The sequence below is a fragment of the Dipodomys spectabilis genome, unplaced genomic scaffold, assembly GCF_019054845.1.
Source record: "Dipodomys spectabilis isolate Male_0828 unplaced genomic scaffold, ASM1905484v1 ptg000178l, whole genome shotgun sequence".
Taxonomy (NCBI): domain Eukaryota; kingdom Metazoa; phylum Chordata; class Mammalia; order Rodentia; family Heteromyidae; genus Dipodomys; species Dipodomys spectabilis.
In genome coordinates, this window is record NW_024870855.1 from 3,108,889 (window position 1) to 3,395,550 (window position 286,662).

The 286,662-nt window shown below is 46.5% G+C and overlaps 5 protein-coding genes and 2 pseudogenes across 12 annotated transcripts; 5 read left to right on the forward strand and 2 right to left on the reverse strand.

Annotated features, from left to right (window-relative positions):
* Window positions 1-3,964: 3,964 nt before the first annotated feature.
* LOC122120767 (engulfment and cell motility protein 1-like) lies at window positions 3,965-131,732 on the forward strand (the record flags this gene model as incomplete). Its single annotated transcript, XM_042695006.1, is given in 15 exon segments — window positions 3,965-4,020; window positions 5,032-5,104; window positions 29,855-29,905; window positions 34,777-34,946; window positions 73,328-73,363; window positions 78,983-79,082; window positions 85,389-85,540; window positions 87,105-87,183; window positions 91,230-91,280; window positions 92,108-92,167; window positions 92,169-92,231; window positions 93,717-93,848; window positions 130,007-130,111; window positions 131,373-131,509; window positions 131,589-131,732. Coding segments are annotated over 15 exon segments (1,353 nt in total), but the record flags the coding sequence as incomplete, so codon positions are not given.
* A 7,286-nt stretch (window positions 131,733-139,018) lies between these two features.
* Window positions 139,019-148,126, forward strand: LOC122120806 (ral guanine nucleotide dissociation stimulator-like). The gene is made up of 15 exons (XM_042695028.1): window positions 139,019-139,086; window positions 140,709-140,799; window positions 141,034-141,230; window positions 141,812-141,868; window positions 142,575-142,756; window positions 143,011-144,005; window positions 144,109-144,327; window positions 144,591-144,694; window positions 145,123-145,183; window positions 145,816-145,884; window positions 146,291-146,374; window positions 146,829-146,861; window positions 147,152-147,273; window positions 147,466-147,561; window positions 147,871-148,126. Exons 1-15 carry the CDS (start codon window positions 139,019-139,021, stop codon window positions 148,124-148,126), a joined length of 2,634 nt encoding a protein of 877 aa, XP_042550962.1.
* A 3,243-nt stretch (window positions 148,127-151,369) lies between these two features.
* On the reverse strand, window positions 151,370-167,899 carry LOC122120758 (uridine phosphorylase 1-like). Its single transcript, XM_042695000.1, has 7 exons — window positions 167,838-167,899; window positions 163,915-164,035; window positions 161,339-161,497; window positions 158,330-158,444; window positions 153,327-153,536; window positions 152,913-153,047; window positions 151,370-151,895 (listed from the first exon to the last, which is right to left on the reverse strand). The coding sequence occupies exons 1-6, from the start codon at window positions 167,882-167,884 to the stop codon at window positions 152,914-152,916; spliced, it is 786 nt and encodes a 261-aa protein (XP_042550934.1). The 5' UTR covers window positions 167,885-167,899; the 3' UTR covers window positions 151,370-151,895; window position 152,913.
* Window positions 167,900-178,185: 10,286 nt separating this feature from the next.
* On the forward strand, window positions 178,186-179,608 carry LOC122120756 (annotated as a pseudogene).
* An 8,212-nt stretch (window positions 179,609-187,820) lies between these two features.
* On the forward strand, window positions 187,821-216,232 carry LOC122120751 (biliverdin reductase A-like). Of its 5 annotated transcripts, XM_042694982.1 has the most exons (11): window positions 187,821-188,086; window positions 189,497-189,508; window positions 192,059-192,153; window positions 195,276-195,397; window positions 197,394-197,426; window positions 203,287-203,408; window positions 205,733-205,852; window positions 207,359-207,456; window positions 210,884-210,991; window positions 212,874-213,045; window positions 215,877-216,232. In XM_042694982.1, the coding sequence occupies exons 1-11, from the start codon at window positions 187,836-187,838 to the stop codon at window positions 216,133-216,135; spliced, it is 1,392 nt and encodes a 463-aa protein (XP_042550916.1). In that variant the 5' UTR covers window positions 187,821-187,835; the 3' UTR covers window positions 216,136-216,232. The 5 variants fall into 5 exon arrangements, with proteins under 5 accessions (XP_042550916.1, XP_042550917.1, XP_042550918.1 ...); XM_042694983.1 differs by lacking the exon at window positions 189,497-189,508; XM_042694984.1 differs by lacking the exons at window positions 187,821-188,086; window positions 189,497-189,508; window positions 192,059-192,153 and adding an exon at window positions 189,632-189,653.
* Window positions 216,233-216,332: 100 nt separating this feature from the next.
* LOC122120755 (ral guanine nucleotide dissociation stimulator-like) lies at window positions 216,333-230,608 on the forward strand. 4 transcript variants are annotated; one of them, XM_042694999.1, is made up of 7 exons: window positions 216,333-221,603; window positions 221,708-221,926; window positions 222,198-222,305; window positions 223,275-223,358; window positions 224,102-224,223; window positions 224,417-224,512; window positions 230,261-230,608. In XM_042694999.1, exons 1-7 carry the CDS (start codon window positions 221,439-221,441, stop codon window positions 230,277-230,279), a joined length of 813 nt encoding a protein of 270 aa, XP_042550933.1. In that variant the 5' UTR covers window positions 216,333-221,438; the 3' UTR covers window positions 230,280-230,608. The 4 variants fall into 4 exon arrangements, with proteins under 4 accessions (XP_042550933.1, XP_042550930.1, XP_042550931.1 ...); XM_042694996.1 differs by lacking the exon at window positions 230,261-230,608 and adding an exon at window positions 224,822-225,249; XM_042694997.1 differs by lacking the exons at window positions 222,198-222,305; window positions 230,261-230,608 and adding an exon at window positions 224,822-225,249.
* A 44,524-nt stretch (window positions 230,609-275,132) lies between these two features.
* On the reverse strand, window positions 275,133-283,170 carry LOC122120807 (annotated as a pseudogene).
* Between the last annotated feature and the right edge of the window lie 3,492 nt (window positions 283,171-286,662).

Genomic DNA, 286,662 nt, shown 5'->3' on the forward strand with positions numbered 1-286,662 from the left:
AAACCAGGGGCCTCATGCATGCAAGGCAAGCGCTCTACTACTGAGCCTCCTTCCCAGCCCTTTCTTTAAGTCTTTTTTTTTTTTTGGTCCAGTTGTGGGGCCTGACCTCTGGGCTTGGGCACTGTCCCTCAGCTCTTCAGCTCAAGGCTAGCGCTCTACCACTTGAGCCACAGTTCCACTTCCAGCTTTTTTCTATTTGCTTATGTGATGCTGAGGCACCGAACCCAAGGCCTCATGCATGCAAGGCAAGCGCTCTACCACTGAGCCACCTTCCCAGCCCCCTTTCTTTAAGTCTTTAGTCCCTGATTTATCTGACAGTTGTTTTTTGGTAGATTTGTTGTTGGGGGATTTACATCTGTCTTTTTTAAGTTGATTCTGTATCTCTGAATCAGACTTTAATTAAAACTCACAGTATGCCTGGGAAGCCTCACCTAAAAAACTAAATTGGGGAGAACAATGGCGTTCAAACTTGTGTCCTACCTCAGTGACAGTCTCCTCTTCTGATCTGTGGCTTCCATGTAATTTAAGATCACACCCCAGCCTGCTTATTTATACCTTATTTTGAGGGAACAAGAAGCCAGATTTGGCAATGGGAGAGTCTCTGGTGGACCTTACCACATACTGACATTCTGGAGGGGTGTGTGGCAGCTAGAAGCACAAAAGTGGTGTCTTTGCAAAATTGTTGTCTCCTGGGAGAGGTGTTGTTCCTAAAGTTCCTCTGACATTTAATTGTGAGAACTCATCTGCCACTTTGCTTTCAGTGAGAACCATAACCAGCTGACCAATCTTTGCTAAGACCAAGGACTTGTGCATGGAGTGTACCACTATAGGCCTCTGTCACCACTTCCATTCTTGTTCTAGAGGAAACCAACTCAGAATGTCAAGAACGCTCCCTCCAACCCTCAGTCCTGAATCTTCCCACTTACAGTGATTAGTTTTGAAGGACAGTATGTTAAACGACATAAATAATCCCCCTTAAAAACAAAAGGACACAACACACGTTTTCACTTAACCTGTAAAAGCTAAATGGTTAGTCTCGAAGTACTAGGGAATAGAATGATGATTAACAGAGCATGAAAATGGGGTGGGGGAGGAAGTGAAGAGAACATGGTTTATGGGTACAAGAGTGAAGTTGGATAGAAGAGGTAACTTTTTTTGGTGCTGGGTTTTGAACACAGTACCACATACATACAAGTGTATATTGTACCACTGAACAAAACCCCCAGTTTAGAAGGAATAACTATGAAAGTTAACCCATTATGTCAAAGGTAATTGATGGTGGCGCAGGGATATAAATGGGGACTGTGGAGTAATGTATAAGATGAAGAACAAATAGACATATAGATAGAGACAAACATATACACACATTTATGTATATATGCATTTAGTATATATATGTATACATTTACATATATACGGTATATAAGAAGCTAGAATAATGAAACCCACTCAACACTGCAAACAGGAGGTTAAGGGAATGTGATTAAAAAACAAACAGTGGGGGGGAGTTTGGAAGTAGCTCAGTGGTAGAGTCCTTGCCTTGCATGTTGAGGCCTTGGGTTCAATTCCTCAGCACCGCATAAGCACAAAAGACTGAAAGTGACACTGTGGCTTAAGCAGTAGTGCGCTAGCCTTGAGCTAAAGAGCTGAGGGACAGCGCCCAGGCAGAGTTCAGGCCCCACGACCAACAAAATGAATGAATGAATGAATGAATGAATAAATATGTAAATAAAACAAGGGGTGAACTTGCTCAAAGTCCACTGTGTTGTCCATCTATGGAATATAGTAATGAAATCCCCCTGTATTATATACATGTGTGCTAATAAAAAGTAGCAAAAATGATTAGTTAAATGTCTGAAAATAGCTAGCATAAATGTGCCAGTGAACAGGCCAGTACTGTGAGTGGATAATTAAACATTAGACACTCATGTGTCTAATGTGGTCTGTACCGTGTCTGTGTCTTACCCCATGAATAGGTAAAGGCCTAGGCAACAACTAAAATAAACACAGACAAAAATACTTAAATAAATTAAAAATGTGAAAACACAGATATTCTTGTTTTCTCTTCTCTCAGGAACTGTGTTTAACAGAGTTCTGGGTAGAGGCAGACACTGTCTTGATCATGTTGAGGTAGCGAAGTGTAGGTCACCTGCTGCACAATGAGCTGAGGAATTGCACAGGAGCTACAGGGGTCCTGGGGGAAGACTCTATGGACAGTGCTCAGAATTCCCCAGTAGAGCAGATGGAGTGACATTGTGTCCACACAAGTATATTCTGGGGATAAAAAGCTCTTTGAGTAACAGGAGAGGAAAAAGGAGGCCTCTCCCTTTCTGGGATGTTTCACTTTGACAAATTAATTCCTATTTAATTTGTAGCCATTTAAGTTCCCAACATCCCTGAGCGATGCAGAAGTTAAGTCTGCATGACAGATACTGCTAGTGGGGCAAACTAAGGAAGTGCTGGATGACAATGCAGACAAGTTGACAGAACTAGGAAGTGAACTAACCCTACTGTCAGAGAGGCAGGCATAGACCATGCTTCTACATTGATACATTCATACATATATACACATGCACACACATATATATGTATACATAAGATTATGCATATATATATATATAGTATATATGTAAATATGATTTTCTTGATGGGCATATCTGAAAATCCTGGATCATGAATTATATTTCTTGGTTTTCTCTTCCTGTCTTCACCATCCATTTCTCATCTGTGATTTGTTCTCTTGGTGGACACAGTCCTCTCTGATCTTGGAGACTGGGTCTGTCCACATCCCAAACAGAAAGAGTTTGGAGATCTCTGGGCAAGCGAATGTTTCCTCACTGTGTTCCTTCACTCTGGGGGACAGGCCGAGCACAAGTGTGGCTGTGAGGACCGGAGCACAGCTGTGGTCAGCGCCAGTTGACACGGTGGCACATGGAGTCCTGTTCACATTCCTCCCGTGTGTTAGCCCAAACATGCTGTGAGATTGACGTTTAATGAGGCCACACTTGGGAGAAGAATCCTGTGTACTCTGTAGGAACAATTTTGCAACATCTCATGTCTCATTTGCCACATTCTTCAAAGAATCTCATGAATCCAACCTTGTCTTTATAAAGCCAGTTGGCTGCTTGCTTTATTCTGGTTATTCCTTGAACTTGCAGGTTTCTCCTTGCATGGTAAATCTTTGAATAAAGTGTATTTGTGTCTCAACTTTAACAAGGCAAAATTTAAATATGCTATATACTTTGTACACTTAATAATGTTAAGTATAGCCAGGTGCCGATGGCTCATGCCTGTAATCCTAGTAACTCAGGAGGCTGAGCTGTGAAGATCATGGTTCATAGCCAGCCTAGGCAGCAAAGCCCTTGAGATTCCTTTTTTTGGGGGGGGGTCCGGTTGTGGAGCCTGAACTCTGAGCCTGGGCGCTGTCCCTCAGCTCTTCAGCTCAAGGCTAGCACTCTACCACTTGCGCCACAGAAACACTTCGGGCTTTTTTCTTATGTGGTGCTGAGGAATCGAACCCAGGGCCTTGAGCATGCAAGGCAAGTGCTCCACCACTGAGCCACCTTCCCAGCCCCGCCCTTGAGACTCTTATCTCCAATTAACCACCTGAAAACTGGAAGTGGCCCTGTGGCTCAAGTGGTAGAGCACTCACCTTGAGTTAAAGAGCTCAGGACAGCGCCCAGGCCTAGAGTTCAAGCCCCACAATGGACAAAAAAAAAAAACCTAAATATAAGAAAAGAGCCAGTCACAAGGGTAATAAATCATTAATAGATTAGGTAGTGACTTGAGAGCAGGTAGTGACTGGAAAGCAGGTTTTAAACCCTGACAATGTAAGAGTTCACTTAGAACTAAGAATACTAAATGTAAATTCTCCTTGCCAAGAGGTTTTTTTTTTTTTTTTTTAACTTTACGTGGCTTTATTTTTTTCAGTTAAAATAATGGAATGAAACCACAATATTTCCTTTTTTGTTATTTTGCAGAAAAAAACATGTCTGCAATAATCAAGGATGTGTGTGATGGGTAAGTGTTGCAAAGATTCTTCTGAAGCATTCAGTCCATACCTTGGCAGGAACATAGAGTATTTCCGCTGGAGGGATAGAATATTATCCATAATCCTGTAAATAAAGGATAACCATAAATCTTATTCGTAACTGTTCATGTGACCTACCTAGTCACAAAGAATTACCTTGTGAGAGTTACCCTTCTTTCTCCACCAAAATCTTTCCCCTACTCCTTGAAGAATAGAAAGCATGGAATGGCTGGCTCCATATGTACAGAGGGTTGGTATTATTTCTTTTGAACACTCATGTTCCTTTCATCCTTCCAAGCAGGGAACCTTTAGACTAAATGTTCCTAAGAGTTAAATACACACTCCTTCTGACATACACTGAAAGCATCCCACAGGCCCCTGTGGAAGAATTAACAGACAAGTCCGTGGGTAATTGTGTGTTTTGTGGAATTTTCCCACTGACTGACACGCCTTTCCTCCCTCTGGGTTGTTCTAACCATCCTGAGGAAGGGCACATTGGAAAGTCGCATGGTATTTCTTGACTTGTAAAGCAGAACTGTGAATAGAATATTAGGGGAAGTTAGAGAAGACTTGCCATACTTAGTGTGTTCCAATCTGTGTGGGGTGAACTGATTGTGAGTTAAAGAATTCAGTGACAATTGGCAATGTGCTAATTCTCACACGTTTAAATTGCTGCCATTTACCTTGCTATCATTTCTTTGCCTCAATTCTTCAAAATGAAGAATGTTGCCACTCACAATTTAAGTCCGTCCACCCCCAAGCCTTGATGAAATGCTTAGAGGTGAGCAGTAGCCTTGGTCTAGGAACTTCAGAGAGGAAAGGACTGTTGGTCTTAGGGTCTTAGGTGAGTTAAAGCCATTTTCTTTAGAGACCCCATTGTGCCTATTTGAGACTGACTCCATTCTAATCATAGTGAATGTAATTCACCTCACCCCTGGAGAACAAATAAAAATGAAGAGGAGCACTTTTGTTTCTCTGATCACTTATGCTATGTTTTGTAGGTCATCTCTTGCCAACCATGAATGCTTTGCACTGCAACATGCTGACCGTTCAAATTTCTATATTACAGAAAAGGTAGGCCAGTCACATTGTTTTAATCAGGGATACTTACACTGAAGGACAGTACACAGAGTAAGGGGTTTCTTCTGTGTAGGGCCTAGCATGCATTTTTTATGTCTTTACCATCCATGAAAATAGGGTCTATAAAAAAAATCAGGGCTGGGAAGGTGGCTCAGTGGTAGAGCGCTTGCCTGTCAAGCATGAGGCCCTGGATTTGATTCCTTAGCACCACATAAGTAAAACGAAAAAAAGCGGGAAGTGGGGCTGTGGCTCAAGTGGTAGAGCGCTAGCCTTGAGCTGAAGAGCTGAGGGAAAGTTCAGGCCCCATGACCTGACCCCAAGAAAAATAAAATCAAAACAAAAACAGCAAAAAAAACCCCTTCTACTACTTATAAGACAGTAGTTAATCTATTCAAGAGTAAAGACTAAGTATGTTTCTGAATCCTGCTAGCAAATCATATTTCCTTTTTAACAATTAAATATTGCTGGGTTAGAGAATTTACTTTATACTGGATGACTTAAGTTTGTTCTCTTGCCTCAGATTTTTATTTTCTCCTTAATTTGTTTCCCCTGGTCTTGGCCTAGGTGCTGTCTTTGAGTTTCTTTGGCTCAATGCTAATGCTCTACAAATTGAGCTGCAGCTCCCTTTCTGTTTTTTTTTTTTTGTAGTTTATTGGAGATAACACTCTCATTGACTTTACTGCCTGGGTTGGCTTTGAAATGTGATGTAACTAGGATTACAAGAGTGAGGTAGCAGCACTCAGTTTCCCCTGTGTTATTATTTTTTTAAATGCTTAGAAGAGTGACAGGAAATCTTGTCACATGTGGCACTTTATAGTCACTTGCTTATGACTGTTGGAAACCAACTTTCTTCCTGAGTGATCTTCACACTCTTTAGAAAGCTTGAATTTGGAGTGATTTGTGAAGACTATAAATGGACCTAGAAGCAAGGAAACTTAGTACCCAAAAGATCTCTGATGGGCAAAGGGGAATCTAGCATTAATAGGTACCAGGCGCACTGAGCCAAGCAAATTTATGTTTGCTTATTGATTTTTTTTTTTCGGTTGTGGGGCCTGAACTCTGGTCCTGGATGCTGTCCCCCAGTTCTTCAGCTGTAGACCAGCATTCTATCACTTGAGTCTCAGCCCCCACTTCTGGCTTTTTCTGCTTATATGGTGCTGAGGAATCGAACCGAGGGCCTCATGCATGCAAGGCAAATGCTCTACCACTGAGCCACCTTCCCAGCCCCTGTTTATTGATTTTTTGTTTCTCACAAGTTAATATAATATAATATAATACAAAAACCAAACTATTCAGACGAAGAGAAAACATGCTTCTAAGGAATATCATAGTTATTTTTTGTAAAATCCTGTTTTTTACTGAGAAATTATCTCAAGGCATTACTGGGATTTGAACCTAGGGCTTGACACTTGATAGGCAGGTGCTATACCACTTGAGCCATGTGCCCAGGCCCTCGCCTGAAAATTGTTTTGTTTAGTTTGAAAGGGACAGAGCATCTAAATGTGCTATCAGGTCTCCAGCGGGAAGTAGCAGAGAGAGATTAGAGGCTTGTGTTTCTAATTGTAACCCTGTGTTTGTAAATAAAATGTCATCACTTCCTTTGCAGCTGTTCCTGGTTCTAGCTTTGTGTGTGTTTGTGTGTGACAAAGAGCTGGACACACACAGAGCAGGAGAGGCTGGTAAATCTTGCCTCTGTGCAGTGGAAGCTGGGCTATCTTAGTATTCTGTAGGTTCATATAGGCTCTTGCAAATATTCCTGAAAATAGAGACCTCGTTCCATTCTTGAATTTCCTCCTTGCTGTCTTCTTGGTTACTTACTGACCAGTGAGTTGTTAGGCAATATTTGTATCACCACGGAAACCAGTGATTCATGTTTGAAACTTGCGTGTGCCATTAGTTACTGATTTTGACGCATATATGAGGTGGTTTCCCTCCTTCTGTTGGAGAAAAAATTGCTCTAGTACCTCAAAGAGGTGATATTCTCCCACCTTATAGTTATTGATTCTCTTCTTCAATTCATTCTAATATTACCAGGAAGACATCTCCCTTGCTTTTTTCATGTTATCCAAGCTCCTTTGCCGAAAACCTTCATTTGTGTATTGGTCCATGAACTGGAGCTTTTTAGTTCAATGAGAGAAATGGCATGTTAAGTAGCAGTCTACAGACGTATAGATTGCAAGTAAAAGCCTCAGAGACCAGGAGCTCATGCCTGTAATCCTAGCTACTCAGAAGGAAAGGATCTGAAGATTGCAGTTCAAAGCCAGCCTGGACAGGAAACTTCATGAGATCCTTATCTCCAATTAACCATCAAAAAGCCAGAAGGGGAGCTGTAGCTCAAGTAGTAAAACACTAGTCTTGAGCAAAAAGGCTAAGGGACAGAGCTCAGACCCTGAGTTCAAGTCCCAGGACACACACACACGCACGCACGCACGCACGCACGCACGCACGCACGCACGCACGCATGCATGCATTAGAGGAAGGTAAAATTTAGTTATATGTAAGTTCAAGTTCTGTTCCAGAAGGTTACTTATTTGGGGGTGATATCTGAGGGAGAAAGGGAGAAAAGGGAGGGGAGGAGAAAGGGAGAGAGAGACAGACAGACACACAGAGAGAATAAAACAGACACGTGTTTCTATAAAATTTGCTTTTTGAGTAAGAATTATAAGGAGAGAATGCTCCTTTGAGTCGCATAGACTTGTGTTATGGTCGCTGTAGCAGAGCAATGAGACAATGAGGTCACAGGTTATTCAGGTCAGAAGTGGGTGGGCCCTGCAGGTCTCTCCTGGAGATCCTCTGTACCACCATCTGGGCCCCATTTGTTTCTGTGGATTCCAGCTCAGGATAGCGATTGTCTCAGGAGATTAAATAGAGAAGTTACAGGCTGAGCGTCCTGGTTACCAGTTTCAGGGTATGATTTCTCGTGGGGTGGACACTATGTGGGTGGACGTCCACACTCAGCAGAGATTCACAGAGCCTTTCACTTCCCTTTGTTCTACTTTGGCTGTCTAAGAGCACGTGTGAGTGTGTGCGTGTGTACACACATGTGTACTAATGCCATTCTTGTTTAGCACATGGGAAACTGCCTTGTTTTCTTTACCCTATTTGTGCAGAAAGCTGGGTATCCCAGTATATAGGTCTCAGTGCAGGAAGCACTAGGAGGTTGCATACTTACAGTAATGGAGGCTTCGTGAGGACTGTAGAGCCTGAGAATGCCCAAAGTACTCTCCATCTGACTGATAAATGCCTTCACTTGTCATGGTAGAGATCAGGTGAGCCTCATCCAGGTGCCTCCTGGAAAGCTGAGCTAGGAGTAGGAGCCTTTGGGAAGAAGTGGGGTCCTTTTGGGCTCACCCTCATTTTGTCCTCCCCAACTCCTTTGGTCTACAGGTCCTCAGGCAGCCCTGGACCTTCTCAGAGTCATGGGGAGGACATGACTGTGGGTAGCCTCTGCCTGCACCCCAGACATCTTTGGGTGGGGTTTAGTTCAGTGCTTTGGTTGATTGAGCCTTACATTAGCAGAGTAAAACAAACCTCCAGAAAGGATTGAAGTGTATAGATGAGGAGGGCGGAAGGCTGGTGCAGGAATTGTGAGTTCCTGTCTGTGCCTCCCTAGGAGAGGAGCTTTGTGATTGGTCAGTTGTGCCCCTGACTGAAATCCCTGTGTATAGATCTTTGTGACCTCCAATCACAGAGCCTTTCCTAGGACAGACATTTTAATTGGAGCAAACAAACCCAAGTCCAGGAAGTTTATAGCTTTCCCAGCTCTGAAATAGTTATTCTTTCTGCCACCAGTTGTAAAATTCGGGATCCTTTGGACAAGAAGTTGCTGCTTCTTCAGTAAACCATACACCTCAGTCAGGTCATGCACAGTCACACCTGCAGGCTGGGCCAGTCCCTTCAGGTCTGGCTTTTGGCAGACAGAGGGGAGTGGAAGCAATGTGCTACAATCCTGGTCCTTCAGCTCCTCTGGGTTTGCTGACTCTTAAGTGTTTCTATCATGTTTTCCTTCTGGTCCTCCTTCCCCTCTTGACACTTCTGTGACTTCGGTCTCCTCTGAAACACATGCCCTTCTGCTGAATCCATTCTCTCATACTTGACCAAGCCTGACGTCTATTATCAATGCTTTAAGGCTGTCCTGTTGCCTGCTTGTGTGTCTGTACCCTGCCTTTGTCAAACACGGGACTTTCCTAGTCAGCCTGCTTGTCTTGAACTTGGTGAGCTCCAGATGCATGGCTTCCAGAAGGAAATGGCCAGGCTGAGAGGGAATACCCACGCATGAATGCATTCAATACAAGCAACTCGATTGATTCCTTATGTGTGCCAGGCTCTGGGCTGAGCTCGGGGAAGAGTTCCAACTTTGCAAAACTGTCACAGACATTTTCCCTGTATTGCTGGATTACAGTGACAGTAAGTGGCACAAAAGGACACATGTGCGTGTCCATCTTAACTGTGTCTGGGGGGGGGACATTGAGGCATAGATGAGAAGCAAGGAGAAAGGATAAATGGAGCCTTTAAAGTCATCAGTTGATCAAGGCTAACACTCTACTTCTGGCTTTTTGTTAGTTAATTGGAGGTAAGAGTGTCTAGCTTGGAACCTGAATCCTCATAGCTCAGCCTCCTGATTAGCTAGGATTATAGGCACATTATAGGCACTAGTCTATAATAGTTTTGATTCTAAGGAAAAATGGGATCAAGTCATAGTCCTGAAATGTCTGCCTTTAAAAAACCTCTGACTTAGTTCTTTGATAGCTTGGCTTAGGGCTCTGGTAATACACTAGTGTGAGGAAAAGTGTTTATTTCTTCCCACGGAGATGTCTTCTTGATGAAGTGTTTTGCTCAAATGATGTAATGTTAATAAATAGTTATCTAACTTATATCTAGTTATAACTTCCTCTTTACTTCTAACAGGATAAAGTTAGCCCTGATTTTAAATACCAAATGCTTCTAACATATTCACAGAAAAATAAGTTAAAAATGTCTGTCATGTTTTCAGATAGATCTGGTCAAGGCTGTAAAGGAGGAACACTTTATTTGCCCAGATTTGACAAGTTCCTATGTGCTGGGATGAGAAAGAGAATTTAGGACACATTCTCCCTACCTAGAGTTTTGAGTCTAGGGGTTGATTCATTGGTACTGCTGATTACTGAAGGCATCAGGATTGGCGAGATTATTGGGGCTATGGTTTTCAAATCACTTAGGTTTATAAGGTGACCAGTCTGATTCTACATATATTGAAAAATCTTCAGAATAGTCTTTAAACTCTTATTAAAGCAGGGTTGTTGAGACAGAATTCACACATCTTTTAAACTAGCCAGGTAGAGTATACACTGGTGGCTATTCATTTTTCTTTTATCTTTTTGGTGGTGCTGGAATTTGAACTCCGCTTGGTAATAAGCAGGTGTTCTCTTACTTGAGTCATACTCCTAGCCCTTTTTTCCTTTATTTATTTTCTGAGTAGGCTGTCACTTTTTGGCAAGGGCTTGCCTGGACCACACATTTATACTTAGCCAAGCATCCCATATAGCTGGGATGATGGCCACACACCACCCTGCACAGCTTTTTATTGGTAGAGTTGGGGGGTAGCTCAAGCTGGCCTTGAACTTTGAGTCTCTCAATTAGTTTCCCGAGAACCTGAGATTACAGATGATGAATGTTAGCCATTGTTCCTAATGTGTTTTCAGTTTCTGCAGTGCTTTATTTATTAATGATATTTTTACCAGTGTATTTCTTTATCTTCTAAGCACTAGCTGTCAGACTTAAAAGTAGAATGAGATCCCATTCAGGCCTCTAAGCCCAGTGATGAGACATTTTAGGGGGTGTGGGCAGGGGTGGGTGTGTTTGAAGCCTTCTGGCAGGAGTTGTGACCAGCCTCTGGTTCTTTCCTCCAGTTCCTACAGGAAGTGAACAACCACATTGTGGTTCCTCACTGGATTCTAGGCACACCCTTCCTTTTTACTGCCTGAGCTGGGGACTCATTGTGATTGGTGTCCACTGTTGTAGGGAGACGGGAGCCTTCTTACTTAGGGTGGACATCACTGTCTAGCCCCAGCGAATCTCTTCAGGTTTATTCTCTGTTCACCTCAGCTTTCTCCAACCATGTTAATATTCTCCAAGTACACTTGCTTTGTCTCCCTGGTGTAGCTTTCCTAACTTGGAATTCAGTTCCACCTCCCTTCCTTCTTCCTCTCCTGTTCCATTTCAGACTAGGTACAGAGGATAAAGAGACAACAGACAGGAAAATAACCACATTTCAGGACAGCCATCTCCCTTTCCTGTCTTAGTCTATTTTCTCCTGCTTAAGCAGGAGACCACAACTTCTGAATCATTTGTTTTTTGGAGGTCGGAGACTAGGAGGGTGAAGGTCAGGAGACCGCATGTTTCAAGTGAGGGCTTTCTTGTTGCAGCAGTCATAGAAGTAGATGGAATTGCAGGAAAGCACATACAAGAAAAGGCTAGATTAGGGTGAACTGGCTTTTCCAGGAAGCCACTCACTCCACTACCTATGTGCACAGCCACTCCTGTTGAACCAACCTCCAGCACCCCTCAGATCAGGTCTCTGCACCTCATCATCCTGCTTTGGACCCCACCTTCCTGCCCCAGTCTGTTATTTGCAGATTATATTTCCCACATAGGAACTTTGGGGAACACATTCAAACCATAGTATCCCTTTGGATCCTAGGTTGGCTAGGTTACCAGAAACCTTGCCTTTTTGTCTTTTGAATTATCTTTACTCCAATTTGGCAATTATTTTTTAAATTTAGCATCTGCTAGATCTCTACCACTTTTCTCCGAGTCTGTGGGAATCATTGTTTTTTTTAGTCTTTTGTCTCTGGGGTTCCTGGTTAACTTAGCAGGACACACATGTCTTCATTATTATGCTGAATTACTGTGTCACTGTGTGATTTGTATTTTGTCCTCAATAGGATTCTGCCTGATGATTGAAAAATAAAACAACATAAGAAGATATGACTTAAGTGGTAGAGTGGTAGCTTTGAGCACAAAAATCTCAGGAAAAGGGCCTAGGCCCTGAGTTCAGGCCTAAGACCAACACACACACAAAACATAACAATAACAATAAAATAAAAGAGTAACCACAATGAAAAACAACCCTATATGTTCCTCCCTAATGTCTTACTTGGTTCCTTGTACATGCTATGTATGTGTTCAAAGATTATTGGGTGCATGCCTTGCCATTTCTTTGTAAGATAAAAAAGCACAATCAATTGCTTAATCAATTCTGTATGATGGTTAATTCAGTTATCATTCTCATTTGCACAGTGGAGGAGTTGGGGAGCAAGCAAATCCATCTTAGGATTCCTCTTACATCCTAAATCAGTGCTTGGGAGTTAGTTTGCCTTTAGTTCTCACACCTGATGAAAAAAATTAACAGAAAAAATAAATTACATTAAGATTCATGAACATATAAAATCAGTGCTGGACTGATATTGACTGCAGGTTTTTTTAAGGGACTTGTGAGATGTTATAACATCATAAGTAAATCTTGTCCCGTGGATATAAACAGCTTTTATTTGGAATAAGCGATGTATTTTAGGAAATGTGGTCACTTGTGGAAACTTATCTCTTGTGGCAATAATGGTTGGTAGGGAAATAAATACAGAGATCACCTCGTGCCTTAGAGTGTATATATAACCTATTACCAAACAAAACAATGGCAACAGTTAACCAAGTTGAAAGGTAGCAAAGAATCTCTAATAATGTCTACTTTTAATATACGATCTCTTAGTTTTCATTGTTCACTCATCAGAGCTAGCCTCTATGGCCCACGTCCAGTTCTTTTGTTAATGCTAGAGACCAACTTGTGATTGGGGGAGAGAGAATTTTCTCCCAACTTCTGTGCTTGCACAATTCTGTGAAAGTGAGTTTTTCTCTCTTTCACCCTGGGCTAGGGTCCATTAGTATTCGTGTGGCTTACCTTCCTTCAGTTCTTGATTTCACACAGTGGGCTCTGAGAATCAGTAGACACAGAGAAACAGATTTGTGAGTTTACAAAAATACTTCAGACTTTCCACCAAGGAAAACATAGGCACTGGCTTAGAAACCTTGATTGTATTCCCCCTGACCCCTAGCACTGTTGAAAAGAAATGTTCTAATTGCCTTACTTATATAACTGTAACCCCTCTGTACATCACCTTTACAATAAAATAAAATTTTAGAAAAGGTACTCTATTCACCTGACACATTTTCCAATGACTAAGAAACAACTGGACTTGTACGTGGGTTTGGAAGGGCACAAATTCAGATTAGCAACCATTTTCCAAACAGGAAAGACACTGAGCTAAGTCACTACAACCTACATTGGCATGTTTCTTATCAGAAATTCAAAAGATATTTAGTAGTATGTAATCTTTCAGAAGATACTGGATTTTCCCCAGCCAAGGGCAGGATAATGAGTCGTTGGCTTCTGGTTCTCAGAGCGTGCCCAGGATAGAATGTTACATATTTCTTCTAGGCTTCCTTGACTCAGTCTTAATCCATCAAGTACACTTTGTGAAAATCGAACACATGCATGCACATGTGCACATGTGTGTGCACGTCCCTCCCTCCCCTTCAATTGTCCTGACTTCCCCGGGTGCTATCCAGCCCTGACATTGGCCTTCAGCTGCCATTCCCTATCCCATCCATGCCACCCTATCATTATCCTGCTGAAGCTGCTTGTAGTGACTCAAACTGGCAGTGGACTTTCTGAAGTCTCTGAAAACATTTCCAGAATTTTCTAATGAAGAGTTTGAGGAAGGGATGGAGGCTGTCATTTTCGTTGGGTGTTTTTGCTTCAGAGAGGAGTTGGAAGCCTATGTGCTTATTTCAGAGTGAAGCTAGAAGCTAGACATCAGTCGAGGGGGGAGAAGAAGGGCAGTGACCGCCACCAGCATTACTCAGATATCAGTGGGTTTTATGACATGTTATTTAATGTTGACCACTGATTGTTGGGTACAAGCTATAACAGGATGATTACAGAGGCAGCTGACTTTTCTTGGTTGGGCTCCCTTGCTAGTGTTTGGTAAGATAGGGCTGCTTCTAGAATTGCAGGTAAAGATAAATGCCAGAGGTCATGATAATACCATGTTCTCCAGTTCAGCTATTAAACCAATGAATACATTGACTCAGCTACTAAAACATTGAGGCTCAGGGTGCATAAAGAGTGACACGTAGGCTGCTCTCAAAGACAGGCTCTTGTTTTCCTGCAATGATGCTAGCAACTAACAAGGTGGGGGGGAACAAAAAGTTGCTATCAGTAGACAAGATTAGTTTTAAGCGTGGCTCTGCTACTCCTCACAAATGTTTAGAAACTTACTTGCAAATCTTCAAAGCACAATTCTGGTCATTTTTATGCTTTGTTGTATTTTTTTTTTTTTTGGGGTCCTGGTCGTGGGGCCTGAACTCTGGGCCTGGGCGCTGTCCCTCAGCTCTTCAGCTCAAGGCTAGCGCTCTACCACTTGCGCCACAGCGCCACTTCCGGCTTTTTTCTTTTTGCTTCTGTGGTGCTGAGGAATCGAACCCAGGGCCTCATGCATGCAAGGCAAGCGCTCTACCACTGAGCCAACTTCCCAGCCCCTGTTGTATTTCTTTTAAAGGAACTGTTAGCCTCTGCTTTTCAAAGTTTTGGACTGATGACACAATGTGTACATTGTGAGTGTGTACACATGTGCACATATGTGTGTGTATGTGTGTATAGGGTAAAGATTATGTGTAGGGAAACATTAAAGATTCATGAAACTATTGTTGTAGATATTTTTAGTCTGTATTGTATTTTGTTCTCTGTTTTGACAATGTGTGTTAGAACCCATCATGGTTTGATGAAGGGTAAAGGACGTCTTTCTAGTTTGAAAAGAATTACTCTGCTCCTCAAGGTCAAAAACACATGTAGATCTTCTCTCCTTTGTCCTTCAGTTGCCCTACAATAATCATTTAATGGCTAGTACAATACCCCGAGGTCAGACACAAGAGATAGACATGAGAAAAAAAATCCTAAAGGAAGAGGAGGGATGAAAGAAAAGTAATCAGTTAGGTGGATGGAGTGAGGAGAGAGCCAAGGGTGGCGATGTTGCTCCACCTTGAAAAGAGGTACTGTATGTCCATGACTGTGCAGACAGGTACTCTGCCACTTAAGCCATGCTTCTCATCCCTTTTGTTCTAGTTACTTCTAGCATAAGGCCTCTCTTTTGGCCTGGGCCAGCCTGGGCCATGATCCTCCTGTTTATACTTCCCATAGTAGATGGGATGACAAGCATGCACCAACACACCAGATGTTTCTGTTGAGAAAGAATCTTAGTAACATGTTTTTCCCAGACTGTCAAAAATGCTATCCTCCTGATCTATGCCTCCAGCATAGCTAGGATCACAGGAGTGAGATACTGGTGCCTAGCTTGATGAATATGATTCTCATGAATGTTTGATAGGTTTTATACATAGGTACATATCCATCGATACTGTATAGAATTGTTTGGGCTTTCAAATTTATATCATTAGCTGGATGCTGGTGCTGTAATCCTCGCTACTCAGGAAGCTGAGATCTGAGGATCCTAGTCTGAAGCCAGCCCCTATAGGATAGTCTGTGAAACTCTTATCTCTAGTTAACCACCAGAAAACACAGCAGTAGAGCTGGAACAGTGCTCAGGCCCTGAGTTCAAGCCCCACAGCAGATGAGAGAGACAGAGAGATTCAGACAGAGAGAGGGGGAGGGGGAATTTACATAATCGGTAGCCTAATGTAGGAAACCCTTTGTAATGTGATTTTTCCCCTCTGAGAACTATTTTGGAGATGGATTTGTGTGGTGTCCCCATGGCATGATTAACCCATTTTCTTATAGATAATCCCTTGTTTTCTTAACTGTCATTACAATAATGCTGTGTTGTGTGTGTGTGCTTGTATGTATTGTAGAATGTAATCTAGAATAGATGTGAAAAGCCTTGCTGGAGAAGTGATACCCATCACCCCTTGGGTGGACACTGCCTTTCCCTGCCAGCTTCAGAGCCTCCCACAGCGGGCAGGGCATTCAGCTGCCTGCATGTCCTGTGGGTATGGCTGATCTTTGCACCTGGGCAGGGTTGCCACTGGCTTCTCTTGGCTGCAGTCTGTCTTTTTCCAGTCACAGAGGTGGAGCATCTTTTCCTGTGCTTACTTCCTCTTCAGCTTTCTCTTCCGAGCCAGGCTGCTTGTGCAAGCTCAGTTTAATTGTGCAGAGGCCTCCTCTGTGCTTGCAGATTTGCAGGATGGGTTCATGGGAGGTGGACATATATTTGTTGTTGTATGTATTGCCACACAGGCCATAGCTGTTTTATTAAGAAGTATTTTTCAATGGTGGCTCTTATGAAGACATTTTAATATGACATCCTAATTGAATTAGCTAGTTCCCTTCCCTTCCCTCTTCCCCTCTCCTTAGACCCTCCTTCTCTTTTCTTCCTTTTCTTCCTCCTCTTCCATCTTCTCTTCAGTCTCCTCCTCTTGGTCCTCTTCCTCCTCCTCCTCCTTTTATTCTGCCAGTACCAAGATTTGAACTTAGCCTTGCACTTGTTCCACTTATTTGCTCATGGCAGATGCTCTACCATTTGAGCCACACATCTAACTTGTTTGTTTGTTTTTGCTGGTTAATTGGAGACAGAGTCTCACAGACTTTTCTGCTCAGGCTGACTTCAAACTTGGTTTCTCTAGATTGTCTCCTGAATAGCTGGCAACCCAGGCATGAGCTCTTGGTATCCAGCTGCATTTTTGTTCCATACTGATTTCTTTTTTAAAAAAAAATAAGCTTTTTATTGTGAAAATACTGTACAGAGGGGTTACAGTTCCATGAGCAAGGTAATGAGTACATTTCTTATCAAGCATTGTTGCCTCCTCCTTTGTTTTTTCCCTATCATCCCTTCCCTCCCATCTCCACAACTACACTCCCCCCTCCCATACTGATTTCTTCCCTTTGGACGCAGACTCAGTACGGAATTGCTGGACCAGATGGTAACTCCATTTCTAGCGTTATAAGGAACATTTCAACTGTTGTCCCAAATGTCTGTAGTAATACTGCATTCTCACTACTTGTGTCTAGCTTCCTTTCTGTGAATCCTCATCAGGATTTGTTGTTGTTATTTGTCTTTTTGCAATAGCCATCATGACTGGTAAGATAGTATCTCATTATGATCTTGATTTGCATGTGGTTTCTCAACACTTTTGAAAGTATTGGTTGTTTAACTGTCTTCTCACACATAGTGTGCTTGCTACTCACTTATTTAGGAAAATCTCCTTAGATTGCATTTTCTCTTCTGGCAAAAGGAAGGGAAAGAGAAAAGGTAGAACAGTGGGATTCAAGTGGCAGTCCATCTATTTACTACCCTGTACTGTTGAGTTGGTTCCCTTCCGGCTGAGAGTCTAGACCTTGTTTTCTGAAGGGCCCTGTCCAGTCTCTCATACAGGGACCCTTCTTCTTGGGACTCTGAAGGCTGGATTTCTGAGTGTGGTTCTGGACTTTGAGCCTCAGATGCTGGGAGCTGTCCCAGCAGGAGTCAGCTGATGGCTCATTACACGTGAGACTCATCTCACACACATAGTCTGATAGTGGAACTTGAGCAATGTTCTCGCTTCTGTCTCTTAAAAGATGTGTAGAGACACATGCACCTTGGAATAGTCATGAAGTAGACAGGGAGGGAAAGGAAAGATAGTTTGAGATTTGTTTGTAGATGGGAAGAGAAAGGGCAATTCTATTCTTTTTTAAAAATTATTTTTATTTGAAAATGCTCAAAACAGAGTACATTTCTTTTTCAACATTGTCAGCCCTCCCTGTCTCTGTTTTTCCCTCTCATCCCCACCCACAAGTTGTATAGTTCATTTTCAACAGAGTGTCTAGTGAGTATCATTGCTGCGTTTGTTCATCCTTTGTCCCTCCATTTCTTTGCCTCCCCTTACATTCCAAAGACATACAAGAGAACAAACAGAACAAAAAGAAAAGAAAACAAAAACAGCAGAAAAGAAAAAATGCTCTTGTTTTCATATCCTGAAGTTAATTTCAATAAATATTATTTTATAAGCACCTTTTTAGATGCACATAGGCATTATGCCTTTCTATTCCCCTCCAGAGTGTCCCCTTTGGTCTCACTGTGTGTACATGCCTAGAGACCTGTATAATATATTATGTCCCAGTGTAATTTAGATCCAGCTTCTGCATATGTGAAAATAATGTGTTGTTTGTCTCTCTGACCTTGGCTTACTTCACTTAACATGATTTGTTCTAGGTGCATCCATTTCCCTGCAAATGACATAATACTGTTCTTTCTAACAGCTGTGTACAATTCCATTGTGTATAGGTATTACGTTTTTTGGATCCCCTCATCTATTGTAGGGCATTTGAGCTGTTTCTACACTTGGCTATTGCGAATCGTACAGCATTGAACATGGCTGTGTAGGTGTCTTTAGGGTATTCTGGCTTATGGTGTTGTGGATAGATGCTCAGGAGTGGTATTGCTGGGTTGTAGAGAAGATCTATATTTAATTTTTTGAGGAACCTCCAGACTTCCATCCAGAGTGGTTACATTTCTACCAACAGCGATAGGGTTCCTTTCCCCCCACATGTCCCCTAACATTTGTTGTTTGAATTCATGATGTTGGCCAGTCTAACTGGGGTGAATTTCAGAGTTGTTTTGATTTGCATTTCCTTTATGACCAGGGATGTTGAGCATTTCCTCACTTCTTCTTCTGAGAAGTGTCTCCTTAGCTCCTTTGCCCATTTAGTGCGTGGTTTATTAGCTTTGGGAGGAGTTAGTTTCTTGAGCTCCTTGTATATATAGGATATTAAGCCTTTGTCTGATGTACTGCTGTTAAAGATCTTCTCCCAGTCTGTTGTCTGTTTTTCTAGTTTAGTAACTGTGTCCTTTGCTGTGCAGAAAGTTTTTAGTTTGGTGTAGTCCCATTTGTCAAGTCTCTCCTATCTGCTGTGCCCCTGGGACTCTTTCCAAAAATTGTTTCTGCCTATGTCTATGAGTTCCAGTGTTTTTCTACTCCCTCTTGCAGTAATTTCAAAGTTTCAGTTTATCTACTTTGAGTTGATATTTGTGCATGGTGACAATTAGGGACTCATTTTTAGTTTTTTTTTGCATATGGATGCCTAGTTTTCCCAACACCAATTATTGAAAAGTCTATCTTTTTCCACTCTATATCTTTGGCTCCCTTATCAAATATCGGATAACTGTAAGTATATGGTTTTATTTCTGGTTATTTCTGTTCTTGAAGATGTAAGTGGCCTCTTAGCTTCAGTGTGTAATATATTTTGATTATTTTTCCAGGCTTCACTAGGATTAAAACACCTATTCCATTCATTTGAAAGCATTGGTCGACTGCTCTAGGCACTGGTGATGAACAAAAGTTGATGTCCACTATTCTGTGTGTATGTGTGTGTGTGTGTGTGTGTGTTTGTACTGGCACTTAACTCAGGCCCTCATACTCACTTGTTTTTTCACACAAAGCTGGCTCTTTACCACTTAAGCCACACCTCCACTTTTTAACATTTTGCTGTTTACTTGGAGATAAGATTTGGATTTGTATGAGTAGTGTAAAAAAAGGAGGAGGCTACAATGCTTGATAAGAAATGTACTCATTATCTTGCCCATGACCCCTCTGTACAGTATTTTCACAATAAAAAATAAAATATAAAAAAAAAAAAGATTTGGATTTGTGTGTACTGATTGGCTTTGAAACTCAGTCCTCAGATCTCAGGCTCCTGAATAATTAGGATTATGTGCATGAGCCACTGGTGCCTGGCTAATGGCCACTCTTCTTTGAATATATATTCTGGTGAGTGTGGAAAAAGACAGGACATTTTTAGAAAATGAACAAAATATTTGTTTGTTTGTTTCTTGGGTGCTGGTGCCTGTCTTGGGACTTGAACTCAGGACCTAGATACTGTCCCTGAGCTTTTTTGCCCAAGGCTAGTGCTCTACCACTTGAGTTCCAGCTCCACTTCATCTTTTTGGTGATTCTTGGAGAGAAGAGTTTCGTGTACTTTCCTGCCTGGTTTTGAACCCTAGCCCACAGATCTCAGCCTCCTGAGTATCTAGGATTATAGGTGTGAGCCACAGGCAACTGGTGAGATATTTATTTTTTTAAAAGTGAGTAACATGATAAAGCTACAGAATCACAGTATCGTGGCTGTTACTATTTTGGTTTATTCTGAAAGGCTGATCTGGAATATAGTTTTAAGAATGGGTTAGAAATATGATCTGGCTGGGTTCAGGTTTATAATCAGCTGGATAGAAACAAATAAGGCCATTGGCAGAGGGATCTGGCAGCCAAACTGGAGATGTAAGGGGCTTAGTCTTCCAACCATGTGAATCCCCACAAACTAGGCAGGAGTGCTATTGAAGGTTGGTGTCAATGTCAAGGCTGTGCATCCATACATTTTGTCTTTTCTCCCTGACACTATCTTCATTTCCATGCAAAGCCCTGGCTGTCCATCCTGGCCGAGGTACTCTCTGTAAGGATTGTCTCTAAGATTGACCTGGAGCCAGATCCTAACATTCCCAGGAAGGGGACAGCTTGTGCCTTCCCTGAAGCGTGTCAGAGCACCCTGTGTGATAGAACAAAGGACAGGACAGTGAGCTGGGTGGGAGAAGGCTCCAGAGAGACCTTGGCCACGGCCACCCCAGTCTGAGTTTCTAAACCATGAGAGGAATCTGTTTTTTTTTTGTAACTGTGATGAAAAGCCATTGTTGTAACGTCTTGTCCTTGAACGTGTAAGAGAATAGAGTTGCAGTTGTATTAAAATCTTACTATGGCAAGAAACCGTAACAATATAAGTAGTATCTGTGCCCCTATGTCACTGAGCGAGATGAGAGATATTTGCTGCTTTCATTACAGTTACCTTAAAATGTTACTTGTTTCTTCAAGGTATCTTTCAGTAATCTACAGAGCTTTCTAGTCAACATATAGGTTTATGAGTACAATGCATCTTGATCAGTGGCTCCCTATCTATTGTTTTCCCCTTTCTCCCCATCTTTCCTAGCCCTGTTCATCCCTTCCAGGTACCTGGTTCCATTTTTCACATCTAAAATGTCATTTATGACCATTACATTTGATTAGGGATCATGCTGATTACTAGAATTCCTAACAAATCTTGTTATTTATTCTTGTTTATTAATGAAGAAGTCAGCAACAACAGCCTTGAACCACATCTGAGGTGCCACCTGTTTCTGCATATTAAGTGGCCTGGAATGCGGCCATATCCATTCATCCATGTGTCACTGTTGTAGCTGATCCCTCCTGTCCCAGTACACTTAAAATACTGTCTGGCTCACACAGACGTTGTCTCAGTCCTGCATTGATTGTATATCACTATGAAACCGATTAAAATATTGGGATGGCTCTTTGGTTTCTTAGCAAGCATCCACATTTTATTTTATGTTCTTACAAACATTTTGAGAAGAGAACCAGAGATTTCAACAGATTCCCTAAACACCCAGGACCAGAAAGGGGAAAAGCAAAGAGAACCCTAAAAGTCTACTGTCTCAGGCCTGGGCATCAAGTATGCCTCCCTGGTCTTCTTCCTCGGTCAGAGATTCTCTTTCTCAACCTGGGGCAGATTTTCCTCTTTTCTGGCTGCAGAATCTGCCTCTTCTTATGAGTGATAATTGGGCCTTTGCATATTTCATGAGCATGTCAAGCAGAGCCCTTATTTGCACTGTCTAGTTTAATCCTCACGGTGACAGTGTGGGAACTGTCTTCAGGTAGCAGTGTGGGAAGGGAGGCCCAGAGACACTGTGCTCAGGTACAGTCGCCCTTCTGCATTTGTGGTCTCTGCTTAGACGAATACAACTCAACTCACCCTGGGTAGAAAATGATTTTTAAAAAGGCCTCCAGACTGAGTATGCACTGATTTTTTTTCTCCTTGTTGTTGTTACACACAATCCAGTCTAACAACATAGCCTTGACACTGTATTAATTAGGGATTATAAGCAATCTAGAGATAATTTAAAGGACATGAGAAGATCACCTGGTTCTATTCAAGTACTACACCTTTTTTGTTGGTGTTGGGGCTTGAACTCAGGGCCTGGATGCTGTCCCTGAGCTTTTCTGCACAAGGCTATAGTGCACTAACACTTAAAGCCACAGCTCTACTTATACCTTTTTTTGAACAATGGGCTTGGACATCTGTGGGCTTTGGCACTGAGAGGCAATTATATCCATTTACTATATGCCAGGTACTCAGATTATGAGTATATGTTGTGTCTCAGGAATGGCACATGCCCAAATGACCAAGAGTTATTGAACCTTTTGGGTTTGCCCTAGGCCCACCTAACACCTGGTGTTGCTACTTAGTGTTGCTAGGTTATTTCTGTTCTGTGGGCCATGTGGCCCTATGTAACTTCATCCTGGCCATGCTCCCCTGGGTGCTTCACATACTAAGTCCCTTAGCTCTCAGCTGGAAGTGCTTGTACTTGTTGTGTTGTTGTTTTGGTGTTACCTGGGTCTGGCCACGGAGGTGGCATTTTTCTAGCTGAAGTAAATGTCCTTGGCAATCCCTGCCAATGACCCTTTACAACTTTTTAATTTATTATTTTTCAAGCATAAACATCTCCCCTGTCAATACAGTTTTTGCCTCCAGACTTGGTGGCTCTCTGAGACTGCAGGCATTACCTTATCCACTGAAACTCAAAGGTAAATATTTGCACCTTGCCCTTTGATTGGTGGCTAGGTTAAAGTTGACCATAGTGGGAGGGGCTGGCCAGCAGGGCTCTATCCCTAAGAATAAATGAAGCAGTTCAGTGTGATTCACTTAGCTTGGGCAAGTTTGTCTAGAACTTGCCAGAAGTTACTTTCTGTCTTAATCATGTAGGCCATCTTTTGGGCTTCTTCCCCTCCCTCCCTCTCCTCCATCCCTCCCACTCCCCTCCCTCGCTCCTTCCCTCCCTCCCTCCCTCCCTTCCTTTCTTCCTTCCTTCCTTCCTTCTTTCCATCCTTCCTTTTTTCTGTCCTTCCTATCATTAGTAGCATTATACAGGGATTACCTCGGTGCCGGTATCTCCCAGTGCACACACTCATTGTATTCTGAACTCTTGCTTCTGTGTAGTTTTGTAACCTGACTGTGTGACTTTGCAATATGATGACCTATGTTTCCATAATACAAGCCATTTTTTTAAATAGCTGTATATCATTGGCCTGCTTTAGTATAATTACTTTAAATTTTCCTTTGTATGGGGACCATCTGGAACACTTGATCTATCAGTCAGGGTCCAACCAGAAATTATACCATTATTTATTTAAACAGGGGATGTTCAACTTAAAGAACTGGCCACTAGTCAAAGCTGGTTAACAGAACAAAGGGGCTGAAATGGCTCTAGTAGGTCTAGATGAAACAGATGCAGAAAAGAGCCTATGTGGCCTGTCTGAGGACAGGCAGCATTGATGTTAAAGTCCCTGAGAGTCTTACCTCCAATTAACCATCAAGAAGCGGAAGTAGACCTAGCCTAGACAAAATGCTTATGCCCTGTTTGAAGCCCTAGGACCAGAACAAACAAAAAGTGTGAGGTAGTGGGGGTGGGGAGCAGACCCTGCTTCTCCCATGGGGTCCTCGCCACCTCCCTGTGATGCAAAAACTGGTCTGAGGACATAAACTTGGCCAGATGACCTGTGCTGGGGACCTTAGAATTGACTCCTAGGTGACCTTAGAATTGACTCCCGGAAGGGGGAACAGGATCTAGGGGTGCAGGAGACCTGAGGGCTTCCGTGTGGATTCTTCTATGATGGGAGCCTTCTTCTTGACCCTGGGGGAAATTTTTCCAGTGCATTCTCTTGGTACAGGTTAAAGTTCCTCAGCTGGAAAGTAAGGGTAAGCCCTAGGTCCATCTTCTGTGTCCCAAAGCACATCCAAAGGGAGATGAATTTTGGGTTAAGAAGCAAGAGATGAATTTTGGGTTAAGAAGCATCAAGCATGTAACTTGAATCTTAAAGCGTACATTCAACTCAAGTATTTTTACAAGATAAAAATTTAAATGCTGTCCCTAACACTGTTAAGATAGTCATATTACTCACAACCTGACTTAGGGAATTGTAACCTCTTTGTACAACTACTTAATAATAAAAATTTAAAAGATATGCAGATTTTAAAAAATTGCAAATGCAATTTGAATTTGGCCTTTTTTTTAAAAGGATCTTTGTTACACAAAACAAAGTCATCCACCAACAATGCATCTCTAAACACAGTCCAAGAGATATGAAAGGAAAGGTGGACATCTTCACCATAGACCTCACTCCTTACTAACTTCCTAGGTCTGGCTTTCTCTTCTGGATTGTTTAATTTGAGATATGAGTGCCCAGAGCCAACACTTGCAAGGTCAGGACCTGTGCAACTGCTCAAAGCCTCCCTCCCCTGGCTCAGTCTCCTCAAGTTATTTCTTATGACAGATTTATTTCCCTAACACACTTTCATTCTATCAGCAGTATTGCTCAAGAGCCTCAAATGTTTCCTCTTTCTTCATTGTACTAGAATTACAATAAAATAGAAAAGAATTGACCTTTAGCAAGGGCTTCCTAGCCTCCATTCTGTTGATAAGGAAGCCAAAGTTCATTGACATGTTCAAGGTCATACAAGAAGGCAGTTGGCTCAGGCCCAATCTGCAGCTTCCTTCCTCCTACTCTGTCAGGCTTTCCAGCCACAATGGGCCCACCATCCTTACCCCATAAAAATAGCCCAGCCCAGCACCTGGTTGGAAATCCAGTTATACTTGACCTCTTCTCCTGCTGTGCAAGGGTGCCCAGCCACTGGCTAGATCCAAGGCCAAGACTCAAATCTAAATAATTACCTCATGTCACTTCAAAAAAAATTGAGTCAATACATCTTTTAATGTAGGTGGAATCTGGACGTCAATCAGGTTCTGTTTTGGCTTTTGGATCATGGACCTAAGCACCAAGCACAAGGGGTGATAGTTATTCAGTCCTGTCATGCGAGGTTGGCTAAGGGAGTAATTAGTAGGTGGTTCTGTCTTTTTAGCTGTAGAAGACATATGAATATGCATGTTCCTTTAAGGGAAACTGGTTTGTCTCCAGAAAAACATTTCTCTGCCTTCAGAAGTATGTGATCAAAACCCAGAAGGGGACAGTCTCCTGATGGTCTTTGGGTCAGCCTTGTGAGATGCTGGTCCATTCCTGGACTCCTGGGAGCTGCCTTCCCCTTCCGTCCCTTCATTCTGAACTTGATCTTGTTACAGAGTGAGAGAGATCATCCATTCATTGGGGAGCAAGCACATTCCTGTTCTGGGTTCACAGACCATAATGGGTGGTTAACAGATAGCGTTTAATACCTGTCTCGTTCTTTCTTTTTTCTTTTTAGAATTGAGCACAGGATTTTTCAGAGCTCTATACAGTAAAACCATTAAAAGAGATGGACAACTGAGAACAAAATCTAATGGAGAGGGTGAAAGAAAAATTAGGAAATAAGTCAAACCACATTTCCTTCCACTGATAGATAGACTATGATGTGAAGATCTTGTCCCCAAAAGGTCCAGTGTTAGTTATAGGAAAAGTATTTACAAGAGTTGACCTCATTTCCTTTTTCCTTCTTCTACACACTCACCTCTCTGCCTTTTTCCCCTTCCTGGTTCTTTGGGGAAATCAGATTTTGTTTTAGGGTATTTTTGACATTCCTCCTTAAATGTCAGCTCTGTGGTCCTCTGTCTTGAGGCTTTTCTCTGTATCCTAGCAACTGGTATCCTACAAGGTCCTCAACTGCTTCATTAGCCTGAAGGGTGAAGATCAAGCAAATGGGACCCCGAAGGGGTGAACAGGAGCAGATTTGCAGTCAAAGCCAGTCTCTGGAATGATTAAGTAATGTGGCTGAAGAAGACTTACTGGATAGCAGTGCCTCCAAACTAAAAGGCTTCTCTCAGCCCAGAGATAGGGGGAGGCCAGGATGGTGGAAGGGGTGGGGTGGTGAGGAGAAGTAGAGAATTGCATCCTTGAAATCATAGGCATGTCCTTTGCCTGGAAATTTCTGTTGTAATTGCTAAATCACAGTAAGGGGAGTAGAAATTGAATTTTGGACCAGGTGACACCATTCTTCATTTGTCTGATGAGGTCGAAAGTTGGCATATGGAAGAACAAACTTCAGAGGGGGAGAAATTGGACAGAGGTGACGATTTTCTGCAGGACGTTATTATATGCTATCTACATGGATGCTGAGTGGATGGGTTGCTTCTGTAAAGAAATGCAGAGCCCCTGTGGATGGCTGGGGAAGGTGGGGGCGGTGGAGGGGGTACAGCGGGCAGTGTGAGGATGACAGCAGGCCTTGGGTGCCTTTCCCTGGATTGCTTGTCATCCTTCTGCATAATGCTCTGCTTTTTTCTTCATTTTTGAAGAGCTAAAATGAGTTTTGTTTACTGCAGACTTTATCACCTCAACATTTAGAATACTTATTCTGTGTGTGTGTGAAAATCTTAGGACAGATTTTTAAGATTTAAATTAAAATTTTCATCTTTGAATTGATACATAAAACATCAAAATTGTATGTGTTTATGGGGTACAGGATGATGTCTCTATATGTATATACATAACATGATGTTTAAAGTAGGCTAGTTATATTTACCTTCTTATATTTTTCTTTCCTTTCCCTTTTCTTTTTCTCTTTCCTTTCCTTTTTTTGTGCCAGTACTGTAGCTTGAACTCAGGGTCTTGTGCTGTTCCTTACCTTTCCTCATCCATTTAAGATTAGTGTTCTACTGCTTGAGCCATACCTCCATTTCTGGAGTTTTGGTGGTTAATTGGAGATGAGTCTCTCAGAGTCTTTGGCTTGAACTTTTATCCTCAGATATCAACCCCTGAGTAGCTGGGATTACAGATGTCAGCTACCAGCACCCAACTCATATTGATCATTTCTTTATGATAAAAAATACTCAGATCCTTTCTTCTACCTATTCTTGTGAAATATTCGCCCTACCGTGCATTAGCACACAGGGACTTCTAGCTGTTATCCAACTGTAACAGTACTTACTGATTGATCACTCTTCTTCTTCTTCCCTTCAGCACTGCTGTCCCTGGCCTATGGGATCCACCATTCTATGCACACTTCCAAGAGATCAGTTGTTTTAGGTTCTACAGGTGAATGGGACCATGTACTGTAGTCCTGTGCCTGCCTCATTCAGTTAACATAATGACCTCCAGTTCTATCTATGTTGTGCCGCATGGCAGAATTTCATTCTTTGTTTGGGTGAATAGTATTCCATTGCTATATAATGATGTATTTGGGCTTTCCTGTGTAGTAGTGCTTCTTCCTCTCTCTCTGGGAAGTGTTGTGTGTGGCCGGGGAGAGACTTCCTTGAATACTGCCTGCACTAAAAGCGTTTGATCTATGTTTTCTCCTCCTTCACGTCTCTTCATTACACACCTGGCCTGGTATATTACTGATTACTTTCTCTTTTATACTGATCACTTTTTCTTTTTGCTGACCCCTTCATGGTACAGATGCAATGATTACACGACAGTTTCTCTTACTTTATTGAGTGTCCAGAAGATAGAACTTAGTCCTGTCTGTCTATAGCCTGATGTGCAGACTTTGCCATTTATTTACCAATGCTTATTGCATGTTGACTGGGTTATACTAGTTCACCATTCTCCATAGATATAACAATGGAGTGGGATAAACTATCAGCTCACAGAGGTGACATTCTGAGGTTGAGGGAAGATGGCTAATAAGCAAAATAAATAAGTAAAATCATATGCACAGAGTTCCATGTGTGGATATGTGTGCTCGCGCACACACAGAGCACAATGCTTGGAGGACTAAATTAGCAAATGCACCTCTAGAAGGGACAAAGAGGATGGGGTAAAATTAATTGAGAATGGCAGGTTCTGATGTAAAGCAGCTCTACAGAATGTCATTCTGGCCATGCTGTTCTGCATACAGAAGAGATAGGTGTGTGTGTGTGTGTGTGTGTGTGTGTGTGTGTGAATATGTGTGGCTCTTTGTAGGGTAGCAGAGATTGTAATGTGGTCATACAAGGTCACAGCATTGTACTTTTCTAATGGATGTTAGTTTGTGCTTAGTAATAAAGTTATTTTTACCCCTGAGTATTTGCAGTGTGCCAGGCACTGCTTTGAACTTTTCTCCTCACATGGAGATGGGGAAGCCCCAGCTATACCCACTTTCCAAAGGGGAGGGCCAGGCCAGAGGCCGCTTCTGCTGCTTATGGCAGTGTTATGCAGCTAGAAGATGACAAGTGCTCCAACCCCAGTATCTCTGCTGTGATTCTGGTGTAGAATCTACAAAATCGGAACCACCTCCTTTTTCTCTTCTTCTTCTTTTTGGCGGTACTAGGATTGGAACTCAGGGGTCTTGTGCTAGCTAGGCAGCAATACCACTGAACCATGACTCTAGCCTGGTTTTCACTGGTTATTTTTAGGCTAGGGTCCTGCTATTCCAAACAAAAACCTTCAGTTCAAGCTGTGAGTTCTCTGCTGGAAGACAGTGTCATTGCTGGTCACACTAGATGTGCAGGTCTGCCATCCCAGATACATCCTAGGGCTCTGGGCTTATAAAAAAAAAAGACCCTATGTTGGAAATGAGCAGTATAGAAAGGACCTGGCAGTGTAGCTCACATGGTAAAGCACCTGCTTAGCAAGCATGAACCCTGAGTACCTCCAATAAAGAAATAAAAATTACAGCTTTATTGAGATATGTTCCAAAGCCCCCAGAATATACCTTTAAAGTGTACTTTATTTGCCGGGCGCTGGTGGCTCACACCTCTAATCCTAGCTACTCGGAAGGCTGAGATCTGAGGATCATGGTTCAAAACCAGCCTGGGCAGGAAAGTCCCTGAGACTCTTATCTCCAATAAACCACCAGAAAACCAGAAGTGGTGCTGTGGCTCAAGTGATAGAGAGCTCGCCTTGAGCTGAAAAGCTGAGAGACAGCACCCAGACCCAGAGTTCAAGCCCCACAACCGACAAAAAATAAAAAAGTACTTTTTTTGTTTTTTGGTGGAAAATGTATTTATGGAATTGTGCAACCAGAAACAATTAATTTCAGAACATTATCATCATCCCATTATAAAAAAAACAACAACTTGTACCCAATAGCAGTAGCTCCCCATTTCTCCTTCCTATCAGTCATGCATCTACTTCCTGTTTTTATGTATTGATTTGTCTTTTCTGGACATTTCCTGTATGTGGGTCCACACAACATGGGCTCTTTCATGTTTGGCTTTTTTTACTGAGTGTAATACATTCAAGGGACATCTATACTATAGCACCCACCAATGCTTCTTGCTTTGCACTTCCTAGTGAATCGATGAACAAGCCTCATTTTGTATGGCCACTTATTCTTAGAGATGGGCATGGGTCTACTTGTAGATGGTTAATGAACAATGTTTCTGTACACATGTATATACATGTTCTTTATATGGCATATGTTTTCAGTTCTTTGGGCATATGTTTTCAGTTCTCTTGGCTATAAACATAGGAATGGAATTTCTGGGTCCTATTCACTGAGTTTAGTGTTTAAATTGACTTCTTTTTACTTGTGGGATCTGCATCCTTACTTTTTGCAAGTGAAAATAAATTTACTTCCTTGGTGCTGAGTGTTGTCAACAGCTTGATATAACATGAACACATCTGGGGCCCAGGTTAAGATTCTGTGAGCGAATCATGTAATCATAAGTATGTTTATTGTGTAGAGTTGATGCTTGACTATATTTGTTTTGTTCTCTTCCTAGCTTCTTCTTACTCTAATATTCACCCAATTTTTTTTCTTTTCTTTTCCAGAATCGCAATGAAATAAAAAACGTCACTATCCTTCGATTAACCACATCTCCAGTAAGTTGATCTTAGTTGGTTATTTCATCTTAAGCTGCCTACCCTCTGGGTCTGCTGTATGTGCTTATAGAATGCTGTTTTTTGAGAGTGACTGTACTCTAAAACAGAAAGTCCCTGGGATGTCCTCATGGGCAGAGTCTAGTTTAATTGGAAGTCTCTCCAGTTTATTTCCCATGGCAGAGGAGGAAGGAACCTATTCCACTGTGAACAGAGAATGGATTGGGAATCATGGAATTGGAGTTTGGTGCCCATCTCAATAGCTCTTCCAGTACTGATGAATAACTTGGCTATGTAGATTTTTTTTTTATCATCTTCTCTGAGCAAATTCAGAGAAACAAAGCAAGCCAAACCAAAAACAGGCTGTTTCTTTATTTAAAGTCTATGGAGGGGTGGGGGGGAGAAAGGTGGGTGGGAAGAAGGGAAGGAGGGGGAAAGAGAAGGACAGAGAGAAAGACAAAGACAGGTTGAATTTAAATATTTCCTAGTGTTGGTCAGTGATGATGAAAATTGATGAAAAAATGGATAAAAATTAATTTAAAATAGTAAATGTTGGGCCATTTAGGCTGTTTCATGGATGCTAATCAGAACTCAATGCATATCTGCGCGTGAAAGCTGTTGAACAAGGTGCCTGTGGCACTTGGCAGTGAATGGGTCTTTCTTGTTTCCTGGTCTAGTTGGGGTAGTAACATTAGCATATTTGAGCCATATTGTTCCACACTGCATTTCCTTGCTTTCCTAGAAAACACAAGCAGCATAAAATATACCAAGTATTACTATTTCCACCCCCACAGTTGAGGAAAACTGTCTATCTATCATTTCCAGTTGTCACACAAGCCATGTAATAGGCTAAAAATAAATTTCAAAATGGAGGAGAAAGCATCTGGCTAGAAATAAACTGTGGGCAGTATAACTACCACAGATCCATCTTGTTGAAAATGGCATTAGAGAGGTTTAAAAACTGCTAAGTATTTTGCTTTCATTTAAATTGGCCTATTAATTTTTTAATTTTTATTTGTATTGTAAGGCGATGTGCAGAGGAGTTAGAGTTACATGAGTCAGGCATTGATTACATTTCTTTTTGGACAGTGTCACCCCCTCCCTCATTTTTTCTGTTTCATTTTTCCCCTCCTCCGCCCCCCGCCCCGATTCCCCACGTTCTATAGTTCATTTCCAACACAGTGTCTTGTGACTATCACTGCTGAGTTAGTTCACCCTCTGTCCCAGCATTTCTGTGCTTCCCTTTCCCCTCACCAAAGCTGATAAACTTACATACAAGACGTAAGTATTTTATCCTAAGACATCTCCAACCTAAACATAGGGATGGGCTCAGTAGACAGAATGACTGGGTTGCTGCAGCCATTGCCCGGTGCCAGCTTCCCTGCTTCACAAAAATGATAGTTTGCTGTCCTTTTCCTGTGGGTTGAGTCATTTTTGTCTGACTTCCTGAAATTAATGTGAATTAATACAAATGTGACCCTTGGAGGTGAGCATTTCATTTGTGCTTTGCATTCTTATTTATCCTGCTCAAAGTCCTTCATCTGCTTGCCAGGCAGGGAAGTGCACACCGTGTCTTTTGTTTCCTCTTAGAAAGGCTCAGCATTTTCTCTGGCCATCTCCAAGCCAAAGAAAGAATTGGTTCCCCTCACTGGGGATTCAGTCGCTCTTAGAAAGGAGGTTCAGTGTCAGGGAGGAGAGGGTGGTGTTTACAGCATCTCCAGGGTGGCGTTATATTTTTTATTTTTTTACATTTGTTCATTTTTATTTTATTTTTTATTTTATTTAGTTATTTATTTTTGTCGGTCGTGGGGCTTGAACTCTGGGCCTGGGTGCTGTCCCTCAGCTCTTCAGCTCAAGGCGAGCGCTCTACCACTTGAGCTACAGCGCCACTTCCGGTTTTCTGGTGGTTTATTGGAGATAGGCGTCTCACGGTCTCTCCTGCCCGGGCTGGCTTTGAACCGTGATCCTCAGATCTCAGCCTCCTGAGTAGCTAGGATTACAGGCGTGAGCCACCAGCGCCCGGCTTGTTCATTTTTATTCACAACCTGTTTTTCAGTACAATTTTCCACCTGTTCCCATTTCCAGTCGGGTTATACAAGTGCTAAGTGGCAGAAAGTTCTGGAATAACTACACCAAAGAAGGAAAACAAAGCAAAGCTGTGAGATAAGTTGCATGTAGCAGGCCCCAGAGCAGCATTTTAACTCTGTGGAGACCTGTCATCTCAGAGCAGGGATTTTGGAAAATATCCTTCACATTCCCAGCTCTGTTAATGGAAAGATGGTAGAGATAGCAAGCAGGATGCCGCTACAAGACAAGACTGGCTTATGTTTCCAAACCTGGGGCAGTTGTGGACTTTGACCTGCAAGTGTGCAGGCCTTGGGTTACAGTGTCTGAGACAGCACACCAGACTCTGCATTTGAAACACTGCCTTGTGCTCTGTGGATGGACACAGAGTCTGGAATTGGGCATTATGTCACAACAAAATATTTGGGATCTGAAAATGTCATTAATTGCTAGATTACTTTCTGTAATTTTGTTTAAAATTGAAAATTGAATTGAGAACTAAAAAATATTGGTCACACATGGTAACTTGTGTGTGTGTGGAGGGGTTCTTGGGGCTTGAATTCAGGGTCTGGGCGCTGTCCCTTAGCCTTTTCACTCAATGCTAGTTTTCTACCACTTGAGCCAGAGCTCCAAGTCCAACTTTTTAGTGATTAATTGGAGGTAAAAGTCTCATGGACTTTCCTGCCCAGGTTGGCTTTGAACTGAGATCATCTGATCCCAGTCACCTGCATAGCTAGGATGAAAGGCATGAACAGTTGGTACCTGGTTAATTCATTATTATTTTTTTTTTTTTTGTGCTTACCTTGGGGCTTGACCTCAGGGCCTGGGTACTCTCCTTAAACACTCGTTTGCTTAAGGCTAGTGCTCTACCACTTGCACCACAGTTTAGCTATTGGAGATGAGTCTCATGGATTTTCCTGACCAGGCTGGCTTAGAACTGTGATCTCCAGATCTCAGCCTTCTGAGTAGTGAGGATTACAGGTGTGAGCCACCTGTGCCCATAGACAATAAAAATGAATTAAAAGTGAATTTATCCATCCATTTTTAAGAAAAGATTACTGTGAAGAACACAGAAGAAGGTATTTTGCTACTTCAGGATTACAGGCATGGGCCACCAATGCTCAGCTGTGCTAATATTTAAAGTTCATGCACCTAGCAAGCTGAGTTCCCCTCCTGGGAGATAAGACACTAGCATGCATACACCGGTACACACACACACACACACAATCGTAGGTAACGTGGCCATGCTGAGTTGTGCTTCTATTCTGTGGAGGTGGTATTTCCATTTAAGCATTTTTTTCCCCTTTTAAAGTATTTGTTTCCTTTTAAGTAAGTGTTTCTGTTGGTCGGTCTCCAATTGAAGTAGAATGAATTAGGTATAAATTCTGTCTACCTAGCTTCCTCTTTGTTTATTGACATTTTTCTTAGCAAAAGTTCTTTTGGAAAGGTACATACATAGAAGAGCCAACAAAATGTCCTTTGCACAATAGACCAGGCAGGACTTATTGTACCCCAGCTGGGAAGTCTAGGGAGTGATTCGGAGACAGAACTGGGGTTCTTCCAGTCTTCACACAGAGAGGGTACATTCAAAGTGATTTAGAAGCCAGGTTCTGGTGGCTCAAGCCTATCTATAATCCTAGCTACTCAGGAGGCTGAGATCTGAGGATCACAGGTCACAGTTTGAAGCTAACCCTGGCAGGACAGTCCATGAGACTATCTTCCCCCCCCCCCCCCTTCGGTCCATTATGGGGCTAAAACTCTGGGCCTGGGTGCTGTCCCTGAGCTTCCCCCCCCCCCCCCCCAAAGCTAGTGCTCTACCACTTTGAACCACAGCTCCATGTCCAGTTTTCTGGTGGTTAATTGGAGATAAGAGTCTTATGGACTTTCCTACCTGGATTGGCTTTGAAACCACCATCCTCAGATTTCAGTCTCCTAAGTAGCTAGGATTATAGGTGTGAGCCACCAGTGCCTGGCCTCTAGAAGTGGAGCTGTGACTCAAGTGGTATAGAACATGAGCTTTGAGCCAAAGCAGCTCAGGGATAGTGCCTGGACTCTGAGTTCATGCCCTAGGACTGGCACCAAAACAAACAAAACAAAAATGTAAAAACCAAAATTATTTAGAGCCCTGGACCTCTGCATATAATTAGAGACATGCTTCAAGGGCATGCTTTCTGGGACCTCACCCAGGCTTTGGACACAGGAAACCCTTGAGATGGCCTAGGCTTGTGTCTTAAAAAGCCACATAGGGTTCTAGTGTATGTGCAGCCATTAAGATCATAGTGAGTTCTATAATAAAATAATTTTCAGTATTTTCTGTCTTATTCTTTAAATACATATGGGAAAAATATACACTTGGGAAAAATGGGAATGAAGCTCTCAGACATAATGTGTAGGCTGTGATTACTCAAAGTATTGGCTGAAGAGATGGGTACGAGGTCTGCACTTATGTGATTGCTTAACAAAGCAAGTAGCTTTTAGTTACTTCTAGATAAATGATTGGGCTTCAAAAGTAAATATCTGCCTCACCCCTTATCCTATCCCCCCCCCACCCTGATCAGTTTCTGGGTCTTCAGTGTTCTTCTGACCTCACTTTGCTTTTCTTTGAAACAGAAGGTGAAATGGATGGTCAGTGTGCTAGCCCTTACTCTCACACCTGGCCGTGAGAGACGCAGGCTATCAGGTATTCTCACACACATTGTCCGCTTCTGGATGCCGGCCTTTATTTTTCAGGGATGCTGTCATTTCTGTGATGTTGTAATTTTCCTTTTGAACACTGTCGTCTTTTTTATACTACCTCCACCCCCCATAAGGCTCAGAATGCCCAGCAGCTCCATGAACGCATCCAGTCGTCAAGTATGGATGCCAAGCTGGAGGCCCTGAAGGACTTGGCCAGCCTGTCCCAGGATCTCACGTTCGCCCAGGAATTCATCAACCTGGATGGCATCTCTCTCCTCACCCAGATGGTAGACAGCGGCACTGAGTAAGTAGCTGGTGTCCACCTGGTGTCCACACAGGCAGGTACACTGGCATGTACACTGGTGTTTCTTGCACTCCTTACTCCTACGTTTCTCAGTTTTGAAGAACAGAGTCTTGCCTAGATCAAGATACCATACCTGGAATAATTTTTGGAAAAAGAAAATGGGTCAGGCACCAATGGCTCATGTGTATAGGCATAGCCTAGCTACTTAGGCAGCTGAGATCTGAGCATCATGATTCAAAGTTCAACCAGGAAGAAAAGTCTCTGAGACTCATATTTCTAGTTAACCACCCAAACCCCCACAAAATGGAGCTCTAAACGTGGTACAGTGCGAGCCTTGAGCAAAAATGCCCAGGAAAATAGTGCCCAGGCCCTGAGTTCAAGCCCCAGGAAGAGCAAAAACACAAAAATAAGGCAAAACACACTTTCATGAGAGGACATTGTGTGCCTTTTGATTATTTTTCAATAAACTTTAATAAATAAGAGTAGATAAACAGCTGGTCTAGGTACTGAAGGGAGAGGATTAGTGATGAACAGGGCAGGTAGGGGTGTGGCAAGGGCTGCTCCAGGTGAAGGCTTCGTTGTGGCGTGGTGTGAAGAGGCCTTTGGCTGCTTGTTTGTGGTGAAGGCATTGGTCGTGCTGGCTTTGGTCTGGCCAGTGGCACTGGCGGAGTGCAGTCAGCAGATGTTAGCACAGCTGGGCTGGAGCTGGCCCCGCAGCTGCAAGAGGAGCAGAGCAGGTAGAGAGCCCATGTTGGTGTCGGGACACGGCCCTGCCTGCTGCCTTGCAGACCGAGCTCTGCCCCCTGAGGCGGCCCACGGTGGATGGAGGTCCCTAAGGCATCCAACAACTGATGGTTCTGGGTCTTTCCCAGATGTCAGCCCTCCTGTCCACACACACACACTGTGCTCCAGATCTGGCCCCCATATGCAACACACTCTCCTGTGCCCTTGTACAAGCCTGAGTTGCATGTGACTGTGGGAGTGCACTTGCATGCATGCACACTCGCTCAGGCACCTGGGCTCATGGGTGTAAGTAGGACTGGCTATCCCTTCCTTGGAAGGAACAGCTCCGGGGCCAGTGTCCCTCACCTGCAGCCTCTGCATCAGTGGCCTCCAGATGATGCCACCAGAATGGGAGGTTGGGAGTTGGCATCTCCATAGGAGAGATGCATATGTCCAGGTGAAGGCAGGCCTTGCCACCATGTGGTGGGGCAATGTAGTCAATGTGGTGCAGGCCTGAAAAGAGAGGAAGAAGGGTCAGGAGGCCAGCAAGAAGCTTAAGGAGGGAAAGAAGGGAGGCAGGGAGGAAGACAAGGGCATGACAAGTGGCCACTGTTGAGGCTGGGTGTGGCCCCCTGGAAACTTTGGGCCCTAGCATCTCCCCAGACAGCACCAAGCCCCACGCCTTGCAGGGCTGCTGGTTGGGCAGTTAGTGAGTAAGTGTGCCACAAGGTTTGTAGGAGGAGAGGTGATGGTGAGGCCAGGATTGCCTCCGAGTCTAGAGAGAGGGTTCCGGGTCTGGGGAGTCCTCCCGCCTGCCCCTGGGGAAGAAGGGAGAGGGCACAGTAGGTGACTCACAGGCCTTGGCTGGTCAGGGCGAACCACCACAGGGCTACGCAATGGCAGCGACAGCTGCATGCACGAGCACCCTGTGGTACAGCTCCCTATGGGCATCAGGAGCCGATCCTTCCGTCTATACGGACTGTGGCTGTGGAACCAGTTCCGGCTCAGCAAACCGAGGTAGGGGTGACAGTCAGCCACCAAGCACCTGGAGGAAACGGCAGTCAAAGAGGCCACAGCAGGCGGAGGGTCCTGGCAGTTCTTGCTACACACCCACCCTCCCAGCTGCCCGGGTCAGAGCCTGGATGAGCTGTGGCTTGCCCGTGGCAGCCAGTGCCTTGCAGGATGAGGCTCACCTGGTCACAGGCAGGGCCTCTTGACTGGAGCACAGTGCCTCCCTTGGTCCCGAAGACCCACGTCTGTGCAGAGGGGCCGGTGCCCGGTATTGAATCCCCTGCAAAGACGGTATCATCATGCACATTTGCCATAGGTTGTACAAATCCTCTCTGCTCCAGACCGGCATAATGTTTTCAGCCTGGGGAGACGCAGAGTTGTTTGGTTTTTCAAAGAAGCTGTAATCAACCTGCTCGAGGCTTGGGGGTGGGCTAGAACTCAGAACAAACTCCCTGCCGTAGGAAGGCATGGGAAAGGCAGGCATGTGTTCTCTCTCTGTCTCTACCTCTGTTTGTCTGTCTCTGTCGCTGTCTCTCTGTCTCTGTCTCAGTCTCAGTCTCTGTCTCGCTGTCTCTCTCTCTCTCTGTCTTTCTCTGTCTCTCGAACACATATACCCACACCCAGCACACACATGTACTCCCACTCGCACACCGCTGGTCTAGCTGGAATCCTCATACACACACACACACACACACACACACGCACACTCACTCACTCACTCACTCACTCACTCACTCACTCACTCACACCAGGAGCCTGCAGCTGTAAGTGAGCACTTTGAGTTTGCTGAAAGTGAGCCTCCAGCCTGATGATGAATGGTGAAAGCACAGAGAAAGTGCAGAAGCTGTTAGGTCCCTGGCACAAGGGCTGAGAGGCAGTGGGTGAACCCAGGACCAGACAGGAGGGTAAATGTGACAGTTGGGCCAAAGCCCAAGAGCTACGTAGGTTCACATGTGGGCAGCGAGCCGCTTTCACGTGTGGTGAGTGTCAGAGTTGTGGGTAGGTGTGGTGTGGCTAGCGGGCATGGAGATGGGGGCCTGGATTACATTGGGTGCTGAACTGTTTGGCAGCAGTGTCCCTACCAAGGAAGTGCTGGGGCTGGAGGGTGACACGTGACATTGTCCAAGCCCAGCCCAGTGTGAGTGTGTTGTGTGGGTTGGATGTCCTTGGAGGAACCGACATGCATCCACATGATTGACAAGGGCAGGGCCTGACAGTGATGCTGTATGTGATGGAGGTCCAGCTGCGGTTGTCCTGAATCATGTCCTGTATGCAGGTCTGCAAAGACAGGGATGGCCAGCAAGAGGCCAGCAAGAAGCATGAAGGTGAAAGTGGGAGGGAGAGAGGGACATGGTGTATGGCCAATGTTGGGGCTGTTTATGGCTGTTTATGGAAGCTTTAGGGACTAGGCACTTCCTGGACAGCAGCGGGCCCCATGGACCGGCAGGGCTGATGCCTGGCCAGTGAGTGTGCCAGTGTGTCCCAGCGCTTGCAGGAGGAGAGGTGATGGTGTGGCCAGAATTGCCTCCTAGAGAGAGTGTTCTGGGTCTGTGTAGACTGTCTGCCTGCCCCCCAAGGAGGAAGGATGAGGGGCCCAGTCCGGGACTCACCGGCCTTGGCTGGTCAGGGCTGATCAATGGCAACAGCTGCATCAGAGAGCATTCTCTGGGAGAGCTCCCGATGGGCCTTTGCAGCCCACATTGGCATCCATCTGGCCTGGGGCTAAGGCTCAGCAGCACCCAGCCAGCCACCGAGCACCTGAGGAAAAGGCAAAGGGGCCACAGCACAGTGAAGGTCCTCCAGTGCTTGCTACATACCCACCCTCCCGCCTGCCCAGGAAAGAGTCTCGATGAGCTGTGGCTTGCCCATGGCAGCCAGAGCCTTGCAGGATGATGCTCACCTGGTCACACTCACAGCCTCTTGCCTGGAGCACAGTGCTTCCATGGGGGCCACGGAGCCGCAGCTCTGCAGAAGCCCAGGTGTTGGGTCCACAAGCCCCTGGGAAGAAGTAATCCTTATTTGCCAGCTCCTAGAAGTTTCCTCCAGGCTCAGGACCAGCAGCCCGTTTTCAGTCTAGGGAGATACAGAATTGCTTGGATTTTCAAAAAAGACGGGAGAACCCCGCTGGAGGCTTGGGGGAGAGCTGGAGCTCAGAACAAACCCCACTGCCTTAGGAGGGCATGGGAAAAGCAGGCATGGGTTTTTTCTCTGTCCCTGTCCCTGTCCCTCCCTCTGTCTCTCTGTCTCTGTCCCTCCCTCTGTCTCTCTGTCTTTGTCTGTGTCTCTTTCTCTCTCCAACACATACACCTGCACACCAGCACACACGTGCACTCCTGCTCCCATACACACAGGCTAACTCGAATTCGAATACACACACACACACACACACACACACACACACACACACACACACACACACACACACACACGACACTGGGAGCCTGCAATAGTGTGTGTGCCCTTTAAGTTGCTCGAAGCAAGCCTCCCACATGAGGATGGGCAGGGAAAACCTACCGAAGGTGCAGAAGCTGTTAGGTCCCTGGCACAAGGGCTGAGAGGTGGTGGGTGAGCCCAGGAGTAGGCAGGAGGGGACATGTGGCAATGCAGCCAAAGCCCAAGAGCTACCTAGGTGCACACGTGGGCAGCCAGCCGCTTTCTCGTGTGGTGAGTGTTAGAGTGGTTGGCAAGTGTGGCTAGGGGGCATGGAGCTGGATTACGTTGGGTGATGGACTGTTTGGCAGTGGTTTGTCCCTGCCAAGGCAGTACAGGGTCTGCAGTGGGAGCTATTGCTTTGTGGGGCTGGCAGAGACAGCCCTGCATGACTTTGTCCAAGCGCGGCCCAGTGTGAGTGTGATGTGTGGGCTAGGTGTCCTTGGAGGAATGGACACACATCCACACTCACCCGGGTGACTGACCAACGCCTGCGCCTGATGGTCCGGGTATATGTGACGGAGGTCCAGCTGGTGTCATCCGGGCCTAGGTCCCGTGAGGAGGCCTGCAAAGACAGGGGAGGCCACAGGGTCAGCAAGAAGCGTGAAGGTGAGGATGGGAGGGAGGGAGGGACATGGTGTGTGGCCGCTGTTGGGGCTGTTTGTGGCTGGGTGGAAGTGTTAGGGACCCGGCCCTTCCTGGACAGCAGTGAGCCCCATGATCTTGCAGGGTTGATGGCTCTTAGGCACTGGCAGGAGCGGGCAAATGAGAGGAGGGTGGGGACAGCTCAGGAATGTTTCCCTCCTAGACACGCGAGGCAAGGTGCCAAGAGAGAGGGCTCTGGTTCTGACAGGCCCCTGTACGTTATCAGTCATCCCTATGCAGACCCCACGGAGGCCCACTGCTGCCCAGGCCTGAGCAGTCACACCCGGGCCTGGGCAGAAGAGGAAGGACTTGGAGTTGATCAGGGCACTCACTTTGTTAGTCGGAGGCTGGCTATGGCGAACCTCCCCAGGGCTGAGCAGAGGAAGCGGCGCCTTGGTGGAAGAGAAGCTGTCAGAGCTGTGGCCCTGAGAGTCTGGACCAGCCCATGAGCGGTGAACCTCCCCAGGACTGAGTGGAGGCGGTGGTTCATCCGTGGAATTGAGGCTGTCAGAGCTGTGGCCCCAACTGTCTGGACCGGCCCATGGGACAGCCATGTGGTCTCCACGGGGCAGGGCATCCCCTGGGCTCAGGGTACTCACAGTGGTGGGCTGGCCTCGGCGAACCTCTCCAGGACTGAGCAGCGGTGCCGCGGTCATGGGTAGCCCGTGAGAGCCCAGGCCTGGTCCGTGACGATCGGCCCGTACGCGGGCCATGTGGCGTTCAGGGCCCGACACATCCCGTGGGCTGTGTGATACGCTTGAGCGCCGCCGGCCGAATATTCTTGTTGGCGTGGCATGTGATCTGACCCAGCGTCTCAGGCGCTGCGGGGCGCTCTGAGCACGAGGAGCCTCGTGGCCACGTTCGGGGTGGTGGCCACGTTCAGGGTGTCTCCCACGGCCTCTAAGCCATGGACAACAGCAGCTAAACATAGTCGCCTTTCCCTCTGTGGAAGAGACGGCAAGAGGATACCGTCTCTTCAGTCGAGGGCAACTGGGCAACTGGGGTTCTGAGTTCTGTGGCTGTTGGTCACCAAGGAAGTGAGGTCACGTGACATGACAGGCCCTCCCCCATCCCCCCACTCAGCGATGCCCAGTCCCCATTGACCTCACCAACCCATAGGCCCCACGCCCTCTGACCTCTTGACCCTTTACAGCCTTTTGCCTTCATGAGCACACAGTCCCGGTGGGAGTCTGGGGGTTGAGGGGCGCGTGACCGCCCTTCCCACCTGGCAGGCTGGTGTGCACCCAGGAGACCAAACAAGCTTTCCATTCCACATCTCCCTGGGAATCGGAAGGACCCTATACAAGGGGACATTGTGTTTCTACACTAATTCTGATTTTTTATTTTTTTTTTGAGGGGGGTTCCTGTCGTGGGGCCTGATCTCTGGGCCTGGGCGCTGTCCCTCAGCTCTTCAGCTCAAGGCTAGCGCTCTACCACTTGAGCCACAGCGCCACTTCCGGCTTTTTTGCCTTTTTGGTTATGTGGTGCTGAGGAATTGAACCCAGGGCCTCATGTCCTTTGGATCAACGGGCTCTCCTTTTCTCTTTGCCCCTCATGCATCCCTGAACAAGACAGCTGCTGGTAGGCCTTTTGTGTGCTTCGGGCCCAAGGAATGGCGTTCCCAACATGTACCCTCCAGGGCAGTTCTCCCCACATTGGACCAGACAGCGGCTGGAGTAGGCCCTTCTTTGTGTGTGCACTCCTCTGCACTCCTGTCCTCTGAAAGTCCATGCCACCCTGGGAGGATTGCTAGGCTTTCTCTTTTGTCTGGTGAGTTCTCTTCTCCCTTTCAATTCCCATTGGGACACAGAGACTTGTGACCTGAATCAGAGCCTATTAGAACTACTAAGAACATTAGGTCTACTAGCACTACTACTATAACTATTATTATTATTATTCCTCCTTCTACTACTACTACTACTACTACTATTACTACTACTACTACTACTACTCGGAGGGCAGATAAGGAGCCACCAGGGAGGTAAGGAATGAAGACAAGGGCAGATTGACAAGTCCCTTGGCTGCCATGAAGAAGCAGCAGAGGAGTGGGGAGGTCCTGTTAAGGGGAGAGGTTGAGGAATGTGCTTCCTAGTAGACAGTGCCAACTGCTTCGCCACCTGGGAAACCACTGGAAGCCACGGAGTGGAACTCTCTTTGTTTGTTTCATGAGAGGACATTGTGTGCCTTTTGATCTTTTTCAATAAACTTTAATAAATAAGAGTAGATAAACAGCTGGTCTAGGTACTGAAGGGAGAGGATTAGTGATGAACAGGGCAGGTAGGGGTGTGGCAAGGGCTGCTCCAGGTGAAGGCTTCGTTGTGGCGTGGTGTGAAGAGGCCTTTGGCTGCTTGTTTGTGGTGAAGGCATTGGTCGTGCTGGCTTTGGTCTGGCCAGTGGCACTGGCGGAGTGCAGTCAGCAGATGTTAGCACAGCTGGGCTGGAGCTGGCCCCGCAGCTGCAAGAGGAGCAGAGCAGGTAGAGAGCCCATGTTGGTGTCGGGACACGGCCCTGCCTGCTGCCTTGCAGACCGAGCTCTGCCCCCTGAGGCGGCCCACGGTGGATGGAGGTCCCTAAGGCATCCAACAACTGATGGTTCTGGGTCTTTCCCAGATGTCAGCCCTCCTGTCCACACACACACACTGTGCTCCAGATCTGGCCCCCATATGCAACACACTCTCCTGTGCCCTTGTACAAGCCTGAGTTGCATGTGACTGTGGGAGTGCACTTGCATGCATGCACACTCGCTCAGGCACCTGGGCTCATGGGTGTAAGTAGGACTGGCTATCCCTTCCTTGGAAGGAACAGCTCCGGGGCCAGTGTCCCTCACCTGCAGCCTCTGCATCAGTGGCCTCCAGATGATGCCACCAGAATGGGAGGTTGGGAGTTGGCATCTCCATAGGAGAGATGCATATGTCCAGGTGAAGGCAGGCCTTGCCACCATGTGGTGGGGCAATGTAGTCAATGTGGTGCAGGCCTGAAAAGAGAGGAAGAAGGGTCAGGAGGCCAGCAAGAAGCTTAAGGAGGGAAAGAAGGGAGGCAGGGAGGAAGACAAGGGCATGACAAGTGGCCACTGTTGAGGCTGGGTGTGGCCCCCTGGAAACTTTGGGCCCTAGCATCTCCCCAGACAGCACCAAGCCCCACGCCTTGCAGGGCTGCTGGTTGGGCAGTTAGTGAGTAAGTGTGCCACAAGGTTTGTAGGAGGAGAGGTGATGGTGAGGCCAGGATTGCCTCCGAGTCTAGAGAGAGGGTTCCGGGTCTGGGGAGTCCTCCCGCCTGCCCCTGGGGAAGAAGGGAGAGGGCACAGTAGGTGACTCACAGGCCTTGGCTGGTCAGGGCGAACCACCACAGGGCTACGCAATGGCAGCGACAGCTGCATGCACGAGCACCCTGTGGTACAGCTCCCTATGGGCATCAGGAGCCGATCCTTCCGTCTATACGGACTGTGGCTGTGGAACCAGTTCCGGCTCAGCAAACCGAGGTAGGGGTGACAGTCAGCCACCAAGCACCTGGAGGAAACGGCAGTCAAAGAGGCCACAGCAGGCGGAGGGTCCTGGCAGTTCTTGCTACACACCCACCCTCCCAGCTGCCCGGGTCAGAGCCTGGATGAGCTGTGGCTTGCCCGTGGCAGCCAGTGCCTTGCAGGATGAGGCTCACCTGGTCACAGGCAGGGCCTCTTGACTGGAGCACAGTGCCTCCCTTGGTCCCGAAGACCCACGTCTGTGCAGAGGGGCCGGTGCCCGGTATTGAATCCCCTGCAAAGACGGTATCATCATGCACATTTGCCATAGGTTGTACAAATCCTCTCTGCTCCAGACCGGCATAATGTTTTCAGCCTGGGGAGACGCAGAGTTGTTTGGTTTTTCAAAGAAGCTGTAATCAACCTGCTCGAGGCTTGGGGGTGGGCTAGAACTCAGAACAAACTCCCTGCCGTAGGAAGGCATGGGAAAGGCAGGCATGTGTTCTCTCTCTGTCTCTACCTCTGTTTGTCTGTCTCTGTCGCTGTCTCTCTGTCTCTGTCTCAGTCTCAGTCTCTGTCTCGCTGTCTCTCTCTCTCTCTGTCTTTCTCTGTCTCTCGAACACATATACCCACACCCAGCACACACATGTACTCCCACTCGCACACCGCTGGTCTAGCTGGAATCCTCATACACACACACACACACACACACACACGCACACTCACTCACTCACTCACTCACTCACTCACTCACTCACTCACACCAGGAGCCTGCAGCTGTAAGTGAGCACTTTGAGTTTGCTGAAAGTGAGCCTCCAGCCTGATGATGAATGGTGAAAGCACAGAGAAAGTGCAGAAGCTGTTAGGTCCCTGGCACAAGGGCTGAGAGGCAGTGGGTGAACCCAGGACCAGACAGGAGGGTAAATGTGACAGTTGGGCCAAAGCCCAAGAGCTACGTAGGTTCACATGTGGGCAGCGAGCCGCTTTCACGTGTGGTGAGTGTCAGAGTTGTGGGTAGGTGTGGTGTGGCTAGCGGGCATGGAGATGGGGGCCTGGATTACATTGGGTGCTGAACTGTTTGGCAGCAGTGTCCCTACCAAGGAAGTGCTGGGGCTGGAGGGTGACACGTGACATTGTCCAAGCCCAGCCCAGTGTGAGTGTGTTGTGTGGGTTGGATGTCCTTGGAGGAACCGACATGCATCCACATGATTGACAAGGGCAGGGCCTGACAGTGATGCTGTATGTGATGGAGGTCCAGCTGCGGTTGTCCTGAATCATGTCCTGTATGCAGGTCTGCAAAGACAGGGATGGCCAGCAAGAGGCCAGCAAGAAGCATGAAGGTGAAAGTGGGAGGGAGAGAGGGACATGGTGTATGGCCAATGTTGGGGCTGTTTATGGCTGTTTATGGAAGCTTTAGGGACTAGGCACTTCCTGGACAGCAGCGGGCCCCATGGACCGGCAGGGCTGATGCCTGGCCAGTGAGTGTGCCAGTGTGTCCCAGCGCTTGCAGGAGGAGAGGTGATGGTGTGGCCAGAATTGCCTCCTAGAGAGAGTGTTCTGGGTCTGTGTAGACTGTCTGCTTGCCCCCCAAGGAGGAAGGATGAGGGGCCCAGTCCGGGACTCACCGGCCTTGGCTGGTCAGGGCTGATCAATGGCAACAGCTGCATCAGAGAGCATTCTCTGGGAGAGCTCCCGATGGGCCTTTGCAGCCCACATTGGCATCCATCTGGCCTGGGGCTAAGGCTCAGCAGCACCCAGCCAGCCACCGAGCACCTGAGGAAAAGGCAAAGGGGCCACAGCACAGTGAAGGTCCTCCAGTGCTTGCTACATACCCACCCTCCCGCCTGCCCAGGAAAGAGTCTCGATGAGCTGTGGCTTGCCCATGGCAGCCAGAGCCTTGCAGGATGATGCTCACCTGGTCACACTCACAGCCTCTTGCCTGGAGCACAGTGCTTCCATGGGGGCCACGGAGCCGCAGCTCTGCAGAAGCCCAGGTGTTGGGTCCACAAGCCCCTGGGAAGAAGTAATCCTTATTTGCCAGCTCCTAGAAGTTTCCTCCAGGCTCAGGACCAGCAGCCCGTTTTCAGTCTAGGGAGATACAGAATTGCTTGGATTTTCAAAAAAGACGGGAGAACCCCGCTGGAGGCTTGGGGGAGAGCTGGAGCTCAGAACAAACCCCACTGCCTTAGGAGGGCATGGGAAAAGCAGGCATGGGTTTTTTCTCTGTCCCTGTCCCTGTCCCTCCCTCTGTCTCTCTGTCTCTGTCCCTCCCTCTGTCTCTCTGTCTTTGTCTGTGTCTCTTTCTCTCTCCAACACATACACCTGCACACCAGCACACACGTGCACTCCTGCTCCCATACACACAGGCTAACTCGAATTCGAATACACACACACACACACACACACACACACACACACACACACACGACACTGGGAGCCTGCAATAGTGTGTGTGCCCTTTAAGTTGCTCGAAGCAAGCCTCCCACATGAGGATGGGCAGGGAAAACCTACCGAAGGTGCAGAAGCTGTTAGGTCCCTGGCACAAGGGCTGAGAGGTGGTGGGTGAGCCCAGGAGTAGGCAGGAGGGGACATGTGGCAATGCAGCCAAAGCCCAAGAGCTACCTAGGTGCACACGTGGGCAGCCAGCCGCTTTCTCGTGTGGTGAGTGTTAGAGTGGTTGGCAAGTGTGGCTAGGGGGCATGGAGCTGGATTACGTTGGGTGATGGACTGTTTGGCAGTGGTTTGTCCCTGCCAAGGCAGTACAGGGTCTGCAGTGGGAGCTATTGCTTTGTGGGGCTGGCAGAGACAGCCCTGCATGACTTTGTCCAAGCGCGGCCCAGTGTGAGTGTGATGTGTGGGCTAGGTGTCCTTGGAGGAATGGACACACATCCACACTCACCCGGGTGGCTGACCAACGCCTGCGCCTGATGGTCCGGGTATATGTGACGGAGGTCCAGCTGGTGTCATCCGGGCCTAGGTCCCGTGAGGAGGCCTGCAAAGACAGGGGAGGCCACAGGGTCAGCAAGAAGCGTGAAGGTGAGGATGGGAGGGAGGGAGGGACATGGTGTGTGGCCGCTGTTGGGGCTGTTTGTGGCTGGGTGGAAGTGTTAGGGACCCGGCCCTTCCTGGACAGCAGTGAGCCCCATGATCTTGCAGGGTTGATGGCTCTTAGGCACTGGCAGGAGCGGGCAAATGAGAGGAGGGTGGGGACAGCTCAGGAATGTTTCCCTCCTAGACACGCGAGGCAAGGTGCCAAGAGAGAGGGCTCTGGTTCTGACAGGCCCCTGTACGTTATCAGTCATCCCTATGCAGACCCCACGGAGGCCCACTGCTGCCCAGGCCTGAGCAGTCACACCCGGGCCTGGGCAGAAGAGGAAGGACTTGGAGTTGATCAGGGCACTCACTTTGTTAGTCGGAGGCTGGCTATGGCGAACCTCCCCAGGGCTGAGCAGAGGAAGCGGCGCCTTGGTGGAAGAGAAGCTGTCAGAGCTGTGGCCCTGAGAGTCTGGACCAGCCCATGAGCGGTGAACCTCCCCAGGACTGAGTGGAGGCGGTGGTTCATCCGTGGAATTGAGGCTGTCAGAGCTGTGGCCCCAACTGTCTGGACCGGCCCATGGGACAGCCATGTGGTCTCCACGGGGCAGGGCATCCCCTGGGCTCAGGGTACTCACAGTGGTGGGCTGGCCTCGGCGAACCTCTCCAGGACTGAGCAGCGGTGCCGCGGTCATGGGTAGCCCGTGAGAGCCCAGGCCTGGTCCGTGACGATCGGCCCGTACGCGGGCCATGTGGCGTTCAGGGCCCGACACATCCCGTGGGCTGTGTGATACGCTTGAGCGCCGCCGGCCGAATATTCTTGTTGGCGTGGCATGTGATCTGACCCAGCGTCTCAGGCGCTGCGGGGCGCTCTGAGCACGAGGAGCCTCGTGGCCACGTTCGGGGTGGTGGCCACGTTCAGGGTGTCTCCCACGGCCTCTAAGCCATGGACAACAGCAGCTAAACATAGTCGCCTTTCCCTCTGTGGAAGAGACGGCAAGAGGATACCGTCTCTTCAGTCGAGGGCAACTGGGCAACTGGGGTTCTGAGTTCTGTGGCTGTTGGTCACCAAGGAAGTGAGGTCACGTGACATGACAGGCCCTCCCCCATCCCCCCACTCAGCGATGCCCAGTCCCCATTGACCTCACCAACCCATAGGCCCCACGCCCTCTGACCTCTTGACCCTTTACAGCCTTTTGCCTTCATGAGCACACAGTCCCGGTGGGAGTCTGGGGGTTGAGGGGCGCGTGACCGCCCTTCCCACCTGGCAGGCTGGTGTGCACCCAGGAGACCAAACAAGCTTTCCATTCCACATCTCCCTGGGAATCGGAAGGACCCTATACAAGGGGACATTGTGTTTCTACACTAATTCTGATTTTTTATTTTTTTTTTGAGGGGGGTTCCTGTCGTGGGGCCTGATCTCTGGGCCTGGGCGCTGTCCCTCAGCTCTTCAGCTCAAGGCTAGCGCTCTACCACTTGAGCCACAGCGCCACTTCCGGCTTTTTTGCCTTTTTGGTTATGTGGTGCTGAGGAATTGAACCCAGGGCCTCATGTCCTTTGGATCAACGGGCTCTCCTTTTCTCTTTGCCCCTCATGCATCCCTGAACAAGACAGCTGCTGGTAGGCCTTTTGTGTGCTTCGGGCCCAAGGAATGGCGTTCCCAACATGTACCCTCCAGGGCAGTTCTCCCCACATTGGACCAGACAGCGGCTGGAGTAGGCCCTTCTTTGTGTGTGCACTCCTCTGCACTCCTGTCCTCTGAAAGTCCATGCCACCCTGGGAGGATTGCTAGGCTTTCTCTTTTGTCTGGTGAGTTCTCTTCTCCCTTTCAATTCCCATTGGGACACAGAGACTTGTGACCTGAATCAGAGCCTATTAGAACTACTAAGAACATTAGGTCTACTAGCACTACTACTATAACTATTATTATTATTATTCCTCCTTCTACTACTACTACTACTACTACTATTACTACTACTACTACTACTACTACTACTCGGAGGGCAGATAAGGAGCCACCAGGGAGGTAAGGAATGAAGACAAGGGCAGATTGACAAGTCCCTTGGCTGCCATGAAGAAGCAGCAGAGGAGTGGGGAGGTCCTGTTAAGGGGAGAGGTTGAGGAATGTGCTTCCTAGTAGACAGTGCCAACTGCTTCGCCACCTGGGAAACCACTGGAAGCCACGGAGTGGAACTCTCTTTGTTTGTTTCATGAGAGGACATTGTGTGCCTTTTGATCTTTTTCAATAAACTTTAATAAATAAGAGTAGATAAACAGCTGGTCTAGGTACTGAAGGGAGAGGATTAGTGATGAACAGGGCAGGTAGGGGTGTGGCAAGGGCTGCTCCAGGTGAAGGCTTCGTTGTGGCGTGGTGTGAAGAGGCCTTTGGCTGCTTGTTTGTGGTGAAGGCATTGGTCGTGCTGGCTTTGGTCTGGCCAGTGGCACTGGCGGAGTGCAGTCAGCAGATGTTAGCACAGCTGGGCTGGAGCTGGCCCCGCAGCTGCAAGAGGAGCAGAGCAGGTAGAGAGCCCATGTTGGTGTCGGGACACGGCCCTGCCTGCTGCCTTGCAGACCGAGCTCTGCCCCCTGAGGCGGCCCACGGTGGATGGAGGTCCCTAAGGCATCCAACAACTGATGGTTCTGGGTCTTTCCCAGATGTCAGCCCTCCTGTCCACACACACACACTGTGCTCCAGATCTGGCCCCCATATGCAACACACTCTCCTGTGCCCTTGTACAAGCCTGAGTTGCATGTGACTGTGGGAGTGCACTTGCATGCATGCACACTCGCTCAGGCACCTGGGCTCATGGGTGTAAGTAGGACTGGCTATCCCTTCCTTGGAAGGAACAGCTCCGGGGCCAGTGTCCCTCACCTGCAGCCTCTGCATCAGTGGCCTCCAGATGATGCCACCAGAATGGGAGGTTGGGAGTTGGCATCTCCATAGGAGAGATGCATATGTCCAGGTGAAGGCAGGCCTTGCCACCATGTGGTGGGGCAATGTAGTCAATGTGGTGCAGGCCTGAAAAGAGAGGAAGAAGGGTCAGGAGGCCAGCAAGAAGCTTAAGGAGGGAAAGAAGGGAGGCAGGGAGGAAGACAAGGGCATGACAAGTGGCCACTGTTGAGGCTGGGTGTGGCCCCCTGGAAACTTTGGGCCCTAGCATCTCCCCAGACAGCACCAAGCCCCACGCCTTGCAGGGCTGCTGGTTGGGCAGTTAGTGAGTAAGTGTGCCACAAGGTTTGTAGGAGGAGAGGTGATGGTGAGGCCAGGATTGCCTCCGAGTCTAGAGAGAGGGTTCCGGGTCTGGGGAGTCCTCCCGCCTGCCCCTGGGGAAGAAGGGAGAGGGCACAGTAGGTGACTCACAGGCCTTGGCTGGTCAGGGCGAACCACCACAGGGCTACGCAATGGCAGCGACAGCTGCATGCACGAGCACCCTGTGGTACAGCTCCCTATGGGCATCAGGAGCCGATCCTTCCGTCTATACGGACTGTGGCTGTGGAACCAGTTCCGGCTCAGCAAACCGAGGTAGGGGTGACAGTCAGCCACCAAGCACCTGGAGGAAACGGCAGTCAAAGAGGCCACAGCAGGCGGAGGGTCCTGGCAGTTCTTGCTACACACCCACCCTCCCAGCTGCCCGGGTCAGAGCCTGGATGAGCTGTGGCTTGCCCGTGGCAGCCAGTGCCTTGCAGGATGAGGCTCACCTGGTCACAGGCAGGGCCTCTTGACTGGAGCACAGTGCCTCCCTTGGTCCCGAAGACCCACGTCTGTGCAGAGGGGCCGGTGCCCGGTATTGAATCCCCTGCAAAGACGGTATCATCATGCACATTTGCCATAGGTTGTACAAATCCTCTCTGCTCCAGACCGGCATAATGTTTTCAGCCTGGGGAGACGCAGAGTTGTTTGGTTTTTCAAAGAAGCTGTAATCAACCTGCTCGAGGCTTGGGGGTGGGCTAGAACTCAGAACAAACTCCCTGCCGTAGGAAGGCATGGGAAAGGCAGGCATGTCTTCTCTCTCTGTCTCTACCTCTGTTTGTCTGTCTCTGTCGCTGTCTCTCTGTCTCTGTCTCAGTCTCAGTCTCTGTCTCGCTGTCTCTCTCTCTCTCTGTCTTTCTCTGTCTCTCGAACACATATACCCACACCCAGCACACACATGTACTCCCACTCGCACACCGCTGGTCTAGCTGGAATCCTCATACACACACACACACACACACACACACGCACACTCACTCACTCACTCACTCACTCACTCACTCACTCACTCACACCAGGAGCCTGCAGCTGTAAGTGAGCACTTTGAGTTTGCTGAAAGTGAGCCTCCAGCCTGATGATGAATGGTGAAAGCACAGAGAAAGTGCAGAAGCTGTTAGGTCCCTGGCACAAGGGCTGAGAGGCAGTGGGTGAACCCAGGACCAGACAGGAGGGTAAATGTGACAGTTGGGCCAAAGCCCAAGAGCTACGTAGGTTCACATGTGGGCAGCGAGCCGCTTTCACGTGTGGTGAGTGTCAGAGTTGTGGGTAGGTGTGGTGTGGCTAGCGGGCATGGAGATGGGGGCCTGGATTACATTGGGTGCTGAACTGTTTGGCAGCAGTGTCCCTACCAAGGAAGTGCTGGGGCTGGAGGGTGACACGTGACATTGTCCAAGCCCAGCCCAGTGTGAGTGTGTTGTGTGGGTTGGATGTCCTTGGAGGAACCGACATGCATCCACATGATTGACAAGGGCAGGGCCTGACAGTGATGCTGTATGTGATGGAGGTCCAGCTGCGGTTGTCCTGAATCATGTCCTGTATGCAGGTCTGCAAAGACAGGGATGGCCAGCAAGAGGCCAGCAAGAAGCATGAAGGTGAAAGTGGGAGGGAGAGAGGGACATGGTGTATGGCCAATGTTGGGGCTGTTTATGGCTGTTTATGGAAGCTTTAGGGACTAGGCACTTCCTGGACAGCAGCGGGCCCCATGGACCGGCAGGGCTGATGCCTGGCCAGTGAGTGTGCCAGTGTGTCCCAGCGCTTGCAGGAGGAGAGGTGATGGTGTGGCCAGAATTGCCTCCTAGAGAGAGTGTTCTGGGTCTGTGTAGACTGTCTGCCTGCCCCCCAAGGAGGAAGGATGAGGGGCCCAGTCCGGGACTCACCGGCCTTGGCTGGTCAGGGCTGATCAATGGCAACAGCTGCATCAGAGAGCATTCTCTGGGAGAGCTCCCGATGGGCCTTTGCAGCCCACATTGGCATCCATCTGGCCTGGGGCTAAGGCTCAGCAGCACCCAGCCAGCCACCGAGCACCTGAGGAAAAGGCAAAGGGGCCACAGCACAGTGAAGGTCCTCCAGTGCTTGCTACATACCCACCCTCCCGCCTGCCCAGGAAAGAGTCTCGATGAGCTGTGGCTTGCCCATGGCAGCCAGAGCCTTGCAGGATGATGCTCACCTGGTCACACTCACAGCCTCTTGCCTGGAGCACAGTGCTTCCATGGGGGCCACGGAGCCGCAGCTCTGCAGAAGCCCAGGTGTTGGGTCCACAAGCCCCTGGGAAGAAGTAATCCTTATTTGCCAGCTCCTAGAAGTTTCCTCCAGGCTCAGGACCAGCAGCCCGTTTTCAGTCTAGGGAGATACAGAATTGCTTGGATTTTCAAAAAAGACGGGAGAACCCCGCTGGAGGCTTGGGGGAGAGCTGGAGCTCAGAACAAACCCCACTGCCTTAGGAGGGCATGGGAAAAGCAGGCATGGGTTTTTTCTCTGTCCCTGTCCCTGTCCCTCCCTCTGTCTCTCTGTCTCTGTCCCTCCCTCTGTCTCTCTGTCTTTGTCTGTGTCTCTTTCTCTCTCCAACACATACACCTGCACACCAGCACACACGTGCACTCCTGCTCCCATACACACAGGCTAACTCGAATTCGAATACACACACACACACACACACACACACACACACACACACACACACACACACACACACACACGACACTGGGAGCCTGCAATAGTGTGTGTGCCCTTTAAGTTGCTCGAAGCAAGCCTCCCACATGAGGATGGGCAGGGAAAACCTACCGAAGGTGCAGAAGCTGTTAGGTCCCTGGCACAAGGGCTGAGAGGTGGTGGGTGAGCCCAGGAGTAGGCAGGAGGGGACATGTGGCAATGCAGCCAAAGCCCAAGAGCTACCTAGGTGCACACGTGGGCAGCCAGCCGCTTTCTCGTGTGGTGAGTGTTAGAGTGGTTGGCAAGTGTGGCTAGGGGGCATGGAGCTGGATTACGTTGGGTGATGGACTGTTTGGCAGTGGTTTGTCCCTGCCAAGGCAGTACAGGGTCTGCAGTGGGAGCTATTGCTTTGTGGGGCTGGCAGAGACAGCCCTGCATAACTTTGTCCAAGCGCGGCCCAGTGTGAGTGTGATGTGTGGGCTAGATGTCCTTGGAGGAATGGACACACATGCACACTCACCCGGGTGACTGACCAACGCCTGCGCCTGATGGTCCGGGTGTATGTGACGGAGGTCCAGCTGGTGTCATCCGGGCCTAGGTCCCGTGAGGAGGCCTGCAAAGACAGGGGAGGCCACAGGGTCAGCAAGAAGCGTGAAGGTGAGGATGGGAGGGAGGGAGGGACATGGTGTGTGGCCGCTGTTGGGGCTGTTTGTGGCTGGGTGGAAGTGTTAGGGACCCGGCCCTTCCTGGACAGCAGTGAGCCCCATGATCTTGCAGGGTTGATGGCTCTTAGGCACTGGCAGGAGCGGGCAAATGAGAGGAGGGTGGGGACAGCTCAGGAATGTTTCCCTCCTAGACACGCGAGGCAAGGTGCCAAGAGAGAGGGCTCTGGTTCTGACAGGCCCCTGTGCGTTATCAGTCATCCCTATGCAGACCCCACGGAGGCCCACTGCTGCCCAGGCCTGAGCAGTCACACCCGGGCCTGGGCAGAAGAGGAAGGACTTGGAGTTGATCAGGGCACTCACTTTTTTAGTCGGAGGCTGGCTATGGCGAACCTCCCCAGGGCTGAGCAGAGGAAGCGGCGCCTTGGTGGAAGAGAAGCTGTCAGAGCTGTGGCCCTGAGAGTCTGGACCAGCCCATGAGCGGTGAACCTCCCCAGGACTGAGTGGAGGCGGTGGTTCATCCGTGGAATTGAGGCTGTCAGAGCTGTGGCCCCAACTGTCTGGACCGGCCCATGGGACAGCCATGTGGTCTCCACGGGGCAGGGCATCCCCTGGGCTCAGGGTACTCACAGTGGTGGGCTGGCCTCGGCGAACCTCTCCAGGACTGAGCAGCGGTGCCGCGGTCATGGGTAGCCCGTGAGAGCCCAGGCCTGGTCCGTGACGATCGGCCCGTACGCGGGCCATGTGGCGTTCAGGGCCCGACACATCCCGTGGGCTGTGTGATACGCTTGAGCGCCGCCGGCCGAATATTCTTGTTGGCGTGGCATGTGATCTGACCCAGCGTCTCAGGCGCTGCGGGGCGCTCTGAGCACGAGGAGCCTCGTGGCCACGTTCGGGGTGGTGGCCACGTTCAGGGTGTCTCCCACGGCCTCTAAGCCATGGACAACAGCAGCTAAACATAGTCGCCTTTCCCTCTGTGGAAGAGACGGCAAGAGGATACCGTCTCTTCAGTCGAGGGCAACTGGGCAACTGGGGTTCTGAGTTCTGTGGCTGTTGGTCACCAAGGAAGTGAGGTCACGTGACATGACAGGCCCTCCCCCATCCCCCCACTCAGCGATGCCCAGTCCCCATTGACCTCACCAACCCATAGGCCCCACACCCTCTGACCTCTTGACCCTTTACAGCCTTTTGCCTTCATGAGCACACAGTCCCGGTGGGAGTCTGGGGGTTGAGGGGCGCGTGACCGCCCTTCCCACCTGGCAGGCTGGTGTGCACCCAGGAGACCAAACAAGCTTTCCATTCCACATCTCCCTGGGAATCGGAAGGACCCTATACAAGGGGACATTGTGTTTCTACACTAATTCTGATTTTTTATTTTTTTTTTGAGGGGGGTTCCTGTCGTGGGGCCTGATCTCTGGGCCTGGGCGCTGTCCCTCAGCTCTTCAGCTCAAGGCTAGCGCTCTACCACTTGAGCCACAGCGCCACTTCCGGCTTTTTTGCCTTTTTGGTTATGTGGTGCTGAGGAATTGAACCCAGGGCCTCATGTCCTTTGGATCAACGGGCTCTCCTTTTCTCTTTGCCCCTCATGCATCCCTGAACAAGACAGCTGCTGGTAGGCCTTTTGTGTGCTTCGGGCCCAAGGAATGGCGTTCCCAACATGTACCCTCCAGGGCAGTTCTCCCCACATTGGACCAGACAGCGGCTGGAGTAGGCCCTTCTTTGTGTGTGCACTCCTCTGCACTCCTGTCCTCTGAAAGTCCATGCCACCCTGGGAGGATTGCTAGGCTTTCTCTTTTGTCTGGTGAGTTCTCTTCTCCCTTTCAATTCCCATTGGGACACAGAGACTTGTGACCTGAATCAGAGCCTATTAGAACTACTAAGAACATTAGGTCTACTAGCACTACTACTATAACTATTATTATTATTATTCCTCCTTCTACTACTACTACTACTACTATTACTACTACTACTACTACTACTACTACTCGGAGGGCAGATAAGGAGCCACCAGGGAGGTAAGGAATGAAGACAAGGGCAGATTGACAAGTCCCTTGGCTGCCATGAAGAAGCAGCAGAGGAGTGGGGAGGTCCTGTTAAGGGGAGAGGTTGAGGAATGTGCTTCCTAGTAGACAGTGCCAACTGCTTCGCCACCTGGGAAACCACTGGAAGCCACGGAGTGGAACTCTCTTTGTTTGTTTCATGAGAGGACATTGTGTGCCTTTTGATCTTTTTCAATAAACTTTAATAAATAAGAGTAGATAAACAGCTGGTCTAGGTACTGAAGGGAGAGGATTAGTGATGAACAGGGCAGGTAGGGGTGTGGCAAGGGCTGCTCCAGGTGAAGGCTTCGTTGTGGCGTGGTGTGAAGAGGCCTTTGGCTGCTTGTTTGTGGTGAAGGCATTGGTCGTGCTGGCTTTGGTCTGGCCAGTGGCACTGGCGGAGTGCAGTCAGCAGATGTTAGCACAGCTGGGCTGGAGCTGGCCCCGCAGCTGCAAGAGGAGCAGAGCAGGTAGAGAGCCCATGTTGGTGTCGGGACACGGCCCTGCCTGCTGCCTTGCAGACCGAGCTCTGCCCCCTGAGGCGGCCCACGGTGGATGGAGGTCCCTAAGGCATCCAACAACTGATGGTTCTGGGTCTTTCCCAGATGTCAGCCCTCCTGTCCACACACACACACTGTGCTCCAGATCTGGCCCCCATATGCAACACACTCTCCTGTGCCCTTGTACAAGCCTGAGTTGCATGTGACTGTGGGAGTGCACTTGCATGCATGCACACTCGCTCAGGCACCTGGGCTCATGGGTGTAAGTAGGACTGGCTATCCCTTCCTTGGAAGGAACAGCTCCGGGGCCAGTGTCCCTCACCTGCAGCCTCTGCATCAGTGGCCTCCAGATGATGCCACCAGAATGGGAGGTTGGGAGTTGGCATCTCCATAGGAGAGATGCATATGTCCAGGTGAAGGCAGGCCTTGCCACCATGTGGTGGGGCAATGTAGTCAATGTGGTGCAGGCCTGAAAAGAGAGGAAGAAGGGTCAGGAGGCCAGCAAGAAGCTTAAGGAGGGAAAGAAGGGAGGCAGGGAGGAAGACAAGGGCATGACAAGTGGCCACTGTTGAGGCTGGGTGTGGCCCCCTGGAAACTTTGGGCCCTAGCATCTCCCCAGACAGCACCAAGCCCCACGCCTTGCAGGGCTGCTGGTTGGGCAGTTAGTGAGTAAGTGTGCCACAAGGTTTGTAGGAGGAGAGGTGATGGTGAGGCCAGGATTGCCTCCGAGTCTAGAGAGAGGGTTCCGGGTCTGGGGAGTCCTCCCGCCTGCCCCTGGGGAAGAAGGGAGAGGGCACAGTAGGTGACTCACAGGCCTTGGCTGGTCAGGGCGAACCACCACAGGGCTACGCAATGGCAGCGACAGCTGCATGCACGAGCACCCTGTGGTACAGCTCCCTATGGGCATCAGGAGCCGATCCTTCCGTCTATACGGACTGTGGCTGTGGAACCAGTTCCGGCTCAGCAAACCGAGGTAGGGGTGACAGTCAGCCACCAAGCACCTGGAGGAAACGGCAGTCAAAGAGGCCACAGCAGGCGGAGGGTCCTGGCAGTTCTTGCTACACACCCACCCTCCCAGCTGCCCGGGTCAGAGCCTGGATGAGCTGTGGCTTGCCCGTGGCAGCCAGTGCCTTGCAGGATGAGGCTCACCTGGTCACAGGCAGGGCCTCTTGACTGGAGCACAGTGCCTCCCTTGGTCCCGAAGACCCACGTCTGTGCAGAGGGGCCGGTGCCCGGTATTGAATCCCCTGCAAAGACGGTATCATCATGCACATTTGCCATAGGTTGTACAAATCCTCTCTGCTCCAGACCGGCATAATGTTTTCAGCCTGGGGAGACGCAGAGTTGTTTGGTTTTTCAAAGAAGCTGTAATCAACCTGCTCGAGGCTTGGGGGTGGGCTAGAACTCAGAACAAACTCCCTGCCGTAGGAAGGCATGGGAAAGGCAGGCATGTGTTCTCTCTCTGTCTCTACCTCTGTTTGTCTGTCTCTGTCGCTGTCTCTCTGTCTCTGTCTCAGTCTCAGTCTCTGTCTCGCTGTCTCTCTCTCTCTCTGTCTTTCTCTGTCTCTCGAACACATATACCCACACCCAGCACACACATGTACTCCCACTCGCACACCGCTGGTCTAGCTGGAATCCTCATACACACACACACACACACACACACACGCACACTCACTCACTCACTCACTCACTCACTCACTCACTCACTCACTCACACCAGGAGCCTGCAGCTGTAAGTGAGCACTTTGAGTTTGCTGAAAGTGAGCCTCCAGCCTGATGATGAATGGTGAAAGCACAGAGAAAGTGCAGAAGCTGTTAGGTCCCTGGCACAAGGGCTGAGAGGCAGTGGGTGAACCCAGGACCAGACAGGAGGGTAAATGTGACAGTTGGGCCAAAGCCCAAGAGCTACGTAGGTTCACATGTGGGCAGCGAGCCGCTTTCACGTGTGGTGAGTGTCAGCGTTGTGGGTAGGTGTGGTGTGGCTAGCGGGCATGGAGATGGGGGCCTGGATTACATTGGGTGCTGAACTGTTTGGCAGCAGTGTCCCTACCAAGGAAGTGCTGGGGCTGGAGGGTGACACGTGACATTGTCCAAGCCCAGCCCAGTGTGAGTGTGTTGTGTGGGTTGGATGTCCTTGGAGGAACCGACATGCATCCACATGATTGACAAGGGCAGGGCCTGACAGTGATGCTGTATGTGATGGAGGTCCAGCTGCGGTTGTCCTGAATCATGTCCTGTATGCAGGTCTGCAAAGACAGGGATGGCCAGCAAGAGGCCAGCAAGAAGCATGAAGGTGAAAGTGGGAGGGAGAGAGGGACATGGTGTATGGCCAATGTTGGGGCTGTTTATGGCTGTTTATGGAAGCTTTAGGGACTAGGCACTTCCTGGACAGCAGCGGGCCCCATGGACCGGCAGGGCTGATGCCTGGCCAGTGAGTGTGCCAGTGTGTCCCAGCGCTTGCAGGAGGAGAGGTGATGGTGTGGCCAGAATTGCCTCCTAGAGAGAGTGTTCTGGGTCTGTGTAGACTGTCTGCCTGCCCCCCAAGGAGGAAGGATGAGGGGCCCAGTCCGGGACTCACCGGCCTTGGCTGGTCAGGGCTGATCAATGGCAACAGCTGCATCAGAGAGCATTCTCTGGGAGAGCTCCCGATGGGCCTTTGCAGCCCACATTGGCATCCATCTGGCCTGGGGCTAAGGCTCAGCAGCACCCAGCCAGCCACCGAGCACCTGAGGAAAAGGCAAAGGGGCCACAGCACAGTGAAGGTCCTCCAGTGCTTGCTACATACCCACCCTCCCGCCTGCCCAGGAAAGAGTCTCGATGAGCTGTGGCTTGCCCATGGCAGCCAGAGCCTTGCAGGATGATGCTCACCTGGTCACACTCACAGCCTCTTGCCTGGAGCACAGTGCTTCCATGGGGGCCACGGAGCCGCAGCTCTGCAGAAGCCCAGGTGTTGGGTCCACAAGCCCCTGGGAAGAAGTAATCCTTATTTGCCAGCTCCTAGAAGTTTCCTCCAGGCTCAGGACCAGCAGCCCGTTTTCAGTCTAGGGAGATACAGAATTGCTTGGATTTTCAAAAAAGACGGGAGAACCCCGCTGGAGGCTTGGGGGAGAGCTGGAGCTCAGAACAAACCCCACTGCCTTAGGAGGGCATGGGAAAAGCAGGCATGGGTTTTTTCTCTGTCCCTGTCCCTGTCCCTCCCTCTGTCTCTCTGTCTCTGTCCCTCCCTCTGTCTCTCTGTCTTTGTCTGTGTCTCTTTCTCTCTCCAACACATACACCTGCACACCAGCACACACGTGCACTCCTGCTCCCATACACACAGGCTAACTCGAATTCGAATACACACACACACACACACACACACACACACACACACACACACACACACACACACACACACACACACACGACACTGGGAGCCTGCAATAGTGTGTGTGCCCTTTAAGTTGCTCGAAGCAAGCCTCCCACATGAGGATGGGCAGGGAAAACCTACCGAAGGTGCAGAAGCTGTTAGGTCCCTGGCACAAGGGCTGAGAGGTGGTGGGTGAGCCCAGGAGTAGGCAGGAGGGGACATGTGGCAATGCAGCCAAAGCCCAAGAGCTACCTAGGTGCACACGTGGGCAGCCAGCCGCTTTCTCGTGTGGTGAGTGTTAGAGTGGTTGGCAAGTGTGGCTAGGGGGCATGGAGCTGGATTACGTTGGGTGATGGACTGTTTGGCAGTGGTTTGTCCCTGCCAAGGCAGTACAGGGTCTGCAGTGGGAGCTATTGCTTTGTGGGGCTGGCAGAGACAGCCCTGCATGACTTTGTCCAAGCGCGGCCCAGTGTGAGTGTGATGTGTGGGCTAGATGTCCTTGGAGGAATGGACACACATGCACACTCACCCGGGTGACTGACCAACGCCTGCGCCTGATGGTCCGGGTGTATGTGACGGAGGTCCAGCTGGTGTCATCCGGGCCTAAGTCCCGTGAGGAGGCCTGCAAAGACAGGGGAGGCCACAGGGTCAGCAAGAAGCGTGAAGGTGAGGATGGGAGGGAGGGAGGGACATGGTGTGTGGCCGCTGTTGGGGCTGTTTGTGGCTGGGTGGAAGTGTTAGGGACCCGGCCCTTCCTGGACAGCAGTGAGCCCCATGATCTTGCAGGGTTGATGGCTCTTAGGCACTGGCAGGAGCGGGCAAATGAGAGGAGGGTGGGGACAGCTCAGGAATGTTTCCCTCCTAGACACGCGAGGCAAGGTGCCAAGAGAGAGGGCTCTGGTTCTGACAGGCCCCTGTGCGTTATCAGTCATCCCTATGCAGACCCCACGGAGGCCCACTGCTGCCCAGGCCTGAGCAGTCACACCCGGGCCTGGGCAGAAGAGGAAGGACTTGGAGTTGATCAGGGCACTCACTTTGTTAGTCGGAGGCTGGCTATGGCGAACCTCCCCAGGGCTGAGCAGAGGAAGCGGCGCCTTGGTGGAAGAGAAGCTGTCAGAGCTGTGGCCCTGAGAGTCTGGACCAGCCCATGAGCGGTGAACCTCCCCAGGACTGAGTGGAGGCGGTGGTTCATCCGTGGAATTGAGGCTGTCAGAGCTGTGGCCCCAACTGTCTGGACCGGCCCATGGGACAGCCATGTGGTCTCCACGGGGCAGGGCATCCCCTGGGCTCAGGGTACTCACAGTGGTGGGCTGGCCTCGGCGAACCTCTCCAGGACTGAGCAGCGGTGCCGCGGTCATGGGTAGCCCGTGAGAGCCCAGGCCTGGTCCGTGACGATCGGCCCGTACGCGGGCCATGTGGCGTTCAGGGCCCGACACATCCCGTGGGCTGTGTGATACGCTTGAGCGCCGCCGGCCGAATATTCTTGTTGGCGTGGCATGTGATCTGACCCAGCGTCTCAGGCGCTGCGGGGCGCTCTGAGCACGAGGAGCCTCGTGGCCACGTTCGGGGTGGTGGCCACGTTCAGGGTGTCTCCCACGGCCTCTAAGCCATGGACAACAGCAGCTAAACATAGTCGCCTTTCCCTCTGTGGAAGAGACGGCAAGAGGATACCGTCTCTTCAGTCGAGGGCAACTGGGCAACTGGGGTTCTGAGTTCTGTGGCTGTTGGTCACCAAGGAAGTGAGGTCACGTGACATGACAGGCCCTCCCCCATCCCCCCACTCAGCGATGCCCAGTCCCCATTGACCTCACCAACCCATAGGCCCCACGCCCTCTGACCTCTTGACCCTTTACAGCCTTTTGCCTTCATGAGCACACAGTCCCGGTGGGAGTCTGGGGGTTGAGGGGCGCGTGACCGCCCTTCCCACCTGGCAGGCTGGTGTGCACCCAGGAGACCAAACAAGCTTTCCATTCCACATCTCCCTGGGAATCGGAAGGACCCTATACAAGGGGACATTGTGTTTCTACACTAATTCTGATTTTTTATTTTTTTTTTGAGGGGGGTTCCTGTCGTGGGGCCTGATCTCTGGGCCTGGGCGCTGTCCCTCAGCTCTTCAGCTCAAGGCTAGCGCTCTACCACTTGAGCCACAGCGCCACTTCCGGCTTTTTTGCCTTTTTGGTTATGTGGTGCTGAGGAATTGAACCCAGGGCCTCATGTCCTTTGGATCAACGGGCTCTCCTTTTCTCTTTGCCCCTCATGCATCCCTGAACAAGACAGCTGCTGGTAGGCCTTTTGTGTGCTTCGGGCCCAAGGAATGGCGTTCCCAACATGTACCCTCCAGGGCAGTTCTCCCCACATTGGACCAGACAGCGGCTGGAGTAGGCCCTTCTTTGTGTGTGCACTCCTCTGCACTCCTGTCCTCTGAAAGTCCATGCCACCCTGGGAGGATTGCTAGGCTTTCTCTTTTGTCTGGTGAGTTCTCTTCTCCCTTTCAATTCCCATTGGGACACAGAGACTTGTGACCTGAATCAGAGCCTATTAGAACTACTAAGAACATTAGGTCTACTAGCACTACTACTATAACTATTATTATTATTATTCCTCCTTCTACTACTACTACTACTACTATTACTACTACTACTACTACTACTACTACTCGGAGGGCAGATAAGGAGCCACCAGGGAGGTAAGGAATGAAGACAAGGGCAGATTGACAAGTCCCTTGGCTGCCATGAAGAAGCAGCAGAGGAGTGGGGAGGTCCTGTTAAGGGGAGAGGTTGAGGAATGTGCTTCCTAGTAGACAGTGCCAACTGCTTCGCCACCTGGGAAACCACTGGAAGCCACGGAGTGGAACTCTCTTTGTTTGTTTCATGAGAGGACATTGTGTGCCTTTTGATCTTTTTCAATAAACTTTAATAAATAAGAGTAGATAAACAGCTGGTCTAGGTACTGAAGGGAGAGGATTAGTGATGAACAGGGCAGGTAGGGGTGTGGCAAGGGCTGCTCCAGGTGAAGGCTTCGTTGTGGCGTGGTGTGAAGAGGCCTTTGGCTGCTTGTTTGTGGTGAAGGCATTGGTCGTGCTGGCTTTGGTCTGGCCAGTGGCACTGGCGGAGTGCAGTCAGCAGATGTTAGCACAGCTGGGCTGGAGCTGGCCCCGCAGCTGCAAGAGGAGCAGAGCAGGTAGAGAGCCCATGTTGGTGTCGGGACACGGCCCTGCCTGCTGCCTTGCAGACCGAGCTCTGCCCCCTGAGGCGGCCCACGGTGGATGGAGGTCCCTAAGGCATCCAACAACTGATGGTTCTGGGTCTTTCCCAGATGTCAGCCCTCCTGTCCACACACACACACTGTGCTCCAGATCTGGCCCCCATATGCAACACACTCTCCTGTGCCCTTGTACAAGCCTGAGTTGCATGTGACTGTGGGAGTGCACTTGCATGCATGCACACTCGCTCAGGCACCTGGGCTCATGGGTGTAAGTAGGACTGGCTATCCCTTCCTTGGAAGGAACAGCTCCGGGGCCAGTGTCCCTCACCTGCAGCCTCTGCATCAGTGGCCTCCAGATGATGCCACCAGAATGGGAGGTTGGGAGTTGGCATCTCCATAGGAGAGATGCATATGTCCAGGTGAAGGCAGGCCTTGCCACCATGTGGTGGGGCAATGTAGTCAATGTGGTGCAGGCCTGAAAAGAGAGGAAGAAGGGTCAGGAGGCCAGCAAGAAGCTTAAGGAGGGAAAGAAGGGAGGCAGGGAGGAAGACAAGGGCATGACAAGTGGCCACTGTTGAGGCTGGGTGTGGCCCCCTGGAAACTTTGGGCCCTAGCATCTCCCCAGACAGCACCAAGCCCCACGCCTTGCAGGGCTGCTGGTTGGGCAGTTAGTGAGTAAGTGTGCCACAAGGTTTGTAGGAGGAGAGGTGATGGTGAGGCCAGGATTGCCTCCGAGTCTAGAGAGAGGGTTCCGGGTCTGGGGAGTCCTCCCGCCTGCCCCTGGGGAAGAAGGGAGAGGGCACAGTAGGTGACTCACAGGCCTTGGCTGGTCAGGGCGAACCACCACAGGGCTACGCAATGGCAGCGACAGCTGCATGCACGAGCACCCTGTGGTACAGCTCCCTATGGGCATCAGGAGCCGATCCTTCCGTCTATACGGACTGTGGCTGTGGAACCAGTTCCGGCTCAGCAAACCGAGGTAGGGGTGACAGTCAGCCACCAAGCACCTGGAGGAAACGGCAGTCAAAGAGGCCACAGCAGGCGGAGGGTCCTGGCAGTTCTTGCTACACACCCACCCTCCCAGCTGCCCGGGTCAGAGCCTGGATGAGCTGTGGCTTGCCCGTGGCAGCCAGTGCCTTGCAGGATGAGGCTCACCTGGTCACAGGCAGGGCCTCTTGACTGGAGCACAGTGCCTCCCTTGGTCCCGAAGACCCACGTCTGTGCAGAGGGGCCGGTGCCCGGTATTGAATCCCCTGCAAAGACGGTATCATCATGCACATTTGCCATAGGTTGTACAAATCCTCTCTGCTCCAGACCGGCATAATGTTTTCAGCCTGGGGAGACGCAGAGTTGTTTGGTTTTTCAAAGAAGCTGTAATCAACCTGCTCGAGGCTTGGGGGTGGGCTAGAACTCAGAACAAACTCCCTGCCGTAGGAAGGCATGGGAAAGGCAGGCATGTGTTCTCTCTCTGTCTCTACCTCTGTTTGTCTGTCTCTGTCGCTGTCTCTCTGTCTCTGTCTCAGTCTCAGTCTCTGTCTCGCTGTCTCTCTCTCTCTCTGTCTTTCTCTGTCTCTCGAACACATATACCCACACCCAGCACACACATGTACTCCCACTCGCACACCGCTGGTCTAGCTGGAATCCTCATACACACACACACACACACACACACACGCACACTCACTCACTCACTCACTCACTCACTCACTCACTCACTCACACCAGGAGCCTGCAGCTGTAAGTGAGCACTTTGAGTTTGCTGAAAGTGAGCCTCCAGCCTGATGATGAATGGTGAAAGCACAGAGAAAGTGCAGAAGCTGTTAGGTCCCTGGCACAAGGGCTGAGAGGCAGTGGGTGAACCCAGGACCAGACAGGAGGGTAAATGTGACAGTTGGGCCAAAGCCCAAGAGCTACGTAGGTTCACATGTGGGCAGCGAGCCGCTTTCACGTGTGGTGAGTGTCAGAGTTGTGGGTAGGTGTGGTGTGGCTAGCGGGCATGGAGATGGGGGCCTGGATTACATTGGGTGCTGAACTGTTTGGCAGCAGTGTCCCTACCAAGGAAGTGCTGGGGCTGGAGGGTGACACGTGACATTGTCCAAGCCCAGCCCAGTGTGAGTGTGTTGTGTGGGTTGGATGTCCTTGGAGGAACCGACATGCATCCACATGATTGACAAGGGCAGGGCCTGACAGTGATGCTGTATGTGATGGAGGTCCAGCTGCGGTTGTCCTGAATCATGTCCTGTATGCAGGTCTGCAAAGACAGGGATGGCCAGCAAGAGGCCAGCAAGAAGCATGAAGGTGAAAGTGGGAGGGAGAGAGGGACATGGTGTATGGCCAATGTTGGGGCTGTTTATGGCTGTTTATGGAAGCTTTAGGGACTAGGCACTTCCTGGACAGCAGCGGGCCCCATGGACCGGCAGGGCTGATGCCTGGCCAGTGAGTGTGCCAGTGTGTCCCAGCGCTTGCAGGAGGAGAGGTGATGGTGTGGCCAGAATTGCCTCCTAGAGAGAGTGTTCTGGGTCTGTGTAGACTGTCTGCCTGCCCCCCAAGGAGGAAGGATGAGGGGCCCAGTCCGGGACTCACCGGCCTTGGCTGGTCAGGGCTGATCAATGGCAACAGCTGCATCAGAGAGCATTCTCTGGGAGAGCTCCCGATGGGCCTTTGCAGCCCACATTGGCATCCATCTGGCCTGGGGCTAAGGCTCAGCAGCACCCAGCCAGCCACCGAGCACCTGAGGAAAAGGCAAAGGGGCCACAGCACAGTGAAGGTCCTCCAGTGCTTGCTACATACCCACCCTCCCGCCTGCCCAGGAAAGAGTCTCGATGAGCTGTGGCTTGCCCATGGCAGCCAGAGCCTTGCAGGATGATGCTCACCTGGTCACACTCACAGCCTCTTGCCTGGAGCACAGTGCTTCCATGGGGGCCACGGAGCCGCAGCTCTGCAGAAGCCCAGGTGTTGGGTCCACAAGCCCCTGGGAAGAAGTAATCCTTATTTGCCAGCTCCTAGAAGTTTCCTCCAGGCTCAGGACCAGCAGCCCGTTTTCAGTCTAGGGAGATACAGAATTGCTTGGATTTTCAAAAAAGACGGGAGAACCCCGCTGGAGGCTTGGGGGAGAGCTGGAGCTCAGAACAAACCCCACTGCCTTAGGAGGGCATGGGAAAAGCAGGCATGGGTTTTTTCTCTGTCCCTGTCCCTGTCCCTCCCTCTGTCTCTCTGTCTCTGTCCCTCCCTCTGTCTCTCTGTCTTTGTCTGTGTCTCTTTCTCTCTCCAACACATACACCTGCACACCAGCACACACGTGCACTCCTGCTCCCATACACACAGGCTAACTCGAATTCGAATACACACACACACACACACACACACACACACACACACACACACACACACACACACACGACACTGGGAGCCTGCAATAGTGTGTGTGCCCTTTAAGTTGCTCGAAGCAAGCCTCCCACATGAGGATGGGCAGGGAAAACCTACCGAAGGTGCAGAAGCTGTTAGGTCCCTGGCACAAGGGCTGAGAGGTGGTGGGTGAGCCCAGGAGTAGGCAGGAGGGGACATGTGGCAATGCAGCCAAAGCCCAAGAGCTACCTAGGTGCACACGTGGGCAGCCAGCCGCTTTCTCGTGTGGTGAGTGTTAGAGTGGTTGGCAAGTGTGGCTAGGGGGCATGGAGCTGGATTACGTTGGGTGATGGACTGTTTGGCAGTGGTTTGTCCCTGCCAAGGCAGTACAGGGTCTGCAGTGGGAGCTATTGCTTTGTGGGGCTGGCAGAGACAGCCCTGCATGACTTTGTCCAAGCGCGGCCCAGTGTGAGTGTGATGTGTGGGCTAGATGTCCTTGGAGGAATGGACACACATGCACACTCACCCGGGTGACTGACCAACGCCTGCGCCTGATGGTCCGGGTGTATGTGACGGAGGTCCAGCTGGTGTCATCCGGGCCTAAGTCCCGTGAGGAGGCCTGCAAAGACAGGGGAGGCCACAGGGTCAGCAAGAAGCGTGAAGGTGAGGATGGGAGGGAGGGAGGGACATGGTGTGTGGCCGCTGTTGGGGCTGTTTGTGGCTGGGTGGAAGTGTTAGGGACCCGGCCCTTCCTGGACAGCAGTGAGCCCCATGATCTTGCAGGGTTGATGGCTCTTAGGCACTGGCAGGAGCGGGCAAATGAGAGGAGGGTGGGGACAGCTCAGGAATGTTTCCCTCCTAGACACGCGAGGCAAGGTGCCAAGAGAGAGGGCTCTGGTTCTGACAGGCCCCTGTGCGTTATCAGTCATCCCTATGCAGACCCCACGGAGGCCCACTGCTGCCCAGGCCTGAGCAGTCACACCCGGGCCTGGGCAGAAGAGGAAGGACTTGGAGTTGATCAGGGCACTCACTTTGTTAGTCGGAGGCTGGCTATGGCGAACCTCCCCAGGGCTGAGCAGAGGAAGCGGCGCCTTGGTGGAAGAGAAGCTGTCAGAGCTGTGGCCCTGAGAGTCTGGACCAGCCCATGAGCGGTGAACCTCCCCAGGACTGAGTGGAGGCGGTGGTTCATCCGTGGAATTGAGGCTGTCAGAGCTGTGGCCCCAACTGTCTGGACCGGCCCATGGGACAGCCATGTGGTCTCCACGGGGCAGGGCATCCCCTGGGCTCAGGGTACTCACAGTGGTGGGCTGGCCTCGGCGAACCTCTCCAGGACTGAGCAGCGGTGCCGCGGTCATGGGTAGCCCGTGAGAGCCCAGGCCTGGTCCGTGACGATCGGCCCGTACGCGGGCCATGTGGCGTTCAGGGCCCGACACATCCCGTGGGCTGTGTGATACGCTTGAGCGCCGCCGGCCGAATATTCTTGTTGGCGTGGCATGTGATCTGACCCAGCGTCTCAGGCGCTGCGGGGCGCTCTGAGCACGAGGAGCCTCGTGGCCACGTTCGGGGTGGTGGCCACGTTCAGGGTGTCTCCCACGGCCTCTAAGCCATGGACAACAGCAGCTAAACATAGTCGCCTTTCCCTCTGTGGAAGAGACGGCAAGAGGATACCGTCTCTTCAGTCGAGGGCAACTGGGCAACTGGGGTTCTGAGTTCTGTGGCTGTTGGTCACCAAGGAAGTGAGGTCACGTGACATGACAGGCCCTCCCCCATCCCCCCAGTCAGCGATGCCCAGTCCCCATTGACTTCACCAACCCATTGGTCCCACGCCCTCTGACCTCTTGACCCTTTACAGCCTTTTGCCTTCATGAGCACACAGTTAGCATTGCAAGTGGGTGCATGAAGTCCTGTTTTTCAGGGACAGGCAGACAGACACAAGGCCAGATCTTTGGAAGTGTTACTGTTTTGCATTGTTGTCTTGATTTTTCCCATCACACCGGGTTCCTGGGAAGGATCGTCTTACCTCTGCGTCTCCTTCAGTTCTTCCTTCACTGTTTTATATTAGTTCAAAGCCAAGCTGCTTTGGAGATGGGGGAAGGAGGAGCTGAGCCTCAGGTTACCTTTCCTGTCTTTTGCAGTCCTCAGAGATGGCTCATTTGATCCAAAGCGATTTATCACAACTTTTGTTCAGATGTAAAGAAAAAAAACAGAGAGATAGAATGAAAGATATTTTTTCTTATAAGGCAACCTGGCTTCTCAGTTAAATTAAATAGCAAGACTTTAATTTATTCCCAAGAACCCTTCGGAACAGACACCACAGATTCTAAATCACTCTTGTATTTGGAGAGGTCTTTAGTGAGGACTCCTGGCCCTGGGCATGCAGATTTCCATGTGGGAAGGAAGAGAATCCCTCTGCTGCCCAGTCTGTGGAAAAGTTTTCAGAACCATAGAGAAAACAGAGCTAGGATTTCCTCCCTTTAGTAATAATGAGACTGAGTGATTGCTTGCCTGCCTACTTGTCTTCACTCAAGGCTGTGTGTTTCCATATCTTTCTACAGTTATCCAGAGAGGCCACAATGCATAGAGCAATGATGGAGTAATTGGAAAATGTCCATCCCTGTGGTATTTGCTAGTTGCATTGTTATTTTTTTCTCCTGATATTGAGGCTAGAACTTGGGGTCTAGACTCTGTTCTGGAGCTTTTTTGCCAAGTGCTAATGCTCTACCTCTTGAGCCACAGCTTCACTACCAGCTTTTTGGTGGTTAATTGGAGATGAGAGGTCTCAGAGAATTTCCTGTCCAGGCTGGTTTTGGACCATGATCATTAGATCTCAGCCTCCTGAGTAGCTAGGATTATGGGCACCCGACCATTCCTAGTTTCTGATTGACACTGAGGTTTGAAAAGCAAGGAGAGTTCTGGGGAAGGCCATTGCTCCAACCTCAGCACAATTAGGGATGCTGAGGAGGAAACAAAGATGATCATACAAAGATGTTTTGAAGGAATTGATCTGATCTCATTTGAGTTGAATGGGAAAACGGGGGCCCTGCAACTCCCAAGTGCCAAGATAGGGACTCTCTCTGCTCTTGTGTGGCTTTTAACACAGCCCTGTGGGTTTCTGAGCTCCCACACACAGACAATTGGGCTGCTTCCTCTGAATCCTTCTACTGTTGAATTGTCAGTTTATTATCCCTGGGACCCAGAGCAAGGAAGTCTCCTAGAACAAAGGACAGTCACTTAGTTCCCTTTCCAGTTGGCTCTGTGTCAAGAAAATAACACCACTGGAAAATGATTCAGCCCTGCAGCCAGATTGGCAAAAGCAAAATCCCTGTTTCCAAAGAGCTCACAGTCCTTTTAAAGAAACCATCGTTCCTTCAGGAAAACAGACAGGAAGCATCAAACACAGGAATTCTTTGTCATCTGTGCTCTCCCCACAGCCACCTGTAAGGTCGTGTGTGTGTGTGTGTGTGTGTGTGTGTGTGTGTGTTTGTGTGAGTGTATTTTCTATTTTATTTTACTTTTGTACTGATAATGGGGCTTAAACTCAGGGCCTTGTGCTCTTGCTTGGATTTTTTTTTTCTTTTTGCCTAAGGCTAACATTTTCTAGTTACTGAAGTCACACCTCCACTTGGAACCGAGATCATCAACTATCAGCCTCTTGAGTAGCTAGGATTATAGCTATGAGCACCCAATTTTTTATGACTTTAAATGTACACAAGATGTACAAAAGTAGAAGTGTAATATTCATTCTCTTTATAACTTGCTTTTTTTGTACCTACCAAAAGTTCTATGTGATTAAATATTCCTACCATTGTTTTTATTACCTGTGGATGGTTTAGAGCTGTGTATGACTATACCTGTATATGATCACAGCTATGTATCTTTACAGCTTTACTGACATACAAGGGATTCACAATATAATAATTTGAAGGATATAGACACTGTAATTAGCCCTTACCTTATTATAGGACATTTTATATTGTTATTTTTTGAAAGATTTTCTAATCTGCTTTTTCAGTACTATAACTATCTTTTTTGTTGTTGTTTTTAGTCATGGGGCTTGGGCACTGTCCCTGAACTTCTTTTGCTCAAGGCTAATACTCTACCACTTAAGCCACATTACCACTTCCAGCCTTTTCTGTGTATGTGGTACTGAGGAATTGAGCCCAGGGCTTCATGAATGCTAGGCAAGCACTCTACCACTGAGCCACATTCCCAGCCCTCTAATCTGCTTTAACTAAAAGCTAGTGACTAGTAGAATTATTTTGAAAAATGGATTGCGTACTCAGAAGGATATACATTTTAAAACTTAAAAAACAAACCAAAAAACATTACGCTAGGCAGGTGCGAGTGGCACATGCCTGTAATCTTAGTAACTCAGGAGGCTGGGATCTGAGGATCATAGTTCAAAGCCAGCCTGGGCAGGAAAGTTGTAAGACTCATCTCCAGTTTACCATCAAAAAGTTGGAAGCGGAGCTGAGACTCAAGTGGTAGAAAACTAGCCCTGGGCACAAAAGCTCAGGGATGGTACAGGCCCTGAGTTCAAGTCCTAGGACACACACACACACACACACACACACACACACACATCACATCCACAGACATATAAAGAATACAAGACAGTATATATTAATGCTTATTTCTATTGATATTGATTTTTAAAAAGAGTCTCAGATTAAACTTTTATTATTCCAGTTGTCTTTCACACCAGGTATGTATGAAAACTACCTTCATTCCCATGCATTGAACTTTGGTGTGCCCTCAAGTGTCTTGGCCCTTACCTTTGAGAATGGGATTGGAGCCAAGTGTATATTCTTTGAGTACCAAATTTTATCTCTGACCTTGAATTAGGCCTGGCACAGGCAGGAGGGATGGGGGTGGGGGGGATGGAGAGGGGGAGAGAACCTCAAGATGTGTGTGACAGTAGGCTTGGCTTTGGTTGGCACATTTTTGCAAGCCACTGTCAGTTTTCATGGAAATCACTGTTTCTCAGAGGATGCATCTGTTCTGGGAGGTCCAGGATGGGTTAAGTGGCTCTGTCTACTATTTAGCAGCAAAGCCTGACTCACCAGGCAGGTGTTGCATTTCTTAAAGAGGCTATGACCAGCGCCAGCAAACCCCAGACTGAGCCAGAAGATGCTTCTGTGGTCCTGTGTTCTGCCCTAGCTGTGAGGTTGCAGCATCTTTCTAGCTCCCTCTGCTGGGGTGCTAGTTTGCTAGGGGTAAAGCATGGGGTAGTCCTGATTGGAGTTGCCCCTCTCTGCCTCTCTGGGGCCCAGCCAGGAATTTCCATCACAAAGGCCCAAGAGGCCGGCCTAGGCAGGCTTTGTGGAAGTCCCCAGAAAATCCCTTTATAGGGCAACCCCTCCCTGGCTAACCTTTGCTGTTGAAAGAGGAACAGTGACATTCATTCCTCAGGCTGGAGCAAGAGATTTTTGACCTCTGGGAAACCTTAGCCTTTCTACCAGCTGCAGATTTTCTGCTCACATTTCTTTGTTTTCTTAAAAACATAAACTGTACTTGGAAAGAGACAGAGGGAGGGAGAGGGAACACATGCCACAACAGAACTTTTTCTGAAGTCACAGCAAGCATGTAGCTTTTGGGAATGTGGGAAAACATGTTATTGGGGGAGGGGGAGAGGTGAAAATCCCGGAGTGATTCTTGGTGTCTAAAACAAAGAATTGAATGACACATGTTGCATGGACATGCCCACATGTGTGCAGTGCACACAAACACACATAAGTAAAAGTTGCAGAGCAAGGAAGAATGTAATACAGAAAACACAGCATTGAGGGAAATAGCAAGCAGGCTTGTATTCTGTGCTCCTTTAAGAGGAAACATGTGCTTAGCTTTCCAGGATTTGGAGAGTGTCCGGGAATTCTCTGTATGTACAGTGGGCTGATCTTAGGGAAATGAGCAACAGTGACTCACCACACTGGTCAATGGGATCTGCACATGCACACAGCTGTCATCCCGTAGTTTTAAGCACATGTCTAAGATGCAGGGCATGTGCAAGAAGCCCTGCATAGGAGTTTGTTGGGCAAAGGTCAGGCTAAGGATGCACAAGGATCTGCTGTGCAGGTGGCTTCATCTTGGTTGGAACTGGCCGAAGGTTTCCCTACCACTAGGGAAAAATCCCAGCTATCAACTGAGCACTAATCACCCTCAAGATTAAACTGCCATAGTAGGGGCTTGGAAAGAGGTAGGAGTGGGGCATGACTAGAGAGGGTGTTGGCTTCAGCGTTCTTTCCCTAGGCTTGCCTGCCCACAGTCAGGTGGTTTGCTCTCTGCACTGGTCTCCAGAGGACATGAACACATAGAACCCCATGCATGCTCTGGTCTCAATCCAGAGCATATCTTTGCAATCCTGGCTTGATATCATGTGTGGGAACGGAAGTTTCAAACCTAAGGAAAATTCACAGGAACAGAGTGGGGAACCGCAAGGTGTCTTTCACCTGCAGATTCCACTCAAGTTTTCACTCACAGGCTGGTGTTCTACCACTTGAGGCATGCCTCTAGTCCCCACTCAAGTTGTACAAGTTGTCCTGGGTGCATCTTATGGTCTAACTCCCCCCAATAGTTCAGTCTCCCAGTCTGAAACGCTTTCATAGTTGTTCTTTCTTGGATGACTTGGACATTTTTTTAAGACTCTCTAAGTTAGCAGTTTAGTAGATTGTCTGTCTGTCTGTCTGTCTGTCTGTCTGTCTGTCTGTCTATTTGGTGACAATTGTGGGGTTTGAACTCAGGGCCTGGATGCTATCCTTGAACTTTATTTAATTTTTTGTTCAAGGCTAGCTCTTTTCCACTTTAGCCACAGTGCCATTTCTGAGTGGCTTTGGCCCATATTCCTCATATCTCAGCCTCCTGAGTATCTAGGATTACAGGCATGAGCCATTGGTGCCGGGCAAGTAGACCATCTTTCAACTGGGTTTATTAAAAGATAATTTGTTAAAGATTATTTCCAGAGAAAATACAGATACACATATGAACAGGTGATAAAAGAATTTAGCTATTTGAAATGAGAGAACTAGGCAGAAGTTATAATCGTTTCAAGAAAAAAATCAAAAGACTACAAGTTATATATGGAGGAAAGAAGATGGAGGTGAATTGCAATTGGAGGCCAAACTGGTTTTCTATCATCAGGCAGAAGCCAATTAAATCACTTTCAGAGGGGATGGATGGAGCCAGGGATTGATTGATTCCTTCCTTCCTTCCTTCCTTCTTTCCTTCTTTCCTTTCCTTCCTTTCCTTTTTTCCATTGCCTATCCATCATTTATTTGCCCATCCATCTGTTCATCCATCCACCATCCATTCTTTTATTTCCCTCCCTCCCTCCCTTCCTCTCTGACTTCCTTCCTTCCTCCCTTCCTCCCTTCCTCCCTTCCTCCCTTCCTCCCATCTTCTGCCTGCTTGCCTGCCTACCTGCCTGCCATCTACCTACCTATACATTGTAAAACAGCTCAAAGACAGTGGGACTAGAATCTGATGACCCAGGAGGGTATGTTACAGATACTGCAGTTTTGCCATTGAAACATACACATCTTCCTACTGGTTTGTATCATTTTCTCATAACTGGACCCATATTATATCTTTGGCTAGACTTTCACTAGTACCTGTGGGTTCAGATTATTTCTCTTCCACTATGTCCTATTTGTGGCACATAAGTACAACAGGTATTTTAGCAAACTGCAGGGCCTTCTCTTACAAGACCAAGACAGTCAGCTGGCATATTACAAGAGAAAGCTACTCAGTCATTGTTTTAAGTCCTGTTCCTTTGGACTTCTTATTACCCATGGGGGTTTCTCCTCATCAACCATGAACCCATATTGGTTCAAATAGAGCTACTTGTAAGTAAATGTGATGGCTGGTGTAAGTAATTAGTTTGTTCCTTGTGTTTTTGTTGCTTCCTATCATGATTTAATGTCCATTTATCCCTTTGAATGATGTATTGAAATGCACTGAGTGGCTGAGGAGCAGTTTGGCCCTCCTGGTTCTAATCCTGAGTTTTCTTCCAGATACATTGTTTGTATGAATTGACTATCACTGCTTTTAAACATGTTCCTCATGGTTGTTTTTAAATTTTACAGCCAATACCAGAAATTGCAGAAGATTATGAAGCCTTGGTAAGAATCTATGATTAAATTATGTTATAATCTTAATACTTCCTTTTTTCCTGTCTGCATAATTAAAACCTGTCCTCTGGCTTACTTTATAACTATGCATCTACATATTTTGAGTAAGTTACTTTTTTCCTTTTTGTTCGATGTTTTTAAAACAGTTTTTTTTTTTTAATGAATCTACTTCCTTGTTTGTTTGTTTTTTTTCCCTTGTGGCAGAGAGTATTTATTGTTGGTTACCACTAAATGATTACACAGGCCTTCCTCCCTCTTCCCTTCCCCTATAGCACTTCTGGGTAGAGTTTTGTATATGACTTTAAGCCGAGCTTTCTTCTTTTGTGGCTTATGTGATGTTCAGAGTTTGAAGGCTTTGGTTTTTATCAGTGACTCAGAAAGAAGGAAAAGCACTACATCTAAAAAGTATTTGAGACTGATGCATAGATTGAAAAATATTTGTTCTAGATCACTTGTGTGCTGATTCCACTCCTGATAATTCTCCTCTTCCATCTGCTCTTCCTCCTTCTTTTGTGTTGCTACTTGAGTTTGAACTTAGGACCTTATGCTGTTGCTTAGCTTCCTTGCTCATAGCTAGTACTTCACCGCTTGAGGCACACCTTCATTTCTAGCTTTTTATTTGTTAATTGGGGATAAAAGTCTCATAGATTTGTCTGCCAGGGCTGGCTTTGAACCGTGATCCTCATATCTCAGCTTAGTGAGTAGCTAGGATTACAGGCATGAGCCTGTAGGATAGCTATAAAAGTTGCCTTTCCTTTCTTTTCTCCAGTCTGTATTGGGTACATCATTCCATGGAAACATTGGGATGCACTCTGCTCTGAAAAAGTTGGCAGCATAAATTTAGATGCTTGTTTTGAGACTGGCTGGATTTTTCTGGAAGGAAGATGATCCCTAGTAAGTTGAGAAACATTTCATTGAGTCATTGCAGCACACATGGTGTGCGGCTGGCTGTGACAGAGACGGTGGCCCGGTATGTAGTTTGCAGACGCTTCCCTTTGTGGCAGTCACTACTGTAAAAGTCTTTAGCCTAGCACATAATAAAAACAAATAAACCCAGGAAATAAAAATGTTCCAGAATGTGCCAAGCGCTTGCTTTTCTTTTATAGTGCTTTCCAAGCATGGTGTCCTATACAGATGGAGTGTGGAGGTCGGAAGCTGGCTTCTGCCTTCTCTCCTGGGAGTCTGAATCTCTCCTCTCTGGAAGTGGAGATGAATACCCCGATGTGAGGGTTCCAGGACAGCTCTTCCAGCCACCTTATTTGAAAAAGGGCCTTTCTTTTGAAATGTAACCATATTTGAACATGCCATCTTTTTCTTGTTGCTGACGGCTTGAAGTTGAAGTCTGAAGAGCTCTTCCTCAGGAAAAACATAACTTATTCCAGGGAAATAGATGTTTAATATAGAGAACTACATACAGTGTATTATATAATGTTCTATCACACATATGTGTATTATGCATTTTGTTATGTAGTATATGAACATTTTACATATTTTTATATTGAATGTATTTTGTGTCTTATATGCATATGTATGTAGTTTATAGGAGGTCATATAATTCTAGTTATCATTTATGTATACCTATCATCTACGTATCTATGTAACATCTCTCTTTTATCATCTACAAATCTATTTTCTATCATTTCTATCTTGGATCAATTCTTTCTCTGTCTCTGTCTTCTATCGTCAATATGTCCCGTCTGTCTGTCTATCTCTCACATTACTGAGTGGACCAGGTCACTTCCTGTGACCTCCTCAGTGGGTGAGTGACATGAAATGCCCTTTCTCCCACTTGTTAATCACTCACAGAAATGGACCACTGTAAGTATGGAGAGCCTTACCTGCCATCTCTGAAACAGTGTTTCACTTCCTTGATAGCCATCGAGAGGGTATCCTGATCCCTAACACCACTTGGAGATCTGGAAAACACATGAGGTTCTTCCTACTTTCCATCCTACCCCCAAAGGTCCTTAAAGCCTGCCTGGAGAGTCTATAGACAAACTGGATTTCTTTAGGGCAGATTGATTGTCCTCAGATGGGCTCCTTCTGGCCATTTAGATTAGCCTTTCATTGAGCAGGTAGGTAAGAAGTAGAGACATTTGCTTTCAGATAATTAGAGGGAAGACATTTGCTCTTAAAGTAGCTACGGAAGACTAATATCTGGACACAAGTTTATTTGTATTCCCAGGCCAGGTGGCTAACTGGGAATGTCAAGAAGCATTTGAGCCAGGCACAGTAGCTCATGTCTGTAATCGGAGCTACTCAAGAGGATGAAATCGGGAGGATTGTGATTTTTGGGAGCTCCTGTGGTCAAAAAGTTCTCTGTACTCCTTTTTAGCCAATGAAAACCTGGGTATGGTGATGTCATCCAAGGTACAATGGGAAACATGAACAGAAAGTTTGTCATCCAAGCCAGCCTGGGCATAAATGTGAGACCCTGTTTGAAACATGACTATAGCATAAAGGGCTAGGTATGTGGCTCAAATGGTGGAGCGCCAGCTGAATGAGTGCAAAGCCCTGTGCTCAAACCCCAGTGCTGTCAATGAAACAAAACAGAAGACCAGCTTGAGCCCAGTTGTGGGCTCATTCCTTTTCTTCTGTTCTCTCCTGGTTCTCTAACTGCTGTCTTTAACCGCTGACACCAAGGCAAAGATCTTGGTCTGAGTGGAGTCTGTGGCAGGTATGTGAAGAACCTGTAGCATTTCGAATCTTATTATGTCAGATTTGAGCAAATGCCAACTATTCATTATTATGTGATTGTTTTTCTCTTCGTGTGTAAGTTAACAAAGTATTTATTGCTACTAATACATTATTACATAATAATTATTACATAATGTTTTCACAGTACTGTAATACTGACTCCTGCCCAGTTTCTATTCATACATCTTACTAATTGCATTTATCTTATTTTTCCTAAGGCAGTTTCTGTTATTTTTGCACTCTAACACTTGTTCTCTTATAACTCATCCTTTGTAGAGTGAATTATCCTGGAACTTTTATTTAACCTGTCTTGCTACTGTTTTGAGTCGTCATCCACCTTGCTGTCTAGTTATTTGTTCTCTCCGTCATTTTAGTTTCCTGTTGGGAGCTTGTCTTTGAGGCCTGGCCTCTGGTGCCACCTAGGGCCCCTGTGAGATTGGGACTGCCTGTGTGCAGGAAGCCAGAGACATAGGCTGCTTTTCCATCTGGTTTTTCCATCTGGCTTTTCCATGTACTTTTCTCCCTTGTATGTTTTCTCCCTCTCGACTTTTTCCACATTGATGGCAAAACGTTTGAAAACCAGGAGCTTCCTGCATCCACAATGCTACTATTATGCCGCTGTCTCAGGTAATAGGCACATGGCTGTTAACTTAGCACTTGCCACATACTGTTCCTGATCCCAGGACTAGGCTAGCTCATTTTTTTCTCCAGTCTTCTTCTCTCTGAATGAAGATCACTATTGTCCTCACCACCACGATCATCATCCTCATGAATGGGGAGACTGTAGTGTTGGAGAATTCACTTAGAGCTTGATGTGGGGGCCCCTATGTGTGGCTCCAGAGATCACCACATAGCCATGTCTGTCCAGTGTGTATCCTCCCCTCTGGTCTCTGAATCACGGTCCTCCTCTGAGAGTCATCTCCCCTTGGATGGGCTTCTGCCAGTATCACGACCTTTGAAATAGAACAGAATTTCAAAAATCATTTTATTTTGAGACTGGGCTGAGTAGAAGAATAGCAGGAAGGAATACTGTGAAGCTATTTTTTAAAAGAAATATAAACCTAAATCCAAATCTGAATCTGTTAGCAGACTTTGTGATATAGCAATAATGGGATGTCTGATCCTCTAGATTAAAAATTGTAATGACCAGGCTGGGAAGGTGGCTCAGTGGTAGAGCACTTGCCTTGCATGCCTGAGGCCTGGGTTCGATTCTTAGCACCACATAAGCAAAAAGAAAAAAGCCGGAAGTGGCACTGTGGCTCAAGTGGTAGAGTGCTAGCCTTGAGCTGAAGTGCTGAGGGACAGCACCCAGGCCCAGGATTCAGGCCCCACGATCGGACCTCCCCCCCAAAAAAATATTGTAATGTCCAGCTTCATTAAAAAACAAGTAACTGCTGGGCACCAGTGGCTCATGCTTGTAATTCTAGCTACTCAGGAGGCTGAGATCTGAGGATTGCAGTTCAAAGCCAGCCAGGGCAGGAAAGACCATGAGACTCCTATCTCCAATAAACCACTAGAAAATCAGAAGTGGCGCTGTAGCTCAAGTGGTAGAGCGCTCGCCTTGAGCTGAAGAGCTGAGGGACAACGCCCAAGCCCAGAGTTCAAGCCCCATGACCAACAACAACAACAAAAAAAAGTAACTGAGTGTAGGAATCTGTATTATTGTATAATGTAGTATAGAAATCCTATAATTCTATCTGCTGGTAGAGAGTTTCTTGATGGTTTGGAGTTACTATAGATGATGATGATGATGATGATGAAAATTTATGATAAGAGTGAAAATTTCTGAGATGTATAAATGACTAAGAATGTTTTTGAAATTGTAAGAACCTAGGATGAACCTCTGAGGAAAGTATTTTACAAAGATGGCTCTTCTTCCTCCTCAACATCCCCTCCCCTGCCTCCCCACCCTCTGGTCATAGGCAACTTTCCATCACTATAGTCAGTACATGACTAGGTTAACTTACAACCAGAGGTGATTTATTGTGGCTCACATTTTAGAGGTGTTAGCCTATGATGGGCTGGCCCTGTTGCTTTGTGTGAGGCAGCTCATTATGATGGACTGAAAGCCCTTACTCCATGGCCAGAAAGATAAAAAGAGTGATTCTAAGACCTATGCAAGGACGCACCCCCAGTGACCTAAAGATTTCCTACTAGGCCCCACCTCCTACAGTTTCCATTGCCTCTCACCAGAGCTGCACCTTGAACACGCAGGACTTTGTGATTTACACAGACCATAGCATCCCCTAATTGCTCTGAATCTATAAACCACATATCAGACCCCCCTAATGAATGAAGGGATCAGCAAACCCAGTATATGGAATCATAATACAATCATCATAGATAGTCCCTGAAACCCATTAACTCAGGACAGGATGCTGGCCATTGTAACATCAAGGTGAATATGCTTATTTATCATGCTTACGCCATTTTTGTTAAAGTTAAATACAGAGGCTCTGAATCCTTACCTAAGGGCTGTTATGCTAATTGAGTCATTTTGGATTATCCCTCTTGATTCTTCTGGCTTATAAAGGGAGCATTTAGGAACTTTCACTGACTGAGATGCTCCTTACTGAATACTGATATGCTACCAACTTTATTGAGTGTGCTACCTAAAGACTTGCCATTATTTACTTCCTAGCTGAGAGCACAGAGGCTCAGAGAGGGCAAGTGAATTGCTCCGTGTTTCTCAGCTCCCTGGCTGGCGGCAAGCACCTGTCCCTTCCTGTCCTGTTTGTTGCCAGCCTGGCACTTGAGCTGTTGACTCTGCCCAGCTGCTGTCCAGTGGAGTGGGTCTGACTGCCCAGCTGCTTGTCCAGCGGTCTAGGTCTGCTTCCTAAAGCTGGCTCACTTGTGCACTTTCCCCACTGCCCAGCATCGACTCTGTGTTCCCCCCCCCCCTATGTTTTACAGCTTTGGGGACATGCTGTCCTTCACGTTGATGGCCTTTGTAGAGCTCATGGATCATGGCATCGTGTCTTGGGACACGTTTTCGGTGGCGTTCATTAAGAAGGTAAATGCAAACTGCTTTCCTAGGCTCCCATCACTCCCTCCTTTCACGGGTACCATTCTCTGCTTTGAGGATTATTTTATCATTGTTTCCTTGGGTTATGTTAAAAGATAGGGGTGAGTGTGTGCATCGGTGTGTTTTAACTAGGCCTATAAATGTGGGGCTCTGAACATTCTGGGTGAAAGTGACCTTTTGTCCCTGCAGAGAACATAAAATGTTGTGTGGATGAGAACCCAGAGTTAAGGGAAACTGTGTTGTTGCTAAGGACACAGTGTCTTCGGATGCGCTACGCATGGCTTCAGAACTCAAGACCTTGGCCGAGCTGCCATCTTCACTATCCATCCCCAACCCCATGCTCAGCAACAGGGAAAGAGGCAAAGGAAGCTGATGTCCAGCACTCATGGGCTTAATGAGAAACTGAGGAGGCTGAGGGTCTGGTTCAGGTGTCTTAGGTAGGGTCCTTCCTGCTGACTCATGGTCTTGGTGTAAGAAAGATTTCAGGTATTAACCACTTTTTTCCCCCCTCATTTAAGATAAACTTTATTCCTAATGATAACAATTAGCATTTTTCTTGAGTATACATTGACTTCAGAAAGAATGTAAGGCACTTCATGTCTGTGCCAGACTGACAAGTTTTCTTTTTCTTTTTACAGTTTTTTTTATTGTGAAAATACTGTACAAAGGGGTTATAGTTACATGAGCAAGGTAATGAGTACATTTCTTATCCAGCATTGTTGCCGCCTCCTTTGTTTTTCCCCTACCATCCCTTCCCTCCCACCTCCTCAGCGTAAATTGTAGTTTGTTTTTCGACATAGCGTCTTGTACATCTCATTGTTGCAAGGGGTCAATCTGTATCCCTATTTAAACAATTTGTTTTTTCCCCTTCCCTCCCCAAATTATACCAACACCAAATACAGTGAAAACAGAAGTTAGACCGTGGGGGAGGGACATACAAAGCAACAAAAAAAAATCATATGGTACCTTATAAATACGTTAGAAACACTAGCAAGGAAGAAAAAAACCACTTGTGTCCCTATCTTTGGGTTCATTTTGCTTAACATCATCTTTTCTGACCTTTTCTGCTTGTCCCAGACATATACTAGTTATTGCAAATAAGGGAAACCTTGGGACCTATGTTTCTTTGGGGCTGGCTTACTTCTTAATATAATTTTTTCCAAGTCTTTCCCTAACAAATGGGGCGATGTCATTCTTTCTGATGGAGGGATAGAATTCCATTGTGTATATATACCACATTTTCTTGATCCATTCAACTACTGAGGGGCGTTTTTGACTGGCTCTTCTTTCCAAAGGAATCAGGTAGAAGAATGGGCAGAGATGGGAATGTGTCAAGTCAAAAACTTCACTTGAGAGCTGGGTTTCTTCAAATGATGGGAGAGCATGGCAGCTGTTCCATTTTCTAATGAAAATGGTTTGCCTTTACTGAAGTGAAATTTTCAGAAACCCACTTTAATTCTCAGGAAGCAAACTAAATTTAAAAATTGGATATTTTTTTAAAAGCAACTTGTTCCTGTTTCCTCATTTCCTTTGCCTTGCCACTTCCAAAAAAGTCTCTTATATGACTTTGAAAATTAGTCACTAGAAAATTACTTACAGTTTTTGGGTAAGGTTCACTTTTTATTCATTAGCTGGACCGTATTCAGCATCCTGACAGCCCCAGATTTGTGCTGGCCTCTATGTTTTAAATGGAGCTTTATCTTGACAAAAATAATTAGGAAAAGCACTGACAAAAGGTGCTTCTCTCTGTGATCTTGAGTTGGCTTCTGATCAATGCCAAGTTCAGAGTACTTTGGAGAAATATTGTTCTCCTTGCCAGCCCTCTCTCCATGTCTGTTCTCTTTGTTATGTGTGCATTTAGATTTGAGTTTACAAATTGTAGCTGCAAGAACTAACACTATTTCCTAAATGCCATGGAACATGGAAGCCCTTGATGCTACTATATTGTAGCTTTCTTTTGTTTTCTTTTGTTGTTGTTGTTTTCTGTGCCAGTCCTGGGGCCTAAATTCAGAGCCTGGGCTCTGTCCCTAAGGTTTTTTCCCTCAAGGCTAGCATTCTACCACTTGAGCCACAGCTCCACTTCCAGCCAGCCAGCCTGCCTGCCTGCCTGCCTGCCTGCCTGCCTCCCTCCCTCCCTCCCTCCCTCCCTCCCTCCCTCCCTCCCTCCCTCCTTCCCTCCCTATTTACTTTCTTTCTTCCTTCCTTCCTTCCTTCCTTCCTTCCTTCCTTCCTTCCTTCCTTCCTTCCTTCCTTCCTTCCTTCCTTCAATCCTTTCTTTCTTTCTTTCTTTCTCTGTCTTTCTGTCCTCCCTCCCTCCTTCCTTCTTTCCTTCCTTCCTCATCTTTCTTTCTTTCTTTCTTTCTTTCTTTCTTTCTTTCTTTCTTTCTTTCTTTCTTTCTTTCTTTCTTTCTCTCTTTCTTTCTTTCTCTCTTTCTTTCTTTTCCTTCCTTCCTTCCTTCTTCCTTCTTCTTCCTTCCTTCCTTCCTTCTTTTCTTTTTCTTTTTCTTTCTCTGGTAGTTTAGTAGAGATAAGAGTCTCACAGACTTTCCTGCTAGGGCTAGCTCTAAACTATGATCCTCAAATCTCAGCCTCCTGAATAGTTAGGATTGTAAGAGTGAGCAACTGGCACCCTGCTATGGAGTTGCTTTTTAATGACTTGGCTACTTAGAAGAAGGAAGGCCTGAAGAGAAAAGAAAGAAGACTTCCTGTGTTCTGAGTTGATTTTCCTCTAGCCAAGCATGGCCCTAGTACCTTCTCTTGGAAGGGAAGTTTCCTACGTATTCCCCTGAGGCCTTTGTTTTGAGGAGGCTCTGGCTTGCTGGGAAGATCAGATGATTTCACTGCCTAGACAACATTTAGCCTTTGGGCTTCAGTATTTTGTCTTCTAAAACGTGGAGAGATTTATGAACCTCAGCCAGATGATTTAAAATCAACCATGCAGCCCCATGGTTCTCTTCTGCCTTGATAATGTATGAGAATTTTGAGATCTACTTCCTCAGCTTCTGAAAACTTGCCTAAGTAATTCTCTGATTTCGGGATTACTTTGTTTTGCTTGTGGTTGGTGGTACTGGTTTTGAACTCAGGGTCTCACATTTGCTAGGCAGGTGCATTACTACTGGAACCATGTCCCCAGTCCCCTTTTCCCTGTTCATTGTGTTTTAGACAGGGCCTAGCACTTTTTTGTTCTTTCTTTGTCTTGGCAGTGCTAGGGTTTCAACTCAGGACCTCCTATTTTCCAGGCAGGTCGCTCTACCACTTAGCTACTCAACCAGCTAAGGTCTTCCATTTTTGCCCAGGGCTTACCTTGGCTCACAAGGTGAGATCCTGCTACCTATGCAGCCATTGTAGCTGGGATCATATGGGTACATCACCATACACAGCTCTTTTTGGTGAGGTGAACAGTTGAGCAGAGAGGAAACTGAAAAGATGGTGTTTTAGGAACCCAAGGATGCAATGGACTGGAGGGCCCATGTTGTGTGTATGTACCGTTGGAAATATCTCAGGATATTAGAGTACCACACAGGAATCAGGACACCTGCTCAAAAGGAATTCAGCGAGGTTTTTCTTCCACAGAAGGTCATGATGCTGACAGGATGCCAAGTAAGCAAGTGGCGGGATATCTGCGCAGCTGTCTTATCTCTACTGTATGACAATCCTTGTTCATTTGGTCAGAACTTAGTGTCACAATCTTGAATGAATGATTAGTTTGCAAAGGGTTAAAAGTTTATCTGAGCCATCAACTGAGACCAGGACTCCTGACTGAAGCCAGAAGTTGTGAGGAAAACAAGGGAAGTGGCATAGTTAAAATAGCTTCTTGTGAGTTGGTAGCAGCTATTCTTAACATGGTGGTGCTTGTGTCCAGCAATCACTCTACAGAAAAGATTCCAACGACTACATCCACTGAATTTGTGCCCCAAAGAAAAATATCTCAAATGCATTCTCATGTTACTGAGGATATTAAGCACTTAATGAGTATGGATACTTGAAAAAGTGTGGCAGTTAGGAAGGGAAGAGTAAGACTACAATGATACTTTTTCATGCCATTTAATTTTTGGCCTTGTTGGAATAACCAAATGGAGCCATTTAGATACTGAGAATGCTTACTTCGAGTAATTCATAGTCAGTGCTTTTTAATCTGTCCCTGCTTTAAATGAAATACCTGTGGGTCTTGCTCATCTTGGTGTCTCTGGAGGACTTGCTGTGTGGAACCAGGAATGCTTATCACTGAGGGCTGGGAGTTGGTAGTGGGGGCTTGATAAAATTAGCAAGAGGTGCTCACGTGTGAGACCCCTGGACTTTTGTCACATCCAGATTCTATAAACAGAGGCAGGAAGGGAGCGAGCAATGAGGAAGAGCCCTTGGTAGAGAGAAAGTTAAGAAGTTCCGATCAATGAACTTTCTTGTGGGTTTTTCACTTTCCTTATGCCAGAGTCAGGAATTATACTGGAACAAGTTGGGCCCTGGCCGCTCACACTTGTAATGTTAGCTACTCAGGAGATTGAGATCTGAGGATCACAGTTAGAAGAGACTCTTCTCTCCAATTAACCAATAAAAAGCTGAAGTGGAGCTGTACCTCAAATGATAGAGCACCAGCCTTGAGTAAAAAGTGAAGGATAACATCCAGACCTTGAGTTCAAGCTCCAGTAGAGGCATAAAAATTTATTTTTTAAAAAAGAATTACATTGGAACAATGAAAATGAATGGAGGCGGCGGGGGGGGGGGGGGCGGATTCAGGCATTTACACTCTTCTTAGAAAAGATGTAATTTACATTAAAACCCAGGGCAGAGCATGATGGCCATTGGATTTTTGTCAGTAGGCTTCCCTTGGTAGGCCCTGTAGAGAGCTTGTTAAATTGCAGCAGATGTGAGGAGCAGAGCTGACACCTGCCTGGAACAATAAACACATTCGCAGGAGAAGAGCCAAAGCAGTGGTTTAAGGATTGTTAACATCCTCATGCCTTTCCTGCAGTTCCTATAGTAAAATGATTGCCTTTTGGAACATGAAACCAGGCACACTCCTGTTTTTCTTCACCTCATTCTTTCTTACCTACTGAGGTATAAATGAAGTGAGGCAGGTGGGGTGTGGAGATCTGAGGTAGGCTCCTGTTTGGATCTGTTCCCCCATTCTGGCTCCCATATGGAGGGTGTGGACTGCAGACATGGGATGGTAGCTAGAATGGTGTGTGTACACTGGCATTTCACCCCTTTAGGGAAGGAGGGAGTCTGAGGGGAGGGCCTGACCCGACCACAGAAGGGGATAAATTTGTGTTTAAGTGGGACTCAGGGAGTGGTTACTTGTCACAAAATCATTATTTTAGCTTTTAAGAAAGCCATCATGTTGATACAATAATGGCCTTTTTAGTGTGGGTTGTTAACAGATTGTAGTAAATCTTAATGAGATGTTTAAAATAAAACCTTTATGGTAACCATGTGTCTGGGCTGCCTTGCTCCATTATTGTAACCCTTCTCTTATTTTCCTTTCCTATTATATTGTGGTTGGTTGTAGTTAGGGATTCAAGGATTGATTTCCCCTTAGGGAATGCATTTGAGAACTTGAAACTATTACATTTTTTTAGCACTGCTAATTTAAAGAGTTTTCTTTTTGCTACCTGTCGGGGAGATGATAATTTTTTTAACCCTAGAAGGAGAGGTTTTCTTCCCTCTTTTCTTCCTCCTCCTCCTCCTCCTCCTCCTCCTCTTCCTCCTCCTCCTCCTCCTCCTCCTCCTCCTCCTCTTCTTCCCCCTCTTCCTCCACTTCCTCCCCCTCCTCTACTTTCTCATCTTTATAATTTGGAATAGCCAGCTGCTGAAAACTTGCCATTTGAATTGCATTGATGGGTGTGATTTGTATGTGTATCAGAACATAACGAGTTGTGGATGGAATGAATGAAGGAAGGAAGGAGCAGCCTGGGGAGGGGAGAGGAATGGCCGTGCTTTACACTGAATTTATCCCCTCAGAGAAATGCGCCAGTCCATGTAATGTACATGATAAAATTGTCTGCCTTGGAAAGCTGAAACTCAGAACACAATAGTCTGGGGGAAACCAGGCAGAATAATTCTTTGAAGATACCCAGTAAAGAAATGTCTGGGTATCAGTGATTGTAAGAGAGGTTTCTTTGTGTTTGGTAGGATGTCACCAATCTCAGTGGTGACTGGGTGTATTTCTTGCTACTTTGAATTATGCTCCATCCTTAGAATCAGATATCCTCGCTGAGTTCCTGATGTGCTTAATTTTCTTCCTCCTTTCCCTGTTGACTCTATGAGCCATCAATGATGTACTTCTTGGGTTTTCAGATAGCAAGTTTTGTGAACAAGTCGGCCATGGACATCTCAATCCTGCAGTGGTCCTTGGCCATTTTGGAGTCCATGGTGCTCAATAGCCATGACCTCTACCAGAAGGTGGCACAAGAGATCACCATTGGCCAACTCATTCCTCATCTTCAAGGGTAAGCATGCTGCTCTCCTGGGGAGAGGTTGTTATCTCTGGGGAGGGAGCTGTTCTCTTTGGAGAGGGGCTTCCCACAGACAGCCACAGAGATGTCTGCAAATTATTTTGTACTATTCTACTAAATATACAAACAAATATCCCTTTCCTTTTTTTTTTTCGGTTGTATTTACTGTACCACTTGAGCCATACCCAGCCCATTTTTCCTTTATCTGTTTTTGTTTTCAATAAAGTCTTGCATTTTTGCTCAGGCTGATCTTGGACAGTGATCTTCTTTCCTATGGCCTCTTCTTACCTAGCCGGGGTTATAGGTATGACCCACCAAGCCCAGCTTATTTGTTAAGATGTAGGAGTTGATGACTTTTTGTCTGTGTTGGCCACAAACCTTGGTCCTCTTGATCTCTACCTCCTGAGTAGCCAGGATTATAGTATGTCACCACACCTGGCAGCCTTGGTTTATGGTGAGTCATGCACCTCTCTCTCCCCTTACACTGACATGGCAAGGTGGCTTCTTATCCTTGAGGACTGCTTTGTCTGTCCTTGGCATTGCTCTGTCCATGGCCCCTTGCCCTGGGAAAACCTTCGGCTTTTAACCTGTCTTTGTGGCTATCAGTAGAGTTTTTCTTTTTAAGACATAAAGCAATTTGTTTTCCTAAGTTCTTAACCGAGGGTGACCTAACTGTATAATGTTTTCTGTAATATCATGAACACCTTCAGAATTCATTAGAAATTTTATGCTAGACATTTTCAAGCAGTCTTCCCCCCGCCCCGTCTTTTGATAGAACTGAACTAAGGCTTTAGGCTTCTAAACAGTCTACCACTGAGCCACACTGTAACTCTTCACTAGGAATCTTTTATTGTAGTTATTTGAAGGAGTTTCATTTCAACCTGCCAATTTATTTTTTTTATTTTTATTTTTTTGGGTCCGGTCGTGGGGCCTGAACTCTGGGCCTGGGCGCTGTCCCTCAGCTCTTCAGCTCAAGGCTAGCACTCTACCACTTGAGCCACAGTGCCACTTCCGGCTTTTTTCTTTTTGCTTATGTGGTGCTGAGGAATCGAACCCAGGGCCTCTCGCATGCAAGGCAAGTGCTCTACCACTGAGCCACCTTCCCAGCCCTCAACCGGCCATTTATGAGTGTGCAACATCTTGGTTTGTGTCACCTCTTCCATCTCTCCCAGCCCCACTCATCCCCTTAAGTTTTCTGGGTCCATCTTCATAAGTGTACATTGAAAATTGTGACTGTATTTACCTACCCTTCCTCTCTCTACTTAGCTTCCTTGTATTCCTGATATTAAACTGTCGGTTAATTGTTCAGAGGAGTTTCACCCCTGTACATATACTGCTCTCAGCACTGAGTGGTCACTCATAGCAGTTGTGCATCTGTTGTTTCCAACTTAGGGGTGCTGGAAGTCTGCTCTCAGTGCTCACTACAGGTCTACAGAGGATCCTCCCTTTTCTTCTCCCTGTGGGAGGAGCATGTTTCTGTGTAATGATGAGGTTTATTATGGCCTCCCTCTGGGCTGGCTCACCTCATCTGAGTTCTTTTGCCGTTTTAATTTTGCAGAACCGATCAGGAAATTCAAACCTATACCATCACTGTCATCAATGCACTCTTCCTGAAAGCTGCTGACGAGCGCAGGCAGGTGCGCTGCGTTGCTTCCGTTTTTGTGTCCAGAGTTGGGAAGTGTTTGTGCAGAGGATGCCTTCTCCTTCCTCTCTGGGGGTCTTGGAGGGCTGCTTTGTGGCTCTGGCTCCTGCCATGTCACCAAGCAGGGTGTAGGGGAGGGAGGAGGTGGAGACTTGGGTAAGCCATTGACTGAAACGAGTGTTTGGCCCTAAGAACCCTTCCCTAAAATCTCAGAGCACACAAAGATAGGAGCCTGGCTGATGTGATGGCCTCTGAGGTGGAAGCCCCCAGGGTCTTCTGTCATCTAGTCATTCACCAAGGCCAGGGAGGTGTCGTCCCCATTCTTCAGAGGTGTCCTGCCTGCTCAGGAGAACAGTAGATGGGAAAGCGAGAGAACGAGAGGGGGCAGCTGAAGATGATGCTTGCGGTGGAGATCACCATGCTCATGTATGAGAGGTGCTCTTTGCTTGGTCCTAGATCTTCTGACCCTTAGGGTCATGGGTGGGGGAACTGAGCCGTTCATTTGTATCTTTGTGTATAGAGGGGAGGGAGAATCCCTTAAAGGTACACAGAAAAAACCTAACTTTTGGGGTTCTTTGGACTATAAATTCTTTGATTCTTTCTCAAGTAGGGGGAAGGAACAGAATAAAGAGTTTTGGTATGTTTTGGAATTTAGCTTAGTCCTCAAAGGCCATTAATTTTTTTTAAAAATTCTACCTGTATAACATAGAATGTGTTACCCTGACCACAGTTCACTGCCATAGGAGAGTTCACTAGGAAGATCATGGCATCTGCCAGGAAATTTTTCACAAGAGTGTCGAAAGCTAACCTGCTACTCAACGCTGTGCATAGAATCAGACTTTATTTATCCTATTTATCTTATCTTCATGTTTCCAAGGATTTTAATATCAGTTATTAACTGTGAGGGATTCTGATTTGTTTTCCATTTAGGATTGTTGGTTCATTTCTAGGAGTTACATTTCCATGGTTTCATCATTGTTTTGTTTTTGTTTCCCTGCTGGGCCTTTCCAAGCTCTGCCACTTGAGCCATACCTCCACTTCTAGCATTTTGCCAATTATGTAAAGATAAAAGTCAATGGGAGGGGCTGGGAAGGTGGCTCAGTGGTAGAGCGCTTGCCTTGCATGCCTGAGGCCCTGGGTTCGATTCCTCAGCACCACATAAGCAAAAAGAAAAAAACCGGAAGTGGTGCTGTGGCTCAAGTGGTAGAGCGCTAGCCTTGAGCTGAAGAGCTGAGGGATAGCGCCCAGGCTCAGAGTTCAGGCCCCATGACCGGACCCCCCCCCCCCAAAAAAAAAAAGTCAGTGGGATTTTTCTACTCAGGCTGATTTTATATTATGATTCTCATATTTCAGACTTCTAAATAGCTTGGGTTATAGCCGTGAGCACAGGCATTGGGCTGTATTTGTAGTTCCTAAAATTTAATTATATTTTTACTTAAAAGAGTTAGTTTAAAAAAAAGTTAAAAAAAGAAAGACCAAAAGGAAAGAAGTGTGAAAGCTTCTTTCATTACCTTCCCAAAGAGAGACTTGCTACAATTTCATAGTACCCATGTACTTTCCATGGCTATGGGTCATCCTGCTTTGTTCTATGCAAATATTTGCCTAGTTGTGTCTTTTGTTTTGTTTTTGGTCCGAGACCAGGACTCGAACTTGATATCTAATGCTTTTGTTCAATGATGTTCACTTTCTACCAATGGAGCCACTCCCCCAGCCCAGAGCTTTGTTTGTATTTTTAACCAACACTCGGCATACTACATGTACTGTCTTTATAGAAAACTGCTGTTAAGATTAAAACTATGTTGTAGACATCATTCCGTATTGGTGTATCTATCTATATATTTATATGTTTCTGTCATTTCAGTGCTATGAAAATCTCCCCATGGACTCTCATGTTTACTCAAACTATTCCCTAAGACAGATATCTCTCATGTTCACAAAGATACTTCTGTTTTCTCTCTGTTCTAGCTTCTGTTACTTAGGAGAGTACTATCAAATATTCAGTTGTTCCTTAATGAAATATTTATTGTCATCTTCTGTTTGCTGAATATCATGCCTGGAACTTGGGATACAAAGAAGCACATGGAGTCCACTGTGCCCCCAAGAACACACAGTCTTATGCATGTATATGTATATGTATATATTTTTTTTGTAAGTAGATAGTCAATGACTAGTAGCTGTTGGACAGGAAATAGCCTTCTAACTATTGGCGACTATCTTGTGGCTGTCTATGTCTATCTGTAATTATATCTACATTTCTATCATTTCAATGTTATAAAATCATATTAACCTATAGCTGAAATAGGAGCACAAAGCATATTTTTAATTTTCTTTTTTTGGTGACTATTGGGCTGCACTTTTCATTTGCAAAAGGAATACAATGTTTATAAAAAGCAGTATTGGAGATGTATGTATAGAGGTCCTTTCGGTCTTTTGTGTGTTACCTGCTCCAAAAAAAAATCAAACCTAACCAAGCCAGATAATTCCTCACCCAAGAGCTACTGTATTTAGCTGGGGAAGAATCATGTAGTAGAGATGGCCGATGGTGTTTTCTGGGCTTGCCTTCAGCTTGTGTCTCAAGATGTGGTTGCCTTTGCTTTCTTGCTTTTGAGGGCAGGAAGATGACCTGATCATGGATTTCCATTTCTATGTCTTCTGTTCCCATATAACTGTAAAAGGTGTTCACAGGCCTCCCTAGGCAGTGGGTTGGCAGGGCATTGCATCAAAGTTGCCAAGAGCTCTGAATTTCCATCCCTTCTTCTCTCTTGCTTGCTCTCCTTTCTGTGGTGGCATTGGCGCCGTTAGGTTGATGTGGACAACAATGTTGACATCCTTGAGTGTCCTCTGACTGTAAGTCACCCATGTTCCCTCTGTGGACCCTGCTGTCTCAGTCTGCCCTCATCCATCCTGCCTGTACCCCCTGCATCCCCTCAAGTTCCTTTCCTCATGTTCTTCGCTCCCCTGGCTTTCTGTACATTTATTTGCACCTTAGTAGATATCATGGTTCTGTTGTTGTTTTTCATTGTAGCTTAGTTTCTTCTCTATTCAATACAACTAGTAGCACCGAAAAAAAAAAATCCCCAGCACAGATTGGCATTCTAGTGTCTTCCTGCATATGAGCAGTATTTTGACTTTTTCTTAGTGTGTCCCAAGGATGTGGCTTGACTATGAAATTTCTCCCTTATTCCTTCCAAAGAGGGCCTGTGAATCATTTCATTTCATAAAACCATCCTCAAGTACTCTGCTGAGGACAGGAGAGGCTGGAGCACAACTTATATCATGCAGAAGCCAAGGGAGAATTCCACAGCATCACATCTGGCCAGATATTTGTCCATCTGAAACCCCATGTGGTTCATTTGCATAGCTTGGTGATCCAGCTCTGGGGTGTATTCCATTTGCCCTTGGTTCTGCACGCAGGTAGATGAACTTGCTTTTAGGTGAGTTAGGGATTTTAGGGTGATGGTTCTCCAACATCAGGATGTCCTTGCTGTGGGTGTGTGTTGTCTGGTCATCTTCATACAATCTAAGAAAAGCGGGTACAGGGTCCTTCCTCTACCCACTCAACAGCTCAAAGCTCGCTCTTTACCACTTGAACCACACCCCCACTTCTTCTTTTTGCTGGTTAATTGGAGATAATTCCAGTCTCCTGGGGCTGGCTTTGAACCAGATTCTCAGGTCGAAGACATCTGATTGGCTGGCCAGAATTACAGGTATGAGCCACTGGTGCCCAGCCTCTGATGCACTTTTTGAGTGGAAAACCATTAGTTTCTGGAGAGTGATTTTTCTAGAAGGAAAAAAATTCCATACATATATGTATGTATATGTATTCATATATATATATGCCTTTGTACTTAGCTTTTATAATCCAAATGGAATATCCAGCCTTATCATGGAATACTAGTGCCTTCCAAGGCCACAGTTTTCTAAGAAATACTGCTGATATCCAGGCCCTGAAGCACACGGGAAGAATGGCACTTGGTTGTGTGGAAAAGCATGCCTGTCTTTCTAACCAAAGCCTTTGTGTGGGGTGTTTTTCTTCCCCAGGAAATGGCAAATATTTTGGCTCAGAAGCAGCTGCGTTCCATCATTCAAACAGTGAGTACCTAACTGGGGAGGAAGGGCCTGGTGCAACTTTAGTGTCCCTTCTGTGACTGATCTGCACTTTGTTCTCCACTGTTTGGTGAAGGGTAGGGCTAGGAAGGAGGGAAGATGGTGGGCTCTGAGAGTTAGAATCAACATTTCTGTCCCACAGGAAGCGTCCTTCATAGTGGACCTAGAATAGGAGTAAAAATGACATGATTGGGCCTCTGGGCTGGAGCCCGCCTTCCCGTGGTGGTTTTCTACACATACGGTTTAGCTTTGCAAGGAAAGGAATCAGAACTCCACAACTTCTAATACCTAGCACCATGGTGCTGCCCTAGTTTTTCTGAGGGAAAGCAGTTTACTTTTCACGGAGTTGTGAGCTGGAGATTCAAGCACTGAGACAGAGGTAGCTCCCTGTGCCATGATGGTGTTGGCTTCTTGGCAGTGTTCCTGCACTGAGTTTGCTTCTGTAGGGTGGGAACAAGGTTGCTTTAGTTCTTGGAAGTTGGATGCGTGGGTAGGGGACTATGATGGTGGTGACACCATTTGCCCCTCTGTGACCTGGGGGAGCCAGGGCCCGACCCTTTCCTTTAAGAGCCTCCCCATCCTCTGTTTCCTCTTCTGCATACAGTAGGTCTTTTCCTGCCTCTGAGTCATCAGGGAGAGCTCTGAGCTCACATGTATGTTGGCTTTCCTTCTGAAGGATAAGCCACCAGGCTTCATTCCTGGTTGCATCTAGATGCAGACTGCCCAGCCTCCACTTGGGCCTGTTGATGATGTTTAGTTTGTGGTCTTCCCTTTCTTTTTTTGGTAAGTATTTTAACAAAGTATTCCTGCAGCATGTCATCCGTGCCCAGCGGGCCATCAACAACGAGATGGCCCACCAATTATATGTTCTCCCAAGTGCTCACCTTCAACCTCCTGGAAGACAGGATGATGACCAAAATGGACCCCCAGGATCAGGTAGGTGTGCATGTAACAGCAGTAACATGTGACAAACAGAAAGTGCAATGCCACCAGCCATCTTTCTGCTAGCTACTCTGAATCCTGGAGTTTGTGAGGATCCTATAAGTATTGTATTACTTTCTTAGGGCTTGGGGATATGGCTTCTCAATATAGGTGAATACCTATAGATAATAAAGCCAATTGATCATAGCTGGGTGCTGATGGCTAACAATTGCTATCCTAGATAGGAAGCTGAGATCTGAAGGTCCTGGTTCAAAGCTAGCCAGGCAGGAAAATCTGTGAGACTCATACCTTCTATTAACTAGCAAAAACCTGGAAGTGGAATAGCTCGAGTATAGAATGGAAGCCTTGAGTGAAAAAGCAAAGTAAGAGCATGGGGATTTGAGTTTGAGCCCCAGTGCTAGCAATAAATAAAGGCTTCCATTAGGCCCTGAACATGCATGTGGTTTTTTGTTTGGTGAATAAGGGAGTAATTTTAAAGTGGAAGCTCACTGGCACTGAGTATATTCACATTGTTATGAAAACATTACCAGGTATCATCAGGCAAAACTGAATTTCTGGGTCCCCTAAACAATAACTCCATTTGAGCTATCCTGCAACCCCTGGCCAGCTTGCTCCATTTCGCTTCCTGTTGCTGTGGTGTGGCTACACAGAAGTATTCTAGGCAACACTTGTCACCTATTATCTGCCTTATTTCACTCCACCTAGTACCTTTAAGGTTTGTCCTTGTGGTCACAATTTTTGTGTGCTGTCCCTGACGTTTTGTGCTCAAGGCTAGCACCCTATCACTTGAGCCTCAGCTCCACTTCTGGCTTTTTTGGTGGTCAGCTGGAGATAAGAGTCTCATGGACTTTCCTACCTGAGCTGGCTTTGAACTGCTATCCTCAGATCTCAGCCTCGTGAGTAGCTAAGATTACAGACCTGAGCCACCGGCACTATGGAATTCTGTTCCTGCTGTATGTGAATGTCATGTGCTCATCCATTTACTATGGATGGACAAGGAAGGGCACAGGGGTTGGTTCTTCTTTGGGATCTTCCTTTTATTTTGGTTTCCTGTTAGTTTTGATGATGTGTCCTTGATTAGTGGAGTAAAAGATCCATTGCGACTGCAGAACTGCTCACGGGCCTTGTGAGCCTCTTGCTTTGTAGGTAGCAGTGGGCCCTCCCAGACTCTACCTCAGCCTACGCCCCTCACTTCCTCCCTTCCCAATTAGGACCTCATCTAGGCCAGGCCTCTGGAACTGGTTACCAATATTCCACATGAGATGGCAGCTGGGGTCACTGGAGAGATGCCAAGCTTGAGAAGCCGGGGGAGGGGCAAAGGGCAAAGTGTGCTCAGCTCTCATTTAGAACATGGCTTGACTTTTATCTGGTTTTCTTTTACTCTAAAGCATGATTCATTTGGACTCTGGGGGTGAAGAAAAAGAGAATTGATGTCACTTTGCACAATGACAGCAGATTCCTCTCCCTCCCTCAATCTAGGCTCAAAGAGACATCATATTTGAACTTCGAAGAATTGCTTTTGATGCGGAGACTGAACTTAATAATAGCAGCAGCAGCGTGGAGAAACACAAGTCCATGTACACCCGGGATTACAAGAAACTTGGCTTCATTGTAAGTGAGTTCTCTCCTTCCACTCCCCGGGTGACCTCAGCCGCTGCCACAAGCGTGTGGTCCTTGTGTGCTCTGTAAAATCGCTTCCACATTTCCAGATGTTAAATAGCATCACGTGACAGTTTCTTCTGGCTGCAGGGGATGGAATAAGTTGCACAAGTGTGAGTGAGTGCTGCATTTGTTTACTCGGTGGTGATTAAGTGTAGCCAAGAATAATCAGTCTGGAACACATGTGGCTTTCCTCAGACCTGCTCCTTCAGATGGGGCTGAGGGATGGAGACAGTTCTGGATGCGTCTTACGATTTGGTGTGGGACTGAATAAGTTACACGCGTCAAGTCCTGGAATGTATGTAACACATCACAAGATTTGTACAATTTATGTTTTCCTGAGAGCTTTGTCTTGCTGAAGACACCAATATGCTTGTTATCCTTTGGGCATTTTTGTTGTTGTTGATTATTTGTTTTTTTCAGTCTGTGAATCTGAATCTAAAGTGTCCAGAACAGCCTCTTTTTTTCCCCTCAATAACACCACTTTATGCATGTTATAAAAACTTTACAGGAATGTGCCTCTACTTCTTGTCTTCTGTACTTTATAATTTATCAGACTTTTTACTTCATGTATATGTACATAAACTATATACATAAACTATATATGTATATCCTTACATATGTATACATACACAAAGTATAAATTTTATATATAAAGTACAAATTCCGCCCTATAGTTTACTTTAAACCACTGTCTTTTGAAAAGGCTTAAATCATAAGAAAAAGTTCCATGCACTTACACATGTAGTTGGCATGTCTGAGAAGTCTTCCTTTATTTATGTCTGTCTCCATTTCTAACTGTTCTGATTTTCCCTAAATTTCTTATGGTGTGACGTACTCTGTCAGCTTTTGTTTCTGAGAGTTTCTTTATCTTTTCTCTTGAAAGTTAACTAAACTTGAAAGTTACTTTCTCTGCACATAAGATTCTAATTTGAATCCCTGCCTCCCCTCTCCCTCCCCTCCCCTGAAAATGTTGCCCTACTGTCTTCTCACTTGCTTTTGATGAGAAATATGCTGTTCTCCTGTTGCTATTTTCTGCTGCCCTCAGAATCCCTGAGGGGCTTGATTATGATCACTTTTGGTGTCTTTTCCTTTGCCCCCAACCTGACCCACACACATGCTGTGTACTTAGATCTGTGTGTTCATAGTTTTCATCAAGTTTTTGAAATTTTAGCTTTATTCAATTCTTTTGCCTCTCTCTTTGAATAGAATCCTTAACTTTTTTTTTTTTTTTTGTAGCAGTCCTGGGGCTGTGTGCTGTCCTTAAGCTTTTTTTATTTTTTCTGACTCAGTGTTTTGAAACCACCTACTCATCTGCAATTACAGTACTGCACCCATTATTTATGCACACATAACCCTGATCACATTATTAGGATGACTTTATAAAACTCATTTTTATGATAAATATTTTCAAAGCTTTCCATAGGGCTCAGTTGCTTCCAATAAACATCTAGTAATTCCATGGTCAAACTATCTTAAAATCCTCTCCTTAGTACCTCTTTAGTTAAGAATTAAGTTTGCAGTGTTAGTCTCAATGTCCTTCCTAATAAGGGATTTTTTTTTTGACGACATACACAGCTTTTTGGCTTGCCCTACAATGATACTCTGACATCATTTTTGTTCTATCATATCCTGAATTTTGACCTGGGAGTTCCATTTGACTGTTTAGTTGAATTGAAGTTAAAAAATGCTGGTGAATAGGGTCATGACTGACAGGACAGGTGCAGATTTGTGATGATGACCAAGCTGTTCTTGCTCACCTGACAGAGCTCTTTCCCAGACATTCAGCCTGGTGAAGAAGGGACTTCACTCCCCTGCCTTCTAAGTTTACTTTTGTGTCCTGAGCAAGGCATGTCTAAATTCCCTGGAAGTTTGCATAATCCATATTCTTCAAGTCAAATTTCCAGAGAGAGTTCAAGGCTTGTGTATTTCAGAACCACTCCAAAGTGATTTTGCTGCCCTCTTCTGGTGCATGGGTGGCCTTTGGGTTCCTCTGTGCTGCTGTAGGTCCACTGTCCTCCTTCTGCCACTGCTTTGATTTCTCACGAACTATGTCAAAAATGTCTGCCATTTTCAGGGCTGATTGTATTTCTGCTCTAGTCCTTCATGATTGGCAGCAGAGAGCAGAGTCATAGGGAAAGGAGGGTGTGAAGATCGAACAGGCCTAGGCTTGTAAATGGGAAGGGGCTAGGGAGTGGGTAAGGTAGCTCTTTTTATTTCCAGACTTGGTCCTTGTATAAAATCACCAGTTTCTACCATGAGTCAGTGTGGCTCCGTCTATGTCAGATGACTCACTTAGGGTGTTGGGACATCTCTGTCTCTGTTTTCTATGCCAGGAGGGTGCCCTGTCTCATGAGTGCTGAATGAAGAGTGATGTAGGGTTGCATTGGACATCGACTTGGTCTGGTTTTCTGGCCTGTAGAATAATTTGAACCTCTAATGTTGTGGGTGTGGCTCAAGTGGTAATGGTGTGGCTCAGCTAGCAGGGGGCATGGCCTGAGTGGTAGCTTGCAAGCAAAGATGAGGCTCTGAGTTTACAACCAGTACTTCCAGGGGGTGGAGATGGGAGGGGTAGAATTTGTAGGACTAATTCTCTCTTCCCCCCCCCCCACCCCAACACACACTTTCCTGCAACAACTTGTAAAGTTATTTTGGAAAAAAAGTAGAACTCAAACGGACAATAACCAACAGGAGACATAGGGTTTTCTTTTTAAAATTATTATTACTATATATGATACTCTTTCAGTTTAGATAGTTAGTTTAGATATTCATGATGTTCTTTTAGCTTTTAGTTTTAGAACTTCCCCAAGGCCAAGATCTTGCATCAGACAGTTGAGAAACTGGAAGGACTGTTGATTAATGATTTATAGGGCAGCAAGCCAATAACTTTAGAAAGCTGCTTTCACTTTTACACACTCAGCCAGGCAAACTTTCTTAAGTACTAGGAGCAAACTCATGTGCTCATTCTGCTACCTACAGGCCATGTGGCAGAAAACACTGTCAGCTGGCTCAGGGCAGGCCGGGGACACCCTGGAATTGTACGTAGAGTTCTGCCTGATTCTCTGTTCACCAAGCAAGATAACCTTGCCTGTTTCCAATCACTGTCCTGGTTTGAGATTAGAGATTCCTTTTGAGATTTGCATGATGTTGTTTTGCCTCCAAGCAGGCTTGGGAGTCCAGTGGATCTAGATTGAAATTTTAGCTGTCTCCCTTCTGGCCCATGGGCCAGTGGTCTGTCCTCAACCTGTGTGCCCTTCGCTTTCTTCAGCTGTGAAACTGGCAACAACTTTGTGAGTTTAGGATCATTGGAGACCTTGTGAGATTGTGGACTAGTGGCCAGCATAGGGCCTGGGCCTAGGGAGTACTTGGCTGATGGTCCTCACTCCAGGGAGCACTTGGCCAGTGGTCCTCTTCACTCCAGGGGATACTTAGCTGATGGTCCACCTCCAGAGAGCACCTAGCCCATGTTCCTTCTCAACCCAGGGAGCACCTAGTCTACGATCCTTCCTGTTCCAGGGAGTACTTAGCCGATGGTCTTTCTCACTCTGAGGAGCACCTAGTCAATGTTCCTTCTCATTTCGGGGAGTAGTTAGCCGATGGGCCTCCTCACTCTCAGGAGCACTTAGCTCATGCTCCTTTCTGCTTCTTCTCTGGGAGCACACATTAGAAAAGCCACAGGTAGCTTTTGGATTTGCTCAAAGTGGAAGTGAGCATCTCTCCCCAAGGCAGGGGCAGTTCACAAAGGAGATAAACAAATAGATTTGGCTGTGGGAGGGAGGGAAAGATAATGGAGAATGTTAAATTCAGAAGGGTTTGAGATATGCAGTCAGTCCTCATGACTCACGGATTCCTGTACTTGCAAATTCCACTACAAAGAAAAATGTTTGTAATCCCCCAAATGCATAAATTTTAGCTACCTAGACTTCCAGACCCTTGAGTGATCTGTAGGAAATGTCTGCACGGGACCATCAAGTGTAGCATTTGAAGTCAGTTATTAAGCCCAAGGTTCCCTTTCTGGGACTGGGTAGAGGGTTTCAGACATGCAGAGGCTGCTGTGTGGTTCATGCTGGGGAGCGCCTTGCACATGCAGTGAGAGCTTTCTTGTCTTGGGAGCTTGATCTCAGGATTGGCTGCCTCCTCCATGCTTCAACTGATCACACATCCCCCATGCTCATTTGAAATGCTGCAGACCTAGTTCTAAGGAGATCTAGGTACTGTCTGGCTTCATTGACAGATAACACTGACCTGAAATTAAACAGCCACCAGGTGGTGCAAGAGCACAGCCATTAGACCTTGGCCCAGTGCTGGCTGGGTTGCCTGCTCCATTGTAGGCTGTCCTGGGAGCCTGTGGGGTTTGAAATTGAGGGACCCACTCATGGGCCTCAGAGTCTCCTGCATCAGTGTCTATTTGGAATTAGAAGCATTCCAAGATGCAGGGATGAGGGAGGCAGTGGTACCCATTCAGTGGAGTGTGCCTCTTCTTCCCTCTCCTAAATTTCACGCCCAGTGACTTCTCTTGTGCTGTTGTTGGAAGCCTTATAAGCATGGCATAGCCCATCCAGTAGGCTTTCCAGGATGAGCTAGTGCATCGAAGACCTATTTGAACATTAAGTATTGAAAACAACAAAAGTGAAAACATATTTGAGGATTTAAAAGTTTGCATAGTTGAATATATTAGCTCCCACTTGTAATCCCAGCTACTAGGGAGGTTAAAGATGAGAAGATTATGTGTCAAGGCCAGGTTGGAGAAAAAAGATCAGGGAGACCCTATTTCAACGCTAAAAGTTGGCCGTGGTGCCCTGGGCCTCTCATCCCAGCTCCATGAGCGGCACGAGTCGGGGGACTGATATCTGAAGCTTGAGAGTAAAGCAACACCTTGCCTGAAGACTAAATGAAACAAAAAAAGAACCGGAGATATAGCTCACATACTAAGGGGCCTGCCTGGCAAATGTGTGAGGCCCTGAATTCAAACTATGGCACAAATAAGCAGGTAATGCAAAAAGTCTAGTCCAAATGTATACCAGTGATGGCTTAGAGAGATCAGGCTGGTAAATGGAGTCACAGTGAACCAGAGTTGCTGACAGGGAATACTGGGTGTGAATTCTGGTGGTCGTATTGGAAAGTAAGTAGCGACTTGCACGCTGTGTGTGTAAGTGTGTCATGTCTTTCTTGGGTGTTTTTGGTGTCATTGTGCAGGTCATGGTACTCTGTCTGTTTGGTTTCATATGTGTTGACTGCAGGTGTCTGAAATGTACAGCCACAGGAAGTTGTAGCCAGTAGGAGAAAGGAACTTTGGAACTAATGTCCAGCTTTACTTCCTGTGGTTGGACCCTGCTGGATGGACTGTGGCCCAGGGCTCTCATGAAGCCAGGATAGTGTCAACATATTTCCTAATGATGCCAATGGGGAAATCAAAAGTGCCACAGGTCGGATCAGGCCTGGCGTTGTACAAATCTGTACTCCCAGCTACCAGAAAGGCAGATATGGGAGAATTACCAGGCAAAAAAGTTAGTGAGAGCCTGTCTCAAAGAACAAGCCGGGAATGGCGATTCACATCCATAATGCCCAGAGGCACAAGTAAATGGATCATGGTCCAAGTGTGAGACCCTATCTAAAAAAATAACTAAAGCAAAAAGAGGTTAGAAGGGGTGGTAGGGTGCCTGGCTAGCAATCACAGGCCCTGAATTCAAAGCCCAGTAACACACACACACATTTACACAATACATGCATGCACATAGATGCATGCATATACACAGTACACACAAGCACACATGTACACATCTACACACACGTACACACGTGCAGATGCATGCACACTCGTACATGTACACACACATATATATGTGCCCACACAAGCTCTATTTAGAATATTTACAGATTTTTTTCCCCCTTGACCCATCTTTGCTGTCTAGCTGCCCTGGGAATGTCTGTTCCTATGTGGGGCAAGTAGCTTGCAGCCTCATTGTCCACTCGCAGTGTGAATACTCTGGATGTAGCTCACCTGGCCTGCAGTGCCCTGATGGCAGCTTCTGTCTGGTGCTTTTGCCTTTGTGCTGTGTTGATTCTCCTCTTACCCAGCAGGGGTAGGGTACGAAGAACACGGGAGAAACAGGAGAGTGGAAGGGTTCCATCCCAGAAACTCCCACAACAACCTGTGTGTCCTGCAGAGGGGACACTTGGATAACTGTTGTTTTGAAACATTCGATATTTTTTAAGGAAATACTTGAAAGGACTTCTGAAAACTTGTTACAGTTCATTGCTGGGATGATACTCGAGTTCCATTCTCCTAGGGTTTGTTTTTTTTTTTTTACAACTGTGATTAATTTCAACTCCAGATAGAACCAGTCTGAGCTGGTTATTGAAAATGAGATGTGTAGATCCCCAGGTTTCTTCTGCTCCTGGTTTTCCCTCCCTTGTTCCACTTTGCCGTTTGCTCATATTGGATCCTAGGAGACACAAGTGGAGCTGCTCTGTGGCCGCAAGGGGCATGCGTAGCCAAAGCATGGGAGCCCACAGCTGCTCTTACGAAGAGCAGCTCAGGTATGCTTCACAGTATGGAGACGTTAGCCTTCTACACGTGGGTAGGAATTTTCCCCAGATAAGTCCTTCCTTGTTCCATTTTTAGGTTAAGAGGCATAGGAACTCAGTACCCTTTAAAATGTGGCGGTGGTAGGAGGTAACTTACTAACCGGCACAATTACCTACCTCTTACTGTACCATGCTGACCTTCTCCCACGTCTCCCTTTTGAGAAGAGTCTTGCTATGTAGCACATGCTGGCATCGAACTAATATCCCTCCTGCCTCAACTTCCCGAGTGCTAGGATTATGTGCCACACCATATCCAGCTTTTGTGACACTCTCTCAAAAGGGTATGGAACAGTATGTCTGGTGAGGATCTGGACTTGGATGAGAGGTTATGGGCCTCTGGTTCTGATGACAGGGCTTCATAGGTGTCCAGAATCTCTCCATGGGAACTTCGTTGCCCTGGGAGGATGCCCTGAGCATCTCTGAATACAGTGTTTGAATTTGAGCATCCTTGAGAACAGTGTTGGCATTTGAGGGTAGCTGAGACAAAGAGAATGAAGAAAAGGTCTATGAGAGACTTAGGATTCCCTTGGCCCTGACCACGACACCTGGACCTGTGCCTTCTGTATTTGTCTTTATCCTGAGACCTTATGCAGTCACAGTAGTTTTTGTTTTTGTTTTTGTTTTATGGTCGGTCATGGGGCTTGAACTCTGGTGCTGTCCTTGCATTCTTCAGCTCAAGGCAAGCGTTCTACCACTTGAGCCACCAGCGCCACTTCTGGTTTTCTAGTGGTTTTTTTTAATTGGAGATAAGAGTCTTACGGACTTTCCTGCCTGGGCTGGCTTTGAACCATGATCCTCAGATCTCAGCCTCCTGAGAAGCTAGGATTACAGGTGTGAGCCACCGGCACCTGGCTATAGTCTCAGTAGTTTTTATTCAGTTTCCATCGTTCCAAGCATGCAGCATTGCCCAAATGTCCTACAGAGCTCTGAATTCTATGTGAGATGATCTTGGGGGGAGTGTGTGTACCTACACATCTCACCACACATACACTCGGATGTATGTGCTTTGAGTCTGTGAGGATGCTGTCTATACTCCACAAGCCACTCCCTGGCGAAGGATTCTAATTGTGGACATGACATTCGGTCTCTGTAGGAATTCAGATTACTGAAATCTTCCAATGGGAAAGGACAGAACTTGTCAGAGAATCTCACGGTGACATAAGAACTGTCCCCAGGAGGGCATCACACCACACTTTTCATTTGGGGTGGAGAGGAGACAAAGATGGAGACAGAGACAGAGACAGAGGGACAGAGAGAGAAGGTGGGTTTACCATTTCAAGGGGTTAATGATCTCCCCCAAAGGCTGCCATGTTGCATCAGGACTTACAGACATACTTGCTTTTCATTGTTGAGTTGGTTAGCTAACGCAGATGAAGCAAATAGAGCATGCCTTGGCTATTTTGAAAAGTGTGTCTTTTCTGCGTCCCTCCCCCTTCCCACCCAGATCCTCTAAGGGGACACCAGGGACACACTCCCCCCAGAATCTTTGAGAAAACCAACACAGGCTTGTTTAAATTGCCATGGGTTTGTCTTGCTGGACATGATATGACCATTCACCTGGGTTGTGCTCTTCCCCACGCCCAACCTTGCTTCTCCAGGGACTGAACAGATATTCTCCATCTGAACCCAGCAGGAGCAGGGCCCCATTCTTATCTGGGGTCAGAAGCAGAATGATGCTTGCTTCTCACTGAGAAATGCACTTTTGATTTTCCAAGGGCTCTGGGAACTTTCCCAAGTGTGCATGGCAGCAAGTGGCATGGCCAGTGTGTGGCCAGCTCTGCCCTGGTGTGCTTGTGCTGTCTCCAGGCTGCTGGCTGAAAGGCCTCCATCTCTCTGCAGAAGCTGTTGCAATGGGTGCTCTTAGGCCAAGCAAAGTGATGAGGGAAGATCCGGTTTGATGATCAAGGTTCTGCATGCCCATCTTTTTGATTCCGAGGGAACCCCAAAATTGGCCTTTCTCCCATTTTCCATGGCGCCTGAAGCAAGACATTGTGATTTAGCTTCTCTTGGCCTTCCTAATTTCTGTATTTATGGATCTCTTCTACTAAGACATGTTCTTCTTAGCTCCCCAGAAAGGTTTGCTTGCATCCCTCCTGCAGCTGCTCCTTCACTCCTGAGCACTAGGGGGAAGGAGGAGGGTAGGTACAGGCCACTGGAAGGAGGGGGAGACCTACTGATCTGAGGGGATCCAGCCCAGGAAGTAGGATTGGGAGCAGGTCTCATAGAAGAAGAGCCAGTCTAGTGGGCCCAACTGGGAATCCACAATCAGTATCTCAGACATGGAGGGAAAGTTTGGATTACAGAGGTCTGGCCTTCCATTGGTCATTTGTAGGAAACTCTGAGAAAGATGGCCTCCCGTTGGTCATGTATGGCATGTTGACAGTGGTTCACAAAGCAGAATAGAGCCAGTGTACCAGAGACTAATGAATTGATTGATTTGTGACTGTAGTTACAGGAGATGTATTATTTAGGGCATGGTGCCAGTGAGCTTGAAGTCACAGGGATGAGTTAGGAAGAAACCATGGCCTTCATGATATTACTGTTAGTGAACTTCCTGTCACTCTGGACCTCCATGTATATGCCTCTCTCTCCCTCCCAACTCTCTTCTCTCCTCTACAGTTCCCAGCTAGTTCCATTGTTACTTCTTATAGGTGACTCTGCTGGGAACTGTTCTAGCTCCAGGTCCTTTCAGTGTCAGCATAGGTCACCTGGCATGGTTCTTACTAACCTGACATGAGTGAATCAAATTAATGATCTTACCATTCAAAACCATAGATGTGTATTTGTGTGTGTGTGTGTGTGTGTGTGTGTAATCACTGGTGGCAGTTTATATATATTATAAGAAAAATACAGATTATGGAATGCCCTTGTAATCTGTCAAGGGAATATGAGGACTTTGTTCATGGAACCTGTGAGATTTCCTAGTGGAGGGGGGATGATAGAGATGAACCTCAAATAATGCTTTTTGTAGGAGATGGAATTATTCCTTTTTGCTCCTCCCCCACACCCCTAAATACTATGTTGAAATCTAATCCTTAATGTGGTGACATAAAGAAGTGAGATTTATCTGGGTGCTGGTAGCTCTTGTCTGTAATCCTAGCTACTTGGGAGGCTAAGATTGGGAGAATTGTATTTTGTAGCCAGCCTTCAAACGTTGGCAAGACTCCATATTAACCATCCATCAGCTGGGCACAGTGGCACATACTTGCTATCCCAGCGATGTGGGAGGTTGAGATCAGTAGGATTATAATCCTACGCAGGTTTGGGCAAATAAGGCTTGTGAGATTCTACTTCAAGAGACAAAAGCTGGGCGTGGTGGTGTGTGCTTATATTTGGTTTAAATAGGAGGATCATGGTTCCAGCTGGCCTGGGCAAAAAGGTGAGGCCTTATATGAAAAATAACCAGAGCAAAAGGTGACTAGAGATGTGGCTCAGGTGGCAGAATGTCTGCGTAACACGTGAGAAGTCCTGAGTTCCATCCTGGGAACTACCCAAAAACGAAAGAAAAGAAAAAGAAAAGAGATCTTGGGGAGGGGACTGATGCTTCTATAAAAGAGGTGCAGGGCACTTCACCCATCTCCTCCTGGGGAGGGAGGGACTGTTGAAGATGCCATTTGAAGCAGGCACTGAATCGGCTGTGACCTCCACCTTGGACATGCAGACAGATGAGAGATGGATTTCCATCGTCATTGCTGCCCAAGTAGACAGAGACATTTGAATTACCAGTGGGGCGGTTAGTTGGAGGTCCATTCAAAATAAAAATAATGCTTAGCACTCAATATTTGCTTGAAGCATGCGATAGTGATATCTGAAGCTAAAGAAAATTCAGCTAAGAAACTAGGATGAACAGAGAGGGAAGAGTTGTACTGACATGGAGCTCCTGGAAAACTTCTCCTCTTTCCCTATCAAGTCCTAAACTTGGGTTTGAGAACTTCCAAGGGGGATCCAGACCCCAGAGCATTCTGGGTAAGGAGTGCCAGCGATGTGGTTGCACCAGAGAAAGACTGTTTGCTACAGCAGAAGCGTGGAGAAGAAAGGGAGGTCACAGCCTCTTGGGTGGGAGATTGAAAACCCCAGCCTTCAGGTGGGAGGGAAGGGGAAGCCCATCAGGAATGTTGCAATGGTGGTAGGCAAATGAAGGTGGAGGGGTGGTAGTGGAGGGGGTGCTGTCACAGAATTGAGTTAGGATGTGCAGAGCTGAATGCAACCAAGAGACATAAGGACGGAAGGAAGTCTGGAACACAGGGAGCATGCTGGCAGGCCAGAGTCAATCAATTAAAAGTCTAGAGGACTTCTGGATGCCTAAGCATGTTTGCTTGAGACAAATTGTATAGGAGACTCTTGAAATCTAAGAGCATATGGTTCCAAGGAGACCGCCACTGAGGAATACTACTCAAGGTCAGGATTCACTGAGTTCAGTACTGAATAACTGCAGTGCATAATGCCACCCAGCTCCCACTAAGAATGTGCATGTGTGCATGTGCATGCACACATGCAAGAGGCTATGTGTTTTAATGTGCATGAATATGAATGTGCACTCTTGCATGTGCATGCACGGGGGATGTGTGTTTACATGTGTGTGCATGTATTAGGGTGTATGTGTCTGTGTGCCTGTGTGAAGTGTATGAGAGGATGTGTATGCACACTGATGCACACACAAGGGTTTGTGCACGTGTGCATAAACAAGGGTGTGTGTGTGTGTGCATGAAGCTGTGTGTTTGCATGTTTGCTTGTATGCATGAGAGTGTGTGCACCCCTGCACCACCAGGAGGGAAAGTGTGTGATGGGATAGCCTGGGAGCATGGGGACTCTGACTATTGTAAGCTAGGAAACTGAAATGATACTGCTCCTAGAAAAAGTGTTTGCTGCAGTCTTATTTTTAGGGTTTCCTAGTGACTCAGCACTGTGTACACACTGCGGCCTTATTTTTAGTGTGGATTCTAAGCAAGTGCCTCAGGCTGCGGCTCCCACGGAGGCCACTCACTCCTGAGCTCCCGCCCTGCCAGGGAGCTCCGGTCACTCTTTGCCAGCAAGTCCCCCACAGAGCCTTCCCTGCCTGCTTGCTGCTTATGTAATAGCTTTCATCCCCACTCACTTCCCATGTGAGAAACATTACCCCTTTCTTCCAAGAGAGATCTGTAAAACTACCAGCCAGCCAGGGGCTGGGTCAGGTGAGCATGGAGGCCTTTGGCAGCCTAGCCCCTGCCTGGAGCAAGAGTTTTAAGCTTACTTAGTGTCCCTCCTCCTGTGAATTCCTGCCTGCCTCTTGAGGAAACCAAAGGGAATCATCTAATCAACACACTCCTGAGGTCAGGTTTTAAAGGAGCTGGGAGGGGTGCAGGTATTGTTGAATTCGGCAAGTCCCTCACCAAACTTCCCTCTTCCAGGCCAGCCCACTTCTGCAATGTTTTCTTTCATGAAGTCCTTCTTCTTCTCTGCAATGTTTCCTTTCATGAAGTCCTTCTTCTTCTTCTTCTTCTTCTTCTTCTTCTTCTTCTTCTTCTTCTTCTTCTCCTTCTCCTTCTCCTTCTCCTTCCCCTTCCCCTTCCCCTTCCCCTTCCCCTTCCCCTTCCCCTTCCCCTTCCCCTTCCCCTTCCCCTTCCCCTTCCCCTTCCCCTTCCCCTTCCCCTTCCCCTTCCCCTTCCCCTTCCCCTTCCCCTTCCTTCCCCTTCCCCTTCCCCTTCCCCTTCCCCTTCCCCTTCCCCTTCCCCTTCCCCTTCTTCCCCTTCCCCTTCTTCCCCTTCCCCTCCCCTTCCCCTTCCCCTTCCCCTCCCCCTCCCCCTCCCCCTCCCCCTCCCCCTCCCCCTCCCCGTCCCCCCCTCCCCCTCCCCTTCCCATTCCCCCTCCCCTTCCCATTCCTCCTCCTCCTCCTTCTTCTTCTTCTTTCCTCTTCTTCCTCTCCTCCTCCTCCTGCTCCTCCTCCCCCTCCTCCCCCTCCTCCCCCTCCCCCTCTTCCCCCTCTTCCCCCTCCTCCCCCTCCTCCCCCCTCCCTCCTCCTCCTCTTCCTTCTGAGACCAGGATTGGAGCTCAGGGTATCATGCTTGCTTGGCTGCACCATTGAGCCATACTTCTAGCCCAGTCTTTTCAGGCAGGTATTAAACTATGATAAGAAAGTGTGGAGACTTCTGCTCTCACCTTGGTCTTGGGGATGGTAAATAATGATATTGGATTATATAATGCTGATCTGATCTGAGAGGCCACAGCCACCTGCAGAGCAAAGCAAAAGCAGTGTCTTGGAGGGCAGTGAGTTTTTTGTGATCTATAGTCTGTCATTAGATAGCATAGCCTAGTTTATTCATTTATTGACTTTTTGTTATCACCTCAATTGTGGTTTATGAACAGTAAACTATTCATCTTTTCTGGGTTTTTCATCAGCCATGAAGATTTCTGATAAATATCATCATTCCTTTCTTATATAAGTGAAGGGCAAAACAATAAACTAAATCTCTAGAAATCGGATGCTTTCCTTGTAAAGAGATTCAGGATCTAAGACTGTTTTAACTTCCTGAAATCCTCAGGCTATTGTAGAGGGTTACAGGCCCACTTGTTCATAAAATCTACACTGATGACATGATTCTTTAAAATGAAAACATAGGCTGACTTGTGGTGGCACCTGCCTATCATCCCAGCGAGAGGTCAAGAGGATCCTAGCTTGAGACCAACCTGGGAGAAATTCTGTTAGGGAGATTTCATCTCACAAAACAAGCCAGGTTTGGTGGTGCACATCCTGTAATCCCAGCTACAAGGAAAACACAGATAGGAGGGTTCTAGTCCCAGTCTGGCCTTGGGCAAAAATTGAGATCATAGCTGAACCAATAAACATTGCAGAAAAGGCCTGAGGATATGACTTGAATGGTAAAGCACCTGCCTTTATATATATAAGATATACACAGTATATAATATACATATATATTCTATGCTCTGTCAGTCCTTGTAGACAGTTTTGAAAGTGTCTGTGACAGGAGCAGCAGCAGAGCTCTTCTTCATGGCAGCTGTACCAGGGAGAGTGGCTACGGTTGATTGTGTCAGTGTTACACATGCTAGTGCCTTTCTGGGGTATTTGACGTACTTTCCTATTTACAACTCACTACTAAAAAATAAGTGTTTTGCTCCGTTATCTTATGCCTGAAATACGGAGGGTCAGTGCCTGCCCAGAGTCTCATGTGATCATTTTATTTCATAGTGTTATGTTTTCCTTGTGTTCTTTTCCTCCCCCCTAAGCCATACTGTCTCTTTTTGAAATAAAAATATGTATAAGCAAATTCAGAGGGCCGAATATTACATGAACAGAACATGATGGAACTGACCAACACTGTTTCAAAACAAGGCCGGAGGAGGGGAGGAGAGAGAGGTTGCATATTGCATATCACCATGAAAATCCCCTTTGCACAATTAGTTTATGCTGAGGCATGTGGTAAGCAGCACAACGAAGAGCCCCTCTGCGTGATTAATCTGTGCTAATTAACACTAAAGGGAAGAGAACTCCAAGATAGAGAAGCTCCGGTTGTGCCTCTGCCTCAAGAGCATGTTGGATGAACAGGTACAGAGTTGCTGCAGAGGTTGGTTTGAATCTTTCCACTACCTCTGCCCCTGTGTAGGACACTCATGGCCCCAGGATGCTTTGCCTCTGTTACCCAAGCGTTGGTTGTATTATCTCTTGAAGCCACCAGGGGGCAGCATCTCTGCATAATTTTGTGCATACTCAAGGGCTTGAAAAGAATCCAGTGCTGCTCTGGAGCCCATAGGAGACCCCTATTAGCTGCTATCCCTCTTCACAAACGAATGCGGGACAGTCTCTACTTTGTTGTCATTTGGTTTTTGTGTTTTTGTTTTATTTTGCCTTGCTTTTACAGGCTCACGCCTGTAATCCTAGCTACTCAGGAAGCTGGGATCTAGAGGAGTCAAGTTCAAAGCTACAGTTCAGGCAAGAAAGTCTATGAAACTTCATCCCCAGTTAACCAGAAAAAAATCCAGGCTGGGGCGGCATGGCTCAAGTGGTAGGGTGTCATCCAAGAAACAAGTTGAGTAAGCTCAAGTTCCTAGGAACACACACACAAAGAAAGAAGAACAAACAAACAAACAAAAAGAAGAGAGTAAATATAATTTGCACATTTCATGTGTTTATATTTGGTACTGTGTAAAGAGAGTGTGTTTGTGTATGTGTGTGTGTGTGTGTGTGTGGTTCTGACCTCTATTGAAAGAATAAGTTTCTAGGGGCTGGGAAGGTGGCTCAGTGGTAGAGCGCTTGCCTTGCATGCCTGAGGCCCTGGGTTCAATTCCTCAGCACCACATAAGCAAAAAGAAAAAAAGCCAGAAGTGGCACTGTGGCTCAAGTGGTAGAGCGCTAGCCTTGAGCTGAAAAGCTGAGGGACAGTGCCCAGGCCCCATGACCAAGTCCCCCCCCCCCCAAAAAAAAAAAGAAAGAATAAGTTTCTATTCCTCTCGTCACATCTGCTTTGCTCAAGATTACTTGTCTCCCTGACAAGAAATGTGGCAGTAACCAGGCACTTGTGACTTATATCTGTAATCCTAGCTACTCAGGAAGCTGAGAGCTGAGGATTGTGGTTCAAAGACAGCCCGGGCAGGAAAGTCTTTGAGACTCTTTATCTCCAATTAACCAGCAGAAAACTGGAAGTGGAGCTATGGATCAAAGTGGTAGAGCTTTATCCTTGATCAAAAGAGCTCAGGAATAGTGCCCACACACTGAGTTCAAGCCCCACAGCTAACAACAACAAAAAAGACAAAAGAAAAATAGTAATTGGAGGTCCATGGTGCGGTGTTGACATGGCTTCAAGGTCCCATTCAAGATACTGACTGAAGTATTACCTGACTGCTATTCAGAGCCCGGTTTAAATCACGCTGTTGACCTTGGGTAAATCACTTCACCGCTCTGAAGATGACACACTCATCTCTGGTACATTGCAGTTTCTCTCATCCAATACATATTTATGGAGAATTTTTCTTACATGTAGAATGTACTATTATATACTAGATATAATGCTATTTATATATACCTCTCTTCAGTATAAATTGGCCTTTTGTTTATATAACTAGATTTGTCTTCCTGTCAGGGGTCCTGACAGATATGGGAGCTGTAAAGGTAATCAAATCTGAGAATGCGGGACAGCGCTGTTTGTGGTGAAGGCTGAGTTATTTAAGCTGAGAAGAGGGGGTGGGGGAACCTACAGATAGCAGCCATGGTGAATGTGGGAGGGGCGAGGCCCTAGCCTCCCTTCATGCCTGTGCATCTCAGGACCTGGAGGTGAGCCCTGCCTCAGCAGGCTGCCTGAGGCCACTGGCAGTGAAGTCTTGTCAGTCCCTTCTTCCCCCTGAAGTCTGAGCCACTGTGGCCTAGGATTAGGGATCCTGAGTCTCTCATTACTTGTACTTGTAACGAGATGAACAAGGTTTAATCTAAAAATAACTTTTAGCATGGACAACTTGTTTAATATACTGGTCATGTGGTCCACATACCCTATCCTGTTAAGTTTGAGATAACTTTATTCCCTTTTTGCTGGCCCTGGGGCTTAAACTCAGTATCTAGGCTCTCTCCCTGAGCCACTTTTTGCTCAAAGCTAGTGCTCTACCACTTGAGCCACAGCACTACTTCTGGCTTTTTGGAGTAGTTTATTGGAGATAAGCTCACGGGGACTTTTCCACCTGGGCTGGCTTCTGAACCTTGATCCTTAGCTCTCAGCCTCCTGAGTAGCTAGGATTAAAAGTGTGAGCCACTGGCACCCAGCTTGAGATCATTTTAAATTAGAGAAAGGTTCCAGAACTCAAACAAGGAGCCTCTGCATAACCTCAGCCTTGCATTGTTGATATTTACATTGCCTATTCACTTGATAGTGTGGTTCCTATGGTATGTCTGTCTGACTTTTCTCCATCATCTATCTCTGCCATCTGTCAGTCAATTATCTGTCATTTATCAATCTCTCATCGGCCAATTCATCCACCTATCATCCATCCATCCCTCCATCCATCCACCCATCCATCTGTCTGTGCATCTGTCTATCCATCTGTCTACCTATCTTAACTCATCTGTCTGTCTGCCTGCCTATCTATATCTGTTTATTTATTTATCTACCTATTTATCTCATATCTGCCAATTCACCCATCTAACATCCATCGTCTATCTGTTTATCTGTCTGTCTGCCTACCATGACTAGCTATATCTGTTTATTTACCTACCTGCCTCTCTCTCATCTGCCAATTCATCCATCCATCATCTATCTCATCTATGTATCCAACTCTATCTATCTGTCTGTCTGTCTGTCTATCATCTAAGTACACCCAAATTCTTTTCCCCAAAGCATTTGCAAGCAGGTGGAGACCCTATGTTTCCTTAGGGTCTATAATAAAATTCTGAAGATTCAACATTAACACAGTACTATAGTCTAATCTACAGTGACTCCTCAAATTACATCCAATGTCCTTTCCCCCCCCCTTTTTAACCAAACCAGGACACAATCCACAGACACACATTGCTTGTCCTTCTCTGCACCCTCCTTTAACCCAGAATAGTCCATCCATTGTCTCTTTTTTTAATATACAAATTTTTTGCAATTTTTTATTGTGATTAAATGATTATATAAATTTCACACATTTCACAGTATTGTGGGATAGTGATAGTTACAGTCACAAACACGTTTTAACATTCTTGGGGCAAATTGTCTCTATTATTGTCTATAAAGTTTATGAGTTCTGTGAGCTTTGACAATTTCTTCCACATCCAGTGATATGTACATTTCTTTCCTTTGGCTTAGTGTCAACTGTTCCCTCTCTCCTGTCACTGCCATTGAGTTGCTTAGTCGTTTTAATCAATGTCCAGTGCAGCTGATGGGTCCCACTCTTGTATGTTTTCCTCTTGCCTCTTTTCTTCCACCTTGACTTTTCTGGAAGTGAGTGGGCCAGGGGGATGTGCATTGTTCTTCTCAGATGAATCTGTGTAATGTTCATCATGATTGTCTTCAAGCTCTTGCTATCTTTTAGATTTTTTTCTCCCCATAGAAACACGAATCCTGATTTCCAAATGTTAATCTCATGAGCATTATTTATTATGCTGTCCTGTGAGAAGGCCAGCATTTATTTGGATGGCACTCCTTGAGTTCATAGGTGAAGATGTCCTTGTCCTGTGGGCTGAAGCAGTCTGTGCTTTTGTTTCCCCGGCACCACTGGAGATGCCGAGCTAGAGCATCGGATAGTGGAATCACTTCCTGGTAGGTTTATAGCTCCTAACCCCCCAACCAGGGATAGACAAGCAAGTTGTGTAGCCCACTTTGTCAAAGTCATTGTCTTGGTATTGTGAAGCCACGGGGAATTTGCTGTGAGTTTATTCGCTTGTCAGATGTGGAGTTAGAATGTGACAATCTGCAATGTAAATTGTCACCATAATAAAGTCAGCCTGGAAGTCAGCCTCCTTCCCCTCTCTGGGCTGAGTGGATCATTTCATTTTCTCTGCATGGGAGGCTTCGCTCTGCCATGCCAAACCATAGAGCTACCCTGAAATAAGCTGACCACCAGCTGTGACGTATGGCTGATGTCCTATCAATTATGATCCCTTTACCTTGCATGTTAGAAGCAGACTCAGGAAACAGTGATTTGCACTTTTCAGTTTTTTCTCCGTTCTCTTTTTCCAGCTTCTCCTAAATCTTTGCTTCAAAATCTGACCACAACCAGCTGTATTTCATAATTCGACTTTCTTTTAAGACTTTTGGCTGTGTGTGTGTGTGTGTGTGTGTGTGTGTGTGCATGTGTTCAGGTACTATGGTTTGAACTCATGGCCTCGTGATCTCACTTTTTTTTGCTCATGACTGGTGCCCTAGCATTTGAACCACACCTCCGCTTCCAGCTTTTTGCTGATTAAGTGTCTTATACTTGTCTGCCTGGGCTGGCCTTGAACCTTAATTCTCAGATCTCAGCTGCTTGAGTAGCTAGGATTAGAAATATGAGCTACGGGTATAGCCTGGCCATTTGTAACCTTTGTTGTAAAAGTTGAAATGTAAAAACTTGTGCAAAGGTGTGGAGATTAAATGTGGATTACTTTTAAGCCACATTACTTTTAAGACTTAAGACCAAATTCTTCTCCCAGCCTGCTCCTACTAAGGAACTTGTCAGTTGCCTTTACTTTTTTTAAAAAATATTTTTTATTGAGATTATGCGGTTACATAAATTTCACAAATTTCATAGTATTGTGCGGTAGTCACAGACACATTTTAACCTTCATAAGACACATTGTCATTATCATGGTCCATAAAGTTTGTGAATTATATAAGCTTTGACAATATAACTATTTCTTCCACATCAGGTGATATGTACATTTCTTTCCTTTTGCTTAGTGTTAGCTGTTCCCTCTTTCCATCTCATTCCCTCCCTCCCATTGCTGCCCTTGAGTTGCTTAGTTATTTTCATTAATGTCCAGTATAGTTGATGGGCATCTCTGTTGTATTTTTCCCCATTTCTCTCTGATTCTGTGCCCTCCTCCTAGCTTTCCTCAGATGGACACAAACGCACACACACACACACACACACACACACATAAGGTCAAGAACATGGAGTCATTTAGAAATTATATGACAGAGCCAGGCTCCGGTGGCTCATGCCTGTAATTCTAGCTACTCAGAAGGCTGAGAGCTGAGGATCATGGTTCAAAGCCAGCCCGGGAGGGAAACTCTATGAAAGCCAGGGCGTGCGGGAAACTCTTATCTCCAATAAACCATCAGAAAACCGGAAGTGGTGCTGTAGCTCAAGTGGTAGAGCGCTGGCCTTGAGCTAAAGAGCTGAGGGACAGCACTCAGGCCCAGAGCTCAAGCCCCATGACTGACCAAAAAAAAAAAAATTATGTGACAAAATAAGCAGATGTCTTTTGTTTCTTAAGTCCTGTTTACTTTGTCATATCTCTTGCGTTTGGATTTAACATCTACGTATCAGGGAGACCATGTTGTTGCTTTTACTTTTAAGATTTTCTTTTGCAGGGAAGGCAGTGCTGGGGTTTGAACTCAGGGCCTGAGTATTCTCCCTTAGCTTTATCGATCACGGCCAAGCTCTACCACTTGAGCCATAGCTCTACTTCAGGATGTTTTGGTGGTTAATTAGAGATAAGAGTCTCACAGACTTTGCTGCCTGAGCTGGCTTCAACCGTGACTTTGAGATCTCAGCCTCTTGAGTGGCTAGGATCACAGCCTGTTTATAAATCTACAATATAAACCTTCCTTTTAAATATAAGGAGCAACATAAATTGTGGATATTATCTCAGTTTCTCTAACTTATGAATTCTGCAGGAGATAATTAATCAGCTGGTTTTGATGGTGTAGCGTTTTGTATGGAGGTTCAGGGAAGGAAGTGAATTGTGAGATGTTTTTCAGAGAATATTTCCTTTCATCCCCTTCTCTCCCCTCCGCTTCTCCTCTTCTTCTTATATGTGTGTGTGTGTGTGTGTGTGTGTGTGTGTGTGTGTGTGTGTCTGTGTGTGTGTGTCTGAGTGTGTGTCTGTGTCTGTCTATGTGTGTCAGTCCTGGGTCTTGATCTCAGGGCCTGGGGTTTATCCCTGAGATTTTTCACTCAAGGTTTCACTCAAGGAGTCATAGCTCCACTTCCTAGTGGAGATAGGAGCCTAGGCACTGAGGCTCAGCCAGCTCTGGCTGGCTCTGAACCGACATCCTCAGATCTCCACCTTCTTGAGTAGCTAGGATTATAGATGTGAGCCACCAGCACCAAGTTTTTCCTTCATCTTTCTTAAGTTAAAAGAATTATCTAGAGAACATTTCCTAGATATTCCTACTAAATTTCTATTCTGAAATGTCTTAAGTAGTTCAGAAGGGGACTTCATTTTGGAGTGAGTTTATTTTTCAAACTAAAGCATAGCCGTCAATCATTACAGACTTTCCTGGAATGGTGAGTTTCAAAGGAGGGTGGGAACAGAGAGGAAGCAGACAAGGTAAGCCAAGTCAATTAAAACCTTCCCTAGGGAATTGACTTTCCTGCTGATAATGCCTGCCATCTGAGTCCTAGGAACTTGGCCAGCTGAGATTTTCTTTTTTTTTTTTAAAAAAAAAAGAATTTATTTCATTGTAAAGATGCTGTACAGAGGGGTTACATTTACATGAGCAAGGTGCATTTCTTGTTGAACATTGTTGTTCTCCCACTATCCCTTTCCTCCCCCCTCCCCCCAAAGTTGTAAAGTTCATTTCCAACATAGTGACCTGTGACTATCATTGTTGCAATAGGTCATCTCTTGTATTTCTTTCAGCATTTTGTCATTTCCCTTTCTTTCCCACAATCAGATAAATGCATGTACAAGATGGAGGATACCAGAATCAAAGACAGAGATTGCCAGGGATAAACCAATGGAAGAAGATAAATGAAGTAAAATAAGAAGAAAGAACTAGCTATAGTACACTGTCGACATCAAGGTTGACAACTTAAAAAAAGACCCGTTGTTTCCATGTCTTGGAGTTCATTTCAATAGCATTTTGTATGGTCATATGTACATAGCTCTTGAGCTAATATGATTCTCTGTCAGGATTAACCTAGGCACATACTACTTATTACAGATGAGAGAAACCATAGAGCCTATGTTTCTTTGGGTATGGCTTACTTCACTTAATATGATTTTTTCCCCTAGTCTTTCCATTTCCTTATGAAAGGGGTAATGTCATTCTTTCTGATAGAAGCATAAAATTCCATTGTGTAAATATACCACATTTTCTTGATCCATTAATCTATTGAGGGGCATCTGGGTTGGTTCCATATCTTAGCTAATGTAAATAAGGCTGCAATGGACATAGTTGTTCTGGTAGCTTTAGTGTGGCCTAGTTTGAGATCATTTGGATAAATGCCCAGGAGTGGGATTGCTGGATCACAGGGGAGTTCTATGTTTAGTCTTTTGAGGAACCTCCATACTGCCTTCCAAAGTGGTGAAACAACTTATATTCCTACAAACAGTGTAGTAGTGTTCCCTTTTGACCACATCCCCACCAGCACCTGTTATTATTTGTTTTCTTGATAATGGCTATTCTAACTGGGTTGAGGAGGAATCCCAATGTGGTTTTGATTTGCATGAAAACTTTAAAAACTTAAAAAAGGAAATTACAGAGATTTAAAGAAGTGGAAAATCTCCCACGTTCCTGGATTGGGAGAATTAACATAGTGAAAATGGCAGTACTGCCCAAAACTATCTACAGACTTAATGCAATACCTATCAATATCCAAACAACATTCTTTAATGAAATAGAAGAAGCAATCCAAAAATTCATATGGAATAATAAAAGACCCTGAATAGCAAAAATAGTCCTTAGCAGGAAGAACAGTGCTGGAGGAATATCATGAGGATCAATGGAATAAAATTGAAGACTCAGACATGATCCCACAGACCTGTGGCCACCTAATCTTTGATAAGGGAGCCAAAATTATCAGATGGAAGAAAGATAGTCTCTTCAACAAATGGTGCTGACAGAATTGGCTACACACATGTAGAAAATTTTAGCTAGATCCTTATATATCACCCTGAACCCAAATCAACTCCAAATGGATCAAAGACATTAAGTTTGTAAAAGCAGAGATCCTGAAAATATTACAGGAAGGGATAGGGGATTTGCTAGGGCTCCTTGGCACAGGATGAAACTTCCTAAATAAAAATCCAGAAACACAACAAATCAAAGAAAGTCTGGATAAATGGGATTGCATTAAACTGTAGAGTTTCTGCATGGCAAAGGGTATAACTAGCAAGATAAATAGAAAGCCCACAGATTGGGAGGAGATCTTCACTAACTAAGGAAGGCAAAGGTCTCATCTCAAAAATACACCTAGAGCTCAAAAAATTAACTCCCCCCACAACAAATCCCCAAAGAAACAACTACCCTATTAATAAGTGGGCTAAAGAGTTAAAAAGAGCCTTCTCTGGAGAGGAAATAAGAATAGCCAATAGACATATGAAGAAATGCTCAGCGTCATTGGCCATAAAACAAATGCAAACCGAAACCACATTGAGATTTTCTTACAAGACAGATAGTGAAGGCTACTTTGCTATTGTTGTCTGATGATTTTTATCATCTCCATGAAAATGTATCCAACCCAAGGTCTGGGAAGGTGGCTCAGTGGTAGAGTGCTTGCCTTGTATGCATGAGGCCCTGGGTTCGATTCCTCAGCACCACATAAACAGAAACAGAAGTGGTGCTGTGGCTCAAGCGGTAGAGCACTCGCCTTGAGCTGAAGAGCCAAGAGACAGCGCCCAGGCCCAGAGTTCAGGTCCATGACTGGCAAAAAAAAAAAAATGTATCCACCCAAATGATATATTTTTACTTTACAGGTATGTTTCCTGGTTTTATTTACATATTAAACAGATAATAATATAATGTTCCCAAGGATCAAAACGGTGAAAAGGCTGAGCACAGTAGCTCATGCCTATAATAGCTACTCAGGAGACAGAGATTGGAAGGATCATGGCTTGAGGCCAGCCAAGGCAAAAGAGTTGTTGACTTTCAGTCCTTAATATGAATCTGCTTGAGTTCAGGAAGAGATGAGGCATAAGTAATTTCATCAAGTACTATGTCTAAAATGTGTTCGAAGAGAAAGTAAGGCTTGGTTATAGGAAGGAACTAATGGATTTTTTTTATATAGCTGTTAAGTTTACCTAGAAATCTTCCAGGGAAATCTTACTGCTGCATCTACATTGATACAGCCATAGTTTTATTGTTCAAGGCTACTGGTTGGCAGATGTACATTTTATGTATATCAATGAAAGGAAGGGAAGGAGAGAGAGAGGAGGGAAGGAGGGATGAAGGAGGGAGAGAAGGAAGGAAGAAAGGAAAGAGGAAGGAAGAAGGGAAGAGACAAAGCAAAGAAAGAAGGGAGTCCAACTAGTTAAGCAATTATCAAAGGTCTCCATTTTTAGGCATTTAACAATAGATTGTAGTATATGCCAGGTGCTGGGGTCCATGCCTCTAATCCTAGCTACTTGAAGCTAGCCTGTGCAGGAAGATCCATGAGATTTTTATCTCCAATAAAAACCCACTCAGAAAAAGCCAGATGTGGTGCTGAAGTTCAAGTGGTAGACCACTAGCCTTGAGCAAAAGAAGCTCAGGGACAGTGTACGGGCCCTGAATTCAAGTTTTTTCGGGGAACAATATTAAAAAAAGATATGTTGAAAGAGTACTGGACTTAATTTGAAATGTAAATACATATGTGCTTATGCATGTACACACGCACACATACACATACATACACAAAGAAATACAAGGGGAATGCATGTACAAGGGTCATTCCTGAAACATCTACCTATGGAGCCAAGCTATCTTGATAAGCTTCTGACTTGGCCACATATTTTGCCACTTGTGTTGTCAATAGTATTGGTGACTCAGGTAAAAAGAAGCTGAGAAAGAGGGAAACTTCCCAGTGCTTAAGCTACTGGTCATGTGCTATGTTATTGTTGGGGCTTTGGTGGCTGCTGGCTGGGGGATTCCACTCCTTTATAGCTGTACAGTCATGTCCAGTTTGTGGTTAAAATATGCTCTGGCATCTCCTAAGGCTTTCTCCAGAGCTTGCAACTTATTCTTCTCATTTAATGGTGCCAATGTTAATACTCACACCGTCTGCAGTGAAGGTTACTCCATGACAGCCATGCAAAGATATCATCCATTGAAATTCTTCACAGACTTACAACCATTAAAATTTGGAGCCAACAGGACGAAATTTTCTGAATAGAGACCCGGAAACACAACAAATCAAAGAAAGGTTGGACAAATGGGATTGCATGAAGTTGCAGAGCTTCTGCATGGCAAAGGACATAGCTAGCAAGATCAATAGAAAGCCCATGGATTGGGAGAAGATCTTCACTAGCCATACAACAGACAAGGGTCTCATCTCTAAAATATACTTGGAACTCAAAAAATTAAACCCTCAAAAAATTAAACAACAAATCCTCAAAGAAACAACTGCCCCATAAATAAGTGGGCGAAAGACTTGAAGAGAAACTTCTTTGAAGAAGAAAGAAGGATGGCCAATAGACACATGAAGAAATGTTCAACATCCCTAGCCATAAAAGAAATGCAAATCAAAAAAACATTGAGATATTACCTCACTCCAGTTAGAACGGCAAAAATCAAGAACTCTAGCAACAACAGATACTGGAGGGGATGTGGACAGAAAGGAACCTTACTTCATTGTTGGTGGGAATGTAAACTTGTTCAACCACTTTGCAAAGCAGTATGGAGGTTCCTCAAAAGACTTCACATAGATCTCCCCTATGACCCAGCAATCCCACTTTTGGGCATTTACCCAAATGTTTACAAACAAGACCACACTAAAGCTACCAGCACAACTATGTTTATTGCAGCATTATTTACCATAGCTAAGATCTGGAACCAACTCAGATGCCCCTCAGTAGATGAATGGATCAAGAAAATGTGGTATATATACACAATGGAATTCTATGCCTCCATCAGAAAGAATGACATTGCCCCATTTGTTAGGAAATGGAAAAACTTGGAAAAAATTATATTAAGTGAAGTAAGCCAGGCCCAAAGAAACATAGGTCCCATGGTTTCCCTTATTTGCAATACCTAGTATATGTATGAGTCAAGCGGAAATGTTTTTTTCTTTCATGCATGTGTTTCTAACATATTTATAAGATTATCTCTTTGTTGCTTTGTATGTCCCTTCCCCCACAGTATAACCGCTGCTTTCACTATATTTGATGTCAGTATAACTTGTGGAGGAGATGGGGAAAAACCAGTTGTTTAAGGATACAGGTGGACCTGTTGCAACAATGAGAAGTACAAGTTGTCATGTCCAAAATGAGCTTTACAATGTCGGTGCAGGGGGGGGGAAGGGGAAGGGGGGGAAGGAGAAGGATTGGGATGGGGGGAGGGGGGAGGCTGGGAAGGGAGGTGAAGGGTAAACAAAGGAGGAGGCTGCAATGCTTGGTAAGAAATGTACACATTATCCTGCCCATGTAATTGTAACCCCTCTGTACAGTATGTTCACAAATAAAATTAAATTAAAAAAAAAAAAGAAATGTACTCATCACCTTGCCTATGTAATTGTATCCCTCTGTACGGTATTTTCACAATAAAAAACAAAAGTGATAAAGAGGTGGGAAGGAAGGAGTCCTAAAAGGGCAGAGCAAATGGGCTGGGAAGGAAGAAGAGAGGAAGGATGCTGCGGCCGGTGGCATCTCAGCATCTTTGGGCTGTTCAGAATCCCATATGTGCTGGGCTGAGGAAGAAAATCACAGGAACCTTTATCAATGCGGACAGCACTATTTCATTATTCATAAAGACGGGTCCCAAAACCATAACTAGCTTTTGTTTTCAAGGAAGTTTATCCCCCAAGACATTTTTTTGTTAATTGAGTTTTTATGATAATTCTATGTATTATAGACGATTGAGCCAAACAAATTGCTCACATTTATCCTTTTGCTCAGTGAGTTTTAACTCTACTTTTCCCACCTAATGAAGTCATAGTCAACCTAGATTTCCAGAAAGATTGTGGGGTAGGGCATGACCTTTCCCGACTTCTCAAGAATAAATTGTAAGGGGAAAAAAAACCCTCAGAATATTCTTTTGTAACCAAGAAAGTTTAGTTTAAATCTGAAATTTGGGGTGTGAGAGGTTTTTTTTTATTTCTGTAGAACGTAGCTCTATTAAATATGTTATTTATTGTGAAAATACTGTACAGTACATTTCTTATCAAGCATTGTTGCCTCCTCCTTTGTTATTCCCCTCCATCCCTTCCCTCCCTCCTCCATAACTACACTCCCCCTTTCCCCCGTACACCCCCAGGCCTCCCCCCCACCACCCGCCTAAATTGTAAAGTTTATTTTTCAACATAGTGTTTTGTACATCTCATTGTTGCAGTTGGTCAACCTGTATCCCTATTTAAACAATTTGTTTTTTCCCTTCCCCTCCCCAGATTATACCAATATCAAATACAGTGCAAACAGGGGTTATACTGTGGGGGAGGGACATTAAAAAAATCATGTGGTATCTTATAAATCCATTAGAAACAATAGCAATCTTGGGGTTCATTTCACTTAACATAAACTTATCTGACCTTTTCTGCTTTTATCAGACATATACATATAAGGGAAGCCTTGGGACCTATGTTTCTTTGGGTCTGGCTTACTTCACTTAATACAATTTTTTCCAAGTCTTTCCATTTCCTAACAAATGGGGCAATGCCATGCTCTTGTGAGGTTATCTGAGTGTGTGTGCATGGGTCTGTGCGTATGCATGTATGTACGTGTGTGCATGTGTGTATCCTGGTACACAAACATTAAGGTTTTCGTAACTCACTTCTGACGCTTGAAGGCAGGTGGTCTGTTCTTTACTATCTGGCTCAAAAATTTCCAAAGTTACAGAGCAAGAGGAATGAAACAGGCTGGGGCCTAAGTATCATTGGCTGTACCTGCAGCCCCTCTTCCCATGCTGAGCCTGCTAGTTGCAGGCTCACAGAATTAGCTCAGCTTTCCTTCATATGTCTGGAGTTAGTAGATGGTCTACCCACACTCATCATACCCACCCCGACTACCTCATGTCTTTCCTCTGTCCAGCTTTCCTGGACAGCTTCTCTATTCTGACTTTTCTATGTTCTGCCTGTGACTCTCCCAGTGGCCTTTATAAAAACTCTGTGTTGTGTCCTGAGAAGGCCTGCACCAGGCCAGGCACTGTGGATGTTGTGCACCAGCCTTGGCACAATGGACCTTCCTTAGTCCTCATCACTGTGCTCCTATTCATGCAGCCGGACATCTCAAGTCCTCTGGCTGCCATATGATGGTGACTTCTCTGGGCTTCCTGGACTTCTTAACTCTTAGCCATGTTGATGGTTTCACAGTGTGCTTGGCTGTGGACTGTTTCCAGGGAAAGCCCCCCTCAGCAACTTGGAAACCCAGAGCTTTGTGCAGTGGGGGGCTATTGTCTGACAGCATGGGCTTGACATGACCATGTCGGGAAATGTAGGGCCAGGCTACAAGGTTGAGGGTGGCAGGTGGGGAGAGAGAATGAGAGAGAGCAGGCCAATCAGTCCAGTGGTTTGGAATCTTACCGGCTGGCGTGTTTCTCTCATGAGTCTCCTTTGTGCTTTTTACCTGAAAGAATCAAATTTTAATGATGAGCTGTTGGGTTCTCGTGAATTATTTGTAATCCAGATTTCCCTCAGTCTGTAGATGTGGGCTTACGTTTCTAAAACCTTCGTGTGTGTGTGTGTGTGTGTGTGTGTGTGTGTGTGTGTGTGTGTGTGTGTGTACACTAATGAGGCCTATATTGTGAGCGAGTCTCTGAAGACTTTTTGCACCTAAGAAAAAGAGCTGTGTCAGTGTAGAGGCACCCCTGCACCCAAGAGCTGTGACCTTGTTGTTAATGCTGGCTGTCACCTGGCTAGGAATGGAGTTCAACCCCACCGGGGAGCCAGGCACTTGTTCTTCCTGTATGATGGTATCACTGTCAAGGCCTGGCCCCAGTAGGCTCTTGCTCCCCACCACTTCCCACCTCCCTGTCTTAGGTTGGATTTGATCATCCATCTTGTCTGTTTTCATCTAGACTATAGAGATTTTTATTGAGTCGAATGGAGGGACCAGGGCTGGAACCAGAAGACACCTTAAGGTTACTTGGTGTGGTCTTTGGGGTCCGGGTCTGTGTGGGGTCACAGTCAGAAGCATTCAGAGCCTCACGGTATAAATGTGAGAGGCAGCTGGGGTTAGAGAGGCCTGAGTTGGGTCCACTGAGAGAGCACAGGAGCTCCATAAAACCTGGCTCCCAGCCCAGGTCTTCAGTGGACACAGGTTCTTAACATCACTCGCACTGGGCTGCTATAGGTTCAAAGCTGTGGCTTCCCTCATGCAGCACTGGGGACCCTGTGCCAAACCCCAAATGCTATGGAAGAAATTACTCTCTCCAATAGTTGTTCAAGCTGGAGAACCACCGGTGTAGGAAAGCACAGATCCACTGCAGCTGAGCTTAGACAATCATCTCTTGGCAGGTTTTTCAGAATTTTCCACTTTGAAGTTGCTTAGCTCCCAGCTGCAGAGTTTCACATGGGACTTCTTTGGGGTCCAGCCTGCAATTGAGGATTTGGAAGAGCTCACCAGAGATTGTTCAGTGTGGAAAGCATGTGCAAGCACAAGCATGCTCCTGGTGTATATGAGTGTGTGTGTGTGTGTGTGTGTGTGTGTGTTTCTGTGTCTGTGTTTTGGACCTCATATGTAACTCTCCTGCCTCTTGGAGATGGTGGCTTTAAACTGCCAGACTGCAGAGAGAAAGGCTTTTTCCTAGTCAAAATGTGTATTCACTCTGTGATTTGTGCTAAAGATTGCTTTAATACCCTATTTGTTGAGCCAAATGTAGGCACTCACATAGCACAAATACGAACTCCTAAATCCTAGAAGGCTTTCCTGCCATATGCCATCTGGCAGGCATTATCGTAATCATCTCTTTGTTACCCATATGAACGAAGGACTAGTGTGGCATTGGTAATTGAGCACCAGCCCCTTTAAACATCCTGTGAGCTACTGCCAGCTCTGCTTCCCCAACCAAGAACCAAGCAGCCCTCTAAAGCACCAAGTACCAGCAGATTTCAGCTTCCTATGGAGGTGCTACTGTGGATAACCATAGCTAGAAATGTGAACCACAGAGCAAGGGAGAGGATGCTGAATTGTATTTCCCATTTCTGAACGAAGAAATCGGTTTCATGCATGAGAGGTCTGAACCCAAAGCAGATGAAGGACAAGGGATTCAGTTGTTGAACCTGAGAGTCAAATATGTTGTAAGGGACACTATATGAGATCCAGGAAGTGGTAAATCCAGGTTCTAGAGGCTCTTCTGTCATGACCTGCGTTAATGGACATGAGTCAGGCATTCTCCCTTCCAGTGAGTCTCAACGTGTGGCCCCACCATTACCCTTTACTCCACCTGAAAAATGGTTAGACATTCAGATTCTCTTTGCTTTTCTCTTCCCTTCTTTTTCTTTTTCTTTTCTTCTCCCCATCCCCCCGTTCTTCGCTACCTCCCTCTGTCCCTTCCTCCCTTCTTCCCTCCCTCCTTTCTTTTGTTGGCAATACTTAAGTTTGAATTCAGGCCTTAAACTTGCTAGGCAGGTGCTCTATCATTTGAGCCCTTTTTGCTTTTAATCATGTTTCAAATAAGTTTTTGCCTGGGCCTACTATACCACTCTTGTGGCTGTGATGACAAGTGCATACCATGGTACCCGACTTGTTAGTTGAGATAGAGTCTTCTAACCTTTTGCCCTGGCTGTTCCTGAATGATGCGTGACCCTCTCATGATTGTGTGCAGAGTATCTGGGGTTAGAGACATATACCACCACTCCCATCCAGAGCAGCTAAGATGACAGGCACCTTTAAAGATACAAATTCTTGATCTCACTTCAGGCTTAAATAAACTAGACATTCTGGAAGCAGTTCCAGCAATTGCTGTGTTAGCGAGTCCCCCAGGAGGAGATCAGATGTGTGCTCAAATTTGAGCCCTACTATTTTCCATCAGAGGCTTGTTCTTATCATCTATAAAACAAAGGGCTGGCCTAGATTCTATTTATGGAACACCTCCATCTTCCAATGGCCGAGGAGTTAGGGCCCAGAATAGGTTCAGAGATTTTTCTATCTTAGAGCTTATAACTTTCCCCTTGGATGGATGGTTGGAGTAAGTCAGTCTTGGATGATGGTTGGAATAAGTCAGCCAGAAAGCTGGCATGTAGGTGACAGAAGAGATCCCGATGCATAGGACTCACACACCGAACGACTTCAGATGCTGGCTGGAACACAATCCATGGTCTCCCCAGTGTCCGATCCCCATCTTCCACTCCCACAGCCTCCCTCCGGTGCCCTGGAATGGGACATAGCTATTCCCCTTCCCCAGTGAGCTGTCCATTCTGATTCACAGAGCCTGACATCCACAGGACCCAAGAATGGTGTCTTAGAAGGATGTACACAGGCTTTGCAGTAAAAGTAGGGGGACATTTTAAGCCATTTATCAAAGCTCTTGCAGCTTCCATTCCAAGACAGGTGGAAAAAATAGCATGGATGCAGAAAGGAAAATAAATCTGTACCCAGAGCAGCTCATAAATAAGGAAGGAGTGGCAGAGCCTTGGCTGGGTCCCAGAGCATTTTTGTCACTGTACAGAAGCTTCCAGATACTTCAGCCTGTAATCCTTTTTTCTTAACTGCAATTGTAAATAACGACAAAAGACCCACAAACAACAACAACAACAACAGCCAAGAAAAATAACCAAAATACTAATTTGAAGGAGAGAGGAGGGGCTGGAAAAATGAGAGCTGGAATCAGAAAGAGACGGAACATAGCTCATTCCCAACTAGAAAAGTTTAGTTTAGTTTTATATAAAAATGCACTGCTGTTTCATAATCTACATCAAAGGCAATTTTCAAATTGGCTTTTGTGTGGCAAGAGCCTATTTTCTGGAGACAATTAGGACATGGTTCATTGCAAATGTGAAGGACTTTGGTCTGGTGTCTGGTGTTTGTGGCGGGGGGGGGGGGGGGGGGGAGGGGGCAGCAGAGAAATTACAGCTTTGATTAGAAAGGACAGATCTAGGCTTACTCTGCATGACACAATGCTGTTGACTGAGCAGTTCAAACTGAGCTAGAACTTGAGTCTGATGTTTGTTTGAAATTTGCTGGGAATTCCAACTGGTCAATCAGATGCTACAAAATTCTGCTTCAAAATCTGCACTCTGAGTTTACCCTCTGATTATGATTCCTGCTGGTTTTATACACATTAAGCAGCTTTGAAATTTTGAATGAGCTACAGGAACTCCAAATGGCTCAGTTTTCTGTCTTTCTTTCTTCTTTCTTTCTATCTTTCTTTCTTTCTTTCTTTTTTTTGGTCGGTCGTGGGACTTGAACTCTGGGCTTGGGCGCTGTCCCTCAGCTCTTCAGCTCAAGGCAAGCACTCTATCACTTGAGCCACAGCACAACTTCCGGTTTTCTAGTGGTTTTTTGGAGATAAGAGTCTCATGGACTTTCATGCCTGGGCTGGCTTTGTCAGATCTCAGCCTCCTCAGTAGCTAGGATTACAGGCATGAGCCACCGGTGCCTGGCTGGCTCAGTTTTCTTGTTGGGAAAGGAAGAGAAAGTTCATGTTGATCCTGGGAGCATTTGATGAGGCCTAAGGGTTCGAATATGCAAGACACTTTACATAATACCTGCCACATCATAGACACAATTTTAGTAGCTCCACTTACTAACTTGAGGATGAGGACCTTACACATCAATTAAAGGGGGCCTTCTGCATCTGTGGGTTTCTCACCCACAGATTCAACCAGCTAGGGATTGAAAAGTATTTGAAAGGAATTCCATCTGGACTGAAAGTGTACAGGTTCTTTGCTTGCCATCATTCATTCCTTCAACTGTACAGTATAACAGCTACCTACACAGCACTCATGTTATATTGGACATCCATTGGGAATCGAGCAAAGGTGTAGAGAACATGGTGGAATTGAAACCCTTGCTACAACTTCTTAAAGATAATTAAGAATAATGAATAAGTAAAGTATGTGGAGGATGTGTGCAGATGCTTTGCTATTATAGAGAAGGCACTTGAGCATCATGAGATTTTGATAACGCATGCAGGATCCTGGATCCATTTCTCCACAGATCCTAAGGCACTGCACTATGGTTTTCTTTTTCCTCCTTTTCAAAATTGTTACCATAAAGCTGATGGACAGATGAGTTACGGTTACATGGGTCAGGTGATGAGTACATTTCTTTTGGGACATTGTCACCCCTTCCTTTGCTCTTTCCCAGTTTTTCCCTTCCATCCCCATCCACAGGTTGTATAGTTCATTTTTAACATAGTGTCTAGTGAGTACCACTGCCCCATTTGTTCACCTTTTGTCCTTCTATTTCTGTACTCTCCACTTACCCTCCCAAATGAAGAAACAAGACAAAAAGAAAAGAAAACAAAAAAGCAACAAAATACCTCTTGTTTCATTTTCTAGAGGTCACATCGACAAATATGATTTTATATGATCAGACATACATAGGCATTGTGCCTTTGAGTTCCTCTCCCCTAAGAATATCCTCCTTTGGTCTTGCTGTATGTGAATGTTTACAGTCCTGTAGCTATGTTGGTTTTTAACTGGAAGGATCTGCGGAGAACAGTTGTAACTTCTTTGATCACCCAGGTGCCCAAGGATGGGTGTGATTGATGCAAGGTGTCTTCACTGGGATTGTAAATGCTAAACTCAAACAAGTTTGATGGTGCCTGAGCCATGGGGATTTTACATGGTCATCTTCATCTACCTAGTGTTTAAGAGAGTTGTTGGAATTAGATTCAGAGAAATTAATTTTTCTCCCCTTATTTCCGTGTGTATTTATTTTGGGATTACATTGATAAATCGATAGTAGCAGTAGGTCTGAAATAAATGTCACGGTTTTCTCTTTTATGTCTGACGCCCTTTCCTTTACTGGCTGGCCTGTGCTTCAGGATGGCTCGTATTGATTAGCTGATGTCAAATAAACTTTTGTTGGTCTATGAAAGTCCAATGTTGGCAGTGCCAAAATAAAATAAATGCATCTGGCTTGTCATACTGGTAGGAAGGGGAAACGTAGGAACAGGAGATGGATGGTTGAAATGCATTGTCTACAGAAGTCCTGTGTACTTGTTCACAGACAAGTAGGGAGGTCCAGGAGCTGGTGAACTTGGTTTCCTCGTCAGTCATGTGGATACCACAAGAGGACCAGGTGGCTGCGTTATTCTGACACTTCACACATGTCAGGTTCTCTGCAGTGGAAGCCCTCAGAAAGGCAACTTTTCTTTTTTTTTTTTTTTTTTTTGGTCCGGTCGTGGGGCCTGAACTCTGGGTCTGGGTGCTGTCCCTCAGCTCTTCAGCTCCAGGCTAGCGTTCTACCACTTGAGCCACAGAGCCACTTCCGGCTTTTTTCTTTTTGCTTATATGGTGCTGGGGAACTGAACCCAGGGCCTCAGACATGCAAGGCAAGCGCTCTACCACTGAGCCACCTTCCCAGCCCAGAAAGGCAACTTTTCTATGTCACTTAGGTTGATGAAAATCTCATGCCTCCAAGATCCAGTGTGTATACAATGGGAGAAATTCCACTAAACTCTACAAAATCACTCTGCCTAGGAGATCATTTAAGTACAAATGGCTCTTGTGGTGAATTCTCTGGTTGTCCATTTCCAATCATGGATATTGTTTCCCCTGTTACCGCTATAGTATAGGAGTTGGTCCTTCACCACAGTGAATGAGGCATGTCACACCTAGCTGAACCATACTGTGTGACACACTGTATGTGACACACCATATGATTTATGCGCTCTCTCTCTCTCTCTCCCTCTCTCTCTCTCTCTCTCACACACACACACACACACACACACACACACATTGGTCATAGTATTTGAGTATTCTAAAAACTTTCCAACATTTTAATAAATGATTGAGGAGGAAATGTTAAAATGTAACATATTGGACTCAGTACTTTGGTGCTGTTTGGATGTGGTGAACTTGTGTGGTTTTAAAGCAGGAGCTGTGGCCTGGAGCTGTCATTTATCAGCTCATAAGCAAGTTTTCAAATCAGCTTTAGGAAAATAGTTTAGATGTACACTTTAATAATATAGCAAAGTGTGGGTGGTTTGAACCTTACATAAGAAGGCCTTCCTGTACACAAATAAGAAAAAAAATGCTGTTAGACTAGAATTTATCCCAGCATAAAAGAAAAGGAGGTGGGGAGGGAGGAAAGGAGTGAGAAGAACTCAAAGTGATTATTAAAAATGTAATAAAGAGTCAAAATGAAAATATGCAACTTTTCAAGATTGTGAGGTGAAAGCAGTAGTCATTAATAATCGTTGAACAGTTTAAAAATATTTTTACACTGACAGATATCATGTGTGATATTCTCATGTATAGTATATGTTGAAATAAATAAACATTGTGGAATAGTTAAATCTACTTAATTAACACATGCTTAATCACACATAGCTATTATTTTTGTAGTGAAATTCGATACCTCCCCACCCCCAGCTCCTATTCAGCATAGAGCTAGAATTACAAGTCAGAGCAATTAGACAAAAGAAAGAAATGACAGTCATATATACAGGAAAGAAGGAAGTCAAGTTATTTGTAGATGATGCACTTTTATGTACAGAAAAATCCTAATGATGTCACCAAATAAATGGTGAGAACTACTAGATAAATTCAGCAAACTTAGATACAAGTCCAATATGATAAAGCACTGAAACAAGGACACAGGATGACCCATTGCAACCATGATAACCACAATACAGTATATTGGAAATGAACTTTACAACTTTGGGGGGAGGGGAGGAGTGAGGGAGTTGGGAGAGGGAAGGGATAGTGGGAGAACAACAAGGGAGAGGGTAACAATGCTCAACAAGAAATGTACTCATTGCCTTACTCGTATCAGTGTAACCCCTCTGTACAGCATCTGTACACGAAAATAAAATTGGAAAAATGTGTAGCATCTCTACCTACAGTCCTCAACAACAAATTGCCTTTGACTCTGTGCAACACTGAGAATTGAACCAGTGCCTTGGGCATGCTAGGCACGCTCTTCTACCACTAGGCTACATCCTCAGCCTTTGTTCTGCTGGCACAGGTTGTCATGATATGGAGCTCCCCATCCGTCTGCCTCAGTCTCCCACATGCTGGGCTTACAGGAATATACCACAGCACCCCACTTGGATGTTCTTTTCATGTGTTCAACAGGAAAAAAAACCAAAATGGAAAACATGACTTCCTCTCAATCATTCACTGTTCAGATCTGCATTTTCAGTCCAGTGTTTGGTGTGACTGGTTTTGATGTGTCCAGGCAGAGAGCTGTTTTTTGCCCGAAGAGCTATCATAGTGTTCATTGATCAATTAATGTCATACATACACAAATATTTGTCTGAGCCAGGCCTGCTCTTTGGTTAGGCACATTGGTAACATTGGGCCATATGTGGAGTCCATCATGCCAGACACAATCCTCAGAAACATGCTAGTGTCAGCAGACTACACAGGTCAGACATGAGCCCAGCGCCTGTAGAGGCCTGGGGACTGTGTCTCCAAGACAGTTTACAAAGCCGATGGATAGGCGTGGCCAGACCGACCTTCATGCATAAGCCTGAGGATGGGTCAGATCCGGGAGTAATGGCTCCCTTCAGTCAGCTCCTGAAATGGATGCAGAGTCACTCCAGCCCAGATATTTCTCGCCCTGTGCCACTGGCTTCACTTCAATGCAACTGCCGGAGATTGAACTTGCGTGTTATTTTCTTTTCCTTGAAATGTGACGTGACTAAGGATGATCCTGTGTTTCGATCTTTAACTGGGTTTCCAGCCCTGGGTTATAAAAAGTGATTTTGCTGAGCCCATAGAGCTTGAAGAAGTTCCTCCGCCCATCCCAATAGGTTGACATAGTTGGTCATTGGGAACTTAACCTTCAGTCTTGAGGTAGGCAAGGTGCACCTCCACTGTCTTTCCCCCTGCTGTGATTGGCAAAGTCTGCTGAAGAATTAACCTCACCTAGTACTTGATTTTTATTGCAGAATCATGTCAACCCTGCCATGGACTTCACCCAGACTCCTCCTGGGATGCTGGCTCTTGACAGCATGCTGTACTTCGCCAAACATCACCAAGATGCGTATATTCGGGTAAGCAAGATTAGAATTCTAATCTCACACCTACAGGTACAGAGGTATTTGCTTTAGATGTGCAACTCCAGAGTTTTTGCCCCCATCCAACTAAAAAAAATTTAAATTTACCATAATTGTTCTGGTAGTATGTAATAGGGATTTTTTTTAACTTTTGGATTTCTCCCTTCAGTGATGTTTAGAAAATTTTGTTAATATCAGGAAAATCTTTTAGATAGATTGCTATTGAGTTATGAAGAAAAAGGACATTTTAAATAACCAGGAAAAGAAACGAAGTGTTTACCAAAAATGTGCACAACCTTGGATTTCATGGAGAGCTCTTTAAACATATTAAAGTTAGAAAGAAGGCTCCAGTTCTTTCTAGCATGATGTATTCTTCTATGTCTCGTGCTAAAAATGCAACCAAGTAAATAAAAAGCAAGAGGAAAATGGGAGAGGTGGGACGAGAGAAACTTCCCATATTTCCTAGCAGAGTAGTCACGCTCCACTGACCAAGTTGTCTTAGCGGTGTGGGGCAGGAGAAAGGGGAGGCCATTGCTGCTCCTGTGAAATAGCAGATCCTTCCTATGGACTGGGTGGCCCCCTGTGGGGAGGGCAAAGCCTGAGTGTGGAGCCTCGGGTGCCAGTGACATAGAAGGCTTGTCCAGCAGGTGGCACAGCTGGGAGCCTGAGATTCATGATGCTGCCTCTTCTCTGCCTTCTGGGAGAAGAGCCAGGATGCAGAATGGATCCAAGGGAGATCCGGGAGGGGGATACACAGATGGAACAAGGGCACTGCCTCATGGACGAGCTACCCTCATAATTATGTAGAAATGTAGGAAGCATTTGATGAATGCATTGCCCCCAAATTAGAATCTGAGCTCAAAATCAGATTTGATCATTCCAGCATGAACTCCGACATTGTCTCCTGCTCGGTTCTTTGTGGAACTGGCTTCCTAGAGATCAAAGTTTAAGACTTGAACTGTCCCCTGACTCATTGCCTCAACCTGGGCAATTCCTCTTGTCTGGAATATTGGGAGACTTGAAGGCTTGAAGCTAGGACCACATTTCCCCAGTGGCATGTTTGAAACTTGGTGGGCATTATTTTTGGTGGGGGGGGGGGGGTACCATGTCTAGCAGGGAATTAATGGTTACAATCTGTAATACAGGGGATCACCCTGCAATGTGTGTGTGTGTGTGTGTGTGTGTGTGTGTGTGTGTGTGTGTGTGTATCTACCTAAGTAGACAGGTAAACTGACTATATTTTCTCTCTCCCTCCAAGCTTATTCCATTCTACAAGTTATCATTGTGTGTAGCTGAATTGTGTGCTATTGCCAGTAGCATGTCTAATTTTACTAGCAAAATTGAAGTTCAAACCTACAAGGGACTTGCTGTGGTGAGGCTACAGTTAGCCGCATGGTAAGGCAAGGTCCCCCTGTCCATGTGTTCTCCCATGCACCTGGGTCCTGCCTGTTCTCAGATATTCTCTTCTTCCTAGTCCTCACAGCACCTGTGATTGCCCACAGCTGGCCCAATGGAAGAAGGGCAGTTTGGCTTTCCTGCGTTTAGTGGCATCTCTCGCCTGACCTGGCTGGTATCCCTGTTGGGTGAGCTTTCTCTGGTGTCTGCCACTTTGGAAGAGCAAGAAGAGGAGCAGTATATGCAAATGACTGTGCACCTAGAGACCAAGGACAGATGGTAACTCCTGAGAAACCTGATGAAAAGGAGACTTCCGGCTGTGTCCATTGTATACAAGGGTGACAACAGAGAAAACCCCAAGGGACACAGCCAGTTGTCCCAGTGCAGCAGAGCTGACAGCTTGCAAAGACTAGAAAGTAGTCCCACTTGTGTTGCCTCCATTGTCCAGTAAGTGAATAGTTGCTTACAGAATTGAAGCATGTTGCTGAAGTCTTTACTGTATACTTCTTTATTTGCATACTCAATTTAGAGATTGGCCTCTCACTGCATTTACCAGGAGGATCCTGATGTAGTTGGCTCAAGTGATCCTCATGCCTCAGCCTCCCCAGTAACTGGGACTCTGGGCCTGCACCCCTGCTCCCAGCTCCCTTCATGTAGCTTTACGGATGAGAAAATGGAGGTGTGAGAAATATCTTGCCATTCTGCAATGCCTCATATCTGAAGGCATGATAAACATTCTGAGATAGATCAGACTGTTTATATTACCTAAAGTTTATTTGCATCCAATGACTCTTAGCTATCCTAGCCTGTGAATGCAGTCCTGGCTTCTGATGGTGCCAGGGAAGTGAGTGTTGTGCCTAGGTTGCAGGACCCCCACCAAGAAGACCACCGAGAGTCAACTTTACAGCTGTTTTGAGGTTTTATTTAGGCGGGCTGCAGCTCGGGCCTCATCCTACACTCTGACACAGCGGAGCCTAGGAGGAGAGCCCCAAGTTAAGGATTTGCAGGTCTTCTAAAGGCATACAACCAGGTGGATTAGCACCACGTATTGCTCTGCTCTGAAACGAGCAACAAATGGTCACTGCCTCAAGTACTTTAACCCTTCAGTGAGCATTCGCATGTTTCCAGTTATTTTCTCCCTCCCTCCCAACTTATCCCATTCTACAAGTTAGAACGAGACACTTCAGCTCAAACATGGCATCTGTCTGGAGCTTATCACCACACATTAAGAGCTACCGATAACTGTTGTCTTAGGACAGAATTCCTTAAGTTACCTTCAGACAGTGTAGTTGAGTGAATGAGAACACAGGGTGATCATGAAAGTTGCCCATCAAATGCCTAGAAAAGCTGGGGTCATCCTCCAATCCCTGCTGTACAAATGCAGTAGGAGGCAATGTCACAGGAGCACCATGGCCTGACCTTTAACAAACAAGTAATTGATTTTATTGTATTGTAAAGATGCTGCACAGAGGGGTTACAGTTACATGAGTAAGGTAATGAGTACATTTCTTGTTGAGCATTGTTACCCCCTCCCTTGTTGTTCTCCCACTATCCTTTTCCTCCTCCACCTCCCTCACTCCTCCCCCCACCCTGAAGTTTTAACATTCATTTCCAATATACTGTCTTGTGGGGATCATTGTTGCAGTGGGTCCTCTGGTGTCCTTGTTTCAATATTTTGTTATTCCCCTTACCCTCCCCAAAGTAGAGAAATGTATATACAAGATTCAGGGTACCAAAATCAAATGCAGTGACAACAGGGGAAGAACATAGAAAGGAAACCAAAAAATCACATTGTACTTTAAAATTACAACAAAGAAACATCACTTTTGCCCATATCTTGGGGTTCATTTCACTTAACACCATCTTATATGGTCATATGTAAATAGCTTGAGAGGTTTTCTGCTCACCTGATAAAATTATCCTAGCTATATAGTAATTATTGCAAGTGAGGGAAACCGTGAGATGTCTTTTTCTTTGGATCTCACTTACTCCACTTAATATGATTTTTCCAGGTCTTTCCGTTTCCTAACAAATGGGGTGGTGACATTCTTTGTAAGCAAAGAATAAAATTCAATTTTATGTACATATATATGTGTGTGTGTGTGCGCACACGTGTGCGTGTGCGTGTGTGTGTGTGTGTACCACATTTCCTTAATCCATTGATCTACTGAGGGGCATCTGGGTTGGTTCCATATTTTAGGTATTATGAATAATGCTGCAATAAAGATAGTTGTGCTGGTAGCTTTACTATGGCCTTGTTTGTGATCACTTGGGTAAATGCCCAGAAGTGGGATCCTCATATATTACCCTGCCCCAGAATGGCCTGGCCTTTTCCAGTATTTTCTGACTCAGTCTTTGTACTGATTCACTGAAGGGGCAACTGAGACTCAGCAGGTAAGAGACTTCACAAGGAAGTGGTTAGACTTTCCTTGTCTATAACAAGTGACTGAGAGAAACTGTTTCAAGGAGGAAAGGTGTGTTTTGGCTGGCTTCCGGCCTCTTCAGTCCAGGCTCGGTTGTGATAGGCTTGTGGTGAGTCAGACATCATAGCATCAGGAGTGAGCAATGACAGAGGCTGCTTTCCTCATGCAGCCAAAGCAGGCTTCCAGTACAGGCAGGGATGGCCAGACATGCCCCCAGTGGCCTATTGTACTAGGACGGAACTGCTAAGGTTTCAGTACCTCCCCCAGCTAGGTCCACAAGCAAAGGACCAAGTCTACATTTCCTACTCAATCACAAACTGATAGAAGCTCTGCAATTCACCTCAGTTGCCTTTCTTCAGCCCTCACGCTGTGTGCATTCTCCCCAGCCATGCTGGAAGCACACAGAAACAAGTACAGACCACCAGTGGTACTGTCTGCACCTTGTCACAGTCCTCACATGCCATAGGGAAGATGTGTTGCCTGCACTTACTCCCAAACCCTAGTCCCTCCTAATTCAGTGGCTGTGCTTAAATTTTGTAAAAGTGTGCATTCAGAGTTTGTTCAAGACCAACTCATGTGAATATCCAGTATAGAAGTAGTGACAAAAACACCTGTGTCTAGGTCCTCAGGATGCTGTGGAAGGACGATCTCAGGCCTGTGCTCTGCCTGGTTCTTCAGGACTTGCTCGAAAATGGCCACCTCAGCCATGCCTACAGACAGGTGCTGACATGCTGACACAGGTGTGGATGTGGTTGGACAGCTTCCTGCAAAGAGAAGAATGACCTGTCAGTGCCCTGGTTGGGGAATATTTGCATCTGTAAATATTCCTGAGTGATGCCAAAGAGGAGCCCCTTCAGTGAGCCCAGGCCTGGCTCTGTGGGACTGGATGGCATCAGTTGCCGTACACACTCAGATCATGAATGGACCAGATCCTTCCTTTAGGACAGAATTTACCTAGGAAAATGTTCTCACTACTGCACAGGCACACATCACAGCTCTTCCCTACTATCCGGAGAGAAACAACCCACAGAAAGGGGTCACAATTTGGAGAATTGACGTTTTTCCTACTTGGATTGTAGGTTTTCACGAGCTCTCATGTGAGTTTCAGTGGGAAACAGAATGGAAACAAAGGGGTCTGCTTTGGACCCAAGAGTTGGTATTTTCTGGCATGATTGGGTTGAGAGAGTCATGAGAATGTGAGGAGAAGAACACTAAGAATTCTTCCTCACCAACTGCTCACACTGCGATGAAGAAATTTGCACCAATTGCAGGTGGTACTTGGATTGCCTGTCTTCCCTGTGTGAACCCCCTGGAAGGATCAGTAAAATGCCAGGTAAAAAGTCCTGACCAGCCTGGTACTGGTGGCTTTGCTTCCTTCTGAAATTCTCGCTATCCAGGTGGTTGAGCTCTCAAGACTCCATTTGAACCCTGTGCCTGCAGGGAAGTCCAGGAGACTGTTATTTCCAAATCAACACCAAAAGAGCCATATGTGGAGCTGTATTGAAGTGATAGAGAGCACTAACCTAACCTTCAGTACATAGGCTTAGAGACAGTGCCCAGACCCTGAGATCAAGGCCCAGAATGATCACAGAAGAAAAGGCCTGAATGACAAACTTGTTTCCACAAAAGTTATTGAGTCCATTCTGCTATCCAGGGGCCAAATATGTCAAGAGTAGATGGCAGCAAAGTTGGAAACACAGTTCACAATGGCCTGCAGTGTGATGGACATTTGGATGTCACTGAGTGACCACATTGATCCACCGCTGCAAGGAAGGAAGCTGGGTGCACAGTGAGGCCATGTCTGTAGAAGGTGGGCCAGCCTCCCCACCTGCTCCCCACCATGCGCTGTCTAAAATGAGGCTTACTCTTGTCTTTTTGCAATCTGCTAACCTGGCTTGAGGAGAAAGGACCTGGCTTCCAGAAAACAGACATTTAAGCTTCCATTTCAAATCTTGATCCCTGGAGAATGTACCAAATAGAGGTGTCACCGAGGTCATTTTCCAGAATGAGCAAGATCTGTTTGTGCAGAAGTTCTCGGGGCAGGTCTCTGAGAAGGGACTGGCTGCAGAAAGGAAGCATGTCCTGCACTGCCTGGTGCTGGCAGAGGGCGTCTAGAGCTGCTGCTGTTTGGAGAAGTAGGAGAGGAAGCGGTGGGCACCGCCAGCACTGCATCACAGTTGGATGTTCTCAGCTGCTTGCCTCCATTCTTTCCATTAAACATGTTGGAGAAAGAGGATGAGGATCTTGTTTTTTTAATCCAGCTAGACAAGCTATGTCTTAACTAATTGAAGAGTTAAGTCCGTTAATGTTGAGAGATAGGACTGAGAGGTATTTGGGAGTTCCTGCCATGTAATCCACCTTCTTGGGGGCTGCAGCTACTGGGTTCCTCCTATGGTTCTTGGATTCTCAGTTTGGGTGCGGTTTCTTGGCCTTTATTGTGGTCTTGTTGGTTTTCTATGTGTAGGACATCTTTCAGAATTTTTTGTAGGGGTGGTTTGGTGGAGATATATTGTTTCAATTTTTCTTTGCTATGGAAGGTTTTTATTTGGCCTTCAGTTATGAAGGAGAGTTTAGCTGCGTACAGTATTCTTGGTTGATAGTTGTTTGTCTTTAGGGCATGGCATACATCATTCCAGGCTCTTCTTGCTTTGATTGTCTCTGCTAAGAAATCTGAGGTGATTCCAATTGGTTTCCCTTTATAGGTGATTAATCTTTTTTCCTTGACAGCTTTAAGGATCTTTTCCTTGGTCTGAATTGATCCTGTGTGGATTATACTGTGACGGTTGGATGTCCTATACTGGTCTGGTCTATTTGGGGTTCTAAAAGCTTCTTGTATCTGAATAGGCCTATCTTTTTGCATGTTTGGGAAGTTCTCTGCTAGGATCCTGTTAAACAAATTTCCTAGACCATTAACTTCTGTTTCTAGATGCTCCTCTACACCCATTATCCTCAATTAGGCCTTCTGATGGTGTCTTCCAAGTGTTGGATAGATCTATCATATTTCTTGGACTTGTCTTGGATGGTTGTATGTTCTTTCTCTATAATATTAGGCTGTCTTCAATCCCCGAGATTCGATCTTCTGCATGGTCTAACCTGCTGTCAAGACTTTCTACTTTGTTTTTTATTTCTTTTCCTTCTAATTGGTCAGCTTTGATGGCTTCAAATTCTTTGTTGAAGCTTTGTTTTAGATCTTGTATGAGCTTCTTTATTTCCTTAATTTGGTGTTCAGTGTTTGTTCTCAAATCACTTAGTTGATTGGTTATGGTTTCCTTGGACTCCCATTCCTTCTGTTGGGTTCCATTCAGCATTCCCTTTGTGGTCTCCCTGACTTCCTTCAGCTCTTTGTTAGTGGATTCCATGAATGCCTTTAGTGTTCTTTGTGTATTCTCATCCTGCTCTCTCAATTCCTGTATTTCTCTTTGCTTAGCTTCCTCACGTTCAGGCCATTTCTGTAGTTCTCTTTGAGTGTTCTCAGCCTGCTCACGCCATTCCTGCCTTTCTCTTTGAGTGTTCTCACTGCTCTCGCAAATCCTGTATCAGTTTTTGAGTAGCTTCCTCACGCTCATGATATTCCTGTATAAACCTTTGGTTTGCCTCCTCTCTCTCCCTATCACGCTCATACAGAGTCCTTTGTATGTTTTCAATCTTTTCATTTACCATGTTTGCCAGCAGTGTTTATAGAGCTATTTGGGAACTCTCCTCTGGATTATTCATTATCTGTTCTGTCCCCTGATTATCATGAGTGGGAGTTGAGATACCCGGACTTGCCATTTTCCTTGTGTTTTTCTGGCTTACTCTGCCCATTTGGGATGAAAATAACACCAGTTTTGTGCTAGAACACTATCCTAAGGCAAGCATCAACCAAAGTCTGTATTTGCACAGTCAATAGTCTGCAGATACAGTCTAGTTCGACAGATACATCTATTCAGCATCAAACAACTATATATTAATGGGCTACGAAGAATGGGCAAAGAAGAATTTGGCAAACCAGAAATTATTAGGTTTAGGGAGAGGTGTGGGTAAAAATAGGAGTAGAGAAATATGGGAAGGCACAGGGAGAGTTAACAGTCCTACTCTCAAAGCAGGAAATACGTTGGATAGGATGAAAGAAGAGAGAGAGGGGAAAAAAGAAGAAAGAGAAAGGGGGAAAAAAGAGACCCAAAAAAATAGACAAGTAAAAATTAAAAATTAAACATAGCAATGCTTAAAAATTATACATATTTGAAAATGAAATATTCAGAGAAGATTGTGGATATGATGAGAAAAGGGGAGGGATATAAAGGAGATGTGACAAACTTAAAAATAAAACTACTTAAAATATTGTGTAAGTATAGAGAGGTAGTACGGCTATTAAGAAATTTAAGTCTAAGAGGTTTTGAATTGAGTAATAAATTTCTGGATTAAGTGTGTACCTCCCCCACAGCATAACCCGTGCTTTCACTGTATTTGATGTCGGTATAATTTGTGGAGGGGAAGGGGAAAACCAAGTCGTTTAAATAGGGATAGAGGTGGACCCATCGCAACAATGAGAAGTACAAGTCGTTATGTCAAAAACGAACTTTACAACTTTGGTGGGGGGGGCAGGGAGGATTGGGGGGGGCAGGGGGAGGATGGGAAGGGATGGGAAGGGGAAACAAAGGAGGAGGCTACAATGCTTGATAAGAAATGTACTCATTATCTTGCCCATGTAATTGTAACCCCTCTGTACAGTATTTTCACAATAAAAAAAAAAAGAGAGAGGATGAGTATGCTGCTGCCAGCTGTGGGAGTGAGATTTGGGAATGGGGCCCTGGAGGTGGGGCAAGGCAAGTACTTCCCATGGTGGAGCTGAATTGATTGTGCCACACTCCTGGTTCCCTTAGTTCTTCCCCACCGGCCTGGGAGGTGGAGCATTGTCATTGGTATACTAGCTTTGGGAAATTTAAAAAGATTGAGTCTATAGTAGTATAAAATAATAAGAACAAGTGCATCACATCATTTGTCATAGGCCGGGATTCTACCTGCAGCCCTTACACAGTGGTCACTTCCTCAGAGCAGGCAGGGAGCCAGGCATTGTGACATCAGAATAGAGGGCAGGATCGGCGCCATGGTCAGCAGGATCAGTAGCATGGTCCTGGCGGTGGTGGCAGACACCGTGTTGGAGGGTTTCCTCAGGTGCTTCTGCTGGGTGGCCGAAAACTCTGGCAGGAAACTCTGGCCTCCATGTCCTGTGAAAAAGCCCGCACATGACTCTTAAGTTGGGCTGAAGCCAGTCTTCTTGGCCTACATGTGTGAACAATACCAATGAGTATAAATTACCATCCTCAGAGCTGACTGTGACATCTTGAGCTAGGTAGACAATAGCACCAAGGAGAGGTAGCAGACTGGGCAGGGCGCACCTAGGAATCTATAGAAGGACGCCAAGGGTTTCCCTCCCCTGCCAGGATTCCCCTTGGTGGAGGCGCTTCCTGTCCACTTCCCTGTGGCTTGAAAAGTGAAGGCCTCCCATCTCCATATGTCTCCACACCAACAAACTCCACATCCAAGCTTCAGCCCCTCTCTAACTACTCTCCACATGCTCCATGGCCCCAGAATAATCTCAGCCCTAGGAGCTCAGTAGCACTCATTTCCTGCCAGTAGCCTGATCCTGAGTGCCCTTTCTACTTCTTCCTCAGTGAACATGGTGCAGAAATCAGTACCTCTCCATGTCCTCACCCCTCAACGAATGAGCCCAGAGATTGGCCTCAAATCCTGTTGGACATTGAACAAACAGCCCATTCTTTTCAGCGTCCCACCTTTCACCCATCCTCTCATTAGCACACAAACATTGTGGCAGGCGGCAGAGTTGAATTCACCATCTCACTCCAATGCATGCATTTGAGGACATACACGGATGAACATAGAGGTGTGCCACTGTGTCTTTGTGGATGAATGTGTATCCGTGTTGTGTCCATGAATGTATGTGAGGTCATGTGTGTACCTCTCTCAATAGGTGTGTTGAACATTGGAGTCTCATGCGTAGGCTTCCAAATAGAGAAGACCTCGTCTGTGTCTACACTTGTGAAATTCCCACCCCCATGTGAAGCTCAGATCTTGCATTTCCTTTTTGTTTCTTTTGTTCATTGTTGTCTTACATGGATTGAAGCAGAATCTCTTGCCTAGGTCAAACTAGCCTTGAACTTGGTATCCTCCTCCAGGAGGCTCCCACTGCAGGAATAAGTGGCCTAGACAAGGACAACTGGTTGGCAGTTTATTCTCTGTCTAGACACCATGTGCAGGGGCTGAACATCTACAAGAGTGCAGTGAAAAAGACTGACACCAGCTGTAGGGTTCCCAAGCCTTGGATGGACACAGAGTCCTTTCAGTGTATGATATCCTCAAGCAGGTGCTGGGTGGAAGCCCTAGGAGTGAGTGGGTGACTGGAGGAGGCAGGCAAGCACAGGCACTTGTACATGGGGAGACAAACTGGAAGGAGGGATCGGGTGTGAACCCAGTAAGTGGTCCTCATTACCACGACATTAACTGGACAGAGGACAGAGGTTGGTTGGTTATCTATGTGGAGTGTGCCTAGTTTTGCTCCTGACTTGTCACGGGGCCCAGCCAGCACCCAGGGGCCATTTGCAGAGGTCTGGTCTGAGGCTGAGGCTCAGCAGAGGGGCCCCCTATTGATGCTGTCATCTCCAGAGGTGTCACAAAGCACCAGGCAGTATTTAGGGATGCTGTGCGGCTGAGCCAGCTGAGTTGTATGGAAAGCTGAGGGGCAGCAGGATGTTCTCCTGCTGCCCACTATTCCGCAGAACAACTCCACTGGAAGCCTTTGAAATAATTAGAAGGCGATGGGTCATCCCCTGTCCCGGTCGCCTGAGCAGAACACCTTACATCCCACAGGTGAATCAAGGAGGAGGGAGGGTGTGGAGGAAGAGTGAGTCCCCTCACCTACTACCTTCTGGCGGCCTCAGATCCCATGTGTGTTTGACATTCTGGAGTGGGGTGTGTATACGTGTGTGTGTGTGTGTGTGTGTGTGTGTGCGCGCACCCCAGACTATTTTCATTGTATGGCCCAGAGACATTTGCTGTTTTGCTGCTGTTTCCATGTTTGAACTCTGTCTCATTTCTTCACAGCAATTACAGTGGGTGTTAGCCCCCACCCTTCCTGATCCCTGCAAGGCAGGATACCTGCAGGGAGGCAAAGTGAAGAAGCTAGTAGACCACTTAGTGCCTGCCCTGCTCTTCGGAGCTGCCGTGTTTATTCCTGTTTATCTGGGGGCATATAGTACTTTCAGGACTGCCCATCACGTATTGAAGCTGCTGTATAAAAGGTAAGCGCCACCTCTGATCCTTGGGACGGGCCCACTGGCTAGGCCTTGGCATGTGCTGCACTAATGCGGATCTGCTTGGATCCTGGCTACTGGCATGCTAGGACCAACATCCTCGCTGCCTGAGGCTGGAGCAGTGGGATGGGCCCTGAACAGGCCTGTCCACATTATGACCTTACACCCCGGGGAGCGAGGGCTGTGGGCAGAGCTGGGAGAAGCCCCTTCCCTCATGAAGGCCCCCTTCTCTACATCGAGGCCTCACATGGCTGAGACCGCAAGCAAACTATTTTCCAACTTCACAATGGTGGTATATGTTCCATCTAGGGGTCCTGAACTACCTGAACCTCACTAGGAAGCCCAAGGGAAACGCTGACAGCCCCGTTGCCCGTTCAGGTGTATGGGAGGAAGCTAGTGGGCTCATCAGCTTGTGTGGGGACCCATTTCAAGACACTTGGAACCACTCAGTGAAAAGAACAGGGAAATCCTTGTCATCCTGAGCTCCATCCTGTGCTCAGGAAAACCACTGGGACTGTAGACATCATGTGCAGACACAGTATGTTTGACATTCTCATGGTGTCCCCTAGATACAGCCATTCCCGTGACAATGAGAAGAAGGAAGGCGCGCAGGAGCACCTGCAGCAGTGAGTGTGCCTGGGGGAGGAGGGAAGGCATGTGTCTTCAGAGTGGGTGCAGTGGAGAGCTGGCCTTGGAGAGGCCTGGGCAAAGGAAATGGCAGCCATTCCTGAAGGAAGACTCAAATCCAGGTAGAAATGTGTCCATGTAGGGAGTTAGTCTGGCTTGTTCTGTGCCTGAGGAGGGTGGAAGAAGCTTCTGGCACCATGACCAGGCAGTCCCACGTGCCTGCCCTGGGAAACCTCAGGACCACACAGAACGGGGAGGCCTACAGTGTGTCATCATGGACAATCCTCCAGGATTCCAGGGGCCTCCGTGAGTGCACAAGGGCCAGGATGTGCCCTGGTTGAGAGTCAGGCGAAGACCATTCACACATGGCTCTAGGTCATAGAGGGCACTAGATGCTACCTGAGTGACGGCATTCTGGGTTCTCGAGACACTATGCATGAGGACAAAGCATCCCAGGGATGACTGTTTGGGGGCATGCCCAGGGACACTAGGAGGTGGTGTGGGTGGGGTGGGTTTCACTGTGATGTAGGTGGAGTAGCATCCCTTGTGTAGACAATGTCTGCAGTGCAGCCAGGTTACCAGGTCTGCCATGGGGTATAGGCAGGAGTAGGCCCAGGAGCCCAGCTCCCACAGCTGTGCTTGAGAGGGTTCTGAGAGGAGGAGAGGCCCAGCCTCTGACTCTGCTGCTTCCCCCACTACATCTAGAGCCTTTTTTATATTGGACTCGTGGATGAGGGTATACCCAGAGTGTTGCACTGAAGCACCGGACACGTCCTGCCTGCAAGACCTGGGAACCTATTCACACTGTGTCTCTGTGGAGGAGCAGCAGGCCCATCTTCTGCTCAGCCAGCTGGAGCACATGCATCTGAAGGAGCCAGAGCTGGAGGGTGAGTAGCATGGGCTGGCAAAGGACAGAACAGGTGGGGGATTCCAAGCTTTCTCCACCTGAAGGCAGCTCCCAGCCTACCATGGTGCCCTCATCAGGACAGTCCAGGAGCCTGGATGGCTTGGCATGAAACCTGTCCTTGCTAGGCTTCCTGGGGTTGAGTCCAGGAACAGGAGCTTCCTAGGCAGGCAGGAGTGTCATTTATTTAGGAATGACTGAGGGGAGGGCAGTGCTGTAGGAGATCTTTTCTTGCAGCTGTTCCACCAACTGCACGGCAGTTGGCATCTAAACAACTGGATCCAACACCCTGCGTAGAAGCAGGACTACCATGTCAGTCAGAGCTGGAACTAGCTGCAGCCTCAGAGGCCTCTTCAGCTCCAGGAGCTGCAGTGGAGCTCCAGCAAGAATCCCAGGCTGAGAGATGTTGTGACTCGCCTGCACCATCATTCACTGAAATCAAGCCACCTGCAGGTCAGCCAATGGCCCACAGCCTTGCACTGTCACCAGCACCAAGTCTGGATCTTGGTCTGCAACATGATCCACATCCCCTATCAGGGGAAGAAAAAGTGGCTGCTCCCCCAGTGGCAGAGGAACTTAGTCCACTGGCTTTAGGGCCAGTGACTGATGAGGGGATATCAGTGCCCACTCCTGAACCCCAGGTGTCTGAAAGCCAGGCTGACCCACTTCTTCCACCTAGCCAAGGAGAAGCATATGCAGTTCAACCAGAGGCCTCAAAGCCCACTGCAGGGAACAGCTCAGGGCCAGAGCTAGAGGCTGCAGGAGAGGAAAGATGGGAGTCTACTCTCCTTATACCTGGGGAGCAAGTGGAATCTTGCCCGCTTGCTGGAGAGGCTGGCTGCCTTGAGCCTGTTGCTGAGCAGCCAGAGCCACCCGCACAGGAGCCTCTGCCGCCCAACCCGGATGTAGCACCCGTCCCATCTGCACAGCTGGACGCTGACGCAGGCTTAGGAGGGGACTCTGATCCAGTTACTCATTTGCACGAAGTAGCTGATCTCCATGAAGTAGCTGAAGACACCAATGGTGTTCTGACAAATGGTGTTGCCAAGCAAGAGCCTGCTTGCAAGGAAGACAGGCCAGCTGAATCAGATAGTGACTCAGATCCCTGGCAGTGTTTTGACATGGGGGATGTGCAGATTTCCTCCAGGGAGTCAGACCATAAAAAGGAAACAGCTCACATGCTAGAGCGGTTGCCCGACCTGAAGGTGAAGCAGTTGTCCCTCATGGCGGTGGTGAGTAGCTTGGCAGGGCGGGCATGCGGGCTTTCCTTTGCACCTCTACTGCCACACCTGCCTCAGGGCAGAGTCACGCTGACCCTTTGTTTCCTCTCTGCAGAAGCTGTTCAAAGGGCTGATCCCTGAGCAATGCTTGAGCTATATATATTATCAACCGGACCAGGAGGAGGGTCTGGAGCACCTGGCACCCACTGTGCTGGCCATCCTGGAGCACTGTGAAAAATTGCACACCTGTGTGATCAGCACATGCCTCGGGGACCACAGCACAGAGGCAGCAGAGAGGGCCCAGGTGTTGGAGCACTGGATAGACGTAGCTTTGGTATGCGCAGGATACCCTTCTGCTCTTTCCCACACTCACCAGGTGCTGCCTGCCCACTCACAGCCACTGCCTGAACCCTCAAGCCCTCCTTGTGCTCTGCCCTGGCTTGCACTGTGTGCACTCCTGCTCTGCTTCCACTGCCATTCCACCCTCTCCCCTATGCTCTCCGCATTCAGCCCAGGAACAAAGGCTCAGCCCCAGGGCCAAAGCAGGATCACAAGGAGCTCCCTCCACAGCTCACCTCACCCCTTCCTCACCCGTAGGAGTGCCACCTTCTGAAGAACAGCTGCACCCTCGTCTCCATCACGTGTGCTCTGCAGAGCAGCCAGCTCCAAGGCCTGAAGAAGACGTGGGGGTTGGTTGGCAGGTGGGTGCACCTTTGTCCTGGGCAACCCTTGCTTCCTCGGCCTAGCGTCCCTCATCTGGGAGCCCAGTGGCAATTCCCCATGGCAGGGACTGCGGCTCTGCCCAACTCAGACACCTATGACCTTGCTTAGGATTTGCCTGTGTGGTTGGGATTCCTTTTGTGCCATACTTTTTCCTTCGGACACAACAAACCCACATCTGTCTATGCAGTGCTCTTCCAAACAAAACCACACTGGAAATTGGGGTGAAACTGGAGGTTTCCCCTCAAGACTTGGCTCCAAACCATGTGACCTTAGGATCACAGTGGATCTCCTTGCACAGCTCTGTTCCCATTAGGATGAAGTCCTGCCCCCAAATGGGCAATGCATTCACACTCCTCCCCTCTCTCGCCCTCTCCCATCTGTCACCTTGTCTCTGCCCCTCCTCCAGGGAGAGTCTAAAGACGTTCCAGGAGCTGAAGAAGATGTATTGCCACGAGCAGGTGTACAAGGTGGTATGAGCCCCGGAATAACTTTTGGTCCAGGGAGGGAGGGCGAGGATTTGCTTTCTGATGGAATTCTAGGAGAGTATCCAACAGAGCTTGTCTAGAAGCATCCATCATGGGCTTGGGGATAGGATAGATTGTATGGGGAACAGGAGGCCCCTGGGGACCCAATGGAGTGAGTGGAAGAGGAGGCAAGCTGGGTGCCTGAGGAGGTTGGAGGAAGTGGTAGGATTGGGGATGTCCACTTTCCTGTCAAGCTTCCTCCTGAGTGTGGCCTGTGATGAGGCTGCCTCTCTACAACCTGCCTGCCTGGCACCGCCAAGCCAGGCCCTGGCTTGGTTTCTGTGTGGCCTTCCCATCCCAGGAGGGAAGCCTTGCCAGTCACGTGGGTCAGCGGGTTCCTCCAGACCAGGCAGCCACAGAAACATCTTTTAGGGCACGCAAATGTCCACATCCACCCTGGAGACAGGCCCTGCCAGGCTCTCTAGCCTGCCCAGGGCTACAGTGCTGATGGTCACAAGGAGCCTGAGATCTAAAGGCCCAAGCCAAAGCTGTCACACCCCATGGAAAGAAGGGACTCTGGAAGATTGAATGGTTAGAGAATGAAAGCTTTTTACTCCCATGCTCAATGCTGCCAGAGGCAAGAGGCCAAACACATGACCCTCTGGAAGAAACTCAAGAGAGGCCTCAGGAAGCCTCAGCAACTGGTGAGTAGTGTGCGAGCCTGAGACCAGGGGCTTCCTAGAAGGAGTTGAGGGGCTTCCCCCAACACAACCGACCAGTTGGCCCACTCCCTTATTGCCCCAGATGGCATGTTGCAGGAATGCATTGCAGCCACCACAGTAAGGAATGCAAGAGCACAGGAACAGGTGAAGGGCAGGGCCACAGACCTTGCATGGGTGTCAAGTGTCAGCCCTGGAGGGGACCAGGCCAGATGGATTTCCCCACTCAGGCCTGTGTCTTTGGTATGGGGTAGAGGGTGGATCATTGAGGAGTGAACCTGTCTTCTCCAAGTTCTGCTAGGCACATGGCTTCACGGGGCTGGGTTAAGTCTGGGTTTCTTGGGAGAAGCTTAAGAAGACCCTTCTGATCTTTTTCCACCCAATGCCACAGGAGTATCCCGAGGGCACAGTCCCTTACCTGGGCACCATCCTCACTCACCTGGCCTCACTGCACAAAGACAAACATTCAAAAGATGTGAGTGAACAGGGGCCCAGCCCTGGGAAAGCAGAGTGGGGACAAAGAGCCTCATGCTGCCCCTTGACCTCCAGCAAGAGCCCGTGTCCTCCCCAGCCCCAGAGTCCCACAGCAATGCTACTTCTGATGCCCTATGCCCCCAGACCTCAGTGCTGCTGATGACATTTGGCCATGTCTCAGAGGGAGGTCAGTGAGGGTGGCAGTGTGACAGCAGGTGCTCAAGCTGACATAGCATGTGGGAATAGCATGGCCTTGTCACTGGAAGCCTCAAGTCTCTGCCATGTGCACAGAGAGTTGAGCAGTGAGCTCCCTGTCCTCAGGACCTAGGCCTCCCTGCCCTAAACTGAGAGCAATCCTAGTCCAGCTGTGCACCCAGCCTGCCCTCTGCTGGAAGGACTTGGTAGGGCGCCAAGTGGAAACAGCATTTTCTTAGCACATATTCTTTGCTTTGCAGGGCTCCTGGCTGAATATTAAAAGGCGAAGAGAGGTGAGAAAATGACACCTTCCTCTGCAGGCAGCCAGCTGTGCGGGTCCCTTAGGTCCTTCCTTCCCTCTGATGTGGATGGTCACATCACTTGTCCTCCAGAGGTCAGGAGATGGGGCCTTGAGCTGGGGATCTAGGACAGCGTGCTGGGGTTGGGCACTGGATCTCAGTAGAGAAAGGCGAGTGTGTTGGGGAGAGACAAGAGTGAAGCCAAGTGAAGACCCGAAGTCAGCTGCCTGGCCTACCTTGCCCTGGTCCAGGTCCATCACCACTGTGTCCTTTCTCTCAACCAGGAATTCAAGGTGATGGCACTAATGAAAGAACTACAGGGCTCATGTCAGGAGCTCCAGGTGGTTCCTGACATGAACTTCGTATCTTGGTTTAACAACATGAACCGCCTAAATGAGTTGGAAAGGTGAGCTGGGGTAGGCAGTGGGGGCAACAAACATGGGAATCCCCAGCACCAGTCCATGAGAGCCTGTTGTCTGAGTCAGCCTCCCACCAGACCTGTTGAAGGAAGGGTGTATGAGCTCCTGAGTCCCCAGGGCCCCTGGGAGGGAACCCCCAGGGTGGAGCCTGCTGTCCAACCAGCTACTTCTTGTCTTAGCTCCAAGCTATCCAGGGAGCTGGAGCCTCCCCGCCGGGTACTTGTCCTGAGCTGGAACAACAAGAGGAGCCCTCCCCTGAGGAAGCGCTCAGGAAAGTAAGTACATAGGCTTGCAGGGCCAGGGACTCCCCAGGGACTGGGTGGTGGGACAGGCAGCCCAATGAGCTGGGGCTGCCCTCCCACCTCCTGCCACACAGCCCCTTGTGTCTGGCTGGTGTGGCCTGAGCTCTGCCCACCTCACTTTCTTCATTGGGGTCCCATGGTGGACCTCACTCAGAAGATTGGGCAAATGGCTACTTGGATGTGAGCAGAATAAGGAAGGCCGCCTCAGGCCTAGGGGCAGTGGGTGTGGACAGCCCTGTGTGCTCAGAGAAGCCCTGGAATTAAGGCAGTCCCTCTATTCAGTTCCCAGGCCTCAAGCAGAGAGCCCAGCAGCAATAGCAGCAGCTCCCAGTTGGAGACCTGTGAGCAGCTCAGCAGTGGGATTGGCAGCCATACACCCAGCGTGCACTGGGGCTGCTCACCCAAGCCTTGTGCACACTTGCACAAGGAGGAGAGAAGATTTGGGCATCTTGCCTTTCCTGAGCCCCCAGATCTCCCGCTGAGCTGGGCATGGGGCTCTATCCTAGGCTGCCCTTTCATCAGCCACAATTTTGGCTGATTTCCAGTAAAAGATTAAATTGAAACACTAATAGTCTGTTTATATAATTTCTCAGCAATAACATGGTTTTTGTGAGTGCTTTTCTTTCTTTGCCTTAGTTAATGGCAGAGACTTCTACATATCCTACTTGAAGATGAAATCTTTTCAGGCTTGGAGGTCATTTTTTGCAGAATGAGGAAGAACAGGTCCCGCTCGGGGCTAGGTTTGGAAGTGTTCTCACGGTTCTTGTGGCCCATTCCACAAGCCTTGAAATCTGAGTGTTGAAACGTCTCCTGTGCAACAGCCTTGATCTTGGCTTCTGTGCAGGCAGGGAATCCACTCTCAATGTGCTGGGAGGGACTGGAGTCACCATGCACAACTGCAGGACCCTGGAGGAAAATCAAAGTGAGGCCACACCAGACCCAGGGCAGTGCTCCAGGGAGGGAGACCCTGAGCTGCACAAAGAGCTAAACACAGTCACACCAAAATCACAGTTCTTCCAAAGCAAGTACCTGCCTAAATCCCTAAGTACACTGAGGAAGGGAAACATGGAAATGACGTGACATCACAGAACATAATCAGTCAAATGCCAGAGCCCTAGGTAATATAAATCCTCTTCACCCATCATTTCACTGAGATCAAATAATTCTTCTATAGTTGCCCTCCTGGGCACTTATTCCGGTTACTGGAAGAAGACTTGTCAGCTTTGTTCCATTAGACAGTTGAAGATAGCAGCCATGGCAAGAGCATTTCACCTTTATTTTTCCTTCACTATCCCCAAGTTTCAGTGGACAAAATGCCCAGCAGGCCAAGCAGACAAACATGACCAGCAAGGAACTTAGGGGCTGTGCACCTAGAATCCTTCATAGAACATGTCCTGTAGAGGTCACGAGATTGTTACCCAGGTTTTTGTGGTTTTAATTGTTACAGAAATGTTTGTGGTTTATGCACTTGCAAAATAACTGCTAAGGTTCACTTCTCTACACCAGCTTGCTTGCACCTACTCTTAACAGAATGCATGTTTTGCCTTTATAAACATTGAGCTACCTGAGTTTGGGGCTGCTTACTCCCAAGTTGAGTTAGCACCAGTCTGTCCATCCAATAAACTCCAGCTTTTAAAGATAGTGTTCAGCATCACTGAGTTTGCCCAGCGGGTCAGTCCACCTCCACCTGACCCCCTTTGTGTTTAAAACCGTGTGAAAACAAGAGCCCCAGAATTGATTCCCCAGGCTGGAGTCAAAACTGCAGTTCTCTCAATCTGACATCTTAGTGAAGTAGGGATGCTGGGTCTAACCAGTGCCATCATGGCCACATAGTGGATAGCATACTGGGTTTAACTGGGGCCATCTTGACTTCCAGGTGAAGGAAGAGGAATTCCCACTCCCCCCCCCCCCCCCCCAGGTGCTGGGCATGCCTGAATTGGGAGAGGCAGGGGTAGGGACTTGGATGATGTGTTACTGGACCGTGCTCTGAACTTTCCTGTGCCCTGTCCCCTGACGTGACACTATTTTAGGGCAGACAGCTCAGAAGCCTTTAAGCCAGGCCTCGTGCTGTGTCCACATCCTGACTCTCCTCTGATCAACATGGCCTCCATTGTGGTTCATATGGGTTGTTGGTATGGTTTTTCTGCTCTTTATTTCTTCTCTGGTCTCCCGACTTAGTTTTCTAACAGTGTGAAGTGTATTCACAGGACTGCAAGTCTTTGTGACAGGAGTCTGCCTACAGATGCCAACTTTTTAATGAAGACTCCCAATTTGGCCTCTCAAAATGTGGCTTCTCTGCATCTTGCCAAGTGGTTTCACTTTACAACATTAGTCCCTCCTCTTACCTGATCAAGGAACACATCCTCCCTCTGTCATTTCTTTCCAAAAAGATACTGGTAGGAAAGAAACTCATTTAAGTCCTGCCTGTATCCTCATTGCAGACAGTGTCTTGTTATGAGTGTCGATGTATGCAAATTGTCCACAAGAGCTAAAATGACCTAGTGTTTAAAGGGGAAAGCAATCAAATCACAAGAAAGACAAATTCTGACCAGTCTTTGATTCTGCACCACTGCAATTATGTTTATTAAGACAGTGTCATCTAGATCCTTACCTACCAATGAACCATTCTTGAGTTACAGATATTCAGGTCATACTTCATTTTTGATTGAGAGTCTAGGTGTAGGAGAAAAGAGTTCCTCAACTCCACATATTAGTTTGCTCATGAGAGGAATTGATTTGACTTAAGACCCTTTTCCTCTTGCAAAAGTATGTGAAAATACATAGCATATAAAGCCACCGGCTTTTGGTTTGAATTGTTTGCTGTGGGAGATAAGAAGTAGCATTCCCTTCATAGTCTTATCTGTAGAAATTAAAGATCCAGGAGATATTGGCAAATAAAGGGGAAAACATGTAGCAAAGCCTTCTGATTAAGGAGACCACAACCAGGCCAGGATGCCAACATGGCTGTATCTTCATCTAGGTATCTGTTGAGAAGCTACTGTGGGTCATGATCTCTACCAAGTCCTTTATACCTTCCCTAAAGTCTTCCCTACAGTCTGGTGAAGTGGACATTGGTATTCCATCTTGCTAAGGAGAAAGTTGTGCCTGTGCCAGCTCACACAGGTTGCCATGAGCTGAAGTGTTTTGGCAGGAGATGGCAGTTTTCAGGCCCAGGAGGCCAGTGTTGCAAAGGCTGAGGGTCTTACTGTAAACTGGCATATAGCATCCTGAAGCCCTGAGGATCTCAGCTCTCCACAGTATCCTTGTTCTCACATTATGAGTAAATCATTATAAGATGCATGCACAATGAGCCAGATTAACGTAACAGAAACTCAAGCATGTAGTGAAACGTTTTGTTTGTTTCAGGGTTTTTTTGTGTGTGTGTATGTTGGTCCTGAGGCTTGAACTCAGGGCCTATGTGCTTTTAGGCCTTAGCTTTTAGGCTCAAGGCTAGTGCTCTACCACGTGAAATGCTCAAGTTCCAGCTTCCTTGGTGGCTAACTGGCGGCAAGTCTCACCTCATCCTGCTCAGGCTGGCTGGAAACCAAACTCAGCCTCCTGAGATGCTAGCGTTACAGGTGTGAGCCACTGGCACCAGGCTCAAACTAAATTTGAGTAGCACCGTCTCCTATTTCATTGGAAGATTCCAAACTAAATGGGACTGATCTGAAGGAAAGTTAGTGACATGAAATCTCATCCTGTTCAAGCATAGCATCTAATGTAACCTTGCTAAATAGTAAGCCATCACTGGAGAATAGATGAACACATGAAGCCATCCATCTGACATACAAATTATTTTATTATTTCTTCAAAATTAATCAAATTAGGATATGAAATAGAAATTGAACACATTCATGTAATCGCATGTACCCAGGCAGCAATTTAAAACCAGTGACTGAGGGGTTAGAGAACCTGAAGGATCCCTCACTTTCAGAGGAGCCTGGAAAAAAAATTTAGTGAGACCCTGTCTTCAAGAAGCTTGGTAGTGTTGAGTAGGGTATTTGATCCCTGCTCTGTGGGTAGAATGTACTCTCGGCCTCCTGGGTAGCTAGGATTGCAGGCATGGGCCACGAGCCCACACTCCAAATCACACAAAAGGGGACTTTGCACACCAGTTTTAATGGACAGCCCTGGCAACAGCTTGTCTCTGGGAAGCAGAGCTGGGCCTCAGGCTTTCCTCAGACTCTTCTTGATGAAGTAGCTCACCAGTCTTTGTGGCCTCTGTTGGTACTCAGCAAGCACTTCGTGGGGGCTGCTGATCTGGTCCCCCTGCAGGCGGTCCAGGAGGGTGACACACACCACAGCAGCTGCCAGAAGCAAAGGCCATGTCAACACCAAGTCCCAGATCCCTAGCTTCATTCACATGAATCAGACAGAGCAGGGAGCTGTGAGCCTCAGCCTGAGTGTCCCCTAGGGAAGTCTTCTGTGCTCACACTAACCCAGCAGAAGATGGGTGGATGAAGCAGGCAGGGAAAGGCACTCCAGCCAGCTCAGGAACGCTAGAAGCTCTGCCCTTGCACAAATCACCTTGCCCTATGTCTTACCCATCGCTTTCCTTCGTTCCAAAAGAAAAGTCCTACTAGGCCAGATGCAATGGCTTATGCCTATAATCCTAGCCACCTGGGAGATGGACATGAGGATAAAACTGGTGCAAAGCCAATGGAGTAAATGACAAGATCCTATCTCAACAAACAGGTTGTGGTGTTTCGCTGGGATAATCACAGTTAAAAGAAAGATGGAAGATTACAATGCAAATTGGCCTGGAAAAACAACTCCAGACCCTATCTGAGATATATGTAAAGCAATAAAAAGGACTGGAAGCATGGCTCACTTGGTAGATCACCTTCTTGGCAAAGGAAGGCATGAAACTGTGATTTTACACCCTAGTCCACCCCAAAAAAAGGAACAAATTTCCAAGTCGATTTCAGGGCCAGCTCCCAGCTGTCCTGAACAGCCTGGAAGGCTACAGGTTGCTAAAGTGATTTGATGCAGGAGGGACAGCTGCATTGAAGACCTCCACATTCAAAAGGCCAGAGAGCATTTAAAGCCAAGGCTCAAGGAACCTTATTAGCCAGCAAGCCTGCATCTGAGCTTATGGATCTTCTTCAGGACTCACCTTCTCTGTACTATGGGAAGTCTTTGTCCTGTCACAATCACAGGACGTTGTCCACAAGGGCTCGGTCAGATACTGACTTGTAAGTCAAAGTCGGTAAGAGCCAGAAACATCTTGGGCTGGGGCAGGGGGAGGGACCCTGGATTTCAGGATTGCCCTGCAGAGCAGAGATGGCAGAAGGAGGCCCCGAGGCTATCCTGTGCCCGCTTACCTCAGAGGCCACACATACTGCACATGGCTGCAAACACTGAAGATTCCATCTCGATGTTTCGAATGCCAGCAGCATGGGCAGCTCGAAGATAGGCCTGCTTGTAGGAGGAGAGGGCACCATCCAGGCGGCCTTGCCCTGCAGCACAGACACAGGGACTCTGTATTGTCAACTACTACCACATGGTGGTGCTATACTCACACCCAGCATGGAAGCAGGGGAAGTCCACACAGGTCCTGCCTGCTCCCAAGTGCCGTGCATGCTTCAGAGCCACTGTTATAGCCACCATGAAATGCTGAGATTGGGTGACAGACAAGGTGCAGACACCCCAGCCCAGAGAACATGTGAAGCGGGATCAGAGTAGGGCAGGGATCCTGGGTCTAAAGGTTCACTCAGGCTTCCCCCCCCCCCCCCCACCTTCGTAGAAGTCCAAGGTGCACATGGTGTTTCCCACCACAGTGGTGAACTCGCTCAGGTCCGCAGAGCACTTCATTAGCTCCTGCACCAGCTGCTCATCCAGATCAGTACTTCGAACCACCCGTTTCCCCAGGACAAGCTGCTCAAACTCTGGCTTGAAGCAGGCATCCACTGCCTGCCGGGTGATGACTACTGAGCCAGGCTCCAGACCTGAGGAAGAAGCAGATGTCACCGTTGTGCCAGAGGCCCAGGCAGTGCACAGCACAGCTCAGGGAGAAAACACTATAATCCATGTGCACCTTGACTGTTCTTACAACTCTGGAGAATGAGATATGAAGATCATAGTGCAAAGCCAGCTGGGACAGACAAAGCTGAGACTCTTGGCTCCAACTAACCAGCAAAAACTGGAACTAGATGTGAGATTCAAGTGGTAGATTGTTATCCTGGAGCAAAAATGCCAAGTAAGAGCTCAAGGCCCTGAGTTCAAGCCCCAGTACCACCACCAAGGTAAATGGTGGAATGAATGCTTCTCTTAATTATTAATTCACATGCAAACACTGAAGACAACGTACAAAAGCACCAAGAGTGTTGGAAATGCCCAGGAATCTCTACAGCCCCTCTCAAAGGTGTGTCTTCTGGCCCTTACTATTTTCTCCATGGCCTGGCATTCCATCATGAATGTGAGCATCACTACTTTGTTCATTCTTGCTTTAGTTCTTTATTGTGTTAGTGTTTAAGCACAGTATAATAAACCCTAGGCATCCTAAAGCTAACTTCACGGTTTACCAACTTCTGACCAACTTGCTTTTCTTCTAGGACTGGTGCATCATTAGGTCCTATTGTGTCTCCAGTTTTGAGCAAACCCTTGTGAACTATTTTCATGTTTATAAGCATGTTATTCCACTCCTTACTTTGTTTGTAGTCACTTTAATGGAACCTAACCACTGTTGTAGCGACTGAATGTATGTCTCCCCACATTCCAACTTGTACTTGCAAATCCTACCCAGCCCCCAAGGCAAGGATGGCTTTTGCAGTTTCTGGACATGGGTAGGTCCCAGAAATTTGAGTCCTCATGAATAGGATTGATGCCCTTACAGAAAAAGAACTCAAAGCGGGTCATCAGTGGCTCACATCTGTACTCCTAGCTATTCAGGAGACTAAGACCTGAGAAGTGCAGTTCAAAACCAGCCTAGGAGCTGGAAAAGTAGCTCAGTGGTAGAGTGCTTGCCTTGCATTGATGAGGCCCTGGGTTCGATTCCTCAGCACCACATAAGCAGAAAAAACCGGAAGTGGTGCTGTGGTTTAAGTGGTAGAGCGCTAGCCTTGAGCCGAAGAGGTGAGGGACAGCGCCCAGGCCCAGAGTTCAAGCCCCACAACCAACCAAAAAAAACAAAAACAAAAACCAGCCTAGGAAGGAACATCTGAGAGATTCTATCTCCAATGAACCAGGAAGAAGGCAAACTGGATGCATTGCTCAAGTGGTAGAGTGCCAACTCAGCATGGGTTCAAAATAAAGCAGAGTGAAAGTTCAAGGCTCTAAGTTCAAACCCTAGAACTGACACAAAGCAAAATGAAAACAAGAGTACTCAGCCCTGATGTGTCCCTCCACTTGTGTGGTCATAGCAGTGAAAATTCCATAAAGAACGAACTGGGTCTTCATCAGATCTGACTCACCTACGGTCTTCATCTTGGACTTCCAAACTCCAGAATTGAGAAATAAATGTCTATTATTTACAAGCCAGGCAGACTTCAGTATTTTTATAGCAATTCAAATACAGTTCTTTCATGTATTATTTTTGTGTTTATATGTTTTGTGCTCATCTGGGACTTGAACTCAATGCTTCAAGCTCTCACTTTGCTTTTTCACTCAAAATTGGTATTCTATCCCTTGAACCACACCCACACTTCCAGCTTTTTGCTCATTAATTGGAAGTAAGAGTCTTGCAGAGATTTCTATCCAAGCTGGCATAAAATGGTGATCCTCAAGATCTCAGCTTTCTGAGTCACTAGAATTATGGGCATGAGCCACCAGCATCCACTGCTAAATATTCATTTTAATGTCATGATGGGAGGAGATATAAATCAAGAAACCTTTTCCTAGTCAGCTGGGAGATTTGCCAGTTATTTCCCATGACACATTAAAACATTTCCAAATACTACACAAAACACAAAAAACATAGCTGATTGCTAAGACCTTCTACTTTCCATCAAGCTTGACTTCCCCTTGCCCTCACCTTTCTGGGCCAAACTGGGCAGCCTGAGCCTCTGCTCAGCCATTCTTCTGAGCTCTGAGGATGGAGCTCTGGAAGAACATGCCAGATGTGCCTTGGACTCATAGGGTCTGGGATGTGCCACTGCTTCAGGCCCCAATGTCAGCTTTTGTGGGCACACTTCCCTAGAAGACGTCATTGGCTGTGTGGGGATGCTTCTGTTGTCAAATCTGTCAGATATCTATAGCCCTAAGATCTTCCTGATCAGGTGCCAATAATATTCAGATACCAGGCTATTATTTATCCCCTAACAGTCATAGCTTGTGAGGACACCATGTCTGTCACACTTTGTTTTCAGTGATGTTCATCAATTCTGGGTTTTGAGATTCAAAGAGAGACTCAAGCTTCATGACTTCTACAAAATTCTTTCTGATCATCAATTAAAAAATACTCCCTCAGGGGCTGGGAAGTTGGCTCAGTGGTAGAGCGCTTGCCTTGCATGCCTGAGGCCCTGGGTTCGATTCCTCAGCACCACATAAGCAAAAAGAAAAAAAAAGGCCGGAAGTGGCGCTGTGGCTTAAGTGGTAGGGCACTAGCCTTGAGCTGAAGAGCTGAGGGACAGTGCTCAGGCCCAGAGTTCAGGCCCCACAACCGGACCAAAAAATATATATATATATTCCCTCAGAACAAAAACTCAAGAACAGCCATTAGTGGTGGCTCATGCCTTATTATCCCAGCTACTTCAGAGGCAAAGTTCAGAAAGGCCCTAGTTCAAAGCCAACTCACATAAAAAGTTATCAAGAGTCCATCTCAGTCAAAAGTTGGGCAAGATGATTCCTAGGACTGGGGACTGAAGCCAACCTGGGCAGAAAAGCTCAAGTGCATACCTGAAAAATTACTAAAGCAAAAAAATGTGTTGAGTGCCTGCCTAGCCACAGCAAGACCCTGAGTTCTTCTACAAGTCTTCTTGTAGAAGAATACCTGCTAGCCAGGTCCTGGTAGGTCATGCTATAATCCTAGCTATTCATGAGGCTGAGATCTGAGGATCTTGGTTCAAAGCCAGTCTAGGCAGAAAAGTTCATTAAGACCCTTCTCTTCAATTACCCAGTCAACAGCCAGACATGGAGGTGTGGCTCATGTGGTAGAGCAAAAGCCTTGAGTGAAAAAGCCCTGAGAGCAAAGCCCTGAGTTCAAGCCCTAGTACTAGCATAGAAAAGGAAAGAAAAAGGAACAAAAGAAGGATGGATTTTCTAGCTGGTCTTCTAGATCTCAGAGTCAAGGTCAGCCTGAGCCTCATACTGAAACCTTACCTCAACAATAGCAAGCAAACAAACAAAAATTCCAAGTAAATTCCCAGGTTTCACATGAGAATTCAATGTGTCACAGGTGGAATTAATATTATTAAGGCTTGCCGGGTGCTGGTGGCTCACGCCTGTAATCCTAGATACTTAGGAGGCTGAGATCTGAGAATAATGGTAGAAAGCCAGCCATGGCAGTTACGGCTGTGAGACTCTTATCTCCAATAAACCACTAGAAAACCGGAAGTGGTACTGTGGCTCAAGTGATAGAGCGCTCGCCTTGAGCTGAAGAGCACACCGACAGCGCCGAAGCCCAGAGTTCAAGCCCCACAACCAACCAAAAAGAAAAGATTATTAAGGAAACTGCATCTGTATAGTACATGGACAGACTTTCTTTTCAAAAAAATGTCTTTCCCTAAAGAACAGAGTATAACAATCTATACCACCTCTACATCATATGAGGTATGGTATGATTAGACTAAAGTAAGTCAGCTTCTATCAGAGTTCAAGCCCCATGACCAACCGAAATAAAATTTACCCAGTCTGTGGTCTGTGATTAGTATTAGAGGCACAATTCCACAGTCTTTGGCATTTTTCTTTGTCATTAAATCCTATTATTTTTCACCCTCTTGGTTATTGCTGCTGTTTTGCTGTTCTGGGGCTTGAAGTCACATCCTGGTGCCGTCCCTGAGTCTCTTTGTGCTCAAGGCTAGTGCTCTGCCACTTGAGGCACAATGCCACTTCTGGATTTTTCTGAGTAGTTTATGGGAGATAAGAGTTGCACAGACTTTCCTGCCTGAGCTGGCTTCAAACTGCAGTCCTCAGATCTCAGCCTCCTGAATTGCTAGGATTACAGACATGAGCTACCAGTGTGCCTACTTGGGAAGTTTTGGGGGCCTCATTTAAGGACCTTTCCCTTTGTTTTGTATCTTCCTGTCTTTCCCTCTTAGGTTGCTTTGTGATTTTCTCATCATGGGCCCCAAGAACAACAGGGAATGAGTGGAGGACAGGAGAAAGAAGAAAAAGGGAACCAGATTAGGGGCAAAGGGTGAACAAATGCAGCAGTGGTACTCACTCGACACTGGAAAATGAACAGTATGACTTGTGGGTGAGGATGGGAGGGGGAAATGGAGAGAGTGAGGGAATGGGTGACATCATTCAAAAGAAATATACTCATTACCTAACTTAAGAAACTGTAACCTCTCTGGATATCACCTTTATACTAATAAAAAATAAAGAAAAAAGGGAACCAGGCAAATAAGGTCCCAAGTAGCCCAGAGGACATACTTCTGTGTGTGCAAGGTGTATCTCCTTTCTGCTACCAATCTCTATGGTCCAGCTGGAGGACAGGGTAGACATTGCAACAGAACAAGCTTCCTTTCCACTCTCCATGAATAAGCTCTTCTTCAACAAAGCCAAGGTAGGAGACGGTCTACCCAGCATTGCACCATGGTGGTGCTACTACAAGGAGCTCTGGGCCCTCTACAGTCCTTACCTATGCCCCCAGAAGTGCCGATTCGTATGATGGTGACATTGGAACACCTGGCATGGTACAGCAGCTTGATGAGCTCATGTAGCATGATAGAGATGGATGGAATGCCCATGCCATGCTAAAACCAGAGAAAAATGCCAAAGCTGAGTCCAGGGCAGTACCTTAGTGCATACACATGTCTCTTCTTAGCCACACAAGATGCAAAACACCAGTAATACCAGCACCCTGGGGGCAGAGGCAGGAGGATTGTGAATCTAAGGCAAGCCTGGGCTACTTAATGAGACCCTATCACAGAAAGAAAACCAAAGAGATGTCATCCTTTTTCAGAAGATAGACTCTGTGCTCTTTTAGTTACCCATAGTCAACAAGAAGGATCAGTTCCGTATGACCAAATATTCTGCAGAAAAGCAAGAGATCAAAATTGAGGCCACATTCACATAACATTTTGAGAGGGCAGTACTGGGGTTGGACCTCAGGGCCTTGCATTGCTAGGCAGGCCCTCTACCACTTGAGCCGCTCCACTAGTCTTTTGTGCACTGGTTATAGGGTCTCACTTTATGCCTGAGCCAGCCTGGACTGTGATTCTCCATGTGGGCTTCCTGGCTTCACTGAGATGACCAGGTGCTCACCATAAAACTCAAGTCACTGGTAGAGGTGAAGTCTTCCAAATTGGAGGTAGGGAGGTCAGCAGGGCTGGCCTGGACTTGAACTGTGATCCATCACTCACCCATCTCCAAGAAGTAAGGACTGCATACAGACTTGAGCCACTGTGCCTGGCTTCACATGATTTTGGTTACAGTATATTGCTATAATTACTCTATTATAGGTTATTTTTGTTCAGCTGTTGCTGTGCCTAGTTTATATATCATATAGGAAAAACAAACAGTAAAAATAGGGTTTTTCACTCACAGGGAGTCTTGGAGCATAACAGGGGCTGAGGTGACTACTGTGAGCCTAACCTCCTCCACCTTAGGAGCCTCCACTCCACCATCAGAGGCCCTGATGTAAATAAAGTATGGCCTGTCCTGAATCTGGTGACCCAGGCCCTTCCCTGAAGTTAGCTGACTCAGGCCTTACCAGGTGACACAGGGCCGCTGCAACCATAAACCTTAGCCCCCCCAAAAAAAACAAAATCCCCTGCTCACACATCTCACAAACTCCACATCCCACACAAACCAGACTACAGAGTACCCCCAACCCTAGTAAAATTCCCCACCTCAGCCTCCTAGCCCCTTGCTCAAGGACGAGTGCTGTCCTAGCCAGAGAGGGTCAGTCTGACAATAAACTTTGCTGCATGTGTCTTAGTGTGCACGTGGTCTTCTGGACTGAGGCTTTCAACTACTGTGTTCTGTTTATATTTTATGCAGTGCACGCCAATGGAATGAACTTATCACAGTGGCAATAGAAGATGATCTTTAAAGTGGAGATTTAAAACTATCTACTTGAGAGATTCAAAATCCTCAGATCCATCCTATACACGACCTCCATACAAAGTTTTGAAGACTCAGCACTCGGGGGGAGGGGGGAGGCTGGGAAGGGATGTGAAGGGTAAACCAAAGGAGGAGGCTGCAATGCTTGGTAAGAAATGTACGCATTATCCTGTCCATGTAATTGTAACCCCTCTGTACAGTATGTTCACAAATAAAATAAAATTAAAAAAAAAAAAAAAAAGACTCAGAACTGGGGAACTGAATGAAGCTCAGTAGGAAGGTCGCAGCAGCTCCTGCTGGGTAACAAACAGCCCCTTCTGACATCACACCACACTGGTCATTTTTTATCTCCTCAGATTTATCCCTGGCCCCTCTGTCTCTGCCAAAGTAGGTGGCTGGCTGGACACTGCTCACACCAACCGGACAACTTACTATGAATGCACATCTGCCATTTTCTCTCTTTGAGGTGTCTGCACAGCCTTTCTCCCACCTTGCAAAACCTTTCCCCCACCCCCAGGATGCCCCTGCCATCCCAGTGGCTATGTAATAGAGCCCTAGGGGAAAAGGAACCCTTCAAGAATTACAGCCAGGCACCAGTGACTCACGCCTGTAAGCCTAGCTACTCAAGAGGGTCAGATCTGAGGATCATGCTTCAAAGCCAGCCCAGGCAGGAAACTCCATTAAGATGCTTATTTCCAATAAACTACTTAAAAAAGCAGGAAGTCAGGGCTGGGAATATGGCTTAGTAGTAGAGTGCTTGCCTAGCATGCATGAAGCCCTGGGTTCGATTCCCTAGTACCACATGAACAGAAAAAGTCAAAAGTGGTGCTGTGGCTCAAGTGGCAGAGTGCTGGCCTTGGGCAAAAGCAGCTCAGGGACAATGCCCAGACCCTGAGTTCAAGCCCCAGGACTGGCAAAAAAAAAAGAAGAAGATGAAGAATTTGGCTCAGCTGGGCACTGCTAGTTCATACCTGTAATACCAGCTACTCAAGAGGCTAAGAACTGAAGCTCACAATTCAAAGCCAGTCAGGGCAGGAAGCTCTGTAAAACTTTTCTCCAGTTAATCACCAAAAAGCCAGGAGTGGAGCTATGGCTCAAGTGGGAGAGTATCATCCTTGAGCAGAAAAGCTAAAGGACATGGGCCCCAAGTTCAAAACCTAGTACTGTCACATACACACACAGTTGTGTGTACAGTTGTTATGAAGTAAGTCACTCATTGTGGGATGGCAGAGAGGACGGAGGCCTGCTACCCTAGCTCCCCTTGCACCTTGATCCATGCAAGGCAGCTCCTCCTCCGTTTCCTCGCATAAGCTGGGCTCCTGCACTGCCTGCCCCTGCCACACACGCACTATGTGCACAGCTGTGTGTATCTGCATTGTGTTTGGATCTGTGTGCTTAGGTGCTCTGGGAGACAAAGTCTTAAAGTCACAGCCCTGGTCGCATTCATCCCCACTGCTTCAGGCTCACCAGGATCCCACCACTGACAGTCAGCAGGTGATAGGGCGCCAGCAGTCTGTGTGTAAGGGTGAGGGGAGGCAGGACCCCAGAGCCTAGAGACCCAGCCCAAAAGCGTGGATGGTACGCTCACAGACAGCACTGGTCCAACTTTGTACATGGCATAGCGGTCGGTCCCCGCACAAATGTTAGGAAACTCTTCTCCCGGACGGTCAAGGCCCAGCTGTGTGGCCACATACCTGATGAAGGTGTTCATCCGAGAGGGGCTTCCACCAACACACACAAACTACCACCAGAGAACAAGGACGCCCTCAGCACACTGCTGCCAGCACAGGTGTTCAAAGCCGAGCCTTCTCACCAGGAACTTCAGGGTTATTCAGGAACCTGGTCAAAATGCAAGCTCCCTGGTTCTGCCTCACCTACTGTACTAGGGAGCAAGGAAGGGTAATTGGCTTTAACGAATTGCCTGACCAGATTCAGAAGCACTGAATCTCACTGCTCATGAGAGAGTAACTCAGAAAACAATGCAAAACTCCATGAGGGGTACTGCAGGAGGCCTGAGACTGGGCTGGAGGTTAGGAATTCTTCACTCTCCTCCACTCTTCCTACAACCAGTGTCCTACAGACCATCTGAAAAATGGACTACCAGTTACCTCCTGAGTGCCAAAGAGTCAATGGTCAGAAATAGTTGGGGAGGTTTAGGCAACTGTGGGTATAAACTCAGAGAAGTAAAATCCTTAACTTGTGAAGTTTCATGCAAGAAAACATTTGAAAAAAAATATATAAATGTATAGATAACATACATTACAAATATATTCATAAATATAAACATATATAGTGATGGAAAAAGAGAGCACTAGTTTTAGGAAATCTGAAGATAAAAGAAATGGTGTATTCCTTAAACATGAGATATCCATAGGCTGGAATATAAATCATGATAGATGATTTAATGACAGAAGACCCAGAACCCACATGCTAATGGTTCATGCCTATAATCTTAGCTACTCAAGGAGGCTGAGATCTGAGAATTGAAGTTTGAAGCCAGCCTAGGCAGAAAATCCAAGACACTCTATAACCAGCAAAGAGCCAGAAGTAGAGTTGTGACTTAAGTGGTACAGCTCCAGCCTTCAGCAAAACAGAGAACAAAGCCTTCAGTTCAAGCCCCAAATACTGAACAGAAAACAAACAAAACACTAAAAAGGACACCTGGAAAATTCCCTAGAGTTAGACATCAACACTGAACCAATAACAGTACTGGATGTTGAAAGATACCTAGCCCTGGGTTCAGCATCTTTGTACACAGCTCTAGGTTGGATGGTGGAGCTTGACTTTCTTCCAGTTTGCAATTCCATGTGTTAAGTCAGCTTTACCCACCAGAACTAGAGATTTACAAAGTCCTTTGTGAGCAGGAAGGTATCTATGGCTAACCACAATTAAGTGTAGCTAGAAGAGAGGATCATGAATGTTCCCAAACCAAAGAAATATAAAAGTAAGTTATGGAGATGCTAAATACCTTCATCCAATCATTATACATTGTAGAATTGTACTGTAGTACCACATTGTACCCTGTAAATACATACAGTCTTTAGTGTGAAGTAAAAATCAACTTAGCTAGGTGCTGGTTGTTCACACCTGTAATCCCTCCTACTCAGGAGGCTGACACTTGATGATAGAAATGTGAAGCCAGAGCAGGCAGAAAAGACTGTAAGACTATTATCATCTCCAATTTTCCAGTAAGATGCTATCAGTGGAACTGTGGCTCAAATGGTAGAGTCTCAGCCTTGAGTGGACAAAACAAGCAAGAGGACAAGGCCCTGAATTCAAGCTACAGAACTGCTCCCTCCAAAGAAATAAATACATTTAAGAAGATTTTTAAAGCCTATTAGGATAACGCAACACTGAGGAATTTAAGATTTTGTAGACACCTATCCTTGGCAAAATAAGCCCTGAGAGACAATTAACTTAAGAATGTATTAATATGCACCTTAAAGTACAAACCATTGTAATATAAATTACCTATATAACTATCCCTGCTTCTCTTGGAAATATTTTGTTATCCCCTTACTCCCTATTAAGCATTAGGCAACTTACTCTATTTTATTTTTCTTGTTGATCATGGGGGGCTTGAACTCAGGGCCTGGGTGCTATCCCTGAGCAGTTTTACTCAAGTCTATAACCATAACACTTTGAGACACAGACCTATCTCCAGTTTTCTGGTGGTTATTTGGAGATAAAAAGTCTCATGACTTTCTGCAGTCCTCAGATCTCTGCTTCCTGAGGTAGCTAGGATTACAGGCATGAACCACCAATGCCTGGCATTTTATTTTTACTTATTCATTCATGTTTTGGCAGATGGCAGTATCTCTAGGTTACCCAGGCTGGCTCCAAACTCCTGGTCTCAAACAATTCTCCTGAGAGCCTCAAAGTAAACAGACCTGCAGTATAAGTCTCTTGGCCTGATTCAAGAAGTTTCCTATCTGTACAGTTCCCATTATATACTAAAGTTGTAAAAGATCAATCGAGGTCAATGCAGCAATATTAAAGTAGTTTCCTCTACTTCGTATACTTAGACATTTGTAAAAATTTGATAAACACATAATGGCATGCACCTGTCACCTCTCTACTATCTGTGAGCAGGCCTGGCTATACCACAAAGGAGATTACTGTACAGCAAATTGCCAGAATGAAAGCCTGGACTTTTATCTTGACTTCGCCAAACATAGCTGGGAAGTCGTGTGTGCTGGTGCTGAGGCTGAAATGGTAGAGAACATCTTCCTTCATGGTTGCTAGGTTTGGATTGGAAAGCTGAATGAGGCAGTCGCTGTTAAAAATAAGAAAATGGGTTTATAGATCATGGTGCTACTGGCTGGTTTTACTGCAGCCATATTCCCTGTGAGGCACAATCAGAACCCAGTGATAAGACACTCCTATACTGCCAAGGTCTTCACTAGCCCATCTCCTCCCTCTTAACTCTACTTTCTTCTGACAGCCCCTGTTCCCAGGTAACCAGCACAAATTCAGAAGATTCACCACAGGACTGACATCACAGTGGTAAATCACCCACACACAGTTGCTATATATAGCTGATTGTATCCATACCAAGTTCACTTCATACATAAACCTGGAATTTTGGTGTTCACCTTTAGGAAACAGGGATAGAAAAGAAAATCACCCCTACCACCCAGAAATAACCTTTCCAGTCCACATAGCTCTAACTTCTTTTTCTTGTCTTATTGCTATAGCTACCACTTCTGAGTCCACTAGGAATGGAGAAGGAAGACATCTTTTCACTTATTTTGTCAGTGTAGCTCACAATACATTGCTTTAATAGGCGTTGAGAAGCTGTAACATGACTTTTACCTTTACAGACCATTATGTTTCTGTCAAAATCATTCAAGTCTGCTATTGTTTCAGGTACAACACAAACAATGACTGTGTTCCAATGAAATTGTAGTTACAAAAGCAAGTATGCTGGGCTTAGGCAATCCCATTCCAGCCTGTCAAGCTTCCTGAAAACCAGAGTTTACTATGGCTTCAGCAACAATGCCTGTCTTCTGATTTCCAGAGACAGGCATGGCTCCTTCCCATCAGGAACTGAGTCCCTGAACTCAGAGCAATCAGAACTTTCTTTTTCCTCCTTTTCCATCTAACTTTATACCTAGAACCAAATGACCACATTTCTTCCTCAATCTAATTCATGAAAAAAGGAAAAGAAGAGACAGCAAGTGTCTCTGCTGCCTGTGATTGGAAATAAGTAATCCAGATTTAGCTGGTTCCACTTGACAGTGGTGTGAAAGGGCTAGACATTCAATAAAGCGATTGAACTTGAACTTGGATCTTTTCTGGAGCTAATAATATGCACTGCAACACTTCCTAGCAAGATTGTGCAGCTCCATAGCTCTTGATCAGAGGCACCATCACAAGAGGAATTCCCTGACACTGCACAAGGTGCTGTGTTGCTAAGCTAAGCTGTTTGTTAAGTTAGATAGAGGTACTGCAGTTTATGGTACTTTCAATCTACATTAGGTTTATAGGAGTGTAACCCAGTCTTAAGTCAAGGAACACCTGTAATATTAAACAAAGTGACTTCCTCAAAGATGTCTCCCTCTCTCCAGAGGATGCTTGTTATACCTTATGCACATTGTATTACAACAATAATGCAAAGCTGGGTGCTTGGCTCAGGCCTGGAATCCTCGCTACTTGGGAAGCTGAGATCTTAGGAACACAGGTGAAAGTCAATCCAAACAGGAAAGTCCATGAAACTCTTATCTCCAATTAACAGTCAACAGATGTGGAGATGAGGCTCAAATAACAGGATGCCAACTGTGAGAAAAAGCTAAGCACCCAGGCCCTGAGTTCAAGCCCCAGTATTGGCACTGGAGGAAGAAAGAAAGGAAGGGAGGAAGGAGAAAGAAAGAAAGAAAGAAAAGAGAAAGAAAGAAAAAGAGAGAGGGGAAGGGAGGGAGGGAAGGAACGAGGGATGTAGGAAGGCAGGCAGGAAGGAAGGAAGGAAGGAAATAATTAGTATTATCTCCATGATAATTATGTCATAGAGGTCAAGACTACGCCTTATTTTATCTGCATGCAAAACAACATTGAATTGGCTCTGCTCTGTTTTCTAGATTATTTCATCTATTCTTGAATTCTTTCTGCAGTCAGCATTAACAGCAGACACTGGGCCTTTCTTTCTCCCTCTGCCTACATCTGTTACTTTCTTTACTATTTCTCGTTTCTCTTTTGACCCTCAACCACTAGAGTGGTGTCCAGAAATCCAGCCATGTTAACTTTTTCAAAAGGCAGTTACAGAATAGAAAGTATAAAAAACTAAAGAGACAATTGGTAGCCAGTGGCTCACTCCTATAACCATAGTTATTGAGAGCTGATGATGACACTTTGAAGCCAGCCAGGGCAGACAAATCTGAGAAACCCTTATCTCCAATTAACCAGCAAAAAGCCAGAAGCAGAGGTATGGTAGAGCACTAACCTGAGTGAAAAAGCTAAGGGAGGACGCAAGGCCCTAAGTTCAAGCCCCAAACTCTGGCAAACAAACAGGACTAAAGAGAGAGAGTAAACATTTATACAAAGCACGCAGCCGACTGCTCTATAGGCAAGTGTGAGAAGATGGTGCAGCATGGGTTGATGGATAAAAATATCGTGAGTGACCACCGGCAGGGACACAGGGCAAAAGTGCTATCCACTTTGCTCCTAAGGGGCAAGCAACCAGCTCCAGGAAAAGCATGCCTATCAGCTAGGAGTTCTCTTCCTAACAAATTCAGAACTCGTTTTACTAAGGGCTAAGGGAATGGGATGTTTGTTTTTAGAGGCCCAAATCCAGAGGGTTAGGACCATCCCAGAAGGCCTTTTTTATCTCTAGAAAACTCTGAAACGCTGATCTTTATAAAGCAACCTACGCAGAGCATGTTCAGTGCCTTTAATGACAACTGGCTTTGATATGCTGGTGGCACCCTGGTCTCTCTGAGAATGTCATGAACAAAACCCAAAACCAACCATCGATGGGTGTGCCCTGAAATGATGCAACAGGATGCCATGAAGACAATTCAGTCACGTATTTCAAAACAGAAAACCTTTCTTCAATGCTTGACTCCAGGAAGAGCAGAAGGAAACAGAGTACAACCATGAGATCACAAGGGTTTTAACTACGCAACTTTGACCCTTATCATAATGAATGTAATAGGCTCCCACAAACTGGTGTGTGTGTGTGTGAGAGACAGAGACAGAGACAGAGCAGACGTGTGCCAGTACTGGGGCTTGAACTCAGGGCCTGGGTCCTCTCACTGGGCTTTTTCTGCTCAAGGCTGGCATTTGACCATTTAAGACACATCTCCACTTCTACCTTTATGCTGCTTAATGGAGATGAGAACCTCATAGACTTTTCTAACTTAGCAGGCCTGGAACCTCAATCCTCAGGTCTCAACCCCTTGAGTAACTATAATTACAGGTGTGAGCCATCAGCACCCAGCTGTCAAATACTTTTGAAAGGATTTCAAGGTAATGAGGCAAGAGACAAAATGTTCCCCATCTATACACAATTCCAGGAAATTTATCTCTGTATTCATTTAACAAACATTCACTGAGACTGTCCTATTCAAGCCCCAGCAGCAGGACAGAGCGCCATCCCACACACCCATCAGAAGTGATGGGCAGCCAGAGAATGAAGAAAGTACAACAGTCAATAGACTCGGGTCTAGATAGGGAATCTGGGAGTGTGGCCCAGTGTAGAGCACATGCTTAGCATGCTCGAAGCCTGTGTTAAGAAGTTCATACTGGTAATCCTAGTGCTGGTGCTCACACCTGTAATCCTAGCTACCCAGGTTAAGTTTCAGTAAAGTGGCTACAAATAGCAGAACACACACATTTAGGTGTTAAGCAGTCTCACATTCTGAGACCACAGGTCCTAAAAGTTGAGGGCAGAGACACCAGGATCCAAGCTAGAGGTCTTTTAGGCCGTGAGAAACATGAGCCCTCCAAGCCCTTGATCCCTCATCCTGTGTCATTTGACTTCAATGCTCTAACATATGTTAAGTTCTTAGGAAAGCAAATGGCTCAAAGCATTGCATCATTAAAGACAACCCTACATATCCCCAGCCAACAAGGATCAATCCTACTTGTGATGATTTTCAAGTTCCTTTTCTTCCACTTTTGCAGCTGCCATCTCCCCCAGTAGCAGGACCTGAAAGAAAAGCATTGCACAGAATAGTCAAGCCACCCAATAGGGAGCAAGGTCGTGTACAGCTCTGCTAATACTCAAAACATTGGTACAGATGGGCACCAGTGGCTCACACCTGTAATTCTAGATACACAAGAGACTGAGACCTGAGAACTGTGATTCAAAGCCAGCCTGCCTAGGAAAGTCCATGAGACTATTACCTCCAATTAACCACCAAAACTCCTGAAGTGGACCTGTGGCTCAAATGAGACATGCCAGCATTGAGGAAAAAAGCTAAGAGACTGTGTCCAGGCCCTGAGTTCAAGCTCCAATGCTGTCTTAAGAGAGAGAGGGGGCGGGGGAGAGAGTGGGAGAAGACAGAAAGAAAAGAAGAGAAGGAAAGAGAAAAGACAAGACTACTCATTCCAAGTCTGTAGGCTGTAGCCTTTTTCCTGGATCTCAGTTAATAGTCCCACAACCCACTTCACCCCTTGTATCTCACCACTGTCTTAACACCAGAAAGTCCTTTTCAATGAGCTGGATTTTTCATAGTTATTAATCATAATATGCTGGCTATTTTCAGTAAATTCTGAAAACCAGAGAAATGATAGTGGTTGGATCTAGAGGAAGATTTCCCCAGCAATCGCTGCTTGCTTATCTTCATCTAACTTTGATTCCCCCTGGCATTTGTAAAACACTTCTTTGAAAATGCCAGCGATTAAGACCCTGCCAGGGGAGCTTTAAAAGGAGAGTTTGTTGTTTTTTGCAGTGCTGAGGGTTGAGCCCTGGACCTCACCCCTGCTAGGCAAGTGCTCTACACAAGGCTACATGCCCAGCCTGGGAATGACTTCTCCTAGAAGTACAGTCCTTCGTCCTGTAACATCAGCAAACAAATCCAAGCACAGTGCAGACAAAGAGTATTTATAATGAGTCAGAGGAACAAAGTAGGAGGCTTTTCCTAGTGTTGAGGAAGAGAGTGGTACTGTGGACAGTGGGGGCAGAGGCCCTGTGCTGGCCCTTAGGAAGGATCTGGGTTGTACACCTCTGGCAATGCCTTCAGGCTTTCTGCAGTACCCACTGACCAGATGCTCCCAACTTTTATGTTATTCTGGATCCTGGGAACCATCAGGAGCAGCACTGTCCACAATGGTCAGATGGACTGGCCTTCTCTGTGTTCTGCCTCTCCTATGGTCATCACACAGGCTATATAATCTGGTCTGTTAGGTCTGAGTGGCCCAGGTGTCCTTATCAATAGATCACAGACCAGTGCCTTGATTTCCAACCACTCCTGCCCTACCCTCTCTCCACCTCCCATGCAGCTGGCACCAGACCAAAATTTACTGGCACTTTAAGAGGTGAGGGCCTTAAGCAAACAACACCCCCGCCCCCCAGGCTGGTCTCCTCCCTATCTCTAAGCTGTGACCCATTTTGCACATTACCTATGTCCCAGGATCAGATACTTTCCTACCAATCTCCACTAGGCAAAACCAGCATTCTCATGGAGTATTACACATGTCCTAACAGGGGAGTGACACAGCTCCAGCTTTGGCCAGACGCTCCCCCGGTATATGTTCTTCCCAGTCTGACTTGTGCTGGTGTTGAACCATGTGTCTATTTCTATTCACTGAGTGAAGAAGGGTTTGGGGGATACTGGAGAGTCACAGTCCCCAGGAATCCTTAAGACAGACAGGTGGTCAGAGAAGCCAATTTCCTGGTCCTGGCCTCACCTCTGCTGGCACCTTCCTGAGTCTACTTCTTCCTTCCCCTGTTATTCATTCGACTTTGAGGCTTCCACCTCCTGACCTTCCTCCCTTCATCTCAGCCCTCTGCTTAGCCAGGACTATTTAACAACTTCATGGGCAATGGCAGTTGAAAGCTCAGTTGAGAAAGGGCTAAGGGTGACCATGTACACTGGAGGAGGTAGGGGTGATGGTCTGAGGTTATCCACAGGGGCCTTGAATCAATATAAAGACCAGAGGAGAGAGAAGAAAGATGTCACCTCCTATGCCAACTGGAGCCTCATGGGATGACAATGATGAACCAATGAACACACCCTGTGAACTCACCTGTCCCCAGAGGCTACCTGGTGAAATCTGAGCTAATTGTCCAGATGGAATATGGGCACTAGTACAGGAACCCTCTTATGCACAGCGAGGGTGAGGTAGTGACAAGCGCCCTCCCCACCTGTCTGTTGCAAGCTGAGAATATGCTGCCCAGGAGACTCAAATATTTGCAAACCTCTCGCCTTAAAATCTTGATTTTTCAGAGTGCTGGTATCTCATGCCTATCATCTTAGCTACTGAGATCTGAGGCAGACAAATCAGTTCAAAGGCAGACAAATCAGAAAGATTCTTATCTCCAAGTAACCAGCAAAAAGTTGAAAGTGGAGCTATGACCCAAGTGGTAGAGAGCTAACTTGAGGAGAAAAGGCACCCAGGCTGTTGGGTCTTCGTCCGTCCTTGGAGAGATGGGGTCCAAGGAAAGGTAAGTGCGAAGTGCGGCTGCTCGCCTGCCCGTTCCCCAGGCTCCCTTAGCCCCAGAGACAATCAGATGCAGGAGGAAGTCAAACCAAGTAGGAACTCGTTTATTAACACGGAGCATCCCCTTTTTAAAGCAAAAGACTGCGTGGGAGGGGAGGAAATGGAACCAACCAATCACTGAAAGGCCATACCTTATCATGCACCTAAGTTTCCATGAGTTGTTTACACACTGAGCCTAAACAAATCCGGCTCTGCCCACTCAACTTCCTCTCAGGGCAATCTTTGCTGCCTGAGTTCCCCACAGATTTCCCCACACCAGGCCTTTAAATTCAGTACTGCCGCGCGCGCGCGTGTGTGTGTGTGTGTGTGTGCTCACATCTGTGTGTGTGTGCATGGGGCATGCACTGGTGTGTGCGCACACACACACACACAAATCAATGTATCAGTGTGAACCTAGCATGTTCTGTGAAGGAGTAATGGTCCCTTCATGATTCCTGACTAGAATCCAGACTGGAGAAGCTATGGTGGGGATGACAGAGCTAAGGTCTAGTACAAGGAGACAAAATGCACATAAACTCTAGGCACTAATAAATATCCATTAAAATTATACTTTTAGCCACGTGCTGGCGGCTCATGCCTGCAATCCTCACAAGTCAGTAGGCTGAGGTGTGAGGATCACAGTTTAAGCCAACCCAGACTAGAAAGTCCATGAGTCTCTATGTCTAATTATCTACCAGAAAATTGGAAGTGGAGCTGTGGCTCAAAGTGGTAGAAGGCTGGCTTTGAGAAAAAAAATTCAGGGCAGCACCAAGGCTGAATTCAAGCCTCAAGACTGACCAAAAATAAATGAATGAATGAATGAAGAAATGAAGAAATAGGTAAATAAAGAAGATTTTTAATTACTTTGTCAAAAACCCCAAGCTTGAAACCCCTTATAACAAAACGAAGCTAAAACTAGGGAGGTTTGACATGACTATACAAACAGTAAACCACGAACTGTCACCATGGAAAGATCTCATTCCCCAAGGAGCCCTTGGTACCTCCCTAGAATCTACCCAGATGTCAAATCATCTGTCCCGCCAGAACCATAGCATCTTCTCTTGGTTTATCTGTTCCAAGTTATCACCTTTGAAAGTCACACAGCTGAGCAACATTATTAGCGTCCTACTGGCTTAGTGAAGACAACAACCCTGATGTGTAGATTGTGGTCACAGTTGCCTGGCTTTCTTCAGAAAACTTCTGAGGGCCACTTTAGCTGAAAATACTGAGTGTTTACTAGAAGCTATGGCTATCTGATGGATGGTTAAAGTGAGAGAAAGCCTTGAAATGCCCATCTTCATCTCATTCTGACCCTTTGCTACACTGACCTGTGAGGCAGATCCTACTCAGTAGTGCATGTAGCCACGTCGATCATTTTTTCCAACATCTGTATACAAAACTATTGTCTGTTAGAGCTGGTCTGTGTTTCTTCTACCACACCCAGGCCAAACCAGGAGGTCAGGGTATTACATACAACTATGAGTAATTTGACTATTCCCGGGTTCAAGCATTGCTCTTCTGCAAACCTCAAGGCAGGATGCTTGCACACAAGAAGGAAAACATCTTTGACACATCCACGACCAATGGACATTCACCAAACTCATTAGCCATGCTAATTATTGAACAATGAGCTGCAGACTAGCTCACCATGGTACAGTGCTTTATTCCTACAGTGCAAGCTCAAATCCCAGTAAAGAGCTGGGCACTAATGGCTAGCACCCCATAAACTTAGCTACTCAGGAGGCTGAGATATGAGAAACTTGGTTAGAGCCAGCCTAGACAGAAAACTCTTTTCTCCAATTAGCCACCCAAAAGCCAGAAGTGGAGCTGTGACTGAAGTAAATCTGTGAAAGAGAGGAAGAGAGGGTGGAGGATAGGAAGGAGGAAGAGTAAATATTTAGTGTTTCTTTTCAGAGCCTAGAAAAACCTGGAAGTTTCACTTTCTGTTTTCTATTTGGTTTGCATTTTGCTTTTTTACAGTAAGTTATAAAGCTCAGTAGATGTAATCAAAACACACTTAGACAAAAAAGCCAAGATAGTCAAGTGTCAGAGGCTCACACCTGTAATCCTTGCTATCCAGGAGCCTGAGATCTGAGGAACATAGTTCAAAGCCAGCCTGGGCAGGAAAGTCTGTGAGACTCTTATCTCCAGTTCATCATCAAGAAGTCAGAAGTTGATCTGTGCCTCAAGTGGTAGAGCACTAACCTTGAGTAAAAAAAGCCTAGGTCCTGAATTCAGGCCCCTGTATGTGTGTGCATGCACACCTACACATACACACGGGTGTGCACCAGATAAAGAAATACTGATCTCTCTTTTCCTTTCTTCTGGTCTTAAGGCTTAGTACAGCCACTTCTGCTTTTCAGGAGGGAGTTGATTGGAGATGAATCTTACAGGCTTGGATGCGTGGGCTAGCTTCAAACCGCTATCCTAAGATTTCAGCCTCCTGAGTGACCAGTTTTACAGGCATGAGCCACTTAATCTATCTTTTCTAGCTAAACTATTAATAATGGCCAGCAGTGCTGAGAATATCTGAACCAATATCTGAGCCTAATGAACCTGTGTTGGATGTCTGCAGACATGGAGGGAGACTCGAAGGTCAAATTAGCCTCCAAAGAATGGAAAGAAAGAATGGTGGATCCGCTGAGAAGTGAGTGACTTTAGTTAGCCCAAAATGTAGGAGCACAAGTTACACAAATGGAAAGGTGAACAGACAATGGCTGGCCCTGAGCATAACCAGGGAAAGCCTGCGAAGAGTGAGTTTTGGCTACTCCTTCTAGTAAGGACTGGGGTTTGAAGCCAGACCAGGCAGAAAAGTCCATGAAACTCTTCTCTCCAATTAAGCACCAAAATACTGGAAGTGGAGCTGTGGCTCAAGTGGTAGAGCACCAGCCTGGTCAAAAAGCCCAGCTAGAGCACGAGGCCCCGAGTTCAAGTCCCAATACCGGCGTGCACACATGCACACACACAGGTGCGTGCACACACACCAATGCAGCAGTTGCGGCCCTGTGGGCAGGGGGCAATTCTGGACAGCCGCTATCCCTGCAAACTCTGGTCTCCTAGGTGCAAACCTCCCCGGGTGTGGTGGGCGCGGGCGCGAGCGCGGGGCGCTGGGCTGGCGGTTGGCGGGAGTTCGCGGCCGAGCCCGCGGTGCCCTTCGCGGTGCAGACCGAGCTGGGCCAGCTGGCAGGGGGTGAGGACGCGAGAGCAGAGCGGCCACCCGACCCGGAGGGTGAGTGTCTGCGCGCTCGGCTGAGCGGCGCGGACCGGCGGGGTGCGGCGCTCCGCCACGCGCATGGCAGAGCCGCGGGGCCTCCACGCACCGCTCCCGAGGGTCGCGGGGGCTCCGGGTGCGGGAACCCAGCCGCCGCCGCCGCCGCTGTCCGGAGAGCCCGGCTAGTCTGTAGTTTCCTGGCCCGCGCCGCGGGGTCGCTGACCTCGGGCGGGCGGAGGGGGGAGAGGGCGCCCGGGGCCCCGGGGAGGGGGCTGGGACCGCGGGTCGGCGGGGAGAAGCTCCGGGGTGGGAGGGGAGGGCCCCCTGTGGCCGGCGGGGAGGGGCGGTAGGGAGGGCGGCGATGGGGCTCCAGGGCGGACCAAGATGGTTCCAAGCCCGGACAGGTGCTGGGGGGCCGACGGGGAGGGGGCCGGGGCCGCCGGCACCTCCTCCCTCCCCGCCGCCTCCCTGGGCTAGGGGACGATGACCGGGACGCGCCCGCCGAGCTCCGGACTGGGGCGAAGTCTGGGCGCCGAGTGCGGGAGTGGGGGTGCGGCGTCCCGGGCCGGGGCGCAGGGCCGGGGACCCAGCGAGACGTGTGCACCGGGACTGGCTCGCGGGGCGCGGGCGGCGCGGGGCTCGGGACGGCGGAGTCCGGAGCCCGGGCAGCTGCTCCGGATGCCGCTGGCGGGGACCTGGGCTGGAATCACTGCCCAAATGAATGACCTAACAGCATCAGTGCTGGATGTGATGAGAGGGGAAACAAAGCTGAAGATATAATGCTTTAAGGAGAATTTTCCTTTTCTCCTGTGAGGAGATTTCAGGTAGTTTTCCTTTCCTTTCTCAATTTTTCTTCAAGGATGATTTAGAAATAAGTATGCTCTTTTCAAGTGGATATTTTGGTTCAGCTATTTATTGTTCTTTCTAGTTTTATTGGATTATAAGCAACAAATATGTACCAAAATTTACAATCTTTTTGTAGAGTTTTCTTTATAAACAGAAAATTTATTTGAGATCAATAAAGTTGTGTATTGATATTGCATCTGGTACAGATGACCTGTGATCCACTGTCTATAGCAGACGAATTTTCTATTCTTATTTTAATCTACTAACAGATATTTGTCATTTAAGGTCAAGTACTTTTGCCTAATAATTCAATTCTTATCTACTTCGATGTGAGGTTAGTTGTGTCATAATGTGTGTGTGTGTGTGTGTGTGTGTGTGTGTTGATCCTGGGGCTTGAACCCAGGGCATGGGCACTGCCCCTAAACTTTGTGTTCAAGGCTACCACTTGTGGCTTTTTTGTGGTTCATTTTAGATAAGAGTCTCTTGGACTTTCCTCCCCAGATGGACTTTGAACTGCAGTCCTCAGATCTCAGCCTCCTGAGGAGCTAGGATTACAGGCATGAGCCACCAGTGCCCTGCATGATGTCAGTTTTTATCATTGTTGGTGACACACCACACCGGTAATTTACTCCCTACTCTTCTCTCAGGCAAATCTATCATAGCCCCTGCTGGCTTGTCCTATTTCAAGTCGAACCACGATCCTTTGAACCTGCAATCAACCATGGAGGTACACGCACAGGTGCATGCCACCACATCTAGCTTACTGTTTGAGATGCGGTCATGCTAACAGTTTTATTTGGCCTGGCCCTGAACTGCGATCCTCCCAATTGCTGCCTCTCCACTAGCTGGGAATACGTGCATGAGTCTTGTGTCCAACCTCATGTAATGTTTATCAGGCACAAGGAAGGTGGAAGGAGGATGTGAGGAGATGGATAAAAGAGACTGGGTTGGGAGGGATAATGCATGGCTCCAATCTATGCCTTAGGACCAAGGCCATGAGACTGAATAGCTGGGTCTCATGTTCACAATGAGAAGCAGAAAAAGCTCTTCCCTTTCAAATGGCCTTGTGGCCAGCCCAGCTTTTCTGAAGACACAGCTTCAGATGGACTGGAAGAAATACTGGGGTTTCAACACAGAAACCTTTGTGCTTCAGTTGTGAGACAGGTGTGGGCCACACACTTCATTGACTCCTTCCACACTGCACACAATACAGGAATTCCTGCTTGCAGCTACCTCCCGTTTCCTCTTTATCATTCTAAGTGTGGGCTGAGCTTCACTCCCATTCTAAGAATCAGATGATTCTTTTGATTATAAAGGTGAAATACAGAGGGATTACAGTTACAGGAGTCAGGCTTTGAGTACATTTCTTTCAGCAGTGTCACCCCTTCCCTCAGGTTCTCTGAGTGTTTGCCCTCATGACTCCCCTTACCCCCCAAGTGATATAGTTAATTTCTTTTCTTTAGCTTGTATCACAGTCTGAGAAGTAATCTCCAAGGAATTTTTACCTTCTGTTCCCATTGAAATCACTAGAATATAGTGGAGGCCAGAGGTCATCAGGGACACAGTCTTCATAGTCCAGCTGCAAAAATAAAAGGACAAACTGCTCACTTCAGACTCCTGATTTCAGTGGACTACAATGGCAGCTACAGTGAAAGGCCAGTGAGATCCCTGCCTCACCATCAGGGGCAAGAGGATGTTATCCTTAAACCGTGTCCTGCTTTGCAAAGACCTTGAAGGCTCTAGGGCTCACAGCTCACAGGCAATGTGAGTCACAGGACTCCAGGCAGTCTTTCAATCCCTTTTCTAGCATTGGGAGGCTTACCTCTGCAGGGAATGTTACCATGCAACCTTCTGAGCTCCATCCAGTATCTATGAATATCTGAAACTGAAATGTGCTTCAGAGCTGATTGTGCTCAAGGCTGGCCACTATCCTCTGGTGTTACTTAGGAGGCAGAAGGAAGTGAGGTCATGGGGACCCGCCCTGGAAGGGCAGTTGGGACCTTGGCTTCTCCACTGTGCCATTCCTTCTGCTTATTGACCATCACAAGCTCAACAGCCTCCACACAGGCTCAGAGGGGGCCAAGTCACCATGGATGGAAATCCATAAAACCTTGAGCCAAAAGGATCCTTTAGTCCTTTTAGCAGGCTTTGGTCAGGTGTTTTGTCACAGCCACAGAAGATGACAAAACTGGTAGTTTTGGCCTGGAGTCTGTGAGCTGCTTTTTCTCTAGAGATCAGAGCTGTTGCTGTGCAATGGGTCTACTTTTTTGTGTGCTACATGTGGAAATAGGTGGCAGAAACAAGTTGAGGAGGCTAGCCAGCTGTATCTGCACACGGCTGTCCAGCAGGACTTTCTGTCATGACAAACTTTCTCCAATGTTCTGCAATCCCATAGTCACAGGTGGCTACTGAACACTTGGAATGGAACTGGAGCGTTGGAATGGAGAGTTGGAATATTTACCATTATTGGACTTGAGCAAATTTAGTGTTTATAACCCTGAGAGAAAGGACTTGGATAAAGAATGGGTGGAAGCATTCCTGGGTCATTGTCCACAGAGCCTTTAGTCCAGGGCACAAGAGTATAGGAAATGACTGACTCCTCACTTGCAGTGGACAAGAGTTCTTCCACAAAGCAAAGTGCCACACATTCAGTTTTGTCAGGGTGGACTTATTTCTAATGGAGATCTCCCCAGAGCTGCCATCTTCTCAACACCGTAACATGGACAAGTTGAGAAACACCTGAGGCTCCCTTCCTTGGCCATACTGCTTTGCTTTTCTGTCTTAAAAATGGAAGGCTCCTAAGAATCCCTGGCTATTTCTGAATACACAACAGCTCATTTCAAAGCCCTCTTACCTCCTCTGCCGTTTGACTGAAGAAGTCCTTTACTTCTTCTTCAGTGAGCTTCTTTCTCTTCTCTGCTTCTATGATAAATCCTGTATTGGTAATCTTCATTAACAGATCAAGACAGATATAGATGTGATGTGAGATTCACATGGAACAACAAGTGAAGGATGGTTATGTACAGGCATGAATGTCACCCAGGTTTACATACGTATCATGTAAAGACCCCATCAAATCCCTGGGGAAACTAAGCATGTGGGACATACTTATACTCCAGGCTGCTTAGGAGGCAGAGGTTTTATATGTTCATCATTCTTAGAGTCATTCTTTTTTTTTTTTTTTGTCGGTCGTGGGGCTTGAACTCTGGGCCTGGGCGCTGTCCCTCAGCTCTTCAGCTCGAGGCGAGCGCTCTACCGCTTGAGCTACAGCGCCACTTCCGGTTTTCTGGTGGTTTATTGGAGATAGGAGTCTCACGGTCTCTCCTGCCCGGGCTGGCTTTGAACCGTGATCCTCAGATCTCAGCCTCCTGAGTAGCTAGGATTACAGGCGTGAGCCACCAGCGCCCGGCTAGAGTCATTCTTTTGAATGGAATTTCTCCAATTTGACTTGATGAAAATCAGTGTGGGAAATTAACATTTCAAAGGTCATGTTTTCTCTGTGCAGCCTCAGGTGCCACCTCCCTGCTCTGCAGGGCCCAGCGTGAGGCTCTCCCTGAGCGAGGATGAGGTGTGCAGGCCCATCAGTCTTGATGCAGGACTTTATGATGTGAGAAACGGCCTTATTAGTCACTAAGCTCTATCTTTTAACCTGCTAGTTGCCAGTGAGACAAATTTCCTGCACTTCACGTGGACTTCGGTCCAAGGTTGAGTCTAAACTCGGGTTCCAGATTTACAATTTTGTGGCTATGGACATGACCCCGGTCAACATTTCTGTTCCCAGGGAAGTTCCATGCACTTTATCAGTGTTGCGGGTCGAGCTTTCCTGTACTGGCAAAGTCGATTCTGAACTTAGGATACTAATGTGGCTCAACTTGACAGTAAATTCTTCAAAAAGTTTTACAGTCTTAAACTTTAAGTGAAGGAAAATATGCTATAAAAAAAACCTTGAAGAAGTAAAAACTTCATCATTGGACAAAAACACTAGCAAATCTATCCTGTACATGCAGCTCCAACCACTTCTACATGTGTAGGGGTTTGTTGTGCAATAATATTTCTCATAGCAATAACTTTAGCAGTTTTGCACCTTCATGACAGCATCAGTGTCAGCAGTAGTTCCCAAGGGCTTTCTCAGCCTTCCACCCAGACAACTCAGTATTTGAGAGCTGACACAGCCAACAACGCAACTTCTATCACCAGTTATCCTACCTTTCAGATAGAGAAGAATGACTTGAGAAGTGTCACTCTGTTGGAGGCCAAAGGGAAAGTGAAGGATTAGAGCAATATCTAGTGAGAGGATAACTCTAAAAGATGTACTCCAGGAAGGTACTTTTGGTCGTATTTTCCATGGGATTTTAGTAGATGAAAAAGATCCACATAAAGGAAAACAAACATTTGTAAAAACAGTTAAACATCAGGCTTCTGAAATTCAGGTGACAATGATGCTCACAGAGAGCTGCAAGCTGTGAGGTCTTCATCACGGAAACCTTCTTCCTATCTCTCACACGTATATAGAAGAAGGAGAGAAGCCCATGGTGGTACTGCCTTACATGAATTGAGGGAATCTTAAGTAGTTTTTATGGCAGTGCAAATTAGTAGAGGCCAACAATCCTCAGGCAATCTCTCAACAAGACCTGGTAGACATGGCTATTCAGATTGCCTGCGGAATGAGTTACCTGGCCAGAAAGGAAGTGATCCACAAGGACCTGGCTGCCAGGAACTGTGTCATTGATGACACCCTTCAAATTAAGATCACAGACAATGCCCTCTCCAGAGACTTGTTCCCCATGGACTACCACTGTCTTGGGGACAATGAGAACAGGCCAGTTGGATGGATGGTTCTCAGAGGTCTGGTTGATAATGAGTTCTCTAGTGCTGGCCATGTGTGGGCCTTCTGAGTAACGCTGTGGGAGCTCATGATGCTGGGCCAGACCCCCTACGTGGACATCGACCCCTTTGAGATGGCGGTGTACTTGAAAAATGACTACTGGATGGCCCATCCCATCAATTGTCCCAATGAACTATTTGCTGTCATGGCCTATTGCTGGACCTTAGATCCAGAGGAGAGGCCCAAGTTTCAACAGCTAGTCCAGTGTCTCACAGAGTTCCACGCTGCCCTGGGAGCCTACGTCTGACTTCGCAGGGTCCTGTCATGTCAGAAGACAGCCGCAGTGGAGGCTTAGCACATAACGTGGTGCCAGCTGAAGCACATCTGTCTTTAGATGTGCTTTAGAGTCAGAACTTTTTACAGAGAAACTCAATAGTGTGGAGTATTTTCTAAATATCGCTTTTATTAGGTTGAACTGAAAGGGGTTTTATAAATTTTTTGGCCCCAAAAAATTTTAAATGTAATTACTCTGGACTAGAGGTGCATTCTTACAAAATAAAGTTTTAATATTGTTTAGACACATGTATTTGGAATAGCTATCTTAGTGCCAACCACTTTGTATGTCTTTACTTCATTGAGGTAACATAGGTGACTCACCTTTAAAGTTGAAGGTTTTTATCACTACTCTTGGGAATGATTTGTCTTCTAAAATGCAGAACTTTTCTCAGGAAAGAAAAAACAGCTTAAAGTGATCACTTGATTTGCTTTTTGCAAAAAAAAAAAAAAAAAAAAAATGGAGGAAGAAAACCTAGAGAGAAAATGGCATTTAAAAAAATGCTTATGAGGAACAAACAGACCTTACATGGAAAATTATTTCTTTTGTGTTAGAGAAAATGGAGTTCTGCTTTTTAAGAGGAGCAGGTACTGAGTTTATCACATCTCAAGATTGTTCTAAGAAATTAGCTTTCCTGTGAGCCAGAAGAGGGTCAGATGAGGAGGAAACAGCGGGGCCTTTATTTGTTTTTACTCTCTGGGAAAGGATATGGTGCAGTTCCAGAAAGTGAAATCGTGTTTCTAAGGCTAAGATTCCCTTTTATCGCACCTAGCATCGTCCTATGCACAGAGTGGGTGATTGAGTTTGTTGTGGGTTTTTGTTTTTGTCTTTTTTTAAATGTGTAAACTGGTAAATTTTGTGCTTATCTTCAGGGCTGGCTTAAGTGTAACATTGTTTTATAAAACATTTTAAAAATTAAAGGATTTGTTTTATAGTAAAAAAACAAAACAAAAAACACTTAACTCACAAACTCAAGGCAATGAACCAACCTCTCAGTTCCACAACTGATAGCTAAAGCAGCAATGGAAATAAAAAGAGCAGGCCCCAGGGAAAAGTAATTATACCATGATTCCAAAAAGAGTGGATGAAAACAGGACGTAAGATAATATTTCATGAAATAAGATACTAATTATGAAGTATAGGAATGAAATTAATCGGAAAAAATAATACTTGAGAATAAAACTAGGCAAAAGAGAAAAACAGGAGTAGGGACAGGAATAACATAGAAAGCAGGATGAGAAAGAAGAAGAGAAGCAATAGAGAAGATCCAGATAATGTGAAATAGCAAAAACAATATGACATACAGCATAACAAAATGAAGAACCTTAGGTTGAAAGAGGAAGAAGCAGCAATGTAGTCACAAGCCTCTCAGTTCAAATCCCAAATCAGACAAATAGAAAGAAAGGAAGGAAGGGAGGGAGGAAGGAAGGAAGGAAGGAAGGAAGGAAGGAAGGAAGGAAGGATGGGAGGGATGGAGGGAGGGAGAAAGCAAGAAAGAGAAAAAGGAGGGAGGGAGGAAAAAAGGAAAGAATGGGGAAGGGAAAGGAAAGAAAGAAAGATAGGAACAAAGCAGGAGAGATAGGAAGGAAGGAAGGAAGGAAGGAAGTTTGGAGGAAAGAAGGAAAGGAAGTAAAGGTAGAAGAAAGGAATGATGGAACAAAGGAGGAAGGAAAGATGAAGGAGGGCCAGAAAGAATGAAAGACACAAAAATCATGTTTTATACTCACAGACCTAGGGCACAAAGAATCAAGCAAGCTGATGTGAGCTTACAATTAGATCCAATTTCTAATTATTAAACAGATATGGTATTTGTTACATTCCAATGTATGGAATAGAATTTTTGTAAGTGATATAGGTTGCTGGTTCAAGCAGTGTTATTTAGTAAGAGTGGCTAGAGTGTGAAGAGAATGCTTAAAGCATTTAGAGGTAGCTAGTATATCACTATATTTGTTTTGTTTTGTTACAAACAATAAGTTTGTCTCCCAATTATCTGTAAAATTATTGTAATTTCTCAAATAATTGAAAGTATTGCAAGCAAATGCGACTTCCTTTTTTGTTTCTTTAAATTTGCAGAGCTTTTCTGCTATTCACATCATCAGGTTTGATCACAGTAATATTGTACATTTTCCCAGAGGGGGGCTGGAGAAGAGGGACAATAGAATGTCACTGTCTTGGCTCAAAATCATGATAATGAGAGTTATGGTGTTTAGAAATGCCTAGTTTCTTAAGTCTGATGAAATTTGATTGCTGATAGCTTTGTGTCTTCTATGGTATTTGCACTCCCAAAAGTTCTATTTAGAAACAAAGCATGCTTCTTGTATGTACCCAAAGGGTAAGCATCACCAAGTTTTTAGGAAGAAAGCAAAAATACTCCATAGTTCAGCCTGGGTGATCCTGACAAAATTCATGTGCATTGCAATTGCCATTCATGGTTCATGTAGATCAGAATGACCAGGGAGAGAAATTTCAACCACATCCTCTACAAGATTCAACTGACAAAGTTACCATCTGTGACTTCTCTATCCCTAAGACACACTTCACGGCAAGTAGCTCGCTGAGGGTGGCTATTTGTCTCTGATGTCTTTGCAAATGAACACACATCCACAGGCAAACAAACAGAAACCCAGACATGCAAACAGGCACAGGGAATCCAGTCGGCATAAAATTGTTCACTGTCATCAGAGAGGAAATGATTTTCCTATGGCTTTGGAAATGGATGATGGATGAACTGGAAGTCTACTGTTCCGGTTAGTTGTAAGAGTCATTAGTTCACGGTTTGGGATAACCTTTGAAAACTCCAGACCCAGAGACCAAAGCTGTAAGATGGAGGAACAGAAAACAGTGACTTTCAGAGCTGAGACATGCAAAGAACGAAACATAATCTGAACAGTCTTCGTTGTCTAACATAAGAGGTAACCAGCTGTTTGCAGCTATAAGTCATGCAGTAATGAACACCACTGTACAGGAAAGCCTAGACAATTCTATAAAGATACTAATATGTTCATAATTTCATCCCCTATCATCCTCTTCTTATGTGTCTCAGGGTGCAATTTTGTTATACTGTGAAAGAGAAATGCAAATAAAGTATAAAGTCACATGAATAGAATAATGAAAGTATACTTAGAAATTTTGTTTCTAGTAAATACTCATACCTCAGAAAACACATACAAGGTAAAGGAACAAAATGTCTTTGATGTTTGAGGCTAAAATGTTTCTGAGAAGCACATATTATTCAAACACCCACTTTTTTTGGGGGGCAGGGGTCCAGTCATGGGCCTGAACTCTGGGCCTGGGCACTGTCCCTCAGCGCTTCAGCTCAAGGCTAGCGCTCTACCACTTGAGCCATAGTGCCACTTCCGGCTTTTTTCTTTTTGCTTATGTGGTGCTGAGGAATCGAACTCAGGGCCTCAGGCATGCAAGGTAAGCGCTCTACCACTGAGCCACCTTCCCAGCCCCCAAACACCCACTTTGTTATCAGGAGGTATGGTGTGAATGAATGTTCCCCAAAGGCATGTGTAAAATTGAGGTTTGGTGCCCAACCCTGGTGCAAAGAAGAGCTCATGAAGCTTTTAAGAGGTGAAACCCAGTTGGAGGAAGTTATGTCCATATACCATGTGGGGAGGGAGGCAAGGAGGATGTGCACGTGGGCGGGAGGGGGGCCCGGAAGCAAGGAGGCTGCAACAGTGATGTTCACCTCTCTACTCTTTTACCCTTCCTACCTCCCATGAGGTGATGAGCTTAGTTTACCATAAGACACCTACCATCATGTTCTGCTCACCACAGCCCTAAAGCACCCTAGTCAAGAGCCCGTGGACTGAAACCTCTGAAGCCGTAGCCCCAAATACACCTTTCCTCCAGGTGCTTTCTAACAGAGATAAAATATGCCTTAGTGAAATCAAATAAATGCAATCTTTAAAAAACTAAAAAGAGGCGACAATAAACAGCATTACATGACCTGAGGACAAGCCATTCACCATTCATTATTTTCTGCTCTCGGTTGACCAAGCTAATGGCTTTTCTATTAACAAGAGGCGCACTTGCACCCTGAACTTTTGCAATGGTTTTGCCACTCTACAAGAGAGAGAATACGAAAGACTTTATTTTCAGAATAAGTCAGGGATTCATACTGAATCTGGACCATTCACGCTCCCTGCTCCTTATCTTTATGCATCCTCTTCTGGGTGCTGTGATCAGGATAGTAAAGTAAGATGATAATGATGTGAACATTTATAAACCCAGCTCTTTGGTTTCTTCCAGTACCTGTCTTCATTCAACAGAAGGTGTGATTGCATCTCCTAGTACCTCAACGAGAGTCATCACCCTACTGGAACAGTCACGTGACTCACCTTAGTCACCCCTGCTTTAACTCTGAGGATGCAGTCAACATTGACCTGTATTTCAGTGGCACAAAATGACAAACAACTAAAACATAGCCATTTTGTTTATCATCACCTGGCCACATTATCAATGTCAAATTGTGTGGAATAAGGAGACAAAAACCAGATTGAAGGAGTTGAAGGGATGTTATAGGATGGAAAAGACTAGAAAAACTCCTGGAGCAATTTAGCTGCTGTGAGGTGGTAGAGAATGGTTGGCATTTGTACACAAACTTATTATCATGATGTACAGAGTAATGCTAGTTTAAAAACTGAAAAAAACTGAATTATATCCAAATGTCAAAGAGAAGACTCCAGTTAAGGAATAATTAAATGAAAGTGAAAATTCTGATTTCTATCTCTTATTGAAAGTGATTTTCACAAATTCTTAGCTATGAAGGAAAAATGTTAAAGTAAAAAAGTCTTCCTGCTGAAACTTGCTAGAAAAAAAATTTTTGTCTTCTAAGAACCATGACCAATAACAAGGAGCCATTGTGGAGCACTGAAATAAACAATAAACTAGCCAAACACCAGGAAGATGGTACAGTTGCTAGAGGGGGAGACAGGTCAAGGGGAGGGTCCAGATGAATGGAGAGAGGAAGGATGGGAAAACAGTCATAATGCTCAAGGCACATAGGTGAAAATGGAAGCAGGTAACTGTAGGGCACAGGTAGGTTTGAGAGAGATGCGGAGATGATGAAAGGGGTGACACTGATCAAGATATATTGCACCCATAAACTGACATTATAAAACTACCTGAAGATGTTAAAGAAGAAACATAATAGTCCTTATGACATTGCTCTGAATATTTAAAGTTGCATTTGAAGCATCGAATATGGGAGAAAATACAGAAAAGCGTACAGAAGAAAAATAATTACACTTCTTTCCCCAGACATACAAAACCCAAACTTCCTCCTCTATTTTTTTGGTCTTTAATATTTTGGTGCCAGTCCTGGGGCTTCAACTCAGAGCCTGATTGCTCAAGGTTAGTGCTCTACCACTTGAGTCACAGCTCTAGTTCTGGCTTCTGGGTGGTTAATCAGAGATAAAAGTCTTAGAGACCTTGCTGCCAAGGGTGGCTCTGAACCTCCATTCTCAGATCTCAGCTCCTAAGTGGCTAGGATTATAGACTTGAGCACTAGTGCCTGGCTAAGCTTCACTTTTGATAAGGGCTTTGGCTCTTTGCTGATTGTCTTCCAGAGGCTCCAGACACCAACTTAGTGGGGTCAGGGTTTTCATGTGGGTACTCCTTTCTAAGCTTAGCTCTAGAAAAATTTCTTGGAAACTAGGATTTCTCATTCTTTCAAAAGAACAAAGAAAGGGGTTGGAAGGACCTAGTCTACAATTCCAAAGTACAAAAGGTAATATTATATTAACAGGTGGTCTGTGCATCATCATTACGATGTTTGTATTATAATCAATGGAGCATTAGGAGTTGAGCAATATAGTAAGTGTGATAAGGTTGATATACTGATTTTTTTGCATATACCCCTCATGCTATGCCATATATATAGCCAGTTAATATAATTATATATTTATGTTCACATATACAGATCACATATAAAGGGAGCCTTCCCTATTCCCTGGATCCACAGGTTCAGCTCAATGAAGAATAGAAAATACTAGAGAAAGGTTTTCTCCTATTCTGAATGTACAGTTTTTCTTTGACATTCTTCTCTTAAAAATGCAATGTACCAACTATTCACTGCATTTGCATTTTATTAGGCATTACCATGATTCACACACACAGGCTATTTGCAAGCCCTATCTCATTTTACACTATATATTCATTCAGCCTTCAATCCACCCAGGACTGCAAGGAGCCACTGAAGCTGTCTTTATGGTTTGATGCTATTCTGTCCAAATGGAGCATAGCAGAAAAATTTATAATGATCGTTTTCAACTCAGGGTGGCTTTTTATGAGATAATCAATAGTGCAGGTTTGCATTTAAATGTTTTCAGAAAGGGCCCCCAATTGTTTGACTAACTGCAGAAAAATAAATATACAGCAGAGGGAGCTCCACGGTTGCTCATAGTAAAGGTGTACAGATTTTAGGGCAATTGGTTGGTTGTGGATGCATTATTGTTTGAATGCAAACACTATGTAAGATAAATGATTCAGGAACACTGCATACGTGATAGTCAACACATAGTAAGTGCAGTGTATAAGACAGGTTTAGGGAATAATGAGCTTGAACTCAAGGTCTTGCGCTCATTAGGTTTCTTCTTCATGGTCTTGTACCATTTGAGCCAGGACTTCAGCCGACTTTCTGCTGCTCATTTTGAAGATGGAGTCTCATGGACTTTCTATTTGGACTGGCCTCCAAATTGCAGTCTTCCAGATCTCAACCTCCAAAGTAGCTAGGATTGCAGGCCTGAATCCCAACACATGGTGCCTTTTAGCCTTGTATAAATGCACCTGGTGAAGTAAATGTTTTGATGCCTAGCATGTCTGAAAATATCTGTATTAAAACTGGCCTTAATTCGACTATGTACATTAATTCTAGGGTTACATCTATTTTCCTTAAGAATTTTGAAGGCAGTGCTTGCTCTGCTCATTTTCAGGTTGCTACAGAGAAATCCAAAGCTGATTCCTGATCCTTCGTATGGGACCTGGCTGTCTTTTTGAGCGTCCTCACTCTGTCACCCTTTGTCCTGAATTTTTGTAATCAGGTGGGTTAATATGGACATATTTATTACACTGAGCATTTATTGAACACATTCAGTTTACAAACTCCAACTTTGAGTTATGAGTCGTTCTTTTCCCCTCCCTTGGGAGGGAGGGTGCTTGATCTCATTCCCCTTGGCTGTTTACAGCTGGCACTCTATTATAAGACATGTCTCCAGCCCAGCTTTTTGCTAGTCATTTGATCCTGAGTCTTGAGAATATTTCATTGCTGCTCTGGTACAAAATCCTCCAAACTCAGCCTCCTTAGAAGCTAGGTGTATAGGCATGAGCCACCAAGGAAGTGAGTTCTCTTTCTTGCATTCTTTTTGTTCTACTTTCTGAGAAATTACCTTGGTAATTGTCTTAAGGTTTTCATTTCTAGCACCATGTTTTTAACTCAATTTTTCCTGCGTACTGTTTCATATAGTATTCCATTTTCATTGGAGCCCATCTTCTACCTCTCTCAATATATTAAAACTCGGGCAGAAAGTGGTTGATACACATATATGACATATGCATAGATACCATGTACCGTGTGTCATTAAATGACATAGGTGAATTTCACATACATATACCACCACTCTTACTCTGAGAAGCCTTCTCTGCAGTCACCGGCTGTGGGAGGCCACACTCCTCATATTGCACCAGGGCAGGATATAAAGACCCTTGAACCAGAAACTTCATTCCTTCTGAAAGAGGATGGGACACATCCATCCCAGGGGGCCACACAGAGGCAGCCAGGCACAGGGCAAAGAGGCTTATTAGGGCAGCCATATTTCCCCCAAGAGGGAGCACATGGCCTGGGTCCCCATCCAGGTAGCAGGAGGGTGTGGGGATGGGAAGTGAGGCAGGTGGGAGTTCAGCTGGGTCTGGGCGGAGGGAGGGAGGGGCCAGCGGTATGGAGGGAACTCCAGGGATGGGCGGGGCCCCGGCGTGGGTGGAGCTGAGCCCAGGTGAGCATCGCACTAACACCTTGGTGGCTCTGGCAGAGGCCTCTCAGGGGCTGCTACCCTGACCACGGCTGCAGTTCCAGCCCCAGGACCCGGCCGCCGTGCGCCCAGCCTGCCATCCAAGAACGCCAGGACGCTCAGCACAATCGGGCCGCGCTCAGCTCTCACGGGGAGCGCCACGGTGCACCCGAAAGAGGCCCGTAGAGGAGCAGCGAAGGAGAGGCGTGGATGGCTCCCGAGGGCCCGAAGAGGACTCCACCCGCTCGGCCTCGGCGGAGCCGCCGAGCTGTGAGCTCTATTTGCGGGCTCCTCAGCGGAAGAGGAGGGGCGATCCCGGGAGGAGCAGGCGAGACTTCCGGTGTGGGGCCTCCGCGGGCTAGAGCTGCTCTTCAGTCCCTGCGACCAGCGGCCTTGGTTAGGACCCAGCGGACGGTCGTGTGGGCCTGGGCGCTGAGGCTTCTCCCTCTCTGGAGGAAAAGGTTGGCCTCCTCCCACCCTCTTCCTGTTCCACTTCCTGCTTCTCTCCCTTCTCTCCTCTCTGCCTTCCTCCTCACCCCTCCCCTCCCTCCCCCCCTCCTCCCCGCCCTCCCCTGCCCCTTCCCTTCCTGCCCCCCTTTCCTCTGCTTTCCCCCTCCTCTACTGCCCTCCCTCTTTGCCTCTTCTCCCCCTCCGCCCCACCCCTGCCCTTTATCCATGCCCCTTTCCCCTTCACCCTTTTCTCCTCCCCCTCCTTTCCTTCTTCCCTTCCCCCCTCACCTTCCTCTCCTCCCTGCCCTCTTCTTCCCTCTCTGCCCTCTTTCTTCCTCTCTCCCTATTAAAATAGCCTGCCATTAAATTCTGAGGCCCCCAAATGGTGCTTTTACAAAGAATTAATAGACACTAATCATATTTTAAGATACTTGAACTATAGACTATATGAATAGTTTTGAGAGCAAGAGGACAAGTAAAATCAGCATTCAAAACACAAACAAGAAATCAACACACACATGAAATGGCATCTGTTCATAGCTGTTCATTGATCCACTATCGATCTTTTACTAGCTCAGTTTTCAAAGTTTGTTGTCTTTTTGTAGATAATGCTTTATTAGTGGATTACAGTGGTAGGTCATAAAGGACAAGTATGTCGTGACAGAGTTATACATCAAAAAAGTACTCCTTTACATTTTATTAATCTGTACATTTTTCTTGAACATATTTAGCCAGTATTTTTTTTCTTCTGAGAGGAACATATTGATATCTCTAAATCATGCTTTAATGTCTGACAGAGGTGGGGAACCTTTTTTTTCTCTCAAGCGTCATATTTATCATTTGAGGTCCACACAAAACCACTAATGCAGTCAGTCAAGACAGCCAATGAGAAGTATTAAAGGAACGTGCCTACCCTGTACCACATGATTTTGTAGGCTTGAGCACTAGATGCTCCTCACTCCTACCAGGATCACTGGCTGACAAATAGTTTTCGAGCATATTCTGAGTTAACTTAGCATGTTTCATTTATGTTACTGTGCAGAATTTTGACAATTGTTCCCTCTTCTTCAGCAAAATGAACATAATTATGATTTTGGTAAGGATCAGCTTAAACTTCTGTGTCAAATGTCCAAATTGAATTTTTAAAAATCTTTTTCTAGACTTCACATATGTTTTAAAGTAGCCTTTGGTTTATGGTCACATGGTTGTATTTCATATCTAGGCATGAGATTGTAGAAGTCCAAAATTATTTTCTTGTGCAAAATTGGAAGGTAAATAGCTACTTTACGTAACATGTATTTTTTTTCTTTTCTTGAGTTTCTTTTATAAGAATGGACATCCACAAAAAGTAAAAAAACAAAACAAAACATAAATTTAGTCTGAAAAAAATGACCACACCTCTCTTAATTTCACTTCTAAAGGAAAAGACGGAGGTATGTCTACACTGTTCAGAAAACTGAATAAGTACTTCATTCAGTGTTGTCCAGAAGCTCCTCCTGCCATAGAAGATGCATAGAAGGTCTTGTAGAGAAACTTGAACCGCTTTGTCATGTAATTCTACTTCCACTCACATGCCTGGTAATATGAGCTTCTGTTCTGACTTTTGTGCTACTATTATCAGCAAGAGACTTAATAATTCACTTTTTGTTTATTTGTTTGTTTGTAATGTGGTGATACTAGATCTGGAACTCAGAGCTTTGTGCTCTCTCTTAGCTTTTCTGCTCAAGATGAATACTCTACCACTGGAGTCACAGCTCCACCCCTAGATTTTGGTGATAAGAATCTCAGAGACTATCCTGCCTAGGCTGGCTTTGGACCATGAACCTTAGATCCTAACCTCCTCAATAGATAGGTTTACAGATGTGAGCCACTAATACCCAGCTAGCCAGTCTTTTTAATCAACTAAATATTGAAAGTATTTGCCAGCGCAAGCATGGTGGTACATGCCTGTAATTCCAGCACTGAAGAAGCAGAGGCAAGACAGTAACAGATTCAAGACCAACTTGGGCTACCTAGCAAGTATCAGGCCAGCTTGGGCTGTATAGTGAGACCCTGTCCCATCAAACCCAAACAACAGAAACAGTTGCCAGGATGCCTTTCCTGGTAGCTTCAACTTTCATGCTTGAATCAGTTTTGTTTTGTTTTGGTTTTTTGTAGGGGCAAGGGACCCAGCAGAGATATTTGGAATGCAACATTGGTGACACAGATTTATTTTGTGTTGTATGGGAGGCTCTTGGTGATGGATCTATAGGCCTTCCACCTGCAGTGTCGGCTGTTTTGCTAAAAGGTTCTATAGCTTCATAAGAAATACCTAGTCTTCTGCCCTAAACATTAGGACAGTTGCCTTAATTATGTCTTCAAGATTAGTTTCTACTTGCAATATTGAAAACTTGGAAGTAATCCTACTTTATTATCCCATATTATTGGAATAAATTCTGCATCCTTTTCCTACAGCAGCAGGTATCTTACAGGGAAATTTACACTGTTTCTGAATAATGTATGATATGATGATTCCATGTTTTGGGGTTCTTTTATTGAAGTATAAAGAGGTGTTGCACCATACTGTAGGCAAACTTTACAGATAATGGGTAAAATACAAAGGTTCATCTCTACCCATATTCTCTCAGTACACTAATGACATCACATTTTGTGCAAACCACTGATACTGGAATGTCCTGATTATTTGGAAATGTATCCACAACCGGAAGTGAAACTACACTGTCATCTTCCTTTTTCTCTGACTTGTATTTTGTTTGTTGGTTTGTTTGTTTTCTGAGAAGCAGCAACTTGTGGCTCTACATATTCTTGAGACTCATTCCACTTCTCCATGTCTTTGGGAAGAATTTTCAATTTTTCAACATTTTCTCAAACAACACTTAAACTTGTCTATTCTCTAAAAATAAGTCCAGTGTAGCTGAAGGCCCGGAGTGTATGCAGGCAGTCATAGAGGTTTACAGCTCAAAATCCTAATAATGAGGGGCATATTGGGTCTCTGGGCATTGGGTTGGAGCCCTGGTACATGACAGCTGCCTTAATTCTGGGCATCCAGCAGCAGTGGGAAGTGGCAGCAGGCTGAAGGAAGCAGCAAGAGTTGGCACCTACTAGTGTGCCAGTTCTCCTACAGGCCTCAGGGATGAACCCTCAGCCTAGAGCAGTAAGTATTCTAGCTCCTAAGTAAAGGATGCTGGGATCCTCAGCCCTAGACAGCAACTCATGTTATAGCTCATGGTCCTAGGGTGCCTGAGACCCTGGCCTTAAGGCTTGGCCGCTCTCTGTGGCTCTTGCAGTGACACAGCTCACAGCTTCTCATCTTCTGATTATCACAGCCCTCTGTCTCCACTCCCTTTGCTCCCTGGTCTTTCTTCTTTGGCCACTTTCTCTCTGCAGGTCTTCAGCTATTTCCACTGTTGTCACTGTCGCTGCTGGGCTAGTGGCCTTTACACCTCTGCCGCTGCTGCCACCACTACTCCTGCAGCTATGGCCTTCTCTGCCACTGTAACTGCAGCTTCTGCTATTGCTCTCTCCATGTTACCAGCTCAGCCTGCTCTACTAAGGAGAAAGCAAGATCCCTGGGAAGAAGCCTTCTATTTGGCCTAGTGTTACAACAGCAGGGGGTAGCAAAGGGTAGTGTCTCCCAGCTGACTTGAAAATTCAGCTAAACAACTTAATTTGTACAGCCAGAAGGGGAGTGTGGCCAGGCTGACTGCACCCATCCCAACAGACTTTCATTCAAATGAAGGTGAGGTAGGGGTTCTCCTTGTGTTTGCATAAATCACAGGTCTTCTTGGGCCACCAGGGGAAGTGCACCTGTGGAAGGGAGCCTGGCTTCAGGTTCCTCTAGAATCCACTGGACTTGTGATGGCAAGATTCCCCCCCGCCCCCAGATGTTCTCAAGATCATATTTACATTCTGTTTTTTTTTTCCCCTAGCTTATCACTTCTACATAGACATGCAGGACCTTACTCAGTGTAACCCTTCCTCAGGTGGCTTCACAGAAATGTCCAAAAACAGGCTAATGCAAGCTGGATACTGACTCCCCTGCTTCTGCCTGAGATGCTTCCAAAACTACATCCTCCAGGTACTCTCTCAGAACTATCTCCCTAACATGTTTTCCTCACGGCTTGCACCAGTGCTCATAGTATTTGTTCAGTTCATATTAACATTTGAGTGATGGGCTTGGTTGGTTATGATGTTGTGGGCTGAGAAAATAAAAACCACTAAACATTGTATCCAGTGTATTTCCCAGAATGTTCTGGAGTTGGATGGAGACATGGGATTAGTTCTGGCCACAAGTTTATAAAGCCTTAAGATTACCCATAGAGGGCTGGGAAGGTGGTAGAGTGCTTGCCCTGCATGCATAAGGCCCTGGGCTCGATTCCTCAGCACCACATAAGCAGAAAAAGCCGGATGTGGCACTGTGGCTCAAGTGGTAGAGTGCTAGCCTTGAGCTGAAGATCTGAGGGACAATGCCCAGGCCCAGAGTTCAGGCCCCACGACCAACCAAAAAAAAAAAAAAAAAAAAAGAATTTTCCATAGAGGCAAGAAGCTCGAATTGGAGCTAATGTGTGTAGTTTTATTTTTTTTTAATTAGTGGCTAGTAATTATACAAATGGGTTTCATTGTGTTTTAATTTTTTTGGTCCTGGTATTCATATAGAATAGTAGTACATTAAAAGCATCTTGTTTACTCAGTGTGTTTTCATATTTTCTAAGTTATCACTGGTAGGGTCAAAGCTCCATTAGCAACCTTTCTACAGGAAAGTAGAGGAGAAAGATAAAACTAAATAATTCATATAAAAGTTTCCCAAATCTTTAACCATCCCAGTCTTCCAAATTATTCTGGCAAAGGACCATAAATAGACGTCAACATCTCTGAGACCTCAAATCAAACAATTGTGACATTTCCGTAAAGTAAATTTAGGGAGGCAATACCTTCAATTAAACATGCTGCAATAGAGCAAAATGAGTTTGTAAATAATTTGTTGATTCTGTGAATCAGTAAAGTTCTGAAAGGATTCTGGCTGGCAAAGGATAGCACGAAACTTCAATGAATAGTCCCTACAATAACAATTCTGAGATGCATGTGGTATGGTCTGAATATCAGTGTCGTACAAAGTTTGGAGATTGGACCCTAAAACCCCTCATGATCAGATTGAGAGCTGGGGCTTTGGGGAAATGTTTAAGTCTTGAGACCCATGAGTGAGACTGGGACCTGTTAATTGGAGAGAAGAGTCTTACGGACTTTCTGTCTTGGGTGGCTTCCAACTTTGATGCTCAGATATCAACCTCCTGAGAAGTTAGTACTACAGGTGTGGGCCACCAGTGCCTGGTCATAGCTATGTTTTCTTTCTTTCTTTTTAATCTGTCGAGGGGTTTGAACTCTGGGCCTGGACACTGTCCCTCAGCTCTTCAGCTCAAGGTAAGTGCTCTACCACTTCAGCCACAGCACCACTTCCAGTTTTCTGGTGGTTTATTGGAGATAAGAGTCTCACAGACTTTCCTGCCCAGGCTGGCTTTGAACTATGATCCTTAGATCTCAGTCTCCTTACAGGTGTGAGCCACTGGCACCCAGCCATAGCTATTTTCTTATGGTTTAATGCATTTGAATGGGAATTTTCTGTGTTTTGTGACCTAAAGTAACTATTACTATACCCCTAACCTACCACAAAGTCCTTTAGGCTGAAGCAGATGATCACTCAGTACAATGGGATGTTCTTACACACACAAAAAGAGTCAGAACTGAATATAAGATATACTATCACATTCATGTCATAACATTCCAAGAATTTTGGGGTGTGGAGTTCACATGCTTAATCTCTGCTCTCAAGAACTTGTAGGGTCCTTCTCCCAGACTTCCCCAAAGCTCCTCTGACTCAGCAAGTTATCATCTGTGGATTTTGCCTAACCAACAACCTTTGTCCTGGTACCACAATTCAGCATTTCATTTGGAGGAAACACCCATTCTCCATGTCTTTCACTTAAAGTGCTCACATGCTCAGTCCCTAGAATTTGGCTTGTGACCTAGGCCTTGCCAGTGAGAAGATGACTTTTTTTTTTTTTTTTGAGAAAAGGCTGAGAAGCAGAGGGTAGGGTTGAGATTTAAATGGAAGCCACTGGAAAGGTTTGGATTAGAGAACAGCAGCTGACTTAGAGGTTTAAGGCCAGTCTGGCTGCCGCATGGGGAAAGGTCTAGGAGGACAGCACTTGTTCGCTACGTGAGCTCCTTCCCATAACTTAGCACGCTCCTTCCCCTCTCCACAGCTTAGCATGCTCCCTTCCTAGGCAACACCAGGCCTATGTAGTAAAGGCAGTAAATAATTAGCCTCCAACCCCCTCTACCTTGGGATGGCACTTCTCTGGGGCAACTACCACCATAGAAGGCAACAAGAGCACCTTAGAGTGACCTTCAGGCCTGGGCAGCTGCAGGGCCCCTTACCTACTACTTGGGCAGCAGCCATAATCCTAGTCTGCCATGACGCCCCTGGTCCTCACATCCACACCAGGGTCTCCGCCTCCTAGCCCTTTCTGTCTCCTCAGAAAACCACACCAGGGTCTCCGCCTCCTAGCCCTTTCTGTCTCCTCAGAAAACTCCTACGTTATTTAGGTCACCTCAGACAATAGCCAACACTTCTTCTCACTTCTCCCTTTCCTGGCAATAAACCTTTCTTTGTTCTCTGTCCCTGATGTCTGTGTGGTTTTCTGGCAAAGTATAATATACTCTTCACAGCACTAATGCCCCAGGGGAGAGATGACAGAGATGAGGTAGGAAATGATGGGACCCTGGGTACATGAGGAAAGCCCAGTCAAGGGAATTCTCTGACTACCAGGTGGGAGGAGATACCCATGAGTGAGCAGGTCTTAGGCCTGAGCAGCTGGGAGAACAGCTTTACCCCTGAGATCTTGAATCCAGGGCACAAATAAAGCCCTGCTAGGATTGTGGAGTAGGAGTGGGACTTGAGGGAAGCCCTGCGTGGGGATAAAAATTTAATGTCAAGATACAAAGTCTTGCTTTCTTTCCCAATCGCCAAAAATAAGGAGTGCGTGTATGGGAGGGGGGGGGGGCGTGTCCTGGGGCTTGGACTCAGGGCCTGAGCACTGTCCTTAAGCTTTTTCCTTCCAGGCAAGCATTCTACCACTTTAAGCCACAGCACTACTTCTCCTAGTCAAAAACAAAACAAAACGAAACCCTCCTCTTCCTTAGGTGTCTCCGCCCAAAGAAAGACTGCAGCCAATGAGAACCCGCCTACCGCCCAGTCAGCAACTTGGCTGCTGCCAGGTGGGCAGGTCCGGAGGACAAGTTGCACCTCGACTTGGTGGCTTAGGGTAAGGGGTCCTGGGGATCCGCCAGCTCTTGGGTAAGTGCACCCTGCAGGGAACCGTGCACACTCACAGGGATCGCGCCCGCGGGGCTCGTGCGCGCTCGCGGGACCCGGTACGCTCCCGGGGAGCCGATATGCTCCTGAGGATCCCACAGGCCACCTCGAATCGGGCACGGAGATCGGGCGCGCGCACCGGGACGCGCCCACGGCGGCTTGCACGCTCCCTGGGATCCAGTGCACTGGCAGGGTTCCTGTAAACTCACTGGGGTTAAGCTCTAATGTAGGGACGGGGCGCTCCTAGGGGTCGGATAAACACTTGGGGATCAGTTTTTCTAGCAGAGATCCGTGCGCTTTGCAGGGCAGAGCTGTACGGGTAGGACCAGTGTGCTACTGACAGCATAGGCCCCAAAGCCCTGGCAGCCTTCCTACCAGCTGGGTCCTGTCCCGCCCAGGCCTGACCTTGCTGCCTAACTACTGGCTGAGCACCTGGGAGAAGCCACAGGCCTGATCCAACAGTGAGGGGCTCAATCAAGTACAAAAGAAAGATATATTAACACATTAAGTCTGTACTTTTTTTTTTTTTTTTCAATTTTGTGGAGGCCCCCTGCCTTTCTGGATGCTGTCTGAGCTCAAGACTAGTGTCTATCACTTGGTTTGCAGCACACTTCTGGCTTTTTTCCTGGCTAATTGATCAGAGTCTCACAGACTTTTCAGCCTGAGCTGGCTTTGAAAGGTGGCCTGCAGAGCTCAGCCTCCTGAGTAGTTAGGATTGCAGGCAGATAGGAACACCTGCCTCCGGCTTGTGCAGAATGTTCACATTCCTTGGGCCCCTCTGGTGGGTCTAGCAGTTCCTGTTTTCCTGTATCCCCAGGCTGAGAAGAGCTAGAGTTGCAGCAATAGGGTCCAAGGTTATGCCCTGGCCTTCTGGAGTGGGAGGGTAGTCCATAGGAACACATGTGCATTTTCTATAATCATTTTCCTTAATTAGCAGCTCTTCTTAAATATGGGCACATGCTCCAAGTTTAAAGATATTAGAAATGTATTCCGTAGAATAATTGGCTTCATATTAGCATATTATCTCATTTCCTTCCTAGTAAGTGAAGACCCCTTTCAATAAGAGGTAGAAGCTTTCGTAGTGAGGCTGAGGAGGGTACTGAGGGTGTGGAGCAAGCAGGCTGGGAGCAGAAGGGAGTGGCTGGGAAAGAGTTGGGGAAAGGAATGGCTTTTCTTCCACATAGCAGCTCTGAAAATGAATGCAAAACCAATTTTTATACAATTGTAGTGTTTCCTCGAAGGGGGTGGCTGACCTGTGTAATGACCAGTTGAGTGCCTGAGAAAATGCAGATTCTTAGCCTCTTCTCTACTCAACACAAGACCTTCTGAACTAGGAACCATATTTCGATAAAGCTGGCCTACAAGTGCACTGAAGTTTGGTACTACTGCTGTGCCATCATGGACTGTTTACTTCTGTTCCTTCTCTCTCCTGTGTCTTTTTCTCTCCCCTTTTATCCACTGGATCCTCTGACCCCTGGCTCACGTGTTTGTTTGCTCCTTCCCCCTTCATGTGAAGGGTCCACAGTAGTCCAACATTGTTCTTTTAACATAGTATACTCAGCTAGGCAAAGGAAAAAAGGATGACTATTTCTTACTGCCTTGCCTCCAAGGCAGTAAGATGAGACACTGGCATTTCCAATCGTCAGCTGTGGGAATATTTCATTTCCATGGAGGCCTCATGTTTCCAGCTGTCTTCCCAGAGAAAGATGGACCTCAGGATTTGGGCATCTTCTTTAGGAGGAGATGTAATTGATGTGATAAGGGAAGTTTACTACCATCAGCCTTAGATTAGAAGATCCCAGCCTGAGTACCAGGGGGCTGAGGTAGTGAAGACATCTGGGGAAGATGGGACTGAATAGGAGAGAAAGTGGGGACTCAGGAGAGAGTTAGTATAGGGTTTGGAGCAATGTCAGCAGGAGCCTGAACTACTGCTTTTGTCCTCACAGGCCCTGAAGGAAGAGATCAAAATGGATGCTGAGGTGAGTCTTTTACCACCATCATAACATGCATGCTGTGTTTGCAGCGCCTCTTCTTTCTCCTTCTAAGGGTATTCCCTTCCCCCTGCAGAGCTCTCAGAAACACCAGCACAAATGTGAAAACATGTGGCCTGTCATCTGCTGATGTACACATGTTTCTGGGTGATAGAGTAGGAATTAGGCCCCTCTGGGTTCTTATCTGTGTCCATTCACCTTCAGTTTGATTCAGACTTTTCCACGACAGCTAATTCTGAAACACCACTCAAGAGCTAGGGGTGGCCCAGGCAACAAGGACCAACCAGTCGTGGACTGGAGCCTCCCCAACAGTGAGGCCACGTAAACCTTGCGTCTTTATGCCTTGGTTATCTCAGGTATTTGCTGTACTGATGGAATGCTGCCTCTGAACAACTATCACCACATGCTTTTTGAGTGACTACTGATGCTTTGTGCATCAGGGTTTGGTCTGTGTCCTGCTCACTACCTTTAGCTCTTTCTTAGCCTCCTTCTCTCCCTTTTCTTAAGTCTGTGTTCCCCAGGTACTTCTTGTCCTACCCATGATCTTGTGCACTCATCTATTTCCACAGCTTTCATTTTAGGCTGTATGTTTCAGGAAGTCCTGAGTGGATCTGTTCAAGCAGGTCTTTCTCCATTTAGCCAGGAGCCAGTTGCTTATCCTTGCTGAATGACTCCATAAGGACCGCAATCTCATGACAGTGCAACCTGGTCTCACTGTGTCACCAGACCAAAGTTGGCTTCTCAGGGAACTCACTCCAACTGGTAGTTAACAAATATTGGATGCCTGCTCTCTCCCTGAGTTCACCAGTCATCAAAATTTGTGTCATTCCACACTATGAGTCGCTCTAAATTCAACTTGGATATGGTAATAAACCATTACAGATATGGCACTTTTGTTCATGGACCACTGCTGACAGTTGTGGCCATGGATACATCTCAACATTGTTTACTTCTGATGTTTCATCTGCCTCCTCTCTTTCTCACTTAATTCCTTGCTTAATCTCCTGTAGCATGCTCTCCCTCCTCTGGCCCTCCCCTCTCCTCCAGCACAGAGGACGCCCTCCTCCAGATTGTTTGCTGCATTTCCCTGTTGTCCATGAACCTCCTCCCATGTGTGTTTATGTTTGTCCCCTTTTCCCCATCCCTATTCCCACCTTGACAAAGACAGTTGTCCTCATGTCTTACATATTTTCCGTTGTATAGCTGTATTTTTCACGAAAATGTTTTTGGTTTTGTGTCAATAACTTTTAATGTGACAAAATAAAACTAGTATCTTCTGTTGTCACAGCCCATGCATATAATCCTATAACATCAGATTGTAGCTACAATTTCCCCAAGGTCCTCATACATGGCAACAACTGTGCTATTTACTGTGCTATTGACATCATTCAATTTTATTAATATCACTTTCCATTTTCCCATTCAGTGCTGAATATAAGGTGTAACATACAGTTAAGCACTATACAATCCACCAAGTTGTGCTTGTATTTCCTCCTCTCCACAAGCTGCTGAGCAGGATGTTATTGACATCTGTGTTCTGTAGATGAAGAAAGTAAGTGTTACACAAATTTCTGTAAGGAACAAAAGCGGGGTGCTAAGATACAGATGGGGGTGAATGCATTTGGTCATGTCCAGATCCATCTAATTCTGTCCATCCAGTTCTCCTGCCATTTCTGCTGGGTGAAGGGTTTTCTCAGAGCCCTCCATCTGGAGGGGACATGGCCCTCTCGTCACTTCCATCATTGTTATTTCTTTACCTTCCCTCACCTTCTGTCCTCTCACTTAAAGCTGAGCTGCCTGCTTGCTTTGTTCCTCAGTGTGTCCCCATGGCTCTAGCCTGATGCCTCAGATACACGTGGTCCTCATTGAATGTTGATTGACTGAAGGGCCGGACAACTCCCGGACTGTTGAGTAATCCAGTAATCCAGTCCAGGGTTGTAGTAGTCAGTGAAAATGTAGAGGAAGGAAATCACATGGTGGAAATTGTCAAGAAAACTTGCTGACTCACATGCTGGCTGCAGGGCAAAGGACAGAGGATCCTCAGCAATAATCAGCCCTTTGCTCTCAGAGAATGATTGCCTAAGGAATGACTCTGGATGACAAGCATTTCAGGCTGATAGAACTCCTGTGGCAATGAGTCTTTGCACAGAAATTGAGAAGATTGTTAGTTAGGTGGGTGAAAGGCTGGAATTCAGCAGAGCATGAAGGCCTAAACGAGGACAAGACAGCCTGAAGAAATTCCCAGTTTATGTTGTGTCTTGGAACTGGATCTGGTGGAGGGAATGGCTCACAGCTTAAGGTGTTACACTGCAGCCTTTCAGCACAGATGTGGTCATGGCAGCCTGAAGAATGGAGCTCCCCACTCTGGAGTCATGGGAGAGAGAGTGAAGCAAAGAGGCATAACCATTGAGTTTAGGGAGATGTGCTCACCTGTGGGGCAGGATGAGGAAGGAACAAAGTATATGTAAAGAAAACCTCAGCAGCTCGAGGTGAGACAAGATGAGGAAGGAGTGGCTTTAAAGAAGAGCCACTGGAGTGTCCAGTATTTATGAGGTCCGGGAACATGTGGCTGAGGATCTCTGGAATGTGGCAGTGGGGTCTGGATGCCCTGTGGACCACATTCCTTGCTGAAGCAGAGCAGTATGGAAATGAAAGATTGCATTGGGGTCAGTGGAGTGAGAGGAGACCAAAGTCGAACCCACATGCATGAGGAGTCAGGGTGATTTGGGAGTGAGTTTTGGTTAGGAGATGGTGAGAGACAGATAGTTCCAGAAATGGAACAGCGCATGTCTTCTAGCACATAGGAACTCCAGGGAGGAGAGTCACTGGAAGCACTGCCAGCTCTGGTGTTTTTACCTCTGAGCACCCTTCAGTTATCCACACCTATCTTAATTAGTTGTTTATGTATTTAAACATTTCTAAATGATAAAAGACTTCAAAATACTATGAGGATTAGCCCTCCTCTTTCTCCTACCTCTGTTTTTCAGTTACCCAGTATCTCATGCTCTTCCTGCATTTTGTTCACCAGTGGTATTAGTTTCTTCTTGGTCAACCTTTCATAGAGATTATAATTATATACACATACGCTTCCCTTTATCCACTTACTTGTGTGTGTGTGTGTGTGTGTGTGTGTGTGGTGTTTCCCAGTCCTGGGGCTTGAACTCAGTTCCTGAGTATTGTCACTGTACTTTTGGCTTCAAGACTAGCACTCTGCCACTTGAACCACAGCTCCACATCCACCGTTTTCTTTTGAGGGGTGGAGGAGGTCGGTTAATTGAGGGTGAGAGTTTCACAGATTTTCCTGCCCATGCTGGCTTTGAACCAGTGATCCTCAGATCTCAGCCTTCTGAACAGTAAAGATGTGAGCTACCAGCTGTCTGGCTATGTATAAAGTGTAGCACAGAACTTACACTGTTATGTATCTTTTTGTTTCTCCCCCAACAATGTATATCTTGGAGAGCATTTACTTTCAATGCATAAAGAACCACTGTATTCTTTTGTGTAGTTGTATCATATTCAATTTTATAGATATAACATTGCTTACATAACCACTCTGCTACTAGCAGATTGTTTTTCTCTTTGGCTTCTTATAAACAAGAGTGATATAGATGAAATTTCTTTCCCAGGATAGCTCTGTAGGATTTACTCTCGGAGTATGATTTGCTGGTGCCAAAAGGTAGTTATAATTTATGGATTGCAGTTTATGCAATTTAATGGTTATTTCTAACTTGCTCTCCCATTGCCTATTTTTCTCTCTATTCATCAGATTTCTGTTATTGTGACAAATTTCTGACGATATCAACTTCACAGAGGAAGAGTTTTAATTTGGCTCATTGTTTCAGAGCTTCCCATCCCAGGTCACTTGTCCTTCTTGTTTGGGGTTTGTGGTGTCCCAGCACATCACAGCAGGGGCCCATGGCAGAGGAGATCTCTTTACCTCATGGCAGCCAGGAAGCAAAGACAGGAAGTTGCTGCTGCCCCAATATCTCTTCCATGGCCACCTTCAGTGTCTTCACTTCAGAGTGCCACTTTAAAGTTCTACAGTGACTCCCCTTTTTTCCCCCAAACATTTCATCTCATAAAGATGCTTTTCTCTAAGTTGGTAGAACATCTGCTCTGAATCCTAACTTTCTTTGAACTCTACTTTTAGGTCTGGAGTGCCAAACACAAGTGTGTTGTAGACCAAGGGGAGGGGAGGAAGTTTACTCTGGGACTGTGATTTACTCTTATGATTGGTCTTTGAATCACATTGTGACCCATTAGGTATGTTCCTTTTCTGCTGTCTCAAAACCATACCTATTTCTTTATTTCTTTAAAACCACATTTTCAAGTCTGCTCCAAACATTATCAAACTAGGTTATTCACATTTCTATTACTGAAACAAATGCCTGAGATAATCAGTCCCTACAGAAAAAGGTGTATTTTGGCTCAAATATGGAGATTCCAGTCAATGGTCAGTTGGCCCTGTTGCCTTTAGGTCTGTGGCAAGGCAGCCCAACACAACAGGATACATGTCTTACAAGAAAGCCCTTCACTCCTGGGCAGAAGGGAGAGGCCAGGGTCCTGCAGTTCTGAAGGCAGATCCCCAATGACCATAAGGCCTCCCACTAGCTCCTGCCTCATAAAGGTTCCCCTGCCTTCCACTATTGCTAACCTGTTGATTCAGAACACCTAAGCTTAACTTGGAGAGACACTTAAGATACAAATTATAGCACCAAGATAAACCATATCCTACATCATAAAACACATATCAGAACTGGGTATTGGTGGCTCACGCTAGCTACTCAGGAGCCTGAGAACTGAGGATCTTCATTTGAAGTCCACCTGGACAGAGAAATCTGAGTGACTCTTCAATTTATCAGCTCAAATGGTAGAGAACCAGCCTTAAGTGAAAAAGCCAAGGGAGGGAGAGCATGAAGCCCTATGTTCAAGCCCCAGTACTGGCACACATGCAAAAATAACGTCTCTGCATGTTTAAAAAGATTTAAAACATTGAAAGAATGTTTTCTGACCACATGGAACAAAATAAGAAGTCAGTAATAGGAAAATGCTCAGAATATCTCAAATCTGAACTAAGGCTAGAGCAGTGGACAAAGGAAGAGGGCCAAGTCAGGGGTCACAGATGGTGAGATCACAAAGGTGAAGGAAAGGGACAAGTCTGAGGTGACATTCCTATTTCTGTGCTCAGAAGCATTCAAGCACAACTGGGTTGGAGGCTTATGTGGAAGTCATGCATAGAAATTTAAAGGACATCGAGTTGTTTCATAATTCTAAAATGTGCACTTGCTATTCCCTGTGGTCTATTTCCAGGCAGCCTCCAGCAGTGCCCTTAGGTGATATTTAAGGTGTTACAGTTGAATGGCCATAATGGTGGCTAAAATGTGGAAAGCTATGCTAAGGACTTAAACCACATAGATCCTGCTTTCCATGTGCTCTTATCTGTCAGCATCATATACAGCAGCTGTGACCACTGAATAACTGTAAGCTCATCCTATCCTCATGTCCCTGGTAGACTGAGGACAGAGGCCACAGCTCAGGCTGGGTAGCAGGATTTACAGCAGAACACTCCATCATTGGAGAAGTGGCAGTAGGCAGGGAAAGCCAATTGAAGGTAGGTATCTGGCAAGTTTTTCATACAAAGACATAGGCACAGCCCCTTCAGAATGTGTTGGACAGAGCTGACTCACCTCTGAGCCCAGGAGAGTCTTAGTCCAGCCAGGATACAGAGGCTTCCTGTGTTGTAGAATTACAGCTCTTCCTGTTTATCAGGACTCTGACTATCCTTTGTTTCTTGTTGTCCTCTGCTAAATTGCTGTTTACAATCCTAACTTGGTCCCTTATGTTTCAGCCCGTGAGAAAGTTTGGTATGGTGGTTGTTGGTGTTGGCAGAGCTGGCTCCGTGAGGATAAGGGACTTAAAGAATCCAGAAGGTTCCTCGGCTTACCTGAACCTGATTGGCTTCGTGTCCAGGTGGCATGGACTAGCTTGGTACCCATAATTTGCAGGAAGCATAGTGCAAAATAACACAACAAAACATGGACATCTTCTGACCCAGGGGAGAAAACCACACACAGTTCTTTCCCACAAGGTCTCAGGTTTGGGCAGGTCTTGAAAGTGAAAAGGAGAGGGTCTTGAGCTGGGGTGTACAGCAAATGGGAACCCCAAGAACAGAACAGGGAAGATTAGCCCCAGGTACATCTGCTACAGAAGGGACACAGCAAATACAGGTGGGTTTGGTCTGAAAAAGGCTGGGAGGCATGTGGGAGGAGTTCATTGTTCCATCAGTTTTCAGAGACGGCATCCTCATGGTAACCCTAGGATTCACATACTTCTGTCATTCTGAGTTCTATACTCAGTCAACACCACTAGTCAAAGAGAAAGAAACTGAGCCACAGGAAGGTTAATTAGTTTTTTAGAGATCAAAAATCTAGAGAACTTAAGAATATAAGACTGAATGATTCCAAAGCTCATCTTTTAAATATTGTGTATTTTCTTCCCACTGATACTTTTAACCTACTTTTCTCTTCTTCTTCTTTTTTTTTTTTGTTAGTCGCAGGGCTTGAACGCTGGGCCTGGGCACTGTCCATCAGCTCTTCAGCTCAAGGCTAGCGCTCTACCACTTAAGCCACAGTGCCACTTCTGGTTTTCTGGTGGTTTATTGGAGATAAGAGTCTCACGGACTTTCCTGCCTGGGCTGGCTTTGAACCGTGATCCTCAGATCTCAGTCTCCTGAGTAGCTAGGATTACAGGCGTGAGCCACTGGCACCTGGCTAAACCCACTTTTCTTTAAAGATTGTTTCCTACAGCTCATAGGAAACCAAGCCTATCACTCTGATTCTTCATTTCCCTAACCTTTCTCATGCACAAACACATATTACTCACCAAACACCATACCAAGCTGATTCTGTGCAGTATTTTTTGCTGGCATTAATTGTCAGCTAGCTGGTGACACTGACTATTGTAGTTATTCACCCTGAAGACTCTTCATATTATAATTCATCAGACCATCTGGTTCCTATGTAAGCATTGAATGTGAGCTTTTAGGCCCCAGAGAGATCTAGAAGTGTTAGAATTGCTCTTTGCCAAGCTTCTTCCTGTAAGACTTCAAGAGCTTCACACACAAGAACACCCTGAGTATGCCTGTCTGAAGCTCTGACAGGATGAGACTCGAGCTCAAGGGCAAAGTGGAATTTCTCTTCTCCCAGCAACCCTGTAGAAAGATGGGTGTTTCATGCCAATGTCTTGTCCCCACACAACTTACACCCTGCTGTTACCACATGGTTCCTCATTACCTACTGGCTAGTTTCTGCTGTCCCTCCAGGAATCCTGTTCTGAAACCCTAGGCTACCATTCTTTGTCTTCTCTGAGTCTTGAACCCCTGCTTCTCAACACCGTCCTCATGTCGTCAGCTTTCCAGTGTTGGGAAATGTGTTCCTATGTGCAACTTCTTCCCTGTATGTCACTGGAAGGTGATGCTTCTGTTTAATGTTCTTGATATCTTCAACATACAGTGGACACACACTAATCCTAGTCACATCCTGTAGTGAGTTGATGGCCCATGGAAGGAAACATAGCATATTATCTTTGGGGAGCCGACTTCCCCAAATGCCCTCCTCCTGCTGTGGCTGCGATTGGCTGGAGCCTGTGCTGGCTGCCCATGTCCCTTCATTGTCCCTTGAGGCTCTCTGTCATTCAGCCTCAGCACCAGGGCGTGGCACACAGTGCTATGGCTTTTGTTCTCCCGTCACTGGAGCCCTTCTATGCCCTGTGGGAGTCACATGCCCTGGGGTTCTGCCTTGGCCCTGTTCCCCTAAAGCTGTGTCACTCACAGACTCTATGGTGAAGGAGGCAGAGACGCTTGTCCTCTGCTTGACAGTCACCAGGCCTTGAGGTAAGCAAAGGAGCTTGATCTCAGTAGGCATTGGCACACTCAGAGTATTCCTGGCTCTAGATTGTTTGTAACCATGTTTGACTAAGTGCCTGGAACTGGAAACAACCACAAAGACCCCTTCTTGTGACATTAAAGGATATTATTCTTTTTATTTTAGAGAAATAGTAACTCAGAGACTCCCTTGGCTGCTTCTTACCGACACTGGTAGTGTTGGCACCCGAGTCCAGATCCCATGACTTTACCTGAAGTCACAATGGAAAATGCCCTGAATAAGGGAGAGAGAACATTAAGTCCTTCCTTTCCAAAAGCTGGTCTCTGGGTATTGTTGCGAAGAAGGGAGAAGGGTGGCACTCATTTATTGGTGCTTGCTTTTGAGTGCCATTTCTGCACTGTTCTAAAATAGACGGAAACTTGGAAGCATTGCAGAAGTGCAGCAGATTCCCTTGGAAGATGCTCTTTCCAGCCAAGAGGTTGAGGTGGCCTTCATCTGCAGCGAGAGCTCCAGCCATGAGCACTACATCAGGTGGGTTCTTCGTTGTAGGCAGTCTGCCTTGTGAATGGAACAAGCACCGAGCAAGCTAACACCCTGCAAGGGAGTTTTCATGGTTAAAGGAAGGCTTATGTTGTTTTGGAATTTTTAGAAACTGCTGTCAGGCCTGTACTAGGGGGGATGTACATTGTGATGGTGTGTGCTCTTGTGGCTTTCTCCTGGGTCCTGGGCCAACACGCTGAATCTGGGATGCCCAGCCACTATCGCTGCCTGGTTGGTTCTCAGAGCCTGCTCTAGGATCCTTGGGGATTCATTGGGACCACAACAAGGCTGCTTTTTGAGAAGCTCATGTGGCCTGTGGAAAAGGGAGCATGGAGGATGGGGTCTGGAGCCTGTGGAGAGAAGCCTAACAGAAGCATCTCTCATTTTAGAGAGCTAATGTTGTATGTTTGTTTGATCCCCTAAAGCTCCTGAAAAATGGAAGGGAGGGAAGATTACACAGACATTTTCAAAAGCTCTTTTGGCTCTTTAGTTGTTCCTCTATGTTGAAATGTTTATCCATATGTCTATAAGGAAATAGGGGTATGGTTGAAATCAGGAAATGTTCCTGCTGCAGAGCAGGAGAAGCACAGTGGTGCATCTCCCCTGGGTGAGCGCACAGCCTCTAACTGTAAGCATTTGGTGGGCCTGGTACAGAGGGAGGAGTACCAGGGAAGACCTGGGCCCAGGTGACTGGACACATCACTGCATCCCTGAGCTGAAGTTTCTGTTCTGGGTTCTCACAGGAAGTCTAGAGACCACTAACATGCTGTTCCTGAAAGACCTTTTAACTCTAAGTGGATAAATTTCCTTTGAGTCCCCTTCAACTTCTCTGGCACAAGGGTAAATTTTCTTGAAAAGGTGATCTGGTTATCCTGGTATTTATAAGTGCCTGCACCCTGGTGTCAAGACAATCACATTCTACTCGTGAGGACAGCATTTTGGGTCTGTCAAAGTATGGTGAACAGAGACGTTACAAGTCCATCTCTCTCGCGCTCTCTGTTCTCCCTAGCCTACCTCCAGCATACCAAAATTTGCAAGTGGCAAAAGCTCACAAAATGCCCAAGAGCATGTTAGGCAAAAGTGAACCTGGAAAATGCCTTCTCCTGCTTCAGGACCTACTTCAAATGTACTAGGATAAACCTGGTCAGACTGTTTCAGAAACAGCTCACTGCCCAGGGGCTCTGTTGTCTTTCTAATACTGTGGAAGAAATAGTTTATTTGAGAATATATGTTTTTCCCAGAGTGACTGTAAAATAGTCTATAACTGAATGACACTGATTGAACATTTGCATTAAAACTGGAGAGGTATTTTCTCAGAGTCGTCAAAAACGCTATGAGCTCAGTCTTCCACCATGTCTCCCAGGACTCTCTCCCACCTGGTTGGTAATATATTCACACACAGACTCATGTGCTTACGACACCCTCTTCCCCATCTTGAGGAGCCCGTGAGTGATGTTCATTTGAAGGTTCTCTTGCTGTGTTTCTTGTTTTTCCAAGGCAGTTTCTAAGTGCTGGCAAGCATGTCCTTGTGGAATACCCCATGGCGCTGTCATTGGCAGCTGCTCAGGAACTGTGGGACCTGGCTGAGAAGAAAGGTGACGTATGCTCTCTGTCTGCACACAGACCCGCTTATTAAGGCTTTCTGCCCTGAGGAGTTGTGTGACTGCATCTCTATACCATACTTTCAAGCTCAAACCATTTCAGGCATGTTGCTCTTCCTACATAGTGGAGGGACCTGGAGTACACAGGGATTCGTGGAAATGTGTAAACTTTTTTTCTTCCAAGTTTACTTTAGTGTTTTAGAAGTGATATATAATGGGGATACATTCATATACATTCAGAAATAAGTACATATGCTTTTGCATAATGTCATCTGTTCCCTCCTCCTCTTCCATTACCGCCCCCTCCCATCTCCACCCACAAGTTGCATAGTTCACTTTTTTCATCAATGTGCAGCACTCCACTGCTGTATTTTTTCACCCTTTTTCCTCCAATTATCTGCCCTCCCCTCACCCTCCCACAGATGTGAATGTGAATACACCTTATATAAGGTAAAGAATACAGAGTCAACAAAAGAAAAAAATTAAGAAAAAAGTCCTTTGTTTCCATATATTTGGAGTTTGTTTCAATATGTATATCATATACATATGAAGAGGTATTTGGGTATTGCACCTTTGTGATTTTCTCCTGACTATCCTCTTCTGGTCCCACTCTATGTGAGCATATAAAATTCTTTGTATTTTGTAGTCCGTACCTTTCAGATCTAATTTCCACATATCAGGGAGAACATGCACCATTTGTCTCTGATCTTGGCTTGTCTAACTTAATATGATTTGTTCTAGTTCCATCCATTTTCTTGCACATGACATTATTTTATTCTTTCTAATGACTGTGTAAAATTCCATTGTAGCTAGGTACCATATTTCTTGGGTCCACTCTTCTATTATGGGGCATCTAGGTTGTTTCCCTATTTTTGCTGTTTTGAATAGTGTGGCAATGAACATGATTGTACAGGTATCCTTATCATATCCTGGCTCATGATGCTTAGAGTAGATGCCTAGGAGTGGTATGGCTGAGTCATAGGGAAGGTCTATGTTTAGTTTTTTAAGGAACCTCCAGACTGCTTTCAAAGTAGTTGCTCTAGTTTACATTTCCACCAGCAGTGCAATAGGGTTCCCTTTCCCCCACATCCCCACCAGCATTTTTGTTGTTAAAATTCAAACTGTTGGCCAATCTAACTGGGGAAAGATAATGTCTCAATATTGTTTTGATTTGCAGGAAATGTGTAAACTATGACCGGGACTTAAAAGATTCCTTTTCTCGGGCTGGGAAGGTGGCTCAGTGGTAGAGCGCTTGCCTTGCATATGCATGAGGCCCTGGGTTCGATTCCTCAGCACGACATAAGCAGAAAAAAAAGCTGGAAGTGGTGCTGTGGCTCAAGTGGTAGAGTGCTAGCCTTGAGCTAAAGAGCTGAGGGGCAGCGCCCAGGCCTAGAGTTCAGGCCCCACGATCGGACCCCCCCCCCCCCAAAAAAAAAAAAGAAAAAAGATTCCTTTTCTCCACTGAAAAAATTGAATTACTTTCCACCTGAGCTAGTCTCAGGACCCTTTTCTGGTTATATTGCCAATAGAAAAGTGTCCCGATTAGAGTACTTGATTGTCCTTTATGTGCATTTTGTGTGGTTTCTGTTTCACCAAGGTAACAACTATTTAGAAATGTTCACTGTATGTCAAGAATATGAAAAAAAAAATTTGTCTGTCAGTCATGGGGCTTGAAGTCTGGGCCTAGGCATTGCCTCGCTCTTCAGCTCAAGGCTAGCATTCAACCTCTTGAGCCACAGCACCACTTCTGGTTTTCTGGTGGTTTATTGGAGCTAAGAGTCTCATGGACTTTCCTGCCTGGGCTGGCTTTGAACCTTGACCATCAGACCTCAGTCTTCTGAGTAGCTAGGATTACAGGTGTGAGCCACCAGCACCCAGCTGAAAACGCTTTTATGCACTGTGCTTAATTCTCAGAGAAACTCTTAAAATAGGTTTTACTTGCTCCTGCTGTAACAGAACTCCTGAATATGGGTAACTTGTGCTCAGTAGTGAAGGCTGGCATTCGAGGATTAACCAGCTGTTTCTATTTAACATGTAGAGAGGGCCTCCTTCTGTCCCATGTACCATGGCAATGTGGAAAGGCCAGCTGACACATTCATAAAGAAAAGGGTGGAACTCCCCCACAGTAGCCACTTCAATCCTGTGAGGGCTAAAGAAAAGCATTAGTCCATTCTTGGGTGGAAGGGCCCAGATACTTCCCACTGGGCTGCTCTGCCATGTTCAGGACCAGGCAGAGAGAATAAATCATATCTAAAAATTACATAGCAGTATCTATTTTCTCTAGCTTATATGTAGAAAGCCACAGTTCAGAGAAGTTACATGATTTGTGGCAGATCACATCACACACCAACCATTATAACCATTAACGTCCAACAGACTTTAACATCCACATTTGCTCCCCTAAGCCTGCTGCCCTCCAGCGGGTTTTATATTTATTTAATTCTGCATGAGCCCTTCTATGGAGGCAGCTAGAAAAGAGCAGAATGCCTTGGGATTGAGGTGTTGAGTCAAGTTTAAACCACCAATCCTTTCTCTTTACTATTTTACTAGAGTTTGTCAGCAATTATAACAAAAAATCACAAATAAAGCACCTTGCACTTACCATCAGTGTAGGACTGACAGTGCTTTGTTGAAATTCTTTCTCTAGCAATAAGCTCGGTCTTGGAAGTACTTCCTTCACTTCTGTATTCCCAGAGCTGTACCCTGCCCTACATCAGAGTAGCCTTCAGTAGTTGTTTGTGGAGGGAACACATGACTGAGTGAATACTGGAAGAAGGGGTGGAGCTCAGTAGTTGTCCCCTTGCAAGTTGTTTGCCCTGGCACCAATGCCTGTGGAGAAAGCACAAGATGCCAAACTAGGAAAGAGGCTCAAATTCTTACGCTCTCTCTTCCTGTGGGCACAAGCGTCAAGGAAGTCTGACTGCTCTTCACTAGCACACATCTCTTTAATTGACATATTGAGGGAGTAGCTGAATCTGGCATGCTAGAACTCCCAGAGCTGGGCGTCTGGCACATGGGAGGGAGTGATGGGAACATCCTAGACACCTGCCCAGGGCAGTATTTGTTTCTATGCTGCTTCTGACACTTGCACTCAGTGCCTGAATGCTATCCCTGAGCCTTTGTGCTGAAGGCTACTGCTGTACCAGTTTGGTCCACAGCTCCATAAACCCAGTTTTTGGTGGAAAACTGGAGAAAAGAGTCGCACAAACTTTCCTGCCAGGGATGACTTAGAAGTTTGATCCTCAGATTTCAGTCTACAGAGTAGCTAGGATTACAGATGTGAGCCACTGGCACCTGGCAAAGGGCAATATTTGTAAGGGACATATGTCCTGTCCTGTCTGAGGCAGACAAAGCCTCTCAAGATGTGCAACTGTGCACAGTGCTCCTAACTGCCTTGTGTATTCCGTTTTTGTCATGACAGGAAAAGTCTTGCATGAAGAGCACATAGAACTCTTGATGGAGGAATTTGCATTTCTGAAAAGAGAAGTCCTGGGGAAAGAACTGCTCAAAGGGTCCCTTCTCTTCACAGGTCAGTTTTAGTCTGCAGACACATTGAACCCCCAGCTCCTTTCCTTGCCTGTGAAGTTACAGGAACATTGGCTGGGTGCACAGCATTTCATGTATTGTACATTGGATCATTCATTGTATGGTAGTCATTCTTTGAGCATGAACAGTAAGAAAGGACACTGATAGAGATACCTGCTCTCGTGGTTGGATGGATGCTCATGTGGATATCAGGAACACCTGAGTGGCTTTTATTAGAGAAAGCAGATCTTTAGGATCCTTGACCTCAATGAGTGGTAAGATCCTTCATCTCCTTAGGAGTTTCAAAACAATGCATTCTCATTGTCCTGATGCTTGAAAATGATGTAGGAGACTTGTGACAAGAAGGATAACAATTGAAGTGTCAGAAACTCACATAATGGTCATGTAAAGTTGGAAATTTCTATCCTCAGTACAGGTAAAGCAATAGAAGCTCACAGACATTGAGCTCACACACCAGTCATGTGACAGAACCAGGTTGGAAGTTCACTATGTGGCAGGAGCTGGTAGGAGCTGTTCTGTAACATTTTCAGGGGAGATGAACTACAGGAGATGGTGGGCAGCCTGGAGGGAGCTGATTTTGCTTCTAAGTTTGATGCTTTGTCTAGGTCCCAGTGCTTCCACGAATTTTTATGTGTGTTTATTTAGCACTTTTCTGTGTGTCTGTGCTGGGGCAGGACCTCAGGGTCTGGGTGCTCTCCCTTGGCTTCCCTCAAGGCTAGCACTCCACCACATGCCACAGCTCCACTTCTGGCTTTCTCGTGGTTAACTAAAGATAAGAGTGTTTCAGACTTTCCTGACCCAGCTGGCTTCAAACCATGATTCTTAGATCTCATTCTTCCAAATAGCTACAATTATAGACATGCACTGCCAGCTTCCAACTTCTTTTTGTCTTTTCATAGAACATGCTCATTGTCTTAAGTGTTAATATCACAGTCATAATGCAATGGTATGAAGCTTCTCTTTCAGATTTGGACTAAGGACAGAGGTAAACATTCAGATCATGATCAAGCAGAAATTCTAATAGCTATACTCTTCTGAGTATACTTTTATGAAGACTTAAGGAAACATTTAGCACTCCATCAGCTTGATACTCTTGAACTAGCTGGAAGGTATTACTGTTTGCTCCAGCCTTTTAAAATATCATGATGTGTGCCATTTCACATGGAGCTGATGACAATCTGGGTTTCAGGGGCTAACAGATCATGGTTCTTCTCCTTTTGCCAGATGTTTTTTGGTGGTGATAGGAATTGAGTCAGGACTTCATTCCTGCTACCATGAACCAAACCTCAGCACTTCTTGCTTTTTTGCATTTCGCTGTATTTTGTTTGTTTTTCAGATAAGGTCTTGTACATTTACCTGGTGCCAGCCTCAGCAATCTTCCTGCCCCTGTATCCCTTCCAAGTATCTGGAACCCAAGAGCCTTATTTTTTTTTTGATAGAATCACACTAACTTTTCCCAGGTCAGCCTGGGCAAAAGTCTCCATGTCCCTTATCTGGTGTTACAGGTTTGCACCACTATGCCTGACTGTGGGTGACTTTAAATCATTTATTGAAGAGAACGGATATGTGTATATGTGCATATGTGGTGACATATGCCCATGTAAATATACCTAAAAGCATACTAAAAGCCTAAAACTCTTTATCATTCTCTTTGGTTGAATTGAGTGCTGTTGGCAGTAGCATGTCCCATTTTACTATTAAAACTGAATAACTCCTAAAAGGGAGTTGCTTTTGTGAGTCAACATTTAGCTATCTGGCAAGGCAAGGTCCCTCTGTCCATGCGCTCTCCCATGGACTCTGTGCCCTGCCTTTTGTCAGGCATTCTCTTCTTCCTAGTCCTCAACAACATTTGTGATTGCCCACAGCTGGCCCACTGGAAGAAGAGCAGTTTGGCTTTCCTGCATTTAGTGGCATCTCTCGCCTGACGTGGCTGGTATCCCTCTTTGGTGAGCTTTCTCTGGTGTCTGCCACTTTGGAAGAGCAAAAGGAGAAGCAGTATATGAAAATGACTGTGCATCTGGAGACCAAGGACAAATGGTAAGTTGTGAAAAACCTGATGAAAAGGAGACTTTGGGATGTATCAGTTGTTCACAAGGGTGACAACAGAGAAACCCCAAGTGGCACAAACAGGTGTTCACTGCAGTAGAACTGTCAGCTTCCAAAGACTAGAAATTAGTCCCAATCTTGCTGCCTTCATTGTCCAGTAAGTGAATAGTTGCTTACAGAATTGAAGCATGTTGCCAAAGTCATGTGAGTCCCTAATAGAAGCTTTACTGTATACTTACTTATTTGTGTACTCATTTTACAGATGGGCTTCTCTCTGCTTTTCCCAGGAGGGTCCTGATCCGTTTGGCTCAAGTGATCCTCCTGCCTCAGTCTCCCCAATAACTGGGACTCCAGGCCTGCACCCCTGTTCCCAGCTCCCTTCATGTAGCTTTACTGATGAGGAAATGGAGGTGTGAGGAACATCTTGACATTCTGCAACCCCTCAAATCTGAAGACATGATAAACATTCTGAGATAGACCAGACTGTTTATATTACCTGAAGTTTGTTTATATCCAATGTCTCTTAGCTATCCTAGCTAAGAGAATGCAGTCCTGGCTTCTGATGGTGCCTTGGAGGAGCATGTTGGCATGTTTCCAGTTATTTTCTCTCTCCCTCCAGCTTATCCCATTCTGCTAGAATGAGATATTTTAGCTCAAACATGGCATGTGTCAGGAGCTTATCATCACACATTAAGAGTTACTGATAACTGTTGTCTTAGGACAGAATTCCTTAAGTTACCTTCAGACAGTGTAGTTGAGTGAATGAGAACACAGGGTGATCATGAAAGTTGCCCATCAAATGCCTAGAAAAGCCGGGTTTGTCCCTTCAATCCCTGCTGTACAAATGCAGTATTAGGCAATGCTTCATGAGTAGCATGGCCTGGCCTTTTACAAGCATTTTCTCACTCAGTCTTTATACTGACTGAGTGAGACTTAGACTCAGAAGTGAAGAAACTTCCAAAGGATGCTGTTAGACTTTCCTTGTCTGTAACAAATAACTGAGAAAAGTTGTTTCAATAAGGAAAGGCATGCTTTGGCTCCCTTCTGGCCTCTTCAGTCCAGGCTTGGTTGTGATAGGCTTGTGGTGAGTCAGACATCATGGCATCAAGAGTGAGCAGTAGCATCCCTCATACAGCCAAAGAAGACTGCACAGTATAGGAAGGGGCAGGACAGACACACCCCCAGAGACCTACTTGCACTAGGCCCCCACTCCTAAGCTTACAACGCCTCCCCAACTAGGTCCACAAGCAAAGGAACAATGCTATTTCCTATTCAGCCACTAGTTGATATAGGGCTCTGTAGTCCTCATTCAGGTTGCCTTTCTGTAGCCCCCACGCTGTGTGCATTCTCCCCAGCCATGCCAGAAGCACACAAAAACAACTATGAACCCCACATGATACTGTCTGCAATTCCTCACAGCCCTCAGTTAGCAGCTGGGAATGTGTCACCTACCCCAGATCTCAAGGGAGTCAGAGTTTCAAACTCTAGTTCCTCCTAATTTACTGGCTGGTTTTTAAATTGTGTAAAAGTATGCATTCAGATTTTGTTCAAGCCAAACTTATGCTGATATCCAGGATCTTAAGTAGTGACAAAAACACTTGTATTTAGGTCCTCAGGGTGCTGTGGGAGGAGGATTGCAGCCCTGTGCCATGCCTGGTTCTTCAGTACTTGCTCAAAAATTGCCACCTCCACAGTGCATACAGACAGGTGCTGACACAGGTGTGGAAGTGGCTGGACAGCTTCCTGCAAAGAGGATAAAGAAATGTCAGTGCTCTGTTGAGCGAATGTTTGCATCTGTAAATATTCATGAGTGATGTCAAAGAGGAGCCCCTTCAGTGAGCCCCGGCCTGGCTCCGTTGGACTGGGTGGCATCAGTTGCTGTACACACTCAGAACATGAATGGACCAGGCCCTTCCTTTAGGTCAGAATTTACCTAGGAAAACATTCTCACTATTGCACAGGCACACATCACAGCTCTTCCCTACTATCTGGAGAGAAACAACCCAGAAAAAGGGAGTCACACTTTGAAGAAGTGATGTTCATCTTACTTTGATTTTCAGGAGCTCTGATGTGGACTCCAGTGGGTATCTGAATGGAAACAGAGGAGTCTCCTTTTGACCCAATAGTTTGTGTTTTCTGGCATGACTGGGTTGAGTCTTGAGAATGTGATGAGAAGAATACTAAGAATTTTCCTCATGAAATGTTTACACTGAACTAGAAGCTTGACAGAAGTGCAGTTGGTATTTGGATTGCCTGTTTTCCAAGTCTAAACCCTCTGGAAGGATCAGAAAAACTCCAGATAAAAAGTACTGACTAGCCAGGTACTGGTGGCTTGCTTCTGTAATTCTTGGTATTCAGGAGGCTGAGCTCTGAGGACACTATATTAAAAAAGAAGCACCAGCAGGCAGTCCATGAGACTATTATATCTAAATAAATACCAAAAAAGACATTCACAGTTGCGGCTCAAATGGTAGAACACTAGCCTAACCTTTAGCACATAGCGTCAGGGACCTGAGTTCAAGCCCCAGAACCATCACAAATGAAAAGGCATGAATGAGAAACTTGCTTCCACAAAAGTTATTGAGTAGATTCTGCTATTCTGGGCCAAATAAATCAAGAGCAGATGGCAGTAAAGATGGAAACACAGTCCCCAATGGCTTGTGGAGTGGTGGACATCTGGAGCCAATAAGCCAATGTGTTGAGCCACAGCTGCAAGAAAGTTGGGTGCACAGTGAGGCCATGTCTACAGAAGATGGGCAAGCTTCCCCACCTGCTCCCTACCATGCGCTGTTTAAAATGAGGATTCTCTTGTCTTTTTGCAGTCCGCTATCTTGGATTGAGGAGAAAGGGCCTGGCTTCCAAAGAAACAGATACTTAAGCTTCCATTTCAAATCTGGATCTCTGGAAAATATACCAAATATAGGTGTCAACAAGAACATTTTCCTAAAAGATCAAGATCTGTTTGTGCAGAAGCTCTTGGGCCAGGTCTCTGAGAAGGAACTGGCTGCAGAAAGGAAGCGTGTCCTACACTGCCTGGCTCTGGCAGACGCCGTCCAGAGGTGCTGCCGTGCTGAGAAGTAGGAGAGGAAGTGGTGGGCACCACCAGCACCAGATCACAGTGGGATGTTCTCAGCTGTTTGCCTCCATTCTTACCATTAAACATGTTGGAGAAAGAGGATATGTGTGCCATTCCAAGCTGTAGGAATGAGATTTGGGGATGAACCCTGGGGTGGAGACAAGGAAAGTACTTACTATGGTGGAGCTGAATTGATTGTGCCATACTCCTCCTTCCATTTTTTATTCCACACCACCCTGGGAGGTGGATGGTTGTTATATTACCTTTTGGAAATTAAAAAGGATTAAGTCTATAATGTTATAACATGAAAAGAAAAGGTACATCAAATCATTTGTCAAAGGCCTGGATTCTACCTGCAGCCCTCACACAGTGGTCACTTCGTCAGGCCAGGCAGGAGGAGGCAGGCATTATGTCATCAAGATAGAGTGCAGGATCAGCACCATGGTTGGCAGGACCAGTAGCATGGTCCTGGTGATGGCAGTGGACACCATGTTGCCTCAGTGCTTCTGTTGGGTGGCTTTGGAGCAGGAAGCCTTGGACTCCATTTCCCATAAAAAAGCCCCCCCATGGCTCCAAGTTGGGCTGAATGCATACACCTCCGTGGCCCTACATGCGTGAACAATGCCAGTGAATATAATTCACCATCATCAGAGCTTTGGGCAATGACTATGACATCTTGAGCAAGGGAGATGGTGCATATGGGAAAAGATAGCATACAGGGAAGGGAGAACCCAGAATCTAGAGGCAGAAGGATGCCAAGGGTCTCCCTCCCCTGCCCAAATTGCCCACGGTGGAAACACTCGTCCACTTCCCTGTTCCTTGAAAAGTGAAGGCCTCCCATCTCCACATTTCTCCACATCACCAAATCCAGGTCCAGGCTCCAGCCCTCTCCACCTACTCTCCCCATGCTCCATGGCACCAGAATGATCTCAGCCCTAGGATCTCAGTTGCGTTCATTCCCCTCCATTAGCATGATCGCCGTGTGTACTTTCCACTTCTGCCTCGGTGAACATGGTGCAGAAATCACTGGCTCTCCATGCCCTCGCTCCTCATTCCATCAGCCCATTGAATGATTGCAGAGAATGGCCTCAAATCCTCTTGGACCCCAAGCTGCCACATGTTCCCACTCTCCAGAAGAGTGGAGAGCTGAGGATACAGGACACTGAACAAACAGCCCATTCTTTTCAGCTTCCCACCTTTCACCCATCCTCTCATTAGCACACAAACATTGTGGCAGGCAGAGCTGAATTCAGCATCTCGCTCTAATGCATGCATGTGAGGACCCATATGGATGCACATTGATGCGTGCTACTGTGTCTGTGTGGATGAATGTATGTCCATATGGTGTCCATGAATGTATGTGAGGTCATGCATATACCTCTCTCAATAGGTGTGTTGAACATTGGAGTCTCATGGGTAGGCTTCCAAATAGAGAAGACCTCGTCTGTGTCTACACTTGTGAAATTCTAACCCCATGTGAAGCTCTAATCTTGCATTTCCTTTTTGTTTCTTTTGTTCATTGTTGGCTTGCATGGATTTGAGACAGAATCTCTTGCCTAGGTCAGACTAGCCTTGAACTTGGTATCCTCCTCCCAGAAGCTCCCACTGCAGGAATAAGAGGTCTAGACAAGGACAACTGGTTGGCAGTTTATTCTGTCTAGACACAATGTACAGGGGCTGAATGTCTACAAGAGTGCAGTGAAAATGATGGACACCAGCTCTAGGGTTCCCAAGCCTTGGATGGACACAGAGTCCTTTCAGTGTATGACATCCTCAAGCAGGTGCTGGATGGAAGCCCTAGGAGTGAGTGGGTGACTGGAGGAGGCAGGCAAGCACAGGCACTTGTACATGGGGAGACAATTAAACTGGAAGGAGGGATCGGATGTGAACCCAGTGTGTCCTCATAACCACAACATTAACTGGACAGAGGACAGAGGTTGGAGTGTGTCTAGTTTTTCTCCTGACCTGCCACGGGGCCCAGCCAGCACTCAGGGGCCATTTGCAGAGGTCTGGTCTGAGGCTGAGGCTCAGAAAAGGGGACCTCCATTGGTGCTGTCATCTCCGGAGATGATGTCAAAAGGGCCAGGTTACCAGCACCCACATTGCTGTGCAGCTGAGCCAGCTCAGTTGTATGGAAAGCTGAGGGGCAGCAGGCTGTTTTCCTGCTGTTGCCTGCTATTCCGCAGAACAACTCCACAGAGAGAGTTTGATTATAGTTCGCAGGCGCTGGGTAATCCCCTGTCCGGGTCACCTGAGCAGAACTCCACCATGCATCCCACAGGTGAATCAAGGAGGAGGGAGGGTGAGTCCTCTCACCTACTACCTTCTGGCAGCCTCAGATCCCATATGTGGGTACATTCATGAGTGTGTGTGTGTGTGCACGCATGCCAGCCCAGCCCAGGCTATTTTCATGGTATGACCCCAATCCTTTTCCCAGTGTGCTGCTGTTTCCATGTTTGAACTGTGTCTCATTTCTTCACCCCAGTTTGGGTGGGTTTTAGCTCCAACTGATCCTGATCCCTGCAAGGCAGGATACCTGCAGGGAGGCAAAGCGGAGAAGCTAGTAGACTACTTAGTGCCTGCCCTGCTCTTCGGAGCTGCCTTGTTTATCCCAGTATTTCTGGGGGACATACCACACTTTCATGACTGCCCATCCGTATTGAACCTGCTTTTCAATAGGTAAGCGCCACCTCTGATCCTTGGGACAGGCCCACTGGCTAGGCCTTGGCATGTGCTGCACCAGTGCGGATCTGCTTGGATCCTGGCTACTGGCATGCTAGGACTAACATCCTCACTGCCTGAGGCTGGAGTGGTGGGATGGGCCCTGAACAGGCCTGTCCACATCATGACCTTACACCCCAGGGAGCACAGGGCTGTGGGTGGGCTGGGAGAAGCCCCTTCTCTCATTGAGGCCTCCTATGAATAAGACCTCAAGAAAAGCATTTTCCAAATTGACAGTGGTGGTTGATATCCCATATGGGTGTCCTGACCTATGTGAACCTCACTAGGAAGCACAAGGGAAACCCTGACAGACCCTGTGCTAATTCCAGTGTGTGGGAGGAAGGTACTGGGCTCATCACCTTGTATGGGGATGCATTTCTAGACACTTGGAACCACTCAGTGAAAAGAACAGGGAAATCGTTGTTATCCTGAGTTCCATCCTGTGCCCAGAGAAACCACTGGGACTGTAGACTTCACATGTAGACACAGTGCATGTGACATTCTCATGTTGACCCCTAGGTACAGCCATTTCCTTGATTATGAGGAGAAGGCAGGTGTGCAGGAGCACCTGCAGCAGTGAGTGTGTCTGGGGGAGGAGGGAAGGCATGTGTCATCATGGTGGGTGCAGTGGAGAGCTGGCCTTGGAGAGGCCTGGGCAAAGGGAAATAGCAGCCACTCCTAAAGGAATGCTCAAGTCCAGGTAGAAATGTGTCCACGCAGGGAGTTAGTTTGGCTTGTTCTGTACTTGAGAGTGTGGGAGAAGCCTCTGGCACTGTGACCAGCCAGTCCCATGTGCCTGCCCTGGGAAACCTCAGGACCACACAGAGCAGCGAGGCCTACACTGTGCCGTCATGGACAATCCTCTAGGATTCTGTGAGTGCATAAGGGCCAGGGTGTGCTGTTTTGGTTGAGAGTCAGGCAAAGACCAGTCACACATGGCTCTAGGACATTGAGGCCTCTAGAGGCTACATGAGTGAGGACATTCTGGGTTCTGGGGACAAGGCACCCCAGGGCTGACAGTTTGAGGAGCATGCCCAGGGATACCAGGAGCTGGGTGTGGGTGGGGGGTTTTACCTGTGATGTAGGTGGAGTAGCAACCCTTGTGTAGACAAGGTCTTTAGTGCAGCCAGGTGACCAGGCCTGCCATGGGCTATGGAATGGAGCAGGCCCAGGAGCCCAGCTCCCACACCTGTGCTTGAGGGGGGTCTGAGAGGAGGAGAGGCCCAACCTCTAACTCTGCTGCTTCTCCCACTACATCTAGAGCTTTCATTCATATTGGGCTCATGGATGAGGGAGTACCCAGAGGATTTCACTGAAGCACTGGACATATCTGCCTGCAACACATGGTAACATATCTAAACTGCAATGTGCCTGGCTCTGTGGAGGAGCAGCAGGCCCACACATGCATCCCAAGCAGCCAGAGCTGGAGGGTGAGTAGCATGGGCTGGCAAAGGACAGAACAGGTGGGGGATTCCAAGCTTTCTCCACCTGAAGGCAGCTCCCAGCCTACCATGGTGCCCTCATCAGGACAGTCCAGGAGCCTGGATGGCTTGGCATGAAACCTGTCCTTGCTAGGCTTCCTGGGGTTGAGTCCAGGGACCAGGGCTTCTCAGCAGGCAGGGGTCTCGTGGCCTTAGGAATGACTGAGGGGAGGGCAGTGCTGTAGGAGATCGTTGCTTGCAGCTGTTCCACCAGCTGCAAGGCTTGATGAGAAAACCAGTGTACAAGAGTCACCTGAACCACTGGATCCAACACTCCGCATAGAAGCAGGGCTACCATGACAGAGCTGGAACTAGCTGCAGCCTCAGAGGCCCCCTCAGCTCCAGGAGCTGCAGTGGAGCTCCAGCGAGAACCCAAGGCAGACGGATGTTCTGACTCACCTGCACCATCTTTGACTGAAGAGATGAAGCCACCTGCAGGGAAGCCAATGGCCCACAGCCTTCCACCATCAACAGCATCAAGAATGGATCTTGACCTGCAATATGCAGATCCTCTCTCAGGTGAAAAAACAGTGGCTGCTCCCCCATTGCCAGCGGCACTGAGCCCAGTTGCTCCAATAGCTTTAGAGCCAGCAATTGATGTGCCAGTGCATGCAAGAGAAGACAGGATGTCAGTGCCCACTCCAGAACCCCAATGGCCTAAAGACCAGACTGACCCAGTTCTACCACACATCTAAGAAGGAGAAGCATCTGCAGTTCAACCAGAGGCCCCAAAGCCCACTGCAGGGAACAGCTCAGGGCCAGAGCTAGAGGCTGCAGGAGAGGAAAGATGGGAGTCTGCTCTCCTTGCACCTGGGGAGCAAGTGGAGTCTTGCCCGCTTGCTGAAGAGGCTGACTGCCTTGAGCCTGTTGCTGAGCAGCCAGAGCCACCCGCACAGGAACCTCTGCCACCCAACCGGGATGTAGCACCCATCCCATCTGCACAACTGGACACTGATGCAGGCTTAGGAGGGGACTCTCATCCAATTAATGACTTGGATGAAGACCATGAGCTGCCAGTGGCTGAAGACACCAATGGTGCTCTGCCCTGTGCTGCCGAGCCAGAGCCTGCACACCTGCCATCTAGCAAGGCAGACAAGCCAGCTGTTATGCACCCAGATCCCTGGGACTGTTGTGACATGGGAGATTTGCAGATTTCCTCCAGGGAGCCAGCCTTGATTTCGATGATGGAGTCAGACCATGATGAGGACACAGCTCACGTACTAGAGCGGTTGCCCGACCTGAAGGTGAAGCAGTTGTCCCTCATGGCGGTGGTGAGTAGCTTGGCAGGGCTGGGCATGCGGGCTTTCCTTTGCACCTCTTCTGCCACACCTGCCTCAGGGCAGAGTCACACTGACCCTTTGTTTCCTCTCTGCAGAAACTGTTCAAAGGGCTGATCCCTGAGCAATGCTTGACTTACCTATATGCTCAACCTGACCACGAGGAGGGTCTGGAGCACCTGGCACCCACTGTGCTGGCCATCCTGGAGCACTGTGAAAAATTGCACACCTGTGTGATCAGCACATGCCTCGGGGACCACAGCACAGAGGCAGCAGAGAGGGCCCAGGTGTTGGAGCACTGGATAGACGTAGCTTTGGTATGCGCAGGAGGCGGCCCCATACCCTTCTGCTCTTTCCCACACTCACCAGGTGCTGCCTGCCCACTCACAGCCACTGCCTGAACCCTCAAGCCCTCCTTGTGCTCTGCCCTGGCTTGCACTGTGTGCACTCCTGCTCTGCTTCCACTGCCATTCCACCCTCTCCCCTATGCTCTCCGCATTCAGCCCAGGAACAAAGGCTCAGCCCCAGGGCCAAAGCAGGACCACAAGGAGCTCCCTCCACAGCTCCTCATCCCTTCCTCACCCGTAGGAGTGCCACCTTGTAAGGAACATCTGCACCCTCATTCCCATCATGTGTACTCTGCAGAGCAGCCAGCTCCAAGGCCGGAAGAAGACGTGGGGGTTGGTTGGTTGGCAGGTGGGTGCACCTTTCTCCTGGGCAACCCTTGCTTCCTCAGGAGGCAAGCTTGGGTGCCTGAGGAGGTTGGAGGAAGTGATAGGATTAGGGATGTCCACTTTCCTGTCAAGCTTCCTCCTGAGTGTGGCCTGTGATGAGGCTGCCTCTCTACAACCTGCCTGCCTGGCACCGCCAAGCCAGGCCCTGGCTTGGTTTCTGTGTGGCCTTCCCATCCCAGGAGGGAAGCCTTGCCAGTCAGGTGGGTCAGCGGGTTCCTCCAGACTAGGCAGCCACAGAAACATCTTTTAGGGCACTCAAATGTCCACATCCACCCTGGAGACAGGCCCTGCCAGGCTCTCTAGCCTGCCCAGGGCTACAGTGCTGATGGTCACAAGGAGCCTGAGATCTAAAGGCCCAAGCCAAAGCTGTCACACCCCATGGAAAGAAGGGACTCTGGAAGATTGAATGGTTAGAGAATGAAAGCTTTTTACTCCCATGCTCAATGCTGCCACAGGCAAGAGCCCAAACACATGAGCTTCAGGCAGAAACTCAAGAGAGGCCTCAGGAAGCCTCAGCAACTGGTGAGTAGTGTGCGAGCCTGAGACCAGGGGCTTCCTAGAAGGAGGAGTTGAGGGGCTTCCCCCAACACAACCGACCAGTTGGCCCACTCCCTTATTGCCCCAGATGGCATGTTGCAGGAATGCATTGCAGCCACCACAGTAAGGAATGCAAGAGCACAGGAACAGGTGAAGGGCAGGGCCACAGACCTTGCATGGGTGTCAAGTGTCAGCCCTGGAGGGGACCAGGCCAGATGGATTTCCCCACTCAGGCCTGTGTCTTTGGTATGGGGTAGAGGGTGGATCATTGAGGAGTGAACCTGTCTTCTCCAAGTTCTGCTAGGCACATGGCTTCACGGGGCTGGGTTAAGTCTGGGTTTCTTGGGAGAAGCTTAAGAAGACCCTTCTGATCTTTTTCCACCCAATGCCACAGGAGTATCCCGAGGGCACAGTCCCTTACCTGGGCACCATCCTCACTCACCTGGCCTCACTGCACAAAGACAAACATTCAAAAGATGTGAGTGAACAGGGGCCCAGCCCTGGGAAAGCAGAGTGGGGACAAAGAGCCTCATGCTGCCCCTTGACCTCCAGCAAGAGCCCGTGTCCTCCCCAGCCCCAGAGTCCCACAGCAATGCTACTTCTGATGCCCTATGCCCCCAGACCTCAGTGCTGCTGATGACATTTGGCCATGTCTCAGAGGGAGGTCAGTGAGGGTGGCAGTGTGACAGCAGGTGCTCAAGCTGACATAGCATGTGGGAATAGCATGGCCTTGTCACTGGAAGCCTCAAGTCTCTGCCATGTGCACAGAGAGTTGAGCAGTGAGCTCCCTGTCCTCAGGACCTAGGCCTCCCTGCCCTAGACTGAGAGCAATCCTAATCCAGCTGTGCAGTCAGCCTGCCCTCTGCTGGACAGACTTGGTGGGGCACCAAGTGGTAAGGCAGCCTTAGGGTTCAAGCAGCATTTTCTTAGCACATTGATTCTTTGCCTGGATATGAATATGAAAAGACGATGAGAGGTGAGAAAATGGCACCTTCCACTGCAGGTGGCCGGCTGTGCAGGTCCCTTGTCTCTGTAGATGGCCACATTGGGTCCAGATGATGGGAGATGGGGCCCTAAGCCAGGGATCTAGGATAGCTTCCTGGGGGTGGACACCTGATCTCAGTAGAGACATGAGCAGAGTGTGTGAGAGAGAGACCCAAAGTCAGCTGCCTGGCCTACCCTGCACTCCTCCATCACCCTTCTGTCCTCTCTCTCAACCAGGAATACAAACTGATTGCACTCATGAAGAAACTGCAGCGCACATGTGAGGAGCTCCACGTGGTTCCTGACATGAACTTCGTATCTTGGTTTAACAATATGAACAACCTAGGTGAATTGGAAAGGTGAGCTGGGGTAGGCAGTGGGGGCAACAAACATGGGGATCCCCAGTGCCAGCCCCTGAGAGCTTGTACCCTGAGTCAGGCTCCCCCTGAGACCTGCTGAAGGCAGGGTGCTTGGGCTTCTGAGTCCCCAGGGCCCCTGGGAGGGAACCCCCAGGGTGGAGCCTGCTGTCCAACCAGCTACTTCTTGTCTTAGCTCCAAGCTCTCCAGGGAGCTGGAGCCTCCCCGCAGGGCAGGCTTCCTGAGCTGGAACAACAAGAGGAGCCCTCCCCTGAGGAAGTCCTCCAGAAAGTAAGTACATAGGCTTGCAGGGCCAGGGACTCCCCAGGGACTGGGTGGTGGGACAGGCAGCCCAATGAGCTGGGGCTGCCCTCCCACCTCCTGCCACACAGCCCCTTGTGTCTGGCTGGTGTGGCCTGAGCTCTGCCCACCTTACTTTCTTCATTGGGGTCCCATGGTGGACCTCACTCAGAAGATTGGGCAAATGGCTACTTGGATGTGAGCAGAATAAGGAAGGCCGCCTCAGGCCTAGGGGCAGTGGGTGTGGACAGCCCTGTGTGCTCAGAGAAGCCCTGGAATTAAGGCAGTCCCTCCATTCAGTTCCCAGGCGTCAAGCAGAGAGCTCAGCAGCAATAGCAGCTCCCAGTTGGAGACCTGTGAGCAGCTCAGCAGTGGGAGTGGCAGCCACACACCCAGCTTGTACTGGGGCTGCTCACCCAAGCCTTGTGCACACTGCAACCCATTATATCAGTCTGCCCCAAACATCTGCGGGGCAAACATGATGACAGAAGATGAGGGCATCTTGCCGTACCTGAGCTCCCAGACCTCCAGCAGAACTGGGCATCGGGCCCTATCCTAGGCTGCCCTTTCTTCAACTGAGATGTCTGCACTCCAACCATCGAAAATCACATTGTCCAGTGCATCGTGGGAAATGCATTGCGCAATGGGCAGAGTTTCAAATGTCATGGATTTCCCGTTGGGGAGGGTGGGCAGGTGATTTAGGTTAAAATATTAAGTTGAAACACTAATAGTCTCAAATTTTCTGCAAAAACATGGTTTTTGTAGGTGCATTTCTTTGCCTTAGTTAATGGCATAGTCTTCCACATATCCTACTTGAAGATGAAATCTTTTCAGGCTTGGAGGTCATATTTTGCAGAATGAGGAAGAGCAGGTCCTGCTTGGGGTTGGTTTGGAAGTGTTCTCATGGACCATTCCACAAGCCTTGAAATCTGAGTGTTGAAAAGACTCATTTGCAACAGCCATTGCAGAACTAGGAAAAGCTGACATTTTGTGAGCAATTTACTTTTACTATTTAAAATACATTATTTCATTCAACATTTGGAACTATCCTGGGAGACTATTAATCTGAGTATTCTAGTTTATAGAATGAGTAGGGATTAGCAGAGAGCCAGTGGTTCACACTCGTAATCCTATGAAGATTACTGATTACTCCTAATAGGAGACTGAGATCTCAAGATCACAATTTATGCTCAGACCAGACAGGAAAGTCTATTGGACTCTTATCTTTGGCTGTGGCTCAAGTGGTAGAGCACCAGCCTTGAGTGAAAAAGCTAAGCAAGGCCCTGAGTAGAAGCTCCGAATTCCAGAATCTTCCCCCAAAGGGAAAGATTAAGGATGGTGATGTTATAGAATTTTAAAGATTGCATCAAGATCTGGCTATTGGTGGCTCATGCTTGTAATCATAACTACTTGAGAGGCTGAGAATGAGAGGATTATGCACCAATTCCAGCACTGGCAAGAAAGCTTGTGAGACCCCTTTAAACCTATGCCTGTCATCCCATGCTATATGGGAGGCTGAGATTGGATGGGTCTTGGTACCTGACCAGCCTGGGACAAGCAAATCCCTGAGAACCCCATCTCCATGGAGGGAAGTGGGATGCAGTGATGCATGCTTGTGATCCCAGTCATGATGGTAGATCACACTTCTACCCTAAAAGTGAGTATGGGTAGGAAGCAAGACCCCATAGTGAAAATAGCTAGTGAAAACCAGGTTGGACAGGCTCAGCAAGACTCTGAAGTTCAACCCAGAGGGAGAGGGAGAAGGAGAGGGACAGGGAGAGGGAGAGGGGGAGGGGGGAGAGAGATTGCACCAGGCATATGGCTAGTCCAATGCCAGAGGCAGGATTAGGATAATAAATTCTAACTCCAGAGTCCAGTTTCCTATTCTTTGTGAAATGAGAACTAAGGACAAGAGGCAGTATAAAAATGAGAATTTTATCAATGCCTAAAGACATATATGGTCATTCTCATTTTGCTAATGATTTGGTAGCAATAATATCTGTGTTAAATAACCTTTAGCAATAATTTAGATAATCTTGCTGATAGCCGAGAACAAATCACTTACATGTGAGTTTTTTTATGCAAGTGGGAGGGGTACTGAAAAACTATATTCAACAACCTTCACTAAATCTGGAATATTTAAGACTAAATATTCTAATTACATTCTCTGATGCTACACTCAAAATATTAAAAAAGGAAGTATCTTAAGTGAAACTCATCTATTCCTGCATACTGGATTTATGAAAATTTGCATACCAGAATAGCTTTTGGGAATAGCTTAAAACAACACAAAGCTAAAAAAGTACCAGTGGGTTCCTTAAACATTTTCCCAACCTTTGAGCAATCCATTGCATCAGCCTTGAAAGCAAATTCTAATAAGAAAAGCTGAAATTCATCTTTTGCTTAAGAGATCAATCAATGTGCACTCAACAGAGAAAGGAAGTTGGGAGATGAGGCCTGCCCAGAACAGTTGCCTCCTCAAGACAAATGCCATTCAGCTGTGTACAGTAGCTGTTCTATTCTGAGAGCAAAGGGGACAACTCAGTCATGCAGAATGTTTAAGGTAGGCAGACAGGCAAGCCACCATCCACGCATATAGTCTTTTTTTTTTTTTTGTAAATGCTTTTGGGTTTTTATGAATCACATAGCATTGCACAAGAAGTACCTCAAGCTGGGGCTGGGAAGATGGATCAGTGGTAGAGTGCTTGCCTTGCATGCCTGAGGCCCTGGGTTCGATTCCTCAGCACCACATAAGCAAAAAGAAAAATGCCGGAGGTGGTGGTGTGGCTCAAGTGGTAGAGCGCTAGCCTTGAGCTGAAGAGCTGAGGGACAGCTACCAGGCCCAGAGTTCAGGCCCCACGACTGGACCCCCCCCCCCAAAAAAAAAAGAAGTACCTCAAGCTCTGGATAAATTTGTGGTTTTCATGGGGGAGATGGTTGCATTGGCTTATTTGCCAAGTGCCACTGGAATGACAGACACTCAAACAGGAAGTGAGGAGACTGAAAGGAAAGGTGATATGTCCAGAAAGGCTCGTGGCCAAAGTGTTATGGACAGGGTTTTCAATTTTCAAAGAAAATCTGTGCCCATTATTTCTGTTACAAAGGATAGAAGTAAAACAAACACAATTCATATACAGAGCTTTGGTGCTCTTGAGTATATATGTTTTCACTTGGCAAGTGATATCCAGACAGACTTCTGTTCAGAGCTGTTTAACATTTCATTCTATGGGTGCACTGAGAATGATTATATCAGTGTGGGAGACCAATGTAACCAAAGTATGGAATCATACTGAAAAACCAAAGAGTTAAAGCCATAAGGGACAGGCTGGCCTAGGACTGGAAAGGAATGAGTGTTAGCCAGTGCTTGGAAACATTTGTAGATGGGGGTAACTTTTAAAGTTTTAGAAATTAATAAAATAACTGACAGGAAATATTGGCCTAAAATGTGCAATGGGAATTTAGAAATTGCTACAGTATTTCAAGAAGACAATTTTGTGATATGTACCAACATATCCAACACATCCACTTTTTGATTCAACAATATCATTCCAGAGGGCTTTCTTCTTGTTGTTGCTGTTTTTGCCAGGGGGCTTGAACTCAGGGCTTGGGCACTGTCTCTGAACTTTTTTTTTTTTTGTCAGTTGTGGGGCTTGAACTCTGGGCCTGGGCGCTGTCCCTCAGCTCTTCAGCTCAAGGCGAGCGCTCTACCACTTGAGCTACAGCACCACTTCCTGTTTTCTGGTGGTTTATTGGAGATAGGAGTCTCACGGTCTCTCCTGCCCGGGCTGGCTTTGAACCGCAATCCTCAGATCTCAGCCTCCTGAGTAGCTAGGATTACAGGCGTGAGCCACCAGCACCTAGCTCTCTGAACTTTTTTGATCAAGCTAGCACCCTACCACTAGAGTCACAGTGCCATTTCCAGCCTTTTCTGTTTATGTGGTATGGAGGAATCGAACTCATGGCTTCCTGTATGCTAGGCAAACACTCTACCACTAAGCCACCTTCCCTGCCCCAAAGGTTTTCTTTCTTTTGTTGTTCTTGTTTTCGCTGGTGTGGGGCTTGAGCTCTGCACCTGGGTGCTCTCCCTGAGCTCTTCTGCTCCAGGCTATCACTGTACCATTTGAGCCACAGCACCCCTTCCAGTTTTCTGGTAGTTAATTGGAGATAGGATTCTCACAGACTGTCCTGCCCAGGCTGGCTTTGAACCATGATCCTCAAATCTCAGCCTCCTGAGTAGCAAGGATTACAAGTGTGAGCCACCGGTGCCCAGCACTGAAGGTTTTTTAAAATAACATTTTAATGTTTTGGCACTGGATATTGAACCTGGTGCCTCTCATGCTATACAAGTTCTCTATCACTGAGCTAAAGCCCAAACCAATTTAGGATATTTTTTGAAAAAATAGGGAATATGAAACAAAATAATAGAAAAATGTTTAAGCTGTATATGCAAAGATGTTCATTGGATCATTACTGATAATAAAGAAGAAAATGTTAACTAATTGATGATATAAAATTCTGTGGAGTAATTAATTCAGATTTAAAGTCATTTATTAACTCTGAAATAGCTTTCATATATGTCACTGAAAGCAGAGGCCAAGGAGCAGTATAATCAGAGATCTTTCGCCTTTATATTCATCTATACCTAACATTTCTGTCAGCTTTCTGTGGTTCTCACTATGTACCTGAGATGAGTGAGTTAAAGTGAGAGCAGGTTTATTTTGGCTCATGGGTGCAGAGGCTTCTGTCCATGGTGCTTGGCTTTTACTGTTTCAGGGATTGTAGAATGGTGTGTGGAGTAGAGGAACAAAGCTGTTTACCTTATGGCAGCTGAGGACAAGAGAGGATTGAGAGAGAGAGAGAAACAGAGAGAGACAGAAACAGAGACAGAGAAACAGACAGAGGGCAGACAGAGAGACACAGAGAGAGGCACACACATAGACAGCTTGGGGTCCCTCAGGGCTTGCCCCCAATTACCTAACTTCCTTCCATAAGGCCACACCTCTCAGAAGCTCTCAATAGCAGCACAGACTCATGACCAAGCCTTCAGAACACCCCATCCCATCCCACTGATTCTTACAAAACTGTCACCACAGTGGTGGTTTGTTTTACTCAAAAAGTAAGGTGGCTGGGCACCCATGGATCATACCTGTAATCCTAGGTACTCAAGAGCCCAAGATCTGAGGATTGTGGTTGGAAGCCAGCCTGGGCAGCACAGTCAGTGAGACTCTTATCTCTAATAGTCCACCCAAAAATCCCTCTGAGGAAGTGGCGCTGTGGCTCAAGCGGTAGAGCACTTGCCTTGCGCTGAAGAGTGCAGGGACAGCACCAAGGCCCAGAGTTCAAGCCCCATGACCGACAAAAACAAAAACAACCCCCCCCCAAAAAACCCAAAAAACCCTCTGAAAGTGGAGCTGTGACTCAAGTGGTAGAATGCTAGTTTTGAGCACAAAACCTGAGGGACAGTGCCCAGGCCCTACACACACAAATAAGGTGGTCAGCCTTATTCAAAGGAAGTTTCGGTAAATAAATACATGCAATTCCCTTGTTCACTCCTGTAGAATGTACTAAAATACAGCAGGGGTCAGGTCTTGTTGAAGCACAGTCCCTGCTCCTAAATGACACTAAGTATGTACCTAGTAATATCAAATTAGTTCACGTTCAGCATCTGTACGTCTGCAATCACTTATATCACTTGCCAATTCTGCTTCACTCCTATGACAGCAAAGATTCTTTCCCCAGGTCCAGTTTAGTGATGTGACAGTCTTTGTCTGGAAGACCTCTGCGGTCTCCATGAGACTGGGTGGATTTCTGTATGACACTATTGCAACATGAGGGTCACTGGCTTGGAGCTGAGAAATCTGACTTCACTTCCATTCTGCCACTTGATAATGCCATCGTTGGGTTCTGTTTCATTTATAAAATGGGTATAATGAAACATCTTTCCTTGGGTTGCTGTGGAATTGAACTTCAATAAAAGAAACCCTTTCTTTACTTCATTTTTGTGTCTTCAGATGTAAAATTTTGGACAAGGAATGTTAGTGTCTACAGTGGTTCATTATTGTTTATTAAAAAGCCACGAAGTCACAACATGCTGCCTGCCTGTATGCTGAAATCCTTTTCCTTTATACTTAGTCTCTTTGGAATAAACTACAGAATTATCGTTCCTAAATATTACAAAACTTTCCTAATTTCCATAAATGAATATGCCAATGGAAGAGATTCTTACCTTAATTATGAGTATTTAAGATAATGTAACTATGCTATTCATGTAACCTACCTCTTTTTTTTCCTTTTTTTTTTTGTGGTCCGTTCGTGGGGCCCGAACTCTGGGCCTGGGCGCTGTCCCTCAGCTCTTCAGCTCAAGGCTAACACTTGAGCCACAGCTCCACTTCCAGTTTTTTGCTTATGTGGTGCTGAGGAATCGAACCCAGGGCCTCATGCATGCAAGGCAAGCGCTCTACCACTGAGCCACCTTCCCAGCCCCCCCACCTACCTCTTTCTTATATTCAAATCCATAGTGTATTTTTCTAAAAGTAGGCTTTCCTTCTTTGTGTGTGTGTGTGTGTGTGTGTGTGTGTGTGTGTGTGTGTGTGTGTGTGCGCTCAAGGATATAAAATGCTATTTATGCATTCTGCCTTCAGGCAAAAATAAAAAAACCAACCTAGTGATTTTTCCTTACTCTTGACTCACTCATGCCCCAAATTCTAGGCTTAGAAGAAATAACTACAGGATAGAGACCTTTGGAAAGCAACCCCAAGTGGATGCAAATGACCTAGGTCACACTACCTCCCTCTGACTTGACAAAACCGAGGACTAAGAGATTTCTTTGAGGGTCACCAATAAACAAGGACAGGGGAATGAATCCATAATTGGCACTGAAATTGGACGGGCAGTGAACTCAGTGGATGCTGCCTTAGGTTGAAGAGATTCAGAAAATGAAGAGAAGTCATCATGAAATAGTTAGCAGGGCCAGTCAAGGATGAATTTGAAAGTGCTATCATTAACCTCACAGCAATAGAAGAGGTTACATTGATAAAACAAGAGCTGATGTCTCAGGTCAGCTTTCCTAGGAAACAGATTCTGAGACAGAGGCTGACAGGTGGGAGGTTGACCTTGGAGTGCCCTTGAGAGCTATGTTTGAGAAGGCCGGAAGGAAGCAGAAGTGGCAGAGGGAGGAGTTGAGCTGCAAGACCCCCATCAGGGACCTCTGAACAGCCAGAGGTGAAAGGTAACTAGACCACCCAGCCCTTAGGTACTCAGGGATGTGGTACCAAGGAGATACATATAGCACCCCACAGAGGTAATTACAAAAAATAATTCGATGATTGGAAATTTTAAATGATAATCATCAGAATAAGACCCCATTAAAGTTTGTGGAGAGAAAGAATGGAGAAAGTGGAAGAAGAATTTGCACTCTTGCAAGGATGGGGAGCCTTTTTTTTTTTTGGCCCAGGGCCATTGGGACATTTATAACATCATTAAAGAATCATATGTATTGAGGCAGACAGATGGGTCTCTGACAGTCTAAGAGAGCCTAGAAGGACCAAATATGTCCATCCTGTCATGTCTGGTGGAACGGATGTTCCTTGTGCCTGGGGGTTATTTTTAAAAAAACCTACAGAGTGAGAATAATGACAGAAAAGTTAGATCACAGAAATGCTGGGATCAGAAAAGTCAGGTAACAGAAAATCCAGCGATAAACAACATCTGATGATGTGATCAAGAACACAGACTTGAGAAAGATGGGGCTCATAGATGAAGTAAATAAAATGAGAACATATACACAAAACCATGGCATTTCATCATTAAATGAATTCAAACCAGGATGATTAAATGTGTTGATTGTGAGGAACTATAGCTGGAGATGGGGAATGTTTTTGTTTTTCTTTTGCTATTTTTTACACTTGAAAAACATACAATATTTTTGTTATTATTAAGGTGTTTGTTGTACAGAGGTGTGACCATTTCATAAGTCAGATCATGACTACATTTTCTTTTTTTGGACAATGTCACTATTCCCTTCACTTTCCTCCAGTTTCCTCCTCCTGTCCTTGCCCACAAGTTACTTCTATACTTTTTACAAGAGACATAATGAATAAGGAGTACTGAGATTTTTACCTGGATTATCCTACAATACATTAATAGCCATTATAAACACATTTTCCCATTGGCTCCATCTGTTGGGCATTTAGCATGTGCTCAGCACTGTCTGAAAGAAGCATTCTGATCCCAGCATCCCTCATCTTAAATCTCAGAAGAAAAGACAAAGTCCAAAAAATGTAAAGGTCTCATGGCTACAAGTACAAGTGGGATTTCCATCCTGTCCCCTCCAATACATGGCCCTTGAAAGATTCTGCATCATTTCCCTGATAAGACTGGATGGTCAGTCTACTTGTTGGCATTCATTGTCAGGTTGGAAGGATTCTTATGTTTTGTATTTGTTTTAAAGTTATGCAATTACAATTTTTAGACTCTTATTACTACTTTTAAGTAGTTATGTGAGGGGTTTCAGTTTAGCATACGAGTTTATGAGTACAGTGCATGTTGATGAATGTCACCCTTCCTGTCAAACTATGAGTGCAATTTCCTCGGCCGCTGGCCCTTGAACAGGCGGATTAGACAATGGGTACAGGACTGGGTAAAAACACATTCTGTTCAAAAGTAGAGTTGAAAGGACTAGAGAGAAGGGGTGGAGATAGTACACAGAATAATTTTCTGTTTGGAGGCAGATGATGGGAATGTGTTGGAGATGAATTCAGGATAATGGTGCCACAGAGAGGACCAGGAGTCTAACAAGAATGGTGTCATCCTTTTCATTTCCTGTGCAGGTCGCTGACTTGGGGGCAGATGTAGGTGTAAGTATGTTGGCCTTCAGGCGCCAAGAAAGCAGACCAAGTTCAGTGTTCCTTTGACCAACCCAGGAAGATAAATACTTGATCATTTGTGCCTCTCTCCAACCCACATGGCTATCTCCTGGACCTCATTTGAATTTCTCTCATTGTCCCAGCCCTTCCTTCAGTTGAGGCAGGACACCTTTTCATTATTTCCAGACTCACTTTACTATAATAACTTTTATGAGTTATAGATTTATGTTGTTTAAGTCATCTAGTCTATGGGCTGTTGCTAGGGCAGACCCAGGCTGAATAAAGCACTGTTCTTCCCACATGCATTTTTGTCTCTGCCTTAATCCATTCTCTGCCCAATAGTATAGGTCAGCCTTAGCAACAAAAGTGACCAGCAGATTCCCTTGCTTAGAACATTTCAGTGGAAGCACAAAAACAAGCAAAAAACTTACAGCGCTTTTAAATTTAATAATTTATCCTAAATCCAGTTCCCGGCAGGTGGGGAGAACACATGGTTTTCTATGCAAGGTGCAAACTTCAGGAGGTGGCTGCTTGGTGGAGAGACATGCTGGTGGTTGCAGTGACTGAGCACACGCAGGGCAACCGGCTCTGTGTTGTTTCTGCCCTGCGGAAGGGGAGAAGCTGAGTGAAGCCCCGCAGTCGTCTCCGAGTGGGAGGCTGAATGGAAGCCTGTGCAGAGCTGCAGGCGCTGCTGGCGGCCCAGGCGGCCCCGGCGGCCCCGGGGGCGGAGGTGGACGGTGGCCGGCCTTCTCCCTGCGCCCTCGGTGCGTGCGCGCAGTCCGGGCGCGGGCTGTGGCCGTTCCCTCTGTGTGAGGTGGGGACGTGGGGAAGTCGGGCCCCCCCTCGGCGCGTGGGCGGCGGTTGGGGGCGCGGGCACCTGGCGGTTGGGGCCGGCGGTTGGCGCCGGCGGTTGGCGGGAGTTCGTTGGGGAGCGCGCGGTGCTCTGCGCAGGTGCAGACGGAGGCTGCGGCCGGCAGGCGGGAGGAAGCGGAGGTGAGAGCGGCGGCGCCGCCCGATCCGCAGAGTGAGTGCCAGCAGGGCCGCAGGGCCGGTGGGGGTGGCAGGCAGGAGGTTCCAGGGAGAACAGGCTGGGGCCAGAGCTGGGCGTACGCTGCGGAGCCGGCGGGGCGGAGGTTCGGGCCAGAGCGGGCCTGGAACTTCCCGCCCCCTCCCCCCATCCGACGCCCCGCCGCCTCCCTGGGCTAGGGGACGACGACCGGGACGCGCCCGCCGAGCTCCGGACTGGGGCGAAGTCTAGGCGCCGAGGGCAGGAGTGGGGGTGCGGCGTCCCGGGCCGGGGCGCAGGGCCGGGGATCCAGCGAGACGTGTGCACCGGGACTGGCTCGCGGGGCGTCGGGACGCCGGAGCCCGGGCAGCTGCTCCGGATGCGGCTGGCGGGGACCTGGGCCGGGCTCCGGGTCGTGTGGAGCGGAGCAGCGCCCGGGAGCGCGTTCCGGGCCGGCTCAGTGGATGGGGGGGGGGGGGGGGGGGGGGGAGGAAGGCGCAGGGGGCGCGGTGGACAGCTGCGATCCCCGCAAACTCCCGCCTCCTGGGCACTCGCCCGGACCCAGGTGGCGGGGGCTCGCGGTGACCCGGCCGGGACGCATGGCCCCGCCGGCGCGCCCCGCAGGACCAGGCAGCAGCGCTCGGGGTCCTGGAGCTGGAGCTGAGAGCGCCGCCCCTGTGGCCCTGGGTTGGCTTCCAGGGCTGAGGAATTGATGCCTCCTGTCTGGGGCTGGGTTGGAGCCAGGAAAGTCCCTCAGAGCCACGGGCGGGAGCATGCACAGAGGCCAGAGTGTAAGTGTGGCTGACCACATGGGGGGGGGGGGGGCTCTGCCTCCAGGGCCTCCCCTTCCACTGATCCTGTCAGCCCCGGGCCCAAGGAAGTTGGTCAGGAGGGTCAGGGGCCTTTGGTTTCAGGAGCAGCCCTGGCTTATTGCCAAAGGGCCTTCCTGCAGCAGGGCAGGTCCCCGCAGGGCCAGCCCAGGGCCCTGGACAGCTCCCCAGGCCTCAGCCTGCACAGGCCTCCCACCCCTGCCTCTGCTGAGACAGTAGGTCCATTCAGCTTTGTTACCAAAGCTCAAGCAACCAGATTTGAGTGCCCCCAGCCATCCAAGCAGATAGCTTGGCTTAGCAGACTTCCTGTTGAATTTGGAAAAGGTTGGGAATTGTTCAATCTGGCTGCCTTGCAGAGCAGAAGGTGCTTGCAACAGCTGGGCACATTCAGTTTGGCTTCTGTCTACTAGGCTAGGGCTTGCATGCTTAAGGAAGATGTGACATGATGACGCTAATTTTGTAGGTTCAGACTAGTTATTTAAAACATCAGTAGGCCTGACGTGGCTGCTCATGCCTATAATTCTAACTGTTCAAGAGGACCAAGGTGTGAGGCCAGCACAAGCAGGAGAGGCCAAGTAACCCTTATCTACAATTAAACATCAAAAACCTAAAGTGGAGGTGTGGCTCTCAAGGGTTAGAGCACCAACCCAAGGCGGCAGGGCCTGGGACCTGATTAAAGCCCCACTACTAGCACAATAAACAAATAAATAAATGGTAAAACCTGCAGTGGAGTGAGCAGAGGAGAAACTTTCACAAACTATACACTGGGTTTTGGTTTTTTAAATATTGTTATTGTAAAAGTGATGTACAGAGGGGTCAGCGTTATATAAGTCAGGTAATGAGTGCATTCCTTTTTTGACAATGTCATCCCTTCCCTTGTGGATCTTATGCCCAGATAAGAGACTACCAAGGAGCCGATATTCCTTGCATCCTTGCACACGAGAGTCATTTATTACAAGCTCCAGCCTGGACTCACAACCATCACCAACGCAGCGGGTCAGAGTTGAGAGATTTTATAGGGTTTCAGGGACATTCTATACATCATAGCATCACTTAGCAAATTATATCACACCGCGGGAAAATAATAAAATAATTCTAAAAGATGATTAGTTGAACCAGTGCAGGAATCAACCAGAATTGGGGTTGGCTGGTTCATGGGGCTGATGCTCTTCAAAATGATTGGCTAAAGCAATGATCTGAGCTGCGACCAAGTGGTCTTTATCTTGCAGGAACACTTGGAACTTAGCTGTAGTTAGTGGAATTAACCATAAAGGGGATTGTTCCTGGTATTTGGGCTCAAGGGGAGTTGCTGCTACAGTTCCTGGAGTTTCAGATATAGTGCCTTAACAGGATGGAATTGAAACCTAAAATGGCTATATTATATTTTGTTCAGGCTTCACACGTTCTCCCACTTTTCTCTATAGTCCCCACCCACAAGTTGAATAGTCCATTTTCAACATTGTGTAGTGAATACTGCTGCTGCCTTTGTTCATCCTTTGTGAACACCCTCCATTTCTGTGCTCCACCTTACCCTCCCAAAGACAGATAAATGAACAAGACAAGAGGAAAAGAAAACAAAAACCGCAACAAAGGGGAAAAAAAACCACTTTTCCTGGAGTTCATTTTGATAAATATTATTTTATATGACCAGATGTACATAGATGTTGCGCCTCTGTGATCCTCTCCTAAAAATATCCTCCTGATCTCACTCTGTGCACACACTTGATCTTAATGACTAATGTATGGCTTGATATGTGGTGTGTGTGTGTGTTTAATACCATGCTGGGATTTAAACTCAGAACCTTGTGATATTGTTTGGGATTTGTCTGCTACTGCTGGCTCCAGACCTCAATTCTCAGCTCTCAGCCTCCTTAGCAGCTAGAATCATAGATGTGAGCAGCAGTGTATCTTTTCTTTTCTTTCTTTTTTCTTTTTGCCAGTTCTTGGGCTTGAACTCAGGGCCTGGGCACTGTCCCTGAGTTGCTTTTGCTCAAGGCTAGCACTCTACCACTTAAGCCACAGCACCATTTCTGGCTCTTTTTGTTTATGTGGTACTGAGGAATTGAACCCAGGACTTCATACATGCTAAGCAAGCACTGTACCATAAAGCCACATAGTAGGCCCCTCTTTTTTTTTTTTAACTTTTTAATAATCCAGGAAGTTCTAGGAACCTACACTTTTTTACCAACTTTATAGTGACTCTGTGACAATATTGAAATAAGAAAGACATAGCTGTTTCATGTAGACCACATACTGTTGGTTTAATCTGTAAAAGTCACTATTTCTAAAGGTTGAAGCAGTAGCAGTGTCAGTCATTTGCTTAACTTTAAAAAAATGCCTCTTTTAAGGCAGTATTTTTTTCTTGTATGTTCAAGTTTGAAGTCAGGGCTTTGTGTTGCAAGGCAGACACACTACCATGTGACCCAGGCCCTTAGTTCTCTATTTTCTGTAGTTATTTTTTTGAGATAGGGTCTCACTTTTCCTCCCTGCTGGCGTGAATGGACTGCTGGTCCTGGGCTGGCAGGTGCACACTGCTGCTCCCTGCTGAATTTTCTGTTGAGGTGGGATCTCAACATCTTTTTGGCCTAGGCTGACCTGAAACCGAGATCCTCCTGATTTTTCTGTCTGCTTATGGAACACAGCAGTGTGTTAGGCCCAAACATCACCCTCCTAGAGGGATCAGAAACCAAGGACATGCTTTTCACTGTGGTGGTGCAGAATTACTTAGTTACTTTACTTTAAATCTGTGTGCTAGTTTAGAACTTTGGAGATCTTCAGAAATTTACTCTGCCATGCCTTCCTTTTCCTATTTTATGCTGAGCAGTTACCATATATGTGATTTTAATTAAGAGATTTGCAGAGACCCTGGAAAATCTCTTTTGCTAGCAGCCACAGTGCTGTGTTATGTGATTCAGTTAGGCATTTCAGCCAGTCAGGACTTGAACCCCTTTATCTAAAGAAGCAAGCCAAGGGTTTCTAACTTCAGCATTGTCCAAAACATAAGGATGTGAAAGCCAGCCCTCCATCCAGAGTTCCAGTGTGACCTTGGACTTTACCCGTCCCCAAGCCTTCCAGTATGTCAGCGTTGTGTTTGCAGGCGAAGCAAAGCCAGGTCATGTGCAGCATGCACACAAATTGCTCTGCTGAGTCAGTTCTGAGCATAATTTAAGCTGTGTGAGTATTAGCTATCATGATCTACCTATCATAACCACAAATGAAGCCTGCCAGGCTTCAGTTCTCACAATCTATGATTAAATTAATGGCCTGTGTCTCTTCTGATGTTTTGCAAAGTTAGTGCATGGATAATTTGAGCAGAGTTTTGTCACTGTCCTCAAGTCAAGGAGGGCGGAGGGGGTAGGGAAGAGGGGTGATGGGAGAGTAGCGTAGGAGGGGAAGTACGTGTGGGCACAGGAATTCTAACATAGTGGTGAGTGGAGAATTAGTCATATGTATAAATAGGAGATGCTGCTCAAGGTTTCTGAGGCTCCATTTCCTCCCCTACTTCCCCTAACACTGGCTTCCAGAAATGGAGTGAAATTATTATTGGAACCACAACTTTAAGAATTGAGGCTACAGTTTGGGCTATTTTAGTTCTAAAAGTTAATAATGAAGTGTTGTAAGTTAAATCATTCCAGAAGCCACATCTTGGAGTCTTTATTATACAGTTAATAGGCTGCAGGCTGCCAGTTGTTACAAAGGCCTGCAGCATGCAAATACTCCTAACACAGCTAGGAAACATACTAAAGTGGAAAGAGGGAACAAAAACAATACCAACAAGCCAATTCAGCTCCAGTGGAGAGCTGAATTGGGACTCCATGATAACTGGAGACAAGCCAGGAGACAGGACAGAGGACACAACTACAGAGACACTCGTTGCATGGATCCAGCGGCTAGGCTGGTCAGGGCCTAAATAGGTCAGCACATGAGGCAGATCCTCAGGGAATTCCCAGTCCCAGGCACTAGACTGACAGATTCAGTAGCCTATCAGCCAAGTGCCTGCCCCTGCCTCCAGGGGTCCGGGCATGCCCATTACCTGGGAGGCAGATGAAGGTGGGGGGGGGGTTCCTTCTCCCAGCATGAAGACAAAGATTCCAGACTCTACCATCCACCATGTGGCCAATATGGCACTGGCCAGACCTGACCTCCTTATTTCCCTAGGAACAAAAGTTTTCCTCAGTTGAAAATGCTGGAAATGCTGGGTGCTGGTGGCTGGCGACTATAATCCCAGCTATTCAGGAGACTGAGATCTGAGGATCATGGTTCAAAGCCAGCCCAGGCAGGACAGTTCGTGAGACTCTTATCTCCAATAAACCACCAGAAAACTGGAAATGGCATATGGCTCAAGTGGTAGAGCACTCGCCTTGAGCTGAAGAGCTGAGGGACAGCACCCAGGCCCAGAGTTCAAGCCCTACAACCTACAAAAAAGAAGAAAAAAAGAAAATGCTGGAAACTTGGTACTTGATCCACTCCAGGGAGAACTGTATTTCTGCGCAAAAGAGCAGTATTTGGAGGGATGGTGGGTGGGTAAGCACTAGCACATGGTTTGGAGAACCAGCATGGGGTTGATTCTTCCCCTGGGCAGGAACCCTTTAACCCTCATTCAATTTGGAAGCCACAGGAGAGTCTGCACATAATCTCCTTTTATCTAGGGCTTGGAGGTTGAACATCTCAGGGGTATTTGGAGAACAGATCTGAGCCTAAAGCCAATTCTGTTGATTCTTTTTTCTGCTGCCTTTTCCCTCCTCTACATCCTGATGTCTGCATGTACTGGTTGATAGCTTCTCTTGTTGGTTTTCCTGGACTTGCCAGCCTCAGAGACTAAGATGCTTGAGTCAGACTTTTACTGTAGTAGCTTCTGGGGAGGATCTTCATTCCTGCATGCTGATAGAAATGCTCAGTGGGCATTTGTGGTTGTTAGCACCTGTAATCCCAGCTATTCAAGAAGCTGAAGCTGGAGGATCAAGAAGATGCATTTGTCCTAGTTCAGCTGAGGGAGTTGCTCAAGTTGCATGCCACCTGGCTTCTGTCCCCAGCACCATTAAACACACACACACAGAAGAAATGAATGCTCTTGGTTGTGAGGGCTGTGCCTGTGGTTGCCATGGAAACCAAGGGCTACTTGTTGCCATCAAGGCAGAGCTCTGCAGACCTGACTTGTCTTTGGATGTGCCATTCTGCAGATGGCCTTGGCCTTCCCCTTCCCATGGGGACAGTGTGTCCCTCAGCCTAGCCCAGGATAGATGTACTCTGGCATGTGAGCCAGAGTATAACTTAGTTAATCAAAAGGAGAACTATTGCCATGAAGAATGATTTTTTTTTATTTTCTCATTTTTTTCTTATTCTTTTTGTACCGGTACTGGGGCTTGAACTCAGGGCTAAGTTCTCTCTTAGCTTTTTCACTGGTGCTCACCAGTTGAGTCACACTTCCACTTCGGGCTTTTTGGTGGTTAATTGGAGATAAAGAGTCTCATGGACTTTCCTGTCCAGGCTGGCTTTGAACAGGGATCCTCAGATCTCAGCCTCCTGAGTAGCTAAGATTACAGGCCACTGAGTCCTGGTGAAAGCAACAGCATAGGCCCCATGGTGTTGCTGTTGTTTTAGACTATAGATGAATACAGAGTGTGTTAGGCAGGGTGGCTTACCCCGGGGACAGGGGATGGGGGTTGTTCAGGTTTCTAGTAATGTTCTTTCTCTACTTACAGAACTGCCCTTGAAATTGGCCCTCTTATTTCACAAAGTCTGGGTCTCAATGCTATTGACATTTCAAGCTTTATAACCAAAAAGTTCCCCTCCCCTCTTCCTGGGGAAGGCTTGCCCATTGTGTTGGGATAACCAAAAATGTGTCTACCCTGTCCAGATTGTCCACTGGGGGAGCTCCCAACCCTCTCCCCCCTCCTGCCTAGCTGTTCTCCCTAAGAAGTGAGAGCAGTTGTATGTTATCAGAGCATCTAGACTTCTGCAGCAGGTGTAAGCTTTGTTTTTGTTTTCATTCTTCTGAGCCTAGAAGGAGGATTCCCACGTGGAAGATTCCCACTAGGAGGCTTTGCTCTTTGTGTTCACTTAATTTTCCTGGGGTTCTTTGTCCTTTGTGTTGATTTATTTTCCTTAGGTTCTCCACATTTCCTCCCCAGTTTCCTTCACTCCTACAAGGCCATTCATTGTCTTCCTAACACTCCCTAAATGCTTTGCAATTTCAACCTTCCTGTTTCTTTCTCTTATTTACCTACATGATGGTGGCAGGGAGAAGTGGTGACTGGTGAGTTTGAGTCTTATTTTTCTAACAAGGTTTGGATTCTGAGTGCTGGTGACTGAGTTGATAGCCGCCTTTAGAGGATAAGAAGAGTAAGATGGGTGGAGGAGGGTGGGTAACTGGGCCAGCATGCCTTACTTAGTGGCCAGAGTCAGAAAAGAAAGACATGTATAGAATAGAGGCAGTGACTTAAGGGCCACACACCTCTTTCTCAGTCTCTCAAGTCCTCTTGGCTAGCTGGGTAACAAAGGATAATTGGTACTTGGTTAGTGTCCCCAAAATATTGCAGCAGAAGGCTGGAGATACTTGTGTACTTGATTAAATTAATTAATTATTTTGGGTTGCCACTGGGGCTTGAGCTTTTTTCCTTTCAAGGCTGGTACTCTACCATTTGAGGTATACCTTTACTTCCCGCTCGTGGCTTTTTATTTGTTAATTGGAGCTAAGAGTCTCATGGACTTTTCTGTTCTAGGCTGACTTTGAGCAGTGATTCTCAAACTTCACCTTCCTAGGTAGTTAGGATTACAAGCATAAGCCACTAGCACCTGGGTCCCAAAATCTTTACCCAGTTTGCCTGTGGAGGTTTGTGTCCTAACCCAGCCACATTCTTCTCTTATATAATGACATGCCTTTTGTTTACCTTCTCTCTCTGGCTGTTGCATCTGGTGTCTTAAGCTGCATCCCTGGGCTGTTGATAAGCTGAGTCTCCCCAAGCAGCCTTCTCAAAAGTCACAGCCCCATACCAACCGTTCACCCTTCCTTCCTTCCTTCCTTCCTTCCTTCCTTCCTTCCTTCCTTCCTTCCTTCCTTCCTTCCTTCCTTCCTTCCTTCCTTCCTTCCTTTCTCTGAACCTTATCATTTTCAGTTTGAAATTGCCAGAGTTTAGGGTTCTGGGGTTTGATGGCTATGAAGTCAAGTCCTATGTGAGCTATTTTTTTCCAGGCTACTACACACAATTAGCCTTGATTTTGAAATGTAATGCATTTCCAAATAATGTGTGTGTGTGTGTGTGTGTTAGCCTTAATTTTGAAGTGTAATACATTTCCAAATTTTGTGTGTGTGTGTGTGTGTGTGTGTGTGTGTGTGTGTGTGTGTGTTTGGGCTCTTTAACCGAAATATGTACTGACAGGTGGCTTTGCCCTGGGCCCTTCAGGAATCCTATGGCTTGGGAGGTAGAGCCAGTTGAAGGGTTTTGGGCAGATTGCACATATTTTGGCTGAGCAAGAAGTGAATTCCAATAAGACTTGGTAAGGATGGTTTCTCCATGACTCTTGCCCACCCTGATCTGTGCTGCCTCACTGTGGCCCAGACTTTTCCAGTAGATTCACGGCCTAGTTCTTTCTATGACCACTTATGGAAGTCACCACTTACTTATTAACCATTTCTGACTAGGGGGAATGAGACTCTTTTTTCCATATGCTAGGTGATAAATTGGTGCTGAGTGTGTCAGATGCACACATCTATACACATTCAAGCAGTTATACTTACAATGGAAGGTGGTCAGCAGCAGAGAAACAATTCTGTCAGCCACTGAATCCCATTTATTCTGGTGTGTGTCGCTTTTACAGTAAGTTGAATCAAATCTCATCGAAGCAAAGCTTTAGCCAAGGAGTGGGTGTGTTGTTACCACATCTGGCCTTCACTTATGGTCAGTGCTTTCTCAGTTCCATTCCTCACCTGAACCTGTTCTAGAAACCTCTCCATTCTGAAAATGCTTTATTTCCTCTAGGTGTTGGGGTTGTAGGTGATGATAATGCGCAAACCTAGCATGCATAAGGCCTTACTATTCCAGGCCCTCCGAGATAGGGGTAGGGATGAAGAAAAAAAAAAAACAAGAAAAAGGAATTGGGAAGCATATCCTGTGTTTTAGCAGTACTTAGGGCTTGGACCTCACTGTAAATACCTTGGTGCTCCACAACTTGAGTCATGCCTTTAGCCAAGCTTTTTGCTGGTTATTTTGGGAGAAGGCATCTCCTACACTTCTCTGCCTATGCTTGCTTTGAACTGGGATTCTCCAGATTTCAGCCTCCTAAGTAGCAAAAATCATAAGTGTGAGCTACCTCTGGGTCTGGCTGAAGGAATTGTATACTTAAAATCCATATAAATGTTTCATTTGAGCTATATAACACTCCATCAATCCATCATGCACCATCTATTCATCATCTATCCGTCCATCCATCCATCCATCCTGCATCATCTATTCATCATCTATCCACCCATCCAGTCAGCCATGTGACAGTCACTCTGATTATATTGTATATTCTTTGGTCAGAGGACTCTTCGTGAGGAGCATGGGAGTGAGTGCTGAATTGGAGGAAAACCTGTTAAAAGACAGCAGTAATTAAATATACTAAATGTATGCTTACAGTGTTTGTTTGTAGAGGAAGGAGTTCACTACTGATCTGAGTATTAAGGAAGATAACATGCCCATGGAATTCTGCAGGCAGTGTAAGGAAGTCTGAAAGGTCCTGTGCCACCTCTGCTGGGAGCTGGGCATTTGAATTGAGTGGGAAACAAAGCTAATGGATCTTAGGGGAGAGAAAGAGACAATCAGATTTCCCTGAGAATTCTTCACTCCCAGAGTGACCAAGAGGGTGATAGATTAGCTAATACAGCCAGCAGGAAGAGGCCCTGACCAGTGTGAACTGTGAATTTCTGTCTTTGAGGCCTACCCAGGTAAACACCATGGTCTCTGCTAGATCAATCAGTCAATGAAGCAGTGTGCTTGCTGTGAAAATGCCATTTGAAAACAGTTCAGCCCTCCCCTACAACACATTTCATGTGTTGATGCTAGGTCAGGAGGGGTGGACATTTGCTCCTGATGTTCACAACCAAGCATCGATAAGAGCGAACCCTAAAGGATGTGCTGATTGATTGGATTTGGGGAATAGGGAAAGAAGGAGTCTTTGAAGTCAAAGCTTAATAAGGGTTCAAATCTCTTTCTGAGTATACCAGATGGGCGATTGGGGTAATTCAGTGATCTCCCCCCCTCCTCAGCTTTTACTTTTCTCAGCCACAGGTGGTCTGAGCTGTACACTTCATGGTGTTGAGGTAGATAAATGTAATCCAATGGAGTGCCCCAAATGCATCAGATTGGCCAGTGCTGTTGATGTTATTGTTAATCATTTTGTAATTTCTACTCAGGTTCTCAATTCAGATACCCTCCTAGAATCACCTAGAGATCCACTTGGTTATTTCATTGCTCCTCTTTAAATCTCATTATTTTTGTTCCATAATTCCTTCAAGAATGCAGAAGTTCCCTGCTGGCATATAGACCAGGATAAAGTACAGTCAGTTCTAAATGAAAAGAACTGGAGTAATGAATCCTGTTACCAGTTGGTTTGTACTTCCCTAAAAGCCTTGGTAAACTGAGGCTTACATCTACTTCCACTTGAACCAAACCAACCTGAGATTCTGCTGTTTTATTATATTTTTACTTTGGAGGGAGAGAATGGATGTTGCTGAGATTCTCTCCTTTTTCTCTGTTCCAGTTTTCTGGGATGTTTATGAAGGATTTACTTCATTCAAGCTGGATTTCCTGTGATTGCATGATATGTCAAGCAATCTCAGGTGTTATAATCAACCCTTTATGTGTGTGTGTGTGTGTGTAAATGTGCTTGTGCATGTACTTGCCAAAACTGGATCTTGAACTCAGAGCCTCATGTTCTTGCTTACTTTTTCACTAAGGCTGGTGTTCTGCCATTAGAGCCACACCTCCACATTCATCTTTTTGCTAGTAAATTGGAGATAAGAGTCTTGCAGTTTTTTCTGCCTGTCCTGTCTTGAAACTGAGATCTGAGGATCTCAGCCTCCAGCGTAGCTAGTATTACAGCCATAAGCCACCTGCCTGGTGTATCATTGCACTTTGCACCATTTGGAACTTTCCAGTAGGTAGGAGATTATTGAAATTGGCTGTGGGCAGTGACAAGCTGTTAAATCTTTCTTCTTTGAGCTAGTTCATCAGATTGTCAGCCAGATTAGAAATCACTCCCAGCATAAAAAATAAAGAACTAAAAAGAGGATGAGTATGGCTCTAAGTGTATAGATCTTGTCTAGCTCAATTGTTCCAGAATAATGAATTATACCAACCTGTACTTTGCAAAGGGCCCTGTGCTAGAGGCTGACCTCATTCCCTTTCTGGTTGTTATTTCTGGTTATTGGTGGTTTGTTGGGCTACTTTTCCGCCTTCCACTCTTCTTTTCTTACAGGCTCGGCAGCTCCTGGTACAGCAGTTCATGTCCCCATGCACTAGTTCCTTAGTAATGGCTTTTATGGTGGAATGGTTGGGGAAAAGAAAAAGCTTCATTGTAGACTCTAAGATGCCATAGAGAGAAAGACATATGGAAATGGGAGGTGTTGTCCTGGTGTATATTTGGAGAGTGGGATAGGTGGATTTCTGTCTCCCTCCCACAGCTGTTGTCCTGAAAAGCCATTTATCTGAGCCCTGTATGCAGATCTCCATTGGAACTAGCATTTACACACTGTCTCTAGTATACACTTTCTAATCCCACCTTTCTGCTTGGACTCAGGCCCTGGGTGCTTTTCTTGATTTTTGCTCAAGGCTAGTGCTCTCCTACTTTGAGCCACAGTGCCACTTCTGGCTTTTTCTGTGCTTAATTGGAGACAAGTGTCTCGCAGACTTTCCTGCCTGGGCTGGCTTTGAACCACAGTCCTCAACTCTCAGCCTCTTAAGTAACTTGGATTGCAGGCTTAAACCACCAGCACCTGGCCCACCTTCTGCTTTTTTTTTGTCTTGAAACTTTTGGTTTATTCCTGAATAATGTATTACAAATATGACACGGTCTACTCACTTTAATATATCCCGGTCTACTCTCTTTAATCCGATTCAGTTGGAAATATATAAATAGGCATAAACACCCATAATCCTTCTCCTTTCTAAGACACTATCCACATATGCTAGGGTATTATACAAGAGTATGTCATCTACAACCCTTCCTTCCAGTGATTTCTTTCCTTCTACTGCTTATCCAATGAAAAGTGAATAGACACTACTAAAACACCCTAGTACATGTACTACCGTCACCAACAACCATTCCTGTATGTGACCAATTCACCACAGCTTTCTCCTCTTGTGTTCTTAAAACTAGCACTTTGTAGGATTCCTGTTTGACATTGACAAGCCAGAGGTGATCATTTACTAAATACCTTCTACATAGGAGGAGACTTAGAGGGCCACAGCTGGCAGTGTGACTATCTCAGAAGAGAATCTAAAACCAGCAAAGTCATTCTGCATCCTAAATCGGGTTCTGAGATCCTTCTCCCAGGCATTTAGAATATCTCTCAAGGCTTAAGACCCATCCTGCCCCAGGTCATTGTGTCAGGGGAGAGCTTCAGGTTGTAGGCCAGAGTTTGTGTCAGGTCAGAGGTCCTGGTGTCCTGTCACCGTCTTGGTGTCACTCTGCTGTATCCCAGTGTCCTGGACATCAGGAGCCCCCAGAGGAGGAGAGCAGAAGTCTTCATGACAGCCCCGCCTCCTGCTCACAGACAGGCCCTACATATGCACAACATGCCCACCGGAAGACCAGGGCTCCAGAGGACAGAGGCATTTCTGGGTCAAGCCCCACATCTGTGCCCCGTGTCCCCATCCTCGACCATCCTGCTTCTTTCTCCCTCCCCCTGCCCCAGCTTCTGTGGGTGAAGCAGGCATGTCTGACCACACCAAGGGAGGGCCAGGTTGGGGGGGGTCTCCTACACATGTGGTTATCTAGGCAGAGAGCACCATGGCCTCAGTCATTTATGTCTCTAGGATATAATTGCATATTACTTTCCTAGTAGCTATCAAGGGTTTCAGTGAACTATGGAAACTTGAGCTGTGGAAACTTGATCGTATCTTGGCTCTTTCCAGGCTGCTGTGCTTTATCCTGATGCTTGAGTGGCTGAGCTGCGCCCACCTCTTTGAAGCCAAGCAGCACATACAGCCAACCCCAAAGCTGAGTCTAATGAGTTCACTCTGGAAGCAGAGCAAATCTGGGTCCTTGGATCTCCTGCCTCTCCCAGGGCCTTTTGCTCTCTCAAGGTTGGGGGTGCTGCTGTGGCTGAGTGTATACATGTGCTATTTATCCATCCTGTAGATCAGGGGCAACCTCTGTTCTAATTATGCATCCTGAAGCTGGAGGCAGACCTGAACCCAGATCCCACCAGTTTCTTTATCCCCACACGCCCTTCTTTCTCTGGGGCCAAAGTAATTCTTTGAGTCTTCTGGAACTTTCCAGTGGTCCCTAGGAAGCCTGACTGGATGTCTTTTGATCTCTTCCTCTTATAAAATCACCAATATTCTGCCTTGATAACCTTACCTAATTCAAGCATCCCCTTCTTCCGGCAACCCCACTTCTAAACCCAGTAGTCAAGTTAAGCACCTTCCTCTAGGTGCAAAGCTGCTCGGGGGAAAGGTGATTTGTGTGTGTGTGTGTGTGTGTGTGTGTGTGTGTGTGTATGTGTGTGTCCTTTAGGAAAAGATTGGCAGATTACATTTTTTTTAATTGGGTCTTGGGGCTTGAACTCAGGTACTCTACCACTTTGAGACACAGCACCACTTCTAGTTTTCTGGTGGTTAATTGGAGATAGAGTCACAAGGACTTTCATGCCTGCGCTTGCTTTGAACCATGATCCTCAGATCTCAGCCTCCTGAGGAGCTAGAATTTAGAAGCATGAAGCAGTAGTCCAGGTTAATCATTCTTCACTTGTTGGAGGAGCAGCCAAATAAGCACATTGCTACTTGTTTATATTAACAGCTTTACAATGAGATTAACATTGAGGGACTCCAGTCTTGGATCCCAGCCAATTGTAAGTTTATTGCTAGTGTAAAATTTACTATGTGTTTGTGTAACGGGTTGTTCTATGTGCATGGGACATTCAGGAAATGTTTACTGAATGAAAAATATCCTAAAGGTTTGTGAGAGACGGTTGAGCTGTGAGAGATCCTTTGGCTTGAGTGCTGTGTGATGGCTTGTGATCTAGTTCTCAGTCACTGTTGGGTGACAGATGGTCTCAGAAGCTTAGCTTTGTCCTCCCTGGGGTATGCTGTGGGAATGATGGAAGGAAAGAGAGGTTGAGACTTAATATCCATTCACAGGTTTCAAAAGCCTCTAATGTAAGGTTCTAGGTGGTTTTCTCTATGTTCCCAATTTGAATACCATGGTAACTTTATTCTTTATGGTCTCAATGCTGCTTCAAAATTACATGATATTTTCTTCCTGGGTATATTATCTGGTTGAATGCAGAAATCATATAGCAGGGTGAGAATTCAAAGGAATCACTAAATGATACAGGGCAATTTCTGGAGCTTACACTTGAATGTAGGGAAAGGTATATTGGGGGAGGGGGGTTGTTGGCAAGGAGATTTCATTGGCATACCAACATCACTTTATTTTTTTAATTCTTTTAAATTTTACTAATTTTTTTTTGGTTGTGGGCCTTGAACTCACGACCTGGGTGTTTTCCCTGAGCTCTTTTGCTCAAGACTAGCACCTACCACTTTGAGCCACAGTACCACTTCTGGTTCTGGTGTTAATTGAAGATAAGAGTCTCATGGGCTTTCTTGCCCTGATTGGCTTTGAACCGCAATCCTCAGATCTCAGCCTCCTGAGGACATGTTTATTTTCGTTAAAGTTCGTTGTACTTGTTCTCAGGAACTTTATTATGGTCCTTCACACATGCACCTATGGTAGTTTAATCAGATCTATCACATATTTAGGTACAGGATTTGGTATGTGTTTACTTATATGTTTATCTTCTAGGTCTAGCAACCAAGTATGAGAGTGAATTTGTGTGTACTGGTTATTTCTGAGCTAGGGTCTCACTTCGTGCCAGTCATGTGCCTGGACTGTCATCTGCCTGTTTTCTTTAAGTTTTCACTTGTTGATAACACATGAGTATCACTTTACCCAACTCTCAGTGGTGAAGGTAACTGGAAAACTTTCCTGCCTAACTGGTCCTGAACAGTTATCTGCCTAATGTCAGCCTCCAAAGTAGTTCGGATTATGGGCATGAGCCACCTTCCTTGGCCATTCATTTCCTTATTCAGACATTTTTTAAGGGACCGTGAAGTGTTTAGACAGAGAATGTAAGAAGTAAGTGGATCTCTTTGGAGGTGCCATTATATAATACCTTACTACATATCAGGTCTATTCTAAGATGCTTACCTCATTTGTGACCCTCATTTGTTTGTGGCATTGTGTTTACTTAGGGACAGAAGAGAAAACAGGAGCATTGAGAAGGGAAATAATAGGTCTAATGTTACAAAGTCAGGGAATGAAAAGCCTGGGGTTCAATCTCAAGAGACTTTTTACAAATTTTTATTTTTGCAATTTGGGGTTTGAGCCTAGGACTTGATGCTTGCTAGTTAGGTGCTTTCCCACTCAAGCTACATCTTGAGCCCTTTTTGGTTTGTCGTTATTTATTATTGTTATTATTATAATACTGTTAATACAATATTATATTATTAATAATATATTACATATCTATAAATGTTATAAATTATATAATACAATAATAAAATACTAGGTCTTAAACTCAGAGCCTAGAACTTTTGCTTGACTTTTTACTCAAAGTTGGTGCACTACCATTTGAGCCACAGCTCCACTTCTGGCTTTTTGCCAGTTAATTGGAGCTGCAAGTGTTTTAGATTTGTCTGCTTGGGCCAGCTCTGAGTCATGATCCTTAGATCTCAGCCTCCTGAGTAACTTGGATTTTAGGTATGAGCCACCAGTGCCCTTCATGCTTAGGCTAGATGGGACCAGAGGCTATTTTTCTAAAGTCACTCAAAAAAAAAGTAAGTGTCATGTCACCTCAAATGGCTTTGTGGTATCTAGCATCCCTAGAACATTCCACTGGCAAGGCCTAACCCAGGCTTTCTTCCTGGGTCTGGCACACTGGGCAGTGGTGAGATTCATGGGTGGATGTCACTGCAGAGAATTGAGCCTGCAATGTGCAGTTGCTAACAGGTGTGTGGTCTACCAGCGAGGCACTGCCAGCTTCAGCACACAGGAGTCGAGGTAGAAATGTGGGCAGCAGAAGCCTGGAGAGCCCTGAGGTGCGTCTGGGGGCTGGGTGAAGTCCTGGAGGCGGTATCAAGGCTAACATGCTGGAGCAGGTGGTTCAGCTGCCAAGAGCAACCAGGCCTGTCATGGTGAGATGAGGTGTGTGAGTGGCAGGGTTGGGTGGGGTGTGTGTGGGGGGAGGTTCTGATGGACAGCAGCTGGGCAAGTCTTCTGAGAAGGAGCCTCCTGCCAGGCTGGCCTGGCCACCTCCTCAATAAACAGCCAGGGGATCCCCAGGGGTCTCTATGCCTAAGTGGGGAGTGGTCATGATGTTTAAGAGATAAGGGAGGCAAAAAGAGAGCAGAGCTTATAGCAAGGAAGAAATACAGAGGTTGGAAGGGGCTTAGCTGGGCTCTGGTGGCTCACACCTGTAATCCTAGCTACTCAGAAGGCTGAGATCTGAGGATCATGATTCAAAACCAGCAAGGGCAGGAAAGTCCATGAGACTCTTATCTCTTATTAACCCCCAGAAAACGGGAAGTGGAGGTAGAGCGTTAGCCTTGAGCAAAAAGGAGCTCAAAGACAGCTCCCGGGCCCTGAGTTCAAGCCCCACAACTGACAAAACAAAAAGAAAGCAACTGGATGTGCATAGGATCAGAATGTGTGATGTCAGTTCTAGAATTTATGAAAATTTTTATTAAAAGTGTGAGAGAGAGGCCGCTGCTGTTGGCTCACGGCTGTAATCCTAGCTACTCAGGAGGCTGAGATCTGAGGATCGCAGTTCAAAGCCAGCTTGGGCAGCAAAGTCCATGAGACTCTTATCTCCAATAAACCACAAGAAAACTGGAAGTGGTGCTGTGGCTCAAGTGGTAGAGTGCTAGCCTTGAGCTGAGGAGCTGAGGGACAGTGCCCAGGCCCAGAGTTCAAGCCCCACGACCAACAAAACATTAAAAAGAGAGAGAGAGAGAGAACCATGGGGAGGAAGAAGAGGAGAAAGAGAAGGAGAAAGTGATGGAGGAGAAGACTAACATTCATTTCTGAGGAAGAGGGAGTCATGCCAGCAAATGGCTTATAAACTAAAGATGTAGTTTAGAAACAAGCTGCCAAAAAAAGAAAATCCTAAATGTGGCCATTTTCATAAATCTCTTTATTTTATGAAAAGTAAGCAGAAATATTTTTGCTTAGGAAATGTGGTGTCTGAAAAGAAAGCTAACTCCTTGAAAATGATGATTCTTACATGGTATACTGCTGATAGATTCATGTTTTTTTTTTTTTTTTGGTCGGTTGTGGGGCTTGAACTCTGGGCCTGGGCACTGTCCCTCAGCTCTTCAGCTCAAGGTGAGCGCTCTACCACTTGAGCTACAGTGCCACTTCCGGTTTCCTGGTGGTTTATTGGAGATAGGAGTCTCAGAGTCTCTCCTGCCCGGGCTGGCTTTGAACCGATCTCAGCCTCCTGAGTAGCTAGGATTACAGGCGTGAGCCACCAGCGCCCGGCAGATTCATGTTTTAAAAATAAAATTTTCCAGCCAGGAACTGATATCTCGGGCCTATCATCTTAGCTGTTGAAGAGGCTGAGATCTGAAGATTGAAGTTTGAAGCCAGCCAGGGCAGGAAAGACCATGAGACTCTTTATTTCTAGTTAATCAGCAAAAAGCTGTAAGTGGAGGTGTGGTTTAAGTGGGCAGGAAAGACCCTGAGATTCTTTATTTCTAGTTAATCAGCAAAAAGCTGGAAGTGGAGGTGTGGTTCAAGTGGTAGAGTGTCAGGCTTGAGTGAAAAAGCCACGTGAGAACAAGGCCCTGATGTTAAGCCCCAGCACACACACACACACACACTCCCAGAATAATCTAAAATAAAGAACAAAGACTTGTGTGCTGTAAGGTGATCTTCCTGTGGATAACAGCAAGGACGTGTGACTGGGCAACTATGCTTAGATAGAAGCTGGCCACTAATGTGCTGGTCCTGCAAAACCAGCTCTTTTGAAGCTGCAAACACAGCTTTGGAAACAGAAGGTTTAAGGATTAGCTATGGCGTGTGTAAGTTATGAACACTTACCGAAGGAGTTAAGTAATTTTGATCCAATATTCTAAATCCAAATACTTTCCAGTTGATTGTAGGAATTCACTTTTTAGGTTTGTGGAATACAGGGAATAGAACCAGTTTGTTTCTCTTAGACCAAAATTTCTTGGAGGCCTTTTCTTTCCCTCAGGTGAAAGGCAAATTTCTCAGTGAGTCTACAGAAAGCTAGCCACATATTATGCAGGGTGACACAGGCCTTGAAGAGCTGGCAAGGTAGGCAGGAATATTTGTGTGTAAGCAGGCAAATGTTCAAAAATACGACCCCTGGAAAAGACTTCTGACTGAATTTACTGGTCAGACAATGAGCTCATGTCATCCTGAGGGCTTTATGCAGGCAGAGATAAAGCGGTGGGACTAGATGAGTGTGGTCTGTGTGGGAGCTTTGCTCAGGGTTGGCTCTTGGACAGAGGCACAATAGCTCACCTATTTGGTACAATAGCCATGAGATGGCTGTGGTACTGGTGTCTGGTTTATCATCTGCAGGCTACACAATGTTCTTCCAAGTTGAGCCTCCTGTGATTCCCAGAAGACTGATTCTGTGCAGAGTGGAGTGGCAGCTTTTGTGTCTGCCAGCTTGTGGTAGGAGCTGCTTAGGTCCACCAAGCCATGGTACATGTGGTAGGAAATAGGGAATATGCTGATGGATTCAAGCTCTCCTTAAAGATATTTTTCTTTATGTCAGGTGCTAGTGGCTCATGCTTGTAATGATAGCTACTCAGGACACTGAGATCTGAGGATCATGGTTCAAAGCCAGCCAAGACTACAGAGTTCATGAGACTCTCATCTCAATTAACCACCAGAAAATTAGACATGGAGTTGTGGCTCCAAGTGTGTAGAGCTTTAGCCTTGAGTACAAAAGCTCAGGGACAGTGCCTAGGCCCTAAGTTCAAGCCCAGGACAACCTCCCCCCCCCCCCATATACATACCACACACACACACACACACACACACGAATAAATCTAGGAATTTTGTTTTGTTTAACAGAGATCTACTGAGTCTCTGGTTAGATTTGATTAGCCCCTACATACTGGGGTAGCCAAGACCAAAGGATGGAAGGTGAGGGAGTCATGGAGATGAATTAAGATGACTTGTTCTCAAGGGACAAGAAGAAAAGGGAGAGATACAAAGTCCTCCCGGGTGAGTCAGTTATTGTACTAAGTACAGTTAGAACAGTTCCATCTCTGTGGGGAGGGCTGGGAGGATTGCTCTGTCATGGCAATATCTCACTGTTACAAGGGGGGCAGAAGAAAGACAGGGACATTTCAGCCGAGCCAGTGCATAAGTGTGGAGAAGGGACTTTTCCATTTTTTCTTTTTACTATGAGAAGTATATTGAGCTTGTATAAAATAGGATTTCCTGAGCCCAGATGATGGGAGGTCTTGTATGTGAAACTTAGAGATTTCAATGTTCTAATCATCATTCAGAATCCATGATGGATTTTACAACAACAGAGAGGCGTGAGCAAAATTGAGGAGGGGGATGGGAGCAATTTTGTCCAATCAGTTGGCATGGTAATTGGAGAAAATGAGAGCAGCAAGGTGCAGGGTTGTTTTCAGGGATCTGCTGATGGAATCCTGAGAGCAAAAGTGGTAGGAAGAGTGAGGGAATGAACATGGAAGATGCAGCTGTGGAAGGAGTGACAAGGAGATTTGGTGTCTTGTGTTGATTTAACAACAGAGTATGTCATCAGCAACTTATGGAAGCCATTACTGGAGATGGGCTGGTGCTCAGGAAGGCTCTGAGGTTGGGGAAGCAGAATAAAAGCTCCAGGATATGTGTGTGTGTGTGTGTGTGTGTGTGTGTGTGTGTGTGTGTGTGTGTGTGTGTGTGTGTGTACTATAACCATCATCCTACCTTGAGATGAGAGAGGCAGGAGATCAGATGATAAGGGGTGGGGAGATTGAAGATGGAAGTAAAAGTCAATGTTTCTCCTGGGCTGCAGTGCAGCCACAGTGAGAGCCAGCGAAGGTGTTGGGGTGGGGTGGGGAGGTGGGAGAACCTGCTGTACTGCTGGGGCATGTGGAGGCCCAGGGAACTGGGTGTGATGACTTATGCTTGTACATTTCATCAGTTAATGAAGCAGAGTTTAAATGCTCCAACAGTGAGATGTTTAAGACTGTTTGGAAACAAAACCACAGACTTAGAATAATAGTTAAGTCAATAAGATCTACAAACTGATTGATGAAAGAAGACAAGAATGGAAATCTAAGGTCAGATCTGAAAATGTTGCTGGAATTAGGGTGGTTGAGGGGCTCACATTTGATTGGAGCAGGTAGAAGTACCAGAAAATGAATGCTAAGGCCAAGCCCTGTCCCTACAGTCATTTTAATTGGCTAGCTTCCATGGTCCTTATGTAACGCTCATTTTAATTGACTAGGCTGCATGGTCCTTACATAACAGTCATTTTAATTGGCTAAGCTACATGGTGGGTAATCAGGTAGCTGCCATTCCTTATGGCCTTGACTTTTTTCTTTAATCATTCTGTATTGAGTCTCTAAGCTTTGTACTTCGGTGGTTTTTATTCATGTCATATATCCAAGTTCAGAATATTCTAGATACAATAGAACCCCAGAGACATCTGTCTTTTTAAACTTGATTCTGTATCTATGAATCAGACTTTAATTAAAACTCACAGTATGCTCTGAAAAGCCTCACCTAAAAAGCTGAATTGGGGGAACAGTTGTGTTCAAAGTCTTGTCCTACCTCAGCAACAGTCTCCTTCTCTTCTGATCTGTTGATTCCATGTAATTTAAGATCAAACCTCAGCCTGGTTATTTATACTTTATTTTTGAGGGTGCAAGAAGTCAGATTTGGCAATGGGAGAGTCCCTGATGAAGCTTACCACATCTGACATTCTGGAGGGGTCTGTGGCAGCTAGAAGCACAAAATTATTGTCTTTACAAAATTGTTGTGTCCTGGGAGATGTTTTGTTCCTAAAGCTCCTCTGACATTTAATTGTGAGAACTCATCTGCCACTTTGCTCACAGTGAGAACCATAACCAGCTGACCAGTCCTTGCTAAGACCAAGGACTTGTGCATGGAGTGTACCACTATAGGCCTCTGTCACCACTTCCATTCTTGTTCTAGAGGAAACCAACTCAGGATGTCAAGAACGCCCCCTCCAACCCTCAGTCCTGAATCTTCCCACTTACAGTGATTAGTTCTGGAGGACATTGCTTCAAATGAAATAAATCATCCCCCTAAAAAAGGGAAATAGTACATGTTTTCACATACCTATAAAAGCTAAAAAGGTTAGTCTTGAAGTACTAGGGAATAGAACCATGATTACCAGAACATGAAAATGAGTGGTTGGGAGTGGCTGGGGGTGGGGTGGGGGAGTGAAGTTGGTTAGAAGAGGTAACATGTTTTGGTGCTGGGTTTGAACACAGGACCTCATGCATACAAGTGTATATTGTACCACTGAGCAATACCCCCAGTTTAGAAGGAATAACTATGAAAGTTAACCCATTATGGGTCAAAGGTGATTGATGTTGGGCAGGGATGTAAATGGGGACTGTGGGGTAATGTATACGGTGAAGAACAGATAGACAGAGACAAATATAGAGACACAATTTACATATATATGCATTCAGTATATATGTATATATATATATATATATATATATATATAAATACATATACTATATATGAAGGTAACAATGAAACCCACTCAACACTGCAAACAAGAGGTTCAGGCAATGTGATAATAAAACAAAGGGTGAACTTGTTCAAAGTATATTGTGTCCATCTATGGCATATAGTAATGAAATCCCCCTGTATTATATACATGTGTGCTAATAAGTAGAAAAAAAATGATTAATTAAATGCCTCAAAATAGCTAGCATAAATGTGCCAGTGGGTAGGCCAGCTCTGTGAGTGGATAATTAAACCTTAGACACTCATGTGCCTCTGGTCTGTACCATGCCTGTATCTCACCCCATGAATAGGTAAAGGCCTAGGCAACAATTAAGATAAACACAAACAAAAATACTTAAATAAATTAAAAATGTGAAAACACAGATATTCTTGTTTTCTCTTCTCTCAGGAAGTGTGTTTAGCAGAGTTCTGGGCAGAGGCAGACACTGTCTTGATCATGTTGAGGGAGCGAAGTGTAGGTCACCTGCTGCACAATGAGGTGAGGAATTGCACAGGAGCTACAGGAGTCCTGGGGGAAGACTCTATGGACAGTGCTCAGAATTCCCCAGTAGAGCAGATGGAGTGACATTGTCTCCACACAAGTATATTCTGGGGATAAAAATAGCTCTTTGAATAAGGAGAGGAAAAAGGAGGCCTCTCCCTTTCTGGGGTGTTTCACTTTTAAAAGTTAATTCCTATTTAACTTACAGCTATTCAAGTTCTTAACAGCCCTAGGGATGTGGAAGTTTAGTCTGCAAGACAGATATACTAGTGGGGCAGACTAAGGAAGTACTGGATGACAATGCAGACAAGTTGACAGAACTAGGAAGTGAACTAACCCTACTGTCAGAGAGGCAGGCATAGACCATGCTTCTACATTGATACATATGTAGAAACACACACACATTCACATATATATATGTGTACACATCAAGAAAAGCATATATATGTATATATATGTATATGTATATATATGTGTGTATATACATATACATATATGTATACGTATATATATGTATACATATATGTATACATATATATACATGTATATATGCTTTTCTTGATGGGCACATCTGAAAATCCAGGACCATGCATTGTATTTCTTGGTTTTCTCTTCCTGTCTTCACCATCCGTTTCTCATTTGATTTGTTCTCTTGGTGGACATAGTCGTCCCTGACCTTGGAGACAGTGTCTGTTCACGTCCCAAATAGAAAGAGTTTGGACATCTCTGGGCCCATGCCTGCAATCCTAGCTACCCAGGCGGCTGAGAGCATATTCTCCCCACAGAGCAGGGATCAAATGCGCTCCTCAACACTACCAAGCTTCTTGATGAAGACAGGGTCTCACTAAATTTTTTTTCCAGGCTCCTCTGAAAGTGAAAGATCCTTCAGTTTCTCCAACCCCTCAATCACTGGTTTCAAATTGCTGCCTGGGTACATGGGATTACATGAATGTGTTCAATTTCTATTTCATATCCTAATTTGATTAATTTTGAAGAAATAATAAATAAAATAATTTACATATCAGATGGATGGCTCCAAGTGTTCATTTATTCTCCAGTGATGGCTTACTATTTAGCAGGATTACATTAGATACTATAGTTGAACAGGATGAGATTTCAATTCACTAACTTTCCTTCAGATCAGTCCCATTCAGTTCAGAATCTTCCTAGGAAATAGGAGACAGAGACACAAAGGTCAAGGAAAGCAATATTCTAAGTCCTCTACTGATGTATGGGGTCACAGGCACAGGCTATCTCAGTTCTCATGTCTGGCCTCTTCAAAGATGCCTATGTGTGGGGTCCTTTTGGAAGATGGGTAGACTTTTGACAAGTGCTGGAAGGTCACTGTATGAAGGGGGAGATGTGTGAGCAGTGAAAATGGGTTAGTGTCAGCCAGAGTCCAGAGAGGGCCTCCTCATTAGAGAGAGTTAGAGGACGGCTGAGAGTTAGAGGATACATCCTCTATGGTGTGGCTGGCTAAATACGTTCTGCCAGACTATGCAAGAATAGCATGGAAGTGCTACTCAAATTTAGTTTGGGCCTGGTGCCAGTGGCTCACACCTGTAACCCTAGCATCTCAGGAGGCTGAGTTCTGGGGATCTTGGTTTCCAGCCAGTCTAGGCAGGATAAGGTAAGACTTGCCACCAATTAGCCACCAAAAAAGCTGGAAGCTAAGCAGCATTTCAAGTGGTAGAGCACTAGCCTTGAACAAAAAAGCTAAGGGATAGCACATAGGCCCTGAGTTCAAGCCCCAGGACCAGCATACACACACACACACAAAAACCCTGAAACAAACAAAAAGTTTAACTAGATGCTTGACTTTCTGTTATGTTAATCTGGTTCATTGTACATGCATCTTATAATGATTTACTCATAAAGTGAGAACAAGGATAAGGTGTGGAGCTGAGCTCCTCAGGGCTTCAGGATGCTATGTGCCAGGATGCATGGCCACAGTGTGAATGAGAAAGTGTTTGCAGTAAGACCCTCAGCCTTTGCTACACTGGCCTCCTGGGCCTGACAACTGTGCCAGCTCATGGCAACCTGTGTGAGCTGGCACGGGCACAACTTTCTCCTTAGCAAGATGGAATACCAATGTCCACCTCACCAGACTGTAGGGAAGACCTTAGGGAAGATATAAAGGACTTGGTAGAGATCATGGCCCACAGTAGCTTCTCAACAGATACCTAGATGAAGATACAGCCATGTTGGCATCCTGGCCTGGTTGTGGTCTCCTTATTCAGAAATCTTTGCTATGTTTTCCCCTTTCTTTATTTGTAAATATCTCCAGGAACTTTAATTTCTACAGATTAGACTATGAAGGGAATGCTACTTCTTATCTCCTACAGCTAACAATTCAAACCAAAAACCAGTGGCTTTATATGCTATGTATTTTCACATAGGTACTTTTGCAAGAGGAAAAGGGTCTTTTATTTTCATTTCATTTCATTTTATTTTTTGTGAACATACTGTACAGAGGGGTTACAATTACATGGGCAGGATAATGCGTACATTTCTTATCAAGCATTGCAGCCTCCTCCTTTGTTTCCCCTTCACATCCCTTCCCAGCTTCCTCCCCCCCCCCCCCCCCCCCCCCCCCGCACCTCCCCAATCCTCCCCCACTCCCCCCCGCCCCCACACCAACGTTGTAAAGCTCATTTTCGACATGACAACTTGTACTTCTCATTGTTGCAACAGGTCCACCTGTATCCTTAAACCACTTGTTTTTCCCCATCTCCTCCACAAGTTATACTGACATCAAATATAGTGAAAGCAGGGGTTATACTGTGGGGGAGGGACATACAAAGCAACAAAGAGATAATCTGATAATTGCATTAGAAACAAATGCATGAAAGAAAAAAAAAACATTGAAATACATATCTAAGGGTTCATTTTCCTAACATCACATTATCTGACCTTTTCCACTTGACTCATAGATATACTAGATATTGCAAATAAGGGAAACCATGGGACCTGTGTTTCTTTGGGCCTGGCTTACTTCACTTAATATAATTTTTTCCAAGTTTTTCCATTTCCTAACAAATGGGGCAATGTCATTCTTTCTGATGGAGGCATAGAATTCCATTGTGTATATATACCACATTTTCTTGATCCATTCATCTACTGAGGGGCATCTGGGTTGGTTCCATATCTTAGCTATGGTAAATAATGCTGCAATAAACATAGTTGTGCTGGTAGCTTTAGTGTGGACTTGTTTGTAAACATTTGGGTAAATGCCCAAAAGTGGGATTGCTGGGTCATAGGGGAGCTCTATGTGGAGTCTTTTGAGGAACCTCCATACTGCTTTCCAAAGTGGTTAAACAAGTTTACATTCCCACCAACAATGAAGTAAGGTTCCCTTCTGTCCACATCCCCTCCCGCATCTGTTGTTGTTAGAGTTCTTGATTTTTGCCATTCTAACTGGAGTGAGGTGGTATCTCAATGTTGTTTTGATTTGCCTTTCTTTTATGGCTAGGGATGTTGAGCATTTCTTCATGTGTCTATGGCCATCCTTCTTTCTTCTTCAGAGAAGTTTCTCTTTAAGTCTTTAGCCCACTTATTTATTGGGCAGTTGTTTCTTTGAGGATTTGTTGTTGGGGGATTTAATTTTTTGAGTTCCAAGTATATTTTAGATATGAGACCTTTGTCCGTTGTATGGCTAGTGAAGATCTTCTCCCAATCCGTGGGCTTTCTATTGATCTTGCTAGCTATGTCCTTTACCATGCAGAAGCTCTGCAACTTCATGCAATCCCATTTGTCCAACCTTTCTTTGATTTGTTGTGTTTCTGGGTCTCTATTCAGAAAATTTCGGCCTGAGCCAAGGAGACCTAGGGTTTCTCCTATTCCATCCTGTAATGTTTTCAGAGTGTCTGCTTTGACTTTGAGGTCTTTGATTCATTTGGAGTTGATTCTGGTGCAGGGTGATATATAAGGATCTAGCTATAGTTTTCTACAAGTAGTTAACCAATTTTGCCAGCACCATTTACTGAAGAGGCTGTCTTTCTTCCATTTTATTGTTTTAGCTCCCTTATCGAAGATTAGATGGCTATAGGTCTGTAGGTTCATTTCTGGGTTTTCAATTCTATTCCATTGGTCCTGAGGTCTGTTCTTATGCCAATACCAAGCTGTTTTGATTACTATGGCTTTATACTAGAGTTTGAAATTTGGTATTGATATTCCTCCAGCAGTGTTCTTTCCATTGAGGAGCGTTTTTGCTATTCGGGGTCTTTTATTGTTCCATATGAATTTTTGGATTGCTTCTTCTATTTCCTTGAAGAATGAGGTTGGAATTTTGATAGGTATCGCGTTGAATTTGTAGATAGCCTTGGGAAGTATTGCCATTTTCACGTTGTTAATCTTGGAAAAGGGTCTTAAGTCTAATCAATTCCTCTCATGAGTAATCTAATATTTGGAGTTATTTTTTCTCCTATACCTGGGTTCTCAATCAAAAGTGAAGTATGACCTGAATATCTATAACTCAAGAATGGTTCATTGGGGGCTGGGAAGGTGGCTCAGTGGTAGAGTGCTTGCCTTGCAAGCCTGAGGCCCTGGGTTTGATTCCTCAGCACCACATAAGCAAAAAGAAAAAAGCCGGAAGTGGCGCTGTGGCTCAAATGGTAGAGCGCTTGCCTTGAGCTGAAGAGCTGAGGGACAGTGCCCAGGCCCAGAGTTCAAGTCCCACGACCGACAAAAAAAAAAATACAAAGAATGGTTCATTGGTAGCTAAGGGTCTAGATGGCACCGTCTTAATAAACATAATTTCAGTGGTGAGTGTAATATGGTCAGGACAAAGCCATTATTTTTAGAATCAAAGAGTGGTCAGAATTTGTCTTTCTTGTGATTTGATTGCTTTCACCTTTAAATACTAGGACGTCATTTTAGCTCCTGTGGACAATTTGCATCCATCGACATAATTTGCATCATAACAAGACACTGTCTACAATGAGGATACAGGCAGGACTTAAATGAGTTTCCTTCCTTCCATATCTTCTTGGAAAGAAATGACAGAGGCAGGATGTGTTCCTTGATCAGGTAAGAGGAGGTGCTAATGTTGTAAATTAAAACCAGTTGGTCAGATCCAGAGAAGCCACATTTTGAGAGGCCAAATTGGGAGTCTTCATTAAAAAGTTGACATCTGCAGGCAGACTCCTGTCACAAAGACCTGCAGCTCTGTGAATACACTTACATTGTTAGAAAACTGAGTCATGACAGCAGAGAGGAAAGAAAGACCAGAAAAACCATACCAACAACCCATATGAACCACAATGGAGGCTGAAGTGGGAGGCCATGTTGATCAGAGGAGAGTCAGGATATGGACACAGCACACTAGGCTTGGCTTAAAGGCTTCTGAGCTGTCTGCCCTAAAATAGTGTCACGTCAGGGGACAGGGCACAGGAAAGTTCAGAGCACGGTCCAGTAACACATCATCCAAGTCCCCACCCCTGCCTCTCCCAATTCAGGCATGCCCAGCACCTGGGGGGTGGGTGGGGGTGGGAATTCCTCTTCCTTCACCTGGAAGTCAAGATGGCCCCAGTTAAACCCAGTATGCTATCCACTATGTGGCCATGATGGCACTGGTTAGACCCAGCATCCCTACTTCACTAAGATGCCAGAGACTGAGAGAATTGCAGTTTGACTCCAGCCTGTGGAAACAGTTCTGGAGATCTGGCTTTCACAGTTTTAAACACAAATGGGGTCAGATTAAGGTGGACTGACCCCTCTTGACAAACTCAGTCACGCTGACCACTATCATTAAAAGCTGGAGTTTATTGGATGGACAGGCTGGTGTTAACTCAACTTGGGAGTGAGCAGCCCCAAACTCAAGTAGTTCAAGGTTTATAAAGGCAAAACATGCATTCTGTTAGAGTAGGTGCAAGCAAGCTGCTGTAGAGAAGTGAACCTTAGCAGTTATTTTGCAAGTGCATAAACCACAAACATTTCTGCAACAATTAAAACCATAAATGTCCCTGTAACAACCTCATGACCATTAGATGACATGCTCTGTGCAGTATTTTAGAAGCACAGCCCCTGTGTTCCTTCCAGGTTATGTTTGGATGCTTGGCCTGCTGGGCATTTTTTCTACTGGAACTCTGGTATTGTGAAGTAAACACAAAGGGGAAGTGCTATTGCCATGGCTGCTTTCTTCAACTGTTTAATAGAGCAAAGATAATAAATCTTCCCATAGCTGGCATAAGTGCCCAGTAGGGCAACTATTGAGGAATTATTTGAACTCAATAAAATGATGGGTAAAGAGGACTTATATTACCTAGGGCTCTGCCATTTGGCTAATTTGCTTTCTGTGATCTATGTCTGCTCATTTGCATGTTTTCTTTCATCAATGTGCTTAGGGATTTAGGCAGGTACTTGCTTTGGAATAACTGTGATTTTGGTTTGACTGTCTTTAGCTCTTCTTGCAGCTCAGCAGTGTCTCCCTCCCTGGAGCACTGCCCTGGGTCTGGTGTGACCTCTCTTTGATTTTCCTCCAGGGTCCTGCAGTTGTGCATGGTGACTCCAGTCCCTCCCAGCAGATTGAGGGTGGATTCCCTGCCTGCACAGAAGCTAGCCAGCAGCTTCCCATATAGATCATGGCTGTTGCAAAGGAGACGTTTCAACACTCAGATTTCAAGGCTTGTGGAATGGTCCATGAGAACACTTCCAAACCTAGCCCCGAGTGGGACCTGTTCTTCCTCATTCTGCAAAAAATGACCTCCAAGCCTGAAAAGATTTCATCTTCAAGTAGGATATGTGGAAGTCTCTGCCATTAACTAAGGCAAAGAAAAGCACCCACAAAAACCATGTTATTACTGAGAAATTATTTTAACAGACTATTAATATTTTTTTTTTGTTTTTGGGTCCGGTCGTGGGGCTTGAACTCTGGGCCTGGACACTGTCCCTCAGCTCTTCAGCTCAAGGCTAGCACTCTACCACTTGAGCCACAGCACCACTTTCAGTTTTTTTCTTTTTGCTTATGTGGTGCTGAGGAATCGAACCCAGGGCCTCAGGCATGCAAGGCAAGCGCTCTACCACTGAGCCAACTTCCCAGCCCCAGAGACTATTAATATTTTAACTTAATATTTTAATCTAAATCACCCACCCACCCACACTCCCTAATGGGTAATCCATGACATTTGAAATGTGCAATGCATTCCCATGATGCACTGGAAAATGTGATTGGAGTGCAGGCATCTTGGCTGAAGAAAGGGCAGCCTAGGATGGAGCCCGATGCCCAGTTCTGCTGGAGGTCTGGGGGCTCAGGAATGGCAAGATGCCCTCATCTTCTGTCGTCATGGTTGCCTTATAGATGTTTGGGGCAGACTGATATAATGGGTTGCAGTGTGCACAAGGCTTGGGTGAGCAGCCCCAGTGCACGCTGGGTGTGTGGCTGCCACTCCCACTGCTGAGCTGCTCACAGGTCTCCAACTGGGAGCTGCTATTGCTGCTGAGCTCTCTGCTTGAGGCCTGGCAACTGAATGGAGGGACTGCCTTAATTCCAGGGCTTCTCTGAGCACACAGGGCTGTCCACACCCACTGCCCCTAGGCCTGAGGCGGCCTTCCTTATTCTGCTCACATCCAAGTAGCCATTTGCCCAATCTTCTGAGTGAGGTCCACCGTGGGACCCCAATGAAGAAAGTGAGGTGGGCAGAGCTCAGGCCACACCAGCCAGACACAAGGGGCTGTGTGGCAGGAGGTGGGAGGGCAGCCCCAGCTCATTGGGCTGCCTGTCCCACCACCCAGTCCCTGGTGAGTCCCTGGCCCTGCAAGCCTATGTACTTACTTTCCTGAGCGCTTCCTCAGGGGAGGGCTCCTCTTGTTGTTCCAGCTCAGGAAGCCTGCCCTGCGGGGAGGCTCCAGCTCCCTGGAGAGCTTGGAGCTAAGACAAGGAAGTGGCTGTGAGAACAGCAGGCTCCACACTGGGGCTCCCTCCCAGGGCTCCTGGGGACTCAGAAGCCCAAGCACCCTGCCTTCAGCAGGTCTCAGGGGGAGCCTGACTCAGGGTACAAGCTCTCAGGGGCTGGCACTGGGGATCCCCATGTTTGTTGCCTTCACTGTCTACCCCAGCTCACCTTTCCGATTCACTTAGGCGCTTCACATTGTTGAACTAAGACAGAAAAGTCAGGGCAGGAACCACGTGGAGCTCCTCACATGCGTCCTGCAGTTTCTTTATGAGTGCAATCACCTTGTATTCCTGGTTGAGAGAGAGGACAGAAGAGTGATGGGCCTGGAAGAGTGCAGGGTAGGCCAGGCAGTAGACTTTGGGTCTCTCCCTGGTCTCACTCCTGTCTCTCTCTCACACACGTCATGGTTGCCTTATAGATGTTTGGGGCAGACTGATATAATGGGTTGCAGTGTGCACAAGGCTTGGGTGAGCAGCCCCAGTGCACGCTGGGTGTGTGGCGCCACTCCCACTGCTGAGCTGCTCTCACAGGTCTCCAACTGGGAGCTGCTATTGCTGCTGGGCTCTCTGCTTGACGCCTGGGAACTGAATGGAGGGACTGCCTTAATTCCAGGGCTTCTCTGAGCACACAGGGCTGTCCACACCCACTGCCCCTAGGCCTGAGGCGGCCTTCCTTATTCTGCTCACATCCAAGTAGCCATTTGCCCAATCTTCTGAGTGAGGTCCACCGTGGGACCCCAATGAAGAAAGTGAGGTGGGCAGAGCTCAGGCCACACCAGCCAGACACAAGGGGCTGTGTGGCAGGAGGTGGGAGGGCAGCCCCAGCTCATTGGGCTGCCTGTCCTACCACCCAGTCCCTGGTGAGTCCCTGGCCCTGCAAGCCTATGTACTTACTTTCCTGAGCGCTTCCTCAGGGGAGGGCTCCTCTTGTTGTTCCTGCTCAGGACAAGTACCCGGCGGGGAGGCTCCAGCTCCCTGGATAGCTTGGAGCTAAGACAAGAAGTAGCTGGTTGGACAGCAGGTTCCACCCTGGGGGTTCCCTCCCAGGGGCCCTGGGGACTCAGGAGCTCATACACCCTTCCTTCAACAGGTCTGGTGGGAGGCTGACTCAGACAACAGGCTCTCATGGACTGGTGCTGGGGATTCCCATGTTTGTTGCCCCCACTGCCTACCCCAGCTCACCTTTCCAATTCACTTAGGCGGTTCATATTGTTAAACCAAGATACGAAGTTCATGTCAGGAACCACCTGGAGCTCCTGACATGAGCCCTGTAATTCCTTGATCAGTTCCATAACCTTGAATTCCTGGTTGAGAGAAAGGACACAGTGGTGATGGACCTGGACCAGGGCAAGGTAGGCCAGGCAGCTGACTTCGGGTCTTCACTTGGCTTCACTCTTGTCTCTCCCCAACACACTCGCCTTTCTCTACTGAGATCCAGTGCCCAACCCCAGCACGCTGTCCTAGATCCCCAGCTCAAGGCCCCATCTCCTGACCTCTGGAGGACAAGCGATGTGACCATCCACATCAGAGGGAAGGAAGGACCTAAGGGACCCGCACAGCTGGCTGCCTGCAGAGGAAGGTGTCATTTTCTCACCTCTCGTCTTCTTTTTACGTTCAGCCAGGAGCCCTGCAAAGCAAAGAATATGTGCTAAGAAAATGCTGTTTCCACTTGGCGCCCTACTAAGTCCTTCCAGCAGAGGGCAGGCTGGGTGCACAGCTGGACTAGGATTGCTCTCAGTTTAGGGCAGGGAGGCCTAGGTCCTGAGGACAGGGAGCTCACTGCTCAACTCTCTGTGCACATGGCAGAGACTTGAGGCTTCCAGTGACAAGGCCATGCTATTCCCACATGCTATGTCAGCTTGAGCACCTGCTGTCACACTGCCACCCTCACTGACCTCCCTCTGAGACATGGCCAAATGTCATCAGCAGCACTGAGGTCTGGGGGCATGGGGCATCAGAAGTAGCATTGCTGTGGGACTCTGGGGCTGGGGAGGACACGGGCTCTTGCTGGAGGTCAAGGGGCAGCAAGAGGCTCTTTGTCCCCACTCTGCTGCCTCTGGCAGCATTGAGCATGGGAGTAAAAGGCTTTCATTCTCTAACCATTCAATCCTCCAGAGTCCCTTCTTTCCATGGGGTGTGACAGCTTTGGCTTGGGCCTTTAGATCTCAGGCTCCTTGTGACCATCAGCACTGTAGCCCTGGGCAGGCTAGAGAGCCTGGCAGGGCCTATCTCCAGGGTGGATGTGGACATTTGCGTGCCCTAAAAGATGTTTCTGTGGCTGCCTGGTCTGGAGGAACCCGCTGACCCACGTGACTGGCAAGGCTTCCCTCCTGGGATGGGAAGGCCACACAGAAACCAAGCCAGGGCCTGGCTTGGAGGTGCCAGGCAGGCAGGTTGTAGAGAGGTAGCCTCATCACAGGCCACACTCAGGAGGAAGCTTGACAGGGAGACCTCTAGAGTCTCCCTGGAGGAGGGGCAGAGACAAGGTGACAGATGGGAGAGGGCGAGAGAGGGGAGGAGTGTGAATGCATTGCCCATTTGGGGGCAGGACTTCATCCTAATGGGAACAGAGCTGTGCAAGGAGATCCACTGTGATCCTAAGGTCACATGGTTTGGAGCCAAGTCTTGAGGGGAAACCTCCAGTTTCACCCCAATTTCCAGTGTGGTTTTGTTTGGAAGAGCACTGCATAGACAGATGTGGGTTTGTTGTGTCCGAAGGAAAAAGTATGGCACAAAAGGAATCCCAACCACACAGGCAAATCCTAAGCAAGGTCATAGGTGTCTGAGTTGGGCAGAGCCGCAGTCCCTGCCATGGGGAATTGCCACTGGGCTCCCAGATGAGGGACGCTAGGCCGAGGAAGCAAGGGTTGCCCAGGAGAAAGGTGCACCCACCTGCCAACCAACCCCCACGTCTTCTTCAGGCCTTGGAGCTGGCTGCTCTGCAGAGCACACGTGATGGGAACGAGGGTGCAGCTATTCTTAAGAAGGTGGCTCTCCTACGGGTGAGGAAGGGGTGAGGAGCTGTGGAGGGAGCTCCTTGTGGTCCTGCTTTGGCCCTGGGGCTGAGCCTTTGTTCCTGGGCTGAATGCGGAGAGCATAGGGGAGAGGGTGGAATGGCAGTGGAAGCAGAGCAGGAGTACACACAGTGCAAGCCAGGGCAGAGCACAAGGAGGGCTTGAGGGTTCAGGCAGTGGCTGTGAGTGAGCAGGCAGCCCCCTGGTAGGAGTGGGAAAGGGAAGAAGGGTCCCTGGGCCCCTCCTGCTCATACCAGAGCCACCTCTATCCAGTGCTGCCCCATTTGGGCTCTCTCTGCTGCCTCCATGCTGTGGTCCCCGAGGCACGTGGTGATCACACAACTGGAGACCTGCTCACAGTGCTCCAGTATGGGAAGCAGAGTGGGTGCCAAGCGCTCCAGACACTCTTTCTGGTCAGGTTGGGAATATACGTAATTCAAACAGTGATAAGGGACGAGCCTTTTGAACAGTTTCTGCAGAGAGGAAACAAAGGGTCAGCGTGACTCTGCCCTGAGGCAGGTGTGGCAGTAGAGGTGCAAAGGAAAGCCCGCATGCCCAGCCCTGCCAAGCTACTCACCACCGCCATGAGGGACAACTGCTCCACCTTCAGGTCGGGCAACCGCTCTTGCACTCGAGCTGTCTCCTCAGCATGGTCTGACTCCATCATGGAAATTCAGGATTGCTCCCTGGACGAAATCTGCACTCTCAGGGATCTGAGTCGATATCAGCTGGCCTGTCTGCATTGCTAGATGGTAGGCAAGCAGGCTCTGGCTTGGCCACACAGGGCAGAGCACCATCTGTGTTTTCAGCCACTGGCAGCTCATGGTCTTCGTCCAAATCAGTAACTGGATGAGCGTCCCTTCCTAAGCCTTCATCAGCGTCCAGCTGCGCAGATGGGACAGGTGCTACATCCCAGTTGGGCGGCAGAGGCTTCTGTACAAGTGGCTCTGGCTGCTCAGCAACAGGCTCAAGGCTGTCAGCCTCTCCAGCAAGCAGGCAAGACTCCACTTGCTCCCCACATGCACAGAGAACAGACTCCCATCTTTTCTCTCCTGCAGCCTCTAGCTCTGGCCCTGAGCTGTTCCCTGCAGTGGACTTTGGGGCCTCTGGTTGAGCTGCAAATATATCTTGTTCTTGGGTATGTAGCAGAATTGGGTCAGCCTGGCTTTCAGACAGCTGGGGTTCAGAAGTCGGCACTGACATCCTGTCTTCTCTTGCATGTACTGGCACATCAATCGCTGGCTCTAAAGCTGTTGGTGCCACTGGACTTAGTGCCTCTGTCCCTGGGGGAGCAGCCACTATTTCTTTACCTGAGAGATGACCTACGTCATATTGAAGGTCAAGATCCAGACTTGGTGCTGGTGACAGTGGAAGGTAGTGGACCATTGACTTCATCTCTTCAGTCAAAGATGGTGAAGGCGAGTCAGAACATCTGTCAGTCTGGGGTTCTCGCTGGAGCTCCACCGCAGCTCCTGGACCTGAAGGGGCCTCTGAGGCTGCAGCTAGTTCCAGCTCTGACTGACATGGTAGTCCTGCTTCTACGCGGGATGTTGGATCCAGTGGTTCAGGTGACTCTTTTGTACACTGGTTTTCTCATCAAGCCTTGCAGTTGGTGGAACAGCTGCAAGCAATGATCTCCTACAGCACTGCCCTCCCCTCAGTCATTCCTAAATAAATGACACTCCTGCCTGCCTAGGAAGCTCCTGTTCCTGGACTCAACCCCAGGAAGCCTAGCAAGGACAGGTTTCATGCCAAGCCATCCAGGCTCCTGGACTGTCCTGATGAGGGCACCATGGTAGGCTGGGAGCTGCCTTCAGGTGGAGAAAGCTTGGAATCTCCCACTTCTGTCCTTTGCCTGCCCATGCTACTCACCCTCCAGCTCTGGCTGCTTGGAATGCATGTGCTCCAGCTGGCTGAGCAGAAGATGGGCCTTCTGCTCCTCCACAGAGCCAGGCATATTGCAGTTTAAATATGTTACCAGATGTTGTAGGCAGGATATGTCCAGTGCTTCAGTGAAGTCCTCTGGGTACTCCCTCATCCATGAGCCCAAAATGAAAGAGAAAGCTCCTAATGTAGTGGGAGAAACAGCAGAGTTAGAGGTTGGGCCTCGCCTCTTCTCAGACTCCTCAAGCACAGGTGTTGGAGCTGGGCTCCTGGGCCTACTCCTGTCTATACCCCATGGCAGACCTGGTAACCTGGCTGCATCTACACAAGGGATGCTACTCCACCTACATCACAGTGAAACCCACCCCACCCACCCCACCTCCTGGTGTCTCTGGTCATGCTTCCCAACCTGTCATCCCTGGGGTGCTTTGTCCTTATGTTTATTATCCCCCGAACCCAGAATGTCCTCACTCAGGCAGCCTCTAATGACTTCTAGGTCCTAGAGCCATGTGCGAGAATGGTCTTTGCCTGGCTCTCAACCAAAAGAGCACATCCTGGCCCTTGTGCACACAGAGGTCCCTGCAACCGTAGTGTAGGCCTTCTCTGTTCTGTTTGGTCCTGAGGTTTCCCAGGGCAGGGACATGGGACTGGGTGGACATTGTGCCAGAGGCTTCTTCCACCCCCCACCCCCTCAGGCACAGAACAAGCCAAACTAGCTCCCTGCATGGACACATTTCTACCTGGACTTGAGGCCTTCAGGAGTGGCTGCCATTTCCCTTTGCCCAGGCCTCTCCAAGGCTCTCCACTGCACCCACTCTGAAGACACATGCCTTCCCTCCTCCCCCAGGCACACTCACTGCTGCAGGTGCTCCTGCGCGCCTTCCTTCTCCTCATTGTCACGGGAATGGCTGTATCTAGGGGACACCATGAGAATGTCAAACATACTGTGTCTGCACATGATGTCTACAGTCCCAGTGGTTTTCCTGAGCACAGGATGGAGCTCAGGATGACAAGGATTTCCCTGTTCTTTTTACTGAGTGGTTCCAAGTGTCTTGAAATGGGTCCCCACACAAGCTTATGAGCCCACTAGCTTCCTCACACCTCTGAATGGGCAACGGGGGTGTCAGTGTTTCCCTTGGGCTTCCTAATGAGGTTTAGGTAGGTCAGTCCCCCCAGATGGAATATATAGTACCACTATGAATTAGGAAAACACTTTGCTTGAGGTCTCAGCCATGTTCGGCCTCGATGTAGAGAAGAGGTGTCGGGAGCCAAAAGTTGAGTCTCTCAACATAATAGGCTTGACTATCTCACTGGAACATCTTGAGGCTGAGTTTACAGAATCCTACCCTCATCCTGCCCTAAGCAAACATCCTGCAACTGCTAATGACCACCCTTTCCTCCTGCCCTAAGTAAACATCCTGCACTGCTAAGGCCAATGAAAAAGCTTCCTTAATGGCCAATGAAAAAGCTTCCTTATTCCAAGCATATAAATACCCCTGTGTGAAAAATAAAAAATTTGCAGCTTGATCAGAACCCTTGTCTTGCTGTCATTCTTCGTGTCTCTTGTCCCTTCATTCCTTCTTGCTTAGGTTCACTGCCCTCGTTGACGTCCTGCGGGTCGGGACAACTGGTGCCCAACGTGGGGCCTGAGCCTCTGACTAAGGAAGGAACGCCGTCCTCTGGGAAAACTTGGCCAAGTACAGTCAGAGATCGCCTTGACAGACCCCACCGAGAAACAGATCCAGGAGGAGAGTGAGGACGATGCAAGGTGAGTGACCCACCATGGGACAAGCAATGTCGTCACATGATCTATTTCTGTCAGACCTCAAGGAGGCCTTCAAGACACGGGGAACGCGGGTTAAGAAAAGGGATTTACAATTATTTTTCTCATTCATAGAGGACTTGTGTCCTTGGTTCCCCTTTGAAGGAATCATAGATGCAAAAAGATGGCAAAGAGTAGGAGATTGTTTAAAAGATTATTATGAAACCTTTGGTCCAGAAAAGGTTCCTGCTACCGTCTTTTCCTATTGGAATTTGATTAATGAAATTTTATACCAGTGCCAAGTTGAAACAGTTTTGTGCTATTTTTCAGATTTGTCATACTACTGGGATTCCCTATAACCCCCAAGGTCAGGGCATTGTAGAACGAACCCACCACACCCTAAAAACCTGGCTTACTCGCCTCAAAGCCTCTGCCTTTTCATTTTCCACTCCTAGGGATCACCTTAGTCACACATTGTTCGCCCTTAATTTTCTAACTCTGGACAATGAAGGCCACTCGGCAGCTGACAGGCATTGGCACCCATCTTCCAGTTCTGCTCGCCCGTCTGTCATGTGGCGAGACCCCCTTACAGGCAAATGGAAGGGCCCAGATCCTGTTCTTATCTGGGGGCGAGGTTCAGCCTGTATTTTAGATCAAGAACAAGCGGCCCCAAGGTGGCTGCCAGAATGCTTGATAAAACAGGTGAATGGCTTACCACAACCCAGAGGAAACCTTCCCCCTGAGGATGATTCCTTTTCTCTTACAGATGCAGCTAGAACTCCAGATGTGGACCTTCCTGTTTGAATTTATTAAACAACAGATTGATCTCTTGGCTTCTAAGCCCATACAGGTTCATCACCATCACCTTGATATGGCGGACCAAGGCATTAAGATCTAGGATTTACCCCAGGCTTTTAATTAGTGTTTTGCCATGAGCTTGTTCCAGTGAGAACCCCCCCCCCCTTCATTTTTCTTATTTAGAAAACCCTTCTCCTTATTCATAACTCCTGACCATTCAACGGGCAAGACCTATTGCCATAAGGGATAGGTTTGCCCCTTCTCCTATAGGCCCCTCCGCTTGGGGGAGGATGCACCTATGGGAGGAAGAAAAAATGCTCTAATCAAGGGTGCAGGTAAGACTGCAGGGGGATGTATCCGCGAGATCCCAAAACCCAAGACCCCTGAGTGGCAAGCTCTGGTGCATGACGGTTGGCATGCATACCCACAAGCTGTCTCCTCAAAAAACATGCCAAGGCCTGTAAAATTCCCCACCCCAAGTGAGTACGCTCGCTCGGGAGCGGAGAAAAACCCTGGGCCCTTAGAGGAACAGAGCCTCTGTCACCCCCTTAAAAAGAGCAGCCAACAATTGATGGTCAATTTTCTAAATAAGAGGGGGGGAGATGTTGGGAGCCAAAAGTTGAGTCTCTCAACATAATAGGCTTGACTGTCTCACTGGAACATCTTGAGGTTGAGTTTACAGAATCCTACCCTCATCCTGCCCTAAGTAAACATCCTGCAACTGCTAACGACCACCCTTTCCCCCTGCCCTAAGCAAACATCCTGCACTGCTACGGCCAATGAAAAAGCTTCCTTAATGGCCAATGAAAAAGCTTCCTTATTCCAAGCATATAAATACCCCTGTGTGAAAAAATAAAAATTTGCAGCTTGATCAGAACCCTTGTCTTGCTGTCATTTTTCTTGTTTCGTGTCTCTTGTCCCTTCATTCCTTCTAGCTTAGGTTCACTGCCCTTGTTGACGTCCTGCGGGTCGGGACAAAGGGGGTCTTCATGAGTGAGGGGCCTTCTCCCAGCTCCACCCACAGCCCTGTGCTCTCCGGGATTTAAGGTCATGATGTGGTCAGGCCTGTTCAGGGCCCATCCCACCGCTCCAGCCTCAGGCAGTGAGGATGTTGGTCCTAGCATGCCAGTAGCCAGGATCCAAGCAGATCCTCACTGGTGCAGCACATGCCAAGGCCTAGCCAGTGGGCTAGATCCAAGGATCAGAGGTAGCACTTACCTATTGAACAGCAGGTTCAATACGTGATGGGCAGTTGTGAAAGTGCGGTATGTCCCCAGAAATACTGGGATAAACAAGGCATCCCCGAAGAGCAGGGCAGGCACTAAGTGGTCGACTACCTTCTCCACTTTGCCTCCCTGCAGGTATCCTGCCTTGCAGGGATCAGGAAGGGTGGGGGCTAAAACCCACTGAAAGGACTCTGTGTCCTTCCAAGGCTTGGGAACCCTAGAGCTGGTGTCCGTCATTCTCACTGCACTCTTGTAGACATTCAGCCCCTGCACATTGTGTCTAGACAGAGAATAAACTGCCAACCAGTTGTCCTTGTCTAGGCCTCTTATTCCTGCAGTGGGAGCTTCTGGGAGGAGGATACCAAGTTCAAGGCTAGTCTGACCCAGGCAAGAGATTCTGTCTCAAATCCATGCAAGCCAACAATGAACAAAAGAAACAAAAAGAAAATGAAGATCTGAGCTTCACATGGGGGTGAGAATTTCACAAGTATAGACACAGATGAGGTTTTCTCTATTTGGAAGCCTACGCATGAGACTCCAATGTTCAACACACCTATTGAGAGAGGTATATGCATGACCTCACATACATTCATGGACACCATATGGACATACATTCATCCACACAGACACAGTGGCACGCATCAATGTGCATCCATATGGGTCCTCACATGCACACATTGGAGCGAGATGGTGAATTCAGCTCTGCCTGCCACAATGTTTGTGTGCTAATGAGAGGATGGGTGAAAGGTGGGACGCTGAAAAGAATGGGCTGTTTGTTCAATGTCCAACAGGATTCGAGGCCAATCTCTGGTCTCATTCGGTGGGCTGATGGAGTGAGGGGTGAGGGTATGGAGAGCCAGTGATTTTCGTACCATGTTCATTGAGGAGGAGATGGAAAGGGCACACAAGGATCAGGCTACTGGAAAGAAATCAGAGCACCTGAGCTACTAGGGCTGAAATTATTCTGGGGCCATGGAGCATGGGGAGAGTAGTTAGGGACTGGAGTTTGAACTTGGAGTTTGTTGGTGTGGAGAAATATGGAGATGGGTAGCCTTCACTTTTCAATGAACAGGGAAATGGACAGGAAGCGCCCCCACCAAGGGGAATCCTGGCAGGGAAGGGAAACCCTTGGCATCCTTCTACCTATAGATTCCTAGGTGTGCCTTTCCCAGTCTGCTACCTCTCCTTGGTGCTATTGTCTACCTAGCTCAAGAGGTCACAGTCAGTGCCAAGGCTCTAAGGATGGTAATTTATACTCATTGGTATTGTTCACGCATGTAGGCCAAGAAGACTGGCTTCAGCCCAACTTGGAGTCATGTGCAGGCTTTTTCACAGGAAGTGGAGGCCAGAGTTTCCTGCTCTAAAGCCACCCAGCAGAAGCACCTGAGGAAACCCTCCAACACGGTGTCTGCCACCACCACCAGGACCATGCTACTGATCCTGCTGACCATGGCGCCAATCCTGCCCTCTATCCTGATGACTCAATGCCTGGCTCTTCCTGCCTGCTCTGGGGAAGTGACCACTGTGTAAGGGCTGCAGGTAGAATCCCGGCCCATGACAAATGATGTGATGCACTTGTTCTTATTATTTTATACCACTATAGACTCAATCTTTTTAAATTTCCCAAAGCTAGTACACCAATGACAATGCTCCACCTCCCAGGCCGGTGGGGAAGAACTAAGGGAACCAGGAGTGTGGCACAATCAATTCAGCTCCACCATGGGAAGTACTTGCCTTGCCCCACCTCCAGGGCCCCATTCCCAAATCTCACTCCCACAGCTGGCAGCGGCATACTCATCCTCTTTCTCCCGCAAACTTAATGGAAAGAATGGAGGCAAGCAGCTGAGAACATCCAACTGTGATGCAGTGCTGGCGGTGCCCACCGCTTCCTCTCCTACTTCTCCAAACAGCAGCAGCTCTAGACCCCCTCTGCCAGCACCAGGCAGTGCAGGACATGCTTCCTTTCTGCAGCCAGTCCCTTCTCAGAGACCTGCCCCGAGAACTTCTGCACAAACAGATCTTACTCTTTCCAGAAACTGTTCTTGGTGACACCTCCATTTGGTACATTATCTAGGGATCCAGATTTGAAATGGAAGCTTAAATACCTCAAGCCAGGTTAGCAGATTGCAAAAAGACAAGAGAAGCCTCATTTTAGACAGCATATGGTGGGGAGCAGGCAGAGATGGCCTTACTGTGCACCCAGATTCCTTGCAGCTGTGAATCAATGTGGTCACTCAGTGACATCCAGATATCCATCACTCTGCAGGCCATCATGGACTGTGATTACAACTTCACTGCAATCTGCTCTTGACTTATTTGGCCCCAGGATAGCAGAATCAACTCAATAACTTTTGTGGAAACAAGTTTGTCATGCAGGCCTTTTCTTTTGTGATGGTTCTGGGCACTGTCTCTGAGCCTATGTGCTGAAGGCTAGGTTAGTGCTCTACCGCTTCAGCCACAGCTCCACATATGGCTCTTTTGGTGTTGATTTGGAGATGAGTCTCCTGGACTTTTGTGCGGGTGCGGTCTTCAAATGGAGTCTGCAGAGCTCAACCACCTGAATAGCGAGAATTTCAGAAGGAAGCAAAGCCACCAGCATCCGGCTAGTCAGGACTTTTTACCTGGCATTTTACTGATCCTTCCAGGGGGTTCACACAGGGAAGACAGGCAATCCAAGTACCACCTGCAATTGGTGCAAATTTCTTCATCACAGTGTGAACAGTTGGTGAGGAAGAATTCTTAGTGTTCTTCTCCTCACATTCTCATGACTCTCTCAACTCAAACATGCCAGAAAATACCAACTCTTGGGTCCAAAGCAGACCCCTTTGTTTCCATTCTGTTTCCCACTGAAACTCACATGAGAGCTCCTGAAAACCTACAATCCAGGTAGGAAAAATGTCAATTCTCCAAATTGTGACCCCTTTCTGTGGGTTGTTTCTCTCCGGATAGTAGGGAAGAGCTGTGATGTGTGCCTGTGCAATAGTGAGAACATTTTCCTAGGTAAATTCTGTCCTAAAGGAAGGATCTGGTCCATTCATGATCTGAGTGTGTACGGCAACTGATGCCATCCAGTCCCACAGAGCCAGGCCTGGGCTCACTGAAGGGGCTCCTCTTTGGCATCACTCAGGAATATTTACAGATGCAAATATTCCCCAACCAGGGCACTGACAGGTCATTCTTCTCTTTGCAGGAAGCTGTCCAACCACATCCACACCTGTGTCAGCATGTCAGCACCTGTCTGTAGGCATGGCTGAGGTGGCCATTTTCGAGCAAGTCCTGAAGAACCAGGCAGAGCACAGGCCTGAGATCGTCCTTCCACAGCATCCTGAGGACCTAGACACAGGTGTTTTTGTCACTACTTCTATACTGGATATTCACATGAGTTGGTCTTGAACAAACTCTGAATGCACACTTTTACAAAATTTAAGCACAGCCACTGAATTAGGAGGGACTAGGGTTTGGGAGTAAGTGCAGGCAACGCATCTTCCCTATGGCATGTGAGGACTGTGACAAGGTGCAGACAGTACCACTGGTGGTCTGTACTTGTTTCTGTGTGCTTCCAGCATGGCTGGGGAGAATGCACACAGCGTGAGGGCTGAAGAAAGGCAACTGAGGTGAATTGCAGAGCTATCAGTTTGTGATTGAGTAGGGAATGTAGACTTGGTCCTTTGCTTGTGGACCTAGCTGGGGGAGGTACTGAAACCTTAGCAGTTCCGTCCTAGTACAATAGGCCACTGGGGGCATGTCTGGCCATCCCTGCCTGTACTGGAAGCCTGCTTTGGCTGCATGAGGAAAGCAGCCTCTGTCATTGCTCACTCCTGATGCTATGATGTCTGACTCACCACAAGCCTATCACAACCGAGCCTGGACTGAAGAGGCGGGAAGCCAGCCAAAACACACCTTTCCTCCTTGAAACAGTTTCTCTCAGTCACTTGTTATAGACAAGGAAAGTCTAACCACTTCCTTGTGAAGTCTCTTACCTTCTGAGTCTCAGTTGCCCCTTCAGTGAATCAGTACAAAGACTGAGTCAGAAAATACTGGAAAAGGCCAGGCCATTCTGGGGCAGGGTAATATATGAGGATCCCACTTCTGGGCATTTACCCAAGTGATCACAAACAAGGCCATAGTAAAGCTACCAGCACAAATATGTTTATTGCAGCATTAGTCACCAAAGCTGAGATATGGAACCAACCCAGGTGCCCCTCAGTAGATGAGTGGATTAAGAAAATGTGGTATATATATATATATATATATATATATATATATATATATATATGTATATATGTATATCTATACATACATATATATAAACACACATATATGTAGTCATATATACATATAAAATGGAATTTTATTCCATCAATAAGAATGGCACAACCCCATTTATTAGGAAATGGAAAGACTTGGAAAAATCATATTAAGTGGAGTAAGCCAGACCCAAAGAAATATAAGTCTCATGGTTTCCCTCATTTGAAATAATTACTATACATCTAGGATAATTTTATCAGGTGAGCTGAAAACCTCAAAAGCTATGAACATATGACCATATAAAATGGTGCTAAGTGAAATGAACCCCAAGATATGGGCAAAAGTGATGTTTCTTTGTTGTTGTAATTTTAAAGTACTATGTGATTTTTTAGTTTCCTTTCTAAGTTCTTCCCCTGTTGTCACTGCATTTGATTTTGGTACCCTGAATCTTGTATATACATTTCTCTACTTTGGGGAGGGTAAGAGGAATAACAAAACATTGAAACAAGGACACCAGAGGACCCATTGCAACAATGATCCCCACAAGACAGTATATTGGAAATGAATGTTAAAACTTCAGGGTGGGGGGAGGAGTGAGGGAGGTGGAGGAGGAAAAGGATAGTGGGAGAACAACAAGGGAGGGGGTAACAATGCTCAACAAGAAATGTACTCATTACCTTACTCATGTAACTGTAACCCCTCTGTGCAGCATCTTTACAATACAATAAAATCAATTACTTGTTTGTTAAAGGTCAGGCCATGGTGCTCCTGTGACATTGCCTCCTACTGCATTTGTACAGCAGGGATTGGAGGATGACCCCAGCTTTTCTAGGCATTTGATGGGCAACTTTCATGATCACCCCGTGTTCTCATTCACTCAACTACACTGTCTGAAGGTAACTTAAGGAATTCTGTCCTAAGACAACAGTTATCGGTAGCTCTTAATGTGTGGTGATAAGCTCCAGACAGACGCCATGTTTGAGCTGAAGTGTCTCATTCTAACTTATAGAATGGGATAAGCTGGGAGGGAGGGAGAAAATAACTGGAAACATGTCAACACGCTCCTCCAAGGCATCATCAGAAGCCAGGACTGCATTCACAGGCTAGGATAGCTAAGAGACATTGGATGTAAATAAACTTTAGGTAATATACCAGTCAGATTTATATCAGAATGTTTATCATGTCTTCAGATATGAGGCATTGCAGAATGGCAAGATGTTTCTCACACCTCCATTTCCTCATCCGTAAAGCTACATGAAGGGAGCTGGGAGCAGGGGTGCAGGCCTAGAGTCCCAGTTACTGGGGAGGCTGAGGCATGAGGATCACTTGAGCCAACTACATCAGGATCCTCCTGGGAAATGCAGTGAGAGGCCAATCTCTAAATTGAGTATGCAAATAAAGAAGTATACAGTAACGATTCTAGTACTTGACCTCCGCAACATGCTTCAATTCTGTAAGCAACTATTCACTTACTGGACAATGGAGGCAACACAAGTGGGACTACTTTCTAGTCTTTGCAAGCTGTCAGCTCTGCTGCACCTGGACAACTGGCTGTGTCCCTTGGGGTTTTCTCTGTTGTCACCCTTGTATACAATGGACACAGCCCGAAGTCTCCTTTTCATCAGGTTTCTCATGACTTACATCTGTCCTTGGTCTCTAGGTGCACAGTCATTTGCATATACTGCTCCTCTTCTTGCTCTTCCAAAGTGGCAGACACCAGAGAAAGCTCACCCAACAGGGATACCAGCCAGGTCAGGCGAGAGATGCCACTAAATGCAGGAAAGCCAAACTGCCTTTCTTCCATTGGGCCAGCTGTGGGGAATCACAAATGCTGTGAGGACTAGGAAGAAGAGAATGCCTATCAAAGGGCAGGAGCCAGGTGCATGGGAGAGCGCATGACACGGGGACCTTGCCTTATCAGGCGGCCAAATGTAGCCTCAAAAAAGCAAGTCTCTTGTAGGTTTGAACTTCAATTTTGCTAATAAAATGAGACATGCTACTGGCAATAGCATGAAATTCAGCTATACAGAAAAACAAAGTTCTAGGCTAAACATATAGTCAATCTACATGTCTACTTAGGTACACACACACACACACACACACACACACACACACACACACACACACACACACACACACACACACAGAAACACACCCTCTTCTAAAAAGGTTCAAAGTCACTATGAAGCCAGGCATAGTAGAGCAAACCCATAATATCAGCTACTTGGGACATGGACACTGGAGGATTGTGCACAGTTCAAGGCCAGCAGCTTGGGCAAAATTTAGTTATGTTCTATATAAAAAAATAAGGATGTGCCTGTGGTCCCAATAGTCACAGGCAGGGGTAGGAAGGTCACTGACTGAGTCTGTCACCAAGTAAATGTTCAGGACCCTCTGGCAAACAAACTAAAGCAAAAGATGCTGAGGCATAGCTCATGTGTAGCAGGTAGAAAGTCCTGAGTTATTTGCCACTGTCACCAAAAAGTGTTAAAGTCTTCTGGCAAGAGGAGAACAACTATGGTCTGCTAGCTCTGAAACCCAGATTCTTATCGACTCCATGTGAAATGGCGCACATGGTGAAAGTGGAAATAGAGAAACCAGCAACTTCATTCAGCTAGTTCAAGAGCATCCAGTTGATGGAGTGCTAAATGTTTCCTTACGTCTTCATAAAACCGTATTCTGAAGAGCGCGTGCATTAGAATTTCTGCTTGATCATGAAACTGACTGCTAACCCTCATCCTTAGCCCAAATCTTAATCAGAACCTAAACTTAAGACTTCATATTCATTAGATTAGGCTTGTCAACAATTTCTTATTATTCTGACATTAACACTTAAAACACTTAAAACAATGAGCATGTTCTAGAGAAAGACAAAAAGATGTTGTAGCTGGATCTAGCAGCTCATGTCTAGAATCTTAATTACTTGGGAGACTGAGATGTGATAATCACGGTGTGAAGTGTTGGGTCAGGAAAGTCTGTGACACTCTTATCTTCAGTGAACCACCATAAAGTCAGAAGTGGAACTGTGGCACATGGTAGAGTGGTAGCCCTGAGAGAGAAAGTTAAGGGAGAGCACCCAGACCCTGAGTTCAAGCCCCAGCCTTGACACACAGAAAGCTTCTAAGTAAATATCCATTAAAATTCATGGAAACACCAAACTTAGAAGCAAAATCAGCTCCCTCCAGGCTGCTCATCATCTCCTGTAGTTCATCTCCCCTGATATATTACAGGACCGCTCCTACCAGCTCCTGCTACATAGTGAACTTCCAACCTGGTTCTGTCACAGGATGTGAGCGCAAGGCCTGTGAGCTTCTATTGCTTTACCTATACTGAGGGTAGTAATTACCAACATTACATGACCATTATGTGAGTTTCTGACACTTCAATTGTTATTCTCCTTGTCACAAGTCTCCTACATCATTCTCAAGCATCAGGACAATAAGGTTGAATTGTTTTAGAACTCATGAGGAGATGAAGGATCTTACCACTCATTGAGGTCAAGGATCCTAAAGATCTGCTTTCTCTAATAAAAGCCACTCTAATAAAAGGTGTTCCTGATACCCACATGAGCATCCATCCAACCATGAGAGCAGGAAGATCTTAACAGCGTCCTTTCCCACTGCTCATGCTCAAAGAATGACTACCATACAATAAATGATCCAATGTACAATACATGAAATGCTGTGCATCCTGTCAATGTTCCTGTAACTTCCAGGACAAGGAAAGGAGCTGAGTGTTCAATGAGTCTGCAGACTAAAACTGGCCTGTGAAGAGAAGGGACCCTTTGAGCAGTTCTCTCCCCATGACTTCTTTTTTCAGAAATGCAAATTCCTCCATCAAGAGTTTTCTCTGCTGGGCTGGGAAGGTGGCTCAGTGGTAGAATCCTTGCTTTGCATGCATAAGGCCTTGGGTTCGATTCCTCAGAACCACATAAGCAGAAAAAACTGGAAGTGGAGCTATGGCTCAAGTGGTAGAGTGCTAACCTTGAGCTGAAGAGATGAGGGACAGCGCCCAGGCCCAGAGTTCAGGCCGCACAATGGGGCAAAAAATATACACACAAAACAAACAAACAACAACAACAAAAGCTGTTCTCTGTGCTTTTCCTGCATGACTTTTCCTTTCATGACAAAAATGGGTTACATAGGCCAGTTCATAGTACTGTGTACAGTTGTACATCTTGAGAGGCTGTGTCAGCCTCAGGACAGGACAGGACATGTGTATGTGTCCCTTACAAATATTGCTCTTAGGCAGGTCCCAGTGTAGATTAGATTACCACTGTAATCTAAGCTACTCTGTATGCTGAGATCTGATGATTGAGCTTCAAAACCAGCCTGGGCAGGAAAGTCAATGAGACTCTCCTCTCCAATTAACCACCCAAAAGCCAGAAATGGGCTGTGGTAGAGCAGTTACTTGAGAACAAAAGCTCAAAGACAACATACAGGGTCTGAGTTCGAGCGCCAGGACCAGCACACCCCACACCTCCTCCCACGTGCCAGCTGAAGGAGACTCCATGTAGAAGCTGAAAACAAGTAAAATTTTAAGAACACAGGATGGTAGCCACCTGTCTCCACAGACACCATGAAACTGCCAGGTGCCTGAGAGCCTACAAGGGGTTAATTTGTGTTCTGGAAAGGCTTCAGTGCTACACACACACACACATCTATGACCTGAACAGGCAGGAATTAGACTAGAGGAAGGGAGATAGTATGTGAATCTATTAAAACTGAAGGAACCAATGATTTATCAAATTATCATGTCTTCAGGGTCACTGAGGAAAGCATCCAGTCTTTGGTTGTACAAGTAAGATGTTAACAGTTCTTGATGTGTGGTGGCATTTTCATATCTAGGTGTGATGCTCCCCCATATAGGAGCAATACTTTTCTATGATTTGCCAAATACAGTTATGATATATACTTTTATTTGCCTAGTCCAGCTTCCTAGGAAACCCTGCCTAATGTTGAGGGCTTTTCTGCACCCTGTGAGTGAGCAGCCATGAAACTTTCCCACCTACCTCCTGGTACAAGAATACAGACAAGGGGATAAGCAGAAACTTTCTGGCACAAAATGGTTGGTAGAAGCTGAAAGGCACAACATGATTTGATAAAAGCATGTCCATAAGCAGTAGAGACCAGCTCCTACCTTCCCTCCCTCTCCACCCCTCATCCCTCCAAGGAAAATGAGTTTCAGAGTCAGCCACGGTGGCTCACATCTATCACCCCACATACTCTGGAGGATTACCATTTGAAGCCAGCTGGTATAAAAAGTTGGCAAGACACTCTTCACCACCAAGAGCTGGGTTGGATGGCATAAGTATAAGGATCACAATCTGAAAGCCAATCCTGGGCATAAATGCAAGGCCCTGTAAGCCCAAAAGACTTGAGGGTGTGGCTCAAGTAGTAGCCTGCCTGCCTATTAATCATGAGGTCCTAAGTTGAAACTCCATTATGCCAGAAGAAGAAGAGGAGGAGGAGGAGGAAGAAGGGAGGGAGGAGGAGGAGGGGGGAGGAGGAGGCCTGTCGCTCTGCCAGAGGACTGGAGGAAAGAGGTTTCTGATGGAAGGGTCTTCATATCCTACGCGGTACCATAGGAGGTGTGGGGCTGAGGTGACAGCAGAGGCGGCCAAGAGTGAGGGGGCTGGCATATGTGCGAATATCACCCATGTCATATTAATGACATACGTGGAGGTAACATGTACATGGGATCTGCATAGGAGATAGACATGACACATATGTGCCACCAGCGATCTTCACTCCATGTTTTAATATGTTCAGAGAGGTAGAGAATGAGAATGGAATGAAAACAGGACGCTCTATAGAAGACTAGGCTGGAAAAGGAGTTTAAAACATGGCGCAGGAAATGCAAACCTTAGGACGGTTGTCAAGATAATGTCAAGAAAGAAGAACAGAAAGAATGTGGGAAAGAGAATTCACATTGCTGGTGGCTCATGCCTGTAAGCCTAGCTTCTCAGGATACTGAGTTTGGGGGATTTTGCACCAGAGCCAACCAGGGCAGAAATGAAATGTGCTCAAGGCTCCATGTCCATTGAGTGGCAAGCAGCTGGGCTGGAGGCATGATTCAGAGTATCCACTGTAAACACTCCCAGAAGAGTGTTATCAGGCACCCCAGGGAGGGGAAGAGAACGACCCATACTTCCAAGTTGGAGTTGGTAAACTGAATGGGTTCAATAAATGCTCGGTGTGATTAATATGTCGTATTTAGCCACTTGATTAGGAAATTTTAGGACAAAGTGAGGACTCTGATATAAACAACCAGGTCTCATGAAGGATCAGGAATCAGCTTTGGATTACTCTGTAGTAACCTGAAAATGAGCAGAGCCAGCACGCCTTCAACATTCTTATGGAAAATAGATGTCAACTAAGAATGTGCATAGTCAAATTAAGGCCAGTTCTAATAAAGATATTTGCAGACATGCAAGGCATCAAAACATTTACTTCACCTGGTGCATTTATTCAAAGCTAAAAGGCACCATGTGTTGGGACTCAGGCCTATAATCCTAGCTACACTGGAGTTGAGATCTGGAAGATTGCAATTTTGAGGCCAGTCCAAATAGAAAGTCCATGGGACTCCATCTTCAAAATGAGCAGCAGAAAGTCGGCTGAAGGCATGGCTCAAATAATACAGCAAGAGTAATGAAGAAAAACATTAATTTAGCACAAGACCTTGAGCTCAAGTTCTGGTACCAGCAAGAAAAATAAACGAATGAAAGCTAAAGGGCAACTCACAAGATCTACTCAAGTAAAGACAGCTTCTTCAACAAATGAAAAGTGACTAATAGAAGAAACAGAAACTAGATTTGTCACCATGTATAAAAAACAACTCCAAAAGGATCAAAGAACTAGATATAACATCAGAAATTCTGAAACTACCCGGAAAAATAGAGAAAAGTCTAGAAGATATAAGCACATGGTATTATCTTATGAATAGAACTCTCAATTGCCCAGAAAATAATAGAAAGAATGGACGAGGACTGCATGAAATTAAAGTGTTTCTAAACAGCCAAAGAAACCAAGAGCCATCCACACAATGGGAGAAAATCTTTGTCAGTGATTTCAGCAGATAAAGGATTAATATCTAGTATATACCAAGAGCTCAAAAGATTAAACAACAAGAAAACAGTAAATGGGCAAATGAACTGAGCCAGAAGAATAAATGCAAGTGCCTAATAAATACAAGAAGAAATATTCAATATCTGTTGCCAAAAAGGAAGTGCAAATCAAAAAAGAAAGATTCCATCTTTTTGGGGCACCTTTTTGTGGCTCATGCCTGTAATCCTAGCTACTCAGGAGGCTCAGATCTCAGGACAGATCTGAGTTTGATGCCTGCGTGGAGAGGAAAGTCTATGAGATCTCATCGCCAATAATTTCCCCAAAACTGAAAACGGCCAATGCGGTAGCACTCCAGCCTTGAGAGAAAAATAAGCCATCTTCCTCCAGTCAAATTAGCAGTCATAAGAAGTCAACAATAAATACTGGCGAGAAAGGAGAATGAGGGAGGAACTGTCATGCTATTGGTGCGAATATAAACTAGTGCAACCACTATGAAATCAATATGAAGATTCCTCGAGAAATTAAAAGTATAATCACTTATAATCCTACCATATCATTATTGGGCATATATCAGAAGGAGTGTGAATACACAAGAAAGACACCTGCACACCCAAGTGGATTGTAGTGTTGTACACAATAGCAAAATGGTATAATCAGCCCAAGTGCCCAACAACTGATGAGTGGATAAAGAAAACAAAATACACAAGTGCCAAGGAATATTAGTAATAGAATACATATATACCATGTGATATTACCCACATGGTACATATTTACCATATAATATTAGCCATAAAAGAGTAGTTAAGGGAAAAGATCTGATCATCAAGTTGAACGAGAGAAGCCAAGTTCAAAAAGCCAAATACCATGATTTTACTCATCTGCAGAATGTAGACTTTAGTGTGTTTATAACAACACTGAACTTGATCATAGCTATAGTATTGTTAGTGGAGATGTGGCAGATAAGAGATTGATGGAGTGGTTGATATCTCTCTTGGACAATGTAGATTACAAATTTACACCATTACATCTGACTTGTTTGTTGAGATGGGGGTCTTACTAAACTTTTGCCTGGCAGGATCTTGACCAATTCCCCAGTAACTGTGATTACAGCTATGTATTACCTCTCTTAGATGTGGTACTTAAAAATCTTATTGATTAGTGGGAAAAGTGCTAGTCAGTAGGTACAGAGAAAGTGGCTTTGCATTTGAAAGTTCACATGTTGCAACTATGCGACTCACAATACCATTTAAAAATATTTGACAAATGAAATACTTATGACTCATTCATTTTATTTCTCATTTTTTCTAAATTCCATTCTAGAAAAGTTTTCACTAATAGTTGAAACTGTTAATATTTGGAAAACATTTTTTGTATTGTTTCAAGCATTTTTTTTTTGTTTTTGTTTTTTTGGTCCGGTAGGGGGGCCTGAACTCTGGGCCTGGGCGCTGTCCCTCAGCTCTTCAGCTCAAGGCTAGTGCTCTACCACTTGAGCCACAGTGCCACTTCTGGCCTTTTTGTTTTTCTGCTTATGTGGTGCTGAGGAATCGAACCCAGGGCCTCATGCATGCAAGGGAAGCGCTCTACCATTGAGCCACCTTCCCAGCCCTCAAGCGTTTTTTAAACAGGAGATTTGAGGTTTTTATAAGCATTACATTCACCATTTAGATACATGTAACATTTTCCTAATAACAAACAAATACTACTTTGGAATTAATATTCTCTAGTTGTTGAATATGCACAAGAATAATTTTTTGTCATAATCATCTAATCAATTAAACTCATAATTTTTTAGTAATTCCTTCATTTTGTCTATTTTTATTTGTTTATTTTTTATTCTGCTGGTATTGGGGTTGAACTCAGTGCCCAGGTGCTATTTCTTAGCTTTTTCCACTCAAGGCTGGCGCTCTACCACTTGAGCCACAGATCCACTTCCTGCTTTTTCCTGCTTAATTGGACTTAAGAATCTCATGGAACTGGGCGCTGGTAGCTCACGCCTGAAATCCTAGCTACTCAGGAGGCTGAGATCTGAGGATCTTGGTTCAAAGCCAGCCTGGTCAGGAAAGTTCATGAGAATCTTATCTCCAA

Bases quoted from the DNA above. Each gene is read 5' to 3' on its own strand.
- LOC122120751 (XM_042694982.1), top strand. From the start codon at position 187,836: ATGGCTCCCGAGGGCCCGAAGAGGACTCCACCCGCTCGGCCTCGGCGG. The intron at 197,427-203,286 runs GTGAGTCTTTTA...CTTATGTTTCAG, and splicing joins AGATCAAAATGGATGCTGAG to CCCGTGAGAAAGTTTGGTAT. The intron at 205,853-207,358 runs GTGGGTTCTTCG...TGTTTTTCCAAG, and splicing joins AGCCATGAGCACTACATCAG to GCAGTTTCTAAGTGCTGGCA.
- LOC122120755 (XM_042694996.1), top strand. From the start codon at position 221,439: ATGCACCCAGATCCCTGGGACTGTTGTGACATGGGAGATTTGCAGATT. The intron at 221,927-222,197 runs GTATGCGCAGGA...CCTCACCCGTAG, and splicing joins ACTGGATAGACGTAGCTTTG to GAGTGCCACCTTGTAAGGAA. The intron at 222,306-223,274 runs GTGGGTGCACCT...CCAATGCCACAG, and splicing joins GGGGGTTGGTTGGTTGGCAG to GAGTATCCCGAGGGCACAGT.
- LOC122120806 (XM_042695028.1), top strand. From the start codon at position 139,019: ATGGTCAGCAGGATCAGTAGCATGGTCCTGGCGGTGGTGGCAGACACC. The intron at 140,800-141,033 runs GTGAATCAAGGA...ATTTCTTCACAG, and splicing joins GAACACCTTACATCCCACAG to CAATTACAGTGGGTGTTAGC. The intron at 144,006-144,108 runs GTGAGTAGCTTG...TCCTCTCTGCAG, and splicing joins AGTTGTCCCTCATGGCGGTG to AAGCTGTTCAAAGGGCTGAT.
- LOC122120758 (XM_042695000.1), bottom strand. From the start codon at position 167,884: ATGGCAGCTGCAAAAGTGGAAGAAAAGGAACTTGAAAATCATCACAA. The intron at 161,498-163,914 runs ATAAAAGTCCAG...CTCTGGTGGTAG, and splicing joins CTATGTTTGGCGAAGTCAAG to TTTGTGTGTGTTGGTGGAAG. The intron at 153,537-158,329 runs GTAAGGACTGTA...CTTCTTCCTCAG, and splicing joins CGGCACTTCTGGGGGCATAG to GTCTGGAGCCTGGCTCAGTA.